A 216,292-nucleotide genomic window follows, 5' to 3' on the forward strand; every position below is an offset into this window, starting at 1 on the left:
TTTTTTTTTTTGCGGTACGTGGGCCTCTCACTGTTGTGGCCTCTCCCGTTGCGGAGCACAGGCTCCGGACGCGCAGGCTCAGCGGCCATGGCTCACGGGCCCAGCCGCTCCGCGGCACGTGGGATCTTCCCGGACCAGGGCACGAACCCGTGTCCCCTGCATCGGCAGGCGGACTCTCAACCACTGAGCCACCAGGGAAGCCCCATATTTTTTTTTTAAGATGTTTTTTCGGCCCAAATAATTTATGATCTCTTGTCTGATGAACTTGTCCAATCTTTTGTTAAAATTTGGGCCTTTTAAAATGTATTGGCAGTACATGCGTACAAAAACTTTTTTTTATTAAGATGATATATTCTGGAATAAAACTGATGGTTTTGTGTATAGCATACCATTTTAGAATGAGAGTGAATACTTTAAAAAGCAGAAGTCATGAGAAATCCCACTACCCATGCAGCTAAAAGCAGATAAACTTTATAATTTGGCTGTGTCTGTGCTGAAGGCAAGGTATGGCTTGTTAACTCAATTTTTGGTTTACAAACTTGATCACATGGTTTTGTGTTTGGAATCGTACTTAGTGCTCTGTGTATTATGATTCATCAGTTGTAACAGAAAATGGAAGAATAATTGAAAAAAAGTTCTTTTATGATCATATTTCCATCTGTAAAAGAAAGACCTGGACTGAAAGAGCTTTCCTATTTTTCAGTCACACAGAGCTGATATGGGCCCCTACAAACTCAGGAAAATTTATACCTGAAGCCACATGCTCATATAATTGGGAGTACGTGGTGTAGATTAAGAATCAAGTCAGTGGCTGACGCAGTATAGCGTAGTGGTTAAAAGAAAGACTCTGGAGCTGGATGATAGAAGACTCAAAGCTGGATGAGATTTGAATCCTGGCTCCTTCATTTACATTTATCCTGGGACCCTGGATAAATCATCTCTGTGCTCATCTGAAATATAGCAGGAAAATAATGGTACCTTCCTCATAGGGTTGTTGGAAGGAGCAAATGAATTTACTTGTAAAGCCTGGTACATAGAAAGTGATTTTATTATGAAGTGTGACACCTGAAATAAGATAATGGAATGTTATATAAGACCTTATATTTTTTATATCCTTAGGATGCTAAAGAGCAGGTAAGCCCTTTGGAAACAACATTGGAAAAGTTCCAGCAGGAGAAAGAAGAATTAATCAACAAAAAAAATACAAGCAACAAAATAGCACAGGATAAAGTAAGATTTCATGTATATATTTAGTTATCAAAAATATATGTTAAAATTATTATTCAGAGCACCATGTTGGACACTAGTATTTCCATGAAATTAAAAACGTGATGAAATAGTGTTTTCATATTTGTGACATAATCTTAACATTCAGAATTTTTTAGAATGATTAAATGTAAATTATTTTGCTTCTTGATCTAAAATAGAAGTTGAGAATTGAGACCTTTTAATCTAATCCCATAGTAATAAAGGGAGATCATAAAATTTGATTTCAGATAAAATCTGCTGGTGATGGAAACTGGAACTCAGGGCTTCTAACTTCCAAGCCAGTATTTCACTGTACTCTCCTATTAAGTTTTTGTTATCTTAATAAAAGATATTCCTTGGAAATAAATCTTCTTAAATGCCCTAGTCTGAACTAGTATATTTTTAATAAATATTTTTCCGCAGATAAATGATATCAAAGAGAAGGTTAAAAATATTCATGGTTATGTGAAAGACATTGAGAATTATATTCAAGATGGAAAAGATGACTATAAGAAGGTAATTTAAAACTACTTAATTGAATATAATTTAAAATGATTGTTTATATTTTTATTTCTTGTGCTTAAGAAATTTTCATTTTTGTAGCAAAAAGAAACTGAACTTAATAAAGTAATAGCTCAACTAAGTGAATGTGAGAAACACAAAGAAAAGATTAATAAGGAAATGGGAATCATGAGACAAGATATTGATACACAGAAGGTAGGTCCTTTTTTTGCTAATGATTTATGGTGGCACTTATACCAGTAACATTCTTATCTTTCTTTTTTACTTTTTACTTTTATTTTCAATACTTGCACTGAGTAGAAATGAAAACAGTAGAGAAAAGCAATTCTTTTTTTTTTATGTGTATATGTTTATATAAAAAGTATGTTTCTTTTTTATGTTACTGAGACACAAAATTTTCCTTTGGCAGTATAAAAAGAGACATATTTTCATTTGTAAAATGAAATAATAAAAAGTGCATTTGGTATAACTCAAGCTGTTGTGATTCTTCTCATTATAACATTTTTACCTGATTGTATTCTTTTTTTTAATTTATTTTTTATTAAAGTATAGTTGAATTACAGTGTTGTGTCAGTTACTGCTGTACAGCAGAGTGACTCAGTTACATATATATATTCTTTTTCATATTCTTTTCCATTATGGTTTATCACAGGATATTGATTATATTTCCGTGTGCTATACAGTAGGACCTTGTTGTTTATCCATTCTATATATACCAGTTTTTGTGTATGCTAATCCCAAACTCCCAGTCCAACCCTCTCCCACCCTCCTCCCCCTTGGCCACCATAGTCTCTTCTCTGTGTCCCTGATTCTGTTTCATAGATAGGTTCATTTGTGTCACATTTTAGATTCCACATATTAATGATATCCTATGGTTATTTATCTTTCTGACTTACATAGTATGATAATCTCTAGTTGCATCCATGTTGCTGCAAATGGCATTATTTTGTTTTTTTTATGGCTGAGTTCCCTTGTATATATGTAACACATCTTTATTCATCTGTTGATGGACATTAGGTTGTTTCCATGTCTTGGCTATTGTGAATAGTGCTGATATGAATGTAGGGGTGCACGTATCTTTTTGAATTATAATTTTGTCTGGATATATGCCCAGGAGTGAGGTTGCTGGATCATATGGTAATTCTGTTTTTAGTTTTCTGAGGAGCCTCCATACTGTTTTCCACAGTGGCTGTACCAACTTACATTCCCACCAACATTGTAGGAGGGTTCCCTGAGAAAAGCAATTGTAATAACATTGTCTTTTCTTCTTTCCTTTTTTAATTTTTATTTTCAGTAAAAGACTTACCTGGTAAAAGTTTAAACGTAAAAGCATAAAATTAAAGTCTCCTTCCCCTTCTGCCAATTCTCAATCTCATTTCTAGGTATCATTCTTAAAAGTTGTCTGTAAGTAAAATATATATATACTAAGTTGTTTTTCAGTTGATTCCTTTATCATTTACTTTCTTGATTAAGGAAATTAATTTCCACAGTATAATTAAAATCACATTAAGAAAATAATTTTCAGCATGCCTTATATAAGCATGATAGTTAATGCCTTTAAAAACTACACCGCTTCTCTGTTCCTGCTGTTTTGAATAAAATTTGCTACTTGAAAGCTTTAATCACTTGGTTATAAATAATGGTTAAAATCTCTTTGAAGATTAGCCATACCCGTTTTCTGCAGAATCTCTGGCCATAGTGCCAGGAATGTCAAATATATGAATATCAGTCAAAGGTAAATCAAATCTCTGCCATCTAGTAAATGCTATATAAATGTATGAAGCATATATAACAAAATACTTAGTTATCACTAGCTTGTGGGTTTTCTATTTAAAATCACAATCTATAAATCAGTAATGTCCATACAGATATAGAGAGATAATTAAGATACACCAGTCTGTGACCCTTTTCAAGTTGAAGGTCTAAATTTAGTGGATCTGACTATATTAGTTTACTTTTATAACCTCCCGTGTTCTAGAAATCGTTTACTAAGTTATATACATAGAGCAATGCTAAATAACATTTTAAATTGATGAGAAAATGAGACAATGTGGAAATAAGGACAAGAAGAAGGCAATGAAACCAGGAGAGTAGTAAGTATATAAAACGTAGGCCATGAAATCTGATATGCTTGCTAAAGATTTTAGTAGTCACATGAAGAGAGAAAGTCATAATTAATTAAGTTTCACATTGTCTCAGAGCTAAAAACAAACCAGTTCTCTGGACTGAGACCAGAGAAAAATGTCTCCATAGGCATTCATGGAAAGGAAGACACTATATAGATTAATAAAAAGCAGGTCTTCAACAAACTTCATGGTTGTTTTTGTTTGTTTGTTTTTACAGTGTGTTTCAGCACCTTTATCATCCCTTGATGACTGTAGAAGGTGGTGTGATTGGAGCCTAAAATAAATGTTAGAGTGTTTGGAGAGCAAAAGTTAGCTATAGGCACCCATCAAGATCACCTGGGTTTTTCCCACTCCTAAGTGTATAATAACCAAGAAAACGTAAAATATATGTTTACATAAAAACTTGTGCAAGAATGTTTATAGCAGCATTATTAATGACAGTCAAAATATGGAAAACAGCCCAAATGGTTATCAGCTGATGAACAGATGAATAAAATTTGGTATATTCATATGTATTTGTCAGGGATCTCCAGAGAAGTAAAGCCAGTAAGAGATCGATAAATATAGATACAGATAAAGATATAGATATAGATATAGATAAAGAAATTTATTATAAAGAATTAACTCAAGTGATTGTGGAGGCTGAGATGTCCCAAGATATGTGGTTGGCAAGCTGGAGGCTCAGGAGAGCTTGATGGTGTAGTTCCAGTTTGAGTCTGAAGCCTGAGAACTGGGAGAGCTAATAGGCTCTAGGTCCAAGAAGAGCTGAGGTTTCAGTTTAAATATGAAGGCAGGAAAAAACCACTGTCCCACCTCATACAGTCAGGCAGGATGAGTTAACCCTTATTCAGCCTTTTTTGTTCTGTTCACGTCTTTAGTTGACTGGATGAGGCCCACCCACATTAGGAACGGCAGTCTGCTTTACTTATTCAGTCTACCAATGTAAATGTTAATCTCATCCAGAAACATTGTCAAAGACACTCAGAATAATGTTTGACCAAATGCCTTGGCACCCTGTGGTGTCAAGTTGACACATAAAATTAACCATCATGGAATATTACTCAGCCATTAAAAGGAATGAAATATTGATAGATGCTGCAACATGGACAAACCTTGAAAACATTATGCTAAATGAAGTCAATCACAAAAGACCATATTGTATGATTCCATTTATATGAAATGTACAGAATAGGCAAATCCATAGAGACAGAAAGCAGAGGAGTGTTGCTGGGGGTTGGGGGGAAGGAAAGAAAAGGGAATAGAGAGTGACTGCTAATGGGTGTGGAGTTTCTATTTGGGGTGATAAAATGTGCTGGAATGAGAACCTTGTGAATATACTGAAACCACTGAATTGTACACTTTAAATTGGTGAATTTTATGGTATATGAATTACATCTCAAACTTAAAAAAAAAATCACCTGGGTTATTGAAAATACACATCTCTTTCTCCATTCCAGACCAATAAATGGGAACCTCTGGGGCATGGGCATACACATATGCATGTATATTTTGTTAAGTTCCTCAGAGGTTCTGATGTATCCCCTTAACTATCAATCACTGAGTCAGAGCACCACATGGCTTTCAGGAAATTCTCTATAAATGGCATTTCCCCCAACCAGACTTTTGGTGGATTTTGGAATGGGGTTTATTCAGCATATTACTCTATCACAGGTGACTAGAAAGCAGCTAACTTTTATGGTTCCTTTAAGTGGCCAGCTGCATGCATTAACTGCTCTCTGGGCTGAGTGATTCAGGTTACTATCTTAAGAGTTGAGGAGCATAACAGCTTATTTATGCACTTAAGCCCTATTAAGTTTACTCCACAGAATTTTAAAATTTGGAAGTTTAATAATCTTCCTCCCTCATTTTTCAGATGAAGGGAACTGGAGTTGACCTAAATTGCCCAAGGTCACAAAAGTAGTGAGTAACAGAGGTAGAACTTGACCCTACATTGTCAAATTGCTAGTATAATAGGAAAACAGTTTTGGTGTAGTATACCTGCATCTGGTTTTCTCTGATACTTTATCTCTTCTTTCTCTCCTATTTTCTATTTTGAAGACTGTAACTGGAATTTTTACTGCTTAAAGTGTAAGGACAGATTTGACCCAAAAGGTATTTCACTAGCAATTATTGAGCCAGGCACTGTACTTAGTACTTTTTACATACACTATTTTAATCTTTAAAAGGCTCAGAGAATTTAAACTAATTTGTCCAAAGTCATCCTATTTGAAAGTTGTAATGCTGAGATTTGAGCTTAGGTATATCTGACTTCAAAGCCTATGCTCTTTAACTACTGTGCTATATACTGTCTTTCAGAATGAAAGAGCAATTAGAAGCTGACCTAAAAGAAGGAAATCCCTAGCTTTCTGGTGACCATGCAGGATAACAGACCAGGAACATTATTTCATGCAAAAAATCAGTCTCACCTAAAAATGTGATAGCCCTTTAAATAGTCCTTTCAGGTATTCATGAAAGCAAATTCCATTGTTATATAATATTAGATGAAAGCGAGCAGTGCCACATTCTTTTGTTCCTAATAAGGAAAATGTATAAGCATAGTTCCCCATGGGAGAATCTTGGAGAGTCATAGCAGCTGCGGTGGCACATTAGGTTGCCTTGGCAACAAAAGGACATTTACAACCATATCATTTTAGTCATCTCTAACTGCTTATAACGATGCCTTTAATAGATACGTATATATTTATATTATTAGTTCCAGGAAAACTGAAAGGAACCTTAATGACAGTTAAAAAAACAAAAAAACCCTCAAAATAGTGATTCATAGATGGGCAGGGTTGGATGTGAACATTAAGCATATGAGAGAAGTCCTTGGCTTCCCTTCTTCTCTCCCACCTCCCAAATCCTTTTTCCCTGGTGACTCCTGTGTCAGTACTGTTGGCAACAAAGTGTAACCAAAGATCTGCCCCTGCTTCCTACTTCCCACATCACTGAGTTTATCTCAACTACAAGGGTTGCTGTAGAAGGGTCTTTGAGAAGGCCTGGCTCCAAACTTAGGATGAATTTTTTCTGTTCAGGCTTCTATGGGCCAAACCACCATATTCTGCAGGAAATTTTTTTTTCCTAAGTTCCAAAGAGTCAGCTTATAAATTGTTTCCTGTTTGTCTCTTGACAACATAGTCCATTTTAATCACCAGGAAAAGTACTGAAATAATTGTGTTGGTGCTGCTGCCGCTGCCAAATGATTTAGTGGTTGCTTTTTAAGGACAAAACTACTCAACAAGAACAGCTAAATTTAAATTTTTCAGTGCAATTCAGTGGCCACAAAAGTGTCATCAAGTATATAGACTTACTGTTTTTGTGAAATTTCTTACTGCCTTGTATGATTGTCAGCTTGAAGGTAAAAATCTTATCTGACATACTTAACAGTATATAATGGTCTTGGCACACGTTAGACAAATACAACTAGGGAAAAAAAAGTTGGGGAGACTTTGGTAGTAGTCTTGCTCTCTTTTTATCTTTTAGATCACTAGGCTCCATTGTGAGGTTCTTATGCAAGATGATCCAATGGGGCATAGGTATAAAATATTAAAAATCCAGTTATATCATTTTATCTCATCATTTTAATGTCTGTTTTGTGTGTATATGGGCCATCCAGATTCCTCCAGGCCTGGAGATTCCTTTACACTGGCTTCTTCTCCCTCTGCTGAGATACACGTGCTTCTAAGGCAGAATTAGCACTACCTGTCACCAGTTGCCTGCTATGAATCACATGTTGGTAACTTGATTATTTTTATTAACGAATTTAATATTTACATTTAGATACAAGAAAGGTGGCTACAGGATAACCTTACTTTAAGAAAAAGGAATGAAGAACTAAAAGAAGTTGAAGAAGAAAGAAAACAACATTTGAAGGAAATGGGTCAAATGCAGGTTTTACAAATGAAAAAGTGTGTTTTAAAAAATAATCTTTAGTTTAAATAAAGGTCTTTATTATTGAAATGTGAAAAATATTCAATACATGTTTTTGAAAAAAAATGTAAGCCTGTAGCCAAAGTGTCCTTTCAGACTTAAAGGAAGATGGGCACTTTTTTTACAAATGTATTTCATGGCTTTACAAGCTGAAGTAGTAATATAGAATTTATAGTCACACTATGACTATGCAGTGATGGCCAGTATTAAAAATACCAAGTTCCCAGACTTTTGCGAGCCTGCTTCACAAGATTATGGCATAAAGAATATATGTCCTCTGGACCCTGCCTGGGTCAGAGCTTAATGCTTAACTCTTAATGGAGTTATTGCCAAAGCAATTTGATATTGGTGACCCATTCTACATGGTCCCAGGTGTAATTATGCGCAAACCAGAGCATCATTTTTGCGATTAATAGAATTCTTCTTTCATCTGGTTTTATTGGTACTTACTGTAGTTGCTGCCTTCGTGCTACAGCAGAAAATATTTTATTCTTGCTTTCTCTGCCTCACAGTTGCCTTAGGAATTCTGTAAGAAGCTGGCTGATGCTAAGGCACTAGACTGGTGTAAAAGGTTGTGCTAGCCAAATAGATTTTTTGGAACCACCTCAGCTGGTTGGATATACTCATTCATTCAGCCATTCCTTGTAGATTTTTCATTTTTCTTGTGATTTCACAAAGAAATCTGAATCAAAGAATGCTTAAGTTATTCTAAAGGATATAATAAATTGAAATTTAATTTAGTTATTAAAACCTAACAAATAGTTACTCCTATGTTATTGTAAGTTCTCATGGTTTAGCTATTTTAAATAACTCTTTCATATATCAAGGAGATCAGACTTAACAACTAGAAGAGCTCTTCATCTTTCAGCCTGTTTGTTTTTTATGCATTAGGACACTGAGACCCAGAAAAAAAGATCATAGGAAATTAGAATGAAAGCCAGGAATGTGACCAGATATCCTAGCTTCCAAGCCTCAGCTCTTTAACACTGTAATGTTGGTGTTCTTGGTGCCAAGTTGAAAAAAAAAAAAGTGAAGCTTATAGAACAAGCTTTTAAATGAAACAGTTTATTCCTTGCTACTAAAGATCAAAAACAGATATTTTTATAATTCCTGCTGTAATTAGTACATAACAGTGCTTTTTACATTCATTCAGACTACTAAGCATAACTTCTCTTTTTCAAACGTTTTTTCAACCAGGACACAACAGAAATGTCAACAAAACAGATAATCAGGCCAGTTCTATAAGGATGTTCATAATCTTGAGAGAAGTGCCTGGCAAATAAGAGGATGCCTAATAAGTAATTATTAAATAAATGAAGATTTTTAAAGCATACGTTAAAATCTGTATTATCTACCAAGTTATCAAAAAAGTTTAAGTATTTTACTTTTTTTTTTTTTTTTTTTTTTTTTGCGGTATGCGGGCCTCTCACTGCTGTGGCCTCTCCCGTTGCAGAGCACAGGCTCTGGACGCGCAGGCTTAGTGGCCATGGCTCACGGGCCCAGCCGCTCCGCGGCATGTGGGATCCTCCCAGACCGGGGCACGAGCCCATGTCCCCTGCATCGGCAGGCGGACTCTCAACCACTGCGCCACCAGGGAAGCCCAAGTATTTTACTTTTTTGTCAGTATTGATGCTTTGTTTTTTGGAACTCCTCTCCATGTTTTTCTTTTCTTTTTTTTTTAATTTTTATTGGAGTATAGTTGCTTTACAATGTTGTTAGTTTCTGCTGTACAGCAAAGTGAATCAGCTATACGTATACATATATCCCCTCTCTTTATTGATGCTTTTTTATACTTATGCAAGAGAAATTTTGTTTTAATAGAGAAATACAAACTTTTAGTAATATTACTGCATAAATTGTTTGAGATAAAATTTTCTTTTGTCTGACATACTGTGAACGAACTGATGATACCTGTTGCTCAGTAACTTCTCAGAGTTGGTAACTGAGCATTCTTAGTTCACAATGAGAAGTTTGTGAATTTGTAATATTAATCACCAAGAGTACTTTTCTTAGGTTAGTGTGTAAACGTCAGGAACTTTTTCAGTGTTCACATGTTATGAGAGTACTTTATTGAGCACACAGAAATCAGCTGTTTAAAAACCTGGATGCTTCAGAGATTTGGAAAGAAGAAAGTTTTCCTTAGTACTGAAACCTTAAAGAAAAAGCAAGGAGAGACTTTTCATATGCTGATCGCTAAGGAGAATGATAAATGATATTTATCTATCTGAAGAAATCTGTCTTTTCCACTTTAGGCTGCTAAAATCTAAAAATGGTCCTCATTTGTCGTTTTCCCTCCTAGTGAACATCAGAAGTTGGAAGAAAAAATAGAAAATATAAAAAGAAATCTCGGTTCGGCAATAGGGCGACAGGAAGGTTATGAGGAAGAAATTATTCGTTTTAAGAAAGAACTTCGAGACCCTCAGTTTCGGGATGCTGAGGAAAAGTATAGGGAAATGATGATTGTTATGAGAACAACAGAGCTTGTGAACAAGGATCTGGACATTTATTATAAGACCCTTGACCAGTAAGTATTGGACTGGGGATTTGGTTCCCATTGCAATCAGTATCAACTAGCATAATTTAGTCTTACTTTAACCCTTTTTAACTTTTTTAATGTATTTCATACCTACCACAGAATGGAAAAATATATGTGTATATGTGTGTACACATACACACATGCTTACTTGAATTATGAAGTAAAGTTATAAAGCATATTAATGTTAAGGTGCACTCATGATCCCACCACCGCCATACACAATCCAAGAACTCTACCATTATCACTAACTGCCATCCACATAGATGCTCCTCCTTATCTCAACCATTTGTCATCCTCACTCTTTGTAACCACTGACAGATTTTTGCTCTCTGTGTTTTTTTGTTGGTTTTTTTTTTTTTTGCGGTACGCGGACCTCTCACTGTTGTGGCCTCTCCTGTTGCGGAGCACAGGCTCCGGACGCGCAGGCTCAGCGGCCATGGCTTCCGGTCCCAGCTGCTCCACAGCATGTGGGATCTTCCTGGACCGGGGCATGAACCCGTGTTCCCTGCATCGGCAGGCAGACTCTCAACCACTGTGCCACTAGGGAAGCCCTGCTCTCTGCTTTTTAAAAATAATTTTATCATATGCATCATGTTTTGAGCTTTTTAAAAAAAATGATATCATACTCTGTGAATGCTTCTAGAATTTGCTTTTTTGCTTGTTTTACTTTATTTTGCTTTTATTTACTTAAGTTGCTTATAGCTGTGGTATATGCATTTTCACTGATGTACAGAATTCTTTTGTGGAAATATACCATAATATATCCATTTTTGGGTAGATGGATATTTGGGTTGTTTCCAGCTCTTTACTGATAGAACCCTTGCTTCTAGGAACACTCTTGTCATGTCTTCCAGAGCAAAGGTGTAAGAGATTCTCTAGAGTACATGTGGGAGTAAAATTGCTGGGTTGCAGGGTATGCTCAATTTTACAAAATAATGTTATATTGTTTTCCGAAGTGATTTTACTAATTTATACCACTAGTGGAATATAAGGGTTCTCGTTGATGCATTCTTTGACATTGATTTTGTCGATTCTTAATTTTTGCAAATCTAGTGGGTTTTATTTTTATTTTATTTTTTTAAACATCTTTATTGGAGGGCTTCCCTGGTGGCGCAGTGGTTGAGAGTCCGCCTGCCGATGCAGGGGACACGGGTTCGTGCCCCAGTCCGGGAAGATCCCACGTGCTGTGGAGCGGCTGGGCCCATGAGCCATGGCCGCTGAGCCTGCGCATCCGGAGCCTGTGCTCCGCAACGGGAGAGGCCACAACAGTGAGAGGCCCGCGTACCGCAAAAACAAACAAACAAAAATCTCTATTGGAGTATAATTGCTTTACAATGGTGTGTTAGTTTCTGCTTTATAACAAAGTGAACCAGTTATACATATACATATGTCCCCATATCTCTTCCCTCTTGCGTCTCCCTCCCTTGCACCCCCCTATCCCACCCCTCTAGGTGGTCACAAAGCACCGAGCTGATCTCCCTGTGCTATGCGGCTGCTTCCCACTAGCTATCAGTTTTACGTTTGGTAGTGTATATATGTCCATGCCACTCTCTCACTTTGTCCCAGCTTACCCTTCCCCTTCCCCGTATCCTCAAGTCCATTCTTTAGTAGGTCTGTGTCTTTACTCCCGTCTTGCCCCTAGGTTCTTCATGACCATTTTTTTCTTTTCTTTTTTTTTTAGATTCCATATATATGTGTTAGCATACGGTATTTGTTTTTCTCTTTCTGACTTACTTCACTCTGTATGACAGACTCTGGGTCCATCCACCTCACTACAAATAACTCAATTTCGTTTCTTTTTATGGCTGAGTAATATTCCATTGTATATATGTGCCACATCTGCTTTATCCATTCATCTGTTGATGGACACTTAGGTTGCTTCCATGTCCTGGCTATTGTAAATAGAGCTGCAATGAACATTTTGGTACATGGCTCTTTTTGAATTATGGTTTTCTCAGGGTATATGCCCAGTAGTGGGATTGCTGGGTCGTATGGTAGTTCCATTTTTAGTTTTTTAAGGAACCTCCATACTGTTCTCCATAGTGGCTGTATCAATTTACATTCCCACCAACAGTGCAAGAGGGTTCCTTTTTCTCCACACTCTCTCCAGCATTTATTGTTTGTAGATTTTTTGAGGATGGCCATTCTGACCGGTGTGAGATGATATCTCATGGTAGTTTTGATTCGCTTTTCTCTAATGATTTATGATGTTGACCATTTTTTCATGTGTTTGTTGGCAATCTGTATATCTTCTTTGGAGAAATGTCTATTTAGGTCTTCTGCCCACTTTTGGATTGGGTTGTTTGTTTTTTTGATATTGAGCTGCATGAGCTGCTTGTAAATTTTGGAGATTAATCCTTTGTCTGTTGCTTCATTTGCAGATATTTTCTCCTATTCTCAGGGCTGTCTTTTCTTCTTGTTTATGGTTTCTTTTGCTGTGCAAAACCTTTTAACTTTCATTACGTCCCATTTGTTTATTTTTGTTTTTATTTTTATTTCTCTAGGAGGTGGGTCAAGAAGGATCTTGCTGTGATTTATGTCATAGAGTGTTCTGCCTGTGTTTTCCTTTAAGAGTTTGATAGTATCTAGCCTTACATTTAGGTCTCTAATCCATTTTGAGTTTATTTTTGTGTATGGTGTTAGGGAGTGTTCTGATTTCATTCTTTTACATGAAGCTGTCCAGTTTTCCCAGCACCACTTATTGAAGAGGCTGACTATACTCTGCTGTGTATTCTTGCCTCCTTTATCAAAGATAAGGAGACCATACGTGCGTGCGTTTATCTCTGAGCTTTCTATCGTGTTCCATTGATCTGTATTTGTTTCTGTGCCAGTAGCATACTGTCTTGATTACTGTAGCTTTGTAGTGTAGTCTGAAGTCAGGGAGCCTGATTCCTCCAGCTCTGTTTTTCTTTCTCAAGATTACTTTGGCTATTCGGGGTCTTTAGTGTTTCCATACAAATTGTGAAATTTTTTGTTCTACTTCTGTGAAAAATGCCAGTGGTAGTTTGCTGGGAATTGCATTGAATCTGTAGATTACTTTGGGTAGTATAGTCATTTTCACAGTGTTGATTCTTCCAATTCAAGAACATAGTATATCTCTCCATCTTTTTTTTTTTTTTTTTTTTTTTTTGCGGTACACAGGCCTCTCACTGTTGTGGCCTCTCCCGTTGCGGAGCACAGGCTCCGGACGCGCAGGCTCAGCGGCCATGGCTCACGGGCCCAACCGCTCCGCGACATGTGGGATCTTCCCGGACCGGGACACGAACCCGTGTCCCCTGCATCGGCAGGCGGACTCTTAACCACTGCGCCACCAGGGAAGCCCTCTCCATCTATTTTTATTATCTTTAATTTCTTTCATCAGTGTCTTATAATTTTCTGCATATAGCTCTTTTGTCTCCTTAGGTAGGTTTATTCCTAGATATTTTATTCTTTTTGTGCATTGGTAAATGGGAGTGTTTTCTTAATTTCACTTTCAGATTTTTCATCATTAGTGTATAGGAATGCAAGAGATTTCTGTGCATTAATTTTGTATCATGCTGCTTCACCAGATTCATTGATTAGCTCTAGTAGTTTTCTGGTAGCATCTTTAGGATTCTCTATGTATAGTACCATGTCATCTGCAAACAGTGACAGCTTTACTTCTTTTCCGATTTGGATTCCTTTTATTTCTTTTTCTTCTCTGATTGCTGTGGCTAAAACTTCCAAAACTATGTTGAATAATAGTGGTGAGAGTGGGCAACCTTGTCTTGTTCCTGATCTTAGTAGAAATGGTTTCAGTTTTTCACCATTGAGCACGATGTTGGCTGTGGGTTTGTCATATATGGCCTTTATTATGTTGAGGAAAGTTCCCTCTATGCCTATTTTCTGGAGGGTTTTTGTCATAAATGGGTGTTGAATTTTGTCGAAAGCTTTCTCTGCATCTATTGGGATGATCATATGGTTTTTCTCCTGCAGTTTGTTAATATGGTGTATCACATTGATTCATTTGTGTATATTGAAGAACCCTTGCATTCCTGGGATAAACCCCACTTGATCATGGTGTATGATCCTTTTAATGTGCTGCTGGATTCTGTTTGCTAGTATTTTATTGAGGATTTTTGCATCTATGTTCATCAGTGATATTGGCCTGTAGTTTTCTTTCTTTGTGACATCTTTGTCTGGTTTTGCTATCAGGGTGATGGTGGCCTTGTAGAATGAGTTTGGGAATGTTACTCCCTCCGCTATATTTTGGAAGAGTTTGAGAAGAATAGGTGTTAGCTCTTCTCTAAATGTTTGATAGAATTTGTCTGTGAAGCCATCTGGTCCTGGGCTTTTGTTTGTTGGAAGATGTTTAATCACAGTTTCAATTCAGTGCTTGTGATTGGTCTGTTTATACTTTCTATTTCTTCCTGATTCAGTCTCGGAAGGTTGTGCATTTCTAAGAATTTGTCCATTTCCTCCAGGTTGTCCATTTTATTGGCATAGAGTTGCTTGTAGTAATTTCTCATCATCCTTTGTATTTCTGCAGTGTCAGTTGTTACTTCTCCTTTTTCATTTCTAATTCTGTTGATTTGAGTCTTCTCCCTTTTTTTCTTGATGAGTCTGGCTAATGGTTTATCAATTTTGTTTATCTTCTCAAAGAACCAGGTTTTAGGTTTATTGATCTCTGCTATTGTTTCCTTCATTTCTTTTTCATTTATTTCTGATCTGATCTTTATGATTGCTTTCCTTCTGCTACCTTTGGGGGTTTTTTGTTCTTCTTTCTCTGATTGCTTTTAGGTGTAAGGTTAGGTTGTTTATTTGAGATGTTTCTTGTTTCTTAAGGTAGGATTGTACGGCTATAAACTTCCCTCTTAGAACTGCTTTTGCTGCATCCCATAGGTTTTGGGTCGTCGTGTGTTCATTGTCATTTGTTTCTAGGTATTTTTTGATTTTCTCTTTGATTTCCTGAGTGATCTCTTGGTTATTAAGTAGTGTATTGTTTAGCCTCCATGTGTTTGTATTTTTTACAGATTTTTTCCTGTAACTTATATCTAGTCTCATAGCGTTGTGGTCGGAAGATACTTGATACAATTTCAATTTTCTTAAATTTACCAAGGCTTGATTTGTGACCCAAGATATGATCTATCCTGGAGAATGTTCTATGAGCACTTGAGAAGAATGTGTATTCTGTTGTTTTTGGATGGAATGTCCTATTAATATCAATTAAGTCCATCTTGTTTAATGTATCATTTAAAGCTGTGTTTCCTTATTTATTTTCATTTTGGATGATCTGTCCATTGGTGAAAGTGGGGTGTTAACGTCCCCTACTATGATTGTCTTATTGTCAATTTGCCCTTTTATGGCTGTTAGTATTTGCCTTATGTATTCAGGTGGTCCTATGTTGGGTGCATAAATATTTACAATTGTTATATCTTCTTCTTGGATCGATCCCTTGATCATTATGTAGTGTCCTTCTTTGTCTCTTGTAATAGTCTTTGTTTTAAAGTCTATTTTGTCTGATATGAGAATTGCTACTCCAACTTTCTTTTGATTTCCGTTTGCATGGAATATCTTTTTCCATCCCCTCACTTTCAGTCTGTATATGTCCCTAGGTCCGAGGTGGGTCTCTTGTAGACAGCATATATATGGGTCTTGTTTTTGTATCCATTCAGCCAGTCTATGTCTTTTGGTTGGAACCTTTAATCCATTTACATTTAAGGTAATTATCGATATGTATGTTCCTATTACCATTTTCTTACTTGTTTTGGGTTTGTTATTGTAGGTCTTTTCCTTCTCTTGTGTTTCCTGCCTAGAGAAGTTCCTTTAGCATTTGTTGTAAAGCTGGTTTGGTTGTGCTGGCTTCTCTTAGCTTTTACTTGTCTGTAAACGTTTTAATTTCTCCATCAAATCTGAATGAGATCCTTGCTGGGTAGAGTGATCTTGGTTGTAGGTTTTTCTCCTTTATCACTTTAAATATGTCCCGCCACTCCCTTCTGGCTTACAGAGTTTCTGCTGAAAGATCAGCTGTTAACCTTATGGGGATTCCCTTGTGTGTTACTTGTTGTTTTTCCCTTGCTGCTTTTAATATATTTTCTTTGTATTTAATTTTTGATAGTTTGATTAATATGTGTCTTGGTGTGTTTCTCCTTGGATTTATCCTGTATGGGACTCTGCGCTTCCTGGACTTGACTATTTGGTTTCCCATATTAGGAAAGTTTTCAACTATAATCCTTTCAAATATTTTCTCAGTCCCTTTCTTTCTCTCTTCTTCTTCTGGGACCCCTATAATTCGAATGTTGGTGCACATAATGTTTTCCTAGAGGTCTCTGAAACTGTCCTCAATTCTTTTCATTCTTTTTTCTTTATTCTGCTCTGCAGTAGTTATTTCCACTATTTTATCTTCCAGGTCACTTATCTGTTCTTCTGCCTCAGTTATTCTGCTATTGATTCCTTCTAGAGAATTTTAAATTTCATTTATTGTGTTGTTCATCATTGTTTGTTTGCTGTTTAGTTTTTCTAGGTCCTTCTTAAACGTTTCTTGTATTTTCTCCATTCTGTTACCAAGATTTTGGATCATCTTTACTATCATTACTCTGAATTCTTTTTCAGATAGACTGCCCATTTCCTATTCATTTGTTAGGTCTGGTGGGTTTTTGCCTTGCTCCTTCATCTGCTATGTGTTTCTCTGTCTTCTCATTTTGCTTAAGTTACAATGTTTGGGGTCTTCTTTTTGCAGGCTGCAGGTTCGTAGTTCCCGTTGTTTTTGGTGTCTGTCCTCAGTGGCTAAGGTTGTTTCAGTGGGTTGTGTAGGTTTCCTGGTGGAGGGGACTAGTGCCTGTGTTCTGGTGGATGAGGCTGGATCTTGTCTTTCTTGTGGGCAGGTCCACGTCTGGTGGTGTGTTTTGGGGTGTCTGTGGCCTTATGATGATTTTAGGCAGCCTCTCTGCTAATGGATGGGGTTATGTTCCTGTCTTGCTAGTTGTTTGTCATAGGGTGTCCAGCACTGTAGCTTGCTGGTCGTTGAGTGAAGCTGGGTGCTGGTGTTGAGATGGAGATCTCTTGGAGATTTTCGCCATTTGATATTACGTGGAGCTGGGAGATCTCTTGTGGATCAGTGTCCTGAACTTGGCTCTCCCACCTCAGAGGCACAGCCCTGATGCCTGGCTGAAGCACCAGGAGCCTGTCATCCACACGGGTCAGAATAAAAGGGAGAAAAAAAAGAAAGCAAGAAGAGAGCAACCAAACCAAACAAATCCACCAATGATAACAAGTGCTAAAAACTATACTAAAAAAAAAAAAAAAAACGGACAGACAGAACCCTAGGACAAATGGTAAAAGCAAAGCTATACAGACAAGACCACACACAGAAGCAGACACACACACACTCACAAAAAGAGAAAAAGGGAAAAAATATATATATTGGTGCTCCCAAAGTCCACCCCCTCAATTTGGGATGATTCGTTGTTTATTCCGGTATTCCACAGATGCAGGGTACATCAAGTTGATTGTGGAGATTTAATCCGCTGCTCCTGAAGCTGCTGGGAGAAATTTCCATTTCTCTTCTTTGTTCGCACAGCTCCTGGGATTCAGCTTTAGATTTGTACCCGCCTCTGTGTGTAGGTTGCCTGAGGGCGTCTGTTTTTTGCTCAGACAGGACGGGGTTAAAGGAGCAGCTGATTCGGGGTCTCTGGTTCACTCAGGCTCGGGGGAGGGAGGGGTATGGAATGCGGGGCGAGCCTGTGGCGGCAGAGGCCAGCATGACGTTACAACAATCTGAGGCGCTGTGTGTTCTCCCAGGGAAGTTGTCCCTGATCTCAGGACCTTGGCAGTGGCGGGCTGCACAGGCTCCGGGAGGGGAGGTGTGGATAGTGACCTGTGCTCGCACACAGGCTTGTTGGTGGCTGCAGCAGCAGCCTTAGCGTCTCATGCCCTTCTCTGGGGTCTGCGCTGATAGCTGTGGCTCGCGCCTGTCTCTGGAGCTCCTTTAAGCAGGGCTCTTAATCCCCTCTCCTCGTGCACCAGGAAACAAAGAGGCAAGAAAATGTCTCTTGCCTTTTCGGCAGCTCCAGACTTTTCCCCGGACTCCCTCCCGGCTAGCTGTGGCACACTAGCCCCCTTCAGGCTGTGTTCACACAGCCAACCCCAGTCCTCTCCCTGGAATCCGACCTCCAAAGCCTGAGCCTCAGCTCCCAGCCCCCGCTCGCCCCGGCGGGTGAGCAGACAAGCCTCTTCGGCTGGTGAGTGCTGGTTGGCCCCGTTCCTCTGTGAGGAAATCTCTCCGCTTTGCCCTGCACACCCCTGTTGCTGCGCTCTCCTCCGTGGCTCCGAAGCCTCCCCCCTCTGCCACCCGCAGTCTCCACCTGCAAAGGGGCTTCCTAGTATGTGGAAACCTTTCCTCCTTCACAGCTCCCTCCCACTGGTGCAGGTCCCGTCCCTATTCTTTTGTCTGTTTTTTCTTTTTTCTTTTGCCCTACCCAGGTACGTGGGGAGTTTCTTGCCTTTTGGGAGGTCTGAGGTCTTCTGCCAGTGTTCAGTAGGTGTTCTGTAGGAATTGTTCCACATGTAGATGTATTTCTTATGTATTTGTGGGGAGGAAGGTGATCTCCACGTCTTACTCTTCCACCATCTTGAAGCTCCCCCAGTCTAATGAGTTTTAAATGGTAAATCATTGTGGTCTTCATTTGCAGTCCCAATTTCTAATGATGCTGAACATCTCTTTATGTTTGATCATGTTTCTTCTTTGAAATGTTTGTATTGTGTACCCATTTTTTTTTTAATTTAATTTTATTTTTGGCTATGTTGCTGCCCGCGGGCTTTCTCTAGTTGTGGAGAGCGGGGGCTACTCTTTGTTGCGGTGCGCGGGCTTCTCATTGTGGTCGTTTTTCTTATTTCAGAGCATGGACTCTAGGCACACGGGCTTCAGTACTTGCGGCACGCAGGCTCTAGGGTGTGCGGGCTTCAGTAGTTGTGGTGCACAAGCTCAGTAGTTGTGGCTTGCGGGCTCTAGAGTGCAGGCTCAGTAGTTGTGGTGCACGGGGTTAGTTGCTCCACAGCATGTGGAAGCCGGACCAGGGATCAAATCCGTGTTCCCTGCATTGGCAGGCAGATTCTTAACCACTGTGCCACCAGGGAAGTCCCTGTACCCATTTTTAATGTATTATTGGTAGTCTTACTGATTTGCATGTGTTCTTTTAGCTCTTCTGAATTTTAATTCTTTTTCAGTTATATGTGTTATAAGTATCTTCTCAAGTTTTTTGTTTATCTTTTCACTTTCTTACAGTGTCTTTTAATAAACAGATTTGATTGTAAGATAGTTATATTTACTAGTCTTTTATGGATAGCTCTTTTGTGTCTTAAGAAATCCTTCCCTATTCCTATATTTTCTTCTAAAAGTTTTAAAGTTTTGATTTTCACATTCAAATACATTTAAGTATTTAATTCTAAATTGAATTTTATGTACAGTATGAGGTAGGAATCCAATTTCATTTTTTCCCTTATGGATACCAGTTGTCCTGGCTCTGTTTATTGAGAAATCTAATCCTTTTCTAATGATCTGCAGTGTCACTTCTGTCATGTCAGAATTCCATGTGTGCATGGGTCGGTTCTGGGTTTTATATTGTTTCATTGGTCACTTTGTCTATCTCTGTGCCATTACCAAGACTATTGTAATTGCTACAACTTTACAGTATATTCAGCATGTAGCAAAATTTTGTTTTTTATTCAGTCTGTCCATCTTTTGTCTTTTTTTTTTTTGGCGGTACATGGGCCTCTCACTGTTGTGGCCTCTCCCGTTGCAGAGCACAGGCTCCGGACACACAGGCTCAGCGGCCATGGCTCACGGGCCCAGCCGCTCCGTGGCATGCGGGATCTTCCCAGACCGGGGCACGAACCCACGTCCCCTGCATCGGCAGGTGGACTCTCAACCACTGAGCCACCAGGGAAGCCCCCATCTTTTGTCTTTTAACTAGTGAATTTAGTCCGTTCATTTCATTGAGATTGATTACTTAGTTATATTTATTTCTTTTTTTTTTCTACTTTCCTGACTTCTATGGGATTGATTGATTTTTCTTTATTCCTCCTTTTTCCCTTCTTTGGGTTGTAAATGATATATTATACTTTACTTATTTGGGTGTTTACCTTTAATTTTTTAACATGCATATTCGACCTAAAAAAAATCAAATGTATTGATTCCCAAAGGGGTCCTGGAGCAACATTATCAGCATCACTTTGGAACTTGTTAGAAATGAAAATTCTCACTTTCTACTCCAGACCTGTTAGTTCAGAAATGTTAGGGACAAGGCTCAACAGGCTGTGTTTTAACAGGCCTTCCAGGTGACTATGATGCACATCAAAGTTTAAGAACCATGTCTCTAATATGACTTGCTTTATCTTCTTCTTGAATGTTAATTAATTTCTCCTATCTGCTGTGTTTCTATTGTCTGGTATTTTCATTTTACCTTGTTTTTATATGATCTCAAATTAGTAATAATTAATGTTATGGTTTCATAGTCAGTGCTTATTTGGATAAGCCCGCATATGTTTACCAATTTCTTATGAATCCCACTCCTTCCTTCTTTAGCTTCAGTTACTCTCTCTCTTTAATTTTATTTTTTTGAAGTACATCCTTTAATAATTTTTTTCAGTGAAGGATTGTTAGTAGTAAATTCTCTTCCAGTCTTTGAAAAGTCTTTGCTCTCAGTCTTGATAGTTTAGCTGAGCATAGGTTCTAGATTGAAAGGGTTTTTTTAATCTTTGAGTACTTTGAAAATATTCCATTTTTTCCTGACCTCCATGGTTGCTGTTGAGAAATCATTCTAATTATTCCTTTGGAGGTAATCTGCCTTTTTTCTCTGGTTCTTTTAAGATTTTTCCCTTGTCTCCAGTATTCTGCATTTTTTTTAGAGTGTGTCTAGATGTAGGTTTAGTTTTAGTTCTATTCAGAAATTATGCCTATTGATTTGAGGGTCGATACCTTTCATTAATTTTGGAAAATTCTCATATATTATCTCTTCAAGTATTATCCTTGCCCCATTTCTTACTATTATCCTCTCCTTCATTTCTCATTAGACATAAATAAACCTTCTCATTCTCTTCCTTCCATATTGCTTAACCCCTCTTGAATATACTGGTAATACACTGGGTAACTTCCTCATAAATACCTTCCAGTGCACAGATTCTTTAGCTGCTGCTTATACTGCCTATTGAGTTGTCCTTTTCATTTCAAGGTATTATTCAATTCTATAAGTTCTTTTTTTTTTTTTTTTTTTTTTTTTTTGCGGTACACGGATCCTCTCACTGTTGTGGCCTCTCTCATTGCGGAGCAACAGGCTCCGGACGTGCAGGCTCAACAGCCATGGCTCACAGGCGCAGCCGCTTGGTGGCATGTGGGATCTTCCCGGACCAGGGCACGAACCCGTGTCCCCTGCATCGGCAGGCGGACTCTCAACCACTGCGCCACCAGGGAAGCCCTATAAGTTCTATTTTATTCATTTTCAGAAATTTTTCTTTTTTTCAGAATTTTTTTTTCCTTAGTGTTTTGATTCCTTCTTGTATGTCTTTACTCATTTTAAGTATACATATTTCATATTCTTTCACATTGTCATTTTTTTAAAATTCTTTTTTTGGGGGGGTGTTGGGTCTTTGTTGCTGCATGAGGGCTTTCTCTAGTTGCAGTGAGCGGGGGTTACTCTTTGTTGTGGTGTGCGGGCTTCTCATGCCAGTGGCTTCTCTTGTTGCAGAGCACAGGCTCTAGGTATGTGGGCTTCAGTAGTTGCAGCATGCTAGCTCTAGAGTGCAGGCTCAGTAGTTGTGGTGCACAGGCTTAGCTGCTCTGCAGCATGTGGGATCTTCCCGGACCAGGGGTAGAACCCATTTCCCTTGCATTGGCAGGTGGATTCTTAACCACCAGGGAAGTCCCCACATTGTCATTTTTTTATTTCGCATTTTTAGGAGTCTCTTTCTACTATTTTGTGTGCTGATTCTAGCCCTAGTGAGGTATTTCTTGGGTTTCATGTAGTGTTTAATTGTAAGCTCTTCTTGAGTAGTGCTTTTTTTTTTTCCTATGAAGCGCCCTTGTGACCTTTTTATGTGGATGTCCTTCCACACAGAGATTTGTTTTGTATCTGCTGGGCACTCTGGGATAACACTGGCCTAAGTCTAGTTTTTATGTTAATTTTTCAATTTGGGAGTTCCTGAACTACACTGGTGGTGTAACAGAGGACCTTAAACCCATGTAAGGCATTTGCCCAGTACTTTGAACTCACAAATTATTAATTTTCCACTGTTTTATGAAGGTTGCTGTTCAAGAGTCTCAGCCTTTATGTTGGGAGTCACTTCTTTCTGCCTCAGTTGAGTCCTATGCCTCATCTTCTGTCCTGGGTTATAATACTGAAACTCTGGGTTATGAAAATAATAACTAAATTCATCTGCAGTATCATATCACACATTGACCGTTCTGGTTTTTAGTTCCATCTTTGTTTCCACCATGTAGGGATTTGCCTTTCTTTCTTGTAAACTCAGCTATAATGTAAAATAAATTGTTATAAACCTGTCTAGCATTTCTAGGTATTTGTAGCAGGAGAATTATCAGTCACCTTAGATTTTATCTGTTGTTGTTTTCTAAAAAGGAAAATATCCTCTTCAGTGCTAAGAGAAGTACACAGACAGGGTCTCTTCTCTTTTAAGGCTTCCTCTGGAAAGAGCATAGTGAACAGACCAGCCTCAGCAGTGGCATTCAGACCACAAGGCTCAGGAGGACAGGAAGACCCACTTTTCAGTATGAGGATTCTTTTAGTTAATGATGATAGCAAAGGTGGCCCCAGAATCACCTAGCTATAACTCTGGCAATACAAATTTTGGAACGTACATAGTCTTTTAAGATAAGTGAAAATTGGAACTGAGCCAGTTATGTTATTTTCAAAAATAAATACTAATTAGATTTTTGTTGGATTAAGTTCGACTTCTACAATGACTTTCGGAGGGACACATCTTTTGTCGTCTTTCACTGTGAGTGAATAAGTTAACATTACAGTGCTCCTTGGGTCCAGAAAGGCTCATAGGTATGTATGTCTGTACCAAGTGGAAACTTTTTTTTTTTCTTTTTGTGGTACGCGGGCCTCTCACTGTTGTGGCCTCTCCCGTTGCAGAGCACAGGCTCCGGACGCGCAGGCTCAGCGGCCATGGCTCACGGGCCCAGCTGCTCCGCGGCATGTGGGATCTTCCTGGACCGGGGCACGAACCCGTGTCCCCTGCATCGGCAGGTGGACTCTCAACACTGTGCCACCAGGGAAGCCCAGAAACTTTTTTTTTTTAAACCTCTTCAAATATTGAAATCTCTCCTAGATTTTTAGATCCAACGGTTTAAATTGTTGAAATTTAATGTTTTGAAATAAGAGCATAAGCAAGACATTACTAAAGAATCCTCGCCTCCTGGACTTCCCTGGTGGTCCAGTGGTTAAGACTTGGCGCTTCCACTGCAGGCGGCTTGGGTTCGATCGTTGGTTGGGGAATGAAGATCCCATATGCTGTGCCACGGCCAAAAAAAATTCCTTGCCTGGTAGACTATTCATACATAACATTTGTCTTTTTTAAAAAAAAAATTCCATAATTCCTTTTAGTCTTTCCAGCTATAGGTATATATGCCTTTAGAAGGCTTTTTACTTCTTGAGTTCTTTACCAACTGATGCTATGTGTGCGGTAAACTTACCAAACATTTGTTGAGCACTAAGCAATAGGAAACCCAGTCCTTACTGGGAAGTTTATTTGAAGAGACAAAAATCAAAACCGATTTTTATCAGTAAAAATCTACTGTACAGAATAGGATGACTTAAGTTGTTTTTGATGAAAAAATTGGACTGAGTTTTAAACAGCAAGAAATGTTTGTGTAAAAGTTGATAAATTTCATCATCTTGAATCCTGAAAAATCCATAATCCGTGGTTAAAAGTATTGTCTCTAGAGACTACCTGAATCTGAATCTGTTGACCTTTAGCAAATTATTTAAATACCCTGAGCTTCAGTTTCCTTATCTATGAAACGGAAACCTTTTATTTATTTATTTATTTATTTATTTATTGCAGTACGTGGGCCTCTCACTGTTGTGGCCTCTACCGTTGCAGAGCACAGGCTCCGGACGCACAGGCTCAGTGGCCATGGCTCACGGGCCCAGCCGCTCCGCGGCATGTGGGATCTTCCTGGACCCGGGAACGAACCCGCGTCCCCTGCATCGGCAGGCAGACTCTCAACCACTGCGCCACCAGGGAAGCCCCCCCCCTTTTTTTTTAAGTCCATTATAGCATTCAGTATAGAGTCAGAATTAAAAGGGAAATTTACAGGCCATTTAGTCCAGCTTTCTTTGTCATGTTACATTCTTTATTTTTTATTTATTCATTTGGTTGCGCTGGGTCTTAGTTGCAGCAGGCAGGCTCCTTAGTTGTGGCATGCAGACCCTTAGTTACGGCATGCATGTGGGATCTAGTTTGACCAGGGATCGAACCCAGGGTCCCTGCTTTGGGAGTGCAGAGTTTTAACCACTGTGCCACCAGGGAAGTCCCAGTGTTAAATTCTTTAATGTATATTGTTAAATTCTCTATTTCTTAAGAGCACTAAGGAACTTGACCAAGAAAACGTAGGTTTCTGTTGTTTCTATTTAAACATGCTTTAAGACTAAATTTCTCAATGGCGGGGTCTCTGCAGAGGAGATACTAATATTAATTCATTACTTAATATGTGTTAGCCATAATCTAATTGAATTCGGGCATCTACCTGTAAAGGGCAAGTATGCATCAGAGAGATTAAGAAGACTGTCCAAGATTACCCAGCTAAATGGTTGAGATAAATTAGATCTCAGAACTAAGGCCTTTATATTCCCACTCTGCTGTGCTGCTACCATGGTCCCCCCAACCCTTTTTTAACCTTTAAAAGACTAATACCAATATTTATATAGAAAGTTTTCCTAACTGTTAATTAACTCATACTTCCTGGTTTAGAGCCACAATAGTCAACTTATTTTTATATATTTTATACCTCCTTAGCAAAGTGTGTATGTGCATAATATATATTGTCATATGTATTAGGATTTTGTTCAATTAAGATTTGAGTGCTTACATGTTTTCTACTGTTCTAGATACTGTATACTAAGTATACAGGGATGAAGAAACAGAAAATTAAGAAATAAATCCATAAACAGTGAAAATTAACTATGGTGATGGGAATAACTGAGGGGCTACTTTAGGCCTTTTCTAAGGCAGAATCTTTCTGAGAATGTGACATTTAAGCTAGGACCTGATTGATGAGAGGAAGCAAGATATGCACAAAGCTGAGATGCAAGCATTCCAGATGGAGAGAGTAGCTGATGCAGAGGCCCTGAGACCAGTACAAACATGAGGTGTTCAAGGAATAGGAAGAAGGCAAGCGTGGCTGGAGTATAGTGAGCAGGGGAATAAGGTCAGAGGAAGATGGTTCCCAGAGTATGCCATGCCTTGCAGCCTTGGTTAACAGTTTGATTTTATTCTAAGTGTGATAGGAAGTCACTGGATGGTTTGAAGCAGGGAGGTAACGTAATCTGATTCATAGTTTGAAGAAATCACACTTGTTGCCGTGTGGAGAATGCATTATAGGGGCACCCAGGAGAGAGTGGTGGACTGGTGTAGGATGGTAGCAGTGGAAATGGAGAAAAGTAGATGGACTCCATTTTTGTTTTGCAGATAGAGTTGACAGGCCTTGCTTCTGAATTGAATGTAGGGGAGGAAAAGCAAAAGAAAGAAGAATTGATCCTACATGTGTTTTCTTGACCAGTAGGATGTTGGGAAAGCAAATTCCCATTCCCTAAAATGGGCAAGGTTGGGGAGGGGAAAATCTAGGGTTCTCTTTTGGACACTAAGTTTGAGGTGCCTGTAGACTTCTAAGTAGAGATGTCAAGCAGGCAGTTGGATGTATAATCTGGAGTCTAGAGTTCAGGGGAAATGTATAAATTTAGGAATTATCATCATATCTGTAGTATTTAAAGCCATGGAATGAGACTACATAGGGAATAACTGTGGATAGAGATGGGAAGGGTCCCAAAACTCACGATGTTTACAAATGCAGTGAAAAAGTAGCTGATGAAGTAGAAGAAAAATTTTAAAGGCGTGGTAGCTTGAAAACTAAGTACAGAAAGTATTTCAGGAGTCTAATGCTATTGAGAGGTCAAATGAGATGAAGGACTAAGAAGTGACCCTTGAAATTGATAAAATGGAGGGTGTTCATCACTTTGGGGAGCAATCTCAGTGGCATGGTTGGAACTGAAGCCTTAGAGTTGGATGAGGAGAGAATGGGTGGTAAGAAATGGAGACAGTGAGTATAGATAATTCTTTAAAAAATTCTGCTGTGAAGAGGAGCAGAAAAATGGAGTGCTGACAAGAGGGGCCAAGTTAGGTATTATGTAGGTTGGTTTTGTCTTATTTTATGTGCACATATTTTGCTACAAGGTAGCTCTTCCTCTTAGTACACTGACCTGCAGACCTGGGGTTTCATGTGTTAACTAAATAGAAAACTATACCTAGGAGCCCTCCTGCTATCCCCCTACAGACCCTGAGAGCCACTGACAGCAGGAACAAGAGGAATTCCCTCAATAAGGCCCTGTTCATTCAAAAACCCCTATTCTGTCTTCTCTTGGCAGACTCTAGGAAGACAGAAATATCATACCCTGTCCCTCCTGCAAAGTGGTAACTGTTCAATAGGGGAGACCATGGTAGGTGCTGCATAGTCTATGCTTGACCTGGGCTATGAATAATGAAGGAAGGGCATTTCAGTAGAGAAAAGTGCCTCAATCATAGAGGCATCACACTGAGCGGAGTGAGGGCATGTGAGGGAGCTTGATGGGGCCAGCCAGGAGCTTGTGGGGGTGGGGAGGTACAGTGGTGCTTTCCAGCAATTTAGGCTTGCCTAAGGAACAAAGTCAGGCTGTTTACTGAGTTCTGTTATCTGGTTATTAGATGCGTTCTTCTAAATGAGAAGAAAAGAAGTGGTACCGATTTCTCCAAAATTGTTTGTGGGCTTATGCTTGCAAATCTTCTTAAGGTTTATACTGTGAGCCTTAAATTTGCCTTCTCACCTAGAAGAAAGTAAGGTCCAAAATTTCCCATATTGTTTCACCTCTTAGAAGAAGCATGTAGTCATTGTAATTGTTGCATTCATCTGTCTATTTAAGGTAACACAGGAAATTAGCAGTGCATTTTCAAGAAAAGCTGATTACCATCTGTTATTAGTAATCATCTAAAACAATCACTGATTGTAAGCATTGCCAATGGTCAGAGACACACTAGATAAGAAGGAGGAAAACATCCATTATTTAGAATTTATTATCCCTTATCCACCCCCTTAAAAGAAGACATCAATTAAAATTAAGTGATTTTGGAATATATCAGAGTACACTGTTCTGCCCTATCCCCAAAGTGTTCCACTGTCATTCTCCCCTAAATGTGGAATGTTGCACATTAAGTCATATGTCTTCTGAGACTCAGTGGAAACATGTAAGTTTTGCGTCCAAGGCAGCCAACTCTCTTTGAGTCTTTTCAGAGCCTGGCTTCTACACTCAAGCAGAGCTTGCGGGTGAGGCCTTTAACCAGGACTCACCTCATGGCCACCATTCTAATTCTTGTCTTGGATACAGTACCGTTTCACATCAGCAGCCCCTGTAGCATCAAATAAGTAGATTACAAAACCAAATGATAGCTGGTGGCATTTCACACTCGCAGGTTTTCTTAACCAAATATTTATCAAGCACTGTGTTAATAGTGGGTGACCCATTGCCTGAATTTTAAAAGCTGATATTTGGGAGTTTGGCTAAAGGAAATACAGCAATTCAACAGTTTTAAGTGTTTCAGGAAATTCGTTTTAATAGTCTTAAAGGTTTTATCCAGAAAAAGAGGACATTTTTCTTTTAAATGTGCAACGTAAGTTTGGCAAGTTAGGGATTTTAAATTGTGCTAAGTAATAAAAACCACTATTAGTTTGGAACGTGATACTCAGTAGAATGTGATACTCATCATATCACTTCCTTTATACTAGAGGGCTTCCACTGACCTAAATGTAGGGAGATAGGAAATTCTCACGGTGGTAACTACAGTAGGGAAGAGTATTCAATCAAAATTGATCTTAGCCAATTTTTTGGCAACCTGTATATCTCATAGTTTGGTACAATTTTATATACAAAGATGAGGATAATACTGTTGGCAAATGTCTTTTGTAAGTATAATCTTCTCTACTGCTTTTGTCCAGCTTGGATAATCTTCATGAACTTATTTGTTTTTACCCTACTTATGAATTTTTTTTATTAGGAAGGCACACATATATTTGGCCCTTCTAATTATTATTTTATTTACTGAAATAGCTTGAGACATGAGGAAATCCAGTTCAAATTTTGCAAAATGGTAACTAACCTTCCTCAGTAGTTTGAGTCCTGGAGATGGCTAAAATACGAAAGATGTAAGAGCTGGAAGGGTCTTTTCCTGGCAGGTGAGATTTTGGTCTACCTAATGACTAATGATCTAATGACATTTGGTCTAATGACTCTTTTTCAGGCATTCAGCTCTCTGGTAATGATTAAGTCTTGAGATGATTTTAAAAATGACCTCAGAGCAGGGCAGCAGCAAAAACCCTGAACTACTGTCCTGGGGATGCCTAATATGCTTCATTTGTGACATCAAGCTAGAACCCATGTGTACTTAGAAAGTAGATAACTCCGAGGCTTGCAGAAGCTTTTCATTACAGGTCCAAGTGTGGAGGCAGTTAGCTTAGAACACAAAGGAAAGTCATCTAGAAATTGCTGGGGCAGAAGCCATAGTGCAAAGAGGTGCTGAAGGATAGTATATAGTTAGCTTGGCATTCAAAGGAGGTGTCTGTGTGAAGAAGGAAGGAGGGGCATGGATGAAAACAGCTCTACATACCACACTAGTGCATACCCCTTTCTCTCTTTTTTAAATAGACTATTTTTTGGAGCAGTGTTAGATTCACAGCAAAATTGAGCAGAAAGTACAGAGATTTCCCATATATCTCTGCCTCCCCCCACCCCAACCATAGCCTACCCCACTATCAACATCCCTTACCAGAGTGGTATATTTGAACAACCTACATTCACACATCATACTCACCAAAATCTGTAGTTCACATTAGGGTTCACTCATGGTGGTGTACATTCTATGGGTAGACATGTGACTACCCTTATAGTATCATATAGAATAGTTTCACTGGTATTTGTCTTTCTCTCTTTTGGCCTCATTGTGCCTCCCTTAAAACAGTAAATATATTAGGCCTTTGTCATTTGTGAGGATCACATCCTAAGACTTTCATGGATCATCAAAATTATAAATACCACTAAAACCATCATTTGTCCTCATAAAATGCAACAGATTGTTACTGAAATTTTCAAGGAAATTTTTCAGATTCTTAAGAATATTTAAATATAAGATTGATTTATAAATCACTATTTTCTTAGATCTTAGACCTTTTCATTTTATTTTGGGAATCAGTTTTCACAAAACATACACTTAATATGAGTTAGTACTATATGCATTTAACTGAATGACATGCACACTCCAGGCACATGGTGGTGCTCACGCAACCAGCCAGATGACCACTTACCTACAACAGTTTCCAGCCCAGGAAATTTATACCTTTGCCTCAGCAGAATGATAGTTTACTAGAGGTCATGGACCTTCAAGGTCATTCTTAAATGTTAGTTACCTGTAAAGTCCAAGTGCTAAAAAGTGTGTTAGGTTAATCTTTGCGTCTGTATAGTTCAGTCAGCAGTCAGCTCCCACAGGGTTCCTGCACAGTTCTGTTTCAGAGCTGCTTTTCTTCCACAGCCCATGCCTAAGTCAAGCCCTCCTTAACTCTTACCTGTATTACTGTGGTAACTTCCCCCGTCTCGTTATCCCTCCCACCCCTGTTAAACTTCTACCAGGTTAATTTTCTTAAAGGTGGTGGTAGCTATTCCCTTCTAATTTTAGGAAAGACTTCCACACCTGGCCTTCCCCATTTCATCTCTCACTACTCACTATATTCTAACCAAACTGAATAATTTTGTTCCTTTAAGACACCTTGCATTTTACTATGCTGTTTCTCGTCCTTTGAATGTTACCTTGATAGAGCCCTTCCCAAACATGTAATTTTTTCCTTCCTTTGTACGCCATAATATTTTGTGCCACTTAACCCATTCAGCCTTGTATTACAGATATTTATGCTTCCTCTACTCCATTATTCTGCAAATCACAGAACATGGTTCAAGCTGGGGCTTCGGTTCATTTCCTTGACAATGTCTAACATTTATTCAGCACTTAAGTAGTATTACATTGGTGACATATTTTCATTTCCTTCACAGTGCTTTTGCATGTATGTACACACAAATCTTTTTTGTTTTGTGTGAATAGTATCACACTGTAGGTGTTTTTTGTTGTTTTTTTTTCCACTTTACCATGTGATGAAAATCATGTTCATATATGTAAATCACTCATTATTTTTAATGGCTGCATAATATTCTATAAAATGGATATTACCTACTTTATTTAACCACTGATAGACATATTAGGAAGCCTTTAAATGCTTGCTACTACAGATAATGCTACAATATATAGTTGTGGTGCACAGGAGTTGCTCTGTGGCATGTAGGATCTTCCTGGATCAGGGATTGAACCCATGTCCCCTGCATTGGCAGGCGGATTTTTAACAACTGCGCCACCAGGGAAGTCCCTGTTTTGTTTTTAAATTCCACATATAAGTGAGATCTTGTCTTTTTCTGTCTGACTTACTTCTTTTAACATAATGCCTTCAAGGTCCATCCACGTTGTCCCCAATGGTAGGACTTCCTTGTTTTTTATGGCTGAATGATATTCCATTGTATGTATGTATGTGTATGTCTGTATATAGAGATATGTTATAGATATAGATATATATAGATATAGATACATATAGGTATATATTTCACATCTTCTTTATCCATTCATCCAACAGTGGACACTTAGATTGTTTCCATGTCTTAGCTATTGTAAACAGTGCTGCTATGAGCACAGGGGTGCAGATAACTTTTCGAGATAGTGTTTTCATTTCCTTTGGATATATTCCCAGAAGTGGAATTGCTAGAGCATATGGTAGTTCTAGTTCTAATTTTTTTAGGAACCTCTATACTGTTTTCCACAGTGGCTGTACCAATTTACAGTCCATCCCACCAACAGTGCACAAGGGTTTCCCTTTCTCCATACCCATGCTGTCATTTGTTATCTCTTATTGGTGATGGCTGTTCTAAGAGGTGTGAGGTGATATCTCATTGTGTTTTGTTTTTTTTAAGATTTTTTATTTATTTATTTTATTTTATTTTGGTTGCATCAGGTCTTAGTTGCACCATGCAGGATCTTCTGTTGCAGCACAATGGCTCTTCATTGTGGTGTGTGGGTTTTCTCTCTCCAGTTGTGGCGCATGGGCTTAGTTGCCCCGCAGCATGTGGGATCTTAGTTCCCTGACCAGGGATCGAACCTGCGTCCCCTGCATTGTAAGGCGGGTTCTTTCCTTTGGACCACCAGGGAAGTCCCTCATTGTGGTTTTAATCTACATTTCCCTAATGACTGTGAGCATCTTTTTTCATGTACCTGTTGGCCATTCGTATAACTTCTTTGGAAAAATGTCTATTCAGGTCTTTTGCCCATTTTTAAATTGGATTTTTTGTTTGTTTCCAAGTTTTATGGGTTCTTTATGGGTTTTGGATATTAACCCCTTATCGAATACATGGTTTTCAAATATTTTTTCCCATTCTGTAGGTTGTCTTTTCACTTTGTTGTTGGTTTCTTTTGCTGTGCAAAAACTTTTTAGTTTGATGTAGTCCCACTTGTTTATTTTTTGTTGCTTGTGCGTTAAGGTGTGATTCCCAAAGAATCATTACCAAGACCCATGTCAAGGAGCTTTCTTCTAGGAGTTTCACAGTTTCAGGTTTTACATTTAAGGCTTTGATCCATTTAGAGTTTATTTTTGTGAGTGGTGTAAAATAGGGATCAAGTTTCATTCTTTTACATGTGAATATCCAATTTTCCCAACACCATCATTGAAGAGACTGTCCTTTCTGCATTGAGTATTTTTGGCTCCCTTGTCAAATATTAGTTTACCATATGTGCTTGGGTTAATTTCTGGGCTGACGATTGTGTTCTCTTGGTCTGTTTGTCTGTTTTTATGCCAGTACCATACTGGGGTTTTTTGTAAGTCTTTTTTTTTTATATTGAAATATAGTTGATTTACAATGTTGTGTTAGTTTCAGGTGTACAGCACAGTGATTCAGTTATACATATATATATTCTTCTACAGATTCTTTATATATATATATATATATATATATATATATATATATATATATACGAATTTATTTATTTATTTATTTTTGGCTGCACTGGGTCTTTGTTGCTGTGTGGTGCAGGCTTTCTCTAGTTGCAGCAAGCGGGGGCCACTCCTCGTTGCGGTGCGCAGGCTCCTCATTTTGGTGGCTTCTCTTGTTGTGGAGCATGGGCTCTAGGCACGCAAGCTTCAGCAGTTGTGGCACATGGGCTCAGTAGTTGTGAGTCGCGGGCTCTAGAGCACAGGCTTAGCAGTTGTGGCACATGGGCCTAGTTGCTCTGTGGCATGTAGTATCTTCCCAGACCAGGGCTCAAACCCATGACCCCTGCATTGGCAGGCGGATTCTTAACCACTGTGCCACCAGGGAAGCCCCTACAGATTCTTTTTCCTTATAGGTTATTAAAAAATATTGAGTATAGCTCCCTGTGCTATACAGTAGGTCATTGTGGTTAGCTATATTACATATAGCAGTGTGTATATGTTAATCCCATCATCCTAATTTATCCCTCCCCTCCCCCCTTCCCCTTTGGTAACCGTAAGTTTGTTTTCTACATCTGTGGGTCTTTCTCTGTTTTATAAATAAGTTCATTTTAATCTGTTTTTTGTTTTTTCAGATTCCACATATAAGTGATATCATATGATATTTGTCATTCTTTATCTGGCTTACTTCACTTGGTATGAAAATCTCTAGGTCTGTGTTGCTGCAAATGGCATTATTTCATTCTTTTTTATGGCTGAGTAATGTTCCATTGTATACATGTACCACATCATCTTTATCCATTCCTTTGTCAATAAATAGTGCTGCAGCAAACACTGGGGTGCATGTATCTTTTCAAATTATGGTTTTCTCCAGATATATGCCCAGGACTGGGATTGCTGGATCACATGGTAGTTCTATTTTTAGTTTTTTAAGGAACTTCCATACTGTTCTCCATAATGGTTGTACCAATTTACATTCCCACCAACAATGTAGGAGGGCTCCCTTTTCTCCACACCCTCTCCTGCATTTATTATTTGTAGACTTTGATGATGGCCATTCTGACCAGTGTGAGGTGTGATACATCATAGTATTGATTTGCATTTCTCTAATAATTAATGACCTTGAGCATCTTGGCTGTTGCGTTTTGGTCATCTATATGTCTTCTTTGGAGAAATGTCTATTTAGATCTTCCACCCATTTTTTGATTGGGTTGTTTGTTTTTCTGATACAGAACTGTATGAGCTGTGTGTATATTTTGGAGATTAATCCCTTGTTGGTCACTCCATTTGTAAGTATTTTCTCCCATTCTGTGGGTTGTCTTTTCGTTTTATCGTTTCTTTTGTGTGCAAAAGCTCGTAAGTTTAATTAGGTGCCATTTGTTTATTTTTATTTTCATTACTCTAAGAGATGGATCCAAAAAGGTATTGCTGTGATTTTTTTTTTTTTTTTAGTTTTTATTTATTATTTATTTTTGGCTGTGTTGGGTCTTTGTTGCTGTGTGCACGCTTTCTCTAGTTGCGGGGAGTGGGGGCTACTCTTCGTTGCAGTGCACGGGCTTCTCATTGCGGTGGCTTCTCTCGTTGCAGAGCATGGGCTCTAGGCACATGGGCTTCAGTAGTCGTGGCACTTGGGCTCAGTAGTTGTGGCTCGCAGGCTCTAGAGCGCAGGCTCAGTAGTTGTGGTGCATGGGCTTAGTTGCTCCACGGCATGTGGGATCTTCCCGGACCAGGGATTGAACCCATATCCCCTGCACTGGCAGGCAGATTCTTAACCCCTGCGCCACCAGGGAAACCCTGTGATTTATTTCAGAGAGTGTTCTGCCTGTGTTTTTCCTCTAGAAGTTTTATAGTATCTGGTCTTACATTTAGGCCTTTAATCCATTTTGAGCTTATTTTTGTATATGGTGTTGGAGAATGTTCTAATTTCATTCTTTTACATGTAGCTGTCCAGTTTTCCCAGCACCACTTATTGAAGAGACTGTCTTTTCTCCATTGTATGTTCTTGCCTCCTTTGTCATAGATTAATTGTCCACAGGTGTGTGGGAGTACCATACTATTTTAATTACTATAGCTTTATAGTATAGCTTGGAATCAGGAAGTGTGCTACCTCCTGCTTTGTTGTTCTTTCTCAGTGTTTGTTTGGCTATTTGGGGTCTTTCATGGTTCCATATGAGTTTTAGGAGTGTTTTTTTCTATTTCTGTAAGAAATGCCATTGGAATCTTGATATGGGTTGCATTGTATCTATAGATGGCTTTGGGTAGTATTGACATTTTAACAATATTAATTCTTCCAATCCATGAACATGAGATACCTTTCCTTTTTTAAATTTTTTTATTTTTTGGTCCTGCTGCGTGTCTTGTAGGATCTTAGTTCCCTGGCCAGGGATCAAACCCATGCCCTCAGCAGTGAAAGCACAGAGTCCTAACCACTGGAGTGCCAGGGAATTCCTGCCTTTCCATTTATTTCTGCCTTCATTTTCTTTAATCAGGGTCTTGTAGTTTTCATAGTAGAGATCTTTCACCTCCTTAAATTTATTCCTAAGTACTTTATTGTTTTTGATGCTGTTTTAAACGGGATTGATTTATTTCTTTTTTAGAAAATTCGTTGTTAGAGAATCTCAATTTTCTTAATGGTAAAATGGAGATAACCAAATCTAACTCTCAGTATTGTAGTAAGGATTAAATGAGATAAAATATGATTATTTAGCATAATTGTACCTTACATAAGGTAAATGCTCATCACTAGTAGCCACTTACATTGTTATTCCTTCAAGTAGATTAATGTAGTTACTGTAATCATTGCACAGTGGGGTTGTAAGCTCCATATTAGCAGAGAGATAAGATACAAAGATAAGTGAATGGTCCAGCCAACAGTAGTGGGCATCCACTGTGTCTGCCATGATCGTTGGTGAGTCTGGATCCCTCTAAGGACTAGAGCTTTTTCCTGCATTGTTGTCTCTCAGTAGACCTACCCATGGGCGAGGATGCACCACCTCTGTTGTACCAGGGAGCTGTGGTGTAGGCTATGTGTGTGCACCTGGGACATCTGTGCCCCACCTGGAGCTTGTTCTCCACATTGGGAGTGCTTATTTATGTTGATTATGGAAGATTTTTAACTTGAATGGAAAGATGACATTTTTGAAAAGTCATTTGAAAAATCAAGATCATAATGTATAAAGCTAAGCATTACGTGATTGGTCTCAAGAACATTCTCTGAGGTTTTTTTTTTTCAAACAAATACTTAGAAGTTGTGTCTCTGTCTTTTTGACAGAAGTATAAAATCTGAGACTGAGATAGATGTATAAAATAGAAAATGGAGACTTGTTGCATTCTCATCAACAAGCGGAATATGGTTTTTTCTGGTTTTTATTACTTCACAGTCCTTTCATCTGATATTTAAAATGTATTTATGTTGAGTCATTTCTTTCTCTTTTGCTGGTAAACCGGAAGATCATGAAATGATTCTGCAGAGGCAGTAGCATTACGTTCAGTTTCTTTTTTTGTATATATCAGATAAGAGACTTGTAAATGGAAGTATGTCCGCCTCACATCCTTTGTATGGTAATAGCAGTGATGTTTGCCTTTTTGTGACTGGTGCAACATTTATTAATTCATAAACCCACTTCCAAATAACCTAAGGGCTTTTTGACTAAAGGTGACTCTAGTAAGAACAGTGTTAGATTTTGACAGGCTACTTTTGTTTTTACAGACACTTCTTTTCTTCTTTTTAGTGTTTCGAAACTACTAGTATTTTAAGAGTGTTTTGGGGGTAGAGGGGTGCCATGGTCAAAGAAAGTTAATGCACATATTTGGAGTTAGGGTTTCTGAATCTTCAACTAGGAAGGGAAAATAAAAGTTTTGAGGCTCAGCTCAGCTTAAGCCTCTTTATCACCCTCTCCGAACCAACACTTCTGGTTGGTAAAAAGCTCACAGATCTGAGAAATAAAAGCAGCTTAAGAGGTTGACTTTGGTCAACCTTAATAATAATAGAAGAGAAAAAGGGCAGCAATTCCAGAGATTCACCTATTTTCCCATAGACTAAGGGACCCTGTACACCTCCTGTCCCCTCTTTAACTCACTGTCATCTGTTCAGCAGGGCTTCCTATAACCAGTTGGTATCAGTGGAAACAGTCCTTCCGTTAAGCCTAAGAAATGTCTCCTAAAAAATTGTTTCAGAAGTTTTCACAGTATTTGAGCATTTAAGGGAGTGTTTGTCATATCATAGAGAGTGAAAATGGAGAAGGATAAGGACTCCAGAGTGCTGGAATTATATATGCCTGAGAGTTTGCCATACTAGCCAATAGCAAGGTTTTGGTTCTGTTTATTTTTTCCAGCTCTTACTATATTCCACTTTTATCATTGAGAATATTGGGGAATTTATCTCATGATATTACTTATTATATACATTATTATACATTGCATATTTTAAATATATACTGTTAAATTTATTGTTATAATATGTTATCTTTAAAGTATCAATGGCTTTTTCCAGAGCAATAATGAAATTTCACAGTATGAAAATGGAAGAAATCAACAAAATTATTCGTGACCTTTGGCGAAGTACCTATCGTGGACAAGGTAATTAACATGGTGTATCATGAATGCTCTTTCTAAAGCCCTGTATCCAGCTCTTGCCTCATAAGACTGCTCATCATGCCAGTATTACCTCTGGGCCCCTCTCTGAACATCTCTTTCCGATTTTCTAAGAATTCTTATCTTAGAATTCTTAGCATGAAAAAAAATGCAAAGTTTTCTATTCCAAAGCCTGACAGGACTTACAGATTTGGCCATGGTGCACATTATATTTAGTTGATGACGGAATAGGTTCTGTCGAAGTGCAGATAGGGATAAGCCAAAATGTGATAAGAAGAAAACCATCAGGAGGAAACTCTTAATAGGGGAACTAAGAAAAAGTCACCTCTGAGACTGAGGGTTGGGCCAGGAATCTTCATCACCAGAGAAAAAGTTTCCAAACCAGCCAGTGTTTTCCTCTGGTAATGTCAGCCTCACATGTTGCTTGTAACTTACTTTGATAAGGTTTGCAAGTGACAAAAGGCTGCAGAGTGTAGGTTCCCCTAAAATCTTCTTCTTTCTGTGTCAGATATTGAATACATAGAAATTCGATCTGATGCCGATGAAAATGTATCAGCTTCTGATAAAAGGCGGAATTACAACTACCGAGTGGTGATGCTAAAGGGAGACACGCCCTTGGATATGCGAGGACGATGCAGTGCCGGACAAAAGGCAGGTATCTCAAGAGCCTAGGGAACCACCTGTATACAGAGAATTGAAAAAGAGGAATCATTGTCAGTGCAGTAGAAGCACCCAAAGTTGCCCTTGAATGGTAGGAAGCTCCTTACAGCACTCCTTGCTGCCATGTAAAGTGAATCACCTCGGTCACTCTCATTACACTCTCTCAGTTCTAACCAGCATTTCCTGCAACATTATGTAAAGTAGGTTTTTAGAAGAGGGGCCTGAAACAGTCTCACAGGATAGCCTAAATGTAAACCAAGAAGCTGAAGACCATTCATTGTTCCACAGCACTCCTTATGAGAATAAGCTTTCTGGGTTATCAGTTATAGACACACCACTATTTTATGTGACACCAAGAAAGAAAAAATTCAATTGTAATTGTAAGATGCATCCTCATTTCAGAGAAGTCAAAGGGTGGGGGAAGGGTATGTTTTAGAATCAGTGACATACAGTATTAGCAAACCAGATCCTAGATTGAGCCAGATGAGGCATTACAATAAGTGAGAGTCTAACTGAGAAGGTAGCCTCATCATAGGACTGAGTCCTCACCACCACTCCCAGCCTAGCCTTTGGGCCTGAGGACCATCTAAAAGAAGGGTCTGCCAGGGTCAAAGGCTTTGATACCCACAGGTGCCTCTGTCCCCACCACCACATACACAGGGACTCAGTCCTGGGCCAGACCATCTAGCTCTACAGGAAGCTCTGGGAGGATAGCCTGGGTTGGATATGTAGAGCACAGAGGAATAAAGTTTCAAAGAGTTGGGAAAGTGGGACCTGCATCCTTAGGGTACAAGGCTGGGTTCTTTCACTGTGCACTGGTTTGTAAAAAGATGTTAAAGGTTTTTGAGCTTCCTCCTTTCAGATTAGAAGCAGAACATTATACTTGATAACATCTCTGGACCCCTGATTTTCTTAACAAAATTTTATAGTTCCAGAAACGGATGCTCACATTATCAGAGTTACTTTCATAAAAGGTTTGCAATTTTTGCTTAAAGACACTCTATGCATGTATGCATTTTGTCATCAACCCGGACAGCTGATACCAACTTATAAGGCATCTGCAGATCATTATCTTAATCATAGTCTGCAAAAATGACAAATCTGTGATCTACAGGCAGTATCCCCTACTTGCATTGATGATTTTTTGTGGTAATTATGAATGAGAAAATGGTTTGAAACATGTCCGTTTGGATTAAAAATACTTTCTGAACAAAAGCAGATTTCCTATAGCTACTCCAAATTATAAAAATTAATTAGCAGTAATTGCTTCCCTGGTGTTGGGTGACAGAATAGAGAAACGGTTTGGTAGAGGTGGGCCAGGAGCTCCAGTCATATCCCACTCTGAGTGGGTGGTGGTGCAGGTGGCAGCAGAAGTGCCCATCCCCAAAGGGCCAGCGTCAGAGCAAAGCTATAAAGTGCTCTAAAATCACTAACTCACTCACTGATGCTCCTTCACTCACAAATGGGGGTGGGTGGTGGAGGGGGCATTACATCTCACACAGAAAGTAGTGTATACTTCCTAAACTAGTTCTTCACTCTTAATTCTTTGTCCCTTGTACCCTCAGATGGCTTCAGCAGTGGCCTAGTTTAGTATTAGGCTTCTGTTAACCACAAAAGTGCCTCATAGTTTGGGTTGCTTGGATTTCCTACAGTCAAGCTTAAATAAAACCATACTTCTGTACTCTTGGTACTTTTTCCCCTCCCTTCCTTTCCCTCTCCCCCTCAGAATCATACACATAAACATTTAAGTGTGGGTTAGAGCAGTGGTGCCTCTTTGGGAGCCATAGATCTCACAGAACATAGAGATTTAAAGATGTCTCTGAGAGAAAAGGTGTCTGTGAGGCTCTGGAAAATGTATTATGTCTGTCTAAGTTTTCTAACAAATCTCATTATCAGGAAAATAGCCAGGTCATGAATTTTTAAGGTTGTTAATCTTATAGCATTATTAAAATTACTAGTTACAGATAAATGTTAATGCATTTCTGATTCAAGTCTGTAATTTGAAGTTTCGTTGTAGCTGATGTGAGGTGTTTGTGCAGGGTCAGCACTGCTTTTAGCAATTGTATTTCATTGCAAATGACAGGATGAGATAATGCAAATGATAGTTCACCTTCTGGAACGGCATGAGCGTTTGGTCACAGTGCCAGGCTCTCCCAAACAAAAGAGCAGTGATTTACCTAAGGTCAGTGATCCTGTGACATTGCCCCACCTTTCCCTTCTAAAGACATTATGCCAGGTCTGCCTGCTTTTCTAAGGTGAATGAGAAAAATGTGCAGTGCAGCTAAGCTCCGGTGCTTTTGTTCCAGGTATTAGCCTCACTCATCATTCGCCTAGCCCTGGCTGAAACATTCTGCTTAAACTGTGGCATCCTTGCTTTGGATGAGCCAACGACAAATCTTGACCGAGAAAACATTGAATCTCTTGCACATGCTCTGGTTGAGTAAGTATCTCAAATTTGGGGCCAAGTTATGATAGTTTTTAAAGTAAGGTTAAGAGAATTCTATGATGAAAATCCTCTGCAGATGTGTCTTCCTTGAGGAAACTGGTTTTGCCAGACCTTAGGCTTTACCTGGATCGTAATTCTTCAGATGCTTAAGAAAAGAACTACATGGTGAACAGCCACCCCAGACACATCCTCCATCTCCCCAAGAGTGTTCATAGGGAAACCCATGGTGAGGGTCTCCTGGCTTGGTTTGGTTTTCCTGTAAACCCACCAGAGGGGCCCACATGTCCTGTACAGGAGTTAGCATTCCCTGCTAAAGCCTTTCTAGGTGGTAACGGTAGTGACAGTGGGTTTTAGACTATTTCCCCAGCTTCTCACGTGTGTCAGCATCTATGAGGAATGACAGTGCTTACTCAAAAAGTGTATTAGTGGTGAAGTAGAAGCCAGGGGGTAGAACTGCATACACTTTTTACCATAGTTCACCTGTGGTGGGTGCACGCTCTAGGGATAGGCAGCCCTTGCTTATGGGCTGTGCTGGCAGAGGAAAGGCACTTTCTGTGAGGTAGAGAAGCTATTTTGGGTACTTCTTGATCCAGACAGACTCCTTCTAGCAAAGAAAACATTTCGATAGCAGGGATGGAACCAGAAGGAGACTTGAGCAGCCACAGAGCCACCTTTCTCCAGCCATCTCTCAGTAGTCCCGTGTGACCAACAAGTAAGGGCTGGTGCTTTTGAAACCTAAGTGCATCCAGCTCCAGGCAAGGGATAAATAAGTGGTTAGGTAAAAGAAAAAGCCTTTCAAGTCTCAGACACGTAACTAATTACCGCAGCACACAGATAACGAGCAAAAATGTTCTCAGTGCACCCACTCAGGCCCCGTGTGTCATACCAGTGATGCATCCAGTGACTGGTGGCGGCAGAATTCTAAGTAGGCCCAGCTCCTAAGAAGGCAGTGGGGCTCACAGTGTTATTCCCCTTGCCTGTAGTCTTTGTCTTTTTTTTTTTTAATGTAATTTTCTTCCAGGGAAAACTAGTATCAGGTCAAGAGAACCCCAGGCGAAGGAATAATCAGACCCCGAAAGTTGAGCCGCACAGGTACTAAGGAAAACTCAATTAAACATTTCCACCTGCTTTAAGAATAAACTAGATCATGTATTCTCACCAGTCTCTAAGCCAGACCTGAGTGAAGAGTCATGCATCCCCACTGTCTGGAGAGGAGATGGGACTGCTACCTGGCTGGGCTGAAGGCCTGGATCCACATCCCCCTTCCCCCCGCCACTTCCTGCAGGGCTGTCAGAGGCCCTCCCTGATACTCACACAGCACAGGAAAAACCTGGTCATCACACACAGCATATATTTATGTGTCTGACAAGGTTCTCAGTGCTTTTTTCAAATAAAAGGAAGGGTTATGTATGTTCTTTAGTAATAAAATGTTATAAATATATTGTTTCAGGATAATAAAAAGTCGCTCACAGCAGCGTAACTTCCAGCTTCTGGTGATCACTCATGATGAAGATTTTGTGGAGCTCTTAGGGCGTTCTGAATATGTGGAGAAATTCTACAGGATCAAGAAGAACATTGATCAGTGCTCAGAGATCGTGAAATGCAGTATTAGTTCCCTAGGATCTAATGTTCATTAAAAACATTCAAGATTTATATGCCTTAGAAACATGGGTCCTCAGCCAACTGCTTATTTCTGGTATTGAGTCAATATGAAAATACGTTCTTTCAAATGAGCCTTGTGTCTAGGGTTTTTAATGTCTGAGAGGTTCGAAAATCATTAAAATTGTTTCACATGGAATTTGGACTATTCCCTGAACTTCATTCCCCCTCCAGGCACCCTCTGACAGGCCTGTGGGGCTCAACAGCAGCACAGTTGAACTCAGCTTCCCTGCTTCCCTTCCTAGCACTGATGAAGGAGTCTATGGGACCTGAAGCTTCTTACTCGCCTTTCACTTCTCAAAGCATTAGTGAGAAGCAGTTCTCTGCCTGGATACTTTATGGCTTGGGCATTTAAAAAGTCAGTGTTAAGTGTTACCTGTAAATTTATTTCTTTGGATACGGTTTAAAAAACTGTGTTATCAGTATTAATATCTGAAGATGACAGAAATGACTGAATATTAATATTTGGCTCTGCTCCTAACTTTATAAATCTGGGTAAGTGACCTCTCCCTCTCAGGGCCTCAGTTTCCCCAACTAAAATTTGAAGTAGTCGAATGGGGGCTTCAGGGTTTGAAAAGGACCTTAATTATCTAACTCAATACCCACTGTCTTCCCTCCCCACATATCCCTACTAGGTAGTCATCCAAACCTGGGCTCTTTCTAGAGCGAGGAAGTTCCCCACTGTGCACATCCACGTTTGGAAAGCTCTGCCCAAGAGCAAGGCCTCTCTTCACTTGGGGCCTGACCTGCATTCATGAAGGAGTCTGTAACGTTCCCATATGTCTATGCTATTTATCAGTTTGTCCTTACCATGAATCCCGATTGCTCTCCAAGTATGCAACTCTGGTGTGGAAGGAAAGCAGAGCTCGCTCAAAGTCAAAACTGGCTCCCCGTGGGGTCCAAGCAGACCTGGAAAAGCAGGCCTCATTTTCATTCCAGATGTTGTTTCTAATAAGAGCCTAATCATACCCTTTCCCTGGAATTGCCAGCTGACAACTTGAAGCCTTTCACAAGCATTCCACACAGAATGCTACCAAGTGATGCACTTTCGAATTAGACTTTTAGAGTCAGTCTGTCAGTCATGTGGCACAATCACTAGGAGCCAAGAACCACTTGGCAACCACTAGAAGCTGAAAAAGGCAAAGAAACAGACTCGTCCCTCAGAGCCTCCAAAAGGAACCAGCCCTGCTGACACCTTGACTTTTAGCCTAGTATACTGATTTTCAGACTTTTAGCCTTCAGAATTACATAAGAGAATAATACTTGTTTTAAGCTGCTGAGTTTGTGCTTATTTGTTACAGCAGCAATAGAAAACTAATACACTATCCACTGTATATATAATCAATTTCTGTGTATGTAATGTACGAGTTACTACTATCCTTGAGACAATTGAAAAAAGGTTACTTATCATTTTTTATGTTCTGTGGTTCACAGAAAGAATGCTGGTTGAGAAAGTCTGATCCAGACCCTTATCCAGTCCATGGATGAAAGGGCCAAGCAGCAGAGCCACCACTCCAGCCACCTGCTTCTTGTCCACTGACTATGTTCAGTCATCCTAATTAGCTTTGAAAAACTAAAATCACCATTATTAGCCAAACTAGCATGATATCAACAAAGGTACCATGAGAAAAAAACAGCAGACCAATCTCACTCAGAGGACACATCCAGGAATTCATAAATTAAGAACAAATCAATTCCACTCATCTATTAAACATACATAATAACCAAGGTGTCTTTATCCCAAGAATGCAAGAATATTTCAGAAGAGAACTGTTTACAAATCATCACCATAATAAAGCCAAAGGGGAAAAATTCTGATAGACACCTAACACTGACCATTATTTGATAAAATTCAACATCTCCTAGCTTTAGTAAACTCACACTTTTGCAAAGAATAAAAATATTTTTAGTGTTATTTGTCATGAATTAAAAATTAACAGTCATCTTAATAGCAAAAGATGAAATATTTTCCATTAAATAAAAAAAACAGGTAGCTTCTATCAACATACTTTTGAAAGCTCTAGCCATTGCAACAAGAAATGACAAGGCAATACAAGATAAATATAGGCAAATGAAACAAAGTTATTTACAAATTAAAACAGACTTCCCAATTTCAAGTCTGGTTTCCCCTGACGATGTGACTTCCCTCACAGCCCTTTTGAGAGTGGCTTTCTCTCCCATTTCCCTTGTATCAGTGGGCTTGGAGGTGGTGTTAGTGCCGTTTTTAAGCTTTTCATTGCTGCTTCTACATCATCCTCCATTAACCCCACACATACGCTTGAGATGAATAGGCATCACAGTATGGAGGTAAAGAATATGAGCCAGACTCACAGACTTAAATTCTAGCACCACCATTTACTAGCTTTGGGACCTTGGGCAAGTCATTTATCCTCTTGCTCCTGTTTCCCTATCTGTAAAAGCATCTAAAACGGCGCCTATCTTGTAGCATTCTTATGAGGATTAAATGACTTTTTTTTTTACATCTTTATTGGAGTATAATCGCTTTACATTGTTGTATTAGTTGCTGCTGTATAACAAAGTGAATCAGCTATACATATACATATATCCCCTCCCTCTTGCGGCTCCCTCCCACCCTCCCTATAACACCCCTCTAGGTGGTCACAAAGCACGGAGATGATCTCCCTGTGCTATGCGGCTGCTTCCCACTAGCTAGCTATTTTACGTTTGGTAGTGTATATATGTCAGTGCCACTCTCTCACTTCGTCTCAGCTTACCCTTACCCCTCCCCATGTCCTCAGGTCCATTCTCTACGTCTGTGTCTTTATTCTTGTCCTGTCCCTAGGTTCCTCAGAACCATTTCTGGGTTTTTTTTAGATTCCATATGTATGTGTTAGCATACGGTATTTTCCTCTTTCTGACTTACTTCACTCTGTATGACAGACTCTAGGTCCACCCACCTCACTACAAATAACTCAATTTCGTTTCTTTTTATGGCTGAGTAATAGTCCATTGTATATATGTGCCACATCTTCTTTATCCATTCATCTGTTGATGGACACTTAGGTTGCTTCCATGTCCTGGCCATTGTGAATAGTGCTGCAATGAACATTGTGGTACATGACTCTTTTTGAATTATGGTTTTCTAGGTTATATGCCCAGGAGTGGGATTGCTGGGTCATATGGTAGTTCTATTTTTAGTTTTTTAAGGAACCTCCATACTGTTCTCCATAGTGGCTGTATCAATTGACATTCCCACCAACAGTGCAAGAGGGTTCCCTTTTTCCACACCCTCTCCAGCATTTATTGTTTGTAGATTTTTTGATGATGGCCATTCTGACTGGTGTGAGGTGATACCTCACTGTAGTTTTGATTTGCATTTCTCTAATGATTCGTGATGTTGAGCATCCTTTCATGTGTTTGTTGGCAATCTGTATATCTTCTTTGGAGAAATGTCTGTTTAGATCTTCTGCCCATTTTTGGATTGGGTTTTTTTTTGATACTGAGCTGCATGAGCTGCTTGTAAATTTTAGAGATTAATCCTTTGTCAGTTGCTTCGTTTGCAAACCTTTTCTCCCATTCTGAGGGTTGTCTTTTCATCTGGTTTATGGTTTCCTTTGCTGTGCAAAAGCTTTGAAATTTCATTAGGTCCCATTTGTTTATTTTTGTTTTTATTTCCATTTCTCTAGGAGGTGGGTCACAAAATGGATCTTGCTGTGATTTATGTCATAGACTGTTCTGCCTATGTTTTCCTCTAAGAGTTTTATAGTGTCTGGCCTTACATTTAGGTCTTTATTCCATTTTGAGTTTATTAAGTGACTTTTAAAACTGCCTGGCACATAAATGTGTTATGTGTGTATTCAAGAAAAGCCTCATATCATCAGTTTACTCTTTCTTGTTGCAGTTATCTTTAGCCCCCAGCCTGGTCACTCCTGCTTATTCATTGACAATTTTAGCTCCCAGTTGAGAATTATTCTCCTAATACCAATTTCATAATCATCGGTGATTTCAGAATCCAAATGATGATCTAATACAACCCCCCTGGCCTCTCAGATCCTTGCGCTTTCTTCCAGTGAGGAGACGCTCCATAGTCTTACTCCAGAGTCCAGTTCTTTAACAACAATAACTGCAACCCTCCACATCTCCGTTTTAAGTATCTCACTCCAACAACCTCTCGTATCTTTACAGTTCACTCCTGGGGTCTCCAGCTCCAGCAATTCTTTGAGCCCTCCAGGATGTCAATCCATTGATTCTACCACTTTTTCAGTTCTTCACTTCCCTCATGCCTGTACTTCTCTCCTTTTACAGCTTAAATTCCATGGTCCATCCTTATATCACTGTCTTGCATAGACCCTCAACTGTCTTGTCCCTCTTCTGTCCTCAAACTTTTCTCACAGTCTCCAACTCTGGCTAAATAGGACTCTGCCTTCTCCCTGCACAGGCAGTTTCCTTTGCTGGTTCCATATTTCCCTGACCTTTTGTTGTTGCCCTGCTTTAGTGCCCAGTCTGCGTCTGTACTGTTTTCTTCTCACACTCACTTACTTGGTGACCTCATCCAGTCTCACAACTTTAAGTTATCTTGGGACTCCCCTGGTGGCACAGTGGTGAAGGATCCACCTGCTAATGCAGGGGACACGGGTTCGAGCCCTGGTCCAGGAATATCCCACATGCCAGGGAGCAACTAAGCCCATGTGTCACAACTACTGAGCCTGTGCTCTAGAGCCCAGAAGCCACAACTACTGAAGCCCACGCACCTAGAGCCTGTGCTCCACAACAAGAGAAGCCAGTGCAATGAGAAGCCCGTGCACTGCAACGAAGAGTAGCCCCTGCTCGCCACAACTAGAGAAAGCCTGCGTGCAGCAACGAAGACCCAACGCAGCCAAAAAATATAAATAAATAAATCTATTAAAAAAAAAATGAATACAAAAAAATTATTACCTTAGTTTGAGTTCTCCCAGAAGCAAAACCTGAAACAGTGATTCAAGCAAAAGTAAACAGTAGGATATGGGGAATTAGAATGAAGAGAAAGCAGCCAATGAATAGTGTTCTTAAGCCAGCTACTGTAGTAGGCAATTCGGAGTTTAATCCCACAGGGAACGTGAGAAATTTGGCAAAACGTATGCCTCAAAATTATCCCACCCGAGAAGAGAGCTGGGGTATTTATCAATATATACCAAGTCCCAAGAGTTACTAACTGAGGGCTATTCCAGGGCATGTTAGCTACTGGCTTTCTGTGTGCATCTTCCACAGAGCTGCCTTCCACAGTTTTTAAAAAAAGAAAAGAAAAGGGGAAGAAAAAGCCTTTTGACAGAGGTACAGATAACAGCAGCAGCTAGAAGTGGGCTGGAGCACACTGGAAGTTCTTGGGACAGAGGGAGGGCACTGACAGCTCCTTTAACAGTCTTGTAGGTGCTTACTCCTCAAATGTGTCTCCAGTCCAAACTCATTTAAACTCATATTCAGCTGCCTTACTGGATATCTAGTTGCACTTGAATATCTAATAGACATCTGAAACTTAAAATGACCCAGAAACTTTTGCCCAAAACCTGCACCTCCCATAGCTTTGGAAGAATGATAACTCCATTCTTCCAATTGCTCATGAAAAAGTCTTGACATCTCCTTCATTTTTCTGTTTATCTCATATCCCACATTCAAGCCATCAGCTTAATACTATGGATTTAACTTTAATATTATATCCAGAATCTGACCATGCCTCACCATCTAAACCACCACTGCTTTGGTCCAAGCCATCATCATCTCTAACGTAAATAATCTGAGTAACCACCTAACTGCTCTCACTAATTTGGTCCTGCCCCTCACAATTTGTTCTCAACCCAGCAGTCAGTCATCTTTTTAAAAGTAAATCAAATGTGTTTCTCACAGGGGTTTGGGTTAGTAGTTCTGAAACCACTTTACATAGTAAAATCAAATCCATACATATATTGTAGATAATAACTGAGTTTCTCACTGTTAGAGAAAGATGTTTGCATATCAAGAAAGGGGAAAGGCTATAAAAAGAACCCTGTAGTGTTGGACTGAATCCAAATATCAGTGTAAATTTATGGTTTTAGTATGTAAAGGTGTTCTACTTCCTTTACGGATATAAGGGAAGGGAAAAAGTGGGAAGAAGATAGGGAATAAGGGAAGAGTAAGGTCCACCAAAAATCTCCATAAAACCAATGAAAACAATGGCAAAAACTGTCAAACTTTTGCAGAACTTAGGAAATTAACTAAAGGCTTGCAACAAGCCAAGGATTGCTTGTTCAAGAAAAACAGCTGAATCTCGGGGAGAAAAGCCAATTGCATTTTAACCTCCCCTAAACCCATTCCCCTCGCCCTGTCTTTGTTGTAGCTTTGAAGACCAAAAGCACCAGAACTACAGTACCTGTGAAAGCAGCAACCACCGGAGAGAGCAGAATGGATGTGGAGTTCCCCAAAATCTTCAGCGCCACAGAATTGCCACTGTTTGACCTGTCTGGCAGCTCCCTGAAAATCTCCATCCTCATGGCTGGTCTTTATTCAACCTGACTCCAGCTCACTGTGCAAACAGCCCTACCTGTTGTAGGCAATCAGTGATGATTAGTTAATATTGCAGCTGCCCAAGGCAGCATTACTAACCGAGGCCAACAAGAGAGTAACCAAGAAACTTAAAGAGAAACATAAGGGAAGTAGATGTCCATGGCAGCTTTGACAAGCTTGAACATGTTCCTAGGAGTCCAGAAGTTTGTGTGTATGTCAGAGCTTTGTGCATACTCAGGGAAGACCTGAGAAGGCCCTAAGCACTGACCTCTGGCTGACCTTGAAACTACTTATGCAAGAAGTGAAGGCAAAGGCCCACTTGCTTTCTGCAGCATTAACATGACTGAACAAACTGTCTCTCACACAGACAAAGCTCTTCAACAAAAGCTTGGAAATTTATTAGTTCAAGGCATTAAAAGAAATCTCTGTCCAATCATCAACATACCACTAAGCTGAGACTTCAGTGACCACATATGAGAAGAATACAGCTTTACAAAATTGGTCCAGGAAAGTCACTAAACAAAGCAACAATTACAAACCCTGGGGAGAGGGTAATCTGATTTTCAGAGTTAACACATATTACCTTTTTTTTTTTTGGCGGTACGCAGGCTTCTCACTGTTGTGGCCTCTCCCGTTGCGGAGCACAGGCTCCGGACGCGCAGGCTCAGCGGCCATGGCTCACGGACCCAGCCGCTCTGCGGCATGTGGGGTCTTCCCGGACCGGGGCACGAACCCACGTCCCCTACATCGGCAGGTGGACTCTCAACCACTGCGCCACCAGGGAAGCCCAACACATATTACTTTAAATGTCCAATTTCCAACAAGAAATTATAAGGCATGCAAAGAAACAGGAATATATGGCCCATAAACAGAAAAAAAAAAAAAAAGCAGTCAACAGAAACTGTCCCTGAGGAAGCCCAGATAAAGACTTTAAATCAGCTTTTATAAATATGTTCAAGGAACTAAAGAAAATCATGTGTAAAGAATTAAAGTATGAGAATGACATCTCACCAAATGGAGACTACCATTAAGGAAGTAGAAATTATTTTTAAAAGAACCAAATAGAAATACAGAGTTCAAAAATACAATAACTGAAATAAAAATTCACTAGAGGAGCTAAACGGCAGATTTAAAATGACAGAAGAATCAGTGAACTTGAAAACCGCTCAATTAAGATTATCCAGTCTGAGGAACAGAAAGAAAAAGAATGAAGAAAAATGAACAGAAAGTCAGAGACCTGAGACACTGTCAAGCATACTAACATACCAAGCCCACCAAGCTTAACAGGAATCCCAGAAGGAGCAAAGAGAAAGGGACAGAAAGAACATTTGAAGAACTAGTGGCCAAAAAGTTCTGAAATTTTATGATAAATGTTAATTGTCATATCCAAGAAACTGAACAAACTGAAAAACCCAAATGAACCTTTCGGCCTACCCAATAGAATAAACTCAAAGACCCAATAGCTAACGTCATACTCATCAGTGAAAAGCTGAAAGCTTTCCCCCTAAGATCAGGCACAAAACAAGGGTGACCATTCTTGCCACTTTTATTCAACATAGTATTGGAAGTCCAAATAGGAAAAAGTAAAACTGTCATTATTTGCAGATAACACGATATTATAATAATAGAACACCCTAAACACCATTAAAAAAAAACCTGTTAGAACTAATAAATCAGTAAAGTTGCAGAATACAAAAGCAATATATAAAAATCTGTTCCATTTTTATATACTAATAATGAACTATCAGAAAGAGGAATTAAGAAAACAATCCAATTTACAATTGCAATAAGAAAGCATAAAATACCTAGGAATAAATTTAACCAAGGAGATGAAAGACCTTTAATCTGAAAACTACAAGACATTGATGAAAGAAAATTGAAGATGACACAAGTAAATGGAACAATATTCCATGTTCATGGATTGGAAGAATTAATATTGTTAAAATACTTCCCAGGGCTTCCCCGGTGGCGCAGTGGTTAAGAATCCACCTGCCAATGCAGGGGACACGGGTTCGAGCCCTGGTCCAGGAGGATCCCACATGCTGTGGAGGAACTAAGCCCGTGTGCCACAACTATTGAGCCTGCACTTTGGAGCCTGCGAACCACAACTACTGAAGCCTGCGCACCTAGAGAAAGCCCACGCGCAGCAATGAAGACCCAACACAGCCAAAAATAAATAAATAAATAATAATAATAATAATAATGCTTCCCAAAGCAACCTACAGATTCAATGCAATCCCTATCAAAATTCCAATGGCATTTTTCATAGCAATAGAACTAACAATCCTAAAATTTGTATGGAACCACAAAGCATCATGGAAGCATCATGGTCCCTAATCTCAAACTGTATTACAAAGCTATAGTAATCAAAACAGCAGTATGGTATTGACAAGAAAACAGACACATCATGGGACTTCCCTGGTGGTCCAGTGGTTAAGACTCTGCACTTCCAATACAGGGGATGTGGGTTTGATCCCTGGTCGGGAGCTAGGCTCTCACATGCCATGTGGTGTGCCCCCCCCCCAAAAAAAAGCCAAAAAACAAACAAAAAAACAGATACATTAATCAATGGAACAGAATAGAGAGCCAAGAAATAAACCCACACATATATGGTCAATTTTATGACAAAGGAGCCAAGAATATACAATGGGGAAAGGACAGTCTCTTCAATAAATGGTGTTGGGAAAACTGTACAGCCATATTCAGAAAAATGAAACTGGACCACTATCTTACATCATACACAAAAATTAACTCAAAATGGATGAAAGACTTGAACATAAGACCTGAAGCCAAAAAAGTCCTAGAAGAAAACATAGGTGGTTAATTCCTTGACATCAGTCTTGGCAACAAGTTTTTGGATTTGACACCAAAAATGAAGGCAACTAAAGCAAAACTCAACAAGTGGGGCCACATCAAAAAAGCTTCTGCACAGCAAAGGAAACCATTAACACAAAGAAAAGGAAACCTACCAAATGGGAGAAAATATTTGCAAATCATATATCTGATCAGGAGTTAATATCCAAAACATATAAAGAACTCATACAACTCAATAGCAAAAAAACAACAATCTGATTTTAAAAATGGACAGGTAATCTGAAAAGACATTGTTCCAAAGAAGACATTCAGATGGCCAACAGGTACATGAAAAAGTGCCCAGCATCACTAGTCATCAGGGACATGCAAATCAAAACCACAATGAAATATCACTTCATACCTGTTAGAATGAGTGTTATCAAAAAGACAAGAAATAACAAGTGTTGGCAAGGATATAGAGAAAAGGGAACCCTTGTGTACTGTTGGTGGGAATGTAAATTGGTACAGCCACTATGGAAAACAGTATGGAGGTTCCTTTAAAAATTAAAAAAAGGATTACCATATGATCCAGCAATTCCACTCCTGGGTATTCATGGGGAGAAAACAAAAACACTAACTTGAAAAGATATATGTACCCCACTGTTCACCGCAGCATCACTTATAATAGCCAGGACAGGGAAACCACCTAAATCTTCATCAACAGATAGGTGAATGAAGAAAATGGGGGGGGTCGCTGTGCGCACACGTGTATAATTCAGCTATAAAGGAAGGAAATCTTGCCACTGCAATGACATGGATGGACCTTGAGGGCATTATGCTAAGTGAAATAAACAGAGAAAGACAAATACTGTATGATCTCACTTACATGTGGAACCTAAAATACAAACAAAAAAACAGCTCATAGATGAAGAGAACTGATTTCAGGTTGGTAGAGGTGGAGGATGGGGTGTGTGTGTGTGTGTGTGTGTGTGTGTGTGTGTGTGTGAAATGGGTGAAGGAGATCCTAAGATTAAAAATTCCAGTTGTAAAAAACTACAATGAGATATCATCTCACACAAGTCAGAATGGACATCATCGAAAAATCTAGAAACAATAAATGTTGGAGAGGGTGTGGAGAAAAGGGAACCCTCTTACACTGTTGGTGGGAATGTAAATTGATACAGCCACTGTGGAGAACAGTACGGAGGTTCCTTAAAAAACTACAAATAGAACTACCATATGACCCAGCAATCCCACTACTAGGCATATACCCTGAGAAAACCATAATTCAAAAAGAATCAAGTACCAAAATGTTCATTGCAGCTCTATTTACAATAGCCCGGAGATGGAAACAACCTAAGTGTCCATCATCGGATGAATGGATAAAGAAGATGTGGCACATATATACAATGGAATATTACTCAGCCATAAAAAGAAACGAAATTGAGCTATTTGTAATGAAGTGGATAGACCTAGAGTCTGTCATACAGAGTGAAGTAAGTCAGAAAGAGAGAGACAAATACCGTATGCTAACACATATATATGGAATTTAAGAAAAAAAAATGTCATGAAGAACCTAGGGGTGAAACAGGAATAAGGACACAGACTTACTAGAGAATGGACTTGAGGATATGGGGAGGGGGAAGGGTAAACTGTGACAAAGCGAAAGAGAGGCATGGACATATATACACTACCAAACGTAAGGTAGATAGCTAGTGGGAAGCAGCTGCATAGCACAGGGAGATCAGCTCGGTGCTTTGTGACCACCTGGAGGGGTGGGATAGGGAGCGTGGGAGGGAGGGAGACGCAAGCGGGAAGAGATATGGGAACATATGTATATATATAACTGATTCATTTTGTTGTGAAGCTGAAACTAACATACCATTGTAAAGCAATTATACTCCAATAAAGATGTTAAAATGAAAAAAAAATTCCAGTTGTAAAATAAGTCATGAGGATATAAGGTACAGCATAGCCACTATACTTGCATATTTGAACGTTGTTAAGAGACTAGATCTTAAAAAGTTCTCATCACAAGAAAAAAAATTGTAACTACGTATGGTGATGTAACTAGACTTATTGTGGTGATCATTTTGCAATATATACAATTTTTGAATTATGTTTTATACCTGAAACTAATAATAATGTTATACGCCAGTTATACCTCAAAAAAAAAAAAAAACCCTCAAGAGATTGGCACTTAGATGCATCCTAGCCAAACTGTCAAAAAACAAAAGAATCTTGGAAGGAGCAAGACAAAGCAGTGAAAAAGCCTCAATAAAATTAACAGTTGACTTCTATTTAGAAACAGTGGGAACCAGAAGTCATACTGGGATGACATACTAAAAGGGCTGACTGTAACCAAGAATTCTATATCCAGTAAAACTATCCTTCAAAAACAAGAGAAAATAAGATATTTTCAGATAAATAAAAACTAAGATAATTTGTCTCCATCAGACTTGCCCTACAATGCTAAAAGAATCCTTTAGGCTGAAATGAAATAAAACTAGACTTAAATCCACATGAAAAACAGCTCCAGTAAAGGTAAATACACAGGTAATATAAAGGTATAAATGTATTTTGGTTTATAATTCAGTTTTCCTATCTGATTTAAAAGATAACTGCATTAAGAATTAATTTAAACACTGTTGATGGGCTTATAATGAATAAAGATATAATTTATATGACAATAATAGTACGGGGGAGGGGGGGAGACTGGGCTATACAGAAGCTTTTGAAATAGAAATTAAGTTGATATTCATCTAAGCTAAAATGCTAACTTGTAATCTCCAGGGCAACCACAAAGGAAATAATTCAAAAAACCTATAGTAGAAGAAACAAAGAAACTTAAATGGTATACTCAAAATTATCTACCTAACACAAAAGAAAGGAGTGAAGGAAGACTAAGAAAAACAATAAAGGCATGAGACAGACAGAAAACAAATAGCAATTTAAAAAGATAGCAAAATGGCAGACATAAATCCTATATTATCAGTCATTACGCTAAATGTAAATGGACTAAAGATGCCAATCAGAAAGCAAAGGTTAGGAGAATGAGTTTTTCCAAAAAAACGTCCAACTGTATGTTGTCTATAAAAGACATGCTTTAGATACAAAGACACAAATAGGTGGAAAATAAAAGGACAGAAAAAGAAATTCCACACAAACAGTACTCAAAAGTGCTGGAGTGGCTGTACTATATCAGGCAAAATAGATTTTAAGACAAAAACTGTTACTAAAGACAGAGAAGGGCATTCTATAATGATGAAAAGTCAATCCATCAGGAAGATATAACAATTATAAACATATATGCACCTAACAATAGATATCTGAATGCAAAATATATGAAGAAAAACTGACAGAATTAAAGGAAGAAGTAGACCATTTCAACAGTAATAGTTGGAGACTTCATCACCCCACTTTCAATAATGGACAGAATACATAGAAGATCAACAAGGAAGTAGAAGACTTGAACAAAACTATAAACCAACTAAACCTAACAGACACCTGTAGTACACTTCATGTACAAAAGCAAGATACACATTCTTCTCAATTGACATGGAACATTCCCCAGAACAGACCATATGTTATGCCATAAAACAAGTCTCAAAAAATTTGAAAAGATTGGAATTGTAAAAAATATGTTCTCCTACCACAATGGAGTGAGATTAGAAATCAATAACATAAAGCATTTGGGAAAGTCACAAATATGTGGAAATTAAAAGATACACTATTAAATAACTAATAGGTCAAAGAAGAAATTGCAAGGGAAAAGACAAAAGATTTTGAGATAAATGAAAATGAAAACACAACACCCAAAACTTATGGGATGCAGTGAAAACAGTGCTTGGAGGGAGGTTTACAGCTGTAAATGCCTCCATTTAAAAAAGAAAACTGATCTCAAATCAATAACCTAACCTTCCTACTACAGAATGAATGTTTGTATCCCCCCAAATTCATATTTGAAACTTAATCACCAATATGATGGTATTTGGAGGTGGTGCCTTTGGAAGATTATTAGGTCATTAGGGTGGAGCCCTAGTGAATGGGATTAGCGCCCTTATAAAAAAGACCCCAGAGTGCTTCCCTTGCCCCTTCTACCGTGTGAGGATACAGCAAAAGGATGGCCATCTCTGAACCAGAAAGCTGGCCCTCACCATACACCAAATCTGCCAGTGTCTTGATCTTGGACTTCCCAGCCTCCAGAACTTTGAGAAATAAGTTCTTCTTGTTTAAGTCACCCTTTAGTATTAAAAATACCAGTCTATGGTATATTTTTTAACAGCAGCCCGAATCAGTTAAGACAGAAATAAGTACCAAGAGTAATATGTGCTATAACAACCCAGAGAATATAAAAATGGCCAATAAGCACATAAAAAGATGTCCAACATCAGTAATCTTTAGGGAAATGCTAAGCAAAGCCATGATTAGGTATCACTTCACATATGTTAGGATGGCTATCAAAAAAATAGAAAATGTGTTGATGAAGATGTGGAGAAACTGAAACACTTGGGCCACTGTTTGTGGAAATGTAAAATGGTGTAGCCACTATGACAGTTCCCCAAAAATTAAAAATAGAATTACCATATGATCCAGCAATTCCATTTCAGGGTCCATATCCAAAAGAACTGAAGTCATGAGGTCATACTGATATAAACAAGTACTTAATTAGATAAATGAAAGAGGGATAAGGAACAGCTCTTCTTTATAGTAGAATTACAAATGACAAATGTAGAAGAGGCAAATAGAAAAATCACCATTAGGCAAATGCCACAGTAAAAATTATTTCAGACAAGATCCACTGATGGGTGCTAATATTAGTGGGCACAAATTTGAAAAGAAACAGAATTTATATAGTCTCAAACTATCAATATATTTATTAACTAAAAAGAGAAAGTAACTTTATAGTGGAGAAACTTCGTAGAAACCAGTTTAACCAAGTGACAAAGGTCAACATCACCAAAATAAGATATACTGGCATCATGAATCCTGTGATATGCACTGAGGACACAATTTCATTTCTGTGATATTCTTGCCAAAAAATTTTTAACTTCATTTCAGTTATGAGAAAACATCAAGATTGGAATTGAGGAACATTTGACAGCATAACTGATCAATACTGAAAAGTGTCATAGGTTATGAAGGACAAGAAAAACTAAAGAACTGTTACAGACTGCAGAAGACTATGGAGAACTCATAACTAAATGCAATGTGGATTCCTGAGTTAGATCTTGGAACAGGAAAAGGACATTAGTGGAAACACTGTTGAAATCAGAATAAGATCTGGGGACTCTAAAGAGTCCACCTTCCAATGCAGGGGATGTGGGTTTGATCCCTGGTCAGGGAACTAAGATCCCACATGCTGCAGGGCAACTAAGCCCACGTGCCACAACTACTGAGCCCATGTGCCTCAACCAGAGAGGCCACACAGTCTGGAGCCCACATGCCACAACTAGAGAGAGAAAACCTGCAAGCCACAACTAGAGAGAAGCCCACGCACTGCAATGAAGAGCCCACGCACTGCAACTAAGACCCAACACATCCAAGAATAAAATTAATTAATTAATTAATAAAAATAGAATAAGGTCTGTAGTTTAGCTGATACTAGTAAACCAATTTAATTTTTCTGTTTTTTATAATTGCACTATGGTTATTGTATACAATATGATATACACACACACAGATTGTTGTGTGAATTATTTGCATAAAACATGTCTTTCACAGTAGGTTGAATATTTACAGAGGCAAAGATTTCATTTTTAGTTTAGGAATGAAGTACTTATCATATATACATACACCTACTAGAGTGACAGATACCAAGATATTACAATGAGTATTATCTGGATGCTGAGATTATGGGGGTTTTTCTTTGCACATCTGCATTTTACACAACATTTTTGTGTATTTTTTAAAACGCAAAATATTGATATTGGAGAATGCTCTTCATATATGTTGAGTGAAAAAAAAAGATGGTAAAAGTTGTGTAGAATATAATCCCATTTTTGTAACATACATAAAAAAAGGACTGTTAATAGATACTAAGGTGTTATCGGTGTCAGGTCAAAGAGGTGAAAGGTTAGTGTTTCCTTCTCACTGCTTGTCTCTTTAATAAATTCTCTACATTAAAAACACATATTCCAAGTAAAAACAAGGGAATGAACACATAAACTCCCACCTGATAACCCGGTAAGATGAGAGTAACTGAATCTTTAAAAGGTTTAAACTCACCAAAATGGGAGAAAGGAACAATAGCAACAGCAGTTTGAAGGGTAGAAAGCAGGCTGACAGCAGACAGACTACTTGGATGACCCCCCAAAACTGAATCCTAAGCCAGCCATAGAGAAGGTGAGACCTATTCTGATGTATAGATTCCTCAAATGCTCAGGAACAGGCAGAAGACCAAGTACCTCTGGATGAGGAGTGGTTAAAATAAGTTGGAACTTGGTTTAAGGAGCAGTTAAATCCCCATTTCCACTCCTCAAAGATGAGTGACCCCACTCCAGCAGAAGATGGAAGTATTTTTTTCTCTGGAGAGGGTATCTAGACCAAGAAACACTAGGCACAGTTGAGAGGGGCCTAGCTGTGCTAAAATCAGGGCACTAAGTGAATAATTAACAGATGCTGGGACCCCCATGCCCAGCCCTCTACGCACCCTTGGCTGCCAAAATGCTGTCAGCCAGGCTGGAGACATGGCGATTCTATTCTGCGGAAGTTGCTCCACCTGCCACAAAATGACCTAAAGAAGCTCGTATGGGAAGTCCCCCAATGAAACAACAAGCCAACGGCCCTCTAGTGAACACCACCACACACACACACACACACACACACACACACACACACGCACACACACACACTCAAGGCTTTCAATCTACTGTTAGTCTTCCACTCTTAAATATGATCAGGGAATCCCGGATCACATGATATCCAAGGAAAGTCCATAACATGAAAGAAAAAGATCAAAATAAATTTAAAAGAAAAAACATGGAGGAAATAGAGGCTATGTATGGAGAAGGAAACTTTTAAAAAATACCAATTATCAGTAAAAATTTCAGATTGCTAAGAAAAGATATCCAACAATGAAATAAGAACTTGATGCAATTAGACACATGCGTATTCAGAGAAAAGTATAACACCCTTGGGATGGAAGCTAATGTTATGGAAATAACCCAGAGAAGAGAACATTTTTGAATAAAAAATAAGAGAAAAAGATAAAATTAGAGCACTAGTCTATGAGGTATATAATCCAAAAAATGGTAGTTCCAATAAGAGGGAAGAGATAGAATAGAGGAAAAAGTCATAAAACATTAAAAAAATATCCCAATCTAAGTGTGAATATAGAAATATCTTCTTATAAAAAGTGAGAAAAAGCAAGGTGCAAAATGTATATAGGATGCTACCTCATGTGTAGAAACAAGATAAAAATAAGACCATATATTCACAGTTGCTTATATAAACTCAGGATACACCAAAAAATTAATAAAAAATAGTTATTTGGGGGGAGGGTGTTGAGGCATTTCACTGAATTTTTTCATATATTTCATTTTGATTTTTGAGCCATGTGAATGGAATACCTATTCAAAATTAGAAGTAAAAATAAAATTACTCTGCAGGAACCAGTGCTGTGGTAGGGAAACTTGAACTATAACTGATGAGTTGCTGGAGACTCAGCATGATCAAGTCTGAGAGATAAAAACTCCAGGGGACCCAGTCATGGGGGGCACACTTTTGTGGGTTTTGCCTCCAGGATCTCACCAGGTCCTCACAGTGAATGTCAGAGAAAAGTCACCTCATGCTTCAGGCAGGGGGAAGGGAAATGAAATATTTTGAAACATGCCAGAGCATTCTATTCTGCTTAACAAGTCTGCCCTCAGGAGAAACAATTTTATTTATTTACTTATTTATTTTTGTCTGTGTTGGGTCTTTGTTGCTGTGCACGGGCTTTCTCTAGTTGTGGCGAGCAGGGGCTACTCTTCATTGCGGTGCGCAGATTTCTCATTGTGGTGGCTTGTCTTGGTGCAGAGCACTGGGCTCTAGGCGCGTGGGCTTCAGTAATTGTGGCACATGGGCTCAGTAATTGTGGTGCACGGGCTTAGTTGCTCCGTGGCATGTGGGATCTTCCCGGGCCAGGGCTCAAACCCGTGTCTCCTGCATTGGCAGGCGGATTCTTAACCACTGCACCACCAGGGAAGCCCAGGAGAAACTATTTAACTAAAGCCTAATCTGCTGGAGTTTTGTCAGAGCCTGACTGGCCTAAGAGAAGAGAAACACCCAGCTCCAGCTGGCTCTAGCCATTCTGTCCCACTGAAGGGTGAGGGGACTTAGAGGCATGTGTGAAGTTCATAGTCCAGAGGGACAGGCTCACTAAAAGACTAAGACCTACTACTCATAGGACTACAGAAAACTACGCCCCCAACATACACAATTTACCATCACATTAATAAAGGCATATTTACAGCAGTTCTTTTTACCCAATACATTATATCTGACTATCAAGAAAAAATTATGACATGCTAAAAGGCAAAAAGCACAGTTGGAAGAGACAGAGCAAGCAAGAGAACCAGACTCAGACATGGCAGGGATGTTGGGATTATCAGACCAGGAATTTTAAACAACTATAAGATGCTAAAGGCTTTAATGGATAAAACAGACAAGATGCAAGAATGGATGGGCAATGTAAGCAGAGAAAAGGAAATTATAAGAATGAACCAAAAAAAAAAATGCTAGAGATCAAAAACAATGAGAAAAATGTCTTTGTTTTGCTTATTAGTAGACTGAACGCAGCTGAGAAAAGAATCTCTGAACTTGAGGATATCTCATTAGAAACCAACAAAATTGAAAAAAGCAAAGAGAGTAAAAGAGAGAGAGAAAAAAAGAACAAAATATCCAATAACTATGGGACAACTACTAAAGGAGTAACATAAGTATAATCAGAATTCCGGAAGAAGAAAAAGAGAAGGAACAGAAGAAATATTTGAAACAATAATGATGGAAAAATCCCCCATATTAACGTCAGACACCAAACCACAGATCCAGGAAGCTCAGAGTACGCTGAGCAGGATAAATGCCCCACCCCCAACCCCTCTCTCCAAATACACGTAGGCATATCATTTTCAAACTACAGAAAGTCAAAGATAAAAAACTCTATTTATTCATAGAAACCAAGACATGGAAACAACCTAATTGTCCATTCACAGATGAAAGGATAAAGAAGATGTGGTACATATATACAATGGAATACTACTCAGCCATAAAAAAGAACGAAATAATGCCATTTTCAGCAACACGGATACAACTAGAGATGATCATAGTAAGTGAAGTAAGTCAGAAAGAGAAAGACAAATACCGTATGATATCACTTATATGTAGAATCTAAAGTATCCTGTGATAAACCATAATGGAAAAGAATATGTATATGTATAACTGAGTCACTTTGCTGTACAGCAGTAATTAACACAACATTGTAAATCAACTATATTTCAATTTAAAAAAACTCTAAAAGAAGCTAGGGGTGGGGGTGGGGGAGGGATGCCTTACCTATAGAAGAATAAAGATAACAATTACACTTGTTTCTCTTCAGAAATCATGCAAGCAAAGAGTGGAGTGAAATATTTTAAATGCTAAGAGAGAAAAAAAAAACACACCACCAACCTAAAATTCTGTACCCTGCAAAATTATCCTTCAGAACTGAAGGAGAAATGAAGACTTACTCAAGTAAAAATTAAGGGAATCTATTGCTAGTAGACTGAACTTGTAAGAAATGACAAAAGAAATCTTTAGGGAGAAGAAAAATGATAAAACTCAGACCTGCATAAAGAAAGAAGGAATAAGTGAAGGTAAAATAAAAAACATTTATTTTTTCTTATTCATAATTGATCTCATAATAATTTGTTCAAAATAATAATGGCAACAATGTATTTGATTATATATGCTTTTATATAAATAAATAAATATCAATACACACACACACACACACACACACACACACACACACACACACAGTTGGTCCTCCATATCCACGAGTTCTGCACCCATGGATACAGAGGGCCGACTGTAAGGGACTTCAGCATCTGTGAATTTTTGTATCTGCAGAGGGTCCTAGAACCAATCCCCTGTGGATACTGAGGGATGACTGCACACATATATAAACATATATGCTTATGTATAAGTGAAATGAATGACAACAATGAAATGAGACGGAAGAGAGGAATCAGGATTATTTTGTTATTATAAGGTTCTCACACTACCCATGAAGTGGTATAGTGTTATTTGAAAATGAACTTGGATTAATTGTAAATACATACTGCCAACTCTAGGGCAATCACTAAAAAAAGTTTAAAAGTATAACTAATGTATTAATAAAGGAGAGACAACTGAAGCATGTAAAATAATTAAAACCACAAAAGGCAGAAAAAAAGTGAAAGGCAAAAATAGCAACAAAGAACAAGGAGCACATAGAAAACAGTAACAATTACAGTAGACATTAATTCAACTATATCAATAATCCTTTTGAACATCAATGGCCTAAATGCACCGATTATTTCAGAGTAGGTCAAGAAACAAGACCTAAGTGTTAATCTACTTTAAATATAAAGACATATATAGAATAAAAGAAAATTGATGGAGAAAGGTATACTATGATAACAGTAACCAAAAGAAAGCAGGAGTAGCGATATTAATACTAATAATGTGTTAATTTCAGACAGAGCAGACTTCAGACCAGGGAAAGTTATCAGGGATAAAAAGAGGCATTACATAATGATAAAAGAGTCAATTCTCCAAGAAGACATATCCATCCTTAATGCGTTTGCCTCTAACAACAGAGGATCAAAATGCATGGGGCAAAAACTGATAGAACTGCACAAAGAAATAGATGAATCCAGTATTATAGCTAGGAGACTTCAACACCCCTCTATCAGAAATGGAAAGATTCAGCAAGCAGAACTTCAGTAAGGACATAGTTGAATTCAACAGTACCATCAATCAACTGGATATAATAAATATCTATAGACTACTTCATCCAACAACAGCAGAATGTATATTCTTCTCAAGCTCGCACAAAAAGTTCACCAAGAACACCAAGACACCAATGCCTGCTGTCATACCACAAGGAAATTAAACTAGAAATCAATAACAGAAAGAAAGCTGGAACACGCCCCCCCAACTATATGGAGATTAAACAAAATATGTCTAAATAACTTATGGTTAAAGAAGAAATCTCATGAGAAATTGAACAATATCATGAAGTAAATGGATATGAAAACATAACATCAAATTTTGTGGGATGTAGTGAAAGCAGTGCTTAGAAGAATATTTATAGCAATGAAAACATACAGTAGAAAAGAAGAAAGAGCTAAAATCAATCATCTAAGCTTCTACCTTAGGAAATTAGAAAAAGAAGAGCAAATTAAATCCAAAGTAAGCAGAAGAAAAGAAATAATAAGAATTAGAACAGAAATCTATGAAATTGAAAACAGGAAATCAATAGAGAAAATCAACAAAATCAAAAGCTGGTTCTTTGAAAAGATCAATAAAATCAATAAGCCTCTAGCCAGGTGAACTAAGGAAAAAGAGAGGACTCAAATTACTAATAACATAAATGAAAGAGCGACATCACTATAGATCCTATGGACATTAAAAGGATAATAAAGGAACAATATGAACAGCCCTACAGTGCTCGCTTTGGCAGCACATATACTAAAATCCGAACAACCCTATGGCCACACATTTGATAACCTAGATGAAAATGGACCAATTGCTTGAAAGATACAATCTGCCAAAACTCACACAAGAAGAAACAGGCAATCTGAATAGGCCTATATCTATCAAAGAAATTGAATAATACTTAATAACCTTCCAAAATAGAAAGCACCAGGCCCAGAATTCATGGGGAATTCGACAAAATGTTTAAGAAAGAAATTAAATAAATTCTCTACAATATCTTCCAGAACATGGAACTAGAGAAAATACTTCCTAACTCATCCTATGAGGCCAGCATTACCCTAATAACGAAACAGACACAGATATTACAAGAAAAAAAAGTACCGATCAATATCTGTGATAAAATGCAAAAATCCTCAACAAAATATTAGCAAACTGAACGCAAAAATGTAGCCAAAGAATTATACAGCACCACCTAGTGGGATTTATCCCAGATATGCCAGGCTGCTTCATATTCAAAAATCAATTAATATAATCCATCACATCAACAGGCTAAAGAAGAAGAATCACATGATCATATTAATAGATACAGAAAAAGCATTTTATAAAATCCATCACCCATTCATGATAAAACCTCTCAGTAAACTAAGAATAGAGGGAAACTTCCTCAATTTGATAAAGAATATCTACAAAAACCTATAGTTAACATCATACATCATGGTGAGAAACTTGAAGCTTTCCCACGAAGATCAGAAACAAGGCAAGGATATCTCCAATCACCACTGCTTTTCAATGTCATACTAGAAGTCCTAGCTAATGCAACAAGACAAGAAAAGGAAATAAAAAGAATACAGATTAGGAAGAAAGAAAGAAAACCTTGTTGATGACATGAGAGCCTAAGTATAAAATCCAAAAGGATCAACAGAAACTCCTGAAACTAATAAGTGATTATAGCAGGGTTGCAGGATATAAGTTTCATACACAAAAGTCGATCACTTTCCTATATACCAGCAATGAACAAGTGGAATTTGAACTACTGTTTACAGTAGTACCCCCAAAATGAAATACTTAGGTATAAATCTAACAAAATACATATGAGATCTATATGAGGAAAACTACAAAATTCTGATGAGAGAAATCAAAGAACTAAGTAAACGGAGAGATGATCCATGTTCATGGATAGGAAGAATCAATACTGTCAACATGTCAGTTCTTCCCAACTTGGTCTATGGATTCAAGCAATCCCAATCAATATTCCAACAAGTTATTTTGAAGATATTAACAAGATTATAAAGTTTATATGGAGAGGCAAAAGATCCAGAATATTGAAGGAGAAGAACAAAGTTGGTGGACTGACACTACCCAACATCAGGACTTATTATAAGGCTACAATAATCAGGACAGTGTGGTATTAGTAAAAGAATAGACAAATAGATCAATGGAATAGAACAGAGAGCCCATAAATAGACCCATATAAATATAGTCAACTGATCTTTGGCAGAGGAGCAAAGGGAATACAATGGAACAAAGATAATCTTTTCAACAAAAAACGCAGGAACTGGACACCCGCTGGCAAAAAATAAATAAATAGGGCTTCCCTCGTGGCACAGTGGTTAAAAATCTGCCTGCCAATGCAGGGGACATGGGTTCAATCCCTGGTCTGGGAAGATCCCACATGCCATGGCGGAGCAACTAAGCCTGTGCACCACAACTACTGAGCCTGTGCTCTAGAGCCCATGAGCCACAACTACTGAGCCCACGTGCCACAACTACTGAAGCCCATGCACCTAGGGCCCGTGCTCCACAACAAGAGTAGCCCCCGCTCTCTGCAACTAGAGAAAGCCCGCACAGCAACGAAGACCCAACGCAACCAAAAATAAATAAAATTTTAAAAAATAAATAAAAAATAAAATTTTATATATATATATATATGAATCACAGACCTGAATGTAAAACACAAACTTATAAAACTTCTAGAAGATAGCATAGGAGAAAATGTAGATGACTTTGGGTTTGGTGATGACTTTTTACATGCAACACCAGAGGCATGCAGAGGTATGATCCATGAAACAAATAATTGATAAACTGGATTTCATGAAAATAAAAAATTTCTTCTTTGCAAAAAATACTCTCAAGAGAATGAAGACAAGCCAGAGACTGGGAGAAAATATCTGTAAAAGACATGAGATAAAGGACTGTCATCCAATATATACTTAAAACTCAACAATAAGCAAATGAACAGCCCAATTTTTTTTTTTTTTTTTTTTTGCGATACGCAGGCCTCTCACTGTTGTGGCCTCTCCCGTTGCGGAGCACAGGCTCCGGACGCGCAGGCTCAGCGGCCATGGCTCACGGGCCCAGCTGCTCCGCGGCATGTGGGATCTTCCCGGACCGGGGCACGAACCCATGTCCCCTGCATCGGCAGGCGGACTCTCAACCACTGCGCCACCAGGGAAGCCCGAACAGCCCAATTTTAAAAAGAGGTCAATGACCTTAACAGACACCTCACCCAAGAAAATACACAGACGGCAAGTAAGCATATGAAAAGCTACTCCACACCATATATCATCAGGACAATGTAAATTAAAATAACAGTGAGATACCATTACATACCCATTTGGTCAAAATCCAAAACACTGAAAACACCAAATTCTCACGAAGATGTGAAGCAACAGGAACTCTCATTCACTGCCGGTGGGAATGCAAAATGGTACAGTCACTTTGGAAGACACTTTGACAGTTTCCTACAAAATTAAACATACTCTTACCATATGATCCAGTGTTTGCATCCTTTGGTACTTATGCAAATTGAAAACTTACGTCCACACAAAAATTTGCACATGGATGTCTATAGCAGTTTTCCTCATAACTGCCAAAACTTGATGCAACCAAGATATCCTTCTGTAGATAAGTGGATAAATAAACTTGCTACACCCAGACAACAGGATATTATTCCATGCTAAAAAGAAATGAGCTGTCAAGCCATGAAAAGACATGGAAGAAACATAAATGCATATTACTAAGTGAAAAAAGCCAATCTGAAAAGGTTACATAATGTATGATTCCAACTATATGATTCTGGAAAAGGCACAACTATGGAAAAAGTAGAAAGATCAGTGGTAGCCAAAGGTTAGGAGTGAAGATAGGGTGAATAATAGGTGGAGCACAGAGGATTTTTTAGTGCAATGGAACTACTCTCTCTCTCTCTCCCTCCCTCTCTCTCTCTCTCTCTCTCTCTCTCTCTCTCTCTATATATATATATATATATATATATATATATACACACACACATATATATATATATATATATGGCAATGGATATATGACATTACACATTTGTTAAAACCCATAGAATGTACAACACAAAGAATGAATCCTAAGGTAAACTATGGACTCTGGGTGATACTGATGTGTTCCTGTAGGCTCATCAATTGCACCACTCTGTTGGGGGAGGTTGATTATGTATATGTGGGGTTAGGGAGTATATGGAAGCTCTCTGTACTTTCTACTCAATTTTGCTATGAATCTAAAAAAAATCTATTTTTTAAAAAAAGGAATGGCTTTACAATAATTTTTTAAATAAAATAATAACAGAGGTTTAAATTTTTTTTTTTAATCAGAATGGCCATCATCAAAAAGTCTACAAATAATAAATGCTGGGGAGGGTGTGGAGAAAAGGGAACCCTCCTACACTGCTGATGGGAATGTAAACTGGCACAGCCACTATGAAAAACTAAAAATAGAGTTATCATATGATCCAGCAATCCCAATCCTGGGCATATATCCAGAAAAGACGAAAGCTAATTTGAAAAGATACATTCACCCCAATGTTCATAGCAGCACCATTTACAATAGCTAAGACATGGAAGCAACTGAAATGTCCATGGACAGATGAATGGATAAAGAAGATGTGGTGTATATATACAATGGAATACTACTCAGCCATAAAAAAGGATGAAATAATGCCATTTGCAGAACATGGATGGACCTAGAGATTATCATACTAAGTGAAGTAAGTCAGAGAAAGACAAATATTATGACGTCACTTAAATGTGGAATCTAAAAAACAGTACAAATTAACTTATTTACAAAACAGGAACAGACTCACAGACATAGAAAACAAACTTATGGTTACCAAAGGGAAAGGAGGGAGAGGGATAAATTAGGAGTATGGAATTAACAGATACACACTACCATATATAAATTAGATAAACAACAAGGATTTACTGTAGAGCACAGGGAACTATATTCAATATCTTTAAGTAACTTATAATGGAAAAGAATTTTTTTTAAGATTACATATACAACCAAATCACTTTGCTGTACATCTGAAACTAACACAATATGGTAAATCAGCTATATTTCAATAAAAAATTTTTTTAAAGAAAGAAAATTTCCCAGAACTTAGTGACATGTTTGTTTGAAAGAGCCCACTGTGTCTGGCATCATAGATGAAAACAAAGCTACACCAAGAAACATCACTGTAAAATTTGGGGCATGGGAACCAAGAAATTTTCCTACAGATTTCCAGAGAGTTAGAAAAGATCTGGATACAAAATGCCTTTGGACTTCTGAAGATAGGAGATACTGGAAGATAGGAGGCAATAGCACAGGTATTCAAAATTCTGAAGGAAAATTATTTCCTGCCTGAAATTCTGTGTTTATTTGGATGTGTTCCCCACAAGAAAGAGGAAGACCTGGGATGCAAGTAATAGGAGAGCCACATAGGAAAGAGGAGAAGGGAATTCCCATGGCAGGATGACAGGAGTCCTCAGCACGACAGCTGTACAGAAGTTGTCAGATGGCAGCTGTCCATGTCCGAGCAGGTCAACAGGCTCCAGGGGAGATTTTCTTGGGAAGATGAAATTGTGAAAATAACTGATTTACCCAAATCTGTTAAAAGGAGATTTATGTAAGTGGCTGAGAATTTAGGATTAAGTCACAGAGGAACATAGAAAAATTAAGCAAGTGGAAAAAATAAGACAATTATTAGGAAAAAAAGTTTTGAGGGAAAATTAATCTTAGTTAACTATATGTTTCAGCTGAGAATATATTAGCGTAATTATGTAAACAGTAAACAAAGCTTTTGGCCAACCCAAATTATGATCTACGCATATTGGTAGAATGAGAAAAAAGGAAAGATGCAGTGGAAGAAGGACAGCAAGGAGGAGAAGAATTAAATATTCATCGTAAACCACAGATACTGCCTACATTTGAAAATCGAGAAATCCAGAAACATGGAGGAGGTAAATACCAAAAGAAGCAGTTAAGGTCGTGGTTCCTCTGGAGAAGAGGCCAAGGGGGTAGAGGTGGGGAGCTGCTTGTCAACAACTGAAGGCTCTGAGATTTTATCCCACTTGCATGCTCACCAGTCAGCTTGCCACAGTTTCATGGAGGCTGGCAGAAGACACAAGACTCCTGCACCAGAGACAAAGAACAGGTTGTTAGACACAGCACTAGTAGTATTATCTTTTATTTGGTTCCCTGAACCCCAGTTCTCACAGAGTGGTGCCAAGAGAGCCAGATGGTACCTGTACACACAGTGTAAGTACAGGAGAAGAAGCCTGAGCTGAGACAGCCTGAATTGCTAATAATGGACAGTAAGTCTGCCTGCCTTTTTTCTTCAGAGGAAGATGCTGTCTCTTCCAAGGTTGCTTGCTATGCAAACATGTCGAAAAAGACTGTAGGGAACAAAGTAGGGCAGTCAGTGCCTCACTCACGAGATGTGAAGACCAATGGAGGAATTCTCAAAAGTGATGTTTTTCTTAATAAACCTCCTCGAATTATTTGATTTTTTAAAAATTACATGCACGTATAACTTTCATAAAAATGAAAATTTACTTAGGAATTTTACATTATTAAAACAACTTGCCTGACACTCCTACTGATTGGGTATCTCTTCTTTCCAACGGAGAGCCAAAGTCCGAAAAATATTGGAAAAGGAAGTTTTCCAAAACTTCCCGCAGGGCGGGCTGGCCCCAATGAAGGGCGGTTCCAACCCCAGCTGTCCAATCTGTGCTGAGACCCAGGCGGTGAGGCCCGCGAGCCCGCCCTTCCCTGGCCTCGCATCGGGGCAGGCTCCTATACGCCCCGAGCGCCCGGTTCTGCACCTGCAAGACCTGGATGGGGCGGCCCAACGCCGTGGCTGGTGGAGAGATGCAAGCCACGTGTGTCAAGTGCCCGGAGCAGCACTTTTGTAGTTGTGTTGATTGCAATGATCCGGGATGTGAACCAAGCCTCGATGAAAAAAAAAAAAAAAAAAAAAGCATCATGGTCCAGCTGACTAGCCAGCGGGGGCTCGTTCGGGGCTGAGGGCCAGAGCGGGTGTCCAGAGCACAGCGCAGGAAGAGGGGTGGGCAGCTCTGCCGTGTCGCCGCAGGATCCCCGGCCCCGGGGGACGAACGCGACATCCCCTCGCTTGTGCGCACAGGCGCCCTGGCCCTGCCGGGCGCTCGGACCGCTCGCTCCCGCCCTTGCAGCTCCCTCGCCCGGCCTCTGACCCACACAGACCCAGGCCGGGGGCGGGCGTGGGCGCTTCTCCGAGAAGCGGGTCTGCACTGCTACCCCCCCTCCCCCCCCCCCCCCCCCCCCCTCCCTCCCTCCCCGGCCGAAGCCTTCGGCCACGGAGTGAGCCTGGCCTGCGCGGATCCCGTTTATCAGCCCCATCTCCCATTACATAAGGCGGCGCCTATCTCCAGGGCATCGCCACAACCTCGGGCCTTCTCCCACGCGCGGGGGCGCACCTGCCCACCGCTCCCCGCTTGGTTTTGCTGGTCCTAGAGGGGGAGGGGGGCGTTCCACTCATCTTGACGCAGCCCACGGTGGTTCCCCACTCCTTCCACCAACACAGGGACCCCCACGGGAGATGCTACTGACCCTATTCTGCAGATAAGGAAACTGAGGTCACAGAAGCAGGCAGCAGCGCTCCAGGCACTGGGGAGCCACGAGGGGCAGGGCCCAGCTTCCAAGCGTTAGGGCCTGCAATTGTGCTGGGAAACTTGGGGCTGGGAGAGAAGAGAGGGTGGGAATCACGTTACCAGTGAGAGGAGAGGGTGGGCAAGGCCGGGAGGCCTCTAAGCAGGGGCGACAGCCCCAGCGTCCCTTGGAGGACCCTTGTGAGGAGGCTGAGCCCCATTGTCATTGGACAGAGAGGTAGCCTGAGCAGACAGAGAGGGCCGAGAGGGGGAGGCACTGGCTTAGGGGAGGAAGTGGGTGAGGGAGACTTGACATCAGCACCCAAGAGGCAAATACTGTGGCCTCAGTTGCATGGGTTTCTGGAGGACTTCTGGAAAAGCTGGGAAATGGCTACATGCCAGTGTCCCTGCAGGGGGTGGGCTGCCCACAGGGGACCCTGGAGTGGGGGCAGGCCCAGGAGTCACACTCCACAGCCTTCAATCTGCAAGGGAAACTTGAGGCCTCGGAGGGCAGAGGTGGTCGCCCCAGGTCTCAAGTGGCAGTGGGAACAGTTAGTCTCCAGGGCTAAGGCTGGGTCCACCTCTTGCCGGCCCCACCCACTGAGGGTCTCCCAGCAGGACGGACCCACACTGAAGGCTGGGTGGGGCACCCAGTGTCCAGGCTGCGCGTGCTGAGACAACTTCTCAAAGGAAAGATCCCAGGAGGATCCCTGAGTCTGACTGGACCTTTCAATAGAGACCTGGGAATCTGCACTTCCATGATCCTTCCCAGAGCGGGGCCAACAGGGAATCAGGTGGGCCAAAAGAAGTGAACTTCACTCTTCTCCTTTTATCCTGTTTGAATTTTGTACCCAGAGCAAGTATTCTTTTGGTAATGTAACAGACCAGTTCACTGAAAAAAATAAAACCCCCAGATTCCCACATCTGATAGACTGTGGTCACAGCACTGTCTGCCCAGCATTTCTGGTGACCTAAAGGGATCTGAGGACAGGAGCTGGGTGGGCACCTAGGGTGGACAATGGGCAAAAGTGCTGGATTTCCAGCTGGCACGGTTGACAGCAGGCTGCCCTCAGGGCCCTCTCACCTACCCCACCAGTAAGCTCATCCAGATCTTGGAAACTGCCCCAGAACCCTCTCAGTAATAAGTCTACAAGAAATCAAATTCTTTCCTTTATGTGACGCTGGATTTTCCACAAAGTAAAATCAAGATGAGTAAAGATGTGGTTTGTAGATAGTGTCCGACAAAGCGGAGACCAGGGTGTGAGGCATCACCACTTGGGCCTATAAAAGCTGCCAGAAGAGGCCAAGGCCACAAGATACTCAGCTTAGGCCAGCCTATGCGACTGCTTCTCACGCTTCCTGTGGCTCTAGGCTCCATGGCGCTCTGGTTGACTGTGGTCATTGCTCTCACCTGCTTTGGTGGCCTCGCCTCCCTGGGCCCTGTGCCTCCCTCTACAGCCCTCAAGGAGCTCATTGAAGAGCTGGTCAATATCACCCAGAACCAGAAGGTGAGTGCCTGCTGGCCAAGGTCCCAGCTCTGGGGGTGCAGGGGTGGGGGACTCTCAGGAAGGGTACTGGTCATGGACTGGGCCATGAAGCCTGGGCCTGGTCCTAAGATGCCTGTAGGTCAGGAAGAAGCCCCCAAGGACTAGGAGATGAGCCTGGCCATGGGGGAGGGGAGCCAGGTTGGGGTGGGGGATGCAGTAATATGGGCGGACCCAAGAAGGAATGTGGCAGAGCCCCCAGAGATGACCTGCTCCCCTGGCCTGGCCCTGCCTGCCATGGCCAGCTCCTACTCAGCCGTTTCTGAACAGAGGAGACCAGAGAAGGGCTGGCACCCTCCTAGAACTATTTGGCATTTGCCAATTGGCTTTGAATGTGATAATGGGGCCGTTATTCACAGCATCTTAGTTAAGCCCATTCTTATGGAAGAATCCATCAGTAGAGGCAGCTCCTCTCCCCATTGGTGACGACCCACACTTTCTGAGCACTAATAATGTACCAGGCCCACTGCCGGGGCTTTACATCTCATTTCATCGCTGCCAACCACCTTAAGAGACAGGTACGATACCCCATTTTACTAAGTGTCAGTGAGGTTAACTGACGAAAGTCAGATTAAACCAGTATTGGACGACACCAGAGGGCCCATGCTCCGAACTGCGGTATCCCCAATTCAGAAGGTGGGCTGTTTACACACTAGACCCACTCGGCCTCCCATCTGATTGGCCTGGTCACCCCCTCCCTCACCCGACACTGCCCTGGACCTTCCCTGCAGGCCCCTGACTGACTGGCCTGTGTCATCTGTCCTCCTGCCCTGGCTATGGCAAGCTTTGCACAAGGCTTGTCCCTTACTGGCTGTGTTACTCAGTTTTTCTCTCTCAGCTCCAAGACCCTGTACAATGGGTCTCCCCTGCTGTGCAGAGCAGGAACTGAAGCTCAGGAACACTGAAGGTCCCAGGCCTGCCCCTGCTATATGGGAATGCCTGTGGGGACTTGGCCTGGGCTGGCTGGGCAGGTCTGGGACCCTGCCAGCACTCAGCTCACTGTCCTCTGCTCCCTCAGGCACCCCTGTGCAATGGCAGCATGGTGTGGAGTGTCAACCTGACAGCCAACATGGTGAGGACCCCTGGGCACTGGGGGGAGGTGGCTGAGGCTGCAGCCCTCTGCTTGTCTTTTCTGAGCCTTGCTCACACGGCTGGCGGTTCCAGGCAGGCTTCAAGAGCCAATCTCCACCCCTCATCATCTGGGCTCCCCACCACCCAGACCCACCTCCACAGGCCTCCCAGCCCCCTCCCTCCTGCAAACTCACTGAATGTGCTGCCTGACCCCCCGGCGTTTTTGTCCCCACAGTACTGTTCAGCCCTGGAAGCCCTGATCAACGTCTCCAACTGCAGTGCCATCCAAAGGACCCAGAGGATGCTGAGCGCACTCTGTCTTCACAAGCCCTCAGCTGCGGTAAGGCCCCCCTGCCCACCCCGACCCTGCACCCACTTCTGCCAGGCCTGGGCTCACCCTGGGAGCTTCAGGGGAAGCTGGCTGAGCATCTGAGGCATGTGTCCACAAAGGGGTGGGCCCACTGTGGAAGCAGGGACGTGCCTTTGGGATTTCCAAGTCGTGGCCTGAGGGCTCCTGACTCCTACCTGAGCTTCAGTTCCACATCTGTAAAATGTGGGTAATAACAGTACTCACCTCATGGGGGCTTTTGTGGGGATTGAACCAGCCGGTCCCTGGAAAGCCCCTGGTAGATGCTGATCGTCCTGGTTCTGGCGTTCCACTAACATGCTGGCCTCTTTGCCCTGCAGCAGGTTTCCAGCGAGCACATCCGAGACACCAAAATTGAAGTGGCCCACTTCTTAAAAGACCTGCTCAAACATTCAAGGATCATTTTTCACTACGGAAAATTCAGCTGAAGCATGAAGAGCTAGCATTATTATTTGCAGAGGCAGACCCTGACCATCTAAGTTGCAGATTTATTTTTCTTTCAGATGTCAGAAATTTCTTGGGGAGACTGGAGGAGGGTTAGGGAGGGGGGTAAGGTTTCCTTAGCTTAGACCTGAGCCTGTGCTGCCTGCCTTGAGCCCAGCCAATCCCACCTGCCCTGTGCCTTGGTGCCCGGGGCTCCGGGCTCCGAGCTGGGTGGACAAGGATGGACATTGCCCCACTTGACCTCCCCCTCCTCAGAACAAACTAGCGTTACAATGGGTGCCACCCTCGTCAGACAGCCAGTGGAAGAGCCACCTGCTTTACACCGGGGCAACTGAGGCAGAGAGCAGCCCAGGCACATTTCTTCTTGGTCTTATTTATTATTGTGTGTTATTTAAACAAGTGTTTTTCTCTGTACTGGGGATAGGGAGGGACTGTTACTGCCAGAACTTGGAGCCAAGGGCCTGGAGACTTGGGGCTCCAGCACTAAAGCAGCGAGCATTAGGAATCCCTGGCAATAAGTACTGTATGCAAACTTCTGCTACCTCACTGGGGTCCCGGGGCCGAGGCAGGGGACAGGTCAGAGGGCCAGAGTAGCCACTGTTGTCTGACGGCCAGCAGTCAGCCCTCAGCCGAGTAATTTATTGTTTTTCCTTGTATTTAAAGTTAAGTATTAAAATATGTTATCAAAGAGTTAATAATATATAGGAGAGCAGCCTAGAACACTGCATATGGTGTGGATTGTGGGGAGGGGTCATTGGATAAGTTGTTTCATTGACTTTGTCAAGCTGGAAGCCAGAAATAAAGATGGTGACAAGAGACCTGATGGTGTTTGCCTTTTATGTTGGCCTTTGGGCGCGGGCCTGTGTTCTGAAGACTCTGAGGAGTGTTTGGGAGGCAGGGCAGTCGGAGGGGGGCCTAGGATGGAGCGGAGGGGGAGTGAAGTACAAGACCTGGGCTGAAAAAAAGCAAGCCAGTGCCTGGGGAGAGGGGACCTGGCCAGGAGGAGTTCCCCACCACCACCTGCAGGGAGGTGGAAGAAGCATGGGCCAGGGTGTCGGGGTTCAAGGGAGGTGTCTGGAGCAGGTAGAGAACTCAGAAGTGGTCTCATGACCACAGCCCTGGATGAGTGGCCAGCCTGTGTCTGGCACCACCCACACACCTGCTGGTGTCGCCCATATGAAGCTCAGGGAAGAGAAGGTGGCTTGCCCAAGGTCCCACAGCTGGTATGGAGCAAAGCCAGGATTTGAACCCCAAACTCACTCCAACTCCAAAGCTCACACACTTAACCACCTTGCCTCCCTCTGTCCAAATGCCATCTGGCCTGAATGCACGACCTTTGTAATACTGTCACCAGCCTGTGTGGGCACCTCCCCTGACGGGGAGCTCACTACTCGCTCTCTAGGTACAGCCCATTCAATGTCTGGACACCTCTCATCACAAGAGAATGCACACTCGCCACCTCTGTGAACAAAGACGCACCAATGACTTGTGGCCCCTGGACCGTGGAGTGACTGGGGTGGAGAGCCAAGGTCACAGGGCCCTGATCAGACTGCTCCTTTCCAAGCAGGTGTTTTTGCTTCTCCTTCAGTCAAGGCCAGCACGTGGAAGGCAGAGAGCAGCAAGCCTCAGCAAGCCACAGCTAATGGGCACACCCATCAGCCACGGTTTACACTGTGAATATTCGGAAGGACTGGATGCCTCTTGCAATGGGTGGCGGGTCATCAGAGACCAGCCTCAAATGCTGAGTGGGAGGCAGGCACCCTCCCTGGGGAAGCCCAGAGCCCTGTGGGAACATCTATAGTAATGCTCACAAGTCAGTGGAGGCAGCCACTCAGGAGCAGTGAGAGCTCATGCCGTGTGTGATTCAGGCAGCAGAGGCCATGGCAGGACCTGTCCAGGGTGCAGATGACTGCAGCAGACTGCTCCAGGGACCACTCTCAAATGGAGTGAACCCCTCATTTCCACCCAGGCAGATGTGAGGGAAGAAGCCACAGTCAACTGTGCAGGGATCTGGGGATGCTCAGCCCAGGGAGGGAAGACCTGGGAGGAGGCACAGGAGCTGAGTGTCCCATGCGCTGTCCAGCGTGGGAAGTGACGGTCTCAGAACCTGTTAAGTCCCACTACATTTGCTGAGGACTGCCTGAGGCCTGCAGTGCACCAGCTGCCTGGGCTAGTGGTGACCAAGACACCACATGCACTCAAAGTTTAGCAGCAGAAAGAAGTCTTTAAACAGTGGGGTCTGGAAAAGGGTGCTCTACCCTGGGAGGGTGGGTAGCTCAAATGTCAGGGGTGAGGGTAGGAGTGAGATCTCCGCTATCCTCCTCCATCCAGAGATTCGAGGATTTTAAGGTCAGAAGAATATTTATGGAAGATTGATTTTTCTTCTTCTTTAACACAAAACTTAGCTATCCATTCTCTGGTAACATCACCTTTGACCCATGTTCTCTCTGCCCAAGCAGGGCATTGGCCTGTCTGTCCAAAAGGAAGATGGAAAGGGTTCCGGTGAAATTCCCTGTGAATTTCTCAAGAACAAAGACTGGAATTGAGGTTGGCGTGGGCGAGGACCCCTTAGGATTTCCCAAGCCATAGTCAGGAGGGCCCTGCTGCTAGGGGCACAGTGCCGACAGTGCCACCTGGACCCCACCACTAGGGGTCTGCAGCGCACCACATCCTCAGCCACCCGCAGCTCCTTGCCTGCGCCTCCGCCTCACCCGAGACTGTCCCCAGAGAGCAGCCTGTGGTCACGAGGGCGTGTGCAGTGAGCCGGAGGGGGCTGGGGGCCTTCCAGGGATGACAGATCTCACAGAGCCACAGAACCAAGCCGCTGTTGCTGGCAGTGGGAAAGGGGGCCAGTCAGGAATGAGAGATAAGGAAGAGAGAGGAAAAAAAAGGTATGTGTCAGCTCTTGTGGCTGGGAACACCACCACCTGGGGACTGACCCTCCGGGTATATGCTGGAAGTTTTCTCTAGCCATGTGGTCTCACTTCTTTCATGCACAAGGAAAACCCCAAACAGGGCCCAGGGAGAAGGGGCGTCAGGAAGAAACAGAAGGCTTGGTGAGTGGGAGGGAGATGCTGGTCATGGGGCCCAGGGTGGGGAGCCCCTTGGCACACCGGGAACCCCAGGCCTAGGAGGTTTCACCGGAAGAGGGGCTGGGGCTCAAGTGAGAAGTGAGACACACACTCAGGTTTCCAGTGAACTTGGCGCCAAACACCTCTGTTTGCCGCTCAGATGAGGTGTCAGAAAACACCCCAAGTCACCTCAGGGGTTTCTCTGAGGCTGGTCGTCTGAACTGCTCAGGACCCAGGAGGACAAGGGCCTGCATCTTGTTTCCTTGTGACCGAGCAGCTTGAAGGCTGGGGTTTATCGAATGCATCAGCTTATCGCTTTTTCGTTACGATCAATGGGGCAGTGCCTTCTGCTTATGATCTTAATTTAGCTGGTCAGTTTGAACAAACTCAAATCCTGCTCCTCCCTTGAGCTGACTCCCCTCTAAGGGAGTCTTAGAAGACCCAGACGAGTCTAGGCTGACCATGTCCAGACGGGGCAGCCTGGCCTGGGACACACAGGCCAGGCACCCAGCCTTTCCAGAGGTCCAAGCCGGTGTCAGAACTGGTGGCTGTATCACCCCTCCCACACATGTTGCCCACTCCTACTCTGAAAAATAAAAGTCACAAAGCCTCATTATCTTCACTCATTTCTCGGCTCCACCCAAAAGCAACAGAGCACAGGGTTTGCAACAAACTTTCCCAGATCAACTGATTTCTCAGCAGCAAGGGAGGGCCCCATGACGAAGCCATTTGAAATCCCAGAAGCGGTTTTCTACTTACAACCTCACTTTCTGTTGCGCTCTCTCCCTTCCCCTCCTGAGTGCCTTCTCTTGTGGAAAGTGATTCTCTCAAAGCGTCGTTCAGAAACACCCCCAGCCCACGTGCTGCCTGGGCAGATGCTGCTGTGTGGTCGCAAGTGACGCAGACGCCATAATTAAATATAGCAACTCTCGTCAGCTCCGCTCTCTGCATCACTTGGACAAGCGTGGGGCCCAAGGCTCTTCCTGAAACCCACAAAGGTGGGAAGGCCTGAGCTGGCTGTGGCAACCCCTATAGACCCAAGCTGATGGCCTCTGGTGGACCAGAGGGGCCTAGGCCAGAAGGAGCCATCTCACTAGAAAAGCAGTTTCTCACTCATTGTCTTCTCTTTCTTCTAATCACTGTCTTCCCACATTTTCTATGAATAATGAGCATACATTCATTTCCCACTGGGGGACAAAGACAAATTTAATTAAAAAAAATAAAGCAACAGAACATGGAATTGACGCCTGGTCCGTGAGGCAGGAGGGAGCTGATCAAGACTGGGGTTGGGAAGGGCCAGCAGCGCACCTGGGAGGCACAAGCCCAGGACCCCTCATCTCAGGTCTAACTGCGCCCTGGGATCAGCTGTCTCAGGAGAGGAGGTGGGCCTTTGTAGGGGCCTGGGACACAGGAGGTCCTGTACTATTCCTCTCATGGGTTGGACCTCCTTGGGCCAATCAGATCCTGTGTTTCTGAAGAGAGAAGAAGACGTTCCATTCTTGGGGGTCTTTACCTTGCCTGACCTGCCTGGAGGTGGGGACAGGGGGATCAGAGGGGGAGGAGATGGGAGAGGGTGGGCCGCCAGCCCAGCTCTGAAGCTGAAGAGACATGGATGCCCTGCGGATAGATGGACAGCTCCTGCAGACTCCTCAGCCAGCTTCCCTCTCTTCCAGGATAAGAAGCTACTTTACCATCTGCTTGGCAAAGCCCGAGTCCACAGCCGTGCCTTTCTCAGCTCCCTCCTTCCCTTGTCCCCTCGTCTCCGTGTCGGCGGTCCTCCCTGCATCTATGCCCAGAATCCTATTCTCCCTGCCTTCTACAGGGGCTTGGGGCAAGGACTTCAGGGTCCAAACCACCCTGGCTTCAAGTCCCAGCTGTCCCCTTGACTTCCCCTGTTGTGACTCAGGCAGAGTCTCAGCTGCCCCTCTGTGAAATGGAGCTCCATGCATTCATACAACAAGGATCTCCTGAGGCCTTTATTAGGTGCCAGACACTGTTCTAGGTGTTGGGGACACATGGTGAAAAAAACAAGATTACTTCTAGTGGGGGGGCAGGATGCACAAACAAGAGAATGCAGGGTGTGCAGGGGGCGGTGAGCGCTGCAGAGGGCAACGGAGCACTCGGGGGCAGGTAGAGGCTGCTGCCATGTTGTGACAGGAGGTCAGAGAAGTCCCCCTGGTGAGACAGGATAGAACCAAGACCTGGATGAAATGGGAGGAGCAGGGAGAAAGCTGTTCACACAACAGAGGGAAACGTCCAGGAAGAGGGGACAGCGAGTGTCAAAGTCTTAGCAATAGCAAGCACTCGTGTGGCTGAGCAGAGGACGGGCAGGACTGGGCTTTGCTCCAGCTCTAGGTGTGATGGAGCGACACTGGCTGCTGTGTGAAGAGCAGACTGTGGACACAAGGATGGGGCGGAATGACTAGTCAGGAGGCTCCTGTGGAAACCCAGGTGGGAAATGACAGTGGATGTGGCAGTGGAGGGTGGGATGTGGTCAGATTCAGGAGATATCTGGGTCATCTACATAATATACACTTATTTGTATACATTATTTACATCAACATTATATATGATATATAATCATTGTAAATACATGTATATTATATAATACATAAATATAAATGCTAAACATATATTTAATTTTTCTACCCACATAAGTCTTAGTAACTCCCAGGTATCCATTGCCCAACTTCAACAGTTAGCAACTCATCTCTGCCCCATCTGCCCTGCTTCCGAGCAGGGCTGCAGTCTGAAGGCAGAGGCTTTGGCGGCAGATTGGCTGTGGGGCACAGGAGGTCTGCACCATGGTGTGAGCACCCTGAAGGATGGAGCTGCCATTTACAGAGCTGAGGAAGCCTGTGCTCAAGAATGTCCCATTTAAAAAATAACTATTGATCGTGTGTGGTCCCCCACCACTCGCAACTAGCACCCCAACATAGCTGGCCTTCCGAAATGCATCTACACCACTGTTTCCATTTCGTGAGCCTACTGCGCACCAGAAGCCACCTCAGTGATGTCGCCGACTTTCTCCCACCACTAAATCCAGCAGAAGCCCTTCTGCCCCTACCTCGCCGGACCCCGAGGAACATGTGACGCTGCTGACCACTCACTTGTCCTCGGAGGCTCACGCCTGGGCTCCCTCTCAGGCTCTTGGCTGCCTGCCTCCTCTCCTTCCTTCTGTGTTTCCAGTGCCGCAGTCATTTCCTGTTCCCTCTCTTCCCTCGCCCTCCCATCCAGGACCACACTGTTCCCTTGGCTTCCCCTCGTCCTCTGTCTACAACACAGACCCTCCTCAGCTCAGAGCTGCAGGCGCCTCAGTTCATGCTCCACCCCCACCAACCTCCTTCCCTCCTTAAAGGCCATCTCTGTGAATGGCGGTTCCCCAAGCCACAAACCTGGGGTCCTCTTCCTCACCCCCATATTCAGCCAACTCTAAGTGCTACTAATAATAATAATGATGATGATGATAACGATGATAATGGTGATAATGATAGTTGGCATTTATGGGCTTCCTACATGGCAGGCACACCAAACACTTTATATGTGTTACCTCCGATCATCTTCCCACACCCCTATTATTAGCCTAATTTGACACAGAAGCCTGGACAGGGTCACCCTTTTCCCAGTCACCAAGAAAGTAAGTGGCAGAGCTGGGATTCAGAACCGCCAGGTCCCACTGACTCCAGGTCCCTCTACTGCTGCTAAGTAACACTAGACCCACAGCACTGACCGCCTTACCTTCCACACCAGCGCCCTCCTTCACAGGACGGCCGCAGTGTTCTAACTGGTTCCCTTCCCAGGCCCACTGGCTTTCTTTGGTTCCTCGGGGAGCTCCCCCCTTTAGGCCTCCCCCTGCTGCCCCCCTGCCCTAGCCCCGCCCCCCCCCCCCCGCCAGTCCCCGACCTATTCCAATCTCTGCTAAGTATCACTCCCTTGGAGGAGTATTACTTTTTTCATGAAGAAGCCCATGAGGAGTCGGAAAGGGCTCTGCTGGGTGTTGTCTGGCTCAGCTGACAGAAGAGAAGCAGGGCTCAGGGAGTCTCTGACTGACCCAGCCAGGGCCCAGCAGTCTTCAACTTCCCTCTGCGCTTTAGTGCCGCCCCACCTGCTTCGCCATCCTGGCCCATGACTCCCGCAGGCTGGGAGAGGCTCCTTCACCTCTGTCCTCATGTGGCTGGGTGCTGGCTGCCGTCCCTGACATGCAGGCCCCCACCTTCCTGGCCTCTGAACACCCAGCCACATGCACAGCTGCCATGGTGTCGCCCTGCAGGAAGGGTGGGGACCTTCTGGTCACTCCTGACAGTCTGGAGAGTTTATCCTTTTTTCCCTGGCCTCATCCAACCATTGAAACAAAGCAAAAAAGAAGTTGTATTCTGCTTCTGAGCTATGGATCCCAAATTATATTCCTTTTCTGACTCACATCTTTGCCCCAGAACCCCAAGCCCAGGCTTTGGCCCTCAGCAAAGGCTCAAAAAACAACTGTTCAACACGTAGATAGCTTTTCTACTGCCTCCCACGCATGCTGGGATTCTGCTGACCTCTCCTCCTCTCCAGCTCCACCTCAAACCTCAAGGCTTTGAGAGGTATGCTCTGCACCCCAGACTCTTGTCCCATGTGGCTGCACTTGCAAGGCTACTCCCGTTTTAACTTGAACATTTCCTTAAAAAAGGACTATGCACCATTTTACTCCAAGTAATAGTTAATAGGGATTTGAAGTCTCTAGTTATCCTGGAAGGAAGGCTGCCCTTTCTTATTAATTCCCCCCCATTTGCGTAGTGAAGAAAAAACTTACCCCAGCAAAAAACACAAATAATCCAATTTTAAAATGGGCCAAGAACTTGTATAGAGATTTTTCCAAAGACGATATACAAATGGCCAACGAATTCATGAAAAAGTACTCGACATCACTAATCATCAGGGAAATGGAAATCAAAACCACAGTGAGCCATCCCCTCACACCTGCCAGGATAACTATCATCAAAAAGACAAGACTGTTGGCAAGGGTGTGGAGAAAAGGGGACCCTCATGCACTGTTGGTGGGAATGTAGATTGGTGCAGCCACTGTGGAGAACAGTTATGGAGCTTCCTCAAAAAATTAAAAGATAGAACTACCATACAAACCAGCAATTTCACTTCCAGGAATACACCCAAAGGAAACAAAACCACTAACTCAAAGAGATATCTGCACTCCCATGTTCATAGCAGCCTTATTTACAATAGCCAAGACATGGAAACATCCTAAGTGTCCATCATGGATAAATGGATAAAAAACTTGTGGTATATGTGCAATGGAATATTATTCAGCCATAAAAAAGGAAATCCTGCCATTTGTGACAACGTAGAACCTGAAGTGAAAACTCAGATAGACAAATACTGTATAATCTCACATATGAATCTAAAAAAACAAAACTCATAGAAAAAGGGATCAGATTTGCAGTTACCAAAGGTGGGGGGTGGAAGGAGGGGGAACTGGATGAAGGCAGTCAAAAGGTACAAACTTCCAGTTGTAAATAAGAACAGGGGATGTAACATACAGCATGGTGACTGTAGCTAACACTGCAGTGTGGTGTATTTGAAAGTTGTTGAGAGAGTAAATCCTAAGAGTTCTCATCACAAGGAAAAACATTCTTTTCTTTTTTTTTTTGTATCTGTATGAGATGATGGATGTTAACTGAACTTATGGTAATCATTTCACGATATATAAGATAAATCATTATGCTGTACACCTTAAACATACAGTGCTGTATGTCAGTTACATCTCAATAAAACTGGGGGAAAAAAGAAAGAGCTATTAAAAAAAAAAAGAATTAACTTACCCAGAGAGGTCTGATCTTTGTCCTGGCTCTTGGGAGGTAACCTCCAAACCCCTTGAACAAAGAATTTGACAGGTCTTTGTCACCAGTTCCTGGGAGGTAGCCCCTAAATCCTTGGGATTTTCCAAGTTATAGGAGTATCTTTGCTATTTGTGGCAGGACCTAATAGTTTATGCTAAGGAGGCCACTCAAGGTGGACTGGCCACACCATTAAGCTGTTGTGATATCAGCCCGACCTCCAGGGAGGGGGCTGGAGGATGAGGTCAATCAAGTGGCCAAGGATTCAATCAGTTATGCCTACTGAATGACACCCCAGTAAAACTGGACACCAAAGCTCCGATGAGCTGTCCTGGTTGGCATGCTCTGTGTGTAGTCACACATCAAGGTGCTGGGGAAGCGACATGTTGTGACTCCAGGGAGAAAAGACAGAGGAGGCTTCATGCCTGGGACCCTCCCAGACCTCACCCTCTGCGTCTCTTCTTTTGGCTGGGTCTGATTTGTATCCTTTTGCTGTAATAAAACTATAACCTTAGTTAGGTATAGTGTTTCCCTGAGTTCCGTGACTCATTCTAGCAAATTATTGAACCTGAGAGGATAGTGGGAACTTAAACTGGTAGCCAGTTGGCCAGAAGTGAAGGTGGACTGGGGACTCCCAAATTTTCAGCCAGTGTATGAAATGAGGGCAGTCTTGTGGAGGCTTGGCCCAACTCCACACAGTTGGTATCAGAAGTCACTGCACTGAGTCCGGCAAATCCCCTGCACAGTCCCAATGGAAGGATCCTAAGTATGGTCCAAGGACCATTTTTTTTTTTTTTTTGCGGTACGCGGGCCTCTCACTGTTGTGGCCTCTCCCGTTGCGGAGCACAGGCTCCGGATGCGCAGGCTCAGCGGCCATGGCTCACGGGCCCAGCCGCTCCACGGCATGTGGGATCTTCCCGGACCGGGGCATGAACCCGTGTCCCCTGCATCGGCAGGCGGACTCTCAACCACTGCGCCACCAGGGAAGCCCCCAAGGACCTTTTTGATACAACCATCCAGATCCTTTCTTTCACGGAGTACAAATCACTGCAATAAGAGCCAAAACGCAGGAACGACCTTAGCAGTCATCTTTTCTGTGTGACCTTCCAGAGGAAATCAGTAGGGAGAGGAAGGTCAGAAACCAAGAGAAGGGAAGTGGAGAGGAAAGAGAAGGAGAGGCTCAGGGAGGAATAAGCAGTCGCGTTTTGGGGCGCAGGCATCTGAGTGAACAATGGGGGCGTGCAGCGCGTCACCAGGTCCATAGAGATTAGACTGAAGCACAAGGGCAAGTGGTGGCACCTTGATCAGGACAACTGATTGGTAAATCTGTGAAATTATGGCTCTTTTCCCCTAATTAGCTGAGGTTGTATTTAAATTCCATTTTCAAAGTGGTCATTCCTTTTTTTTAAAATTACTTTTATCTTTTATTTATTTATTTTGCCACACGGCACGTGGGATCATAGTTCCCTGACCAGGGATCGAACCCTCGCCCCCTGCAGTGGAAGTGCTGAGTCTTAACCACTGGACCGCCAGGGGAAGTCCCTCAAAGTGGTCATTCCTGAAAACTCAGGATAGGCATACTTTGCCTAGAGCCTCCTTATTGTTAAAGACCTATGGACCTGATGTGACCCTAACTAAGCCCCACCTCATATTACAAGTCCTTGGCCAAAATCCTAAATTTGGAAGAACAGCATGCCTGAGTGCTAGGACAGGAGAGAATCTGTGCCTATTACTTTCCTTCTACCCAGAGAAAGAACCCCAGATCAGCTTTTCCACAAAAGGAGAGTTTCCCAGATGCCACCCATACTTGGAAGAAGCCAGGTTGAAATACTAATCAAGTCAAACTTTCTTGATATTACTCTATCTTTCCCCAGGAGGGCTGCACTGAAACAAATTCGGACACCTGTGGCCTCCTCCTTCTATGCAGAGCAAAAAGCCAGCAGCAACCCCAAGCTGATAAGACTAACCTAAAGAGCAAATTATGGTGTAATTTCCTATGCTGATACTTTGTAGTCAATTTTAAAAAAAAGGTTTCATTTTCCTACTGGTCTGATTTCACAGGAACATTTTACCTGTTTTTGTGAGGCATTTTTTCTCCTGGAAGAGAGGCGCTGATTGGTCCCACATGACTGACAACCTAGTGTAATGAAAATTTCCAATGTAAACTTATTTTCCCTCAGTTTCAGCAATTTTAAATCTATATATAGAGATATCTTTGTCAGAATTGCATTGTTAGCTTCTCCCGGTAAACTGATTGTCTCACATTGTCAGTGCAAATAGAGATCTATTAATGGGTCTCACCTCCCAACTGATCCCAATGCTAGTCTGCTTACTGGCATGTACCAGCAACTTCGTCCACGGACACAAGTGCGATATTACCTTACAAGAGATCATCAAAACGCTGAACATCCTCACAGCAAGAAAGGTAAGCTATCTGGTACCATCTCTCCAGATGTTCTGGTGATGCTGTGCATATTTCTTAGACTGTGAAAAGAACATAACAGCTTCTAGAGAGTTGGTAGTTGGTGGTTGGTGATAGGATGGGGAGCAGTGTAGAGACTTTTCTCCTGGCACTTTTTTCACCCTGAGGGACCACAGGAAGTTTTCTCAGTTTGAGGGAGTCAGAGCTGCTCAGCAAGGCTTACCCTGTGCAGTTGGAGGTAACTCTGTCTCTTGCTCTCTCGTTCCTGCCTGGGCCAAGAACTTGTGCATGGAGCTGCCTGTAGAAGACGTCTTTGCCACCACAAAGGTAAGAGCTGTCCCGGGTCTGCTTTGGCAGATGGGTGACTTGGTGAGGAGAGCCATCCACAAGTGTTCGAACGAGAAATTTTTTTTAACATAAAGGGAACAGGCCCAAATTAACTATAATGGGTGAAACGTTTTCAAAGACTGAGAATTCTGATCTTTACTCTCAAATACATTTTGGTGTTTCTGGTTTCACTTGATTTAGAAGATGTTTAATAGAAAGCTTGGGTTTTGTAGTCATAATTCAGATCCCAGTCCAGGAAAAGCTCTTTAGGATTTTACCCAACCCAGGTCGAGTACCTGGAACATAGGAGGCACTCAATAAATGCTGTTGAAGGAGATAATTTTTCTGGCCCATATATTTCTGAAAAGCCAAATACTCTCACAAAAACAGATATTGAGATTACACGTTGAGAGAGCTTTCATTTTGTCTAAGAGACTTCCTATGGCAACAGAAAAGGTATCGCCAGAGCCCCTCCTCTTCCGCAGCCTGGTCACCTAACAGCCCACCGGTTCCGGGCATGGCTGTCCAGAGACCCTCATCTTGCTCTGTCCTGCCAACTCCCCTCTGGCCTGTCCAGAACCGTCCTGCTGGACAGGGGCCGACATATCCCTGCCTCCGGCTGCTCCTACCAGAGCATCTCACCTTTCCTCCTCCTGCTGCATCTCGCCCCCACCCCCCGATCTGCAGTGGGAGGAGATAGATTTGACAGCTGATAGTGCACTTTTCTCTGACAAACACATGACTACAGCCATATCAATAGCTTTCTGCACATCAGTTCCTGTTTTCATGGAAACACACGACTGAGAATGAAAAACCCAAAGCTTCAATTTACCAGTGGTCTCCTAACCACCTGCTTTCCACATGTACTAGACTTGGCCAGGAGTGAAGCCCTATGCGTTGGGTAGGGCCACACCCCAGCACCCAGGCCACAGGGCAGGCCTGTCCTGCTGGTGAGCAAAGCTGGTCTTCGGGCCTTTATCTGGATTATCTCACTTCGTTAAAGATTATTCCAGGAGTCTGATATACAATGATATATAATAGTGTAACATAATTATATAATAGTATATAATATAAACGTATAATACATAATATTATATAATACATATTATATAATTTTATCCTTCAGAATCTCATCCCATATCAGACTGTATCTGTCCATCAGCAGGTTGGAAGGACTTGGAGATTTTATATATATATATATATAAATTTATATATTATGTATATATATAATGTATTAATACTTTATGTATCTCATATATTAATATTGTATATATATAGAAATAAAATAGCCAAGAGTCCACTGAGCTGTGCTCTGGGCTCTCCAGAGGTTGGCTGCACTGCTGGGAGGGTGCTGCCAAAGCCAAGGGCAGGGCCCCAGCAGAAGTGCCGAGGGTTTGGAAGTGAGACAGTCTGTGGCTTTAGCCCCAGTTCTGCCATTAACTAACTATGTGGCCTTTGGTAAGTCTCCACACCTCTTTGTGCCTCAGTTTCTACATGTGAAGATCTGAAAGCAATTTTGAAAGTTGGCTGGAATCCAACTCTTGAGTTAGTGGAAAATGTTATTGTATGATATAACTCTTGATTAAAGGCAAAAACTGGTTGTAGAGAAGCAACCATTCTAAGAAAGAGGCCAGCGTTAGGAAATGATCAAACCCTCCATGACTGCGAGCCCAGTGCGACCCCACTCTGGGCTGCTCTAGAAGACCCAGCCAGCCCTCACCCCCGCCAAGGTGCAGGCCAGTCCCCGCTGCCTTCCTTCACTCTTACCTATCTCATGCCTTTTCCCGAACTGCTTCTATTCCTCCTGGATTAACAAGCTCATTTTTCCATTCTTCTCTTTTCCTCAAAGACTCAGCACTGCTTACTTATCTATTAAGATACTTCAGAACAAAGAAAGGTTGTTATTTTCAAAACCCACAAAGATGCTATGTGGGAGGAAAAGTTACTTCTTTGTGTTCTCAAGAAGAACATCTTTCCAAAATCCAGCATATTCATTTTAGTGCTTTTGGGGATCAAGAGTTCCATTTTGCCCAAATTGGGTGGCATCCTGCTCTTGGCAAATGCTGGAAGAATGTGCTGATCTAAATCCTGGGTTCCACATGCAGTGCCTCCCGAGTGTCTCTGAAGTTAGGTGGTCTGAGGAAGAGAAAGGTGGAAAGCAAGCAAGCTGGCTGGCCTAGGAAGGACTTCTTGGGTGGACCATTAGTTGGAGGTATTTCCTACTACCAAAGGGAGCAAAAGTCCATAATTTTTCAGAGAGCTCTATGCCAACCCTCAAATCTTTTTTTAAAAGTGAAAGTAGAGGATTTTTTTCATACATCACATTCACTGACTAAATTTGGGCATAAGTGGAGATAATGAATGCAATACATATAGGATGGATCTGTATGTCCTTAAATGAAGCTAGTCAAGACCCATTAGAACTCTAGCAGAATCCCTGTACCGAAGTCTCCCAAATGGTGTGCCACCACTTCTGTATTCCTATGAGGGGTGCGCTTCTTTCTGGCAGGAGACCAGGCCTCCCTTTTGAGCCTCTTTCCTGAGCAGTTCTGAACTGCAGAGTCCGCATGGCTCCTCAAAGTGTGCCCTAAGCAAGACACACTCAGGCAGCGAAAGCTGGACAAGCAGTCGAAAAAGTGGGCGGTCAGAGTGTCATCCTGTTGCCGCAATGCCAATGGAACTAAAACATTAAGGTCTTTAACTAAAACTAGTTAAAGACCTTTAGAATTCCTTCTTTTAAAAGTTTTCCATTTGATTCAAACTCTTTTCTATACTTATCCTAATCACCCTTAGAAAGTCTTTTGAAAAATATCTTTATTTAGTTATTTTTAAAGATTTTTTCATGTGGACCATTTTTAAAGTCTTTATTGAATTTGTTACAATATGGCTTCTGTTTTATGTTTTGGTTCTTTGGCTGCAAGGCATGTGGGATCTTAGCTCCCCGACCACGGATCGAACCCGCACCCCCTGCACTGGAAGGCGAAGTCTTAACCGCTGGACCACCAGGGAAGTCCCTGAAAAATATCTTTAGAGGGTGTTTTCCTACCTTAAATGGCTACATACTCAAAACTGAGACAGTATAGTTTCTAAGCTCCTAGCCAACGTTTTAGAAAAGGCTCATCAGATTTTGATGGAAAAATAAGCAAAGGATCTCTTCTCTTTTTGGCATTCTTGAACCTCATTGTTCTCTCTCCAGCAACATAGGCGTCTGCCTCCATCTGCATACTCAGCTAGTGTCTGCCTTCTCCTTGGCCTCGCCACCTCTGCTCACCCACAAAGCCCCCCAGAGGTATGGTGATTTATGGGAGGTTTCTTGACTCCCAGAGCCCAGAGATACTGGTGCTGCTCTTAAATTTCCAGCCAGAGTATATGCCCTTTGGAAGGACATGTACTTCATTAAGTACATACATGTCCTTCCAAAGGCCCTGCCCATGGGCCATCAAGCTCCACAGCGGAAAGTGGAAGCTTTCGTCGTAGTCTAGGATTCTGGCGCTTCAGTCTGGGTCAAGATCTTCCTGGAAAAACCCTAAAATATGAACTGCACTCCTAGAATTTAGCCTAAAGAAATAAGAGATGAACACAAAGATTTATATAGATGACTTGCTGCCACTTTATTTACAGAAGCAAAAAACTGCAGTGATAGGGGATTGATCAACTATGGCACAAATATGCCCTAGGTTCCTACACAGCTCTCAATCACATGTTCTTAAATATTACTGAATGATTTAAGAAATTGCTAGTGCTATATGTTAAGTGTAAAAAGGTTATAAAAGAGTATCAATAGTTGGTCCCTATTGCAAAAAAAAAAAGTATTAAAAAAATCTGGAGAGATAGTTAGCAAAATCTTAACGGTAGTTCTCTCTGGCTAATGGGATAATGAGTGAATTCGCTTTTGTTGAATGTATATTACTTTTTTTTTTTTTTTTTTGCGGTACACGGGCCTCTCACTGTTGTGGCCTCTCCCGTTGCGGAGCACAGGCTCGAACAGGCTCGAACCCGTGTCCCCCTGCATCGGCAAGCGTACTCTCAACCACTGCGCCACCAGGGAAGCCCCCTGTATATTACTTTTATAGTAAAAAGTTTGGTAATCAGAAAAAATACAGAAGAACCTAAAAAGCTGCTTGGACAGTGCTTTTCACATAAATCCCCTGGAGATCCTGTTAATGCACATTGTGACTCAGTGGGTCCAGAGGGAGGTCTGAGATTCTGCATTTCTAACAAGTTCCCAGGTGATGCCCACGCTGCTGCTTCATGGGCCACATTTTGAGTGCAAGGAACAAGAGCAGGTCCTGGCAGAGGCTGGAGACAGGTTTATCTGAGCTGGATTGGGCTCAAGCTAAGACACCCTCCAGGCTCCGGGCCTTTGTTCTTCAGTGGAGAGAGAGAGGACACACCAGGCCTGACCAGGCCGAGACACATTCCCTCTCCCAGGTTCTCAAAAAGAGCTGGTTCCGCACTTGTACAAGCCCTCTTCTGAGGCTCAAAGGTCCCCAGGAAGAGCCATGTGGCCAGACTCACACCAGGGCTGCCAGCATTCCAAGGAGGTTCTGACCCTGCACATTCGAGGCTAGAAGCCCCTAACAGAAACTGTCCAAGGCCCAGCACCCTTTCTCAGAAGCTTCCCCTCATCTCCCCAGGCCACACTCCTGGGGCACCTAGCTCTGATCCTGGCACTCACCTCTAGCTGTGTGGGGACATGTCTTATCTCCTCACACTGCTACTTCCCATGGGGAGGGTTAAATGGAGAGTGCTGGCCAAAGTGGCACTGTCCAGGTCAAAGGGTGGGCGTTCATTTATTCAACAAACATGTGGGATTTCCAGGGAACCTGGATTCAAAAACTATAAATTACAGGAATAAGACAGAGCAGACTCTGATTACGAGCTGATGTACATACAACTGCATCCACAGAAAGAAGAGCTTGCATGGGATAAAGAAACAGACATGGGTTGTAGACAGATGGCCCCGCATGCAAATCCCCACTCTCCCATTTACTTAGTTGAGTGACTTGATTCAGGTACCCCTTCAGCAAAACCCTCCAAGGGAAAAGAAATTGGGAGGTTTCAGGAAAAGGCTGCTGCATTTGCAAGTAACTGGAAGAGGTTGTTTACTGTGACAAGCAGCCTCCATTCACATGGCAGGAATACTTGAATACCTGATCCACAGTTGAGCAAATTCACCTTCTCCACTTGTCCTTCTGGAAAGAAGAAATCAGAAGGAAACATCTCTCTCCAATGTTCAAAATCAAGCTAGCAGTGGCTATCTGTGGAATTTCTCTTTCTAGAACACAACTGAGAAGGAAACTTTCTGCAGGGCCGGGACTGTGCTTCGGCATATCTACAGATACCACAAGTGCTTCAACAAACCCCTGAGTGGACTTCACAGGAACCTCAGCAGCATGGCAAACATGGTAAGCTGCATTATGCCAACAGCTTGCCTTCCAATGGATGGCAGCCTTACTTCTAAGATATTTCTCCTTATGAATAGTAGTACCCTTGGTTAATCAACCCATTCATTCATTCGACAAATATTTGTTGAGGCTCTGTGAGTGTTGCTTACAGGTACTGTTCTAGGCACTGGGGATACAGTTCTTGCTCTTACAGAATGTGGTAATGGGTGAGTGAGAAAAGCAAACAAACATGATTCCAGTAGTGATAAGTGCCACGAAGAAAAATACAGGAATAAAGAACATACAGGGGTCATGAGGGAGAGGGCTGACTTAGTAGTTGGTGACATCATCTGAGCAGGTATTTGAATTAAGTGACAGAGCCGGCCATGTTACTGATGTGGAAGGAACATTCCAGGCAGAGGGAACAGCTGTGCAAAGGCCCTAAGGTAGAAATGAGCTTCATGTGTTCAAAGATTAATAGGAGGGCTGGGATCAGAGTCAGGGAGGAGGATTTTAATAGGAGATCACACAGGGCCTATGGATTCTGCCCCAAGCATGGTGGGAAACTCCCACAGGGTTTTAAGCAAGGCAGAGACCACGATCTGATTTATGTAATTTTTAAAATGATCATTCTGGCTACTGTGCAGTAAATAGACTGAGTAGGGGTAAGCATAGAAGCAAGATGGCCTGCTGAGAGGCTACCACAGTATTCCAGCCTGCAGATGACGGTGGGTGTGACAGGGTGGAAGCGGCAGACACTGTTAGATTTGGGATATTAACCAAAAATAGAGCCAGAAGGGCTTGCTGACACATCTACTGTGGGGGTGAGGGAAAGAGTAAAACGTGGCCTCCTGATTCCTAGCCTGGGCCCCTTGGGGAATGGTTGGTGCTGTTATCAGATATGGAAGACTGGGGGTGATCAGGGCTGGAGGCTGAGCTTAAGGTCAGGAGTTGAATTTTATACATAGTAAGCCTGAGGTACCTACTTAATAGTCAAGTGAAGATGTTGATAAGATTGTTGAAAAAGTCTGAAGCTTAAGGGAGATGTCAGAACTTGTGATATTAAGTGAAGAGTTCTTAGAAAGATGTTGTTTAAAGCCACAGGCCTGGACTTCTCTGGTGGCGCAGTGGTTGGGAATCCGCCTGCCAATGCAAGGGACATGGGTTTGAGCCCTCTGGTCTGGGAAGATCCCACATGCCACGGAGCAACTAAGCCTGTGTGCCACAACTACTGAGCCTGCACTCTAGAGCCCGCGAGCCACAACTACTAAAACCCACACGCCTAGAGCCCGCAAGCCACAACTACTAAAACCCACACATCTAGAGCCCGTGCTCCGCAATGAGAGAAGACACGGCAATGAGAAGCCCGCGCACCGCGAGGAAGAGTAGCCCCTGCTCACCGCAACTAGAGAAAGCCCACGTGTAGCAATGAAGAACCAACGTAGCCCCAATGCAGCCAAAAAAAAGCAGGGCCAATTAAAAAAAAAAAAAAGTCACATAAAGAAAGAACAAAATCCAAGGACTGAGCCCAGAGGCACTCTAACATATAGAGGTCAGGAAGAGGTGGGTCCAGCAAAAGAGACTGAGAAGTAGCCAGTGAAGTAGGAGAAGTCAAAGAATGTGTGGCACCCCAGAATGCAAGTGAAGAAACTCCTTTAAGAAGAAGGGAGTGATCAACTGTGTCAAATGTACTAACAGGTCAAGAACGATGAACACTGAGAATGGCCACTGGATTTGTCATGAGGGAGGTTACTGGTGATGCTGATATAAATGGAGATTCGGGAATGAAAGCCTGACTAGAGTGGATTCCATAGAGAATGGGGCTAGGGAGGAGTGAAAAGAAAGGGGCACTGAGTATAAAAACTCCTTCGAGGTGCTTTTCTATAACGTCGCAGAGAAATAGAACAATAGCTGAAGGGCAGGTATGGCATGAAGGAAGTTCTTTTAAGGTGAGGTCTATATGGAGCATGTCAGTATACCAGTGGGAATGATCCAGTAAGAGGGGAGAACTGATGGTAGGAAAGAGGCAGAGCCAAGAGTGGATGTTATCTAATGCCAAGTAGAGGAATTGGAGACACTCATCCCCTCCCTGCTGCCTTATTTACAAGGTAATAAAACAGGGAGATGACACTACACCTACTGTCTTTTTTTTTTTTTTTTTTTTTTTGCGGTACGCGGGCCTCTCACTGCTGTGGCCTCTCCCGTTGCGGAGCACAGGCTCCGGACGCGCAGGCTCAGCGGCCATGGCTCATGGGCCCAGCCGCTCCGCGGCATGTGGGATCTTCCCGGACCGGGGCACGAACCCGTGTCCCCTGCATCGGCAGGTGGACTCTCAACCACTGCGCCACCAGGGAAGCCCTCATTGTCTCTTTTGAGCCTCTTAATTATCTTAGGAAGTAGGCGCTATTGTTCCCCTTTTACAAAGGAGGAAACTGAAGCTTTTATAAACGAAGTAGTTTGTCCTAAGCAATGCAATTAATAATTTGGTAGAGCTGAGATTCAAACTGAAGCAGTGGCCTGGTGGTAGGTACCAGGAATCCTTTCCACCCGAAGGGCTGCCAAGCTATGATGTTTCTGGTTAATGGGCAGGGGGACTGAATCTCTCTCTCAGCAGTCCAGATGGCACGGGCTCAAGATGGCAGCAGGCAGGTCTGAGCCTCCACCTTCATGTTACGTCCCTGAGCAGAACCTAGCTGTGACACCCCTCTCCAGGGATGGCCCCACCCTGAAGGCAGACAGTTAGTGATGGTACAGTGGCCATTTCTAGGAGTGTAAGTAGCATGCACCAAAAACAGGCAAACCCTGTTGGCCTAGTGGCAGAGTCAAGCCAGACTGGAGGCCCTGGTTTGATCATTGCTCAGGTGGCAAGTGGCAGCATAGGCTTGACCCAGGTAGACAGGCATGAGCAAGACTCAAATACTTAGCAATGAAAACTAATGAAATGTTTCTTTTGTAGACCTGTTCTGTGAATGAAGCCAAGAAGAGTACGTTGAAAGACTTCTTGGAAACGCTAAAGACGATTATGAAGGAGAAATACTCAAAGTGTTGAAGCTGAATATTTTAATTTATGAGTTTTTAATAGCCTTATTTTAAAAATATTTATCTATTTATAACTCATCATAAAATAAAGTATATGCAGAATCTGACAGCATGATGTCATTTTAATGGCATAGACTATATTTACTTGCCAACTTTTGGGGAAACCAATTTAATTTACTGAGAGACTAAAACTGGTGTGGGAATTAAAAAGGAAAGACCACTTCCCTCTCAAGGAGTTCCCTCTCTCATTGGGGACATAATGCATGAAATGATTAAAGAATACAAGGCCACACAAGATGTAAATGATAATCAAAAGAGCTTGCAGAGTGGGTCCATAAGTCCCACTGACTATCAAGTAATTCTGAATTTAAAAAGTGTCAACTGGATGCTTAGAACATTCTTTTCCCATTGGCACAAGGGTTGCTATATTGAGTCCACGGTGGGGAAATAATTCTAGCACACTACCTGGCACTGCAGTGAACAATATTTAATGTCCTAATAATGTAAATTCTTTTGATTCTCAAGCTTTGAACCAACCAATAGACAAAACATGGAAGACTTAATTATGGTTACAGAACAGACTAAATGCGATCAAACTGACAACAGAAAAGGAATAGCTCAAAATGACTGAGAGGTAAAAGCAAAAGGAAAGATAGAGAGGTGGGGCACCAACACTGTCTAAGGTTGATGGAACAAGAGACTTAAGTATTTATTCAAACCTGGAAACGCAACAGAAGATCTAAAAATAACTTACTATAAAAAATTTGGAAGGGGCAGTATAAATAAGGTAAACTCTCACTTTTCAATGGGGAAATCAATACAAAATACCTAAAGTTGATTAAAAAAATAGTTGGCAAGGTGGTCATGAACTGATGAATGTTGCAGCGGGGGATGGGTACATGACGGTTGATTATACTACTCTGCTTTTACACGTGTTTGAAAGTTTTTATAATAAAAAGTGAAAAAAAACAATAAAGTAAAACCAATAGTAAGTAAATCAAGAAATCTTTGGAATTATAATGGTAACCACCAGAAAAACTAAAAACAAAAAAGGGAGGGTGGACTGTTGGGAATGGGACTTGGAATAAGAAACAGTGAAAGCAGGGCAGGAGATTTCTGGCTTTCTATTTAAAGTCTGTGAGTGTGACCATGTGCATAAGTGATAAAATGTTTTTAAAAGTTAAAGTACTAAAATTAAAAAGACAGACAATAGCAAACGTTGGTGAAGATGTGGAAAAACTAGAACTGTCATACATTGCTGGTATGATTGGAAAATGGTAGCCATTTTGGAAAACAGTGGGGTAGTTCCTCAAAAGATTAAACATAGTTACTATATGATCCAGTAATTCTAATCCTAGGTATCTACACCGAGGGAACTGAAAACATATGTCCACACAAAAACCTCTACACAAATGTTCATAGCAGCATTATTCACTTATAGCAAAAAAGTAGAGACAACCCAGATGTCAATCAACTGATGAATGGATAAACAAAACGTGCTATAGCCATACAATGAAATATTATTTGGCAATAATAAGAAAAGTACTGACACATGCTACAGTATGGATGAACCTTGGGAACACTATGCTAAATCAAGGAAGCCAGACACAAAGGTCACATACGGTATGACTCTATTTATATGAAATGCCCAGAAGAGGCAAATCCATAGAGGCAAAACGTAGAATATTGGTTGCTAGGGGCTGCGGGGATGAAGGAAGAGGGAGTGACTGCTAATAGACATAGCGTTTCTTTTGGGAGCAAGGAAAATGTTTTGATATGAGATAGTCAATAATGGTTGTACAACTCTGTGAAAATACTAAAAACCACTGAATTATATACTTAAAAGGATGAATTTTATAGTATGTGACATATCTCAGTAAAGCTGTTATTTTAAAAAATTAAAGGAGAAAAACAAGTGTCAAGTCATTGAAATTTGCCTTTTAAAGACATGTTCTCTGCAAGAATATGGATCTAGTAACAGTGAATGAGCATTCTCTTTTCATTCTTGCTCACACACATATGACAAAAATTAATACTAGTACTAAAATTATACCAAAACATGCAACATCTTTTTAACCCTTTCAAAATAAGGGAACAAATCAAAAGCTTAAAGTCTCACCCTGACCACAGTCAGTTTCACCCTGCCCACATAAAATACCAGCATGCCAAGGGCAACAAGTAACTAAGAGAGTCATGGAGCCTTCTAAGGCCACAATGAAAATTTTAATTTCCTTTCTTCTTTGATTGAGACTCATTTGCATTCAATGGCTAATGTGAGCTGTAGTCTGCCACAGGATATGACTTGTGGGTTATAGTTTGTGTATGAGGCCAGAATGGTAAAAGGAAAGGCAATCGGAAGAAAGATTTAGAACAGGCCACAGAAGGGACATATGCAGGCTCCAGGCAGGTCTGCCACCGACAGAAATACCCAACAGTAAGCCCTGGAGTTTACCAAGGGAGTGAGAGAACATGAATCAAGCAGGACATACATAAGAAGAATGAGCGAAGAAACTTCAGGATTAAGTGAGAGTTGAGATGCTTGTCTCTTAAGCACATTCACTTAGGAAACTTAGTTACAGCCCATACCTACTTCATAGGACGTGCCTTTTATCTGTGCATGGAATGTGTGACACTGAGAGCAAAGGCTGATCCCCTCCCTCCCTGCTATCAGCTACTTCCACCTTTTACCTATGAATATATTCTATCTCTAACTGGTATTTGTAGGTAATAAATACTTATTGAATAAACAAATGAAAGAAAAAAACATTTTGCTCAAATCTGTGGCTGAATGTCTTTCATTGAAACATTCTTGGGCAAGTTAGAAATGCTGGTCTCTGATAAAAATGCCCCAGGGGCTCTCTTGTTGCTATTAGCCAGTGCCCTGTCCAGGTTTCCCACCCTCCTCTGCACGTCATCTTGATCAGCTTCTCCCAAATCATCTGAGAACGGGGAATTTCAGGGCAGAGTGCAAGGTACAGCTTTCTCATGGCCTGGCCTCCCAGCATACAAGGTGAGCCTCGCAGTTCCTACCACTTTCCAATGAGGGCAAGGCAAGCACTTTCTCTAGTCTCGGAGCCGATTTCCTGTTTCAAGTCATCAGTTCAATTGGAGCTCCATTCCCAGGTGGAGTACTAAAACCTCCTAGTTAGCTGTCTTTGCCCCGAGCACTCAGACGTTCTCTCCTCAGCTCTCTAGTGTTTCTCTTCTAATCCGTCCTTCATGTCAACTTCTTCCTAGTTCAGCGTTCGGTCTCTAACACCGTGTCAGCTGCTAGGGAGGAATGCTGTGCCTGGTAGCTCACCATTCACTCTCCTTCACTACAGCCCTCAACATGCTGCACTGTCATTCTCCACTTACATGGTCATGAGCTTTGCAAGGACCTTCTACTCAGCACAGCATGGGTCCACAGTAAATACAGAAGACACCTGGTGACTGAGTGGCATAACTCATGACGGAGTAGAAATCAAGGCAAACATAATATTTCTGTAATGACTCTGGTAGGTTGGGTTAGGCAATATCCTCTTGTGAAGATTGGTATCAACTCTGAGAAATATTTTATTCAGTTGTAAAGTCCCAGTTAAATTCCTTTGTAAAACTGGAGAAATAAAGTCTTTGATTAAAAACTAAAATTTCCCCAGCCCTCTCAAAAGGGGTAGGGGAGGGGAGCAGGTGTAGAAGAATGTCTGATCTGTCATATTCTTTTGTCAGAGCCATAAACGTGTTTGGGTAAGACAAAGTGATGTTCTGATAACGTTGATAAAAGTAACTTGAAGACTGGGTCACAGGAAGCCCAAGATAAATGCTGAGAGGAAACAGGTTCTTTTTGAAGTAGCCTCTTCATAATCATTTTCCCACACATTTGTTCAACTTCCGAAGGAGGACTGAATACTTGATTTGCTTTGCAAATGAAAAAGCTTAAGAATGAGACATTCAGATAATGTTATAACATGTGCTTAGAAGGCTCCTCCAAGCTTGCTTTAAGTTTAGGCTGCAGCTTCAGAATCGTGTGAACAGTTCCTGCAGTCACATACTAACTGTGTTACCTTAGGCTGGTACTTGGGGTTTTTGTGTTTTTTTGCACTTGGTTTTAAAAAGAGATTCTTGAGGGTCTTCATAAGAAGGTGGGATGGACAACAACCTCAGCAGCATCCTGACAACACAGGCAGTAACAGGTTCCCTGAGGGTGCACCTTAGTGGTGTCGCTTGGTGATAGTATCACAGCTCCAGAGCTCAACTGGGGAGGAGGGGCTGCGGGTGGGAAGGTGCACTATTCCTTATCTTGCTTACACTATGGCAGGCCTCTAATTTTATTTCCATATTCTACAAACATGTGTAGAAGTTTTACACTAGCTAGCACTTGGGAAGAGGAAGAGAGCAAGACCTGAAATGGCCAGAGGAGTCTCCTCTCTACACAAAAAGCACACTGAAATCCTTTGAAACTTGCTGACAAATCAAAACTTCTCAATGTCCTCTGTGAACTTCTTGAGGCTGCCTAGCACAGTGCCTGGTAATCAATAAATGTTTGTCCAAAGAACACACGATTAACAATAATCCAAGCAATGTTATTGTTTTGGAGATATTTTAAGCTCATTAAAAGTTTTTGAAAGATATCATGATATTGTTACCAATAAGAAACGTCTCCTTTTACCTTTATTTTCCATACAGACTTCTTTAAGTTTCTGTTCTCAAACACCTAATGACAAGGATAACAAAACTTGGATTAAAATATTTTTGGTGAAAATAAATTTTATCAATGAGAAGGGGCATTTTAAAAAACATCTCTCCCAGGTTTCTGTATCATGATGATTTCTGTTTGAAGACCCACAACATTAAGAGTTTCTGGTGTGAAATTACACAGGTCTCTCTTAACCTCATGAAACAGAGCCAAGCACAAAGAACCTGCCTATTAAGATCAGGATGGACATAAACACAAAAATAGCTCAGTAAAGAAGCAGACCACTATTACAGGCATTAGGTAAAGGTTTTTATTTCTTATTTAACCATGCTGTATGTATACACACAATATCAATATATACAACTTGAACAAATACAATATATACATAAAATACAATGAAAGTTGGCTTTTGAAATTAATACGACAAACTTATCATATGATTTGTAATTCTGGCCAGTATACAGTATTGTAGTAATGCTATTGAAGTTATTAATGATTTAAATTAGACTACAGTATAAGTTCAAAGGCACTAGGAAGATCTATGTTTTCTTCTAGCATTTTAGATCAAAGAATAACTAAAAAGGAAAACAAATGCATACATTAAGAAACTGGGCAGACACTGGCATACTTAAATGTAAACTCTACCCGTTCTTTAATTCACAGCCCTGTAGGAAAGGGAGGGACTTTCCTTAAGATAAGAGTTAAGGGAAAAAATGTTTTTAAAAGACTAGAAAGAAACAAAACAACTGAAACCTATAATCATAATTTTAAAAACGTGTTACAGTTGAAGTAGCACCACCCTCTCCCCCAAAGTAATCTTAAATTTCTTGCAGCAAAAAAAAGTCCCCTTTTCCCAGAAAGTAGATGCCACAGCATGTCAAATGGATTCTACTTGTGGGACGAACACATAGATGTAGACCCGCCACCTTGATTACTCTTATACTTCACAAGAATCTAGACAAAAATGGGGAATACTATTATATTTTAATATCCTTATTACTACATGTAATTGCAAGGTTTACTAAAGAACATACCACAAACAACATTCTACCAAGGCTCCTTTTAATAAATATTACTTTTTTAAATTAAAGAGAAAAATAGCCATTCAATAACCTACTTATATGTGACACTCATTTTAAATCTGCTTCTTATATCAAATAATGAGCAAGTTTGTTCATCTATAGCCTTTCATGAAATTAACACCAAAGTTACAAAATATTTCATTTATGGACAATGACACAAAGTAACTGTGAAGAAACCATAGAACTACTACGATTACAGCTAAGTGAAGAGCTCTAAAGTCAGGTTCCCATGTTTGCACATGGATACTCAGGCCTGGCTCCAATATCTAATCCTGGTATTATATAAGATGAATATTTAATGCCCATCTGGTATAATCAGTTCTAATATAAATGCTTTAAAAAAAACTGCTAAAGTAGCCTGTTTTTAAAATTTCTCAACGTTTTGAGTTTTTATAGATTTTCGTTTTGTTACTGCTATGGCGTGGAAAATAAAAAAACCCTAACATACTGGCTTAAATTTTCTATAATGTTTTAAAGCTTAATTCTAAAGTTATTCCTTTCTATTAACTGGATGGTTAAAGGGTAGACACGTGCATTCTTTAAAAAGAAGAAGAAGTCATATTTTTTTCCTACTGGTAAAATTAAGATTTCTCTAGAGTTATTATTAACAGAGTTAAATATGCATCTACAATTGCCAAGATATTCTGCTTACACAAAGCTTTTACAAGACATAAATTCACCTCAAGTCTTCACGGTACCTAAACAATGCCCCACAAAGTTATAAATGTCTAACTATCTTACACGTTACAAAGAAAATGCTTCCAGTTAACTGCAATTCTTATTACCTAGAAAATATTCACCATACACAGGATATTTAGTACATCACCTCTGGAATGTACTTTAAATTTATGGACACATTTTTACCACCACCTCACAAATAACACTACATTCGCTCACTCCCATTCTATATACATCTTTGTAATTATAAACCAATATTTAACCAAACTTACTAAAATAATGTTAACTTAATAAATACTCATTTATGAAGTCTTAAAACTTGTAGCCAATGCGTTTCAGGGCTGATTACATAATTTTAAAACTCATAAAAGATATATATATATATATATATATATATAGTGGTTTTGGAGTAGCATAACTTTAAAAAAATAAAAATTTTGTAAGCAGTCAACAAAAGAACAAACAATTCTACGACTTTTTTTTTTTTTACTATAAAATAAAAATAATTTTTATTTTAGAGGTATGGTCTAACTGGATTTGTCAATGGAAGAAATTCAGGGAAGAATATTTTCTTTATAAAATAAGAAGAAAGACAAAACAAAGTGTTTTAAAGGCAAAGAATTAAAAGATATTTTTCTTGCTTTGTCTGTATTTTCTAGAAACGGAGACCTTTCTCAGTTGGGAGAAACAGAGCAATTTTCATCAAAATTTAGAACTCAGACACAGGAAAGCATCAGTTAATCATGTTTCAAAGTGAATTTAAAAAAATAATAACCATAGAGGCAAATGTTAGTGACCAGTATTTAGCTTCTTAATTTTCTGCAGCTGTGACTCCTTTGTATGCAGGTACAGATTCAATGTTTCAAGAAACATGAAACCAAAACAAACAAACAAAAAATTTGACTTGAAGTCAAAGTGGCAAAAAAAAATCAAGAGAGGTCCAGATGAAACATATCTTCAACTTTTGTTTTTTAAGCATGTATACTTCTAAAGATTGACTATCGGATTATAAAATTTTCTATAGATCAATAAGATCACCCATCTCATATTTTAAATGCAATGAATGTTAGTATAAAAATTAGAACATATTATAAAAGGCCAGGTGGGTGTTAGGATAGAATCATTTCTTAGATTTGCAGCCCATACATTCATATATAACAGGAAAACATAGGACAATTAGACCTGCAACTTTCTATGTGCAAAACAGGACTTATATTTTTTTTTCTATTTTGAATATCCGGTCATCTAAATATACAGTAGTTGAGTAAATCACTAGCAGATTTATGTATACATTTAAACTGCAACTCTCTATAGTATAAGCTGCTCTCTCAACTTCCCTGCACAGTATAAGTTGAAAACTAATATGACAATTTGAACAATTACCAATTGTACAATTTTAATGTTATATTAACTTAATATATATAGACTAAAAGTTATTAGGCAAATTATTAGTTCCAGTCTTACTGCATGATCTACAGCTTCCATTATTTGAAATAACACAAAAGTCTTCAGTGTTTTAATTAAAGGTTTTGTCCAGGCATGAGGATATCACTAATTTTTATTCTGACTTTAAGTCTGTAACATTTACTGAAGTAAAGAGTCAATTACAGTTTCAGGCTTTGCAGAACGCTTTCTGTTTGGAGAAGAGAAAAAGAAAACATGAATGCTTTCCTAAAAGACTGAAATGCAAACACTTTACATTATGTAGTAGATAATACCAGGCAGCCATAGAGTCTAGAAACAGGCCAAGGTTTGACATGCTTGACCATGAGATCAATTAATGTCTGCCTTTTCAGGCTAGGGAAAGGTCGCCTAGAGTGAGCACAATAGCAAGGCCCTCCACTCCACCACCCACAGTGATGAAGGAGTGAGTGAACAATAAACTGGACTAGACAATGTGGACAGGCCAAGCGGTCTGCATGCTTGCCAGATTTGAACCCCCTTATTATCTCTTCTGGGGTATGCTAAAGATGCCAGCTTATTCAGTGAAAATCAGAGTCACAAATCATCTGAAGCAAAAACTCACAAATGACTGTGTAGGAAATGATGGAAATGTTCCATTAATCTATCATGTTTATTGCAGTTTTGCTTATTAGCACACTGAAATATGTGCTTCTAATGAGGAATATCACATTGAACATTGTCAAGCAATGTAATGTAGTATCAATAAACCACTTATCATGTATATTTGTCTATAATTATGGCCATTTACTGTTTTCATAATACAGCAGGCTAATTCTGGTACACAGAGATGCTGGATTTGGCTCGTCGAATGTTAGCTCACATTTGTTTTTTTTTTTTTAGATTAAACTGAAAAAGTATACATTTTAAAATAAGCATTCTGAAAACTGTATCCAAATACCTTATGAAATTATTTGCTTGTTTTAGGTCCACATAGCTTTTAAAAAGTGACTAAAGACGGAGATCTCATGTAAATAATCCTGATTTCTGGCTTCTCCTTTGAAACAAGAAGATCCAGAAACCATGGGCCCTCTTTCCCCAAACTAACTAGAAGCAGGGTAACAGGCCACTCACTCCAGACAGAACATGCTCCGTTTTGCCCCAGCCCACACCATTGCCTATTTTTCTCCCACACTGAGGGCAACTGTCTTACCACTTATCATCATACTTGAACTGTCACTTTTCTTACTAACTGCAGAGTTAAGAGGAAAATACCTCCATTAAAAGTGGAAAAGTCAAAGACATAGAGGAATTGGTGTTTCTTTGAATTGATTTGCTTCATTCATTAATATTACATGCATGGCTTCTGTTGGCATATGAAATGCTTTTAATGTCTGACATCTAAATGTTGAAGAATGTAAAAATTTGTACACTTTTAATATGCTACTGATTCCTCCTCCCCAAATTTATAAAACTTAGGTTATGTCTATGAGATTACGTTACACAAAAATATTAAAACTTAGACTTCACCCTACACGTAACTCAAAAGTCTAGGTACTCAAAGTAGGGAAAAATATGCTTATTATTTCTTGTCATTTCAGGAGCCCCGAAGTCTGTTAGTCAGTTTCAATAAGCTGAACAGTACTTAATGTAGGGAAGGGAGAGAAGAAATAAGCTCCAGCCCAGGGCATTCACATCCTCATTTCTCTGGGCTATGTTACAATACATATAGACTACTCAAGAGTCAAAGGACAGGGAAAGACAGAGAAGTTTTATTTAACTGGTGACTGAGGAAATCAAGGTTCTTGGGGAAGTACTCATGACAGAAAAATGAATCAGCTGAATACAATACCTTGGGAGTCTAACGAGGCAAATTAATTAGCATCTCACTAGAATAATTAGTGTAAGGATTAAGGAATTAAAATAGTAATGACTTATTATACATTTGGAAAGAACAAAGTAAATTAACAATAAATTCTACTACTCAGGAGGGCTAAAGAAGTTGGAAGACCTTAATTCTTTAGCCAGATTTTATTTACTCAAATTGTAACTACATAGGACTTCAATATTTAGTTAAATATATCAGACAAAATACTTATCATGTTAACTAAATTTCCTTTAAATGTACTTAATTTGAAAAATCTCACTGCCTTTGGCTCATGGGACTCAAAGACAGTTCTTACCTTCTCCCTGTTTTTGGCCTTGCTTTCCCCTTTGAAGTCCGTGGCCTCTCTAATTTCATCAAGGACTGCCGTAGGCTCTCCTCAGTATAGGCAAGATACACATGGGAAAGGTCCACCTCAAAGGGCTATATGTAAAGGAAATAAACACAAGACATTCTTACAGAAGAATTTAAACCAGATTTGGGGGAAGATTTAAAATACTAAATAAACTCTTAGGAAAAAAAGCCAAAGACAAAACCAAATAAATATCTAAACATATGTTTTTCTAATGCCATTTATCTCAAATGTATTCACTAAGTGTTGGTGAAGAAGCCCTGACACACTATAAATTCCTTAGCAGTAAAGAAAAACTGTTGCTGTTTTCCCTAAAGCTGCTACTTCCTCTTGTTGACCTAAGACTAGGACCAGCTTTGAAAAGGACAGACTTATTCTAGTCTCTAACCAAATCCCCAAGGCCCAGAGAGATGGTGAAAAGAGTCTCCAAAGAGAACTACATGCCACTCTTGTCACAGAAATGCCTGCCATCACGACTGAAGGTGAACAGAACTGTCCTAATAATCACCCCATCCTAGAGCCTCTATTCTCAAAATAGTAGCCTATTTTTCAGCTGAGCTGATTAACAGATATCATGATGATAACACAATTTAGTGACCCACATTCCTATAAAGAACCAACTGTAGTTTTTTTTGTTTTGTTTTTTTAAAAAAGCACTCTTACGTCTTTCTCCTTTTTATCAGGAACTGGAGTCTGCTTTCTCATGTTATTTCCTGTGTAGGCAACACATTTCTCAAAAAAGGAAAAAAGAAGGGGAGGAGAATTATCTTAATTAGCGATTAATACTATGAATGAGGCAAATTACTATGAGATATACTGATGGTACACTCATAAAACACGATTTGAATGCTGGAATAGAAAGGGACCCCAGAGGTCATTCAGTCCTATACACCAACCTACACCATCTCTACTATGTATAACACACAGAATATTCTGTGTGTTATAACATAATTATTAAAACATCTTATCCACCTCAGTGGCTTCTCACTTGATTCATCCTCTGGACTACCTTTCTCCACATTGTAGCCAGTACAATTCCAGTCTACAGGAAGTATTCCATAGTATTTCATGAAAGGATGAAGGTTAATACTCACTAGTTGCCATTCCCCTATGTCTTCATTCCAATGGACATAGTTTTCAATCATTTCCTTTTAAAAGAGTCAGAGATGATCTACTTTTAATATTTAATAACATTTAAAATACTGCAAAATATTCATGGAACTAAAATCTTAATATAGTAAGTGAAAAAAGTTAAGTCTCAAAACATTATATACTGCATGATGCCCCTTTTATATATTTTAAAATATATACTTTCAAGGAATATATGTAGATTCAATTAAACTGTATAAAAATAAAAAGCAAGGAAATAAAGAACATGGCATTCAGGATGGTGGTTACCTTGAGCTTGAAGAGGTAAAGGGATAGAAAAGGCAAGTGGGAAACCACTTGGTTAGAAACAGGTCACTACCATGGGCCTAGCTTTTGTTTTGGGTGACAAGTTCACTACAAAATAACTAACTAAACAAAAGTAGGCCATCCAAGGACCATCAAGGACAGTATATTGTGAGCCAAATAGTAATTCTGTGCAGCTGAGGCCAAAAGGAAAAAAAATACTAAGGCTTATATTCAGACAAATTTCTTAAAGCTGTATATAGATTCAAAATAAATTTTTAAAAATCAATGTTAGAAATTAAAGATGATACAAATAGATGGAGAGATATACCATGTTCTTGCATTGGAAGAATCAACATTGGGAAAATGGCTCTACTACCCAAAGCAATCTACAGATTCAATGCAATCCCTATCAAACTACCACTGGCATTTTTCACAGAACTAGAACAAAAAATTTCACAATTTGTGTGGAAACACAAAAGACCCCGAATAGCCAAAGCAATCTTGAGAAAGAAAAATGGAGCTGGAGGAATCAGGCTCCCTGACTTCAGACTATACTACAAAGCTACAGTAATCAAGACAGTATGGTACTGGCACAAAAACAGAAATATAGATCAATGGAACAGGATAGAAAGCCCAGAGAGAAACCCACACACATATGGTCACCTTATCTTTGATAAAGGAGGCAAGAATAAACAGTGGAAAAAAGACAACCTCTTCAATAAGTGGTGATGGGAAAACTGGACAGCTACATGTAAAAGAATGAAATCAGAACACTCCCTAACACTGTACACACAAAAAAAACTCAAAATGGATTAAAGATCTAAATGTAAGGCCAGACACCATCAAACTTTTAGAGGAAAACATAGGCAGAACACTCTATGACATAAATCACAGCAAGATCCTTTTTGTGACCCACCTCCTAGAGAAATGGAAATAAAAACAGAAATAAACAAATGGGACCTAATGAAACTTAGAAGCTTTTGCACAGCAAAGGAAACCATAAACAAGACGACAAGACAACCCTCAGAATGGGGGAAAATATTTGTAAATGAAGCAACTGACAAAGGATTAATCTCCAAAATTTACAAGCAGCTCAATATCAAAAAAACAAACAACCCAATCCAAAAATGGGCAGAAGACCTAAACAGACATTTCTCCAAGGAAGATATACAGATTGCCAACAAACACATGAAAGGATGCTCAACATCATTAATCATTAGAGAAATGCAAATCAAAACTACAATGAAATATCATCTCACACTGGTCAGAATGGCCATCATCAAAAAATCTACAAACAATAGATGCTGGAGAGGGTGTGGAGAAAAGGGAAACCTCTTGCACTGTTGGTGGGAATGTAAATTGATACAGCCACTATGGAGAACAGTATGGAGGTTCCTTAAAAAACTAAAAATGGAACTATCATACGACCCAGCAATCCCACTACAGGGCATATACCCTGAGAAAACCATAATTCAAAAAGAGTCATGTACCAAAATGTTCACTGCAGCTCTATTTACAATAGCCAGGACATGGAAGCAACCTAAGTGTCCATCAACAGATGAATAAAGAAGATGTGGCACATATATACAATGGAATATTACTCAGCCATAAAAAGGAACAAAATTGAGTTATGTGTAGTGAGGTGGATAGACCTAGAGACTGTCATACAGAGTGAAGTAAGTCAGAAAGAGAAAAACAAACACCATATGCTAACACATATATATGGAATCTTAAAAAAAAAAAAAAGGTCAGAAAAACCTAGGGGCAAGATGGGAATACAGATGCAGACCTACTACAGAATAGACTTGAGGATATGGGAAGGGGGAAGGGTAAGCTGGGACAAAGTGAGAGAGTGCCATGGACATATATACACTACCAAACGTAAAATAGATAGCTAGTGGGAAGCAGCCACGTAGCAGTGGAAGATCAGCTTGGTGCTTTGTGACCACCTAGAGGGGTGGGATAGGGAGGGTGGGAGGGAGGTAGATGCAAGAGGGAAGAGATATGGGAACATATGTATATATATAACTGATTCACTTTGTTATAAAGCAGAAACTAACACACCATTGTAAAGCAATTATACTCTAATAAAGATGTTAAAAAAAATCAATGTTAAAGTTCACTAAAATATACTGGAAAGACAGAAATGTGGGGAAAAGAATAATAGAGGCTAAGATTTTTAAATTATACTAGCATTTAGAGTCAGCATACATCTAGAGATGGGTGGTAGTGATCACTGCACAACACTGTGAATGTACTTAATGTCAATGAACTGTACTCTTAAAAATAGTTCACTGCAGCACTATTTACAATAGCCAGGACATGGAAGCAACCTAAATGTCCATCAAGAGATGAATGGTTAAAGAAGATGTGGCACATATATACAGTGGAATATTACTCAGCCATAAAAAGGAACGAAATTGAGTTATTTGTAGTGAGGTCGATGGACCTAGACTCTGTCATACAGAGTGAAGTAAGTCAGAAAGAGAAAAACAAATACCATATGCTAACACACATACATGGAATCTAAAAACACGGTACTGATGAACCTAGTGGCAGGGCAGGAATAAAGATGCAGACGTAAAGAACGGACTTGAGGACACAGTGGGGGAAGGGGAAGCTGGGAAGAAGTAAGAGAGTGGCATGGACATGTATACACTACCAAATGTAAAATAGGTAGCTAGTGGGAAGCTGCTGCATAGCACAGGGAGATCAGCTCAATACTTTGTGACCACCTAGAGGGATGGGATAGGGAGGGTGGGAGGGAGATGCAAGAGGGTGATACGGGGATATACGTGTACTTATAGCTGATTCACTTTGTTGTACAGCAGAAACTAACACACCATTGTAAAGCAATTATACTCCAGTAAAGATGTAAAAAAAAAAAAATAGTTAAAATGGTAAATTTTATGTATGTTTTACCATTCCCCTGCCCACACACACACACAGAATTAGCATCCATAAACAAGGAGAAAAGGTTCGCACAGGAGTTTTGTTTATTCTAATTATAGGATAAAGAATGTTGAAAGAATAAACAGGACCTATACCTTTACATGAGTTACGTGAATTTGGCCTTCCTCCCAGGACTAAGAAATTCTTATTCAGATACTTAGTTACTCAAACAGAGAATTATGTATTAAGAACAGTTAACAGCTGAAGTGAAATGTGATGGCCATTAGTTCAAGAAAATTTTATCATCAGCAACTGAAATGTAAATATTTACCATTAATTAAATTAGAAATTATATTTCTTTAGTCCTTAACCCCAGCCAAGTGACCTAATACCTAATACCTAAGACAGAGAAATTCCCACTTACCTGATAATCCTGAGGTATAAAATTATCAATAATAAGCATCTGAAGTCGAAGCTCCCGGCTAAGTTGTCGAATGTTCTCCAAAAGGCCTTCAATTTCCCTCTGATGTTCCTGTTGGAGATCGGCCATCTAACGGAGAATCAATGAAAATACTAAGGACAAACAAGATTTTAAATACAAAACAATTCCATCTGACATAGGGCAGTGGTCTAGGAGACCTTGTAAGAGCTTACCCAGTTCTTTCACAAAAACAATGGACAGAATAACACTATCTATCATTGTCTATTCCATGTTATTAGTTAAGATTGGAAATAAACAATTTAGCTTAACAGCTGAAATTAAAAATTGCAAATAAAGGCAAAAATTTTATTTCTTTAAAACTGTAAGCACATATTATGATTCCTTTAGGATTCTTAATCATACTTAATCAAAGAAATTCTTTTCTAAAAAATTCAAACTACAACAGGTAACTTCTAAAAGACCAACCTCTGACTTCGCAGCCATCAGCATAGTCCAAACTTTCTTTAATTTCTTGGTCTTTCCTTGAGCTTCTTCTTGCAAACTGGTATACTTTTCTTCAATATCCAAGCGTTCTTGCTATGACATAAAGTGATAAACTTCAGAATAATTTTATTCATTAAATCACAAGTTTAATTATTTAACAAATGACATAAATGTTTAGCAACTATTTCTTTCAAAGCAATCCACAGATATGCTTTAAAATTTTATTAAGGGATTTCCCTGGTGGCACAGTGGTTAAGAATCCACCTGCCAATGCAAGGGACATGGGTTCGATCCCTGGTCCGGGAAGATCCCACATGCTGCGGAGAAACTAAGCCCATGCGCCACAACTACTGAGCCTGCGTTCTAGAGCCCACAAGCCACAACTACTGAGTCCACGTGCCACAACTACTGAAGCCCACATGCCTAGAACCCATGCTCCACAACAAGAGAAGCCATCGCAATGTGAAGCCTGTGCACCTGGGACTTCCCTGGTGGCGCAGTGGTTAAGAATCCACCTGCAAATGCAGGGGACATGGGTTTGAGCCCTGATCTGGGAAGATCCCACCTGCCACAGAGCAACTAAGCCCGCATGCCACAACTACTGAGCCTGTGTGCCTAGAGCCCGTGCTCCGCAACAAGAGAAGCCACTGCAATGAGAAGCCTGTGCACTGCAACAAAGAGTATCCCCTGCTCTCCGCAACTAGAGAAAGCCCACCCGCAGCAACAAAGACCCAACACAGCTAAAAATAAATAAATTTTTTTTTAATTCTATTAAGATTATAGATATTCAGCTTTTCACTAGAAAAGTTAAATACCTTAGGTGAAGCATCAACCAGAAACAAAAATTTACATTACCTCCTTTTCCTCAAGTTCTCTGCGAAGTTGCTCTGCTCTTTTCCTCCTTTCTTCCAGTTCCATGTTGGATTCTTCAAGAAGTTTCTCTTGTTCCTCAGCTTTTGCCAACAAATCAACACCACCAACAATTACCTTCTTCTCCAGTGCAGATAATTTCTCTAGCAAAGACTGATGCTCTTGTCTGTTAATTAAAATGGGAACACTCTGTATCCATCAATTATCTACTATTCTACTAAATTTCCCCAAATTTAACAAGGATTTGGATGTAAAATTTCAAAATAGGAATATAATTATATAACATCTCTATCAAACACACACCTGTGTAGTATTGCTTTTAATTACTATTCAATTTTCTTGCTTATACATCCTATGAGAAAAACCAGGAAATTTAAATCACAAATCCATCTCAATTCAGTAATACTCACTGGGCCTTAAGAAGATCTTTTTCCCGTTTCTCTAACTCAGCTCTAGCCTTGTTTCTTTCTTCTTCTTCCATGTCAAGCTTTGTTTCAAGTGCTTTTCTCTCCTCATCAATTTTTGCTTGCATTTCAACCATTTTATCTGGGGAAACTTTCTTTTTACCTATTTGAGTCATTTAATTCCAACAGTCACTTCAGAGTCAATGCTTCAGACACATAAATTATCTTCAATATAAAAGATACATTCCTCATGAAAAGAAAATCAAATGTCAACATTTTAAGGAAATCAACTGAATAATATATTTTATTTCTATTTATTATGTCCCTAGAAGATCTTTTTAACTAACTGCTAAAATCAAACTGTTGTCCAACTGTGCAGTGATAACTAAGAACAGAAGTAAGTGAAAAAGAAGCATAAGAGATTAGCAGGGAAAAAAAAGAGAAAGATAAACAGGAAAACTAAATAAATTAAAAAAGCAAAGATATTTGTATGTCCCCAAATAACACATATCGTCAAAAAAGCAATATGATTATTTAGTTACTTTTTTCTGATAACCAGGTACAAAATCAAGTGGCTTCTCAAAACACCTCCCCACAAAATTTATTAAAATAAATGAATAAATAAAAGCCACAAAGGGGCTTCCCTGGTGGCACAGTGGTTAAGAATCCACCTGCCAATGCAGGGGACACGCATTCAAGCTCTGGTCTGGGAAGATCCCACATGCCATGGAGCAACTAAGCCTGTGCGCCACAACTACTGAGCCTGCGCTCTAGAACCCACGAGCCACAACTACTGAGTCCGCATGCCACGACTACTGAAGCCCGCGCATCTAGAGCCGGTGCTCTGCAACAAGAGAAGCCACCACAGTGAGAAGCCCTCGCACCGCAATGAAGAGTAGCCCCTGCTCTCCGCAACTAGAGAAAGCCCACGTGCAGCAACAAGGACCCAACACAGCCAAAAATACATAAACAAATAAATATATTAAAAAAAAAAAAAAGGGATTTCCCTGGTGGCACAGTGGTTAAGAATCTGCCTTCCAAGGAAGGGGACATGGGATTGAGCCCTGCTCTGGGAAGATCCCACATGCTGCAGAGCAACTAAGCCCATGTGCCACAACTCCTGAGCCTGTGCTCTAGGGTCCGTGAGCCAAAACTACTAAGCCCACGTGCCATAACTACTGAAGCCCGCGTGACTAGAGCCCGTGCTCTGCAACAAGAGAAGCCACCTCGATGAGAAGCCCACACACTGCAACAAAGAGTAGCCCCCGCTCACTGCAACTAGAGAAAGTCCACGTGCAGCAACGAAGACCCAACACAACCAAAAATAAATAGACAGAATTGATTCTTAAAAAAAAAAAAAGCCCGCACACCACAAAGAATAGCCCCCGCTCGCCACAACTAGAGAAAGCCCGCGCACAGCAACGAAGACACAATGCAGCCAAAAATAAATAAATAAATAAATAAATAATTTTTTTTAAAAAAGCCCCATATAGGTATAAAATGTACAGATAAAAATATCAGGCAGAATTTATAAGTAGTTTTTAACATATATTTTCAGAGGTTTTCTAAAATTGTGTTTGATAAAATTACTTGAAAGTATTTTACTTCATAGTATACTTTTAAAGGAAGTAACTCTATACTAATTATGTAACAGTTACATATGAATTAACCAGGCATTTTACAGTTGCTGTCACAATATATCATCATACCTTAAATGAACTAAAATAGCTTGTTATGATGTCAAACTAAGGATCCTAAATCTCCCTAAGTCAGATTAAACATTCCTAATGTCAAATATAAGTAGAAATACTACAAAATAATGCAGCTAAGAAATACAGCTTCAAAATGATTATTTTGATTATAATGTCTAGTAGAGTGTTTTATGTACATATAACAGACGTTCAATAAATTTTATTGAATTTCAAAATCATGAAATTAAAATGAAAAACCAAGAAAGAGAAAAGAAAAACTATCTTATTAAACTGGTTATGAAACTGAATCAAAGAGAATTCATTTCTGGTAATACAATTTCTTTGAAACATACTTTCCTTCAGAAAAACAATCAAATATTTCGTAGAATTGGTCTGAGGCTCTCCTGAAAGCTTTCTGTCATTCTTAACTTCCTTCCCAGAGGACCACAGAAGAGTGTAAAGAAGAAGAGTTTTTTATAAACTGTTAATGTCTCCACCAAAAGCTAACCCCTCATGCTAACAAGGAAAGAGAACTGAAAAATAAAGATGATGGAGATATATATCTGAATAAACTCAGGAACCATGAGATGATGAATCATTTACAGGCTTTAATTCTTTGGGTTAAAATCATATAAAACCCCCAAAGGTTTAAAATACGTTACCCTTCACTTCTATAGAAATACAAGAAAGTCCAAAGCAAACTAAAGCCACAAAACAAATAAGTTAAATAGAAGAGTAAACAAAAGCACTGATCCAAATTCACGCTTCGGTGTGGTGTGATTCACTGCAATCCCAAAGTCAGGCCATAGACCTGACTCTGTTGGATTCTTTGGCACAATCACCTATACTGAACATTCTGAATTACACTGTTAAGAAATAATTTTAAAAAGTAATCTAACTCCTATTCCCAATGAATTCCTAGAAAGGATTTCCCATCAGTAATACTATTTCTTAGAAATTTGAGGGGGGAAAGTATGTTCAGGTATAAAGTAAGTGTATGCACTAAAAAATTATAACTTCCTTTCCACTCCAAAATTGTAAATATTTAAAGAAAAAATGGCAAATATGTTAAGATTAAAAAATGTATGTGTGAAAACCATAGGAGTATAGAGTAAATGGTCTGATTGACACATGTACATTAATTTTTTAGGTTCCTAGGGTTGCAACTGTTTTGTTAGTTCAAAACATACAGTTTCCTATTGCCAACAAACACATGAAAGAATGCTCAACATCATTAGAGAAATGCAAATCAAAACTACAATGAAATATCATCTCACACAGGTCAGAATGCCCATCATCAAAAAATCTAGAAACAATAAATGCTGGAGAGGGCGTGGAGAAAAGGGAACACTCCTGCACTGCTGGTGGGAATGTGAATTGGTACAGCCACTATGGAGAACAGTATGGAGGTTCCTTAAAAAACTAAAAATAGAATTACCATATGACCCAGCAATCCCACTACTGGGCATATACCCTGAGAAAACCATAATTCAAAAAGAGTCATGTACTAAAATGTTCATTGCAGCTCTACTTACAATAGCCAGGAGATGGAAACAACCTAAGTGTCCATCATTGGATGAATGGATAAAGAAGATGTGGCACATATATACAATGGAATATTACTCAGCCATAAAAAGAAGTGAACTTGAGTTATTTGTAGTGAGGTGGATGGACCTAGAGTCTGTCATACAGAGTGAATTCAGAAAGAGAAAGACAAATACCGTATGCTAACACATATGTGTGGAATATAAGAAAAAAAATGTCATGAAGAACCTAGGGGTAAGACAGGAATAAAGACACAGACCTTCTAGAGAATGGACTTGAGGATATGGGGAGGGGGAAGGGTAAGCTGTGACAAAGTGAGAGAGTGGCATGGACATATATACACTACCAAATGTAAAATAGATAGCTAGTGGGAAGCAGCCGCATAGCACAGGGAGATTAGCTCGATGCTTTGCGATGACTTGGATGGGTGGGACAGGGAGGGTGGGAGGGAGGGAGACGCAAGAGGGAGGAGATATGGGAACATATGTATATGTATAACTGATTCACCTTGTTATAAAGCAGAAACTAACACACCATTGTAAAGCAATTATACTCCAATAAAGATGTAAACAACAACAACAAAATAAAAACATACAGTTTCCAGACCCATTAAGAAGCAGTAAAATAAAAAAAAATTTATAGGTAGAAATACAAAAGCACATGCATATTGATGAATTACTACTATGCCTGAATTGCATTAGTTATTCAAAACCATTCAGGTAATATTTTCAAACTGATGTTTTAGCAGCAAAAATCTTATTGTGCTCTCATACCATTTTCATAAAGATGACCATGCATATATATAGCTAGGTTCAGTTTCAAAACTCTGATATTCAAGTAACATATTATTTTAGCCAAAATCAGTCCGATAAATCATATTTCTCCCCAAATAATATTTTAAGCTAAATGTGAATAGGTACCAACTCTCCTAACCAGGCACTTAAAAACATGGTATCATGAAAAGTTACTTTTACACTGGTTTTTTTTAAGATTTTTCAAAAATATTAATGAACCAAACCAACCAACCAACCAAAAAAAAACCTTTCTTTTTCTAAAAGTGTAAATTTTCAGCACAAAATTTCAGGTAAAAAAATCTAAAAAGAATTTTAATGTCATAGAGTATTTAATTGAGCCAAACCAGAGTGGTAATATTTTAACTTCTCCTCTACCATGTGCTCTAACCAAAACTGTGAAGGTGAACTTTGGCAAGGTAAAGTTAAAGAGAAGAATTTCAGGAGGTGTTAACTGAATTAATTTCATTTTCATTATACAAGCGCCCATGAGCATACATAACCAGACGTTTGATTCCTCACTTTAAAAAAAAGTAAAAGGTTAAGTGAAAGGTTAATGGTGAAATTATGGTCATTATTTTCTGGTAAGAAGGCAGGGATGAGTATGATACCATGTTGATGGATTTCCATCAAAACTTAGCATTAGGTATGGTAGACAATACAGCCTTAAAGGGACCTGTAACAGAATATCTTTTTTAAAGTAATGAGCTATGAGTTTGCAGAGGGTAAGTCAGATAATAAGGGCCTTGGAGTGCTATTTCTCAAGCAGTAGAACTGTGTGATAAAAATTAAAGATGAAGAGTACGCCAGCACTTCTGAGCCCAGGAGATTTGAGTGGAAGCAGGAAGACCAGAATGGACACTTGTACAGGGGTTGAGGTATCATCCTTGAGAACTGGCTGGGCTTATGAAGAAGAAGCAACATTCCTGGGAGGCACCTTGTATGAAAAATTGATAGTAAATGGGAAGAGACTGGCAAGAAAAGGGAAGATTCAGAGCAAATGTTGTGAGCTCTGGTGAAGGAAAGGGCAGTGATGCCATGAATGCTGATTGGAGAGTTGGAAAGGGAGCTGCTCTGAGTTAGGGCAGGAGGGACTGCTCTGACACAGTGATGTCAGGTGTGTCATGTCACTCACCTCTATATTCATACAGATTTTACTTTCTATGTATGAATGAAGGGATACTCATTCCCACTCAGAACACTCTTTTTTAAGAAAAAAAATTTTTTTTTAAAAAAGGAGAAAAATCTTGAATATGAAATCACTTATATTTTTATTTCTAAAATTTGGCTTAATGGGTCTTTAAGAATTTAGAAAAATGATTACACCATGCGGTTTTTTTGTCTATATTGTTAATTAGTTCTAGAATATCCAATGTGTTTGTCACTATCAATCTAATTATTTCTGAACTGTTCCCTTAAGAAGATTATTTGGAAACAAAAATGTTCCTAGAAGGCAGACAGCAGAAGCAAGAAGAACTACAATCCTGCAGCCTGTGGAAAAAAACCCACATTCACAGAAAGATAGACAAGATGAAAAAGCAGAAGGCTATGTACCAGATGAAGGAACGAGATAAAGCCCCAGAAAAACAACTAAATGAAGTGGAGATAGGCAACCTTCCAGAAAAAGAACTCAAAATAATGATAGTGAAGATGATCCAGGACTTTGGAAAAAGAATGGAGGCAAAGATCAAGAAGATGCAAGAATGTTTAACAAAGACATAGAAGAATTAAAGAACAAACAAACAGAGATGAACAATACAATGATTGAAATGAAAAATACACTAGAAGGAATAAATAGCAGAATAACTGAGGCAGAAGAATGGATAAGTGACCTGGAAGACAGAATGGTGGAATTCACTGCTGCAGAACAGAATAAAGAAAAAAGAATGAAAAGAAATGAAGACAGCCTAAGAGACCTCTGGGACTACATTAAACACAGCAACATTCGCATTATAGGGGTCCTAGAAGGACAAGAGAGAAAGAAAGGACTAGAGAAAATATTTGAGGAGATTATAGTCAAAAACTTCCCTAACATGGGAAAGGAAATAGCCACCCAAGTCCCGGAAGCACAGAGAGTCCCATACAGGAGAAACACGCCGAGACACATAGTAATCAAATTGACAAAAATTAAAGACAAAGAAAAATTATTGAAAGCAAGGGAAAAACGACGAATAACAAACAAGGGAACTCCCATAAGATTAACAGCCGATTTCTCAGCAGAAACTCTACAAGCCAGAAGGGAGTGGCATGATATACTTAAAGTGATGAAAGGGAAGAACCTACAACCAAGATTACTCTACCCAGCAAGAATCTCATTCAGATTCAACAGAGAAATCAAAAGCTTTACAGACAAGCAAAAGCTAAGAGAATTCAGCACCACCAAACCAGCTCTACAACAAATGCTAAAGGAACTTCTCTAAGTGGGAAACACAACAGAACAAAAAGACCTACAAAAACAAACCCAAAACAATTAAGAAAATGGTCATAGGAACATACATATCGATAATTACCTTAAACGTGAATGGATTAAATGCTCCAACCAAAAGACACAGGCTCGCTGAATGGATACAAAAACAAGACCCATATATATGCTGTCTACAAGAGACCCACTTCAGACCTAGGGACACATACAGACCGAAAGTGAGGGGATGGAAAAAGATATTCCATGCAAATGGAAATCAAAAGAAAGCTGGAGTAGCAATACTCATATCAGATAAAATAGACTTTAAAATAAAGAATGTTACAAGAGACAAGGAAGAACACTACACAGTGATCAAGGGATCAATCCAAGAAGAAGATATAACAATTATAAACATATATGCTCCCAACATAGGAGCACCTCAATACATAAGGCAAGAGCTAACAGCTATAAAAGAGGAAATCGACAGTAACACAATAATAGTGGGGTACTTTAGCACCTCACTTACACCAAGGGACAGATCAGCCAAACAGAAAATTACTAAGGAAACACAAGGTTTAAATGACACAACAGACCAGATAGATTTAATTGATATTTATAGGACTTTCCATCCAAAAACAGAAGATTACACTTTCTTCTCAAGTGCGCATGGAACATTCTCCAGGACAGATCACATCTTGGGTCACAAATCAAGCCTCTGTAAATTTAAGAAAATTGAAATCATATCAAGCATCTTTTCAGACCACAACGCTATGACATTAGAAATCAATTACAGGGAAAAAACCGTAAAAAGCACAAACACATAGAGGCTAAAACAATACGCTACTATATAACCAAGAGATCACTGAAGAAATCAAAGAGGAAATCAAAAAATACCGAGACAAATGACAACGAAAACACAGCGATCCAAAACCTATGGGATGTAGCAAAAGCAGTTCTAAGAGGGAAGTTTATAGCAACACAAGCCTACCTCAAGAGACAAGAAAAAACTCAAACAATCTAACCTTACACCTAAAGGAACTAGAGAAAGAAGAACAAACAAAACCCAAAGTTAGTAGAAGGAAACAAATCATAAAGATCAATAAAACTAAAAGCCAGTTCTTTGAGAAGATAAACAAAATTGATAAACCATTAGCCAGACTCATCAAGAAAAAGAGGGAGAGGATTCAAATCAATAAAATTAGAAATGAAAAAGGAGAAGTTACAACGGACACCGTAGAATTACAAAGCATCCTAAGAGACTACTACAAGCAACTCTATGCCAATAAAATGGACAACCTGGAAGAAACGGACAAATTCTTAGAAAGGTATAACCTTCCAAGGCTGAACCAGGAATAAGTAGAAAATATGAACAGACCAATCACAAGTAATGAAATTGAAACTGTGATTAAAAATCTTCCAACAAACAAAAGTCCAGGATCAGATGGCTTCACAGGTGAATTATATCAAACATTTAGAGAACAGCTAACACCCATCCTTCTCAAACTCTTCCAAACAATTGCAGAGGAAGGAACACTCCCAAATGCATTCTATGAGGCCACCGTCACCCTGATACCAAAACCAAAGATACTACAAAAAAAGAAAGTTACAGACCAATATCACTCTTGAGTATAGATGCAAAAATCCTCAACAAAATACTAGCAAACAGAATCCAACAGCACATTAAAAGGATCATATACCATGGTCAAGTGGGATTTATACCAGGGATGCAAGGATTCTTCAATATACGCAAATCAATCAATGTGATACAACATATTAACAAACTGAAGAATAAAAACCATATGACCATCTCAATAGATGCAGAAAAAGAAAATTCAACACCCATTTATGATAAAAACTCTTCAGAAAGTGGGCATAGAGGGAACCTACCTCAACATAATAAAGGCCATATACGACAAACCCACAGCAAATATCATTCTCAATGGTGAAAACCTGAAAGCTTTTCCTCTAACATCAGGAACAAGACAAGGATGTCCACTCTCACCACTATTATTCAACATAGTTTTGGAAGTCCTAGTCACGGCAATCAGAGAAGAAAAAGAAATAAAAGGAATACAAATTGGAAAAGAAGAAGTAAAACTGTCACTGTTTGCAGATGATATGGTACTATACATGGAGAATCCTAAAGATGCCACCAGAAAACTACTAGAGCTAATCAATGAATTTGGTAAAGTTGCAGGATACAAAATTAATGCACAGAAATCTCTTGCATTCCTATACACTAATGATGAAAAATCTGAAAGAGAAATTAAGGAAACACTCCCATTTACCACTGCAACAAAAAGAATAAAATACCTAGGAATAAACCTGCCTAAGGAGGCAAAAGACTTGTACTCAGAAAACTTTAAACACTGATGTAAGAAATCAAAGATGACATAAACAGATGCAGGAATATACCATGTTCTTGGATTGGAAGAATCAATATTGTGAAAATGATTAGACTACCCAAAGCAATCTACAGATTCAATGCAATCCCTATCAAATTACCAATGGCATTTTTTACTGAACTAGAACAAAACATCTTAAAATTTGTATGGAGACACAAAAGACCCCGAACAGCCAAAGCAGTCTTGAGGGAAAAAAACGAATCTGCAGGACTCATACTCCCTGACTTCATACTATACTACAAAGCTACAGTAATCAAGACAATATGGTACTGGCAGAAAAACAGAGACACAGATCAATGGAACAGGATAGAAAGCCCAGAGATAAACCCACACACCTATGGTCAACTAATCTATGACAAAGCAGGTAAGGATATACAATGGAAAAAAGACAGTCTCTTCAAATAAGTGGTGCTGGGAAAACTGGACAGCTACATGTAAAAGAATGAAATTAGAACACTCCCTAACACCATACATAAAAATAAACCCAGAATGGATTAGAAACCGAAATGTAAGACGAGACACTATAAAACTCTTAGAGGAAAACATAGGCAGAACACTCTTTGACATAAATCACAGCAATATCTTTTTTGATCCACCTCCTAGAGTAATGGAAATAAAAACAAAAATAAATGGGACCTAATGAAACTTAAAAGCTTTTGCACAGCAAAGGAAACTACAAACAAGACTAAAAGACAACCCTCAGAATGGGAGAAAATATTTGCAAATGAATCAACGGACAAAGGATTAATCTCCAAAATATATAAACAGCTCATGCAGTTCAATATTAAAAAAACAAACAACCCAATCCAAAAATGGGCAGAAGACCTAAATAGACATTTCTCCAAAGAAGACATACAGATGGCCAAGAAGCACATGAAAAGCTGCTCAACATCACTAATTATTAGCAAAATGCAAGTTAAAGCTACAATGAAGTATCACCTCACACCAGTTAGAATGGGCATCATCAGAAAATCTACAAACAACAAATGCTGGAGAGGGTGTGGAGGAAAGGGAGCCCTCTTGCACTGTTGGTGGGAATGTAAATTGATACAGCCACTATGGAGAACAATATGGAGGTTCATTAAAAAACTAAAAATAGAATTACCATATGACGCAGCAATCCCATTACTGGGCATATACCCTGAGAAAACCATAATTCAAAAAGACACGTGCACCCCAATGTTCACTGCAGCACTGTTTACAATAGCCAGGTCATGGAAGCAACCTAAATGCCCACTGACTGAAGAATGGATAAAGAAGTTGTGGTACATATATACAATGGAATATTACTCAGCCATAAAAAGGAACGAAATTGGGTCATTTGTTGAGATGTGGATGAATCTAGAGACTGTCATACAGAGTGAAGTAAGTCATAAAGAGAAAAACAAATATTGTATATTAACGCATATATGTGGAACCTAGAAAAATGGTATAGATGAACTGGTTTGCAGGGCAGAAATTGAGACACAGATGTAGAGAACAAACATATGGACACCAAGCGGGGAAAGTGGCGGGGGGTGGGGGGGTGGGGGTGGAGGATGGGCTGAATTGGGAGATTGGGATTGACATGTATACACTAATATGTATAAAATGGATAACTAATAAGAACCTGCTGTATGAGTGAAGTAAGTCAGAAAGAAAAAGACAAATACCGTATGCTAACACATATATATGGAATTTAAGGGAAAAAAAATGTCATGAAGAACCTAGGGGTAAGACAGGAATAAAGACGCAGACCTACTGGAGAACGGACTTGAGGATATGGGGAGGGGGAAGGGTGAGCTTTGACAGGGCGAGAGAGAGAGTCATGGACATATACACACTAACAAACGTAGTAAGGTAGATAGCTAGGGGGAAGCAGCCGCAAGGCACAGGGATATTAGCTCGGTGCTTTGTGACAGCCTGGAGGGGTGGGATAGGGAGAGTGGGAGGGAGGGAGACGCAAGAGGGAAGACATATGGGAACATATGTATATGTATAACTGATTCACTTTGTTATAAAGCAGAAACTAACACACCATTGTAAAGCAATTATACCCCAATAAAGATGTTTAAAAAAATTAAAAAATTAAAAAAAAATTATAAAAAAAAAGAACCTGCTGTATAAAAAAAATAAATAAAATAAAATTGAAAAAAAAATGTTCCTAATACCTTCCTCAATAAAAACTGAAATAAATTAAAAAAAAAGAATTTAGTAAAAAAGGAATTTTTTTTTTAAAAATGCTAAAGTTGAAAGATATTTTAAAATACAAAGACAGATACTTACCTTGTAAAAAAAATCATTAAATAAAAAAAAATGTAATGTGGTTAAACAACAAAGTTCTTTATAGTTTAAATAATTGTACCACATGGAGTGCAAATCAATCACACCAACCTGCTTGATCTTTCAATAAGAAGTAGTAAGCAAACCGTAGACAGGAAGCATATGCACAGAGATGAGGAGGAAAAAAAGAAAAAACATTATTTCTTTTGTAAAACAAAGAAAAATGTATAACAGCATTTATTTATAGTATAAGTATAGGAATAAATCATTATAAAAACTGAAATAGAGCAGTTGTATGCAAAAAGAAAAGTATATTCAACATAATCAGAGATAATAATTTAAGCAAGATAATAAGATTTAGTGTAAGATTACAATTCAAATCAATCTTAAGAGCTCACACTGACTCCCAAACTCCTGCAAACATAACAGTTCAGCAACAAATGGTGGACATGGAATTGGGAACCTGCTAAGACCTGGGAAGTAATCTAAAAGGGCAAACAGAAAATTAAGCCAATTTTAAATATTAATAAGTTAAAAGTAGCAAAAGTCACATTGTTCATTTTCGAAATTTCCCAATTCAATGACCTTCTAATAGAAGGATACATTACAGGTGTGCCCCCCTTTAAGAAAATCCAACACAAAAACTTCAACCAACTAGAGTTTAAACTGTAGTGATTATGTGATAAACAAAAGCATTTAATAAAGAATTTTTAAAGACAGCAAGTTCTCCCAATACAACTGATTTCCCAACTTGATTTATAAGCAATTTTTTCAGAAAAAAACATTTATTGCATAAAGTGAAGTACACCTGTATAATAACAAACTTGCATTCAACCTATTAGTAGACTGTTAAGGGTAATTATAATAATGATTCTATAGAAGTAAATGATCAACTGATAGTTCAAACAAAGAACACCTTAAAAAAAAAAGGCCATTCATATTTTTAAAAGGGAAGGTACGCACAGCAACCACATGCTGGGACAACCATCTCTCCACTTCACCAACACACCCACAGTGCAACAAAAGAATTCAATGTTATATGCCAGGTATATAAAGAGTAACTAAAACTGCTTGAACTGAACAAGGTACAACTCATTTCATAATATACTTTGATGTAACTACTTTCTAAGGATTAAAGGAAAATTTTAAAACAGAAAATTAAATTGTAATGCCTCCCACTCAGATATTTTCTATATTTTGCAGTTTGTAATACAAAATGAGACTTCTACATGGTTTCTAAAGCAATTTCATGTATTTTATAGGTTAGCCTATGAAATTAATTGTCTTGGTAAAATGTAAGAATTGCAATAGAGAAAATAATTCCTAATATTCTTGGAAGTCTTCCTCTAGCAAGCTAAAAGCATAAGAACAATAACCAAATGTTTTTGTTATTAGTTTTGGAAAGGTAGGTATACAGATAATGCTTTAAAAAGCAGTAAGCTGCAAACTAGTACAAGAAAGCATCAATTCTCTTTTCTTCTGAAAACTAAAATATAAATAAAATTAATAATACTTTTCAACTTAATTTATTAAATTACAGTGTAAGAAAAGGCCTTTAGGTTTGAAATAAGTCTAGATAGATCCTGCATAACAATTTCGTGTGGATCTGAATTCTCTAATCATACCTTAGAAAGTTTCTTAAAGTCAATCAGGTAATTCAGAAATAAGGATAAATGGCCATTTGAAATAAAATACCATTCAATTTATCTTTACTTGCTTCAAACTTTACATTTTTCTTTATTAGGGAGTTTTCAATCTTAAGCTACCCCTAAGAACAGGACACCAAGGAGTAAAATCTTTTTAACTATAAGACATGTTATAAAGGGCACTGGTGTACTTCCAAATATAAGGTGTACCTTAAGAAATTCAGGATTTTGTTATTACAGGTCCCTTACCTGACTAGGGTGTATCATGAAACATAAAAAGGAACCAAGAGTTATTCTCTTATACAGCTTACTAGCTCTCTTTACATTATCTCAACTGCAAAAGCATGACTCTCTCTTCCATTGTCTCAAACATAAGCGTAAGCATATGTTTTAACAATTATGGTTAACTGGAAGCAATGAAGAGGGGAGCTAAAGTCATCACATGCTTTGTTTTACTGAGAAGTCCAACATGTATTCTTTAAGTAATGACAGGGAGCGGTGCAGCATTTCTCAAATGAAGCCCATGGGTTATGGAAAAGCCAAAGCTCTGTTAGAGAATTTAAGAGCTACCACTCACTAGGCAAGAACTTATCCAGAGGTTTCTCTATGACAGAACATGTGGAGTCTGAACTACTGCTGCTGCTACTGCCTGGAAGACAAAGAAATGAGCCCAAAGGGAACCAAAGAAAGAGGAAACAAGAAAATGAACACATACACAGAGAAAAATTCAATTCCAAAGAAAGAATTTTAAAGGACAATCAAGCTTTGTATTAAAGAACCAAAACCTACTTTCCCTTAAAACCAGTCTTGGTACTACTCTATGCAGTATTCTCTAATTACAAAGCCATACAGGGGAATTAGAAACTCTATTCCTTTAAGTATCCACTGTGGGCAAACCCCACTATTCACTTAAAATATAGTAATTCAGAGGGTTGGAATGAAGAGAATAAAAATAAACAAATCATTTGGTGACATTTAAGTCTATTTAAACCATTTAGGTTGATAAGCTAAAGGAACTGAGTTTTAAATTTTAAAGTCACGAACAATTAAAATTACAGGAATGATAAATTACCCTTTAATACAGACAGTTTGGTTTGTCTTCAATTTCACTCTTTCACCTCCAAAACATCAAACTATCAGATGTGATAATATATGTTTAAGGTTTCACAGCAAAACTTTGAAAGGCTTACTGAAATTTTTAAAATTTCTAAGCTTGCAAGGAAGATATGTTACTATTAAATATTTTAACGTATTAAGCAGTGGCATTTTTTTCTATTTAAAACTTTATTTTTAACAAATCTATCATCTGCTTTAGCTTTGAATACTTTACCCTGAAAAAATAGGTGTGAACACAAAACCACTTCTCTAAGTCAGGGGTCTGCAAACATTTTCTGTAAAGGGACAGATGATAAGTGCTTTAGGCTTTGTAGGCCAGACAGACGCATGTGAAGGCAGCTGTAGACCATATGTAAACAAATGAGCATGGCTGTTTCATGAACTTTTATTTACAAAAACAGGTGGTGACCTGAATTTGGCCAGCAGACTACTTGCCAACTCTTGCTCTAAATTATATTTTTCCTGTCTTTTGAAGGACTCTTTATGGCTTTTAAATTAGGGACACCTGATCAAACAGCGATGGGTTTATTTTCAGCAAGAACATTTTAATAAGACAAGCAAAATATGCACCAGCTTGAAAACAATGATCCACATTAATGGAAGAGAGTTCTGAAATAAATATTCAGGGTTAAAGGATTTGAAATGTAGGCCATTATAATATGTCTCTCTCTTTTGCATGTCATCTATATCTTTATCACAATGAACACAGTCTCAATTCATACTTGGCAACAAGTGCCCAGTGTAACAGGTGAGAATGAGGGTACATTTTATAAAGAGAATACATTTTACATTCTATTAAAAATACAGTCCTTCTACAAATTTATTAAAAATTCAATGATTAAAGTGTAATCATGTTTGAAAAAAAATTCCACATTATCCTAATTTCCTAAAAATTTAGATTCCTAACATAAATAAAAGTCCTCACATTAAATTAAAACCCCATGTGAAATTTTAAAATGGTATATCCACTATCACAGATTTTTATAATTCTAAATTGTAAAAAAAACAAAACCAGAACATATTATATGCTGATTCATCTAGAAATAGGAGATCAGTATAGGAGGAAAAAGTAATGCAAAGTTAACGAGGTATATGGCATACTTCCTCTGTTCTAATTGCTTCCACAATTAAAAATGGCAAAATAAAAGGCATGCACTGGACAGCCTTAGGAATGTTAAACCATCATTAGGCAGCAATCTCATTTAATTTCCAGAACACTAAAATGAACTTACCCCTTCTTTTTTTCCTTTTCTCTCCATCTTCTCCAACCTCACCCTCTTCATCATCCTCCTCCTCTGACCCACTGATATCAGAGCCTGATATTTCTTCCCCTTAAATAGAAATTTAATACAATGATGTTTATTCTGTGCCAGGTCACTGGCTATTTAGGAAATGCCTATATAAACTTTCTTCATTAAGTTTTTGTGCCCTAAACAAACCTTATTTTAATATTCCTAGACAGTATATCAGATATGCTAACCTGAGAAACAGATACAATGTACACAGAGGCTTTATTTTTAAAGTTCCTAAAGAGAAGTTAGATTCCGATCTGTTTAAAATTTCAAATTATTAGTTTAAGTACAGTTCTAAATGTTACATGTTAGAGTTATTATTTCAGTCTTTAAAAAATATGATCACTTTTGGGGAGCATTTTCTTAGTTTTCTGTTTAAGATTTTAAATTCATTCAACCTGTTTATTTTTTTAAGGGCCATAAAACTGTCATCGAACACAATGATCCCACTTTTAGGACTATATCACATGAAGTAATTCAAAAGAAGGGCTTATTTGTACACAAATATGTTAACTTAAAAAATCAAAAAAAGGGATTAAGCTAATATTAATGCAAATCAGTGCTATAATACCTTCAAGGTAGTTATTTAAAATTACTACTGTCCATATATGAAATGTCTAAGAAAATAAAAGTAACTGGGGGAGGAGTAAAATATACACTAATCATAATATAATATTTGAACCTACAAATAAAAGATGGAAAGAAATCACAGAGTCTTGGGAGAAGAAATTCATTAAACATATTTTGTTCTTTAGGCCTAGAAACAATGACACCCTGGTAGCAATGAGCACACCTAATGCCTAAATCTTGGTTTCTAAATACCATTCTCCAATGAAAGGAGCCAGGGAGAAATAAATGATTTTAAGGCCAGGGTAGGGAAAATAAAAAAATGAGCTCTAAGCATCTGTGGTGCCAGAAAGTGAGGAAGTGCTCAAAAAACAAGTAAACAAACAAACTGATGGGAGCATGTTGACAGGATATATGAACTACCCTGAAGGAACTCCTAATGGCCAAAGCTGGAACAATCTGAACAATAAAATAAATAATATTATTGTATTATAAACCCACAGACTAAAATAATTATCCATGAGTCCATATTGACATAAAAAATACTCAAATAAATAAACAGGTGGGGGAGAAGAGATTGCTTTTCCTTACAGTAGAATTCCAGACACTCCAAACACTAAACATTAGAAGGAACAATGGGAAGAGAATGCCACCATTGAGCAAATGCACAAATTACTGTTGGATGCTAACATTAGTGGAAGAAAGTATGATGAAAAACAGGACCTTTATATAGTCTCAAAGTACTTGGTTGGCCAAAAGGTTCATTCGGCGGGTTTGCAAAGCAGAAACAGAGACACAGATGTAGAGAACAAACGTATGGACACCAAGCGGGGGGTGGGTGGTAGTGGGATGAACTGGGAGACTGGGATAAACATATATACACTAATATGTATAAAATAGATAACTAATAAGAAACTGCTGTATAAAAAATAAAATTTAAAAAGTAAAAATATAAAACGTAATTTAACAAAAGGTTCATTCGGTTTTTATCCATAAGATGGCTCTAGTAGCACTTAGTTGTCTTTAACTTCATTCGAAACAATTTTGTTAGATTGTATGTGACAGCTGTCACATCAACGTGTATTTAAAAAAAGACTTATCAAAGCTGGTGAATTTCTGTGTACCCATTTTAATATTGAAGATGGAAGAAAAAAAGGAACATTTTTGGCATATTATGCTTTATCATTTCAAGAAAGGTAAAAACGCAACCGAAATGCAAAAAAAGATTTGTGCAGTGTATGGAGAAGGTGCTGTGACTGATCAAATGTGTCAAAAGTGATTTGTGAAGGGTCGTGCTGGAGATTTCTAACTGGATGATGCTCCACAGTCTGGTAAACCAGTTGAAGTTGATAGCAATCAAATCGAGACAGTAACTGAGAACAATCAACGTTATATACCACGCAGGAGATAGCTGACATACTCAAAATATGCAAATCAAGCGTTGAAAATCATTTGCCTCAGCTTGGTTATGTTAATCGCTTTGATGTTTGGGTTCCACATAAGTTAAGCGGAAAAAAAAAACACAACTTCTTGACAGTATATCCTAATGCGACTCTCTACACAAATGTAATGAAAACATTCCATTTTTAAAACAAATCGTGATGGGCAATGAAAAGCGGATACTGTACAATAATGTGGAATGGAAGAGATCGTGGGGCAAGCTAAATGAACCACCACCAACCACACCAAAGGCCAGTCTTCATCCAAAGAAGGTGATGTTGTGCATATGGTGGGACTGGAAGGGAGACCTCTATTATGAGCTCCTTCCGGAAAATCAAACGATTAATTCCAACATGTACTGCTCCCAGTTACCAACTGAAAGCAGCACTCGATGAAAAGCATCCAGAATTAGTCAACAGAAAATGCATAATCTTCCATCAGGATAACGCAAGACGGCATGTTTCTTTGATGACCAGGCAAAAACTGTTACACCTTGTCTGGGAAGTTCTGATTCATCTGCCGTATTCACCTGACATTGCACCTTCAGATTTCCATTTATTTTGATCTTTACAAAATTCCCTTAATGGAAAAAATTTCAATTCCCTGGAAGACTATAAAAGGCACCTGGAACAGTTCTTTGCTCAAAAAGATAAAAAGTTTTGGTAAGATGGAATTATGAAGTTGCCTGAACAATGGCAGAAGGTACTGGAACAAAAGGGTGAATATGTTGTTCAATAAAGTTCTTGGTGAAGACGAAAAATGTGTCTTTTATTTTTACTTAAAAACCGAAGGCACTTTTTGGCCAACCCAATATCTCTCCACAAGGTACATATTAATTACAAAGGAAATAATAAAATAGTAGATTTATAGTGGAGAAAATCTGCAGAATAATTATGAGAAAACTATAAATAAATACAAATTGAGGAACATTCTACAAATACATGACCAGTACTCTTCAAAAGCATCAAGATCATGTACAACAAGTAAAGACTGAGGAATTGGAGACTGGTGGAAACTAAACAGACATGACAACTAAATGCAATGTGTGATCCACAACTGGATCTTGGACTAGAGGAAAAGGGCATTAGAGAGAAAACTGTCAAAAGTCTAGTAAGGTCTGTGGATTACTTAATAAGTTTGTACCACTGTGAATTTCCTGGTGTCAATAATTGTACCATGGTTATGTAAGATGCTAACATTAGGGGAAGCTGGCTAATAGGTATATAAGAACTCTCCTTGCTATTGTGAGTTTTCTATAAGCCTAAAATCATTTCAAAATAAAAAGTTAAAAAATTATTCTTTTAATGTTTCTGCCTATTTTTTAATTGTTTTTCTGATTAACTCTATTAACTGGATTATAAAAACAATATGTCCTAAGAGCATAAATAAAATGAAATTTATTAAAAATAAAGTCAGCATTACCATATTATCCAGCAATTCTACCTCTGGGTATATACCCAAAAGAACAAAAGAATTGAAAGCAAGGACTCAAACAGGAATTTGTACACCACATTCATAGTAGCATTATTCACAATAGTCAAAAGATAGAAGCAACCCAAGTGTCCATCAACAGATGAAGGTATAAACAAAACATGGTATATACACACAATGGAATATTATTCAGTCTTAGAAAGGAAGGAAATTCTGACACATGCAACAATATGGATGAACACTGAGGACATTATGTTAAGTAAAATAAGCCAGACACAAAAGGAGACATATTATATGATTCTACTTACATGGGGTACCTAGAATAGTCAAATTCATAGAAATAGAAAGAACAGTGGGTTACCAGGGACTGAGGGAGAGAGAGGGATGGGGAGCTAGTGTTTAATGGGTACAGAGGTTCATTTTGGGATGATTAAAAAGTCCTGGAGATGGATGGTGGTGATGGTTGCAGAATAATGTGAATGTACTTAATGCCACAGAACTGTACACAAAAATAGTTAAAACGGTAATTTTTATGTTATGTATATTTTACCACAATAAAAAAATGTAAAAAAAAGGGTCGGCAAAATAAAGATATGAACTCAATATTAAGAAATCTAAGAAATTTTACATCTTTAAAACATACTGACTATAAATACCACCTAGTGGTCACATTTAAAATACCAAATTCCATTATCTAAGAGGCAGCTCAATTACTGCTTTTCCTCAATAATCTTACTCAAATTTACTGAATCAGCACCTTCTCCAAATATTTGTGATGTTGGCATCTCTGGATTTCATATCTGATCTAACCAGTTTCCCCACAGACTGAAAAGAGGCAATTTCAAAGCCCTTTATTCACCTGGTATGCAAAGGAGCCCTATGCCAGTTAGTTCTTAGCACGAAGATTCAGGGAGTCACTGACTGCCTAATGATGGTTGGTAAATTTCTCGTCCTAATGAATAAGGTCTCCAAATTTTCTAACCTTCTGACATTATATCTTGTTAGAAAAGAATTTCCAAAATAGAATCTCATGTTCAAATTTAAACATGAAAGCATATTTTCAAGGCCATGCAATGAATTTTTACTTAAGAGTAAACTAGGTTTACCCATGACTCTCTGATTGCTTTGTCTACTTCAAATAATAGTGACTGATACCTATCACAAAGAACTCTGGTCATTTTCGCTAAATACATGTATGGTAGAACTTGCTCTTATATAGAGACAAATAAAAATTCATTATTTAATAAGTGGACATATGAAATCTTTACAAAAGATCATGGGGACTGAGGTGGAGGTTTAAATTAAATGAATTTTTTAAAAAAAATCAATACACAAATATTATATAATTCTACTTGAGCTTAATATGGAAATGTTAAAGTATGTAAGTATCAATTTACCTTGCAGAAATATCCCCTTAAATATCAATGTTAGAGGTTCAGAGAATTTTTAATAGGTAGCTTTTTATTAGAACACTTACTGGCTAAACAACATGTTTTTAGCCAAGATTAATATTTTGAGAAAATGTTACCTTCTTCAAGCTTTTTTTTCAGTTCTTCTATTTCTTTCTGAAACTGACGAAGCAAAGCATCCTTTGGATCTTCATTAATTCTAGCTTTATTTTTAATATTCTTAGCACGATTAGCATACCGCAATGTACTGATGGTTTCATCGTAATTGTAATCTGCTGGTCCAATATTTGCACACTGTTGAATTAGGAATACAAAACGTTTTACACTTGACACAAATTAATACTACCATTATGAACATATCAAAAAGAATTTTGGAATATATTTCCATTCCGGTCTCCCTGAAAAAGAGGGCACCACCACATAGGTTTCCAAACAATACAATTATAGACTCGCACACATGGTGTGCTAGAAAAACTAACCCCAAATTTTAAAAAGTAAAATAATCAATAGTTTTTAAAATGTTATGAATATTAACTACTGGCATAAGCAGGAATCTTAAATTTTCCTGATGATAACTATACGACCAATTAAGTCTTACCATCATGGTTTTTGAATTTCCTCCTAAGGAATCCTGAAGAAGACGAGTCAATTTAGAGTTACGATAAGGCACATGAGTGCTTTTTCCATCAACCAAGGCAGAAATAACATTACCAAGGGTAGAAAGTGAAAGATTGATTTTTGTAGCTTCTTTCAGGCGCTGCCCAGTAGCTCCAGTTTTTGCTTGTCTTTCTGAACCCTTACAATAAACAGAGACAGAAGTAAAGCTAAAATAAAAAATACAGAATATTCTTCCCAAAGTTAAAAAAAGTATTTTAACGGTAAAAAATCTAATATATCTGGAATTCACTTCAAAATAATACTGGAAGGGAAGAAGTGGCTGAGGGTAGAGATGAAATAGGACTGGCCATGAACTGATAATTGCTGAAGTTGGGTGATGGGTACATGGGAAATCATTATACTATTCTACCTACGTTGTATAGGTTTGAAATAGTCCATAATTAGTAGTAAGTTAAGGGGACTTCCCTAGTGGTCCAGTGGCTAAGACTCCGCACTCCCAATGCAGGGAGCCCGGGTTCAATCCCTGGTCAGGGAACTAGATCCCACATGCCGCAACTAAAGATCCCGCATGCCACAACAAAGATCGAAGATCCCACGTGCCACAATTAAGACCCGGTGCAGACAAATAAATAAATAAATATTTAAAAAAGAATAATAAGTTAAACACATACACAAGTAAAACTTAAAAATTATATAATCACTCCTTTTCACTTGAATTATTATTTATTTATAAAATAAAAAGAAATCACAAGAGTTATTCTTAAGTAGCATCCTGTTACTTACAGCAAGATCTACAAGATGGAGCTTCCCCATCCTGACATGCATGTTACCATCAACGCCTTTTTCACTGCATTCTATAGTAATTGTAAAGATGGCATGGGAACGGGAACTATGTTCATTCATATTAGTTGCACCAACAGAACCTTGAATAAAGGGAGGAAATTATTTAAAACTATAACAACAGGGAATGCCTTTAAAAATAATTAAATATCCAGAATACTGAATTTCATCAGAGCCAAAAGCCAGAGAGCATGTCTAAAACATAAAAATTTAGGCATATTTAGCCATTATTAGAAATTTCTGACAATTTATGTTGATAACAAAAAACTGTATTTTTTTCACATGAAAGAGGGGATTTGAGAACAAAATACTTAATTTCAAGTATTGCTGGCTTAAAAAATTAACTAATTTACATAAAAAATACATGTTAAATAATTCAAAAAATTAACTGCTGTTTCAGCTGTCTCTAAAAAGTATTATTGATATGTTCTGGGAATCAACCACAGGAATACTTGCATATATACATTAGATGATACAAAGATATTCAGGAAAGAACTGTTTACAACAGCGAGAGATCAGAAACAACCAATATGACAGTGGTTAATCAATTATAGAATAGTCACACTATGAATTACTAAGCAGTCTTTTAAAAAAAAAATAAGGTAGATCTGAATGACATGGAAAGATACCCATAACATATGAAAAAAAGAAAGGAATATAGAGTATAATCCCATTTCTGTAAAACAAAAGCATCCATTCAAAATATGCTAAGAATTTGAGTGTGTATAAATATTTTACATGAATATATTGTGCAAACAAAGAAAAAGATCTGTTTTGTTTTTCACAATAGGCATGTATTGGGTTTTTCTTAAATTCCAAAGTATTTTAAAAGCAATATGTTAATTTCACCCAATGCCAAAATTATTTTCCTACTATACTCATGTAGAGCTTCTCCATGTGAGCTGTGATTTTACAATTTAAACATTAGAAGGGTACTCTTTATTAGCAAATGGCCATATTATAAGTCAGATAACTAGAAAGTAAATTGCACTGGTAAAGAAAAGTAAAGCCCAATGAAAGAAGGTAAATGGAAAATCAGTGAGGGAAAATGCAAGGATCTGTGATTCCATACTATACTTTTCTATTTTCTTTTAAATCAAGTTATGAATTTTTAAAATCAATTTTTCTCCAAAAATATAAAAAACTAATAAATCTGACACCACTTCAAATCATCTAATCAGATGTAACACACTATACATATTTCCACAGAGTAGTAGGTCTTATTTTACCTTGTTTTTTTTCCACTTAACATTATCTCCTACATATATTTCCATGTAAAAACCAACTTGAAATTTTTACTAAAATTGAGTTATTATCTTACTGGGAGATATTTGGGATTGTTGCCTATTTTAGTTCTTCATAAGGGACACTAATATGAGCATCTTTGAGCAGATACCTTTCTTTCTCTTTAGAATTATATCCATGGGATGTATCTTCCAAACTGGAGCTACCTTATGAAAGGATAGGAATAGTTTTATAGCTATGTGATTATCAAAACAAGGTATAGCAGTGTTTTTCAGTTTGGAGTGGGAGAGAAAGTGTAATTTGAAAAAGTCATATTAAATATTTTAATACCCATTGTTTTTGCAATATAAGTAAAGCATGCTATTTATGATTGTGATTTTTCTATATTTCCAGTTATGAAAACAAAGCAATGCAACAGATGTTATGTCAAAAGTGACCTACACTGAACTTTACAATCCCTAGGAGAGAACAGCTTGCAGCAATCAAGTAGACTAAATGATCCAACCTAACACACTGCATAATGGAAATAAAACATTTCCATAGCTGTAATTTTTGTCAAAATATTTATTTTGGAATAAAAAATTAAATTTTTATGTTTTTCAAGGAGGTACAGAAAAACTTATCCCAATCCTTCTCTTCCCCACCCCCTTCCTCCTTGGCAACCACAAGTCTGTTCTCTGTACCTATGAATCTGTTTCCATTTCATAAATGTGTCCATTTGTGTTGTATTTTAGATTCCACATATAAGTGATATTATATGGTATTTGTCTTTTTCTTTCCGACTTAATATGATAATCTCTACGTCCTTCCTTGTTGCCGCAAATGGTATTATTTCATTCTTTTTTATGTCTGAGTAATATTCCATTGTGTAATATTCCTTCTTTATCCATTCATCTGTTGATGGACATTTAGGCTGTTTCTATGTCTTAGAAACAACTAGCAGCTATTGTGAACAGTGCTGCTATGAACATAAGGGTGCATGTATCTTTTCAAATTATAGTTTTGTCTGGATATATGTCCAGGAGTGGGCTATATGTCCAGGACTGGATATAGTTTTGTCTGGATATAGGTCCAGGAGTGGGATTGCTGGATCATCTGGCAACTCTTATTTTTAGTTTTCTGAGGAACCTCCATACTGTGCTCCATAGTGGCTGCACCAATTTACATTCCCACCAGCAGTGCAGGAGGGCCCCCCCTGCAGCTAAACCTTTAATTTTTGAACTCAATCTATTTATTAATGAAGACTATTTTCCTCTCTGCTATCTTAGGTGTTCAAATCTCTTTACCTTCCTTTCATTTTATTTCTCTCATTAGAATTTTTTCATTTTTCCTTAGACAAATCTCACATACCAAGTTAAATGAATTCTTAGGTAGTTAATGGAAGGTTTTGGTCACTATTGTGAATGGAATCTTATGTTAAAATTTTCTTAAGTTAAATAAGCAATACATGAACATATTCCTGGTATAAAAAATTCAAAAATACAAACATACAAAAAACATAAAGTGAAAGCTCCCTATATTCCTTTCCCCCAATCTTATTTCCCCTTCACTAAAGGTAACCACTATTAAATGGCCTTTCATTTTGTATTTCACATACATACAGGTGAACACACACACAAAATACCCAAATATGTAGTTTGATAATCTGGCTTTTTTTACACATGGGATGATGCATTACATACTGTGCTAGTTAGTTTTCTTTTTCCCTTAATATATATCCGGAAAGTCTTTTGGGTCTCTACATGTAGATTTAACTCACTGTTTGTTTGTTTTTTACAGCTTCATTATAGTCCATAATATTTCTGCACCATAATTTATATAACCAATGTTTTATTGACAGTTATTTAGGTTGTGTCAAACTTTTTGCTATTACAAGTAATGCTGTAATAAGGTATTTTTTTGTTTACACCAAAAAATATTTTTCTAGAATATATATCTACAAATAGAAACAGTGGGTCAAAGGAATGCATCCTTAAAAATTTCAACAGATACAGTTATCCTGCCCTTCAAAAAGGCTGTATATTCCCATCACCATTGCCCATTTCCTTAGAGCCTCACCAACCTGGATATCCTTTCATCCAAACTGATGGGTAAAACATCTCCCATTGTTGTTTTAATATGCATTTTCCTGATTACTTGTGAAGTCAAACATCCTTTCATATACTTACTGCTGTGTATAGTTCTTCTATGAATAACATAGTCATAAACATCTTTTGCTCATTTTCCTGTTAAAATTTTGGTATTTTTCTATTATTTGGTTTATAAGAATACAACTGAATTTTTAAAATTTTTGCTTTGTTTCCTTGAGTTTGCTAGACTTTTAGTCTAGTCACAAAAATCTGAAAAAAAAAAGGTTATTTCCTATGTTCTTTTCTTTCACCTCTAATCTCTAATTGCTGTTAGCAACATCATTAGTACTAGGCCTGGGGCATCAGCAATATTGCTGAAACTTTTTATTCTTTAGAAAAAACTTGAAACAATTACTAAAAAGAATGCCACTTTATTTAATTTTGTTTGCTTTTCTTGTCAACAAAAGGGAGGTGCCTGGTTAATGCTCACTAATGGTGTAGATGCAAATGCTCACTCTGCAACTTATTAAGTAGTATATGACCTGGACAATTTACTTTAAGTCTCAGTTTCCTCAATCATAACATAGGAATTTAATACCTTCATAGCCCATTTTGAGGATTAAAGAGATCATTCTTATAAAGCATTTGAACAAGCACTTGCCACACAGTAAGTACTCAATAAATGTTACCAATATTATTATTACTAACAACAGTCAGCGATATGAGAGCGCTATTGCTAAGTAACAAAATTTTGGTCAGCATGGAAAGCAATCTATGATATCTTTCATTCATATACGCTTTCCACATAGTAAATAGTCAAAGAGGAAGGGTTTTCAAGAAACCTAAAAATCCAATCTTTATGGCGCAAAATGCCATACCAGGTTTGCTTCTAAAAGAGCCTACTCCACACATCACAATTAAGCACTATACTTACGATTTTTGTGGCCCAGTGTCATAATTCTATCCATATCATCAGCATTATTTACCACATAAGCTGATAAATCCTTGATATAAACTCCCACATCAGGTCTTTCTTTAACCTAAAAAAAAAATCATACAGACTTTACACATATATCCATAATTCTTCCACAGTTATTTATTGAATATCTACTACATGTTGGACACTGTGCTAGAGAGTGAGGATACAGTGATGAACAAGGTAGACAGTTTCTACACTACTGGGGGTAACAATCTACAGGGAGAACATACAAATGAATAATTACACACACAAATTATTTTATTTTATTTCAATTGTGATAATGCCATGAAGAAAAAAAAATACAGTGAAGTATAAGAATACAATATAGGGACTTCCCTGGGGGCGAAGTGGTTAAGAATCCACCTGCCAATGCAGGGGACACGGGTTCGTGCCCTGGTTCAGGAAGATCCCACATGCCACAGAGCAACTAACCCTGTGTGCCACAACTACTGAGCCTGCACTCTAGAGCCCGTGAGCCACAACTACTGAGCCTGTGTGCCACAACTACTGGAGCACCTAGAGCTCATGCTCCGCAACAAGAGAAGCCACTGCAATGAGAAGCCCGCGAACCGCAATCTCCATACTGTTTTCCACAGTGGCTGCACCAATTTACAGTTCCGCCAACAGTATAAGAGGGTTCCCTTTTCTCCACAGCCTCTCCAGAATTTGTTATTTGTAGACCTTTTGATGATGGCCATTCTGACCAGTGTGAGGTGGTACCTCATTGTAATTTTGATTTGCACTCCTCTAATTATTGGTCTTTATCTTAACAGCAATTTGAAGCCACTGGAGTATTTCACACAGCTGAATGAAATGATCAGATCTATGGTATCCATGTAAAAATATTACCTTTCCATGAGTAACTTTATGAGAACTTTTACCCAACTTGAAGGCTGTATTTGGGATATATTTATTTAAAATACATATAGTATTTTAATACTATCTGTAAAATACAAATAGAAATACAAAATTCACTTTTCAAGGCCCTAGAAGTCACATCCAACAAATCAACAGAATAAAGTGAAGCTGAGGCAGAGGCCTGTGGCTGCCAGTGGGGCGAGCCATTCCAAAGGTAGTAAGACTGGACAAAGATGATAAACAAAAGTTTATATCAGAAACAAAAGTCACAAAGGCAAATACTCTAAATTCTAGGTGTTGATCTTAAATCTAGTTAGAGGTTTTGGGTTTCTTTAGTCTCTCTCTCTTTTTTTTTTTTTTTTTTTTGCAGTACGCCGGCCCCTCACTGTTGTGGCCTCTCCCACTGCAGAACACAGGCTCCAGACACGCAGGCTCAGCGGCCATGGCTCATGGGCCCAGCCGCTCTGTGGCATGTGGGATCTTCCTGGACCGGGGCACGAACCCATGTCCCCTGCATCGGCAGGCAGACTCTCAACCACTGCGCCACCAGGGAAGCCCTCTTTAGTCTTCTTTATGATATATTTATACATTAGGAAAAATTACCTTTTTTCTGTCATGAGATATACATTAAGCCCTTATTTTACTAGTAGTAAAGAAATGTGTTGGTCTCTATAAACCAACGGGTTTCAAACTGTGCTCTGACAAGCATTAGAGGGTCCATGATGGCAATGACGGGGCCATTGTGTGAGTTTGGGGGTTCTCAGACCCAGACACAAGTTCTAAAGAGAGCTTTACTTTCACGTATTTTATAGATTGGGCTTCCACATAAGGTTTGGTTTGATTCAACTGTTTAATGGCTTTAAATCTTTTTAAATGTTTGAATATTACTGGCTTATGTCAATGCTTCTCAGAAAAATCTATGGTAAAGAATTATACGTATATTTCTAATGTGGAAAGTGATATCTCTGAAAAATACAAAAATCATGCACTTGGATACCATGACAATGTCAAATTACTATAAAAGTTTTTAAGCATGTACTTTCATTTACTATTCTCATCTCATTGCAGACTGAAAACAAACATTCTTCAAACTGGCATCAGTCTGCAAAGTCTACAGTCATTCCCAATCACAAGATATTAATTCTACATTCAATTATTAATTGTAGATAAACTAATTAGACATGAAATATGAAGAAACTGAATATGATTCTGAAATAAAGCAGGACTCTGAGACAAGATGGCAGACAGAAGGACACGAGCTCACCCTGTATCAAGAAAACACCAAAATCACAACTAACTGGTGAACAACCATCAAAAAAAAAACCACTACCACCTACCAAAAAAGATATCCTACATCCAAAGACAAAGGAGAAGCCACAAGAAGACATTAGAAGGGGCTCAATCGCAATAAAATCAAATCCCATATCTGCTGGGTAGGTGACCCACAAACTGGAAAATAATTATATCACAGATGTTCTCCCACAGGGGCGAAAGTTCTGAGCCCCAACATCAGACTTCCTATCCTGGGGGTCTGGCATCGAGAGGAGAAGCCCCCACAGCATCTGGCTTTGAAGGCCAGTGGGGTTTGATTGCAGGATTCCACAGGACTGGGGGAAAGAGGAACTCTACTCTTGGAGGGCACACACAAGGTCTCGTGCACACCAGTGCCCAGGGGAAAAAGCAGTGACCTCGTAGGAGCCTGGGCCAGACCTACCTGCTGGTCTTGGAGAGTCTCCTGGGGAGGCAGGGGTTGGCTATGAATCACTGTGGGGACAAAGACACTGGCGGCAGTAGTTCTAGGGAGTACTCACTGGCATGAGTCCTCCTGGAGGCTGCCATTTTCTTACCAAGACCTAGCGCCACCCAACAGCCTGTAGGCTCCAGTGCTGGGACTCCTCAGGCCAACCAACCAACAGGGCAGTAACACAGCCCCACCCATCAGAAGACAGGCTGCCTAAAGTCTTCCTGAGCCCACAGCTGCCTGCTAAACAGCCCCCTTGACACGGCCCTGCCCACCAGAGGGACAATACCCAGCTCAACTCACCAGTGGGCAAGAACCAGTTCCCCCCACCAGGAAGCCTGAACAAGCCTCTTAGACCAGTCTCATCCACCAGGGGGCAGACAGCAGAAGCAACAAGAACTACAGCTTGCAGCTGGCGGAATGGAAACCACGATCACAGAAAGGTAGACAAAATGAGATGGCAGAGGACTATGTCCCAGATGAAGGAAGAAGATAAAACCCCAGAAGAACAACTAAGTGAAATGGAGATAGGCAATCTACACGAAAAAGAATTCAGAGTAATGATAGTAAAGATGATCCAAGATCTCAGAAAAAGAACGGAGGCACGGACTGGGAAGATACAGGAAATGTTTAACAAAGAGCTAGACGATCTAAAGAACAAACAAACAGAGATGAACAACACAATAACTGAAATGAAAAATACGCAAGATGGAATCAATAGCAGAGTAAATGAGGCAGAAAAATGGATACGTAAGCTGGAAGACAGAATGCTGGAAATCACTGCTGTGGAACAGAATTTTTAAAAAAGAATGAAAAATGAGAACAGTCTCAGACACCTCTGGGACAACGTTAAACACACTGACATTCACATTATAGAGATCCCAGAAGTAGAAGCGTGAGAGAAAGGACCTAAGAAAATATTTGAAGAGATAATAGCTGAAACCTTCCCCAACATGGTAAAGGAAACAGTCACCCAAGTCCAGGAAGTGCAGAGAGTCCCAGGCCAGGTAAACACAAGGAGAAACATACCGAAACATGTAGTAATCAAATTGACAAAAATTAAAGACAAAGAGAAAAATATTAAAAGCAACAAATAACTTAAAAGGGAATCCGCATAAGGCTATCGGCTGATTTTTCAGCGGAGACTCTGCAGGCCAGAAGGGAGTGGCATGATATATTTAAAGTGAAATCAGTGCTTTGTGACCACCTAGAGGGGTGGGATAGAGAGGGTGGAAGGGAGACGCAAGAGGGAGGGGATATGGTGATATATGTATATGTATAGCTGATACAAAGCAGAAACTAACACACCATTGTAAAGCAATTATACTCCAATAAAGATGTTAAAACAAACAAACAAACAAAAATAAAGTGATGAAAGGGAAGAACCTACAACCAAGAATACTCTATCCAGCAAGCCTCTCATTTAGATTTGATGGAGAAATCTAAAGCTTGCCAGACAAGCAAAACCTAAGAGAATTCAGCACCACCAAACCAGCTTTGCAACAAATGCTAAAGGAACTTCTCTAGGCAGAAAAAAAAAGGACGTAAATACACACAATAAAATTATGAATAGAAAAGCTCACCAGTAAAGGCAAATATATGTTAAAGGTAGGAAATCATCCACACACAAATACAATATCAAAACCAGCAATCAAGAGGAGAGTACAAATGCAGGATACTGGAAATGCATTTGAAATTAAAAGACCAGCAACTTAAATCTATCTTGTTTATATATAGAATACTATATCAAAACTTCATGGTAATGGCAAATCAAAAATCTGCAATAGATACACACACAAAAAAGAAAAAGGAATTCAAACACAACTCTAAAGTTAGTCATCAAATCACAAAGGAAGAGAACAAAAGAGGAAGGGGAGAAATAAGACCTACAAAAACATATCCAAAACAATTAACAAAATGGCAGTAAGAACATACATATCAATAATTACCTTAAATGTAAATGGATTAAATGCTCCAACCAAAAGACACAGACTGCTGAATGGATACAAAAACAAGACCTGTATATATGCTGTCTACAAGGGACCCACTTGAGATCTAGGGACACATACAGACTGAAAGTGAGGGGATGGAAAAACGTCTTCCATGCAAATGGAAATCAAAAGAAAGCTGGAACAGCAATACTCATTTCAGACAAAATAGATTTTAAAATAAAGACTGTTACAAGAGACAGAGAAGGACACTACATAATGATCAAGGGATCAATCCAAGAAGAATGTAACAATTCTAAATATATGCACACAACATAGGAGCACCTCAATATATAAGGCAAACGTTAAGACCCATAAAAGGAGAAAGTGACAGTAACACAGTAATTGTGAGGGACTTGAACACCCCACTTTCAACAACAGACAGATCATCCAGACAGAAAATCAATAAGGAAAAACAGGCCTTAAATGACACATTAGAACAGATGGACTTAATTGATATTTATAGAGCATTCCATTCAAAAGCAGAATACCCATTCTTCTCAAGTGCACATGGAACATCCTCCAGGATTGACCACATGCTGGGCCACAAAGCAAGACTTGGTAAATTTAAGAAAATTAAAATCATATCAGGACTTCCCTGGTGGTGCGGTGGTTAAGAATCCACCTGCCAATGCAGGGGACACGGGTTCGAGCCCTGGTCCACAAAGATCCCACATGCCACGGAGCAAATAAGTGCATGCGCCACAACTGATCCTGCGCTCTAGAGCCCAAGAGCCACAACTACTGTGCCCACATGCTGCAACTACTGAAGCCCATGTGCCTAGAACCTGTGCTCCGCAACAAGAGAAGCCACCGCAGTGAGAAGCCCGCTGACCACAACGAAGAGTAGTCCCCGCTCGCCACAACTAGAGAAAGGCCACGCACAGCAACAAAGTCCAACACAGCCAAAAATAAATAAATAAATTTATTTTTAAAAGTCATATCAAGCATCTTTTCCAACCACAATGCTCTGAGATTAGAAACCAATTATAAGGGAAAAGAACTGTAAAAAACACAAACACGTGGAGGCTAAACAATATGCTACTAAACAACCAATGGATAACTGAAGAAATCAAAGAGAAAATTAAAAAATACCTAGAGACAAATGAAAATGAAAGCACAACTATCCAAAACCTATGGGATGCAGCGAAAGCAGTTCTCAGAGGGAAGTTTACAGCAATACAATCTTACCTCAGGAAACAAGAAAAATCTCAAATAAACCTAACCTTACACCTAAAGCAATTAGAGAAAGAACAAACAAAACCAAATAGAAGGAAAGAAATCATAAAGATCAGAGCAGAAATAAATGAAATAGAGATGAAGAAAACAATAGAAAAGATCAATCAAATTAAAAGCTGGTTCTTTGAAAAGATAAACAAAATTGATAAACCTTTAGCCAGACTCATCAAGAAAAAAAAGGAGAGGGCTCAAATCAATAAAATTGAAATGAAAAAGGAGAAGTTACAATGGACACCAAAGAAATACAAAGAAATACAGAGGATCATAAAAGACTACTACAAGCAACTATACGCCAATAAACTGGACAACCTGGAAGAAATGCACAAATTCTTAGAAAGGTACAACCTTCCAAGACTGAACCAGGAAGAAATAGAAAATACAAAGAGACCAAACCCATGCACCTATGGTCACCTAATCTATGACAAAGGAAGCAAGAATATACAATGGAGAAAAGACAGTCTCTTCAATAAGTGGTGCTGGGAAAACTGGACAGCTACATGTAAATGAATGAAATTAGAACACTCCCTAACACCATACACAAAAATAAACTCAAGTGGATTAAAAGCCTAAATGTAAGGCCAAATACAATAAAACTCTTAGAGGAAAACATAAGCAGAACACTCTTTGACATAAATTGCAGCAAGATCTTTTTCAATCTACCTCCTAGAGTAATGAGAAGAAAAATAAACAAATGGGACCAAATTAAACTTAAAATCTTTTGCACAGCAAAGGAAACCATAAACAAAATGAAAAGACAACTTACAAAATGGGAGAAAATATTTGCAAACAAAGCAACCGGCAAGGGATTACTCTCTAAAATATACAAACAGTTCATGCACGTCTATATAAAAAAACAAACAACCCAATCAAAAAATGGGTAGAAGATCTAAATAGACATTTCTCCAAAGAAGACATACAGATGGCTAAAAAGCACCAATTATTAGATAAACAAAACACTAATTATTAGAGAAATGCAAATCAAAACTACACAGTATCACCTCACACCAGTCAGAATGGCCATCATCAAAAATTCAACAACCAGTTAATGCTGGAGAGGGTGTGGAGAAAAGGGAACTCTCCTACACTGTTGGTGGGAATGTAAATTGGTACAACCACTATGGAGAACGGTATGAAGCTTCCTTAAAAAACTAAAACATAACTACCATATGATCCAGCAATCCCACTCCTGGGTATATATCCAGAGAAAACCATAATTTGAAAAGATATACGCACCCCAGTGTTCATTGGAGCACTATTTACAGTAGCCAGGACATGGAAGCAACCTAAATGTCCATCGACAGAAGAATGGATAAAGAAGATGTGGTTGGGGCTTTCCTGGTGGCGCAGTGGTTGAGAATCTGCCTGCCAATGCAGGGGACACGGGTTCGAGCCCTGGTCTGGGAAGATCCCACATGCTGCGGAGCAACTAGGCCCATGAGCCACAACTACTGAGCCTGTGCATCTGGAGCCTGTGCTGAGCAACAACAGAGGCCGCGATAGTGAGGCCCGTGCACCGCGATGAAGAGTGGCCCCCGCTTGCCGCAACTAGAGAAAGCCCTCGCACAGAAACGAAGACCCAACACATCCAAAAATTAATTAATTAATTAATTAATAAAAAAGACGTGGTACATTTATACAATGGAATATTATTCAGTCATTAAAAAGAATGAAATAATGCCATTAGCAGCAACACGGATGAACCTAGAGATTATCATACTAAGTGAAGTCAGTCAGAGAAAGACAAATATCATATATTACTTCTAGGCAGAATCTATAAAATATGATACAAATGAACTTATTTACAAAATAGAAACAGTCTCACAGACTTAGAAATCAAATTTATGGTTACCAAAGGGTAAAGGTTGGGGGGAAGGATAAATTGGGAGTTTGGGATTGACATATACACATTAATATATTTAAAATAGATAACCAACCAGGACCTGCTGTATAGCACAGGGAACTCTACTCAATACTCTGTAATAAGCTAAATGGGAAAAGGATTTGAAAAATCCTTTTATATGTATATGTATAACATTATATTATATGTATATGTATAACTGAATCACTTTGCTGTACACCTGAAACTAACACAACATTGTAAATCGACTATACTCCAATAAAAATAAAATAAAATTTAAAAAGGCAGGACCTTGCGGGACCCTCCCAGGTAAAAAAAAGCCCCTCCACATCCCCCATTTCTTGTTTGTAGAAAAAGGATTTAGTCTCCCAGGCTTTTCCTGGATTCCAAAGAGCAGAGTCAAGCAGTTACTAAGGAAGTGAAGGAATGCAGAAACAAAAGAAAAGCAGTCAAAAAAACTGCTTTTTATAGCTGAAACAATAGTTCAGGTATAAAACAGAGTCCTAGTTCCTCCTCAAGGAATATATAAAACAATCTGATGTGTATCTTGGAGTTGTTCTGTAGAAACCAAGACCCCCATCCAGGTTGAGGATGATGACTACAGGCTGACCACAAGCACTAGACCTCAGACTGGACTAAACCAGGAGGTTGATGATTAAGATTCCCAAAATATCACCCTGTTAACCTCACCACCAACCAATCAGAAGTCATGCACCCTGCAACACTCACCACAAATGTTGCCTTTAAAAACCCATCCCTGAAAAAAAGCCATTAGGGAGTTAGAGCCTTCTGAGCATGAGCTTGCTTGGTGCCCTGCAATAAAACAGTGTACCTTCCTTCAACACAACCCAGTGTCAGTAAATTTGCCTTGCTGTGTGGCAGGCAAGCAGACCCAAGTTTGGTTCAGTAACAATTTTGGTGACCATGAAGGGACAGCCATCTTGAGTGGCATCTCACTCATGGCACATCAGCCCTGGGCTGACACTGGCCCTCAGATTTTGTCCAGCAGGTGCCTGAGTACTTTTGTCTCAGGGACAGCCCCAAGTGCTTGCCACTAACCAGGCAGCACTGGCCCATGGTGTTTTCGATTCCCTGGTAAAGGAAACAAGGCTCTGGTCCTGGTGTAAGACGTCTCTGGTAAGCAGTGTAACCACGTGTGTGACAACACCAGGGCATTCTTCCCTACTGGGTTGCCTTGATTGGAATTTTACTTTTTTGTGGGGGAAGGTGTATGACATGGTCATCTTGTTTTGAGCAGAGTACCACTTTAATTGGACTTTCCCTTCTGGATCAAGGAGTCCCTTGGCCATCCAGCACTGCCTGAGCAGTAATTGAGAAACTCCCTGTTAGGCCAAGGCTCATCTGCACCCCTGTCTGGAATGGTAGGTAGGAAACTTTCCATTCTCATTCTAGGAAACTGTGACCCTGAGAAGACTCTGGATACTGATCTGCCAGTCTGTCTGTTTCTGGTAATAGCAGCCGTGTGAAAGAATAATGGGTAATGAGAGCTCTGTTCTACCTTGTAGTCCCCTAGGGTGGATTTTGCAAAACTGGAAGAACTGCAGCTATGCTCCCATGAAAAGAAAGAGAATGATATTTTACTGTAACACCACATGGCCCCAACATTCCTTAGGCTCTGATGAACAATGGCCCCTCAGTGGTCTTTAGACTATAACACCTATATTCAACTAGAACTGTTTTTTAAAAGGGAAAGAAAATTGGATAAAATTCCTTATGCATAGGCTTTTATGATATTGTATCAAAGTGAGCCTTCTGGAATTAGTTTGACTTTTATCTCGGGTGTCTTAGTACACGAGTTTGAATCCTGTTTTCTCTCTGGTTTTGACCCTCATTAGGGGATCCTGGCCCTGGTTTGGGAGGAGATCCCACCAGGAGGAAAGAAGGAAATTAAAGGATTAATCATTCTCAGAGATACCCCTGATATTGACTCTCATTAGAGAGCCCTGGTCTTTACCTTTGTTAGAGAGTCCTGGTAACTTAAATGTGGTCTAGACACTCCTAAAAACTAATAGCTTAAATTCAGTCATGAGTCTGGGTCAGCGCCAGCAAGTTCACCTAGAAATGAGGCACGTGAATGTGAGTGAGTGGTATGTATTACTGTCTATTATTGTTATTTGTTTATGAAAGTTAAAAAAAAATTGGATGGTAATGCTAGCAAAGAATTTTTATCAAAAACACAGAGATTTAATTTGTATAACAAACAGTTTATAACGCCAAAACAATGAATCTCAATGGCAGCAGTTACTCCCCTGCCCAGAATGTTTTAGAAGTTTGTGGGGGAATTTCTGGTTCACTTGAGGACGCTATTAGTATTCATAGGCAGGGGCCTGGGATACTAAACACCTTGAAATGAAATGGGTCACAGTCAATGAATTGTCCCATGCAACTCTGAATGTCCTACCAGATATTAACATGGGTGAAAAAACAATTTATAATTGCCTGAATCTAAACCCTAACTCTATTGTACATATGAAGACTAAGTGCTTTCCCATGGTAATAATAATAATATAGGAATGCAGGAAAACTGAGGAAAGAACTACTTTATTTTCCTCAGAACTCTACCAAGAGCTAGTTACTATTTTAAAAGACCATGTCATTGACAGTAACACCAGTCAAGATGTTTAGATCACCAATACAACACACTTATAATAGTCTGCATTTGTAGCTGCTACAATCATAATGATTATATATGCTTCTGACTACTTCATTATGTCATTGAGTATGATCACATCTAAGCATTTATATATTGAAATACAAGCACTTTATTTTTTAATTAATTTTATTCTCTTTTATATTATAATAGGGCAGTATATTGATAATTTTTAAATTATGTGTGTAGATAGATTTCATCATCTATGAAATTTATTTCAGGATAGTCAAAGGGGCATTACAAGATATATGCTATAAAAAAGGGGCATTGGGTCTAATGTGGTTGAGAACCATTGACAAGACTGTTCCTGAGAATAAATCTGATCTATAATTACTGTTACAAAAATGGAAAATCTGTCCAAATGATTTTTATTCGAATAATCTATGCAATAAAATAATAAACTTTTAAAAGGTAAAAAGCACAGAATTAAAGTATCCATCAAAACCAAAGATGACAACTAGCAGAAATGAAACTTATCTCTATATTTGCTGTCTACACATTATCATTATAGATTAAGTCTTCATTAAGGTCCAACAAACACAAATAATACCTAAGCCTGTAATATACTGCTCCAAAAGCTCAGCTTATATAGTAAACTTAAAAAGAAAAAAAAGCTAAAATGTATTGAATACTTTATTACGTGTCAATCAATGATTTTAAAACTTTGTATTAATTTGTTAATGTTGGCAATAATCCTATAAAGTAGATACTTTTATGTGGCAAAGCTAAGGCTCATAGAGGGTAAGTAACTTGCTTAAGAACTCAGAGCCAGAATTCAAGCTAGGATGGTAAAACCTCAGAAATCACCCTTTAATCCTTAATCCACTTACCTGCGACATGAGCAAGTCAGGAAACCCCTCTAGGTTTCATTTTTTTACAATAACAAAACTGAACTGCTGAAAGATTAAATGAAATAAAGTATGTGCTACTACCACAATTTACTGTACTGAATGCCTACTGCCACATTATAAAAGCTAGTAATAGTAGCTGCTGTTATTCTAAGTGTATTCTACACCATTCTACAATGGTGACTACTCTTACCATTATTCTCTAATTATTTTACTGACAATGCAATTTCTATCAAAATTCCAATATTAATATTTTAAAGGCTAACCATTTGTCTCATACACTAAACCTAGTGTCTCATACACTATATTAATATATTTGGCAATAGTTACTAATCATTTACCACATGACTCAGCAACCCTGCTTCAGGAATTTATCCTCAGATATACCTGCACATGTATGAAATGCTGTATGTACAAGGCTATTTAGCACAGAATTGTGTGTAACGGCAAAAGATCTTAAACAACCCAAGTGTTCATCAACAGAGGGCTGGCTAAATAAATTAAAATTATATGCATACAAAGGATATTATGAACCTTTAAAAAAAAAAAGGAATGAGGAAGCTTTCTCTGCACTGATGTGGAAAAATTGCCACAATCCATTGTTCAGTGAAAAAAGCAAAGTGCAATGAGGGGAAAATAGTCTTTTCAATAAATGGTTGTGAGACAACTGGATATCCATAGGCAAAAGTGAAGCTGGTCCTCTACCTCACATGGTACATAAAAAATTAACTCAAAATGAATCAAAGACATAAATATAAGAGCTAAAACTATAAAACTCTTAGAAGAAAACAAAGGCGTAAATCTTCATGACCTTGGATGAAGCAATGATTTCCTAGATACTACACCAAAAAGCACAAGCAACAAAACTAAATATAGATAAACCAGACATGATGAAAATTTAAAATTTTTATGCTCCAAAGGACACCATCAAGATAGTGAAAAGACAATCCCACAGATGGGAGAATATTTTTGTAAATCCATATATCTGTTAACAAACTTGTATCTAGAATATATAAAGAATTATTACAACTCAATAACAAAAAGACAAAGACCCAATTAAAAATGAGCAATGGATCCGAACTGAAATTTATCCAAAGAAGATACACAAATGGCGTGAAAAGATATTCATCATCATTAGCCATCAGGGAAATGGAAATCAAGCCCACAAATGAGATACCACATTACACCCTGTAAAATGGCTATAAAAAAGACAGATAATAACGAGTGTTGATGAGGATGTAGAGAAACTGGACTCCTCTTACATTGCTGACAGGAATGTAAAATGGTACAGCCACTGTGGGAAACAGTCTGGCAGTTCCTAAAAATACAGTTACCACATTATCTAACAATTACATTCACTGATATATAACCAAGAGAACTGAAAAAATATACAGTTCAAAGATATTACAGGTTCAGTTCCAGACCACCATAATAAACTTAGTACCATGAATTTTTTGGTTACTCATTGCATATAAAAGTTATGTTTACACTATACTGTAGTCTATTAAGTGTGCAACAGCATTATGTTTAAAAAAATGTATGTACCTTAATTTCAAAATACTTCATTGCTAAAAAATGCTAACATCACCTGAGCCTTCAGTGAGTCATAATTTTTTTGCTGGTGGAGAGTTTAAAATATTGCAAGAATTACCAAAATGTGGCACAGAGACATGAAGTAAGTAAATGCTGCTGGAAAAATGGAGCTGAACAGATCTGTTTGATGCAGGTTGCCACAAACCTTCATTTTGTAAAAAACACAGTATCTGCAAAGCATAATAAAGTGAAGCACCATAAAACGAGGTATGCGTGTATTCATATAAAAACGTGTACAGGCTGTTAAAACAAAACAAAAACATGAAATACTGATTCATGCTACAACATGGGTGAATCTTGAAAACATTATACTAAGTGAAAGAAGCCAGACATAAAAGACCACAACTGTATGATTCCATTTAAATGAAATGGCCAGAATAGGCAAGTCCATAGAGACAAAAAGTAAATTATGGGTTACCAGGAGAGAGAAGGGGAATGGTGAGTGGCTCCTAATGGCCATGGAGTTTCTTTCTGGAGTAATGAAAATGTTCTAGAATTAGATAGTGGTGATGGTTGCATAACTTTCTGAATATACTAAGAATCACTAATTTGTACACTTTAAAGGGATGAATATTATGCTATGTAAATTATATCTCAATTAAAAAATAATGAATGTGAATCAGCTATACTTGTCAGTTAAAACCATAATGTACCAATTCACAAATTTTGTGATTATCTGACATTTATGCATATAATCTCACAGTTCCCTTTTCTAAGATGCTGAATGAAAGTAGTCTTTAGTGCCAATCTATTACCCAGAAGTATACAAACTAGAGTTTCTCAATCAGAAAGTGTGGTTTTTCCTTCAGGTAAAAGAAAGACTGAAAACACAAGTATTCATGACTACATTCATGATTAGTCTTAATACCTGTATTTTTGACACTTTAAAAACTTCTGACTTAAAATAAATTCTGGAGTATTCTTGGGCATTCATACCAGAGAATGAAAATTTACATTTGCAAAAAAATCTGTGTGTTAATGTTCATAGTGGCCTTACTCATAATAGCCCAAAACTGTATACAGCCCAGATGTCCTTCAACAGGTGAATGGTTAAATGCGCCATGCAATATTACTCAGTAATAAAAATGAATGAACAATCGATACATGCAACAACTTGGATGAATCTCTAGGGAGTTATGCCAAGTGAAAAAAGACAATTCCAAAAGGTTACATATTGTATGTTTATATTTACATAACATTTTGAAATGACAAAACTGTAGAAATGGAAAGTAGATCAGGGGTTGTCAGGGGTTAGGGATGGGGACAGAGGGGAGTGGTCACAGGAGAGGTGGATGTGGTTATAAAAGGGCAACATAAGGCATATCTGAGATGTTTAGTACCTTGCTGTGGTAGTGGATATGCCAATCTACACATGATAAAACAGTATACAACACAAAAGACTACAAGAAAAACTGGGGGCATTTGAATGAGATCTGTGGATTGCATCAAGGTCAATATCATGGTTGTGATATTGCATTATAGCTTTGTAAAATGTTACCACTGGGGAAAACTGTGTGAAGGGTAATCTCTCTGTATTATTTCTTACAACTGCATATGAATTTACATTTATCTCAATAAAAAATTTAATTAAAAAAATGATGCGGGGCTTCCCTGGTGGCGCAGTGGTTGAGAGTCCGCCTGCCGATGCAGGGGATGCGGGTTCGTGCCCCGGTCCGGGAAGATCCCACATGCCGCAGAGCAGCTGGGCCCATGAGCCATGGCCGCTGAGCCTGCGCGTCTGGAGCCTGTGCTCCACAAAGGGAGAGGCCACAACAGTGAGAGGCCTGCGTACCAAAAAAAAAAAAAAAAAAAAAAAAATGGTGCATATCAATGTATACAGTGTCCTACTTTTGGAGTAAAAATAAAATTGTATTTGTTTGTATTTACATAAAGAACACTGAAAGGATACTGAAAGTGGTTATCTTAGGGTGGGGAGAAATGAGGTAGGAACAAGACTTTCCAATGCATAAATGTTTAAAATACTTTTATTTTTGAACTATGTTATATTACATGGTCAAAAAATAAGTAAAATATTTAAAGTAACTTTTGTTCAAAAAAGAGCTTAATTTAGTACACATTCTAATGCTTTGGAAAATGCTCCAATTTCAATTATCCATACCTCTAACCTCTGTGTCTGATCCTTGCCCAAAAGGTCACGAACTTCTTCATTATATATTTCCAAATAAGACACTCGAACCAAAAATCTGTAATAAAACATCATTAAAAAAAAAACAGTGAAATATTAGAACAGTTTTTTAAATGTGTTTATAAAATTTATACATCTTTCTTATGCTTGTACTTCTCAATATTAGAAAATATTAAGAATTCTCTTTTACCTTGTATCACCCTCTGCTTTTGCAATATGACCAAATATGTGAGCAAATGAATTTGGAATGATTCCTCTAAGTTCAGGAACAGCTCGAACACCTTCCATGGTAAAAGTTTTACCTGTTCCAGTTTGTCCATATGCAAAAATAGTCCCTGAAAATGATGAAGAGAATCAATCACTTCACAGAGTCATGCTACAGACCAATAGCTCTTAAAATTAATTCCTTTGACACCGTGATGCAATTTCTAGCCTGGATTTAAAGTTTATTCTAGTACAAATTTCACCTTTATTATCAGCAATTACAAGATGTACTGTATGCCACATGAGCATAGCACTGTTAAAGAACTAGAGTCAATGAAATAAATACAAAATCTGACACTTTAGCTAATCATAAGAAATTTCTTAAAATGTGTATATTAATTACTTAATGTGGACGTTAAATTGGAGAAGGTAGTATAATTACAGCAAGAGAACACAGGTTCTAGAATAGAAAGACCTCAACGTGAATCCACACATCTGCCATTTTTCAGAGACTTGACCTTAGAAAGTCTATACCCAGAGATTATCTCCTCAATGGCAAAATGGGGATAAGAATGAATACTCTACATTGATAGTAAGAACCAAATGAAACAATTTACTTCAAGTGACCAGCATGACGCCTGGCAAATGGTAGTTTTTTCTTCTTATTCCTAAAATAAGTACATTATTTTGAAATAAAATGTTTTAAGTAACAGTTGTAAGGAATAGGGGGAATTAACAAAAAAAGGTGACAATACAATTATTACAAGTAATTACAGATACAACTTAAAATTTTCTAAATACCCAAATTCATTCACTCAACAAATACTACACATCTGTGTCTGGCATTGTGCTAGGCACCGGGGACACAGTGACAAACAAGACAAACACAATCTTTAATCTTATGATATGTCATCTTGGGGAGGACATACTAGCCAAATAATCATAAGCAGGATGAGTGTTGGGAAATGAGAAACACGGAGTTCTAGATGAGAGTTAAGGGACATAATCTGGGCAGGAGAACTGATGAAGGAGGAAAGGGGAAGAAGTCAGGGAAGGCTTTCCAGAAGAGGTAAGGTTTAAGATACGATCTGATATATGAGCAAGAGTTAGATAGGAACAGAGTGGACAGCCAGAGGCAAAAAAGAGAATGGAGATTTTGAAGAAATGTAATGAGACCAGAATGGAAGAAACAGAGATGGAAAAGGACAGTGGATGCAGATACAGCTAAAGAAATTAACAGGGGCCTAATCACACAGGACGATGAAGAACATCTTAAGGCTTTTAGAGCTTATGCTAAAAACAAAGTGAAGCCATAGAATGATTTTTCAATCAGAGGAGTGACATCATAGTCACTTTGGCTATACTGTATACGAAGAATTGGAAGAAAGCAAGAGGAGACGTGAAGAAATAAGTTAGAGGGCTGAAGTAGTTAGCCAGATGAGAGATGGTGCTGACAATGGATAGAAGGGGATGAGAAAGGTAGAAGGATTTCAGAGATATTTAACAGTAGGATGTCAGAGATATTTAATAGTTAGAATCAAGAGGACCTGGAAAATAACTAGTCATAAGGGGACCAGGGAAAAGGAAGAATTGAGGGTGACTTTCAGTTTCTGGCTTGACCAAAGGGATGTATGGCTATGCCATGTACTGAGATGGTGAACAACACTAGAAGAAATAACAGTTTGAAAGGGAAGATCATGAATTTAGTTTGGGGGTACCGAGCTTTAAGTCTACGATACACCCAAATGGATGTGTCAAGCAAGCAGGAGGATGGATGAGATTCATTTGCCACTGAAGCCATGGAGGTGGATGAGATTTCTCAGGAGACAGTATAGTATGAGAAGATAGCCTAGAAAGTGACAGCATAAATGAAAAACGTTTCTCAACTACTACCACTCTATTCAGTTAACAACAACTTGTCGTCATTTTTGGACTTTCTACGAAAATAAATTAATAACAACAGAAACCATTTTTATACATGGGAATAATTTAAAAGTCTTAATTTTTTCTAACTCACTAAATATTTCAAACTCTTGCATTAAGAATATAACTTACTGCATTCCAAGGAGCTGAAAATATCATGAACTCATATACTGCATTTTAGAAAAGACACCACAGCTACCATTTACTGATCATTTGCTATGTGCTATGTCATGTACTTTACATGCATTCCTATTTAATTTTCACCCCAATCCTAAGAGCTAGGCAATGTTTATATTCCCACAGTTTAGTTGAGGAAACAAAGGCTTAGAAAGGTTGAGTTACTTGCTCAATGACATAGTAAGTGGTAGAAACAAGATCTGAACACACTCCAGTTGGCTCCATAGCCCATGTTTTTTACCAGTATGTAGTGACCAAAAAGAAATTTGAGCTCAAAATTAATACCTAATGCAATTTCTATGAATGCATTAAATATATGAATATTACTAATTTAAAAAGGATATTAAGTAACCAGAGAAAGAAGAACAAACAAAACCCAAAGTTAGTAGAAGGAAAAAATCATAAAGATCAAAGCAGAAAGAAATGAAACAGAGAGAAACAAAACAATAGAAAAGATCAAACTAAAAGCTGGTTCCTCTGAAAAGATAAATTTAATTGATAAACCTGTAGCCAGACTCAACATGAAAAAAAGGGAGAGGGCTCAAATCAATAAAATTAGAAATGAAAAAAGAGAAGTTACAACGGACACCACAGAAATACAAAGGATTATAAGAGACTACTATAAGCAACTATATGTCAATAAATGGTCAATCTAGAAGAAATGGATAAACATATAACCTTCCAAGACTGAACCAGGAAGAAACAGAAAATATGAACAGACCAATCACAAGTACTGAAATCAAAACTGATTTTAAAACTGCTAACAAACAAAAGTCCAGGACCAGGTGGCTTCACAGGTGAATTCTACCAAACATTTAGAGAAAAGTTAACACCTATCCTTCTGAAACTCTTCCCAAAAATCGCAGAGGAAGGAACACTCCCAAACTCATTCTATGAGGCCACCATCACCCTGACACCAAAACCAAACAAAGATACCACACAAAAAAGAAATAGGCCAATATCACTGATGAACATAGATGCAAAAATCCTCAACAAAATACTAGCAAACTGAATCCAACAATACATTAAAAGGATGATAAGCCACGATCAAGTGGGATTTATCCCCGGGATGCAAGGATTCTTCAACATCCACAAATCAATCAGTGTGATACACACATTAATAAACTGAAGAATAAACACCATATGATCAGCCGCTGATTCCGGAGCCGAGGTCGCCACTGCAGCTACCGCTGGAGGAGTGGGCTTGGGAAGGAGGCGGTCACCACGCCCGGAGCTCCGCTAGTAAGTGTCTTTGTCCCCTGCAGTCCTCCCACGGGAATGACCATGGATAAAAGTGAGCTGGTACAGAAAGGCAAACTCGCCAAGCAGGCGGAGCGCCACGATGACATGCCTGCGGCCGTGAAGGCAGTCATGGAGCAGGGGCACGAGCTCTCCAATGAGGAGAGAAAACTGCTGCCTGTGGTTTTTACAAGAACACGGTCGGTGCCCACCGTTCTTCCTGGCGTGTCATCTCCAACATCAAACAGAAAACAGAGAGGAACGAGAAGCAGCAGCAGATGGGCAAAGAATACCGTGAGAAGATCAAGGCAGAGCTGCAGGACATCTGCAACGATGTTCTGGAGCTGTTGGACAAATACCTTATTCCCAATGCTACACAACCAGAAAGTAAGGTGTTCTACTTGAAAATGAAAGGCGATTATTTTAGATATCTTTCTGAGGTGGCATCTAGAGACAATAAACAAACCACTGTGTCAAACTCCCAGCAGGCTTACCAGGAAGCATTTGAAATTAGTAAGAAAGAAATGCAGCCTACACACCCAATTCAACTGGGCCTGGCACTTAAGTTCTCCATCTTTTACTATGAAATTCTAAACTCTCCTGAAAAGGCTTGCAGCCTGGCAAAAACGGCATTTGATGAAGCAATTGCTGAATTGGACACACTGAATGAAGAGTCTTACAAAGACAGCATCCTGATCATGCAGTTGCTTAGGGACAATCTCACTCTGTGGACGTCGGAAAACCAGGGAGAGGAAGGAGATGCTGGGGAGGGAGAGAACTAATGTCTGTCATGCCCTGTGATCTCTTCAGTGTCACTCTGTACCCTCCACGTATATCCCTTTGTGCAATTAAAAAAAAAAAGAATCGTACGTCAACTTTCAGTTTTTCACAGCCTCAGTCTAGCAAAAATGGTCCATGGGATAAGCAGCTGGTATTTGTATCTAAAAGTCAGATTGGTCACATAAATGCCACGGCATTCTGAAGTTTTGATTTTGATTAACATTGACAGGAATACTTTGTGTTTAATTTTTTTGAAAAACAATACTGTGATTATGGAGTTTTGTAATTTAGCAGCACTCTTACTGGTAGAAAACAAAATAGACCTGAATTATGTGTAACTTTTCAGAAAGTTTAATTCAATTCAAAACAGTCACTGAAATACAGTTCCATTGTAAATTTGTACAGAAAGTTATAGAGATTATATTGTGACACTGGGACTTGGAGTGAGAAACCTCTAGCTTGGCATTCGAGCTTCATGGTAATTCACAGTGATTCTGCCTGTTCTGTTCAGGGCTTGTAGACACTTGACCCATTGGGGCTGTTGCCACTCAAAAGTTCATGACTGCGGATGGCCACAGTGTCTTCCTCTGAGGAAAGTCGAAGCCAGAAATTAACATTCTTGGTGGCAGATAACTGGGTTATGACACCATGCAAAGGTCCAGTGCTCATAGACCACACGTGACTCCAACCCCTTTCCTACAGCAGCATGTTACTGACTGGCAGCTTGCGCTTCCGTAGTGGAATCTGTTTTCCCTGTAACCACGAGCTCAAGAAGGAAAAAAAAAGCCATGTATCTTACTAATGGCCTTATCTGTTTCCTGGGTAACACCTCTAAAAATAATGTTCTGCAGAGACCGCCTTTCACTTGAGGAGTAAGTACTCAGTCTTTGGGTTCTTCCTAGCTCGGGGCTTTAAAATTTTGAAATCTAAACATTCTTTCCCACTGTGCTTTTTGACTATTGATTTTGGTTTTCTCTTCTCTAAATTTGTCCTTCTTCTTCCTTACATTTTCTTCTTTGTGCATTCTCTTTGCCTTTTGTTCACAGTTTAGTACTAGATGAGCAGGGACAGGGGGCCTGGAGGGGGTGAGGGATGTTGGCCAGCCTTGCTACAGAGAGTTGAAAAGAGCTTCCTGCATCTCAGCTCTGTCTTCTTCCAGTTCTCAGAACGGTGGTTGCTCTTCAGTCACACCAAGATCTGACTCAAAAACGTATTTTTAAATATCCATGGTTTCTCCTTATATTGCAGCCAGACCTGATAATGCTTGTTAGCACCTGTCACCAGCTCTCCCAAGTGTATCCATCTCATCAAGCTCACAGACACGTTTCAACAAGACCCTATAATGCAGGGAAGTTGCATGAACACTGTGATGGGGAGAGTTGGGAATAGCCCGGCCTAGCAGTCTCACAGTATCCCCCTCCCTCCCCTGAACATTTCCCATAGCCATAGTGTCCATCTGTTTGTCCATCTGCTGAAATGAGAAACATTCATGCACTGATTTCAAACAAACCAAAAGGGAAAAAAAGAAAAAATCCGTCTTCTTTCTAGCTGAACAAAAATGTGCAGTTAATACTTGGCACTTGAAAACACAGTAGTGAATGTAGAACAAGCCTGTCTGTATATCTGGTAGCTCTCTCTCGCTTTTTCCTCACCAGTATTCTGCCTCACGTTTGCTTCTGTGATGGTTATATTGCCTAGCAAGCACACCTGTAGGTGTGAAAATAGTATAGCAAAAAAGAAAAAACCCTGGTTATTGATGTACTCGATCTGTGTATGTCTTTTAAACAGTTCTAGTTTCCACCTTACACGAATAAACAGGAAAAGTGTAAAAACTCAAAAGTGAAAAAAAAAATTTTATCAGTTAAAAAAAAACATATGATCATCTCAACAGATGCAGAGAAAGCTTTTGACAAAATTCAAAACCCATTTATGATAAAAACTCTCCAGAAGTCGGCACAGAGAGAACTTACCTCAACATAATAAAGGCCATGTATAACAAACCCACAGCTAACATCATTCTCGACAGTGAAAAGCTAAAAGAATTTCCTCTAAAATCAGGAACAAGACAAGGATGTCCACTCTCCCCACTATTATTGAACATAGTTTTGGAAGTCTTAGCCACAGCAATCAGAGAAGAAAAATAAATAAAAGGAATCCAAATTGGAAAAGAAGAAGTAAAACTGTCACTGTTTGCAGATGACATGATACTATACATACAAAATCCTAAAGATGCTACCAGAAAACTACTAGAGCTCATCAATGAATTCGGTAAAGTTGCAGGATACAAAATTAATATGTGGAAATCTTGCATTTCTATACACTAACAATGAAAGATCAGAAAGAGAAATTAAGGAAACAATCCCATTTACCATCACATCAAAAAGAATAAAATACCTAGGAATAAACCTACCTAAGGAGCCAACAGACCTGTACTCAGAAAACTATAGATACTGATGAAAGAAATCAAAGATGACAGAAACAGATGGAGAGATATACCATGTTCTTGAATTGGAAGAATCAATATTGTCAAAATGACTATACTACCCAAAGCAATCTACAGACTCATTGCAATCCCTATCAAATTACCAATGGCATTTTTCACAGAACTAGAACAAAATATTTTTTTAATTTGTATAGAAACACAAAAGATCCCGAATAGACAAAGCAATCCTGAGAAAAATAAATGAGCTGGAGGAATTGGGCTCCTTGACTTCAGACTATACTACAAAGCTACAGTCATCAAAACAGTATGGTACTGGCACAGAAACAGAAATACAGATCAATGGAACAGGATAGAAAGGCCAGAGATAAACCCATGCACCTATGGTCAATTAATCTATGACAAAGGAGGCAAGACTATACAATGGAGAAAAGACAGTCTCTTCAAAAAGTGGTGCTGGGAAAACTGGACCGCTACATGTAAAAGAATGAAATTAGAACATTCTTCAACATCATACACAAAAATAAACTCAAAATGGATTAAAGACCTAAATGTAAAGCTGAGTACTATAAAACTCTTAGAGGAAAACATAGGCAGAACACTCTGAAATACATTGCAGCAAGATTTATTTGGATCCACCTCCCAATGAAAATAAAAACAAAAATAAACAAATGGGACCTAATGAAACTTAAAAACTTTTGCACAGCAAAGGAAACCATAAACAAAATGAAAAGACAACTTACAGAATGGGAAAAAATATTTGCAAATGAAGCGACCAACAAGGGATTACTCTCCAAAATATACAAACAGCTCATGCAGTTCTGTATCAAAGAAACAAACAACCCAACCAAAAAATGGGCTGAAGACCTAAATAGACAGTTCTCCAAAGACATACAGATGGCCAAAAAGCACATGAAAAGGTGCTCAATATTGCTAATTTTTAGAGAACTGCATATCAAAACTACAATGAAGTATCACCCCACACCGGTCAGAATGGCTATCATCAGAAAGTCTACAAACAGTAGATGCTGGAGAGGGTGTGCAGAAAAGGGAACCCTCCTACACTGTTGGTGGTAATGTAAATTGGTACAGGCACTATGGAAAACAGTATGGAGATTCCTTAAAAAACTAAACATAGGAACTTCCCTGGCAGTCCAGTGGCTAGGACTTCACCTTCCAATGCAGAGGGTGCAGGTTCAATCCCTGGTCAGTAAGCTGGGATCCCACATGCCTCATGGCCAAAAAACCAAAACATAAAACAGAAGCAATATTGTAACAAATTCAATAAAGACGTTAAAAAGGGTCCACATCAAAAAAAAAAACAAAAACCTAAAAATAGAACTACCATACAACCCAGTGATCCCATTCCTGGGCATATATCCAGAGAAAACCATCATTCAAAAAGATATATGCACCCCAATGTTAACTGCAGCACCATTTACAATAGTCAAGACATGGAAGCAATCTAAATGTCCATTAACAGAGGAATGGATAAAAAAGATGGGGTACATATATACAATGGAGTATTACTCAGCCATAAAAAAGAATGAAACAATGCCATTTGCAGCAACATAGATGGACCTAGAGATCATCATACTAAGTGAAGTCAGAGAAAGACAAATATCATATGATATCACTTCTACGTGGAATCTAAAAAAAAAATTATACAAATGAACTTATTTACAAAACAGGAACAGGCTCACAGACTTCAGAAACAAACTTATGGTTACCAAAGGGGAAACATGGTGAGGAGGGATAAATTAGGAGTTTGGGATTAACATATACATATACTATATATATAAAATAGATAATCAACAAGGACATACTGTATAGCACAGGGAGCTCTACGCAATATTCTGTAATAATCTATATGGGAAAAGAATCTGAAACAGAATGGCTATATGTATATGTATAACTGAGTCACTTTGCTGTACACCTGAAACTAACACAACATTGTAAATCAACTATACTCCAATATAAAATAAAAATTAAATGAAATTTTTTTTAATGAAAAGGTTACTAATTTACTATATTAGAGCTGAGAAAGGAGGACCAGGAATCCCCTAAAATTAAAGAAATTCATCTTATTTTCAGAGATGAGAGTCCAAATTTCTAGTTTTTAAATGCCAAACTTAAAATCTAATGCTATCATTTTGTTCAATATGAACTTCTTTTAAAATGTTAGTTTTTAAAAACTAAAAATGACCTGAGATTTTACCCAATCTCCTCGTTTCCAAACTATATATTTAAAATGGCAGAAGGTCCACCAAAAAACCTACGTGTGGATATTTATAGCAGCTTTATTCATAAGTGCCAAAACTTGGAAGCAACCAAGATGTCCTTCAGTAGGCAGGTTAACAGATAAACAGTTCATAAGGACAATGGAATATTATTCACTGATAAAAAGAGATGAGTTAACAAACCACGAAAAGGCATGGAGGAAACCTAAGTGCATGTTACTAAGTGAAAGTTATCTATCTGAAAAGGCAACATACTATATAGAGTGAAACAATTTTGTATGATACTACAATGGTGGATACATGTCATTATATATTTGTCCAAACCCACAGAATGTACAAAACCTAGAGTGAACCCTAATGTAAACTATGGGCTCTGGATGATAATGATGTGTCAATACAGGGTCATCAATTTTAACAAATGTAACCATTATGGTGCAGGATGTTGACAGTGGAGGAGGTTGTGCATTCTGGGGACTAGGGATATATGGGAACTCTCTGTACTTTGCTCAATTTTACTCTGAACATAAAATTGCGCTAAAAATAGTTTATTAATTAAATAAAACTTTTTCAAATGGTAGAAGGATTATGTACTTGTAATTTACAGTCCAAACAGTTACAGCTAAACTACATTTGAATAATGCACAGTAAACTGCATTATATATTACAGAATTCTATGGGACTTCCCTGGTGGTCCAGTGGTTAAGATTCCATGCTCCCAATGCAGGGGGCACGGGTTTGATCCCTGGTCAGGGAACTAATATCCCATGCGCAGCACAGCACAGCCAAATAAATAAATAAACAAACAAACAAATATGGAATAGAACAAACAATCCAGAAATAAGCCCACACATTTGTGGTCAGTTGAATTTTGACAAAAGCACCTAGTTAATTCAATAAGGAAAGAACAGTCTTCTCAACAAATGGTGCTGGAACAACTGGATATCCATAGGCAACGAGGGAAAAAAAGGGGGCAGAGGGTAGAAAAAAAGAAAAAAACTCAGACCCTCACCTCACACCATATATAACAATTAACTCAAAATGGACCAGAGACTTAAATGTAAGACCTAAAATGTTTACAACTTCTAGATAAAAACGTAAGAGAAAATCTTTGTGGTCTTGGATTTGGAAAAAATTTCTGAGCTATGTCACCAAAAGCATGTGATAAAAGAAAACTTGATAGCTGAACTTAATCAAAATACAAAACTTTTCCCTTCAAAAAAACACCACTAAGAAAATGAAAAGACAAGCCACAGACTGGGAAAAATATTTTCTGATCACAGATATGAATCCAGAATATATAAAGAGCATGACTCAATAATAAGAACACAGGCAACCAATTTTTAAAATGGGTAAGATATTTTAAGAGATATTTTACCAAGAAGACATACAAATGTCCAATAAGTACACAAACAGATGTTCAATGTTGTTAATCATTAGGGAAATACAAGTTAAAACAATGAGATACCACTACAGACCCTGTAGAATAGCTATAATTAAAAAGAACGAGAGTCTAAATGTTGGTGAAGATGTGAAGAAACTCTCACATCTCATACCATACTGCTGGGAAAAAAGTAGTACAATCTGTGGAAAACAGATTTCCACTGTGAAAAACGGTTTTGCAGTTTCTTCAAAAGATAAACATACATTAACCATAAGACCCAGCAATTTCACTCCTACGTATCTATCCAAGAGAAACTTTGAAACGTATCTGCACAATGACTTATAAAAGAATGTTCCTGGGACTTCCCTGGTGGTCCAGTGGTTAAGAATCAGTCTTGCAATGCAGGGGATGCTGGTTCGATCCCTGGTTGGGGAACTAAGATCCCTCATGCTGTGGGGCAACTAAGCCCAATGCACCACAACTACTGAGCCCACGTGCCACAATCAGAAAGCCCACGCACCACAACTAATGAGCCCACGTGCTCTGGAGCCCACATGCCACAACTAGAGAGAAGTCCATGCACCACAAAGAGCCTGTGTGCTGCAACTAAGACCCGACAGAGCCAAAAATTAAATACATATTTTAAAGAAAAGAATGTTCCTAACAGCATTATTCTTAACAGCCAAAAAACTGCAATCATTCAAATTCCCATCAAAGATCATAAAAAGTGGTATATTCATACCATGGAATACAACCCAACAATAAAAAGGAACTACTGATACATACAACAACATGGATGGCCCTCAAAAATATTACACTAAGTCAAAGAAAACAGATAAAGACAAAATAGTGTCTGATCTGATTTATATGAAATTTTGAGGAAAGGCAAAACTGTAGACAGAAAGCAGGTCCATGGTTGCCTGGGGGTGGGACTGTAAATGGACATAAAAGAACTTGTGGGGGTGATAAAACTGATGGTTTCACAACTGTATGTATTTACTAAAACTTAAACTGTACAATTCGATTGCACAATTACAATGGGTGAATTCACTGGGTATTATTAATAGCTTGATAAAAGTTGTTTAAAAGTAAACTACAGGGGAGAGGGGTCAAGATGGCGGTGTGGGAAGACACAGAGTTAGCATCTCCCCACAACTAATGAGGCTGCTGGCCGCTGGTGGGACTCTGATACCCAAGGAGACAGGAGGAACCCCAAAGTGAACCGGTAGGACGTACGGGGACCAAAGCGGGGAGAAGTGGAGGCAAGACAACATCAGCACCTCTGAGGCCATGGAGATCAGGAGAGGCAAGTGGGAGGTGCCCTCCGGGAGGAGCATAAAAGGAGCAGAAGGCGACTGCCCCGCCCACTTGGGCACAGGGAGCCTGCTGAGCTCCCAGGCCAGTCCCCTCCAATCCAAAGCCCCCTCCAGGCTGCATGGGTCCTGGTGGCATAGGAGGGAGGCCAGGGAGATCAGGAGAGGCAGGTGGGAGAGGCCCTCCCAGAACACAGACTGAGAAGCAGGAGAGGAGAGGAGGGTGTTTGCCCCACCGACTCGAGCCCAGGAAGCCTGCTAGGCTCCCAGGTGAGGTCCCCTGCCCTCTAAGACCAGGATGGGGGGCACGCCTGGCCCCCTTCTGTTCCTTGAGCCTAAGCCCCACCCCCACACAGCCCTCAGGGCCTTTTCCAGCCCCATAGGTCCTGAGCACTGGCCCTGCCCACCACCCAAACCTCACCCTTGATAGGCCCCACTCTCCACAGCCAAGTCCTTCCCCCTCTCCGTTTTTTTTTTATTTTCTTTCTTTCCTTTTTCAGTATTGTGGTACTGAGTAACCTTCCGGTTGTTGATTCATCTATATTTTTATTTTTATATTCTTTCGAACATATCTGTTAGTTTCCTAGTCTAATTTTATGTTTTACTTTGTTATTTTTCTCTTTAAAAAAATTTTTTTTTAGCCACCCACGTGGTTTGCAGGATCTTGATTTGCAAGCCTGGGGTCAGGAGGAAGCTCCTGTGGTAGGAGCTCCAAGTCCGAACCACTAGACTAACAGAGAACCTCAGACCCCAGGAAATGTTCATCAGAGTGAGGTCTCACAGAGCTCCTCATCTCAGCACCAAGACCCAGCTCTACCCAATAGCCTACAAACTACAGTGTGGGAAGCCTCAGGCCAAACAACCTGTAAAACAGGAACACAATCCCCTCTTTAAAAAAAAAAAAAAAAATGAGATGGCAAAAAATATGTCACAGATGAAGGAGCAAGGTAAAAACCTACAAGACCAAATAAATGAAGAGGAAATAGGCAATCTACCTGAAAAAGAATTCAGAGTAATGATAGTAAAGATGATCCAGAATCTCAGAAATAGAATGGAGGCACAGATTGAGAAAATACAAGAAATGTTTAACAAAGATCTAGAAGAATTAAAGAACAAACAGAGATGAACAACACAATAACTGAAATGAAAAATACACTAGAAGGAATCAATAACAGAATAACAGAGGCAGAAGAACGAATAAGTGAGGTGGAAGACAAAATGATGGAAATAACTGCCAAGGAGCAGAATAAAGAAAAAAGAATGAAAAGAATTAAAGGCAATCTCAGAGACTTCTGGGACAACACTAAACACACCAACATTCGAATTATACGGGTCCCAGAAGAAGAAGAGAAAAAGAAATGGGCTGAGAAAATATTTGAAGAGATTATAGTGGAAAACTTCCCTAACATGGGAAAGGAAATAGTCACCCAAGTCCAGGAAGCACAGAAAGTCCCATACAGGATAAACCCTAGGAGAAACACACCAAGACACATATTAATCAAACTAATAAAAATTAAATTCAAAGAAAAAATATTAAAAGCAGCGAGGAAAAGACAAAAAATAACATAAAAAGGAATCCCCATAAGGTTATCGGCTGATTTTTTCAGCAGAAACTCTGCAGGCCAGAAGGGAGTGGCAGGATATACTTAAAGTGATGAAAGAGAAAAAACTACAACAAGATTACTCTACCCAGCAAGGATCTCATTCAGATTTGATGGAGAAATCAAAAGCTTTTCAGACAAACAAAAGCTAAGAGAATTCAGCACCACCAAACCAACTTTACAACAAATGCTAAAAAAGATTCTCTAAGTGGGAAACACAAGAGAAGAAAAAGACCAACAAAAACAAACCCAAAACAATTAAGAAAATGGTAATAGGAACATATATATCAATAGTAATCTTAAATGTAAATGGATTAAATGCCCCAACCAAAAGACATACACTGGCTGAATGGATACAACAACAAGTCCCATATATATGCTGTCTACAAGAGACCCACTTCAGACCTAGGGACACAAACAGACTGAAAGTGAAGGGATGGAAAAAGATATTCCATGCAAATGGAAATCAAAAGAAAGCTAGAGTAGCAATACTCAGATAAAATAGACTTTAAAATAAAGACTGTTACAAGAGATAAGGAGGGACGCTACATAATGATCAAAGGATCAATCCAAGAAGAAGATGTAACAATTATAAATGTTTATGCACCCAACACAGGAGCACCTCAATACAAAAGGCAAATGCTAACAACCATGAAAGGAGAAATCAACAGTAACACAGTAATAGTAGGGTACTTTAACACCTTACTTGCACCAATGGACAGATCATCCAAACAGAAAATAAATAAGGAAACACAAGCTTTAAATGACACGACAGACCAGACAGATTTAAGTGATATTTACAGAACATTCCATCCAAAAACAACAGAATACACATTTTTCTCTAGTGCACATGGAACATTCTCCAGGACAGATCACATCTTGGGTCACAAATCAAGCCTTGGAAAATTTAAGAAAATTGAAATCGTATCAAGCATCTTTTCTGATCACAATGCTATGAGACTGGAAATCAATTACAAGAAAAAAACTGTAAGAAAAACAAATATATGCGGGCTAAACAGTGCACTACTAAATAACCAAGAGATCACTGAAGAAATCAAAGAAGAAATAAAAAAATACATAGAAACAAATGACAACAAAAACATGACAACCCAAAACCTACGGGACGCAGCAAAAGCAGTTCTAAGAGGGAAGTTTACAGCAATTCAATCTCACCTCAAGAAACAAGAAAAATCTCAAATAAACAATCTAACCCTACACTTCAATCAACTAGAGAAAGAAGAACAAAGAAAACCCAAAGTCAGTAGAAAGAAAGAAATCATAAAGATCAGAGCAGAAATAAATGAAACAGAAATAAAGAAAACAATAGCAAAGATCAATAAAACTAAAAGATGGTTCTTTGAGAAGATAAACAAAATTGATAAACCCTTAGCCAGACTCGTCAAGAAAAAAAGGGAGAGGATGCAAGTCAATAAAATTAGAAATGAAAAAGGAGAAATCACAACTGACACTGCAGAAATACAAAGGATTATAAGAGACTACTACAAACAACTACATGCCAATAAAATGGACAACCACGAAGAAATGAACAAATTCTTGGAAAGGTACAATTTTCCAAGACTGAACCAGGAAGAATTAGAAAATATAAACAGACATATCACAAGAAATGAAACTGAAACGGTAATTAAAAAGCTTCCAACCAACAAAAGTCCAGGACCAGATGGCTTCACAGGAGAATTCTATCAAACACTGAGAGAAGAGCTAAAACCCACCCTTCTCAAACTCTTCCAAAAAATTGCAGAGGGAGAAACACTCCCAAATTCATTCTACAAAGCCACCATCACCCTGATACCAAAATCAGAAAAAGATATCACAAAAACAGAAAATTATAGACCAGTATCACTGATAAACATAGGTGCAAAAATCCTGAACAAAATACTAGCAAACATAATCCAACAGCACATTAAAAGGATCATACACCATGATCAAGTGGGATTTAACCCAGGGAAGCAAGGATTCTTCAGTATATGCAAATCAACCAAAGTCATACACCACGTTAACAAATTAAGGGATAAAAACCATATGGTCATCTCAATAGATGCAGAAAAAGCTTCTGACAAAATTCAACACCGATTTATGATAAAAACTCTCCAGAAAATGGGCATACAGGGAACCTACCTCAACATAATAAAGGTCATATATGACAAACCCTCAGCAAGCATCATACTCAATGGTGAAAAACTGAAAGCATTTCCACTAGGATCAGGAAGAAAACAAGGATGTCCACTCTCGCCACTCTTATCCAACACAGTTTTGGAAGTCCTAGCCACAGCAATCAGAGGAGAAAAAGAAATAAAAGGAATACAAATTGGAAAAGAAGTAAAACTGTCACTATTTGCCGATGACATGATACTATACATAGAAAATCCTAAAGATGCCACCAGAAAACTACTAGAACTAATCAATGAATTTGGTAAGGTTGCAGGATACAAAATTAATGCACAGAAATCTCTGGCATTCCTATACACCAACAGCGAAAAATCAAAAAGAGAAATTAAGGAAACACTCCCATTTATCACTCCAACAAAAAGAATAAAATACCTAGGAATAAACCCACATAAGGAGGCGAAAGACTTGTACTCAGAAAACTATAAAACACTGATGAAAGAAATCAAAGATGACATAAACAGATGCAGGAATATACCATGTTCTTGGATTGGAAGAATCAATATTGTGAAAATGACTATACTACCCAAAGCAATCTACAGATTCAATGAAATCCCTATCAAACTGCCAATGGCATTCTTCACAGAATTAGAACAAAAAATCTTACAATTTGTATGGAAACACAAAAGACCCCAAATAGCCAAAGCAATCTTGAGAAAGAAAAATGGAGCTGGAGGAATCAGACTCCCTGACTTCAAACTATACGATAAAGGTAGAGTAATCAAGACAGTATGGTACTGGCAGGAAAACAGAAATATAGATCAATGGTACAGGACAGAATGCCCAGACATAAACCCACACATATATGGTCACCTAATTTATGACAAAGGTGGCAAGAACATACAAGGGAGAAAAGACACCTGCTTCAATAAGTTGTGCTGGGAAAATTGGACAGCTACATGTAAAAGAATGAAATTAGAAAAACTTCTACTGGTGAGGGGGAAGATGGCGGAAGAGTAAGACGCAGAGATCACCTTCCTCCCCACAGATACACCAGAAATACATCTACACGTGGAACAACTCCTACAGAACACCTACTGAACACTGGCAGAAGACCTCAGACCTCCCAAAAGGCAAGAAACTCCCCATGTACAAAAGAATAAACAGAGACAAAAGAATAGGGATGGGACCTGCACCAGTGGAAGGGAGCTGTGAAGGAGGAAAGGTATCCACACACTAGGAAGCCCCTTCGCAGGCGGAGACTGCGGGTGGCGGACAGGGGAAGTTTCAGAGACGGGGAGGAGAGCACAGCAACAGGGGTGCAGAGGGCAAAGTGGAGAGATTCCCGCACAGAGGATCGATGCCGACGGGCACTCACCAGCCCGAGAGGCTTGTCTGCTCACCCGCTGGGGTGGACGGGTTTGGGAGCTGAGGTTCGGGCTTCGGTTGAAGTGCAGGGAAAGGACTGGGGTTGGCGGCGTGAAGACAGCATGCAGGGGGTTAGTGCATCACGGCTAGCCGGGAGGGAGTCTGGGGAAAAGTCTGGACCTGCCGAAGAGGCAAGAGACTTTTTCTTCCCTCTTGTTTCCTGGTGCACGAGGAGAGGGGATTAGGTGTGCTGCTTAAAGGAGCTCCAGAGACGGGCGCAAGCCGCAGCTAACAGCGCGGACCCCAGAGACGGGCATGAGACGCTAAGGCTGCTGCTGCTGCCACCAAGAAGCCTGTGTGCGAACACAGGTCCTATCCACACCTCCCTTCCGGGGAGCCTGTGCAGCCCGCCACTGCCACGATCCCGGGATCCAGGGACAACTTCCCCGGGAGAACGCAAGGCGTGCCTCAGGCTGATGCAACGTCCCGCCGGCCTCTGCCGCCTCAGGCTCGCTCCACATCCACACCCTTCCCTCCTCCCCCCCCGCCTGAGTGAGCCAGAGCCTCCGAGTCAGCTGCTCCTTTACCCCGTCCTGTCTGAGTGAAGAACAGACGCCCTCCGGCGACCTACAAGCAGAGGCAGGGCCAAATCCAAAGCTGAGCCACGGCAGCTGTGAGAGCAAAGAAAAGAAAGGGAAATCTCTCCTAGCAGCCTCAGGAGCAGTGGATTAAATCTCCACAATCAACTTGATGTACCCTGCATCTGTGGAATACATGAATAGACAATGAGTCATCCCAAATTGAGGAGGTGGACTTTGAGAGCAAGATTTATTATGTTTTCCCCCTTTTCCTCCTTTTTGTGAGTGTGTATGTGTATGCTTCTGTGTGAGATTTTGCCACAAGCTTTGCTTTCACCATTTGTCCTAGGGTTCTATCCGTCCGTTTTTTTTATTTAAAAAAATTTTTTTTTACTATTTATTTTAATAACTTTATTTTATTTTATCTTACTTTATTTTATTTTCTTTTAACCTCTTTCTTTCTTTCTACTTTTTCTCCCTTTTATTCTGAGCTGTGTGGATGAAAGGCTCTTGGTACTGCAGCCAGGAGTCAGTGCTGTTCCTCTGAGGTGGGAGAGCCAACTTCAGGACACTGGTCCACAAGAGACCTCCCAGCTCCACATAATATCAAACGGTGAAAATCTCCCAGAGATCTCCATCTCAACACCAGCACCCAGCTTCACTCAACAACCAGCAAGCTACAGTGCTGGACACCCTATGCCAAACAACTAGCAAGAAAGGAACACAACACCACCAATTAGCAGAGAGGCTGCCTAAGATCATAATAAGGCTACAGACACCCCAAAACACACCACCAGACGTTGACCTGCCCACCAGAAAGAAAAGATCCAGCCTCATCCACCAGAACACAGGCACTGGTCCCCTCCACCAGGAAGCCTACACAACCCACTGAACCAACTTTTGCCACTGGGGACAGACACCAAAAACAACAGGAACTACGAACCTGCAGCCTGCAAAACGGAGACCCCAGACACAGTAAGATAAGCAAAATGAGAAGACAGAAAAACACACAGCAGATGAAGGAGCAAGATAAAAACCCACCAGACCTAACAAATGAAGAGGAAATAGGCAGTCTACCTGAAAAAGAATTCAGAATAATGATAGTAAAGATGATCCAAAATCTTGGAAATAGAATAGAGAAAATGCAAGAAACATTTAACAAGGACCTAGAAGAGCTAAGATGAAACAAGCAACGATGAACAACACAATAAATGAAATTAAAAATACTCTAGATGGGATCAATAGCAGAATAACTGAGACAGAAGAACGGATAAGTGACCTGGAGGATAAAATAGTGGAAATAACTACTGCAGAGCAGAAGAAAAAAGAATGAAAAGAACTGAGGACAGTCTCAGAGACCTCTGGGACAACATTAAACACACCAACATTCGAATTATAGGGGTTCCAGAAGAAGAAGAGAAAAAGAAAGGGACTGAGAAAATATTTGAAGAGATTATAGTTGAAAACTTCCCTAATATGGGAAAGGAAATAGTTAATCAAGTGCAGGAAGCACAGGGAGTCCCATACAGGATAAATCCAAGGAGAAGCACGCCAAGAAACATATTAATCAGACTGTCAAAAAATAAATACAAAGAAAACATATTAAAAGCAGCAAGGGAAAAACAACAAATAATACAAAAGGGAATCCCCATAAGGTTAACAGCTGATCTTTCAGCAGAAACTCTGCAAGCCAGAAGGGACTGGCAGGACATATTTAAAGTGATGAAGGAGAAAAACCTACAACCAAGATTACTCTACCCAGCAAGGATCTCATTCAGATTTGAAGAAGAAATTAAAACCTTTACAGACAAGCAAAAGCTGAGAGAGTTCAGCACCACCAAACCAGCTTTACAACAAATGCTAAAGGAACTTCTCTAAGCAAGAAACACAAGAGAAGGAAATGACCTACAATAACAAACCCAAAACAATTAAGAAAATGGGAATAGGAACATACATATCGATAATTACCTTAAATGTAAATGCATTAAATGCTCCCACCAAAAGACACAGACTGGCTGAATGGATACAAAAACAAGACCCATATATATGCTGTCTACAAGAGACCCACTTCAGACCTAGAGACACATACAGACTGAAAGTAAGGGGATGGAAAAAGATATTCCATGAAAATGGAAACCAAAAGAAAGCTGGAGTAGCAATTCTCCTATCAGACAAAATACACGTTTTATTTTATTTTATTTTTGCGGTACGCGGGCCCCTCACTTTTGTGGCCTCTCCCGTTGCAGGGCACAAGCTCCGGAGGCACAGGCCCAAGGGCCATGGCCCACGGGCACAGCCGCTCCACAGCATGTGGGATCCTCCCAGACTGGGGCACGAACCCGTGTCCCCTGCATCAGCAGGCGGACTCTCAACCACTGTGCCAGCAGGGAAGTCTCGACTATTCGTGCCCCAGTCCAGGAGGATCCCACATGCCGTGGAGCGGCTGCACCCCTGGGCCATGGCCACTGGGCCTGCACCTCCGGATCCTGTGCTCCGCAACGGGAGAGGCCACAACAGTGAGGGGCCCGCGTACTGCAAAAAATAAATTAAAAATAAATAAATTAATTAATTAATTAAAATAAAGACTATTAGAAGAGACAAAGAAGAACACTACATAATGATCAAGGGATCGATCCAAGAAGAAGATATAACAATTGTAAATATTTATTCACCCCACATAGAAGCACCTCAATACATAAGACAAATGCTAACAGCCATAAATGGGGAAATCGACAGTAACACATTCATAGTGGGGGACTTTAACACCCCATTTTTACCAATGAACAGACCATCCAAAATGAAAATAAGGAAACACAAGCTTTAAATGATACATTAAACAAGATGGACTTAATTGATATTTATAGGACATTCCATCCAAAAACAACAGAATACACATTTTTCTCAAGTGCTCATGGAACATTCTCCAGGATAGATCATATCTTGGGTCACAAATCAAGCCTTGGTAAATTTAAGAAAATTAAATGGTATTAAGTATCTTTTCCGACAACAACGCTATGAGACTAGACAACAATTACAGGAAAAGATCTGTCAAAAATACAAACACATGGAGGCTAAACAATACACTACTTAATAACAAAGCGATCACTGAAGAAATGAAAGAGGAAATTTAAAAATATCTAGAAACAAATGACAATAGAGACACAACGACCCAAAACCTATGGGATGCAGCAAAAGCAGTTCTAAGAGGGAAATTTATAGCAATACAATCCTACCTTAAGAAACAGGAAACATCTCTAATAAACAACCTAAACTTGCACCTAAAGCAATTAGAGAAAGAAGAACAAAAAAAACCCCAAAGTTAGCAGAAGTAAAGAAATCATAAAGATCATATCAGAAATAAATGAAAAAGAAATGAAGGAAACAATAGCAAAGATCAATAAAACTAAAAGCTGGTTCTTTGAGAAGATAAACAAAATTGATAAACCATTAGCCACGCTCATCAAGAAAAAATGGGAGAAGACTCAAATCAATAGAATTAGAAATGAAAAAGGAAAAGTAACAACTGACACTGCAGAAATACAAAAGATCATGAGAGATTACTATAAGCAACTCTATGCCAATAAAATGGACAACCTGGAAGAAATAGACATATCCTTAGAAATGCACAACCTGCCAAGACTGAATAAGGAAGAAATAGAAAATATGAACAGACCAATCACAAGCACTGAAATTGAAACTGTGATTTAAAATCTTCCAACAGGGCTTCCCTGCTGGCGCGGTGGTTGAGAGTCTGCCTGCTGATGCAGGGGACATGGGTTCGTGCCCCGGTCCAGGAAGATCCCACATATCGCGGAGCAGCTGGGCCCGTGAGACATGGCCGCTGAGCCTGCGCGGCTGGAGCCTGTGCTCAACGTGAGAGGCCACAACAGTGAGAGGCCCGCGTACCGCAAAGAAAAAAAAAAATCTTCCAACAAACAGAAGTCCAGGACCAGATGGCTTCACAGGCCAATTCTATCAAACATTTAGAGAAGAGCTAACACCTATCCTTCTCAAACTCTTCCAAAACATAGCAGAGGGAGAAACACTCCCAAACTCATTCTATGAGGCCAACATCACCCTGATACCAAAACCAGACAAGGATGTCACAAAGAAAGAAAACTACAGGCCTATATCACTGATGAACATAGATGCAAAAATCCTCACCAAAATGCTAGCAAACAGAATCCAACAGCACATTAAAAGGATCATACACCATGATCAAGTGGGGTTTATTCCAGGAATGCAAGGATCCTTCAATATACGCAAATCAATCAACGTGATACACCATTTAAGAAACTGAAGGAGAAAAACCATATGATCATCTCAACAGATGCAGAGAAAGCTTTCAACAAAATTCAACACCCATCTATGATAAAAACCCTGCAGAAGGTAGGCATAGAGGGAACTTTCCTCAACATAGTAAAGGCCATATATGACAAACCCACAGCCAACATCATCCTCAATGGTGAAAAACTGAAAGAATTTCCACTAAGCTCAGGAACAAGACAAGGTTGCCCACTCTCACCAATCTTATGCAACACAGTTTTGGAAGTTTTAGCCACAGCAATCAGAGAAGAAAAGGAAATAAAAGGAACCCAAATCAGAAAAGAAGAAGTAAATCTGTCACTGTTTGCAGATGACGTGATACTATACACAGAGAATCCTAAAGATGCTACCAGAAAACTACTAGAGCTAATCAATGAATTTGGTAAGGTAGCAGGATACAAAATTAATGCACAGAAATCTCTGGCATTCCTATACACTAATGATGAAAAATCTGAAAGTGAAATCAAGAAAACACTCCCATTTACCAATGCAACAAAAGAATAAAATATCTAGGAAAAAACCTGCCTAAGGAGACAAAAGACCTGTATAAGACACTGATAAAAGAAATTAAAGATGATACAAATAGATGGAGAGATATACCATGTTCTTGGAATGGAAGAATCAACATTGTAAAAACGACTATACTACCCAAAGCAATCTACAGATTCAATGCAATCCCTATCAAACTACCAATGGCATTTTTCACAGAACTAGAACAAAAAAATTCACAATTTGTATGGAAACACAAAAGACCCCGAATAGCCAAAGCAATCTTGAGAACGAAAAACGCAGCTGGAGGAATCAGGCTCCCTGACTTCAGACTATACTACAAAGCTACAGTAATCAAGACAGTATGGTACTGGCACAAAAACAGAATTACAGATCAATGGAACAGGATAGAAAGCCCAGAGATAAACCCATGCACATATGGTCACCTTATCTTTGATAAAGGCAGCAAGAATGTACAGTGGAGAAAGGACAGCGTCTTCAATAAGTGGTGCTGGGAAAACTGGACAGGTACATGTAAAAGTATGAGATTAGAACACTCCCTAACACCATACACAAAAATAAGCTCAAAATGGATTAAAGACCTAAATGTAAGGCCAGAAACTATCAAACTCTTAGAGGAAAACGTAGGCAGAACACTTTATGATATAAATCACAGCAAGATCCTTTTTGACCCATCTCCTACAGAAATGGAAATAAAAACAAAAATGAACAAATGGGACCTAATGAAACTTAAAAGCTTTTGCACAGCAAAGGAAACCATAAAGAAGACCAAAAGACAACCCTCAGAATGGGAGAAAATATTTGCAAATGAAGCAACTGATAAAGGATTAATCTCCAAAATTTACAAGCAGCTCATGCAGCTCAATAACATAAAAACAAACAACCCAATCAAAAAATGGGCAGAACACCTAAATAGACATTTCTCCAAAGAAGATATACAGATTGCCAACAAACACATGAAAGAATGCTCAACATCATTAATCATTAGAGAAATGCAAATCAAAACTACAATGAGATATCATCTCACACTGGTCAGAATGCCCATCATCAAAAAATCTACAAACAATAAATGCTGGAAAGCGTGTGGTGAAAAGGGAAACCTCTTGCACTGTTGGTGGGAATGTAAATTGATACAGCCACTATGGAGAACACTATGGAGGTTCCTTAAAAAACTACAAATAGAACTACCATACGACCCAGCAATCCCACTACTGGGCATATACCCTGAGAAAACCATAATTCAAAAAGAGTCATGTACCAAAATGTTCACTGCAGCTCTATTTACAATAGCCAGGACATGGAAGCAACCTAAGTGTCCATCAACAGATGAATAAAGATGATGTGGCACATATATACAATGGAATATTACTCAGCCATAAAAAGAAATGAACTTGAGTTATTTGTAGTGAGGTGGATGGACCTAGAGTCTGTCATACAGAGTGAAGTAAGCCAGAAAGAGAAAGACAAATACCGTATGCTAACACGTATATATGGAATCTAAGAAAAAAAGTCATGAAGAACCTAGGAGTAAGACGGGAATAAAGACACAGATCTACTAGAGAATGGACTTTAGGATATGGGGAGGGGGAAGGGTAAGCTGTGACAAAGTGAGAGAGTGGCAGGGACACATATACACTACCAAATGTAAAATAGATAGCTAGTGGGAAGCAGCTGCATAGCACAGGGAGATCAGCTCGGGGGTCTGTGACCACCTAGATGGGTGGGATAGGGAGGGTGGGAGGGAGGGAGACGCAAGAGGGAAGAGACATGGGAACATATGTATATGTATAACTGATTCACTTTGTTATGAAGCAGAAACAAACACACCATTGTAAAGCAATTATACTCCAATAAAGATGTAAAAAAAAAAATTAAACTTCTAGATTTCTCAATCAAAAAATGTAAAAAAATAAAAAATTAAAAAATAAAAGAATGAAATTAGAACACTACCTAACACCATACACAAAAATAAACTCCAAATGGATTAAAGACTTAAATGTAAGAACAGACACTATAAAACTTTTAGAGGAAAACACAGGAAAACCACTCTTTGACATAAACCACAGCAAGATCTTTTTGGACCCACTTCCTAGAGTAACAAATAAAAACAAAAATAAACAAATGGAACGTAATTAAACTTAAAAGCTTTTGCACAGAAAAGGAAACCATAAAGAAGGCCAAAAGACAACCCTCAGAATGGGAGAAAATATTTGCAAATGAAACAACAAATGATTAATCTCCAAAATATACAAACAGCTCATGGAGCTCAATATCAAGAAAACAAACAATCCAGTTAAGAAATGGGCAGAAGACCCAATAGACATTTCAACAAGGAAGACATACAGATGGCCAAGAGGCACATTAAAAGATGCTCAACATCACTAATTATTAGAGAAATGCAAATCAAAACTACAATGAGGTATCACCTCACGCCGGTCAGAATGGCCATTATCAAAAAAGCTAGAAACAATAAATGCTGGAAAGGGTGTGGTGAAAAGGGAATCCTCCTACACTGTTGGTGGGAATGTAAATTGATACAACCACTATGGAAAACAGTATGGAGGTTCGTCAAAAAACTAAAAATAGAACTACCATATGACCCAGCAATCCCCCTACTGGGCATATACCCTGAGAGAATCATAGTTCAAGAAGATACATGGACCACAATGTTCAGTGCAGCACTATTTACAATATCCAGGACATGGAATCAACCTAAATGTCCATCGACCAATGAATGGAAAAAGACGATGTGGCACATATATACAATGGAATATTGCTCAGCTATAAAAAGAAACGAAACTGAGTTATTTGTAGTGAGGTGGATGGACCTAGAGTCTGTCATACAGAGTAAAGTAAGTTAGAAAGAGAAAAACAAATACAGTATGCTAATGCATATATATGGAATCTAAAAAAAAAAAAAAAATGGTAGTGATGAACCTGGTTGCAGGGCAGGAATAAAGAGGTAGACATAGAGAATGGACTTGATGACATGGGGTGGGAGGGGAAGCTGGGGCGAAGTGAGAGTGGCATCGACGTATATACACTACCGAATGTAAAACAGTTGGCTGGTGCGAAGTAGCAGCATAGCACACGGAGATCAGCTCTGTGTTTGGCAATGACCTAGAGGGGTGAGGCAGGGAGGATGGGAAGGAGGCTCAAGAGGGAGGAGGGGCTTCCCTAGTGGCGCAGTGGTTGAGAGTCCACCTGCCGATGCAGGGGACACGAGTTCGTGTCCTGGTCCGGGAAGATCCCACATGCCGCGGAGCAACTGGGCCCGTGAGCCACAATTACTGAGCCTGCGCGTCCGGAGCCTGTGCTCCGCAATGGGAGAGGTCACAACAGTGAGAGGCCCGCGTACCGGGAAAACAAAAAAGAGGGAGGGGATCCGGGGACATGTGTATGTATATGGCAGATTCCCTTTCTTGTGCAACAGAAGCTAACACGGTATTGTGAAGCAATTATGCTCCAATAAAGATCTATTTTTAAAAAAAGTAAACTATATAAAGTACTCACCATTGTAGCCTTCAAGAACAGAATCAATAATAGGTCTGGCAGTTAAGTTATAAACATCTAGTTGTTTACTCTCTGGTCCAAAAACAGTATCAAAAGTAAACGTCTTTGGAGGTTCATTGGAAGAATCAGTCTTATGTACAGTGATAGTTCCCCTCATCTCATCCACACTGACAGCCTGCTTGTAGCACATTGATTTCTCTCTGTCATTGAGGGGCCGGCACCTAACCACCACCTTCACATTATCGCAGCTTTCCGGCTTCTCTGATTTATTGATCTGGTGGAGAAAATATTTACAAACAAGAAAAAGAACGTTTACTTTTACCTTCAACAGATTAAATTTAAATTTTGAAAAAGGCTACTTTGGCATCCTAGTGCCTTGCATACGTTAAGCACTTCATAAATAGTTGTTAAATGCAATTAAAGATCTTACAGATATATAGAAAAAGCTTATTTAAAAAGATATGAAAATAGTTTCTTTTACAATACAAATGAGGGGAGAGGAAATCTTATTTACATTTACAGTTAATGCTATTCAGGCAGAAAATGAGAGAGTATATTAGAGACTTGTCTTTCTGCACAAAGTCCCTGACTTGCTCTGAGTTTCCTGCCTGTAGGAAAACACGTGTGAATATGGTTAATAACGTTAATCAAGAATCTAGTAATAGGTCCTCTGCTCCCCCTGAGACTTTTAGTTTTATTGATATTTTCTACAATGCATTAGTAAAAAAATTTTTTATCAAATAATATATCCAGGGCTTCCCAGGTGGCACAGTGGTTAAGAATCTGCCTGCCAATGCAGGGGACACGGGTTCGAGCCCTGGTCCGGGAAGATCCCACATGCTGAGGAGCAACTAAGCCCATGTGCTACAACTAAGCCTGTGCTCTAGAGCCTGAGAGCCACAACTACTAAAGCCCTCGAGCCTAGAGCCCGTGCTCCACAACAAGAGAAGCCACTGCAATGAGAAGCCTGCTCAACCCAACGAAGATCCAATGCAGCCAAAAAGTAAAAATAAATTAATTAATTAAAAAAAAAATAATATATCCTCATATAGTCTACTTTTTCTATAGAAGACAAGAGAAAGACAGAAAAGAAAGCCCAGTGGCAGAAAAATGTTTTAGCTTGACTCTAACCTTATGAACATTTGTAAAGTTTCAAATTTTGAAATTTTATGATTAAGAATCTATATTAAAATACAATTATTAAAGTGAAGAAGTTCAACAGTTTGAACAGATATTAAATTCCTACTGTTTCAGATACTCTTCTAAGCATTAGAGAAACAAACGTGAGCCACTGTCATTGACAAGGAACAGATTATATCAATTCAACACACTTCTTTCCATCTCTACTTTCAGCACCTTATTCTAGGTCACCATTATCTCGCCCCGAATTATAAGAGACTCCTACCTGTACTACTGTATCTAATTAGGTTCCCCTATAGTCTGTTCTCTACTTGGCAGTCAGTTTCAACACAAATCTAATTATGTCACTCTCCTACTTAAAACTCCTCAATGGTTTCCCACAGATCCTGGGATGAAGATCGAAATCCTTCAGGGGGTGTATAAGATCTGGTTCTGGCCCATGTCTACTTCTCCAGTTTTATTTCACAACCTTGGCTTTCTTAGCCACAGCCACACGGGCTTTCTTTTAGGCCTTTTCTTGTCACCATGATCCCTCTCACCACACTCCTTCCCAGGTGCTGTTCCTTATGCCTAGAACATCCCCCACCCTCCTCTTCACTTACTCTGCAGACCTCAGCTCAATAGCCCCTTCATCTGGGAAGACTTCCCTGATTAGGTCAAATCCTTGTATAGGCCCTGATAGCACCCTTCAATCTCCTTCTCCATCGGTTACAATTTTACTTTTTTTTTTTTTGGCTCCTTATTTGATTAATGTCTGTGTCTCTATTTAACCCATAAGTTCCAAACTGGTAGTCAGTCAAGGGGCTGAATTCAGCCCACAAATGTCTTTTGCTTGGCTTATATTATTTAAAAATCTTTTGAATTAGTTGCTAAAAATTAAAACTTGAGCAATTTCACAAAAATAACAATTTCTAGATCCTCTTGGAAAAAACAGATGATCTGACATCTGTAGGTCAGCACTCCTACATGGCGACACTTAATTCACCAGAATCTATTTTTATCTATTGTATGCCACCCATCCACTTCATTCATTAATGTTAAGTGTCTTTGTCCCTGTATGTATGTATGGTTTTCACCTCCACTCTAGAAGGCAAGGGTCTCTCTTCTCAAGTTCAAGAACCTGGCTGGTTTTGCTCAATATTGTATCTCCAGTGCCTAGCATGGGGCTGGTGCCCAATAACTGTTGAATGAATTGATAAATAGAAAGCAACAAGTAACAAATATTAAGCGTTTAATGCTAAAAGTCAAGCACTGTCCTTCAAGTCTCCTGCGCATTCTTATCTCATCCTGATAACCCCAGAAGGAAAAGTTTAATTACATAGGAACGAAGGGCCCAGAAAGATTAAATAATTATCCAAGGCTTCGCAACCAGTAAATAACCAGCCACTGCTCAAGTGTTCTTCATTACCCTATAATGGACTTACTACGCCTCCTTATTAGGTGCACGATAACAATCTGTGATATCCTACAAGACAAACATACCACCACCCACCACGCACCCCCCTCACGTAAATAGCCGGCCGCAGCTCAAGTGTTCTCCATGACCCTATATTGGACTTACGACGGCCCCTTATTAAGTGCAAGTTAACAGTCTGTGAAACCCTACAAGACAAACATACCGCCACCCACCACTCACTCCCCTCACACACAAAGACACCTACGGGTTACATTCTGCACTGTAAGCTAGAGCGCTACGAGAGGAATGACAGCTCGAGTCAGCAGCCTGGGGTAGAGGCAGACTGCCCGTGCTTTGCTGCCTTCCAGAGCTTGGCTCCTCGGCGTAGAGACCCCACGGGGTGCGAGGCATCAAAACCCGACCCTCCGCGGTTGCTCCTAGAGGCCCTACCCAGCGGACAGGGCTGGGAGCGAGAGCGCATCCTCTGGCACAGTGCCTTTATGTCAAGCAGCCCAGGCCTTGCGGGATGCAGCAGCAACGAAGACCGCAAGGCCTGCCGCGGGCCCCTCCCAGGGTCGGCTGGACCCCCCCAGTCCAGGGCCCACCCGCCTGGCTCCCCAACCGCTTCGCCCGCCCGGCACTGCCCTGCCCTGCCCTGCCCCGCCCCACCCCGGCCTCCCGCCTGCTCTGCGCCTCCATGGTAACGGCCGCGCCACCCGGCCAGGCCGCAGGGATGAGGAGAAACCCCAGCGGATGAGTGACCCTACTCACCGGCATCGTTGCTTCCTCCCGTGCTCGGCGGACGTCCCCACCCGGGGTGCAGTCCAATGACGCCGGGTTCGCAGGAGAGGCGGGTCAGAGATTATCGAAACACCGCCCGGGCGCTCCCGAGACTGCGGCTCCTCTGGAGAGAGCGCGCTGTGCGCAGGCGCACTCCGAGCTCGCCCCGCCCCATCCCCTTGCCCGAGGCGTCTTCGGTCTCTTGCATTGCGCCTGCGCCGAGGCTTTCGGAGTCCGTCTCCTAGGACGCCAGACTGAGGCTGCGCGTGCGCAATGCCGCCATTCCACTGTGTTGGAAATCTGGCCTGATTCTGGGCTGGGAGACCTGCCTACCACCGCGGCGTGGGGAGGAGGAGGCAATCCTAGACGGCAACGCCCATCTTCTAGTACTTGCAATAGTCCGAATGCTAAAAACAACGATAGCAATTGTACATTGTGTCCCCTTTGAAGAGCCAAAAACTTTACATACATTATTGCGCTTGATTGCCGACTTGTTTATCACCTGTCTCACCATTAGGTGAGGTCTTGAGGGACTTTGTCGGTATTCTCACATTACCTCCAGAGCCTAGAATACGACCTGACACAGAGTAAGTTTTCAATAAATATTCGTGAAAGAAAGAATGATCTATCCTCTTTCTTGTCCGAACCTGTCTCTGAACACCACTCTGCTTGGATGTGTAATAGACATTGCAAGTTTATCGTGTCCAAAATTGAAACGTTGATTCCCGCTTCCCATCCCCTGGTAGTACCCACATCACCCCTGTCAAACATAAAATAAATAAATAAGTAATTTAAAAGGCTAACCGCAATAAATGTAACCTGAATTCTGACAATTTATCAGGTCAAAACCACAGTCTTTTTCTCTCATACTCAATACCCAATCTTTCTATAGAACTAGTTGTCTCTATCTTCAGAATAGAACCAGAATCCGACCACTTCTACCACCACCATCTCTCACCTGTGTTACTAAACAGCTCAGAACTGGTTTCCTTGCAGTTCATCCTTGCCATCCTAGTCTACTTTCAACACAGAAGCCAGAGGGCTGGTGTTAAAACATGAATCAGACACTGTCTTTTCTCCGTTCAAAACCTGCCAATGATTTCTCATCTCACAGAGTAAAAGTCACAGGCCCTCTCCCGGTTTCCTGCAATGTTCTCTCTTACTCATTATTGCAAGCTATCCCCCTTGCACCAGCTCCACCTGGCCTCCTGGATTCATCTGACATTGCAGGCATGGTTTCCTGTTAGAATACAAGGGCTTTTATGCTTGCAGTAGGAGCTAATAAAGATACTTAGTGCCAGCATACTGTTTTAAGTGCTTTAATTCCTTTTTAAATTATTAATTCAATTTACATTATAACCTTTTGAAATAGGTACTATTAGTCATTTTAATAGAAAACAGGAGTAACTATTTCACAGATTTAAAAAACTGAAGCATAGAGCCATTAAGTAACTTGTCCAAGGTCATAGCTACAGGCAATGACAAAGGCCAGATCCAAATCCAGGCCCTGGAAAGCTGCCCCTGTAGATATCTGCTTGACTCCCTCACCTCCTTCAGAATATCTTTGTTCACACATCACCTTCTCCGTGAACCCTACCAATGATCCTTCTATTTAAAATTCCAACCTTCAGCCCCAGTCTTCTTATCTCCCCTCCCTACTTTATATTTCTTCATAGTACTTATCACTCTCTGATATACTGTAAATATGATATCAGCTTTATTGAGATATAATCACACATCATACAATTCACCAATTTAAATTGTACAATTCAATGATTTTTACTATATACAGAGTTGTGCAACCATAACCACAATCAATTTTAAACATTTTCATCCCCCCAAAAAGAAACACTACACTCATAGCCATCATTCCTCCTTCCCCCCCCTGCAACATCCCAGCCCTAGGCAACCACCAATCTACTTTCTGTATCTATCGATTTGCCTATTTTGGACATTTCATATAAATGGAGTTATATAATATGTGACCTTCTGTGAAATGACATCTATCACTTAGAATAATGTTTTCAAGATTCATCCCTTTTCGGTGCTTTGTGACAGCCTGGAGGGGTGGGATGGGGAGGGTGGGAGGGAGGGAGACGCAAGAGGGAAGACATATGGGAACATATGTATATGTATAGCTGATTCACTTTGTTGTAAAGCAGAAACTAACACACCATTGTAAAGCAATTATACCCCAATAAAGATGTTTAAAAAAAAAAAAAAGATTCATCCCTTTTGTAACACATATCAGTAATCCTTTACGTTTCATGGTTAAATAATGTTCCATTGTATGGATATACCACATTTTTATCTATTTGTCAATTGATGGACATTTGGGTTGTTTCCACTTTCTGGTACTATGGATAATGCTGCTACAAGTTTTTGTGTGAACGTTTCATTTCCCTTGAGTATATACTACAAGTGGAATTGATGGATCATTTGGTAACTCTAAATAACATTCTGAGGAACTGCCAAGTTGTTTTCCACAGTGGCTGTACCACCAGCAATGTATGAGGTTTATAATTTCTCCACATCCTCACCAACACTTGCTTTTGTCTTACCTTTCTTATTACAGCCATCCTACTGGTATAAAATAGCACCTCATTGTGGTTTCTATTTGTACTTCCTTGATGACTAGTGATGTTGGACATCACTTCATGTGCTATTGACCATTTGAATATCTTCTTCAGAGAAATGTCTAGTCAATTCTTTGCCTTTTTCATCTGTCTTTTCATTATTAAGTTGTTAAGAATTCTTTATATATTCTAAATACAAGTCTCTTTTCAGATATATGATATACACATGCTTTCTATTATGTGTATTGTCTTTTTAATTTCTGGATGCTGTTCTGTGTGCTCTTACGTTTAGATCTATGATCTATTTTGAGTTATTTTTGCATATGATATGGTATAGAGATCCAGCTTCATTTTTCCACATGTGAATATTCATCTGTCCCATCACCATTTGCTGAAAAGACTGTTTTCCCCCCGCTGAATTATTGTGGCAACCTTGTCAAATATCAATTGGTCATAAATATGAGGGTTGTTTTCCAGACTCTCAATTCAATTCCATTGGTCTATATGTCTATCCAGTACTATACTGTCTTTTTTTTTTTTAGGATTGGGTATTTTATTTTTAATTTTATTTTATCTATTTGTTCATTTGGCTGTGCTGGATCTTAGTTGCAGCACGCCAGATCTTTTAGTTGTGGCATGCAAACTCCTAGTTGCAGCATGTGAACTCTTAGTTACGGTATGTGGGATCTAGTTCCCTGACCAGGGATCAAACCCAGGCTCCCTGCATTGGAAGCCCGGAGACTTAGCCACTGGACCACCAGGGAAGTCCCTATACTGTCTTTATTGCTATAGGCTTGTAGTAAGTTTTGAAATCAGATACTGTGAAGCCTCCATCTTATTCTGCTTTTTCAAGATAGTTTTGGCCATTTTGAATTCCTTGCATGTTCATAGAAATTTTAGAAACACCTTGCCAATTTCTGCAAAAAAGACAGCTGGAAACTTAACAGGGATTATGTTCAATTTATAGATCAATTCAGGAAGTATTGCCATTTTGACAATTTAAATCTTCCAATTCATAAACTTGGAACGTCTCCCCATGTATTATATTTAGGTCTTCTTTAATTTCTTTCCGTGATGTCTGTAGTTTTCAACATAGAAGTATGCCCCCAAGGGTAATCACTACCTTGACTCTAACACTATAGTTCCCTTCTTTATAGTTTGTATAAATGGAATCATACAGTATGAATTCTTTCTATCTGTCTCCCTACACTCAATATTGTTTGTGAGATTCTTCCTTATCGGGTATAGCAGTTCATTCTTTTTCAATGTGGTGTAGTATCCCATTGTGTGAATATACCACAATTTGTTTATCCGTATTTATCCCATTCAACTGTTGATGGACATTTGGGTTGTATCCAGTTTGGGGCTATTACAAATAGTGTTGCTGTGAACATTATGTAGGTGTCTTCTGGTGCACACACATGCATTTCTGTTGGACATTTACTTAGGAGTGGATTTGCTGGGATTTCCATATACTCTACTCGTGTTTATTGTCTCTTTCCTGACTAGAATATAAGTTCCACGTCTAGTTCTATCCACTGTTATGTCCCAGCGCCTAACGCATTGCAGGGCTTCAATAAATTACCTTCTCCAGGGTGGCGTGGTCACCAGCTGCTTCATCCCAGGCTAGGGACTCCGCTCGGGACTCTGCGCCTGTGGCGCGGGCTTTGGGTGGGGAAAGAGGCGCTCAGTGGAGGGACGTGGGGGTGGAGTAAGAGCCCGCCCCGCCCCGCCCCGCCCGGTCCCGTGGCAGCCCCAGCTGCAAGTCCCGGGCGCTGAGTTAGAAAAAGCCGGGCTAAGCCGGGACCCAGACCCGGGATCTGGCGCTGCCATGGCTTCCGGCGGGCGGCCCGCGCCGGAGACGTCCGCCTCGGAGATAAGATCCGTCCGGCGTCCAGGTGAGAGTCCGGACGAAAGTCTGGGCGAAACAGTCCTTCGCTGTCTTCTCCCGCCGCCTCCGTGGAACGTCTCTCTCCCCGCGGCGATCCGGAGAAGTTTCCCGGAGGCTTGCCTGCGCGGAGCGGTCAGTCTCCCGGAGCCGTCGTGGACCAGACCCACGCGGGGGGCAATGCAGCCTCGGTCAGCTGCGCGCCCTGCCCCCGGCGCCGCTCTGGGGCCACCGCCCCCGCCGCCCCCGGTTCCCAGCCGGCCCGGGCTGGTGCCGAGCGACTGGGGAGGCGTCCTGGACGAGCGCCAGCTGGATGCCCACCTGACCCAGGCCCAGGGCCGCGAGGCGCGCCTGTGGCTGGGGGGCCGAGTCCAGGTACCGGTTCCCGCGGGGGCCCCTCCCGAGAGCACGTTCATCCTCCTCACGCGCGCACGGGACGCGGCCGGGTTCCACCTGCACCCGCGATCAGGTGAACCGCACCCTGGAGCACGCACCTTCCCCAGGTGCATCCCCTGCACGAGGCAAGAGTCGAGATTCGCCAGCTTGTCACTGAGACGGTGCTTCTCTAGTAGGTGTTTTGGAGGAGGGCTTGTTTGAGTTGGGGAACCCTGCTGAAGACCAAAAAACGGGCACAGGCAGGAGAGGGTCTGAATGGGGGAGGCGCTGGGTAAGAGAGGCCCTTATCCGACACCGATTTAAGGTGAAGAGGCTTCTTACAGCCCCTCTGGTCACCGTAAGCAGACCGTCCAGCCACTGATGGACGGAGACTGGCCACCAGCGACCTTCCCTCCTCTGCCCCACCTCCTCCTTCCAGCAGGTGGAGATTTGCGAAGCTTTCCAGGAAGTCGTGTTGGGGCTCCTGCGAGTTGAGAACATCTTTGACTTCTCCCAGACCACTTTTAACCTGGCCTTCACTATCTTCAGCCGCCTCATAGTTTCAGTAAAGGTAGGGAAGTCTATGAGGGATGGTGACAGATGTTGGGGGCGCAAACTGACCTCTATTTCCCATTGCTGCCTAAGAGGTGAGCCATCCCAGGTGCTCAGACTGAGCCTCATCAATTCAGTAAATGGCTCCAAGTGGTAGAACTGGAATTGGAACATCCTCCCATCTGCCTGTCTGACTCTGTGTTGTGTGGCCGTCAGGGGTCAGTCAACTTGGGGAGCATGAGAGGACCTAGCTGGGAAAGGACTCCCTTTGTGATGAGGTGGGGTGTGCTTGTCTGGACCAGTACAATGCAGCCTGAGGTCAGGATGGGACCGTGTGTTCCCTGAGATGGTGCCATATTTCCCACCTCCAGTCAGTCCTCTAACAAAGGACTATTGACTAGTCATCTGTGGTTCTGAAACCAGGAGGTTTTTACGGGTCACATCTAAAAATGGGGGTAACTTCCTTGTGGATAAACACAATCAGTCTTTTTAAAAAAGTTAAAAAGGCAAAACTTAATTTCTTAAAAAAAAAAACCCACAGACGCTTTACAGTTAGTTTCTGGCATTCATATTCTGCTCATATGTGTTTCTTCCATACTGCAGATAAAAAAGTGTTTACTCCATTGTGTTACAATTACTTCCTTGAGACTTGCTGCAAAAGTTAATGAAGAAGAGGAGGTATGCATCCCTGGAAGCTCATTCAGGGCTGCTTTTGAGGTATAAGGGTGTGTAACACTGGAAACACTCAAGTTTCCTGAAAGGTCTGTGGCCTTGGGAATGGGCATTTTGGAAAAGTCATACCTTCCAGGATTTCTGCTGTCCCTTCCTTAGGCTTGTCAGACTTTGGGACCCCACAAATGGGTAATTAGAACAGCAGAATTGTCCTGGCCCAGCAAACCCAGAGGTCTGACTTCCTAGCAGATACAATCTTGCCTCATTGGTTGATGCCACATGTCACCTCCCATTAAGCAGAAGAAAAAGGCCTCCCAAACCATATGGCCTAATGACCACCCCCGGAAACTACATCTAAGAAAGCTGCTTGAGACTTAAGGACTTGGCTGTGTCAAAGAAACTGGTGTTCAGGGACTCTGGGACCCTTCTCCAAGAGGGGCAGGAGGGCCATGTGCAGTGGGTGGAAGAGAAGCCCCCATAAGTGCTTCAGGCTTGCTTGAACTTCTCAGTTTCACTGTGGCTTCTGTTCAGAAGATCCTCTCCCAATATCCTTCTCGGACCTCCCTTCCTTCCTCCCTCCCCCCAACCTCTCCCCCTTTGGGGGATAGTGGAACCACTGCCATTTCTACAAGGTCTCCCTTGGCTGATCTCAGGGTCCATGGGGGCAGAAAAAGTCACTTGTGTGTCCAGTTCCAAACCTTCAATAAAATTTATTTTAACCCTGTTTATGATTATATAATTCATGCCCCCAAAGATGCTTTTGTCCAACTAAAAAAAAAGTAAATAACCCTTAAAAGAAATATTTCTAGAGGTTATAGTAGTAATACTACTATACAGTTATATAGTAATACTTTAAAAAAGTAGGACCAAGTCTTCAGTGCACTTGGTACTTGCATGTTTACTCATAGACAAGCCTTATTAGTTTCTCTGGGGAAAAGTCATAGTTTTTCCAGAACTGAACTGCCTTCAATAAGGGTGGAAAGGAATGTGTTTGCAGCTATGGTGCTGCCAAAACCATGGGAGGTTTTATCAATGAGTCTGTCTGACGCAGACCAGGAAGCTCAAAGGCATACTCCTCTCTATGACGAGGAATCATGGTAGGGATTGGGAACAGGGAATGGGTAGAGCCCACAGCTGGAAAGCTTTGAGTGCGTTGTTACAGCTGAATGGGGGAGACGGCACAGCCCCAGCCTCTAAAGCACCTTCAGGTATGAGCTGGAGTGCAGTTGGGGATCAAGACCTGTTGGCAGCAGGTGACCATGTGACATTCACTACATATTGTCACAATACCTGGGGACTTGACAGATAGCCAAGATCTGGTTTGGTTTTTCTTTCAGAAGCATTTTCTGTGGTGGGTCAGTGGAAGACAACTCTACTAGGGTCATGGATGCCCAGTCCCCAGGGATAAGAAAACAAAAGCTACCATGACATGGTGTAGGGCTTTGGCCACTTTATTTTCTTTTTACAGTTAATTCCACGCATAAAAGACTTCATAAAGCACTATGGCTCTGGCTATTCCCCGAATGAGCTGCTGAGGATGGAGCTGGCTATTTTGGACAAACTTCACTGGGATCTCTACAGTGGGACACCGCTGGACTTCTTGACCATAGTAAGTACGAGTCTACCCTGGACTCACTGTGCCTTTAGAACAGCTGTTCACAACATAGGATGGCAAAGCACACGTCCTTGCATATGCAGCACAGTGAGGTGACCCACAAGGCTCACAACATACGGAAGAGTGAAATGTTGTCTTAAATCCAACACAGTTCCACCAGACTCCCACTTCTAAAGGACATTAAATTAACTTTACAAAGATATTTAGATGGCACTATTGTGGTGAGTTTCTCTTTTAAATACACACTGCAAAAATATTTAACTTTCCGTTCTATGAATACTGTACATAAAAATCTGTCTGCTTTTGCTACACTTTACACACATTCACTTAGCTGTCTTTATTCACCTACACACAGTCCTTATTGAGGCTTTAGACCATATTGATCTGGCACTTAAAAATGTCGTATTCGTTTGTATTTGTTTTAGTTAGAGAATGATGGTCACCCTTTAGAATATGATTCTGTTAGTAAGGCAAAATTATGCAATGTGGAAATGTCATGGGGTTTTGGTCTGTTATGAAGCATGAAGATTAAATCACTAAGGGCTGTATCAGTATGAAAACGGGCCACTGTTGCCAAGCTGCAGAGTTTCCTCTCATGTCAAGCAGATACAAGTAACTTTTCTGCTACCTTAATCTTGAATCGTATGCTTCTATTTTTCAGAATTGAAACACTGTCATCTGGGTACTTTAGGCTCTTAATGAGCATGTCACAAAGCAGACTGTCTTTTTCTCTCCAGGGTTGAAGCTGAGCTTGGCCACAGAGGGGGTATTAAGCCCCAAGCCCGTTGGGGGGCCATGAATGGGAATGAAAAGGGTTGGGCAACATTTGATATTCCCTGATGAAAATTTAAATTGTTTGCACTTTTGGTCATTGATATATGAAAAGTATGGGGTTTTCTGTTCTAACATTAAAAACCACGGTCTCCAGTTCCACGCCCTGGTGGTCCTGGGCTGGCCCCACGTGAAGGAGCTGCTGCCTCAGAGGAATCCTTCCCTCCACGTCGCATCCCTGACCAGGCAGCTGCAGCACTGTATGGCGGGCCACCAGCTGCTGCAGTTCAAGGGCTCCACACTGGCCTTGGTCATCATCACCTTAGAGTTGGAGAGGCTCATGCCCGACTGCTGTACTCCTATATCTGATCTGCTAAAGAAAGCACAGGTAGACATCAACTTTGCCCCAGACCAGGCTCTCAGTTTTGCCCCTTCAGCTGATGCACTCTGCCCCCAAAAGGGTACCTGTGGCCCTTCTTGGCCCCTGTGGGCTCCAGAAGATGCTCTGGCCATGATGACTCTGAAGAGTCTTCCTAAGGGCTAGGCTTTCCACACGTGGCGTATCCTCTGGACTTGAGTATTAGATACACATTCCCTTCACCAGAGTGGGTTTCTCTGACAGTGAGTGAAGCTTTGTCTCAGTAGCAGCCCTTGTAGTCAAGAGGATGTGGGGACATGTCTAGCTCAGGAGGAAGCAAACCTGAGCTTAGTATTGAGGAGTGTAAATTTCTGACCCCTCACCCTCTGTATGGTACCAGGCACCAGGATACCCTGAGTAGGCACTGGGAGGTCAGAATCACTCAGGATGGACAGGGTAAGATGGAATGCAGTTAGAATAATGACAGTTTTTGCTGAGGTTGAAGATGGGTGTTCCTGAGATGGTGGGGTTAATGTTCTTAAGTTGGGTGGTTGGACCTTCCTGAAATTGCTCCATGCTAATATTTCAGCACTGAATTGCTCATTCTTTAGAATGTAAAATGATTCTGCTTCAAGGATGACCACTCTGTTTTAATTACAGGTCGGTATTAGGCAGTGGAACCACTGCAAAGAACTTGTAAAGCAACAGCTGACAAGTTTTTAGTCATCCTCCCGCACAGACAACTTTTTGGTTCACCTGCCAGCCTCTGTGCCCCTACCCCGGTGCCCTTTAGAGCATAATGGCAATCCCGCCTTGCTTGGACTCCTCTATATTGTAGGCTTTATGGATCCTATAACAAGAAAGGAAGAAGGCCCTGAAAGAGCAACTGAGAAAACATTCCTGTCTTCAGAAAAAATTAAGGGGGCAAAAAAGACAGGTCAGGGTCCCTAAAGGGAAGGGTAATCTGACAAACTGAACCCCTGCCTCCCTCTGAACCCTGGGCCCGAGACCAGGGAGAAGGAGTAAATGCTCATACTGCAGCTTGCTTTTTCTTCCTTCTCCAGCAAGGGCTGTATCAGCCCCTAAGACAGCTGGACTATGAGGCCAGAGGTAGGCCTTGCTCAGGGCTGAAGGGCTGGGCTGGTGCTGACAGATAAGTTCTTGCTGCTCCACCTGCCAGAGCTGGCCAGGTCCTTCCAGCTTCCCAGGCTTGTACCAAGAACATGTGCAGGTTTCAAGTCCCAAGTATTCTGCCCACCCCTGCAGAAATGGGATAGTCTCTCCAGGTAGATTTACCTTGACTTGGCCAGGATTTAAGTCTTTTCTTCATAAGGACTCGATTTATAAAGTGTGCTTTATTTAATGTACAGCATCTTGATCAAGCTTTAGGCAAATTTCTCCTTTGTTACTCTTAAGCAAAGCAGTTTATTAGCTTAACTAGAGGGATTCTTGTGTTAAAGCAGAACACTTCAAGGTGACCCTTGTGATGGGGAGAGGCAGCTCCCAGAGCTTTTGGTTGAGGTGAGCAGGTGCTGAGGCTGAGGCTGCCTCCACCACTGCCAGGAGGAGGGAGAGATCACTAGCATGGCTGAGGGAGGTGACGCTGTAGAGCCGTTCTCTAGGCAGTGGAGTCCAGCTGGCAGCGATGCCCACTGGGGCTGTGTAAGTAATGTTGGGGATATGAATGACTGAACCACACATTCAGAGGTAATTTGTGAAGTCCTTCCACTGTGAACAGTTTTTTGTAAACGTGCTAAGCCATGCAGAGTGATTTCTGCTACCAGCTGCAAAATAGCCGAGGACTAGATATAGTATAATAGTGTCTGTACTGTAGTCAGCACAAATCTCTACCTTTTGTTGAAACAAATTTGCTTGTTGGAACTTTTGTTAAAATACACCTTAATTCCTTTCAACCCTGTCTGAGTCTTATTTTATATGTATTAGATACCTTGCATTTAGAGTTGATAGAGTCAAATACACTTGAAATACATCTCTCGAGCCCTGTCAGTAACTGTACTCTAGTCCAGCACAGAGGGACATGCTGAGGGGCAGCCTGCTGCTCATGGCCACAGCTCCCTCTGCCTCCTTCCTTCCATTGGGAGTGGGCACTGTCGCTGGTGGGGCAGGGGCTCATCCTGAAAGCCCACACCAGCTCACGCTGTCTCTGACTTCAGGAAACTGCTGAGAGGTATCTGGACCCCCTTAGCCAAGTAAGCTGCATCCCCAGAGCTAAACCAACTCTCAGTCTCTTGGAAAAAGGAGAAGGTAGACCTGTGAGCCACAGTATGGAGGTAAGGGACAGCCTTGCTGCTTCATCTTTCTGTAAATAATATCCCCCTTCTTTGGGGAAGCAAACTTCTGTATTGCCAAAATACCACTTGTGAGATTTTTTGTTTTAAAAGTTTTATGCTGTTCAAGCTTGTCTTGGAATCCTAGGTCCCATCCTACTCTCCTTTAACATTTTTTTCCTGCAGTTAGGAACTCATATCCCACCTCAGATTAGAGATTGGGGATCACTGTGGTGGGAGAAATAAAGACACATCCATCTTCCATTTGTCCCCATCTGCAGAGGGCAGGGATTGGTAAAGGACTGTAGCTGCAGAAAACAGAGATGGGAGAGAGCTCAGAGGCAGATGGGCTAAGAGAGGAGCACATGGATGAGCATCATAGACCTGTCCTAAATTTGCCCAAATATTACCTCCCCCAATTGGGTGAGCCAAGGTCCTTCCATCAGTGTGGCCCTATTCCCCCTGGCTTCCTAGAGAGTCTCTGTCCTTCAAAGCTTGATGAAGACTTTGCCTCCCTGCTACCTGCCTCCCTGTGGGGAGAGTAGTGCTATACCTTCACTAGGGATGCCTGCATGCCAGTCTCCCTGCTGGGCTGTCAGCTTCCCCACCTTAGTCCCCCATCTCCTCATTTTGGTCTTCCCAGAGATTAACCTAGTGTCTAACAGAGAAAGCACGTCAACAATGGGCCCAGGAGATTGCCATCACTTCCTTCAACCACCAGTCTGCCCTTCCTCAACCAAATATTTGCCTACTTACCAGGGCATCCCATCTCTACAAAACCATCTCAGGTCCACCAACCTACACTGTCAAGCTGCACAGGAATTAAGGGTCCAGGATACCAATATTGAAACCTCAATTCCTCCAGTTATGAGCTGTGTGACCTCGGGTAATTACTTAACCTCTCTGTGCCTTGCCTATAAAATGGGCAAAATGGTACCTGACCATAGGATTATTGTGAAGATTAGAGGAATTAATACATGTAATGCACTTTAGACCAATGACTAGCACACAATAAGAACTCAAATGTTAGTCGTCGTATGTCAAGCCTCCTCAACAAGGAGGTAAACTTTTCAAGCGCAGGGTCTTCCTTCTCTCATGTCCTGCTGGATAAAGTCACCTGATAAAGATTCATTAACCACAGGCTGCGTCTTCTCTTTCCTATCTTTCCTCCATCCCACACCTATTCAAGAGCCTTTCACAGATGCCCATGGCAGGATTCACTATTAAAACACTACTCCTATAGAAGCTGATCAACCCCACAAAGTTCATGGAAAAGACAAGCTGTATTTTACCACAGGTGTAGCAGATTAATAGGCTAGGAAACATTAAATCAGAAAAGCCACTGCCCAAAGAAGACACCACAGAAACTCAAAATAAATGCAAAATTTAATGGAAAAAAATGAGTACAAAGTGAATGGAAAGGAACAAAAATTGTCAATGAATGAAGGAGTAAATGAATTAACAAATGAAGCAGTTTTAGAAAAGCATGTTAACGTAAGAGACTAGCAAGCCACACTTCCCTTGGGCCTCTTATCCAGTAATACGAGCCCCACTTAACAGGGAACCCACACAAAGACATACACACAAACATACATGGAGTTAGTCTGCACAAGTGCAGACCACCTAGACTCAGGTTACCCATAACTTGGGTGGCCATACATCCCAGTTTGCCTGAGACAGTCATGGCTTATGCCTGTTGACTTGGCATAATTATTAATAGCATTTCCTTTCACTCTCAAAAGTCTCAGTTTGGGCAATAAATTATACGGTGATTCTACCCAAAACCAACTTGGTTCATGAAAGACATGATAGTAAATGCCAGCATGATCCCACTGACTGTCCTAAATGCCAACAGATGATACTGAGACAGAAAAGGAGGGGTAATCACATCCTGCAGACGGGGCACATTCCGTGATGGGGAGCTTGTTAAATAATGGCAAGTTCTCAGCCCACCTTGGGCACCAAGAATTAATTTGGTCTCAGCTAAAAATGACAAAATTCCAAACATAAACAGCATGGGAGAAAAGTGCAGTAAGGCTCGCTGAAGTCAATGGGTCCTGTGGAGGCAGCTCAGACCCCAGAAAATGTAACAATGACAGGTCTCCCCGAGATTCTGGGAAGGCTTGGGCCCGCAGGCAGATAACCAGCCATAATTCTGGCCTCCCAAGTATGCCCTGGGTGCAGCCCGCAGGCGGCAGTGGATGGGTGGCAGAATCTGCCCACTCCAAGAGTCCCCAGATTAGCCCATGAATCAGGAGTCCTTATTTCTTATATAGCCAGTGAACCTGCTGGGTCACTGAGCCTCGTCTTCAGAAATACATTAGCTATACATTAGCTGACAGAGGCTACCTTAAAGGTCATACTTCCACCCAACTAAATACACTTTCAGACATATAATTACCCTAAAGTTAAGCCACTCGCAGTCCACATCTGCCTTAGATATGCTGATTTACCTTCTTGGATACCCACACTGAAGCATCAGTTATAGCCAGAGGTGGATTTACTCTGAAGCTAATGAAGCTTAATTCTCAGTGCCCTTTCCAAGGCCCTGTACCTAATTTTATACTCATATCCTTCTTTTTTTTTTTTTAAAAAAAAAAAAAAGGTTTCTCAAGTAGTTCAAGCTTCGAGCCCCTCAAAAACCTGTATCCACCCCTGGTCATGGCATAACTTTGGAGAATCTTCACTTTGAGCATCAATAAAACCTGCTCTGCTCCTGGCGAGGAGAAAAAGACCACCTTTTCCTGGTCACGCCTCAGTGGATACACACAGCTCACCCTCCACCCCTCTCTGAATGTAACATGGTCTCAGAAGGGCAGGAAGGAGCCAGGATCTTGTCCTGGAAATCAGTAAAGCAGGCCAAGGCAGAAAGAGGGAAACAATGATGGGAGAGAAGATGAAGGACGTAAAAAACAAAATGCCAATCCAACAATATATTAGCGCAGCTTCCTAAGTCTTCCAACTAGGGAGTGCACTAGACTGTAAGCTCCTTGAGGACAGAGCTGTGCTTTACTCTGGGTAGCCAGTGCCCAGCACAGTGCTTCATCAACATTAAATGAAATCCTTCCTCTCATCTATTCATTTCTTGTGTACCATATTATCAGCCTATATTTTCAACCCTGATATTCTCAATGGCTTGCAAATCAACAGGAACATAGAAGAATGCTTGTACTTTCTTAGAATGTTCTCTTTAAGAATGCCGGTGAAGGGGAAAAGCTCCTCTGCTGGTATTTTTTTCTTAAATTGTTCACATACATCAGACACTTTCACCTCTTTCCCTGTGACTCAGCCAAGAAAAAGGAAACAATGATCTGGAGAAAAACCTGTTCCCGCTGAACACTCTTGCATTTGGAATATGCAGAATTCGTTTGGGGGTCTTAGTTAAACAGAGTCAAACATTTAACACGCACACATGGGGTTGGTCCCTGTTTACAGGTAGCACCTCTGGGGCACAGAGACAATGGCTTTGGGCTGCTGTTCCATTTACATTCACAGTAAGAACACTGGATGTGGTCTTGTTCGTGATCCACTTTCATCCATAAAGAAATTCCAAACACTGTCATTACAGGATGTTTATTACCCACCTCTCCCTATATTTTATAGGGATACTTTATACATAAGAAAGGTTTAGAGATATTTTTAGTTTTTAAAAATCAGGGAATCTGTTACTTATGAAAATAATGGGAGAGGGTATTATTTGTCTTTATGCTCGTGCCAAAATAAAAATTTAGAAGTGCTTTAAAAGTTATTATTGAAATTAAGCTCTAGGTTAGAAAAATTAAAATGGAGGGGAACCAGGGGAATTTGCAGCATGTATACCACACCACGTGGCCACACCTAGGGCACTGCATGAGTTGCCATCTTGACGCTGAACAATTAGGCCGAGCATCGCCGGCTGGGGCCTTCGCTAGAGTGGCACAAAACAGCTCCGTCAAGGAATAGTGACACTGTAAATGGAAGACCAGCCACTGGCTCTGAAAAAAATAAACCTCATCAGTTTTGGATTCCAGCATTCATGGCTTTAACGAATTTGCATAGAGAGGGCGGCCCACCAGGCCCAGGCAGCCTGGGGGATGGCGGGGTGGGGCGGTGGGGGGGGACAAAGCAAGGCTGTAAACACTGGAGTCTGTACCAGCTCCCAGTCCGTCCTCACACCATGTTATGGGAGAAGGGTCACAAGGTGTAACTCAAGCAACTTAACACATGAAAGTCTAAAGTCCACTCTTGACATGTAAGTCTGTGCGTGCGTTAACTGAAAAATAAAAATAAAACAAACAGAACAAAAACAGACACATTAAAAGGTACACAGACGACCAAATCAAACAGAAGCAAAAGACAGCAAGATGAACACTGGGAAAGGACAGTCAGTTTGGCATTTGTAACAAGCAAAGCAGAGAATTCGCTTCAGTTTATGGCATCCCAGGCTGAGGGTCGGATAGGGAAGTAATTTTGCAAAGATCAATTAAAATTTGAAGAATAAGTACAGTCAGTCAAAGCCATTCAACTAAATGGTCACAAAAAAATGTCCCCCCAAATGCACTCCTGACTCATCCCATTCCCCTGACCAGGGTGGGGGGAAGGGGTGCTCCCAGCCACCCCACCTACCCCACTCCTGGCCTCCACAAGGCCAGCATTGGAGGACAGCGCTCTCTCCCAGAGGCCAAACTGACTGAAGCTTTCTGGAATGTCCAGCAAACAGAAAAGACCTGTTTTCCAGGCCCAGGTCACATGAAAAAAGCAGGGAGACCTGACACCAGTGATGAGCCCCACCCTGAGCTGTGCTGGTGCCCTTGCAGCCAGCCTGCACCCCACCCCATTGGCCCTCATCCCCTGACCTGGCCACGGGTCCTTGATCTTCTGTTTTTGAGGGGTTTCTCCATAGCTTATTTCCTAGGGGACTCTGCCTGCCTTTTTTTAAACGAGGTGGCCTGGGATAAGCTGGCAGGGAGCACGGAAAAGTCAATTCAGGAGCCAGCATGTGGTTCATAGAGTGGCATACCCACTCCCAGGAAAAACAAGATTTCTGAGCCATTAGCTTGAAATCCACACAGGTTCCAATTCACAGAGCCCTCACACTCACCGAGCTCACCAAGACCTGGACATGGGATCAGGGCTGGAAGCAAATGCAAAGCAGAAGGGAAATTTTACATGGCTGAGGGGAGTGTGGGGCTGGGGTCCTCCCTGGGGACGAGCAGGGGCTTATCTGTCGCAGCCGTGCCAGCAGCTGGGGTGGAGCCACCAGTCAGCAGGATGCGGGAAACTACAGGGTCTATTCCAAAGCAAAAGACAGGCCTCGGGAATGAGAACTAGCATCCAGTTCCTAAACGCCTGGCTTTGTCCCCCTGGTCTCCCCCAGAAGCTCCTTAAGTTTATTTTCCTTAGATGTGTCTGTGCCTCTGTGCGTGTGTGCCTTGGGGACTGTGTGTGTTAGTAGATGTGTGTCTGAGTCTATATATGTGATGGGGCAGGAGAGTAAGACAGTGTACATGTGTCATGCGTGTGTATTGGGGGGCAGGTGGAAGGTTAAGGCCACAAGCAGCATCCCAGGGCCACAGCTAGCCATGTGCTGCATGCCCCTAACCACAAGGCTCCACTGCCACCAAGGAAGGAAATGCCTGGACACACACATTCCCAAACACTCCAGGAGGAAATGGAATTCCAAGAAGAACAAGAATGAGGACCAAGATGGGTACACCTGGCAAGAGAAGGAAGGTACCTGACACAGACCAGGGGCAGGGAGAAGCAGGGACAGACGAGAGATCCCCACAGTGTGATGCTGTGTGGGACACTGAATGAAGTGGGGCGGGAGAGGGAGACTCCCCGGGAGCCAGGGCATCTGGACTCCAGATGTGAGTGTGGAAACAGGCTATGAAAAACACCAAGGAGAAGGGACTTAGAGTGGCCCCCACCTGGCCAAAATTGACTGCACTCCTGGAAAAGCCTCCGCCCCATCCCCTATAATTCTCTCTCCTCTGAGTACTCTCAGAGGAACAACTCCAGCCTCTACTTGAGGGGCAGCCTCCTTTCCAGTAGGACTCACAGGGCCCCTACAGGGAGCTGCTGTCCTTCCTTTAGCAGGTCAAGATCATAGTGTCCAGGGGGTCAGTGCTGGCTGGGCTCAAGTCTCCACTGTCCTCAGTCACCACCTGCCTGCCAATATGGGGCCCACGTCCACAGCTTCAGGACTGAGGGGGAGGCACCATGGCTGTCCAAGCAGAAACCACAGGAGCTTTTGGAATCTGCCCAGAAATGCTAACATTCCCAGGCCCTGGCCGTCTCCTGGCCTGAAAGACTTTCCCTGAGACCCTACACCCTCTCGGGGGCCACTCCCTGCCTGTGTGGCCCAGCCTTCTCCACCCAGCTCTTGAGGGGGCTGCAGGAGAGAGAGAGAAAGACACAGAGAGAGAGAGAGAGAAATGGGGTGTGGGGTAGAAGAGGGAGAGAGGGGCCACTCATGCACAAATACAAGAGTGGGCATGAATGCTTGATATCTTGAGATATGAAGATCACTAGTGAAAGAAGAAAGGTGAGCAAGAATGAGGTGGGAGAGCAAGTGAAAGGAGAGAGCAAAATGGTGAGCCAGCGAGAGTGAGCGAGAGTGAGAGGGAGCGAGCCAGCGCAGGGCAGGGAGCCCGCCACCTACTTCTTCTTGTCCTTGTCCTTCCTCAGAGGCTGCTGCGAGGTGGCGTGCAGGGCCTGAGACTGCAGGGCCTCCACCGCCGCCTTCCTGCGGTTGAAGGCGTTGGTCTCCTCCTCCAGTTCCCGGCGCTTCTCCTCCACCTTGCGCTTCTCTTCCTGGTGGACCCGCTTGAGGTGTTCAAACTTCTCGTGGAGCTGGGAGCAGAAGGCGGGGAGGCCGGGCTTCATGTGGGCCCAGAAGGAGCCCGGGCCCTCCCTGGCCTGGCCTCACCACAACCCTCAAGCCCCGCACACACCTCTCTCTCCTTCTCCTTCAACTCCAGCTCCGTCTCCTTCACTTTGTTGACGAACATCTGCCTCATCTCCTCCTCCTTCCTCTGCAGCTCACTCAGGAATTCTTTCCTCTTGGCCTCGTATGTCTCCTGTAGGCTGTGGAGACCCAGAGAAAAGAGGCCAACGCGGGGATTATGGCGGAACGGAGTGGGCAGAGCCAGAGAAGCGAAATCACGTGGGCATGGGGGATCGGGGGGAGAGGATGCTGGGGTCCCAACAGCCTCTCTCCCCAGCTCACAAGCCCCCAGAACAGATGCCGACGTGGCAAGTCTGGCTGTGGCTGGGGAGATAGGCTGTCACCTGAAAGGCTGGCTGTCACCATCGCTGTCCTGGAAGCCCATCTCCTCCAACTTGCAGCGCCGGTAGAGCTCGTAGTGCCGACTGTGGGTCTGCTCGCGGAGGTCCTCCATGTTCACCCGGATCAACATTTCCCGGAGCTTCACGAAGTCGCAGTGATTTTCGTTCTCCACTGAAAGGAGAGGGCACGTGGGCATCAGGCAGGCTCCCAGCCACCAGCACAGGAAGGACGGGGCACAGGACAGCGGTTAGGGGGTTAGAGGTAGACTCCAGAGAGAGGACAGGCAGCAGATGGTCACGGTGAGGACACAGGACAGGGGACTGAGTCCGGGTCCCCAGCCGGGGCTGTGCTCTCACCAACACACTCACCCTGCACCACGCCCCAAGGGTACTGCCGTGCTCGCACCAGCTTGTTCCCCACCTTCACCTCCTCGGTGCTGCCCACCACGGCAAAGGGCAGGTGTGCCTGGAAAGGGGCCCAAGTGTGCATGAGCACTGAGCTGACACAGGCTAATGAACAGACCCACCCTCACTGCCCCTGGGCCCCAGGGAGGGGTTGCCCAGACCTGAACAAGGCCTGGCCAGATGCTCACTTGACGGCTTTCCTTTGGAGAAGTATCCTGGAACCTCCACACAAGGGAGTGGGCTGAACCCGCAACCCCTTTCCTCTTGTTCTAGGGTGTTCTTTCAGCCCTTGGGCTCCCCAGGGGCCACCAGAAGCTCTCTCAAACGACCTGTGGGCCTGGCTCTCTTCCAAGTTCCCAAGCCCTGGCATCCTGCCTGCTTGCTCCTGCAGGTTTCAGGTCCTAGCCCTGAGTTCGTACCTTGGGAAACTTAAACCTGGGGGAGCCCCGGTACCAGCCCAATACCCAATTCTTCCCATCTCCTGTCCAGAAGATGCAGGACTGGCCAGCTCCCAGATGCCCACCCATCTTTCCTGGAGAGCTCAGGTTGAAACCCAGGGAAAAGAGAGTGGCCTGGGGCTGGCTCCAAGCCCTCTGGCCCCAGAGCCCCAAGGCCCTGGCCCAACACTCACATTCATGACCGCATTAATCTCTGCAACAGCTTCATCGTCCGTGGGAAACTGGTAGATCTGGACCCCGTTGCTGACCAGCTCACCCATGATCTTGATCTTGAACTTGTGGAGCTCACTCTTGGAAATGGTGTCCGCTTTGGCGATGATGGGAATAATGTTCACCTGCCAGGATTGAGGAGAGGGGTCAGCAGGCGAGTTGCTCCTTGACTGTGGAGAGCCCTGCTCAGGCCACACCCCTGGGCAGGCGGGCAGGAAGCCAGAGAGATGGAGCTGCTCCTAAGGGGTGTCCTGGCCTGAATCCAGCCAGCTGGGGCCATTCTGACGGGTTGTAACAATTGGCTGCAGTGTTTCTTACAGCCCTGGCTACCCCAAACCTCCATCCAGCCCCAAATTACTCCCTTGGGCATACCCAGCTTTGACCCAGAGTGCTCTGAAGGTCTTAACCGGTGTGGGGCCTGACAGGACCAGCAGTAGGGGGCTGAGCACCCCCAAAGCAGGTTAGATGACCCATTAGCAGAAGCCACAGGAAGACCTCAAAATCTCCCAGGCCAAGGTTATCCCATTGTTCACAGTGAAAATTAACTCCTGAGAGAGGGGAGCAGTCACGTGAGAGCTGACAGGTGACTCTGGGGCTGCACACCCTCCAGGACCCCATGCCATTCCTGTCATTCCCATGAAGCTGCCCTTTTAATACCCACTCCTCATTCCTACTCTAATTCTGGGGCTTAACTCTCCTGTCTCTACTGTGCTCAGTAGGACCCCAAGGGAAAGCCACGGCAGGAAGGACAGGGGAAGTGAAGGCAGCAGAGGAACTAGGAATTGAGAGAGAGAAAATGAGCAGAGAATTGGGATGCTCTGGGGAGGTGGGGTCAGAGGGGCAGATGGACGGGGGCGAGGTGGGGAGGTAACTCTAGGGAGATGGGGAGGATGCCAGGAGCTAGCAGGCTGAGAATAAGAATCAACTCAGCTGGAAGGAATGGGCTCAGGGCCAGACGCAGGGGACAGAGATCTAGAGAAAGAGCCCAGAGCAATGGGGGCTGGCTGGAGCCATAGGGACAGATGCAAGAGAAGATACAGAGAGGACCAAGCCCAGGGGGCTGTCCACAAGCCCCCAACCACACCCCCCCTCTGTGGAAGATGGAGAGCCCACAGAATCAGCTGGAGGGGGGCCAGACCTTGCTGTCTAGTTTCTTCATGGTCACCAGATCCAGGGACTTGAGGGAGTGCCCCGTGGGCGTGATGAAGTAGAGGCAGACGTGGATCCTCGTGTCATGGTAGTCGAAGAGCGAACGGCGGATCTTCAGCTCCTCCTGCAGGTAGTTTTCAAACTGCGCATCGATGTAGTCGACTATGGGCCTGTAACTACAGACGGCTCCGTCACTGGAAGGCAGGCAGCAGAGCCGTGGTGCAAGGCCTGGAGCCCAGCCAGGCTGCCCACCAGCCTTCTCTCTGTGGGAATGAACAGCTTCTACCTGGGGATCCCTGTCTGGGTACAGGTGGCTGACCCCTTCTCCTGGTCCCCCAAGGGGTCCTCAGGACCTTAGATATTCTCCTAACGGCCCTCCCCTGGCCCCCATGGAGTGCGGGCTTGGTTACTTGTCTGGGGCAGTGAGGAGTGCAGAGCACTCGGGCAGAGTGTTAGAACCACGGCCAACGTGGAGGGACGGGGAAGAGACCAGGCGGGCCGCCCTTCCTGCCACTTGCCTCTCATCCTTATTGATCTGATCCCCGAAGCCCACGGCATCCACGATGGTCAGCTTGAGCTGCACGTTGCTCTCTTGGAGGTCGTAGGTCTGGGGCCGCAGGCGCACACACTCCTCATGGTGACTGGCTTCCTCGGTCTCAAAGGTCGTGTTGAAGAGCGTGTTCATCAGTGTGGACTTGCCAATGCCAGTCTCCCCTGGGGGGCAAGGAGTGGGCAGAGGGGATGTCAAAGGCTGGAACTGGGGCTGTCCCTGGCTGTTGGGTAAGCCAGGTGGGGCTCAGGCACCCTCGGCCTCTGTACAAGAGAGGGGGGCAGGTCTCCCACTCCATCCCCCACTGTCCCCAACCCCATGAACCATCCCTTCTCAGTGGCCTCAGAAATAATACGTGGAAGGAAGACCCAAAAGGCTGACTTGGACATAAGACATGGCTACATGGGGTGTGTAGGTGTTTCCTCAGAGCGTGGGGAAGAGACAAAGCCAGGCAGTTGTGAGATACCACTAGACACTGGCCTCTGCTGGCCTCAATGGGACCCGGTCACCTGCTCTGCACACCATCCCTCCTGGGCCCAGGAAGGTCATGGGGCCAGCAGGGTCAGGGTCTGAAGCCACCAGTGGCTCAGCTCACCTGCTGTGGGTGGCCCCAACTTCATGAAGCTTTAATGGGAGGGGGGAGGTTCAGGAAAGGCTGCTTTCCAAGGGGCACCCACATCCTGGCAGATGCCAGGGCTTGGGCACCTGTAGAGGGTCTGGCAGAGCTTTTTGTCCCCTCTGGGAGCCCCAGGCCTGGAGGCACATGGAACCTTCCAGAGCCTCCCTGTTGGGGGCTGTATTTGTTTAGATGTGTACTGGAGCTCTTACTACATAACACTGTAATGCAGGGACAGTCTGGTTTACCATAGTGTCCTTGACACATAGTAGGAACAATAGCTGTTTTTTAAATAAACAAACAAATGGATCCCAACCACTGTGATAAACACTCAAAGCACTTCCAAGCTTTTTACTCTTTCCAAGTTTACTCTTCATGGCAACACTGAATCAAGCCCTGGCTCCACCTCTATCTTTGACCCTGGCAGAGACACCCACCAAAGCCTCGTCCTGACCCCCCAAAGTGTCACTCTGCCTGGGAGGTCCCCTTGCAGCTCAACAGGTGGTCAGGGCAGCAGCACCCCATCTCCCAGAAGCCCCGCGTCCATCCTCTGTCTGAGGCTGCCCCCTGGCCAGGCATGACACTCACCCACACAGAGGATGTTGAAGCTGAAGCCCTGAGTGACCGACTTGCTGACCAGCTGGTCGGGGAGGCTGTCGAAACCCACATGGCCACCCAGGGAGAGGCTCCGGGGCTCTGGCTCTGCATTCTGCCAAGAGAGAGGAGAGAGGCAGTGAGCCCACTAGGGAAGAGGGGCCAAGTAGCGGGGAGGCTAAACCTGAGTCACACCACCCCCGCTCCACCGCCAACCTTGTCTCAATTCTCAGCACATCTCACGACGCGTCGTGAGTGCATCGGAGCTTCAATTCCAGGCCAAGTTTCCACAGAGGGAGCCCCAGGGCCTCAGGACCCATGACTCTATCTGGGAAAAGGCCCTTTCACGTGTGGCTTTGCTCCTCCTGGGCTGGCGAGGAATGTCTACGCCTGAGGTGTCTCCTGGCAGGTGGCCCCAAGACCTATGGCTGCTACCTGAGGGCTCACCTGCCCTCCTGCCCAGGAGGAGGCCCCAGATGGTCCCTGGATCTTAAACGAAGATTTCAAAAGGCCAAGATTAGAGGGTGTGTATGTTCCTATGGCCCCTTCCTACTGAAGCAGGACTCAAGCAGAGGCAGGTCTGGCCTGACCCCCTCACACTTGCACTATCGGGGGGCCTCTCCCATCAGGCTGGGCTCATAGTCCTCCACGGGCACCCCTTGCTCCTCACACACCCAAGCATGGAATGCACACGTGGGCCCTGCTGAAGGGGCCGGCACTCACTGGGTCTCAGGACCAGTCTCTGGGGCATTGTGACTCTGAGGCCTCAGTGGTACTCTGTAGGGACTCCCAGGCTCTGGCTCCTGCCATCCTCCCGGCCCCACCCCAGTCCTAGTTGCTTAGACAGAGGATTCTGGATGAGAACGTGGAGGCCTGCCCAGAGAGGCAGGCAGCAGGTCCTGAGCGAGCAGGGGCCAGTGAGCTGGTCCAGAGCACTATAAAAAGAACCCACCGGGACCCAAAGCAGAGCGTCAAGGTCAGGCTCCCATTTGTGTGGATTCTTTGCTTCCCTGGGAATGGGGGTGGAATGCTGTCCTCTGACGGAAGCTTCCCAGGCTCATCCTCCCCAGGTTTGGGTCCTCTCGAGGGCAGGCCCCAGACAGCTCCGCGTAGGGCAGAAGCATGCCTCCTCTGTTCCCAAGCCCCTCTGCCCTGACTGCCAGCTCGACAGAGCAAGGACAGGACAGGACAGGACAGGGGGTCTAAGTCTCATCCTGCCATCCAGCTCACAGCTCCTGAGGGGAGGAAACAGGCCCAACTGAAGACAGTCCCAGAAGCACTGATCAGGACAGTGGCAGCCCTTGTGTGGGTACAGGCACAGTGAGCAGAGAGGGCTGAGGACCAGAGAGTAGGGCCCTGGCTCCCTGCCCTCCAGCACAGGGATCTCCTGAGCATCTGTGCTCCCCCTGACCTCGCTGCAGCCGCAGCCTGTTGCCTCAGCCTGAACCCTCTGACCATTCTTTCCTCCCAACCAGAGCCCCTTGGCACTCAAACCCAACCCTCTCTTCTTCATTAATTATGCCTACCTGCCCCTTCCCCCAGGCCCCTCCCCCAGCTCAGTCATGGCATCCCTGCATCAAAGACTCCCAAGTGTGTGTGTGGGCAGCCTAGACCCCACATGGCCCCTCCGGGCAGCTGTACTATCCCCTTGAACAAGTCAGAGTTACCCCTAAGCGGTTCCCTCCAATGACCCTCTTTCAACAGAGCCTCTGCTCTTATAGCTGACCCTTTCTCCCTGCCCCCATCCCCAGCGGAATGAGTCACAACCTTCCCAATCAAGCCCAGATCCCCCCAGGGCTGCAAACATAACAACAAAGAGGCCCAAAGGCAGCTTTCTCTCACTGGTAGCCACATCAAAACCAGTAAATGGAGCATAGGAAGTGCTGGGTCTGGTTCAAACCCCCTAGCATGGCATTCTGGGCCCTTTACCATCTGAGACCTTTTCCACAGGCTTGGTTCCTGCCCAGCTGGTTATCTCTGGATATACTTTTCAAACTTGACACCTTCCCCAGGCTCCAGAGCTCACTCTACCTTTCCCTGGCACCTGCTTTGACTTGGCCCCCAAGTACGCACATTCCACACCCCTCACTTGGCTGTGACCCCACTTCCTTGCACTATTAGTTGTCCTTTTTATATGCATCATGATTCTCCAACTGTTCCATGAGCTCCTTGAAGTGGGCTGCAGGCTGGGGGAGGTCAGCTTTCCCACTTCCCACCCTCCCACCACTATGTCCAATGTGCTAGACAACACTACCACTTATAAATTACTGAACACTGTCTTTACTGCCACAGCATCAGGGGTATCTGCCCACCTTACACAGAGCTTCATTATTCGGTCTCTGTTCCACCTGCTCGTGGCAGCTTGAGGATCAAATGGAGGACAGAACAGTTAGTCTAGGGCTTTCTTTTCAGGCGAGACTGAAAATCTCCAAAATTTAAGGCGTGCTGTGCTTGCAGAGAAGGCTATGTGTTTATTCATCCTCTTTTTCCAAGGGTGACACAATCAGGATGCAATCCAACATCCTGTAGTCTGCCGCCAAAACCCACCCAGTCAGCTGTCTGGAAGCCACGCACGCGCACACACACACTCGGCTTCAGAGTCCTTACACAGAATCAGAGGCCATCCTATTCCTGATTTTCCCCAACTCTCTTACAGTCCCAGGCTCCAAAGGCTAAGAGCAGCACTCAGGGGTCTCACACAAGCCCACCCACCCACGCTCAGCGAGCCCTGCCTGCCTTCACTCACACAGCTGGGCTCTCTCTGGAGAAGTGTGTACATACAGGGAGGTCTTCATCCCCAAGCTGTTGCCCAGGCTACACTCTGTCACTCCAAGGGCCACAGACCTGGGGCAATCGATCCTGCTCAGGAGCCTCGGGGGCCACGGGAGTGTCAATCTCCAGAGCACGCGTGCACGCACACACATCCACACACAGAAGAATGGCCGCTGGTCCTCACGGGGACAGAGTGTTATTCCCTGGTCTCAGGAGACTGATCTGACCTCCCAGTTCTATTGAGGTGTGACTCTTACTAATGCCAACCTCCCCGATCCTATATTTGGCAACAACAACATGTGATCCAAGGTGCGACACTCCCTCCAAGGTGCCCGCCCAGGTGTCTCCATTGACCTGTGTTGGGTCTCAGCCTAGGAGGAGCCAGCAGCCTACAAAGCACCACTGGCATATCTCAGCTACCACAACTCAGAAAGGAACTTCAGGTCTCTCACTGGTTACTTGCAATTTGTCAGGTAAGACCTCAGCTCCAGCTCCAGGGCTGGGTCCTAATAGTCCTGAGCCAATTAGCATGATCGCACGATTGGTCAGGCACAGGCAAGCGACCCAGATTGAGCCTTTATGACCATCTTGTAGCCATTAGGGGAGCCAGCGTAAGACTGAAGCCCACTCACAGAGGATGGCTGAGCCAAGAAAATCACAGAGGAGAGAGAGCCAGTGTCTGCCCTACCTCTGAGCTTTTCCCTTTACCCCTGCCACATCTCCCCTTTACTGTTTAAGCTAGCTGAATGGGGCTATCTATTACCTGCAACTGAAAGCATCTTGACTGCTACAGCCCCCAAAGTGAAACTCTGAATGCAGAGGAACAGGGAGAAAGCAAGGAGAGTAAGGACAGGGAAGGAAAAAGTGGTGTTACAACCACAGGAAGGAATGGATGTCAAATGATGACACCAACACCTCGCCAAGGTCCACCTGTGCAGACTAAACCAAGTGATTTACACAGTCTCCTACGCAGCCCTTTCCCACGCTGTGTGGCAGAGACCATTATTATGCCCATTTTACAGGTAAGGGAACTGAGGTGCACAGAAGCTAAAGAACTAATCAGGGTAGAGTAGGGATTTGAGAGCAGCCAAGCCCGTGCCCCAAACCACTCAGCTGCACTGCACCCCCTACTCTTACTATGCTCCCAACTTACTCATTCAGCCACTCAACACAGGCTTGCTGGGCACATCTACTGTGTGCCAGGCACTGGGACAGCCACTAATGAAAAGATGAAGACACCAGATCCTTAACCTCAGGGGCTCAGTCTAATTCAGTCTAAACTCAAACGGCTGTGACAGCCAGGCAGGCAACGTAAATGGATGAAGGGGAGCAGGATAGTAACAATAACAACCACCACACCTAACAGTTATCAAGGGCTTACCAGGTGTGACTCTAATTTCACCTCATTTAGTCCACACATCAGCCCTATGAGGTAGGCTGTATATTATCCCCACTGTACAGAAATAGACAATTGAGGCACCAAGAGACTAAGTAACTTTCCCAAGATGACACTGCTCAGGAGGGTGAAGCCAGGATCTAAATGGAGATGGTGTGACTGTAAAACCCACACTTCCAGCCACATCACTCTGCCGCCTATTGGATGAAAGACCCAGTGACTTGGCTGAGTGTGGGGTCCCTCAGGGAGAGGCAGGAAGAGTGGGGAACTGAAGAGGCTGTGCTCGGTCCATGATGGCTATGGTTTTGTGACTCCAGCCAACTGTGGGAATGCAGACCTAGCATTACTAAATCTTCCAATTTTTTAAAGAGAATCCAGAAATCCAGATTTTTTTGCGAAACCCACTAGTTTTCAAAGGTTGGCAACAACTACCAATGGAGAATACCATGAGGGTCCAACTCAACGTGTCTGGGGGTTGGACCTGACCCATGGTCTGACAGTCTGCAACCCCGGGTCTGGCAGAATGGTGACCTGGAAGGACAAAACACCCAGTCTGCACTCTTGGGCATGGAGCCCCACAGGAGACTGTTCTGCGGGAGGAGACTTCAGGCTGGACAACTTAACTCGGACCCTGGTGAGAGGCAGACTCAGCTGCTTCTGGCCCTTTCCACATACCCAGCTCCCAGGGGTGCCAGCTCAGGGGGCTCAAAGTGTCCTCAAATCTCCAGGATAGAGAGTTGGCAGCTCTGAATTCTACACACACAATGGGAAACTCCACAGGGCCCCTCTCTAATCACTAACAAGCTTTTGGCTCCTAAGCCAGGCTCTGGGCTTCTATGTCATCATTTCTTTGGCACATCAAAGACAACAACCAAAATAATAACTGCTCAGGCTGACTGCGTTCCTCCATGCCCAGTCGTCCAGAACAAAGTAGAGAATGGCATTTTGTTATGCAGCCCAGTGGATAAATAGGACATCCTTTTCCTGACCAGGAAATGCTGTCTGAGCCTTCTGGAGCAGCCCCAAACACCAGACAAAAGGAGCTGCCCCTTTTACCAAGAAGAGAGGTGGGACCTGGGGGGAAACCATGTCTCGCACTTGCCCACAAAAACAGGATTTTATCCAAAAGAAAGTGGAAATCTGCTGAATGTCTAAACCAGTAGAGCCAAGGAAGCTATGGGTGAAAAAAGCCCCCCGACATCAAACCTCCCAAACGAGGTTGGCTGTTGGGGTGGGAGTAGAGATGGCACCCCATCATTAGTGTACTTGGCTCCTGAATCCTAGGCAAAGAACAGCCCCTACCCCAGGTCTTCCACAGAGTCCTCTCCAAGTGCCTTGGACTTCAGATGCTTTTCTCCCCCCAGGCTCCCATGCCTAGTACCCACTGTCCTGAGCACCCAGCAGGCAGATAGGAAGCCTTTTCCCTAGGAGGGCTCCAGCTCTGGGGGACCCTATAAAGTCCTTGTGCAGTGGACCCAGGAGTCATTGCGCCACTGGGAGCCTTCTCCGCCTGTGTTCCTGGCACAAAGCACCCTACCCCTGGCTCTAGCTACTCTCAGCAGCCTGGGCCTTAAATAGCCAGAGCAGAGGCCCCTGGCCAGAACCCATGGTCATAGCACAACTGTCCTTGAGTCCGAGAGGAATCCTAGGAATTTTCCCAGGAAAGGCTTAGGCTCTGGTCCCAGGATTCCACAGCCAGCCTCTAAGCCCAGGTCAAAGGTTACGGGAAATAACTACAGGGATGTACATAGGAGGGTGGGGGTGGGAATGCTGCTATCCTGGGCCAGGAGGGAAGAACAGAGGCAGAATATACCTGTCCCCAATCAAGAGGACACCTGAGAACCAAAGTGTCTCTCTCTCCTAAGGTGGCAACAAACCTGGGGGGAAGACGCAAGCCAGGATCAGCCTTCATGGTGCCAGCACGGTGGCAGATGAGGTGATAATGGCAAGATGGCAGTTGGGCCCCAGGAGGAGATCACCAGTCACTCTCTCAAGGCCAGTCATCCTCTCCCCCATCCTGGGAAGCGAAGGGACTTTGGGAGCAAAAGTACCCCCAGGAGGGCTTCCCTGGTGGTGCAGTGGTTGAGAGTCCGCCTGCTGATGCAGGGGACACGGGTTTGTGCCCCGGTCCGGGAAGATCCCACATGCCACGGAGCGGCTGGGCCCGTGAGCCACGGCCGCTGAGCCTGTGCGTCTGGAGCCTGTGCTCCGCAGCGGGAGAGGTCACGGCAGTGAGAGGCCCGCGTACCTTAAAAAAAAAAAAAAAAAAGTACCCCCAGGAGACCGAGGCCACCCCATGCCCTGACCTCAATACTCCAGTTTCTCTGCTTCCCTGTCTCACTAAGAGGCACTTTCCTCCCTCTTTCTGCACACAGACAGCAGGACTGCCACTCAGTAATTTGGGATGGCTTATTTCACACTTCTCATGTCAAAATCAGGTTTCCACGAAGCCAAGAGCACAGTTACTGGTCTCTGGGCCCACCCACCTCGCCCCAGGCCTAGGACACAGGGATGTCATGTCATCCCTCCCGTGGGCGGTCCATCCCACCACAGAGCAGATAGGGAAGGCACTCTGGGCCACAGAAGGTACTGGAACCCCAGGTGTTCATACTTTCCCACTTGGCTCAGGGGCTCCAGCAGCAGCCCCCTACTTCCCCACAGCAGGGAAAGCCACAGCGGTCTGGACACCGAAGGATGGAGGCAATCTATTTTCCACAGTGAATGAAAGAGGAATGTAGGCAGCAAAGGTGACTATGCCCCCCTCCTACCCCACAATGGATGCCAGTGCTGGGAAGGGGCAGAGAAATACATGTGCACCAACATGGGTCAGCAGAGGCTCGGGGCAGCACTGCTGTACTTCTCTGTTGCTTGCACCATTCACCCCAGCACCAGGCAGAGTGTCAGACTCGTACCCAGGCCCCACAGCCAGGTCTGGTGAGTGGACTTAGGTCCATGGCCCACAGTACCCCCTGAACCCCGGCCCTCAGGTGGTCCAAGCCCAGAAGGCCCCTCAGAGAGTGGCCAGCACCTATGATCTGAAATAGGCTCTTATTCCTTCCTCCCCTGGTCTGTCCCTCTGATGTGGCTTCCAAGATAAGGCTCAAGAACCATCTAGAAGCCATGTGTTCCGAGGAGGAGAATATCTAATTTGCCCCAATACCACCCAGGGCAACTGGTGTTACAGCCGAGACGCCCCTTGCCCTGTCCTCCACCACCTCTTCCCAGCCATGGTTCCTCAAGTGAGCCCTGAGGATGCAGATGGCTCTAGCAAAGAACACCTCTATCACGAGGGCATGTTGACCTTGGGAGGCATCCTTTCCCCTGGCAGATGTGTCTCCCTCCTGCCTGCATAGCACCATATCTAGTTGTCTGGCAAAGCTTGTGCCTTGGGGGCCATGACTGGGGATTCTGAGACCCAACCTAGCAGCACAGAGGCAGGAAGACTGGAGAGGCTGCAGGGGACACATAGAGACCAACCAGTTCTCAGGCCCTTTGCTCTGTCATCCTGCAGTGGCTTCCTTCTGGTAGCTGGACCGGAGCCACAGAAACGTTCGTGCTAGTTACTGCCCCAAATATGTACCTCCACCTAGCCCATCTTAGGGCTCAAAACTCAGAGGGCTCCACCCTCTCTGTCATCTCAAGGGGTACTGGGGGCTGAGGTTGGGTCTGAGGCCCAAACTTGCCAATGACCAGAGTCTGCATCTCACCCAACCATGGGCTGCTGGCATCAACAAGATGATGGACACAAAGCATCCGGTGCCCTCCCTGCCATCCAAAGCTTTTGACAAATATCTGGCCCTGTGCTCCAAGCCTCCATCAGTTCTCCTGCATCGTTGGCATTGTGGTCAGTCTCCTTCTTGCCACCTTCTCTGTTCCTACTCTGCTCAGTCCCTTTTCATGTGCTCCCTTGGATCACCAATGCCTCCCCATCAGTCTCCCTGCTCTGACCCATTCCAGTCCAGATCCCAGGCAGACCTTTCTAAAGTGAGCACCCATAGCATGGTATGATGCCCATGAGGGGGACAGGGCAGGGCAGACCCACCTCCCAAGGGGAGGGGGTAGAGCTGCAGCTTTGCAGGTTGGCGCTCGCTTAAGACCCCTCCATACCACCAGGCACTGAGAGCTGCACAGATGTACCTTGCTCAGCTCCTACTTCTCCTTCGGAACAGCTCAACAAGGAGGCTACTGGTCATTTTTACAGGACAGGGAGACACCACTCTGTGACAGGCCCACTGGGCTGCCTCCCACATTCCTTCCCACCAGCTCTTGCCTCAGGGACAGAGTAGGCACTCCCTGGATAGCCTGCTTCTTGGGGAAGTGTCAAGATTACAGGGGTGACAACGGAAGTGACAGATGGTGCTGGGGATAAAGCGGAGATGGGGGTGGGGGGGAGCGATGGGCTGGGAGGAGTGCCAGGCGCGAGGCTGCCATACTGCACGCTTCTTCCCTCTCCCCCTCAGATCTCCACTTTCCCTGGGCCCTCAATCCTCCCTCGGTATAGAGTTTGAACTCTGCCCCATGAGATTCTGACAGGAAAAACACAGGAGATGGCCCCTGGGGCAGACAAAGAGTAAGGCCCAGAGTCTGGGACCAATTAAGGAGGAGGGGCAGAGCAAGAATGGACAGGAGTCTGGCTGCCCAAGGAGGGCAAGAGGCGACAGACTCCCCAGAGGGCTGTCCCAGACATGCACATCCTAGGAGATTTCGACCGTAACCCCATGGCTGATCTAGGATTGAGCAAGGCCCAGCCAAAATGTAAAGGTTGCTGAGCCTGCAGTCTTTATATCATGCTACATGGAGAATAGGAACCCAGCACACACTGACCTCAAAGTACCATTCCATATGCTCATCTAAGCTCCAGGTTGGGACAGTTCCCAGGCCCTCCTGGGCTGGTCTGACCACCGAGCTAGCCTGAGGGGCAGCGTCAACCTGCCACAGCTCAACCAGATTATAGCCTCATGGCCACTTAACACCCAGTTCAACCCTGCAGCAAGTGAGACACCTAACATATCTCCAAACATGCCATAGATTGCAATTATCTTCCACAAACTCTTTGAAGAATATCAGTATGGTTATTGCCACTTTATAGCAAGATAAAGGAAGAAATGATTTTCCCAGGATGACAAGGCAGGAGAGGAGAATGGAGTCCAAACTCCTAAATTCAGGCCAAACCCAACCCAAGGTCTCCACCCAAATTCAACCATGTCCATGTCCTCCCAGGAGGCTGACAACTCAGAGTGTGAAGGGTGTGGAAGGTGTCCATCCATCCAGCTTAACCTGGCACAGTAACCAAGGCCCCTGAGCTCAGGCTGTACATCCTTATTTGAGTCAATCCTCTCTCTGTGCCTCGGCCCACCATGTCAATAATACCTGAAACCCTTGCAGATATGGTTTAAGAGCAAACACAGGAATCTGAGGGGAAGAGCCTTTCCAGCCCAATGCCTGCCACCGCAGCTAGGCCTCTCAGCTCAGCCTCTGAGGATAATCTCTGGACGCGTGTGGTGATGGGAGCCCCTAGGGAGGGTACCGTGTAATGGAGCAAGCTCATTCTCTGCTGCCTTCTTACACACAGGGCCAGTCTTCACATCCACATGGGCACTAAGTAACATGTATTATTTATTGTGTCTTTACCATGTGCCAGACACTGCTCTGAGCACCTCGCCTGGATACTCTCATTAAATCCTTCCAATAACCCTATGAGGGAGGTAGTATTTTTATTCCATTATACAGATGAGAACACTGAGGGGTTAAACAACTTGCCCAGGGTCACAAGGCCAACAAGCAGTAATCTAGGATTCACATCAGGCAGTCTGTTTCTAGTTACTCTACATACTGCTCCCACCTGCAAGACCAACTGTTAGAGTAACCTCTGGCCACAGACAGACAAGACCCAGACATAACTTTCTGGTCAGCTGGGCACAGAAAATGCACACAGGCACGCAGGCAGAGATGTACAAACACACAGCTCTCTTGGCCTCCAGCTAACCAGCAGGTCTGTTGGGATTCATGCACAGCCCTCCTGGGGTACATAAATTCCCATTTACAGTGCAGGGGTAGGGTGAATCTCTGATTTGCCCAACCTCTGAATCTGCTCCTCCTGTGTTTAAACTTACTGAACTGACTCGCAGGCCCCTCTCCAATGAGAATAAAACACCCAAGTCTAAAAATTATGAAACCAAGAGTTCCTGCTTTAATTACGCATATTTCCAAAGTAGACCAACATTTTTAGATTAAAGAGAAAATTTACATATATAAGTTCAGATGACAACATTTATAGCATTAATTACATAAGTCCAGAATCCCTTATTTAGCCCCAGAACCAATTCCTTATCAGTCACATATTTAGCATTTCCCCACTACCCCCAACATCCCTGGGCCCTCCCTCCCCCTTACCACCAACCAGGGCCTCACATGCTGGCAAGAGGACACAGCTTCCTTCACTGTCACAGCCCAACCTCCCAGACACACCCAAATCCAGCCTTAGACATCAGGGGACATGCAGACACAATCCCCAAAAGGCCCCTCTCCCCCGCGTGAATTATGAAAGCCTTTGGGAAGTTGGCTATTGGCTGGCTCAGGCCCAGAGAGACCTGTACAGGGACCACCAGAGACGTTAGCCCTGCAGAAGGCATACCTGGACTGGGGCCCAAACATCCACTGGGCTGAATCTGGAATCCCTCCAGTTCCTGGGGAATGGCTGCTTCAGACCCGACCACTGAGGCCAGAGCTGCCTGGAATCGCACCCAAGATCCGGGAGCTTGGGTGGGGGGGGGTGGGGGGTGGAGCGGGAAGGAGAAGAAGGCCGTGGTCTTCAGGACCCAGGTCTGCAACTGCCCTGGGCTCATTTGAGGGACTCCCTAGGATCCCTAGGGCTTCATCCTCACCGGCTGTACCCATCCAACAGCACCTGCGCGGCTAGGAATCTCCCCAGCCGTGCAGAAACACTAGGGAGAAGTGGGTCCGAAGTATCCTAGATCCTCCCCTCTGGCCCCCGGGGCCCCAGTCTGTCCTCAGACCTGGCCAGGACCAGGCGGGTATTTATCTGCTCCTCTCCGCGAAAGAGGTCTGCTCTCTTCGCCCAAGGGGGGCGACCCCGCCAGCCTCCCGGCAAGGCGCCCCCGCCCGACGCCCTGGGACCCGGGACTAGCGCTGCGAAGAGCCCGCTCCGGTGTCCCCCGTCGCGCCCGGCGTCGAGGCCCGGCCGCGCGGCGCTGACAGTCCGGCTCGCGACCCCAGCCAGCTGCAGGGCGGCCCCCTCCCCGCGTCCAGCGCCTCCCGCGCGCGCCGCGGCCCAACAGGGCCCTCACCGAGAAGCGTTCCAGGTCAGTGGCCGCCATAGCGAGCTCCGCACCGGGCGGGCGAGCCGGGGCGAGCACCCGGGCCGCGATGGGGACAAGCCGGCTGCGGGACGCGCTCCGCCCGGGCGGCTGCGGCTGAATGGATCCAATATGGCCACTTCCTGGAAACTCCCCTTGGCGGCGGCGGCGGCGGCGGCGGGAGAAGCCGCGGAGCCGCCCCCGCCCCCGCCCGCGGGACCGGCCTCTCCGCCCGGCCCGGCCACGAGCGCAGCCGGAGCCCCTCCGCTGGGATGACCGGGGGTCTCCGCTGCGAGGCGGGAGGTGCCGGCTGCGGGGACTGCTGGGACTTGTAGTCTCCGAGTTGGGGGACAGGGAGGGCAGTGCCCGAGGGGCCGGGGCCGGTGCCTGCCGGCTTGCCGCGTGTCCCTGGGAGGCTGGGGCCAAGCCCAGGAGGGAGTGTCCCGCTCCCGCGCGCTAGGAAGTCCGCTCCGTGCGGAGGAGATTGGAGTGCTGCATGCGCCCTTGGGGTCTCCCCCACCAAGCCGCCTCCACCCGGTCGGAGCTTGTAAATGCACTGGGATCACCCGCCAGAATGTCGACGGACTGCATGCGGCCGGTCGGGTCCAGGAGAGGCTGCCTCAGCCTCGGGTGACCGTACCCCGGGCCCCACCTGATGCTCTGGTCCGAGCCAGGGCGGCATCCAGGGCGGGACCCGCGCGTCCGGCCGGGCGACCTTCCCGGGCCAGGGACCAGCCTTGGGCTTCTTGCGCAACAAATGCTCAGGATGCGAAGTTCAGGCTCGGGATTCGTGCAATAGAAGCCGAGCTCGACAGTCAAGACATCAGATTGCAAGTGACCGTCACCCTGCCTGCCCCCGAGGGTTTGGGGCGATGTCTTAATGGAGTCTGGGCACTGTGCATAGAAGACTACGGCTCCCAATGCATGCACATTCTCTCTGCTAATCTCACTACTCAAAACGTGCACAAAACTTAGGAAACGAACACCTCTGCCCAAGCCAAAGGCCTCAGGGGGCTCTAGTCCTTTTCACTGACTATATCAAATCCAGCCCCAAATCCTCTGAAACCCTCTTTTTCTTTCCCCTCCTTCTGCCTTTCTCTCTGAAACAACCCAGCCTATCCCTCTGACTCAGGAAATTGTCCTGGCTGAAGGTGCCCATAGACCATATCTGGACTTGGCACACCTAGCTTTTCACCTTGAAGTGGCTTTCCCCTCCCTTCTCTCCAGGGCAAACACTCACTAAGGTGAACTGACATCCCACTGGTCCTTTCTCACTCAGTGTGTTCACTTTGTTCCTCCCTATCGTGGTGTTTCACACGTTGTACTGTAGTTATCTACAAGAAATGGGCGAAGATGTGGTTAACGGAGCTGAGCCTACGGCAGACCGCCTGGGTTAGAACCCTGCCTCCATCCCTTGCTAGCTTTTTAACCTTAGGCAATTTACTTACCTGTGCCTCCCTTTCCTCATCCCAAAATTGAGAATAATTATAGTACCTCTGCCACAGGATTAAACACAATAAAATAAGCAAAAGGCTTTAAACTATACTTGAAATAAAATGCTTGATAAAATCTCCCTCTCTAGACTACAAAGGCCCCAATGTCAGAACCCAGAGAGAGGGAGAGAGAGTGTATGTGTGTGGTCAATCAATGTTGAATTGATTGTCCTAGACCAGATCTGCTGTTTCCTTTTTCTTTCCCGTAACTGGCAAGAAATCTGTCCCAACTACCGTTTTCTGCATCACAACTCTCTGGGATCTGCCCTAAATTATCTTTAAAATGGTCTTTTCCCCCCTAGTTGGACATATTTCAAAATGATCTACTTCTAGCAGCCCCAGCTGCTGGCTGTGAGAAGGAAAAGCCCAGATTACAGCAGACTTCCTTCTCTTTGGATATGTTCACTCTACTAGGAAAATTTACATCTACTCCTGAAACCCCAAATTTCTTTTTCTTTCTTCCTCTTCTCCATCTCCATCTCCTTCCTGTTCTTCTCCTTCCTCCTCCTTCTTCTCCTCCCCACTTCTTCTCCTCTTCTTCTCCCTCTCCTTCTCCTTCTTCTTCCTCTTCTCCGCCTCTCTGCCCCCATCTTCTCCAATGCTGCTGCTGGTCAGAATTACTGAAGTAGGGAGAGTTACCTGTGGGGACACAAAGGTGAATACAACAATCATTTCTCAAAGGAGGCAAAGTGTTATTTCTCATGGCAGCATTTCCTAGTGTTCCTTATACACCTAGGAGGACTTCATAGCTGTTACACACACACACAGTGGTCTCATAGTTAGATAACTGTATTATGGAACACTTAGTTCCATACAGGAAAAGGTTTCTGTAGAAGCTCTCAGAGCTTTTGTTAAGGTAATATGCATTGTCACTGTCTGAGAGGTAAAGGGAATATGCAGCCTTCCTCAAACTTAGTTGACCGCTCCCCTGCCCGCACCCCACATACACACCTAGCATCACACTGAAACTGAACTGGACAGGCCTCACTGTTGCTTGTCTTTTACTTTTGTTTATAGTTTCTTTTGTCATGAAAAAGTTCAAAATGTTGATGTTGTAAAGTTTACCTGTTATTTCCTTTATGGTTTTCACCATAAAATCTCCTTTTAAAAAATCCTTCCGTGTCTCAGATTCATAAAGATATTCTCTTTGTATCTTCTTATAAAACATTAAAAAATGTTTTTCACGTTTAGGCCCATCAGTGATCTGTTTATGTGCATGCCAAACCAATTGTTTCATCATCACTGATATACAATGCGAATAGTATCAGAGGCTAAATTTCTATGCGTGTGTGTGTGTGTGTGTGTGTGTGTGTGTGTGTGTGTGTGTGTGTG

At 41.5% G+C, this 216,292-nt stretch overlaps 6 protein-coding genes and 1 pseudogene across 20 annotated transcripts in view; 5 read left to right on the forward strand and 2 right to left on the reverse strand.

Annotated features, from left to right (window-relative positions):
- Positions 1-42,144, forward strand: part of RAD50 (RAD50 double strand break repair protein) — a 113,651-nt gene extending 71,507 nt beyond the window's left edge. Inside the window, exons 17-25 of one of the 2 annotated variants that reach the window (XM_029216053.1) lie at positions 1,120-1,230; positions 1,672-1,764; positions 1,852-1,965; positions 7,677-7,804; positions 10,126-10,350; positions 37,146-37,231; positions 37,755-37,897; positions 40,213-40,346; positions 41,803-42,144. In XM_029216053.1, the coding sequence (XP_029071886.1) occupies positions 1,120-1,230; positions 1,672-1,764; positions 1,852-1,965; positions 7,677-7,804; positions 10,126-10,350; positions 37,146-37,231; positions 37,755-37,897; positions 40,213-40,346; positions 41,803-41,989 (1,221 nt within the window). In that variant the 3' untranslated portion in view covers positions 41,990-42,144. The remainder of the gene's footprint in view (positions 1-1,119; positions 1,231-1,671; positions 1,765-1,851; positions 1,966-7,676; positions 7,805-10,125; positions 10,351-37,145; positions 37,232-37,754; positions 37,898-40,212; positions 40,347-41,802) is intronic. The other variant, XM_029216052.1, reaches the window with a different exon arrangement.
- A 29,046-nt stretch (positions 42,145-71,190) lies between these two features.
- On the forward strand, positions 71,191-73,263 carry IL13 (interleukin 13). The gene is made up of 4 exons (XM_029217724.1): positions 71,191-71,361; positions 72,416-72,469; positions 72,704-72,808; positions 73,156-73,263. Exons 1-4 carry the CDS (start codon positions 71,191-71,193, stop codon positions 73,261-73,263), a joined length of 438 nt encoding a protein of 145 aa, XP_029073557.1.
- KIF3A (kinesin family member 3A) lies at positions 73,180-179,790 on the reverse strand. 4 transcript variants are annotated; one of them, XR_003792756.1, is made up of 22 exons: positions 179,629-179,790; positions 176,322-176,595; positions 150,795-150,939; positions 150,578-150,662; positions 135,618-135,723; positions 131,313-131,452; positions 130,510-130,707; positions 130,031-130,205; positions 125,005-125,103; positions 121,122-121,130; positions 109,922-110,078; positions 109,497-109,677; positions 108,624-108,734; positions 108,141-108,266; positions 104,524-104,577; positions 104,093-104,161; positions 103,376-103,500; positions 86,698-86,810; positions 84,561-84,665; positions 84,254-84,318; positions 82,167-82,217; positions 73,180-73,215 (listed from the first exon to the last, which is right to left on the reverse strand). XR_003792756.1 is itself a non-coding variant. In XM_029217721.1 (18 exons), the coding sequence occupies exons 1-18, from the start codon at positions 179,632-179,634 to the stop codon at positions 100,595-100,597; spliced, it is 2,091 nt and encodes a 696-aa protein (XP_029073554.1). In that variant the 5' UTR covers positions 179,635-179,790; the 3' UTR covers positions 100,323-100,594. The 4 variants fall into 4 exon arrangements, 3 of the variants coding, with proteins under 3 accessions (XP_029073554.1, XP_029073552.1, XP_029073553.1); XM_029217721.1 differs by lacking the exons at positions 73,180-73,215; positions 82,167-82,217; positions 84,254-84,318; positions 84,561-84,665; positions 86,698-86,810 and adding an exon at positions 100,323-100,625; XM_029217719.1 differs by lacking the exons at positions 73,180-73,215; positions 82,167-82,217; positions 84,254-84,318; positions 84,561-84,665; positions 86,698-86,810 and adding an exon at positions 100,345-101,424.
- On the forward strand, positions 84,407-93,463 carry IL4 (interleukin 4). Of its 2 annotated transcripts, XM_029217722.1 has the most exons (4): positions 84,407-84,606; positions 84,883-84,930; positions 90,213-90,338; positions 93,274-93,463. In XM_029217722.1, exons 1-4 carry the CDS (start codon positions 84,472-84,474, stop codon positions 93,364-93,366), a joined length of 402 nt encoding a protein of 133 aa, XP_029073555.1. In that variant the 5' UTR covers positions 84,407-84,471; the 3' UTR covers positions 93,367-93,463. The 2 variants fall into 2 exon arrangements, with proteins under 2 accessions (XP_029073555.1, XP_029073556.1); XM_029217723.1 differs by lacking the exon at positions 84,883-84,930 and having other exon boundaries at positions 84,472-84,606; positions 93,274-93,401.
- Positions 154,187-155,108, forward strand: LOC114892596 (annotated as a pseudogene).
- A 4,254-nt stretch (positions 179,791-184,044) lies between the features above and the next one.
- CCNI2 (cyclin I family member 2) lies at positions 184,045-187,466 on the forward strand. Its single transcript, XM_029217137.1, has 4 exons — positions 184,045-184,476; positions 184,916-185,047; positions 185,632-185,706; positions 187,169-187,466. The coding sequence occupies exons 1-4, from the start codon at positions 184,045-184,047 to the stop codon at positions 187,409-187,411; spliced, it is 882 nt and encodes a 293-aa protein (XP_029072970.1). The 3' UTR covers positions 187,412-187,466.
- SEPTIN8 (septin 8) lies at positions 186,552-213,830 on the reverse strand. Of its 10 annotated transcripts, none has more exons than XM_029217131.1 (11): positions 213,459-213,830; positions 212,786-212,908; positions 201,978-202,098; positions 200,742-200,937; positions 200,213-200,399; positions 199,038-199,199; positions 198,371-198,467; positions 198,005-198,173; positions 197,668-197,800; positions 197,376-197,566; positions 187,475-188,459 (listed from the first exon to the last, which is right to left on the reverse strand). In XM_029217131.1, exons 1-11 carry the CDS (start codon positions 213,486-213,488, stop codon positions 188,294-188,296), a joined length of 1,575 nt encoding a protein of 524 aa, XP_029072964.1. In that variant the 5' UTR covers positions 213,489-213,830; the 3' UTR covers positions 187,475-188,293. The 10 variants fall into 10 exon arrangements, with proteins under 10 accessions (XP_029072968.1, XP_029072964.1, XP_029072960.1 ...); XM_029217127.1 differs by having other exon boundaries at positions 200,213-200,393; positions 213,459-213,696; XM_029217126.1 differs by having other exon boundaries at positions 187,475-188,456; positions 213,459-213,695.
- Positions 213,831-216,292: the final 2,462 nt, after the last annotated feature.

Source organism: Monodon monoceros, unplaced genomic scaffold (assembly GCF_005190385.1).
Source record: "Monodon monoceros isolate NGI ecotype Baffin Bay Population unplaced genomic scaffold, NGI_Narwhal_1 Super_Scaffold_12, whole genome shotgun sequence".
NCBI classification, from domain to species: domain Eukaryota; kingdom Metazoa; phylum Chordata; class Mammalia; order Artiodactyla; family Monodontidae; genus Monodon; species Monodon monoceros.

What these genes read in the sequence shown, in the direction of transcription:
- IL13 (XM_029217724.1), top strand. Translation starts at nt 71,191, where the DNA reads ATGCGACTGCTTCTCACGCTTCCTGTGGCTCTAGGCTCCATGGCGCTC. An exon ending in ATATCACCCAGAACCAGAAG is followed by an intron (nt 71,362 to 72,415) that starts GTGAGTGCCTGC and finishes CTGCTCCCTCAG; the next exon opens with GCACCCCTGTGCAATGGCAG. An exon ending in TTCACAAGCCCTCAGCTGCG is followed by an intron (nt 72,809 to 73,155) that starts GTAAGGCCCCCC and finishes TTTGCCCTGCAG; the next exon opens with CAGGTTTCCAGCGAGCACAT.
- IL4 (XM_029217722.1), top strand. Translation starts at nt 84,472, where the DNA reads ATGGGTCTCACCTCCCAACTGATCCCAATGCTAGTCTGCTTACTGGCA. An exon ending in ACATCCTCACAGCAAGAAAG is followed by an intron (nt 84,607 to 84,882) that starts GTAAGCTATCTG and finishes GCCTGGGCCAAG; the next exon opens with AACTTGTGCATGGAGCTGCC. An exon ending in ACGTCTTTGCCACCACAAAG is followed by an intron (nt 84,931 to 90,212) that starts GTAAGAGCTGTC and finishes TTCTCTTTCTAG; the next exon opens with AACACAACTGAGAAGGAAAC.
- KIF3A (XM_029217719.1), bottom strand. An exon ending in AAAGCAGAGGGTGATACAAG is followed by an intron (nt 150,663 to 150,794) that starts GTAAAAGAGAAT and finishes GTTTTATTACAG; the next exon opens with ATTTTTGGTTCGAGTGTCTT. An exon ending in CTGATAAAAAGGAGAAAGAC is followed by an intron (nt 103,501 to 104,092) that starts GTAAGAGTGCTT and finishes CTTTACATATAG; the next exon opens with CCCTTTGAGGTGGACCTTTC.
- CCNI2 (XM_029217137.1), top strand. Translation starts at nt 184,045, where the DNA reads ATGGCTTCCGGCGGGCGGCCCGCGCCGGAGACGTCCGCCTCGGAGATA. An exon ending in GCCTCATAGTTTCAGTAAAG is followed by an intron (nt 185,048 to 185,631) that starts GTAGGGAAGTCT and finishes TCCATACTGCAG; the next exon opens with ATAAAAAAGTGTTTACTCCA. An exon ending in AAGTTAATGAAGAAGAGGAG is followed by an intron (nt 185,707 to 187,168) that starts GTATGCATCCCT and finishes TTCTTTTTACAG; the next exon opens with TTAATTCCACGCATAAAAGA.
- SEPTIN8 (XM_029217131.1), bottom strand. Translation starts at nt 213,488, where the DNA reads ATGGCGGCCACTGACCTGGAACGCTTCTCG. An exon ending in CTGACCTGGAACGCTTCTCG is followed by an intron (nt 212,909 to 213,458) that starts GTGAGGGCCCTG and finishes CCCCCACCCAAG; the next exon opens with CTCCCGGATCTTGGGTGCGA. An exon ending in TGAAGAAACTAGACAGCAAG is followed by an intron (nt 199,200 to 200,212) that starts GTCTGGCCCCCC and finishes CAATCCTGGCAG; the next exon opens with GTGAACATTATTCCCATCAT.